This window comes from Stegostoma tigrinum, chromosome 9 (assembly GCF_030684315.1).
Source record: "Stegostoma tigrinum isolate sSteTig4 chromosome 9, sSteTig4.hap1, whole genome shotgun sequence".
NCBI lineage: Eukaryota > Metazoa > Chordata > Chondrichthyes > Orectolobiformes > Stegostomatidae > Stegostoma > Stegostoma tigrinum.
The window spans coordinates 29,558,479-29,846,836 of record NC_081362.1 but is presented as its reverse complement, the minus strand read 5'-3'; the positions used below and the strand labels follow the sequence as shown (position 1 = coordinate 29,846,836).

Below are 288,358 nucleotides of genomic sequence, written 5' to 3'. Positions count from 1 at the left end.
TGGGCAGGGGAAATGTGCAAGTCCGTGAGGAAGGGCATCATCACCCTCATTTACAAGAGGAAGGGGGAGAGGGAAGAAATTAAGAATTGGCGCCCCATTTCACTATTGAACGTGGACTACAAAATCCTGGCCAAGGTCACAGCCAACTGGGTCAGGTCTGTCCTGGGATCGGTGATTCACCCTGACCAAACCTGTGCTGTGCCGGGCAGGAAGATCGCTGAGAGCCTCACGTCCTCTCCAAATTGGTGTTCGGGGAGGGCATCCGCAATTGGATCCGGCTGCTCTACGCCAACATCGTTCGCGCAGTCTCGATCAACGGGTGAGATTCGGACAGTTTTCCTGTCAGATCTGGAGTCAGGCAGGGCTGCCCGCTCTGTCCTGCCTTGTTTGTGTGCTGTGTGGAGCCCTTTGCTGCATCCATCTGGAAGGACGTGAGCCTGAAGGGCGTGACTATCCCAGGCAGCAGAGGCCTTCAGGTCAAGACCTCCCTGTACATGGACGATGCCGCCGTCTTCTGCACCGATCATCGGTCGGTGAGTAGACTATTGGACATCTGCAGCCAGTTTGAACTGGCCTCGGGTGCCAAAGTCAATAGGGGTAAGAGCGAGGTCATGTTCTTCAGGGACTGGGACGACCGCTCCTTCATCCCCTTCACCGTCAGCACAGACTACTGAAGGTGCTGGGTGTTTGGTTTGGTGGAGCTGGGGCTTGCACTAAGACTTGGGAGGAGCGTATCACCAAACTGAAGCAGAAGCTGGGCAGGTGGACGCTCCGGTCCCTGTCCATCGCGGGTAAGAACCTTGTTGTCGGGTGCGAGGGGCTCTCGGTACTGTTGTATGTGGCGCAGGCCTGGCCTATTCCCTGGACCTGCGCCGCTGCGGTCACCCGGGCCATCTTCCACTTCATTTGGGGGTCGAGGATGGACCGAGTCTGCAGGGAAACCATGTACAAAGACCTGGTAAATGGGGGAAAGGGCGTACCGAACGCCACCCTCGCCCTGACGGCTACCTTTGTGTGTGGCTGCATCAAGCTGTGTGTAGATCCTCAGTACGCAAACACCAAGTGTCACTACTTACTGAGGTTCTACCTGTCCTCGGTGTTGCGAAGGATGGGCCTGGCCTCGTTGCCGCGGAACGCTCCGAGTAGTTGGACCGTTCCGTACCACCTGTCCTTCGTGGAGAAATTTTTGAAAGGAAACACCTTTGACCACAAGGCCGTAGTATCCTCGAGACCCTTCGGGAAAAGGAGAGGGTGGATCCCGTCGTGTGGTTCCCCACGCAGACTGCCAAAGTCGTTTGGCAGAATGCCTCATCGCCAGAACTTTCAAACACGCACAAGGACATTGCTTGGCTGGTAGTGAGAGGGGCGCTGCCAGTGAGATCCTTTATGCATGCCCGGAATCTCTGCGCCACCGCACGCTGCCCTCGAGGCGGCTGCTGGGGGGACAAGACTGTCGATCACCTCCTTCTGGAGTGTGCCTGTGCACAGGAGGTCTGGAGGGTGATGCAGTGGTATTTGTCGAGGTTCGTCCCGAGCAGCTCCGTGACGCGGGACTCCGTGCTCTACGGGCTGTTTCCTGGGACGCACACTGAGACCAACATCAACTGCGCCTGGAGGACCATCAATGCGGTGAAAGACGCTCTTTGGTCTGCCCGCAACTTGCTGGTCTGCCAGCTGAAAAAACTGACCCCGACCGAATGTTACAGACTGGCGCACTCCCAAGGTCCAGGACTACGTGCTGAAGGACGCACTAAAGCTTGGGGCAGCCGCCGCCAAGGCGCGGTGGGGAAAGACCACGGTATGAAACCCCTCGTCCAGAATAGAAAAAAGGGCTCTATCTGGTAACTGGGCCCAGCTGGCGCCTTCCCCAACTGGTCAGGGGGCCAACTGGGACTGTGCAGGGTGACGACTGCCGGGGTGTTTTTCTTTTCTTTGTTTTTTTTTCTTCTTTGTTTGTTTTTTTTGGTTTTTTTTTCTTCTTTGTTTGTTTTTTTCCTTTAGTTGATGTGTGTACCCCCTGGGTAACCCGGAGCAGCTTGCATGACTGAGTAGGTGTATAAATATGTTTTATTTTTTGTACATCTTATGAATAAAGTACATTTTTTCAAATAAAAAAAGGTGACGAAATGTCTGAAAACTAACCTTCCAGCTCAGCGAGCAAACTCCCATCCATGCAAGTAATGTCGTCAAAGAATTCCACCAAATCAGTTGAACATGACCTACCCTTCGTGAACCCATGCTAGGTATTCCCACTGGGAGAATTTCTATCTAGATGTCTTGCTATTTCTTCCTTAATGATGGATTCAAGCATTTTCCCCACTACCGAAATTAAATTAACTGGCCTATAGTTACTCGTCTTTTGTCTACTTCCTTTTTTAAACAGTGGCGTCACATTGGCTGTTTTCCAATCTGTGGGAACAACCCCAGAGTCCAGTGAATTTTGGAACATAGTTACTAGTGCATTTGCTATTTTCCCCATCACCTCTTTTTGTACCCTAGGATGCATTTCATCAGGGCCAGAAGACTTGTCTACCTTTAGCCCTATTATCTTGCCCAGCACTGCCTATTTAGTGATAATGATAGTTTCTATGTCCTCACCTGCTATAACCTTCTTGCGATCAGTTTTTGGTATGTTATTTGTGTCTTCCACTGTGCAGACCGACACAAAGTAACTGTTTAATGCCTTGGCTATTTCCTCATTCCCAGTTATTAAATTGGCCTTCTCATCCTCTTAAGGACCAATGTTTACCTTGTCACTTTTTTCCAATTTACATATTTATAGAAAACTCTGCTGCCTGATTTTATATTTTTTGAGCTAATTTACTCTCATAATCTATCTTACTTTTCTTTAACTTTTTTCTGGTTTTCTGATAGCCTTTTAAAGATTTCCCAGTCTACCAGTTTCCCACTAATCTTTGCTTTTTTTTGTATGCATTTTTAAAAAATATGATACTTTCCTTTATTTCCTTAGACATCCATGGCTGACTATTTCTTTTCCTACAGTTCTTCCTTATCATTGGAATATACTTCCGCTGAGCACTGTGAAAAATTGTTTTGGAAGTCCTCCACTGTTCCTGAAATGACACACCATAAAGTTTTTGCACCCATTCTACCTTAGCTAACTCCTCCCTCATCCCATCATAGTCTCCTTTGTTTAAGCACAGAACATTGGTACTGGATTTATGCTTCATGCTCCATCTGTATTTTAAATTTGACCATACTATGATCGCTCGTTCTGAGAGGATCCCTAACTTTGAGATCATTAATTGTTCCTGTCTCATTACACAGGACTAGATCTAGGATAGCTTGCTCCTTTGTAGGTTCCATTACGTATTGTTCAAGGGATGCATTCTATGAATCCCTCGTCAAGGCTGCCATGACCGACCTGGTTTGGCTAATCGATATGTAGATTAAAATCCCCCATGATGATTGCTGTACCATTTTTACATGCATTAGCTATTTCTATGTTTATTGCCTGTACCACAATGATGTCATTATTTGGAGGCCTATAGATCACACCTATCAGTGACTTCTTCTCCCTGCTATTCCTAATTTCCAGCTGAATCGATTCAACTTCTTGTTCAGGAGAACCTATATCATCTCTCTCTACCACCGTGATATAATCCTTAAAAATCAGAGAAACACCGCCTCCCTTACCTTCCTGTCTGTCCTTCCGAACAGTTTGATACCCCTGGATATTTAACTCGCAGTCATGACCATCCTGCAACCATGTCTCTGTAATGGCCACTAAATCATACCTATTTGCCATGATTTGTGCCCTCAACTCATCCACTTTGTTTCGAATACCCCAAGCATTCAGATAAAGTGCCCTTATGCCAGCTTTTGCACCTTCTTTCTCAGTCCAATCACCTCCATTACTAACAGCTGTTGAGTTCTCCTTCCCATTACCTTTTTTCCTAATTTTCAATGGAGTTGAAGCTTCCTTGTCACCCGCTAACCTGCTGTTTTGCCTTGCATTAATTGTTATACTCCCTGTACGCTTACTCCTCCCTTCTCCCTCCCCGCTTACTAGTTTATTGACCACCCTATTTACCCTTTTCGCTAGAACACTGGACCCGGCCCTGTTCAGGCGGAATCCATCCCAGCGGTGTAGATCCCTCCTGTTCCAGAACTGATGCCAGTGCCCCACGTGTACACTTCCCTGATCCTCACCTCCCTATGTCAATTTGCACGTGGCTCGAGCAGCAATCCAGAGAGCATGACCCTTGAAGACCTTTTTTTAAAATTTTGTTCCTAGCTTTTCATAATTCCTAAACAGGTCTTTTCACCTCATCCGGCCTATGTTGTTGGTACCGATGTGGACCACAACAACTAGATCCTTCCCCTCCCTCTCTAGTATCCTTTCAAGCTGGTTGGAGATGTCTCACACCCTGATACTATGCAGGCAATACACCATGCAGGATTCTCTATCCTGTTTACTGAGGATACTGTCTTTCCCCCAATGATGGAATCCCCTACAACTATGATCTGTCTCTCAGCTCCCCCCTCTTGAATGGCCTCCTGGACCATGGAGTCTTGGTCAGTTGCCTCATCCACGGGTGCAAGTGCCTCATACCTGTGGGACAATGTCAGAGGTTGTTGTGCCTGTGTTCCTCTCGGCAGGGTCCCTCTACCTTCCTCACTCGCAGTCACACACTGCTGTCCCTGCCTGCCAATTGAATTAACATTAGTTAATCTACTAGGTGTGACTGCCTCCTGGAACAGAGCATCCAAGTATCTCGCCCCCCCCTCCCGGATGTGCCGCAGTGTTTGGAGTTCAGAGTCTAGCTCATCAATTTTGAGCCAGAGGTCAAACAGTCAATACTTGCTGCAGATGTGGTCACTGCTGTTCTCGATGGGATCAGCTAGTTCTTCTCACATCATGCAGCTGCAACACATGATCTGACCTGCCACCTCTACCTAGTTAATTGTTTAAAATTAATTAGTTTTTTTAGTTTTGCAGTATTCTCTGCACCAGTAAGTTTACTGTTATGCACTTAAACAGACTCCGGCTTTGCCTTCCAGACTGCTCCTAGAGGATTTGGCACCCAGGTGACCTCTTGGAAAGGAAACAAAGAGATGAGGGAAAACATGCAAATAGGATGAGGGGGAATCTGATTGAAACTTACAGGATACTGAGATACCTCGATCGAGTGGATGTGGAGAAGATGTTTGTATTAGTTGGAGAGACTGGGACCCAAGGGCAAAGCCTCAGAATGAATGGACAACCTTTTAGACCTGAGATGAGGAAGAATTTATTCTGCCCAGGGTGGTGAATCTGTGAAACTCATTGATGCAGAAGGCTGTTGGGTCCTATCAATGAGTCAATTTAAGATACACATTGGTTCTTGATTAGAATAGGGATCAAGGTTTACAAGGAGAAAGCTGGAGAATGAGTTTAAGAAACATATCAGCATGATCGAATGACGGAGCAAACTCGATGAGCTGAATGATCTAATTCTGCTCCGAAATCATACGATCTTATGGGCCGGATGGTTTCATTCTATAGTCGTACAACCCTATGATTGGTCTTCGCGAGGGTGCCTCACAAAATCTCTGCATTGATATCTGATCTAAAAGATTAAATAGGAATGGCACTGGCTTTATCCTTTACGAAGAAAAGATTCAACGGTTTGCAGCTCGATATGAGCCGGGGCTTTTCCACTCCGTGATCATGCATTCCTTGGAGCCCTGTCATTCATCTTTGGGGGCGTGGTCACCAGCTGTTTGTACCCAATGGAAAAGATGAGGGAGCGGGACCTGACGTTGGGGCCGCGCCCACCATTGATGATGTCCTTGCGGGGCAGGTCGGGAGACCCCACCATGAGAACGCGTGAGTGGAACTTGGGGGCTTTGGGAGGTGTGTGCCGTGCCGCCATTTTGTAGGTCGGTGTGTGAGAGAACGGAAAGGGGAAGGTAGAGTAATTCAACTGACAGGGAGGGATTTGGGGAGTATCAGCCGGCATCACATCTACTTGACTTTGCTGGCATAGAGCAGCATGTGAGTTGGTGTTGTCCCTGGTTGTAACTCGGGGTGGGAGGGGGCTGGTACCGTGCCCGAAAATCGAGCAGTGTCAGCGAATCCATGGGCCGCAGGCAGACCCGGAGCCTCACTCTGGGTAGGCGTGGGCCGGGGCCTGGACACTGAGACCTCTGCTGTACTGAATGAGCAGAGTGTGTACTCCGTAAATCGAAGGGGTGGAGTTTTTAGCTCCGGGATTCGAGGCCGGACTGTAGCCTTTGTCTATGTCACATGGCTGCGGGATGGCAGGGGAAAGCTGGAACGAGACAGGACCGCGTTGACTTCCTTTATTTTCCCCCGTCTCTCCGATCTGACCTTCCCCCTCCGTGGCCCTGACTACTTTGGAGTGGTGTCGGTGAATCCCTTTCCCAGTTACTGGACGGAGTGTTAGTTGGCCGGCACTTCCCGCTGTTGCCGCATCCCAGACATATGTTCGTGAACCGGTATTCGCTATCGTGCTCCATTCGAGGAGGCGAAAAGGCTTGTTTTATCATTTGTCATTTATCTTTGAACTGGAGTCTATTACTAATGCAAGCTCGCTGGCTGGGCTGGGAACGATGACTAAAGCTGAGATCACTGCAAACGGATCTGGCAATATGATTCCTAGCCAGCTTGGTCATGTCTAGTCCTTTTCCGCTCTAAATGTTTTAATAATTTTAGGACTGTCAATTTAGGGCTATCAATTTCTAAGACATTACCGCGCCTATTTTTGCTTTCATTTATGTGTACACGTGTACAGATGTCTACTGAAGAAATGGCTACCGAGCATATGAATGGAAATGGTACGGAAGAGCCGATGGATACTTCCACTGCCGTTGTTCGATCTGAACACTATCAAACTTTATTAAGTGCTGGTTTACCAAAGAAAGTTGCGGACAAGCTAGATGAGATGTATTTAGCAGGTATGGTTGCAAACTGCATGAGTACTCTGTACTAAAACTTATCTTGCTATCAATTTGTTACCTGTTTCAGTTTGATACGTTCTTGTGTCCATTTTGTGTTGATTATGCAATTTCAATTCCATTAAAAATATGGGGATACGTCAAGGAAAGAACACTGCTGGCATTCTCGTGGAATACAGGGGGTGGCTTGGACTGACTCATCCTGCAAGTGATCTTCATCTATTTATAGACAAAGGAAATATGTATGCAAGAATAAGGTGACAAGATCAGTAAAACAACTATCTTTTTGTTGCGTTAATCTCAGAGCCAGCGTTCACGTAGAGAACAAAATGGATAGTTTTCTTGAAAGGTTGAAATTCACCATATTGTCATGCAGGCACTGGCATTGCCCAGTGTTACATTTAAGCCTGCAGAGACGGATCATGATTTGCTTCCTTTGAGTTGTTTGGTTTCTGCTAGAGCCTGCTGAGTCATAAGTTAACTTCAACCTCTTAAATCACAGCAGAAAAGAACTGTGTCTTGTTCTTATTGCCGTTCTGACTGTTTTATTATTTAGTCTGAAGATGTTTAGAGAATGTGAACCATGCTAATCTTGATGTCCCACTATGCTTCATAGACAATAAAATACTTCTGTACTGTAGTCATTATTGAAGTATAGGCAGATTTAAACCCACCAGTCTTTTTTCCATTTAACAAGAAACTTGTTAAAACAAATCATGCAGTAATATTAGAGAAGGGTCTAGGCCCGAAACGTCAACCTTGCTGCTCCTGTGCTGCTTGGCCTGCTGTGCATCCAGCTCAACATCTTATCATTGCAATAATGTTAATTGAGATTACAGTTGGCTAGGAGAGTGTCTGCTGTTCAACAGGTTCATGGGATCATCAACACCCACTGAGGGGTTATTTCTGATAGATTAGTTGCCTGACATACGGCCTAGATTTTGTTGCTCAATTCTTATCTCCATATTTTTAGCAGCATCTAGTGGTAAGAGCTCTAAGTTGTTTTTCATCTAGTTAACTCCATGAATAAAATTTAAATACAAAAGGTTCCTTTCCCTTCATCTTTGAATATCATAGACCTGTTATTTTGCTTCTTCCAGGAAAGTTTGTTGAAGAAATATTGCCTTTGAGCCTTCAGCTATAGGTTATTCTGAAATTGGTGGGAAATGTCCTTCACTACTCTGCTTGAAAAACTGCCTAACCTAATGCTGGATATTGGAATCCCCTGAAGTTTCTTAAAATTACTTATGTCTGTCCTGTCTCTTCTGTTATTGGTGAAACTTATTACTGCTGATTTGCCAACTCCACTCTAATCGCCTGAAGGCCTCCATGTTAATTGATGAGTTCTATCCCTCAATAGTACTCCCTCTTACTTAAAATTTTCCATCACCCTAACCTTTTTTAAAAAAATTGACTTGACTGCCCTTGCAAACTTCCAGCTCAACTCCAACCTGCCTTTCTTATCAAAACCCTCCAGATTCATTGCCACCTCCCATATCTGTTCTTGAATTCCCAAACCTTTTGCTTGAATCCTTCCACTCAGGCTTCTGTTCATGCAGTAGTGCCAAAAGGCTCTTACTAAAGTCACAAATTGGTTTCTGAGTGGCTGTGATGATGGTAAACTTTCCTCCTTCATCCTCATTGCCCTGGTCTACATCTTTATTTGGTTGTACAATTGCTATACCACCTCCACTGTCATTCTGCTAAGTGGGACTGTTCTCATGCCAAATCACTTGCACTATCTTCTTGTCCCAGCACCATAACCTCTGGTGTCTCCCCAGGATCTATCTTTATATCCCTTACTTCTCAACTACGTGCTGCTGCTCAACACCCCCCATTTGAAGATGCGGGGTATGTTTTCACGTGAAGGTTGGCACCCAGCTCTAGCTTATCATGACTTCTCTTGACTCCTCTGCTAAATTCAGACGGATTATGCAGTGTCCAGTACTGGATGAGAATGACAGCTCCAGTTAGACATGGGGGAAGCGCAGCTGTGTTTTTGCCTCCTCTTAAAATTTTAATTTTCTGATTCTATAGAGATTTATAAAATCGTGGATAGCCAAGATCTTTTCCCTAGGGTAGGAGAATCCGAAGCTAGAGGACATGGGTTTAAAGTGAAGAGAGAGTGTTTTTTAAAAAGGGACCTACTGGGCATCTCTCTTTTTATGTAGAGGGTGGTGTGCATATGGAATGAGTTGCCACAGATGGCTTGGTGCACAATCGCAACATTCAGAAGGCATCTGGCTGTGTACATGAATAGAAGGATTTAGAAGGGTATGGGCCAAATGCTGGCAAATGGGACTAGATTAATTCAGGATCTCTGGTTGACGTGGATGATTTGGCCTAAAGGGTCTGTTTCTGTGCTGTACATTTGACTCTCCATGACAGTACTCTGCAATTGTGCCAGTCTGTTCGTGACCTTTGTTATGCTTTGTTATTGCAATTCCATTTGTCATTAAGACTTTTTTCTCCATCTTGATGAAATCACCTGACTTTGTCCTAATTTGAGCCTGTTCCTGAAACCTTGATATATTTGCCCTCTGCTCAACTAATTTCTGATGAGTGTCCCAGATTGTATTCTGTCTAAACTTGAGGCATCCACAGCTTATAAACTTAGGCAATGCCCAGTTTGCTGATATACATTGGCTCCCAGTTAAGCAGTGTCTTGAAATGCTGATCCTTGTTTCACAGCTTTCTTGGGTCCTGTGATCATCCCTACACTCATGCACTTGCTCCCCTACTTCTGGTATGAGTGCATTCCTAGTTATAACTGCTGCAACAGTGGTGGCAGTGTCTTCTGCCTAGGTTCCAAGCTCTGGAATTCCCTCTATGCCTTTCCACCATACCTTATTTCCCTCCTTTAAGAGACTTCTAAAGTTTGACCAGTCTTTGGTCAAGTTAATACCACCTGACAGAGCTCACTCACGCTTCTGGTTTTTAAAATGCTTTTGTGTGTATATAATGTCTGGGGCCCCTTCATACTTGACAGGCACTACGTAAATTTAAATAATTGTACACTGAAATTCTAGTCTGGGATACCTCGAATACAAGTAGACCAAATGACCTAGCTCCATTCGACAAGATCATGGCTGATCATTTGGCCTTGCTATTTTGTCTCTACCCCTTCAATCTTGACTCAACTATTTTGTAAAAGTTTTTTTAATCAATCTTGGATTTGTTCAATGATTTGACCTCCATTGCTGCCTGGGACTCTCAATTCCAATGATTCACAGCCCTCTGTAGAAATTCCTCCCGTTCTCCCTCCTTAAATGGACTAATCTACTTTCCCAAAACTGGCCTCCATGTTCTAAATGTTTCCAAGTAGAAATATTATCAACGGCTGTTCTGTTGAGCCCCCTCAATGTCTTTTACTTCACTGAGATTGCATCTCATTCTTGTAGAATTTAGGCCCAGTCCACCTCTGAACTGTTTCAAATGCAGATATCTTCTTAAGTGACCAAAACTCAACACTGTACCCTTGGTGTTGGTTTCAGTAATGTCCTGTATAGTTGCCACAAAACTTTTTATACTCCTCTCCCTAGCAGTAAAGGCCACCATTTCACTTGACTTCCTAAATATTTGATTTCTACTTTTTGTTTCAAGAGCAGAGAACCCTGGAGATCTTAATTTTGTTTTTCTTTCATTTTAAATAACATCTTGCTTTTCTAATCCTGTAAACCTTTGAGTTCAATGTAAACCTGAGCTTTACAAAAAAATGTTAACCTACATCAGTTAAAATACTCTTATGGTCATTGGCTTAAGTACGTCAAAACACTTTTGTGTTTGAGTAGACAGAAAATTTTATCCTGGTATTTGTCGCTGGTGCAGTAGAACTAAGGATAGCGTGTGTTGCTTTTAGGAATTTGGGGTTTCCATGCCATTTTGTGAGATGAGTTGAGATTATTTTCACCTTTTTAAGAATGAGGATCCTGTTTCAAGTCACACTTCTAATGTATATTGTTCTTTTGACTAAAACATTTTGGAGAACAGTTGGATTTGTATTGCTGGAAAATCCTTGTTTGTTAGTGTTTGCTTGGATTTGTTTTGTAGGTTTGGTTTCTCACAGCGATTTGGATGAGAGAGCAATTGATGCCTTGAGGGAATTCAATGAAGAAGGTGCATTGTCAGTACTACAACAGTTTAAGGAAAGTGATCTTTCCCATGTTCAGGTAAGAATTGTTCTGTTATGGTCATTCAAAATATAATGTTGTATACGGATTACAAATGGTGAATTTTTAATGATATAACAGTATGAATGGAGTTGAGTTTGAAACTTGCCATTAACAATCAAGTGCTCAAATGGATCAACTTGTGCAACTTCAAGTGTCATGTATCACAATATTAGTTTTATTTATCCTACTAATAAATTCACAGTTGGTTGTCTGATTTAGCTAAAGCAATATCTGAGAGAAACTGGCCGTAATGGTATGACTGTCATTCTTGGAGTTCATATTTATAATATTATTATTTCATTCATTCTTAATAGTAAATAGGAAATGGTATGTAAGTGTACTGCAGAATGTGTATAGTTCAATGTAAGTTTAATGTCAAGGTTGAATGTATTTTATTTTAAACCATAGTGAATTAGCAGTTAGACCAATGAGACTTTTGTGTGTATATCAAATCCTCTTTTGTTCTAAGGTAGTTGATAATGGTTGAATTTTGTTTTCCATTGTTTTGATTAATCCTTACTCATAAGAAAATAGTTTGAGTGGAATTAATCTATTCTTTAAATTGAGTTTAAAAGTAAATTATGTATATCAGAAGTGGAGAAATCGTTGACTTCATTGAGGCACGTCAGTTTAAATGGCAGAGGTATTCAGTTGGGAGTGAGTTGCTGTGGGAATCCTCAACATTGATTCTGGACCCTGTGCAATCTTAAGACAAGTTGGTCATGAGTAAGGGAGTCTCCTGCCAGCAAATATGCATAAGCACCCCCCGATATCTATGCCGCATCTGGTTCAGTGCAGGATCAAAGAGTGCAACCAACTCGAGTCATTTGGGATCAGAGGGGAAATTCTCTGGTTGGAGTCATACTTTGCACAAAAGAATATGTAGTCAGTCATCTCAGCAGGAGTTCTTCAGAAGGTGCCCTAAGCCTAACCGTCTTCATTTTCTTCAGTGACCTTTCCATCACAGCTGATTTGTCCAATAATTGGGTTTGGGCTGACATGTGGCAAATAATATTCAGATGATAAGTCAGGCAGTGGCGACATCCAACAAGAAAACCTAGCCATTGCCCCAAGACATTTTAAGGGTTAGTGCCCCAAAACTGCAGTAGACTACCAGTGTAAATATAATGGCTGCAAGAGGCTAGGAATGTTGTAGTGAGTAACTCCTGATTCCAAAGCCTGTCCACCTTCGAGGCATAAGCCAGAAGTGTGTTCGAATACTCTCACTTGCTTGGATAAATGCAATAACATTAAACAAGCTTGATATGATCCTGGGCAAATCACTCCCGTTGTTTGGCACTGCATCCACCAACATTCAGTCCCTGTTCTGTTGATGCTAATTAATGGCAATATGTGCCATCTGCACAGTGCACTGCAAGGATTCACCAAGGGTCCTCGAATGGCACCTTCCAAATCCATAGCTGTCTATCCCAAAGGATAAGGACCATAGACACATTCTCTTCCATATCGTTTGTTGTTCATGATTTGGAAATGTCATTATTCTTCACTGTCATTGGGTCAAAATTCTGGAACCCCCTCCCAGATGGTATTGTGGATGTACCGACATCAAATGGATTGCAGTGGTCCAAAGATGGCAGCTCACTGCTAAAGGTTATCCTGTTCAATTGGTTGAGTTAATGGGCCATGTAATCTTGTTGACTTTGAGAGATTTAATTCCAATGCTGCCCCCTAGGCAACACGCACTCCTTGCTCGTGCTCCCTCCTGGGCCCCCCATCCCCATTTTGTGGCCGCGCCCCTCAGACCAGCGCTGTCAATGTCTACTGGCATGGCAGTCTTTCAAGATTGTTGGTTTCATTGAAACCAAAGCTTGGAATGCTACTGTGAGCCTATATACATTTTATAAGGGGGGGGGGCTTTTACAGTCCACTTCTAGATAACCTTCAAAACTTGTGCTCTTCGATCAGCCTGTGTGGTCAGGGTTCAGGGAGGAGAGGTGAGCAGAAGTAGTTTTTGCTTTCAAAATGTACAGTAAAAGCTGCAGCATTTTTAAGCGATTGGGGCCCTCTCTTTCATAACATTGGGTCCAGCTTTGGATCTCGAGCAGAATCTCAACTCCAGTAGAAAAATGTGTTTTGGTTTAACTGGTATAACTCCCCAGGGAGTGGGGAGAGGTCACAATTTGGAGGGTTGAAGAGTGGGCTGGACGATTGTTCCCGCGTCTCCTGATCAGAAGTTTCAGGATTCGGGGTTGCTAGCATGCAGGCGGCATGTGTATCTTAAGTAGCCAGGTAAGTTTTGTTTGTGCTCCTGAGATGCTGCTTGGCCTGCTGTGTTCATCCAGCCTCACATTTTATTATCTTGGATTCTCCAGCATCTGCAGTTCCCATTATCTCTAAATTTGTTTTTATGTGAGGGATGGACTTATTTTACTTACCAATGTTAGAATTTAGTAATCTGAAATATATCTGGTTGGAGGGTGCATTGTTTTAACAATGTAAGACTGTCCTCATTTGAAAAGTGCAATCTAACTACGGCTTTCTAACATTCATTGTATGAAATAAACATGTTGCTTAATTCCTGTAATTTTCAGAAATACAGTCACAACTTTGAAGGCTTATTGTAATGTTTCTTTCTGTATAGAATAAAAGTGCTTTTCTATGTGGAGTAATGAAGACCTACAGACAGAGGGAAAAGCAAGGATCTAAAGTAACAGATGCTAATAAAGGTCCAGATGAGACAAAAATTAAGGTGAATTCCTAACACTGAGGCAATACTCTGCCTTGTCTGACATCTTTGTGGTAAATATTTTTTGCGTCTAAGTTAACAGAAAATCTCCAACAGTGGTACAGCACAAGAACAGATCCTTTGACCCACTGTCTGTTCTGACCGTAATGTCATTTTAAATTAACCCAATCTACCTGCAAATGGCCCATGCCTCTAATTGCCTGTTCATTATCTGTCTAAATGCCTCCTCAATATTGCTATCCCATCCTGGCAACATGTTCTAGAAACTTATCACCTGTGTGCCCTAGCGTTTTTTTTATCCTGGGGGAAAATACTGATTATCCACCCTATCTATGCCTCTCAATTTCACATACTACTTTCAGGTTTCACCTCAGCCTCTGACGTTCCAGAAAAACAATCCAATTTTGTCCAACCTTTCATTATAGCTAATGCACTCCAATCCAGGCAACACCCAAGTAAACTCGTTTCACACCCTTTCCAGTGTCTCCACATATTTCCTAAAATGTTTCTAACAGAACTGCACACAGTACTCCACGTGTGAACTAACAAAAGTTTGCAGCAGCGGTATGATTTACTAACTTTTACACTCAGTGCCCCAACAGATGTATTGGTTTTCTTTACCACCATATCTGTGTGTGTTGCCACTTTTGGGGAGCTATGGGCTTGCACCACAAGATCCACTTTACGTCAGTGCTTCTAAGGGTCCTGCTGATTTACTTCAGATTTGTCCATATTAAACTTCCATCCACCCTTTCTCCATTGAACTTTCCAACTAGTCTATATCGTGCTGTATCATAGAACTGGAAAACGTTTTGGCCCACTGTCGTGCTGAACATGATGCCCTTTCAAACTAATCCTTTCTGCTTGCCCTTGATCCATAGTTCTCATTCCTTGTGTATTCAAGTGCAGATCTAAAAGTCCCTTAAATGGTATCCCTGGCACACCACCCTACCAACCTCCGGATACAACGCATTATCCTCCGACACTTCCGCCATTTACAATCCGACCCCACCACCCAAGACATTTTTCCATCCCCACCCCTGTCTGCTTTCCGGAGAGACCACTCTCTCCGTGACTCCCTTGTTCGCTCCACACTGCCCTCCAACCCCACCACACCCGGCACCTTCCCCTGCAACCGCAGGAAATGCTACACTTGTCCCCACACCTCCTCCCTCACCCCCATCCCAGGCCCCAAGATGACATTCCACATTAAGCAGAGGTTCACCTGCACATCTGCCAATGTGGTATACTGCATCCACTGTACCCGGTGCGGCTTTCTCTACATTGGGGAAACCAAGCGGAGGCTTGGGGACCGCTTTGCAGAACACCTCCGCTCAGTTCGCAACAAACAACTGCACCTCCCAGTCGCAAACCATTTCCACTCCCCCTCCCATTCTCTTGATGACATGTCCATCATGGGCCTCCTGCACTGCCACAATGATGCCACCCGAAGGTTGCAGGAACAGCAACTCATATTCCGCCTGGGAACCCTGCAGCCATATGGTATCAATGTGGACTTCACCAGTTTCAAAATCTCCCCTTCCCCCACTGCATCCCTAAACCAGCCCAGTTCATCCCCTCCCCCCACTGCACCACACAACCAGCCCAGCTCTTCCCCCCCACCCACTGCATCCCAAAACCAGTCCAACCTGTCTCTGCCTCCCTAACCGGTTCTTCCTCTCACCCATCCCTTCCTCCCACCCCCAGCCGCACCCCCAGCTACCTACTAACCTCATCCCACCTCCTTGACCTGTCCGTCTTCCCTGGACTGACCTATCCCCTCCCTACCTCCCCACCTACACCCTCTCCACCTATCTTCTTTGCTCTCCATCTTCGGTCCGCCTCCCCCTCTCTCCCTATTTATTCCAGTTCCCTCCCCCCATCCCCCTCTCTGATGAAGGGTCTAGGCCCGAAACGTCAGCTTTTGTGCTCCTGAGATGCTGCTTGGCCTGCTGTGTTCATCCAGCCTCACATTTTATTACCTTAAATGGTATATGCCTTCTTTACTGCCCTATTTGCATGACCACTATCAGGGAGATATGGGCTTGAACCCCAAGATCCCTCTGTACATCAGTGCTGTTCAGGGTCCTGCTGTTAACTATACTTTTCCTTGGACTGTCAAATGACCTCAGGACCTACAGCTCAAAAGTGGAAGGAAATCATTCTTAATATCTGGTGGACTGCTTCAGAAGAGATGTCAAGTTTGTAGAAGTGTTTGCTGGCAATTGGGAAGGAGTGCTGAGGAACACTGAAATACTCAAATTGGTGCCCTTGGTCAGGAGTGAGCAATTTTAATAATGAACCAAATTTCTATTACTCTCAAAACTCGCTTCTATTAATCAATTGCTAACAATTATAAAAGACAAGATTTTTAAGAAATTCTATTGATACTTCTTGACAGTTCAATGTTACGGGTCAGGATCATAGTGCTTGGTGTACAGGTGGCAAACATTTCGCTGCTTATTTGTTTTGTGCTGGTTTTTAAAAAAAAAAATTCTAACTTTAACTCCAGCTCGAGATGGGCTGGTTTGAAAATATAGATGTTGTTTTATATAACTTCTAAATTGGCTGATGAGATTGAAGGTGCATCATCCAGTTTTTTTTAAAAGCTCTTGTCAATTATTTTGCTAATATCTAAAGACATTGATAGTATGGCAACATGGAATGATTACAGCGCAAAAGGAGGCCATTTAGCATTCTTATGTATCTCATCTCTGGAAGAGCAATTTAGTTAGTACTGCTCCCCTGCAAGCCAGAATGGTTTCTTTATTTTTTCTGTTTAGATAACCTCAACATTTTGTTTCTCCGAGTGTTCTCAATCACCTCTAAGGTGAGCATCAACTTTTCCAATCTGCATCAGCTGCTGGAAATGTTCCCCTGAAGATTTTCTGGTCCTGGGTTCTTGAAGTTGGATGCTGCACTAATTAAGACCAAGGCACTGTGCTTCAAAGATCCACCAGCTTTCTAGCTTTATCCCCCTACAGATGTAGGGCCTTACTACATGAGACAGGTCCATGCTAACCAAAATGTCCGTTCATGCTATCCCCATTTCCCTGCACTTGGCCTGTATCGTTCTAAACCTTTCCTATCCATGTATTCATTCAACTGCCTTTTACTTCTGGCAGCTCATTTCATACACGTACCACACGTGCTTTCTAAACAAAACGTTGCCCCCTGGATTCCTATATATTCTTGCCCCTCTAACCTTAAATTGATGCTCTCTAGTCTTCAATTTCCCCATCCCTGGGGAAAAGTCTGTGTGCATTCACCCCATCCGTGCCACTCGTGTGAGGTGATTCACTTTGGAAGGAGTAATACAGAGTACTGGGCTAATGGTAAGATTCTTGGTAGTGTGAATGAGCAGAGAGAGCTCATTGTCCATGTGCATAGATCCCTGAAAGTTGCCTCCCAGGTTGATAAGATTGTTAAGAAGGCGTATGGTGTGTTAGGTTTTATTGGCAGAGGGATTGAGGTTTGGAGCCATGAGGTCATGTTACAGCTGTACAAAAGTCTAATACGGCCGCACTTGGAGTATTTCCTACAGTTCTGGTCGCCACGTTATAGGAAGGATGTGGAAGCATTGAAATGGGTGCAGAGATTTACCAGGGTTTTGCCTGATATGGAGGAAGGTCTTATGAGGAAAGGCTGAGGGACTTGAAACTGTTTGTTTTTGTTAGAGAAGAAGTTTAAGAGGTGACTTAGAGGCATACAAGATGATCAGAGGATGAGATAGGGTGGACAGTGAGAGCGTTTTTCCTCGGATGGTGATGGGTAGCACGAGGAGACGTAGTTTTAAATTGATGGGTGATAGATATGGGACAGAAGCAGAGGTAGGTTCTTTACTCAGTAGTAAGGGCATGGAATGCCCTGCCTGCAACAGTAGTAGACTTACCAACTTTAGGAGCATTTAAGTGGTCTTTGGATGATAATGGAATAGTGTAGGCTAGATGGGCTTCAGTTTGGTTTCACAGGTCGGTGCAACGTCAGCCGAAGGGCCTGTACTGTGCTGTAATGTTCAATGTTTGTGATCTTGCACACTTCTAAAAGATTCCCCCTCAGTGTCTTATGCTCTAAAGAAAAAAAGCCCTAGCTTATCCAACCTCTCCCTATAAACTCAGTCCCTTGAGACCCTGTAGCACCCTTGTAAATCTCTTTCCAGTTTTATAACATTCTTCCTATAGCAAGGTGACCAGAATTGAATGCAATACTCCAAGTGCAGCCTCACCAAGTCCTTTACAACTACAAATAACTTCCCAACTTTTGTCCTCAGTGCCCTGTCTAACTGTGACTTCACTTTCAGAATGTGCGCATGAGCTACGAGGTCCAGTACACCCTAAAGGCCCTACCATTCACGACGAAACTCCTACTTTGATTTGACTTTCTAAAATGCAACACCTCATGTTTGTCTACATTAAACTCCATTTGTCAGCCCACTTCCACAGCTGATCAAGATCCTGCTGCAATTTCTTATAATTTCCTTGTTGTCCACTATATCGTCTGTTTTAGTGTCATCTGCAAACATACTAATCATGCTTTATACATTCTCTTCCAAATCATTGATTATAGATAACACAGGAATGGGCCCAGCACTAAGGCATGCCATAATCAGAGGCCTCCAGTCCAACAAGAATCCTTCCTGCTGTCAAGCTAATTGCATAACCTTGTATGTCTTTTTAATGGCATTCTTAACTTCCCTGCCTTTTACTAACAATTTGTGCAAATGTACCTCACATGTTTCTGTTCTTGCATCCTTACTTTAGAATTGTGATCTTTAAGGAATGTATTGCCTGTCCTTATTCATACTTTTGTTTCTTTAAATTTCATCTACTACATTGATCTATATCACAAGCTCATCAATACCTGTTGAGATGGGTGTTTGTTCTGTTGGCATTTGTTACTTTCTAATGGTTCTCCTCGACTTGACTAGCAGGTTGTTTGACGACCGTAAATGAAGAGGAGGAGTGGGCTATTTGTCACATCGAGGTTGCTGTACCACTTGATACTGTCGTGACTGTCTGAAGTCTTAACCCATGACTCCTTGTTGATTTAAAAGTCTGCCTTGAATATATTCAATAACTCAGCCTCAAATGCTCTCGGGAAGAGAATTCTTAAGACTAGTCATCTTCAGAGAAGATGCTTGCCTCCTGTCTTGAAGGGAGACCCCTTGTTTTTAATCTTTGTCTTCTAACTAATCACCCCTCATTCTCCTAAACTCCAATAGGTTAAGGCCAAACCTGCTCAACCTTTCCTCAAAAAGACCATCTTTTTATCCTGGGAATCAGGTTTGAGCATTCTCTGAACTACAATGCAAGTGTGTCCCTCCTTGAGACTGCAACTGTTCACAATATTTCAAATAGATCTCAGAGACTTGTTCAGTGTGACTTTGGGGATTATAATCGAGTTCAGTTGTGACCAAAGTATCCATGTGGGTAAAAGTTATTAGGTGCAGGTTGGAGCAAATTATCCTGGTAAATGAAAGTGATTGTACCTTCCATACCAACTGAAGACTTAACTTTGTAGGTAGAAAATTGTATGTGAACCTATCATTGGTTGCAGTTTAAAATTTGTGGCCATTTTTTCACAATTGGGTTTGGCAGGGCTGTATTCTTTGTTTTCTCAGCCACTTTTTTGAATAATTTGGTATTGGTGGCTTTAGATGCTTGAACCTATTTCTGTTTTCTTAGGCTCTCTTGGAACGAACAGGATATACACTTGATGTCACTACAGGGCAGAGGAAGTATGGTGGTCCTCCTCCGCCTACGACACATTCAGGTCCTCAACCTAACATTGGTACTGAGGTAAGCAACATTGACTAATAAATGTAGCAGATCTTGAATGCTAAGTCTTTTCAATTTATATTTCTTGTGTATTGTGTGATTGATTAAAAGTTTAATTGGTTAATTGAAAAAGACCTTAACAGAGAAGTACCAGAAATACATAAATTGTAACAGTTAACTAAATAGGTAGTAATGGCTGGCTAGGTGATGTGCTATGATGTGTGAACAGCAGAGACCACATCTGCAGCAAGTGTTGGTTGCTGGAAGAACTCGGATCAGAACTAATCTGGAATCTGAGCTTCAAACTCTGTGGCACATCCGGGAGGGGGAGAGTTACCTGGACGCTTTGTTTCAGGAGGCAGTCTCACCTGGCAGATTAAGTCATTCAAATTCAATAAGTGTTCAGGGACAACAGGATGTGACTGTAAGTGAGGCAGGTAAGGGAATTCTGAGTGCAGGAGCTTCAGCCCTTGATCTTGTCCAACAGGTATGAGATTCTTGCTCCCTGTACGGATGAGGGAAAGAGCTGTGGACAAGATGAGTCAGCTGACCACAGCACTGTGGTGCAGAAGGCCATTCAAGTGGGGGGCAAAAAGACTAGTTGTTATAGGGATTCTATAATTAGGGGGACAGATAGGATACTATGCAAGCCGGATTGGGAGTCCTGCGTGGTGTTGCCTGCCCTGTGCCAGGATGCAGGACATCTCTGGCCGGCTTGAGCGGATGTTGGAGCAGGAGGGGGAGGATCCAGTTGTTGTGGTCCATGTTGGGACTATAACATAGGCAAGGCTAGGGTAGAGGACCTGTTCAGGGATTATCAAGCACTAGGAAAGAAATTGAAGTACAGGTCCCCAAGGGTCGTAATCTCCGGATTACTGCCTGAGCCACGTGCCAATCGGCATAAGGATAAGAAAGTTAGGGAAGTAAACACATGGCTAAGGGATTGGTGTGGTAAAGAGGGATTCCATTTCATGGGGCATTGGCATCAGTTTTGGAACCGGGGGATCTGTACCATTGGCACGGTCTACACCTGAACCGATCTGGAACCAGTGTTCTAGCGAAAAGGATAAATAGGGTAGTCAGTAGGACTTCCGAATCGGGGGAAGGGAAAGCGAAAGCAACAGGGAGTATGGAGTTGAATCGAAAGATAAGCAGCAGGATAGTATGTGTACAGGTGGGTTTAAGCTTGAGGCAGACTAGGAATACAGCAGAAAGGAAGGATAACTTAGGAGATCTATTGATAAGAAAGTTAGCATTAAGGCACTTTACCTAAATGCTCATAGTATTCGTAACAAAGTAGATGAATTAACAGCACAAATCATCTTGAATGATTTACGATGTGGTAGGCATCACAGAAATATGGTTGCAGGAGGTTCAGGACTGGCAGTTAAACATGCAAGGATTTACAACCTCAAAGACAGGGAGGTGGGCAGAGGTGGCAGGGTTGCCTTGTTGAAAGAATGAAATTAAATCTATGGCACTGAATGACACAGGGTCAGAGGATGTGGAGTTGAGGAACCATTAAAGGCAAAAAAACCATAATGGCAGTTATGTACAGACTTCCTAAGTGATCAGGACCAGGGGCACAAGATGCACCGAGAAATAGATAGGGCATGTCAGAAAGGCAAGGTCACGGTGATCATGGGGGACTTTGTTATGCAGGTGGACTGGGTCGATAATGTTGCCGGTGGATCCAAAGAAAGGGAATTCATGGAATGTTTACAGGATGGCTTTTTGGAACAGTTTGTGATGAAGCCCACAAGGGAGCAGGCTATTTCTGGATTTAGTGCTATGTAATGAGCCTGACTTGATAAAAGATCTTAAAGTAAGGGAACACTTAGGAGGCAGTGATCATAATATGAAAGAGAGAAGGCAAAATCGGATGTAATGGTGTTACAGTTAAATAAAGGTAATTACAGGGGCATGAGAGAGGAACTGACAAATCAACTGGAAGCAGAGCCTAGTGGGGAAGACAGTAGAGCAACAATGGTAGGAGTTTCTGGGTGTAATCTAGGACACAGTACGGAGGTTCATCCCAAAGAAAAGAAAGATGACCCAGGGTAGGATTAGACAGCCATGGCTGACAAAGGAAGTCAGGAAATAAATCAAAGAAAGAGACCGCCTATAAAGTGGCGAAGAGCACTGGGAATTCAGAAGATTAGGAAGGCTACAAAAACAAACAGAAGATAACAGAGGACTAAGGAAAGAGAGGATCAAAAATGAAGGTAGAAATCATAGCTTCTTTCAATACATAAGAAACAAACGAGAGGCAAAAGTAGACATTGGGCCGCTCAATTGATGCTGGAAGGCTGGTGAATGGAGATAAGGAAATAGCTGAAGAACTTAGTAAGTACTTTGCGCCAGTCTTCACAGTGGAAGGCATGAGTAGTATGCCAATAATTAAGGAGAGTCGGGGGCAGAGTTGAGTATGGTAGGCATTACAGAAGAGAAAGTGCTAGAAAAGCTAAAAGGTCTAAAAATTAATAAATCTCCTGGCCCTGATGGGCTAATCCTAGAGCTTGGAGGGAGGTGGCTGAGGAAATAGTGGACACTTTGGTTGTGGTCTTTCAAAAGCCACTGGAGTCAGGGAAAGTCCCAGATGATTGGAAAATCGCTGTTGTAACCCCCTTGTTTAAGAAAGGATCAAGACAAAAGATGGAAAATTATAGGCTGGTTAGCCTAACCTCGGTTTTTGGTAAAATTCTAGAGTCTATTGTTAAGGATGAGATTTCTAAATTCTTGGAAGTGCGCGGTCGGATTAGAACAAGTCATCGTGGATTTAGTGAGAGGGGGTCGTGCCTTTCAAACCTGTTAGAGCTCTTTGAAGAGGTAACACGTAGGTTAGACCAGGGAAACCCAGTGGATGTTATCTATCTAGACGTCCAAAGCCTTTGACAAGGTTCCTCACGGGAGGCTGCTGAGTAAGGTAAGGGCCCATGGTGTTTGAGGTGAGCTACTGGCTTGGATTGAGGATTGACTGTCTGATAAAAGGCAGAGTTGGGATAAAATCTTTTTCGGAAGGGCAACCAGTGACAAGTGGTGTCCCGCAGGGTTCAGTGTTGGGGTCACAGCTGTTCACTTTATATATTAATGATCTGGATGAAGGGACTGGGGGCATTGTAGCAAAGTTTGTCGATGATACGAAGATAGGTGGACAGGCAGTTAGTACTGAGGAGGTGGAGAAACTGCAGAAAGATTTAGACAGTTTAGGTGAGTGGTCCAGGAAATGGCTGACGAAATTCAACGTGAGGAAATGTGAGGTCTTGCACTTTGGAAAAAAGGATACAGGCATGGACTATTTTCTAAATGGTGAGAAAATTCAAAGCAGAAGTGCAAAGGGATCTTGGAGTGTGGTCCAGGATTCTCGAAAGGTTAACTTGCAGGTAGTCTGTGATTAAGAAGGCGAATGTCATGTCGTTTATCTCAAGAGAGTTGGAATATAAAAGCAGTGATATGCTTCTAAGACTTTATAAAGCTCTAGTTAGGCCCCATTTAGAATACTGTGTCCAATTTTGGGCCCCACACCTCAGGAAGGACATAGTGGCACTGGAGTGTGTCCAGCAGAGATTCTCACGGATGATCCCTGGAATGGTAGGTTCAATGTACGATGAACAGCTGAGGATCCTGGGATTGTATTCATTAGAGTTTAGTAGGTTGTGGGGAGATCTAATAGAAACTTACAAGCTAATGTATGGCTTAGAAAAGATGGAAGCTGGGAAGTTGTTTCTGTTAGACGGGGTGACTAGGACCCGTGGGCACAGCCCTCGGATTAGAGTGGGTAAATTTAAAACTGATATTAGGAGACATTTCTTCAGCCAGAGAGTGGTGAGCCTGTGGAATTCATTACCAAGGAGTGCAGTGGAGGCCAGGATGTTAAATGTCTTAAAGGCGGAGATTGATTGCTTTTGAGATCAAGAATTTAAGGGCTGCAGGGAAGAGGAGTTGAAATGCCCATCAGCCATGATTAAATGGCAGAGTGGACTCGATGGGCCGAGTGGCCTTACTTCCACTCCTCCTTTTACAGTCTCATGTTGGGAATGGAATGTAGGTGGGCAAATTCATTGCAATATAGTTAAAAGAACAGCATGTCTAGGTGTGAACTTGCTAGGTCAGCCAGGTAGTGTTAATCGCTAGGTTGACAACTGTTTAGCCACATACTAGTGATGTGAAGAGAACATGGTCAACACAAGGATTGTAGTGTCTCAGTTTACTTTAACCATGAGTGCTTTAACGTTGATCCAATTTTGTCAGATATTTGTAGGCAAAATACCACGGGATCTTTTTGAAGATGAACTTGTCCCTCTGTTTGAGAAAGCTGGCCCAATATGGGATTTGCGTCTGATGATGGATCCTCTGACTGGCTTAAATCGAGGGTATGCTTTTGTGACCTTTTGCTCCAAAGAAGCAGCACAGGAAGCAGTCAAATTGGTAAGGTTCTGTGGTGCAAACACACAGTATATCTATTCGCTTAAGTAGGATTCATAAACTAACTCTTTTATCAATTTTGTCAGTGTGATAACCATGAAATTCGGCCTGGTAAACACATTGGTGTTTGCATTTCTGTGGCAAACAACAGACTTTTCGTTGGATCCATTCCTAAAAGCAAGACAAAGGAGCAGATTATGGAAGAATTTGGTAAAGTTACAGGTAAAATTGCATCACTTCCCTCCTATTATCCCAGTTGATGCATACTGCCTATTTGATAGTCACGTGAATAGAAGCAAACCAACACAATATCACTGCTTTCCAGCATGATCTAGGCAGTTAAATTGCCTGAAACTCTGGGATGAATGGGATAAATTTGACCTCTTCTTCTACTGTTCCAAAGTATAGTTCATTTCCAAAGTATTCAATTTGTATTTCTTACTGAAGAAGCTGAAGTCTGGTTACGCTGTAGCAAAATGCTCTGAGCATTAATGCCTGTGTTTGGGTTAGTTATTGGTATAATCACTATGATATTCTCTTTTTTTTTAAAAAAAAATTTGACTGGTGCAGGTTTGTGCTGGTGTTTTCCTCGTACTTGTTTCATTGCTGTATTCTGTGAAGATGCTAAAGTTATGCAGCAGCTTGATTTGAACTTGTAATCAGTTAGTAATTCTGCCTTAATGCCCTAGTTATGCTGCTGGTCTCTGGATGCTTAGACCTATTGATCACAGCCTAGGTAAGGGTGGTCTTCCCACTCTGGTATAATGTGACTCTTCTTTGAATCATGCTCCTTTGAACTTGAGTTGTAATCCTCTCAATGACTTGTGTTAGCGAGATGTTAGTGTAGCCAAAGAATCATGGCCCAGATTATCAGATCATGATTGGGTATTGCCTGATGTTGTTCCAATGATTGCCATCTGTAGCCCTCTTCTGATTTTAAAAATTTACTGTGGTGCTATTTTATTTATGGATAGATGGTATTGTTAGTGGTCTGTTTGGTTGCCTGTAGTACTAGTTCAGATCAAATTGTAAGCACATTGCATTCAGCCTTGGCTGTTAGAAAAATTTTCTTGCAAGGAAATACAAAATTTCAGCCATCCACTGTCACCTTTTTCATCCACTAGTTAATCTGTAAGCAAATCACTTTTGTAGATTCTGTTGGGAGAGAAGGAATTTTTGTGACTATTTCCCACGTTTCTGGGTAATGTTTTTAATGTTCCATGATCTTTCTTCCATATTTAATACTTCTTTTTACATAGGTGCCCATGCTTTACTGAGAGACATACAAAAGAAGCTACTTGACCAGAAATGAGATAAATGTATAAAAATAAGCCAGTGGAATTTTTTTGATCTGTCCAATCTTGTTAATTTATTTTGACAGAGGGACTCACAGATGTGATACTGTACCACCAACCAGATGACAAGAAGAAGAATAGGGGTTTCTGTTTCTTGGAATTTGAAGATCATAAGTCTGCTGCCCAGGCCAGGCGCAGACTTATGAGTGGAAAAGTGAAGGTCTGGGGCAATGTTGTAACAGTGGAATGGGCAGATCCTATTGAGGATCCTGATCCAGAGGTCATGTCAAAGGTATTTATCCTTGCGACATAATGGGTTAATTATAATATTTATTTAAAATAATCTGTTGGATTTTGTCAAGTGTGGTGGTGACAAGCTTTTGCATTCCCCTGACAATTCATGGACTTCTGCCCATGCCTCTAATAGCATCATTTCAGCATGTTTTCCCTTCCTAACATCAGGTGCTGACCGCATCCTAGTGATCTTGATTTTGACCTAACTCTGGGCTCACTGCATAAATTTGGCTACTTAAAAGATGAGAGACAGACTATTCTGGTTCTCAAAGTACCCACAAGCTACCGGACATATTTTATAGGGTTGTAGATTGCTGTCTTGGTGGATACACCTCCAATAGTTGAGAATCTTAAAGTTGGGGAGATATTTGATCTAACCTCTTTTTCTGTTAGACTAAACCTACTCATTCCCAGTCTTCAATCTTCATGAGAAGGATGCATTAAAGCAACTTGTTTATTTAGTAGGATCTTTAAAGCACCTGCACAGAGGTGCAGAACTGATTTCTGGGGTAATCATAAAGTACATGTTCCTCTCTGATTCCTAAATTGAAGTGTGTATTGCTTTCCCTTCTTTGGTTCAAAATTTAGAACTCCTTAACTAATAGCATTGTGCAGGTAGCATTGCTGTGTTTTATCTATAATGTTGCAAAATGTATAGCCGCTACCATCCACTCCAGGGCAGCTAGGACTGGGTGCTACAGATTTGCCTTGCTGGCCATATTCTGAAGTGAACAATTCAAAATTGCAACTGCAGAGCTGCCAGAATTTGACACTAATTTTGGCTTGCTTCCACAATGAGCCGCAACATTTCCACTAAGCTGTGAATGGTAGCTTAATGTCGTTGTAATGCTGAGAATGATATTTAGAAGTTGATCCCAGTAGTTGGATGTCGTATTTTAAATATATTTTCTCACTGTAGGTGAAGGTGCTATTTGTTCGTAACTTGGCCAGTACAGTAACGGAAGAATTACTAGAAAAAACCTTCAGCCAGTTTGGCAAGTTAGAGCGGGTGAAGAAGCTAAAAGATTATGCATTCATTCACTTTGATGAAAGAGATGGTGCAGTGAAGGTAAAAATTCTGCTGAAATATTCTATTTTCACATTTCAAAATGAGACCACATTGCACGTATAACCAAGTAAATTACAGGCTGAGTCTGCTGTGATCTGTGATGCAAAGTTCTTTTTCACCATCTTTTGACTAAGACGTTGGTGGATAATCCATTTGCTGAGATCACTTAGCTTCTGTTAATATATTAATGGTGTACTGAAGTATGAGTGTTTTTCATAGGGAGCTTTTTGAGGAGTATGCTTTTCGCTAGCTATGAAGATGGACAGGCAATCAATTCATGCAATCTTTCAATGCGGCAATTTAATGATTTTTTTTATTCCCTCAGTACAGAGTAATGGATTATTGAAGTGGCTACTGGTGCCCTTTGCACATTTTTGTAAATATAAACAACTTGGTTAAATCAATCCCATTTAAACCCTGCTTGTAGATTTAAATTTGTAGGATAACTTAAACATCCGAACACCATGTATTTTTGACATTAAAACGTGTTTAGCATCAGCTTTAGTTGGTGGATGTTTCATCTTGTAACAAATTTGGTTTGCCTCTGCTGAAATTCAGTACAACTCATAATGGAACAGTTTTTGCATGTGACATTGAAGCTATTACTCTTGAAGGTAGCCTATACTGGTGACATTTTCTGATTTCTGATTCTAATGTACAAAGACTGTGCTGTAAAACAATCATTATTTATCTGCTTGATTTACTTGACAGGCTATGGATGAAATGAATGGGAAATATTTAGAAGGTGAAAATATTGAAATTGTTCTTGCTAAGCCACCAGACAAGAAGAAAAAGGAACGACAGGCTCAAAGACAGGCTGCTCGGTCTCAACCGTGAGTGCATTTTACTCTTCAGGTGTTTATAGTTTAAATCATACTTGCAATGTGTGTTTCTAAACTGTAATAAGACCCTGAGCACTGGGGGTAAGAAGAAGAGGTGGGAAAGATTACATTCAAAATGGTGCTTTTCTGTGTGCATTGAATCTGGACCAAATCGAGTTTTTTTTTTTGCATGGGTTGGAAGGATGGTGTGTGGAAATCTGAGGTTGATCATAATAGTGTCATCAGATAGGTGGTGTATCAGAACCTTTGCATATTTAATGGTCATTTTCACACTACTTCCTTCTGTATAGTAATGAAGTGTTAACAAGCCTAAATGGTGCAGCAGTACTATCCCTTTCTTTCTCAAACCTGTTGCTTTTCAGCTCCGATCTTTGAAAATGAAAACTGCATGTAGAGGATTGACAGTTTTCTTTTGAGCCCATCATTCTTCGTCCATAGTTAACGTGTATATTTTGTACTAAATGGTGCTTAAAAACAAAGAAAATTACAGCACAAGAACAGGCCCTTCAGCCCTCAGCGTGCATCGACATGTAAAGCCCACTCCTTCCAGGGACTATATCCCTCTATTCCTATCCTGTCATACATTTGTCAAATTTACCTTTTAAATGTTACTATAATATCTGCTTCCACTACCTCCCCTGGGACCAAGCTCCGGGCACCTATCACCCTCTTTCTTTTTAAAAATAAACTTGCCTCTTGCATAACCTTTAAACCTGGCCTCTGGTAACTGTTCCATCGTGCAAAAAAGTTTCTGACTGTCCACTGTATCCGTGCCCTTTATCGTGGAAATCTCTATCAGGTTGCTCGTCAACCTCCATTACAGTGAGAAGAATCCAAGTTTCTCCAACCTCTGCTCATAGCTAATGCCCACCATACCAGGCAACATCCTGGTAAATCTTCTCAGTATCCCTTCTGAAGCCACTACATCTTTCTGGTAGTGTGGGGACCAGAATTGAATGCCATATTCCAATTGTGGCCTAACTAAGCTTTTGTAAAGCTGCAACATTACCTGCCAATTTCTAAACTTAGTGCCCTGCCCAATGAAGGCAAGCATGCCGTATGCCTTGACTACTACCACCTTCCACCTGCGTTGCCATTTTCAGTGACCTGTGTGCCTGTACGCCGAGATCCCTCCTAACCGTACTGTTAAGGGTTCTGCCATTTATTGTATATCTTTGTAAGACTCTACAACTTAATGGACAAGTTGGCAGTACCACCTGCTGCCCTTGATATGCAGCATCATTATTCGTGCAACTGTTGTACAATTTACACTTGCATAAATCTCCAGCTTGTACTTCACCGTCAGTTTACATGACTGAATGAAACAAGCCACAGATAACTCGCTAACATTAATTACAATGATTTCAATGCAAAGCTAAATAATCATCCTAAACCAGTTGTCATTATTCAGCAAGGATGTCAATTTAGCAAAGATACTGAAAATTCGTGCACTGCTTTCCAACAGTTAAAGCCTTCAAAAGACACAAGGAAAAATGTAAGAACGGGGATTTCTGTAAATAGTATTTTCTAGAGCAGGTGAATAAAGATGTCTTAAAACAAATGAACATCTGTTTTGTATGAGAACATTGTTATTGGCGCTGTTCACCAAGGCTTTGAGTACTCTACAGCAAAACTGAGAAACGCTTTGCAACCAAATACTAGGAAAGAATACAACTCAAAATTACAGAACACCAATGTAGAAAGGGGTCATTTGGCTGATGAAGGCAAGCATGCCATATGCCTTGTTAACTACCTTCTCCATCTGCGTTGCCACTTTTGGTGACCTGTGTACCTGTACACCCAGATCCCTGTGCTTATTAGTACTCAAGACTACGTAACTTAAATAAGAAATGTATGAAGTACAGTTGACATTAAGTATTCATTGCTTATAGCAATCGGCTGTTTTAACTGTGCTTCCAATCCAATTGCAGAAAAACAATCTACTGTGCCAGTGCTGCCATTCTCTCCGATTCCAGCACCCAAGTCTGTGAGATTGCCATGAGCCCATTTGGCTGTTATTCATTCAAGTCTGTTAGGCCATTCAGTTAGTTCATCTCGAACAATTTTTTTTTTGCTCTCCATGACCACAGAGTTGAGGGGTGGGAAAATATCAGCTGGTCTATCATGATTACAACTGTTTCAGGTTTCTAATTTCTGAGAGAAAGTAGAAAGGGACAAAACTAGTTTTGTGGTGAATTTGCTTTGTTGCTTCTCAAGGCCTTGGTTTTTTTTAGGTGTGATAGCTGAAACTGAATGAGACGCCCTGGTTTTAATTTTGAAAAGAATTGCTTTACAATGTAAATTCATGGGCTTGAGTACAAACAATCAACTTTTTTTAATTCCCAGGTATGAGGATTATTACTACTATCCTCCTCCTCGCATGCCCCCTCCAACACGAGGCAGAGGACGTGGAGCCAGAGGAGGTTACAGCTATCCTCTAGATTACTATAGTTATGAAGATTATGATTATTATTGCTATGATTACCATGATTATCGTGGAGGATATGAAGATCCATACTATGGCTATGATGATTATCAGACCTCTACTAGAGGAAGAGGTGGCAGAAGTGGAAGAGGTGCCCCTCTAGCCAGGGCTCGTGGAGTTCCCCAACCACGTGGAAGATCTGGATTCACACCGCGTGGTCAAATGGCAGGGAGAGGTGCTCGTGGTGCAAGAGGGGGTGCCCAGGTGCAGCAGAGAGGCCGCGGGGTACGTGGTGTGAGGGGTGGCCGCGGTGGAAATGTAGGAGGCAAACGAAAAGCTGATGGGTACAACCAGCCAGATTCGAAGCGGCGCCAGACCAATAATCAGAACTGGGGCTCCCAACCTATTGCTCAGCAACCGCTCCAAGGTGGTGATTATTCTGGTAACTATGGTTACAAATCTGAGAACAACCAGGAGTTTTATCAGGATACTTATGGGCAACAGTGGAAATAGACCGTTAGGGGTTCAGTAAAATATGACTAATAGGTTATCTGAACTGACTTTGAAATGCAGATTAGCCTTTAATCTGATTGGCTGCCGCTTGCCAATTGGTGACATCTGGCAAGAATTCCTATTGCAGACATGTACATATATTTTTACAAAACAATTCACTGGGACTTTACTGCATATTCTGCAACAATTCCACTTGACAGTGGGAAAGGCTTTATTTTGTGTTTTTTTTTGGAATTTGGCTATTTTGATAAAGGCATTCCATCATGCTGTTAGCAGAGGTTGGACATAATTCTTCATGATTTTGCCAAAATAGTTTACAGAAATCTGGCTCATAACTAAAAATAATCTCATTTGGCTTTTGTGTATGTACATTACTGGTAGTTCTGTTTTGTGGCTTTTAGAGTTAATGCGTAATTTGCAAAAATTAGCTTGTTGCTTTTTTTCTGAAGTTCTTGTATTTGAAATAACTGAAGAAGCTGTACGTTACTAACTTGCATTGCCAGGAGTAGGCAAGTTAACTTAAATAAATTTGTTTGTTGACTGATAATTCAAAATTACTACCAATTATTTCGTTTGGCTATTCCAGAAGTGACACTTTGTCAAGTTCATTCTTGTATTCTCTATCTACTGTCAATGTCTATTTCAATAAAACTTCAACATTCTACTAAACCACATGAATTTTAACTAAATTCCATTTGTTGCATAAATTTTCCTTTTGACAAAGTCATCCCAATTTTCCAGAGAATTCATAATGGAAAATCTTGGTCAAAGTGGTTCAATTACAGAATGAAAGACTAGGGGAGTGTGTTGATTTCTGCATGATTTAGTTAATTGCATGGATTGTTTATATTTGAGTGATAAGTAGAATTGAGACATGAGTTGCTCTAAAGAAAAATCCTACAGTGATCTCCACCACCACCACCAAAACCAAAACCAAAACCAAAGTCTTTATTCTGCAGTGCTTCCAATTTCTTTGCTGTGTAGTTCAGGTTGATCTAACAGTGATGTGTAAAATTGATTGAACATTAGTTACTTCTGGCTCACTTGCTGCATTGCCATTTTGGGTCCTTTTAACCTGAATCCCATATGCACTGCTATCTGTGCCATGAACGTATTCTGGGAATGAAACCACATAAATCCTTTAAGAATTTAATAAGGATCTTTTTTATAAATTGAATTTAACAGATGCTAATGTTTCTTCATAAGGATATATTTATGAAGAAATAACTCAAATGCATTTCTAAATCTTCAATCATAAATTAACAGCTTAATTTTCAGCACTAAATGATGTCTGTTGTTTGCTTAATCCCTAAAATGCTTATTTGCATAATGAAATGAAGTTTGTTTCAACTGAGTTGCTCAAACATGTCACTTGATTCTAAATCCTTATGAAAACAGGAGTGTACCATTTCTTAGCTCAATTCTAAATGAACTTCAGTGCTAATTTTGCACAGTGCATTCAACCTGTTTGAATAAAATTATGCTTCAAATTGTTCTTTAAATGATCAATTATATTGAATACATTAAATGTTATGGATTTTTATGTGCATTGCTGTAAGTGAATTCAGTTAAAAGATTTGTATTTTTAATAAATTGGGATCTAATTAAGTTAAATGATACACTCCTTGGTTTTAAATTGCAGTCAAATGTAATTGCTTGATTTAATATTAATTTTTGATCTTGATGCAGGAGAATTGAATTTTTGCATTAATGGAAGCCATGTGCTATTAAAAAGTGTCATGTGTCAATCTTTTTTCTTTCTAAAATGGGTTTAGTTTTGGATCCTAATTTAATGGCTTCCTTTTGTTGCCTGGCTAGCAGGAAAACGAGGTCGAGGCCGGTCCTGACCTGTTTTGATGACGACTGACTTACTATATGGAGGTTACACTGGAAGCTGCTAATGGAGATGATGGTAAGATTCCAGACCATGATGCCAAGTGGAGAGTGGGAACAGCCAAGGAAATGAAGAGCTTCAAATTTAAACATACATGGACTATAATTTTTAAATTTTGTATTGCAAATGTAACTTTTTGTAATGTACAAAGGTAGTGGTGGGTGATGACATTAGAAGTTTGACAAACAATTTCACTGTTCATAGGATTCATGATGCCAGACTGCTCAGAAGATTTAAAACTCTGCACAATCGCGTTCAGGCTCAACTGATTGTAGTACTATATTGTTATTGCTCATCACTACCTCAAATTCTGTATGTCCTTATTCTGAAGAAGTGAACTACTTGCAGATGGAAGTGTAATCGCCAAAGTATCAGGTAGTCGAGCATTCCAGAAAAATGGTTCTTTTCTGAACCCATCTTTTTTAAAAAAGGGTTGGTTGACTACCTCAGTAGCCGAGGATTAAACTACCCTGTGTATTGTAAATAGAGAACTGTAAGACAAAAACAAGGCTTGTTTGCCACATTTGTCCACAAAAGAAAAGATACTTTTTTTTGTATCTTACTTCTAGACTGGATTTTCTTTTAATTTTGGCTAACGTGGGTTGTATGAAGTTAGTTTGACCCATCATTATTACAAATGACCAGAAACAAGTCTTGCTTTTGTCTCTATTAAACTGAAATTGCTGTCTTGCCTTTTCAGATATTATTGTTAGCCTTAGGTTGTATGATAGTTGAAAGGAGATGTTACTTTTATAAGTAACAAGATGTTGAGAATTGAAAATTCAATTTGACTGCAAACCATAAATTCTGAAATAAAGTACAATATCCCTTTTGATGATTTTGTGTAGGTTAGTCCTAATTGCGCATATCTTTGTGTTCTAACGAATTTAATATAAATTGCATTCTTCAATCCAGTTTATTTCAATTTGATGCAAAACTGAACTAAGCACTAATTGAACTATTGTTTATAAGGTGTCCTTTAAAGTGGCAATTTGTTGCTTTGTTAATGTCTCATCTGTCTGCATTTTCCCCTAGAAATATTTCAATTTCTAAAGTTGTATAATGCCATGCCTCATTAGTATTTACACCAAATAGATCAAATTTTGATGTTTATCTTCAATAACTAGGTGCAAAACTACAATTAATGTTGATAACTGAGAATTTTTACTAGTGACAGTGTTTAGGTTAAATTGGGGTGTTTGCTTTCAGCATATTTCAAGAGCTTAAACAATTTAAGGTTATTGCAGTATCATACTATAGAACGCATTTAGTTTCCTTGAACCTGAAGCAAGCTACTGGGGTATGTTTTTAGTAAGTGTTCATAATTTGTAGCACTACATTTGTCGACTTGGCCTATTTTGCTTTTAATTTATGCTTGTAAAAGATTGTACCATAAAAGCTGTTTTAAATTGGATAGCTGGGTTAACACTATGCAAGTGTTAATTTGGGTGAGTGTGAGAGAATGAATTTGGTTTTGAATATATAAGGAATACTTTAGTGTTATAGTGCCACAATTTTAATTCCAGATTGAATACTTGACATTGTAACTTAAAGTAATAGTGACGTACTACCCAAAAATGAGTTTATCTCGCAAGTAGCTGAACCACACAGTTCCAGCTTAATCTGTGTATTCTATTCTGGGTGAGTTGATTTTTAGTTGGAGGTACAGTTGTCTTTGCTATGCCCTTAAATTAATGATAGAATACAAGTCAAACACTCTCCTTGCCGTTGCAGCTTTTTGTTGGGAAGTGCACAAATTTCCCATGGTTTAAAAAGCATGTTAGCATTTATCACACAGGCTCCATGTGTGAATACTTATTGTGCAATTAAATGAAAATTTTAGACTTGCAAACCAAGGTTATAGATGTAGAAGATGAGGAAAAAAGATTGGTGTAGATTTTTAAAATAGCCCTACCACAAAAATCAGATTTTTGTGAAAGGCTGTATTTGATATTGGTTCTACTATGCCTGTAACGATCAGTCTGCAGTGTCACTTGTTCTGTTCCATTTTGTCCAGAGCAGTGCTTGTCAGTGTACCAATTTGTTTCAAAATGTAATGCTTGTACCCCTTAAATTATGCTGTTGCTATAAATCATGTTATGCTGTTGATATTTAACAGACATTGAGTTTAATGTCTTTGCTTTGGTAGTGCAGCTCTGTGGGATGCAAGGATGTATCAGTAACAGCATAATCACATGAGCATGGTTTCCTACCTTAAATATTTGCCCATGTTCTCTGGAAGTGTGGATCAGGCCTGGGAAAAATATAAACCAAGGAAATTAGGTAAAAATCTAGGTCAAAAAATGAGGAATAGAAGACTAAGATATGCGAAAGTTTTAATTTAAGTCTCATTAAAAAGGGATATTGTAGTTTTTAAATATCTACCATACTTTGCAAGTAGACAAAAGATTAAAATCTAAATGCAACAAAATGTAGGTGGGGGGGGGGGTGCAGTTGGGAAGAAAGTTGCTGGTTTTCTGTATAGTGTGATTTCAATTTAAAACTCTGATCAATCATTGCTTTCATCCACCCATGGAAACTGGAGGTGTTACTTGTCCTTTTTAAGGAACTTACTGCTAAATACAGCAAGATTTCATTGGCATTGACCATCATTGTTCATTCCTGCAGATAAACATTGTTTTATACTGTAAGCTGGAGGTGAGTGTAACTTATTTTTGTAATAAAGATTTTGATTTTTAACTCCTGTCTTTCCAATGTAAGTTTTCTCTGGCAGATGCAGTCTGTGTTCAAAAGGTGCAATGTCTGAAAATCACTACCTTTGGCTTTTAAGGGTTTGGCAAAACAGGTTGACAATGAAGTAGCTAAAAGGCAATATAGAATTGTTGACTCCCTCGTTATGCTTAAAACTTTGCTTGCATTTTAAACTTTTCTATAATTGTACTTTAATTAGTTCTCTTAACCTTTAGATTGTCACTCAAGTGATCATTGTTTTTTGTGATCCTTGACATTTTGTTAGATTGTGCAGCTATGGTATTATGGTTGTTTTCACCAGATATGTCTATTTATTGGAATTCCGGTCTGGCAGTATCTGGAGAGAAGACATTTTGTTTTAAGTCCAGTGACCTTCAGAATTACTGGATGTTAACTTTCTCCCTGCAGATGCTGGACCTGCTGAGTTTCTCTATCAACATCTATTTTACTCTTTGACTTGATTTAAAGTTGCTGTGGTGATCTTAGCCATCCCAGATCACGAGACAGGAGTGCTAAGATTGAACTTGGATCTTTTCTGGTCTTCACACTGTAAGAACTGGGTTTCTGGAATTTTCCTTTTTCAATGGGAGACCAAACAATAAGCATTACATTTTGTGTACTTGTTCAGGAGCTGATTCTTTTCTCATCATCTTTCTTAACCCCTCTCATACCCCACTCACCAATGAAATCACTACAACCATGGCTCTAAAATAAGCAAATCCTGCTCCAGACAATATATTGTGGGAAATTAAACATTAATTTTATGAATTGTTCACAAAGCCATCTTAATGAATGTTGGCTCACATTGAGTGACTATATATGTTTCATTGAATGTTCTGTTTAATTATATTGCTGGTCTTTTGCAGTTTATTTTTTTTTTCTACAAGGACTGGATACTCAACTAGAACTTGCTAATATTACAAACCCACCGACTCCCACAACCACCTGGACTATACATCCTCACAACCCACTTCCTGTAAAGACTTCATCCAATTCTCTCAGTTCCTCTGTTGCACATGTTCAGATGAGGCCAACTTCTACAAGGGAGCCTCAGAAATGTCCGCATTCTTCCTCAACCGAGGATTCCCCAGCTCCATTGTCAAGAGTCCTCAATCGGGTCCAACCCATCTCCCCCACTTCTGCCCTCACCTCTTTTCCCTCCCGCAACAGTGACAGGATTCCCCCTTATCCTCACTTACCATCTCACTAGCATCCACATCCAGAAAATCATCAGATGCTATTTCTGCCACCTCCAGCAAGATGCCACCACCAGACACAGACTCCCCTCCCCTCCCTTGTCTGGCTTTTGCAGGGACTGTTTCCTCCAGGATGCCCTGGACCATACTTTGTTCACCCCCAACACCTCCCCTCAGCCCTATGGCACCTTTCCCTGTAACTGGCGAAGGTGCAACACCTGTGCATTTACCTCCTCCCTCCCTAGTATCCAAGGGCTCAAACATACCTTCCAGGTGATTTCCCTTCCAAGAATCTAATCTAATCTGCATTTGCTGCTCACAATGTGGTCTCCTCTACATTGGGAAAACAAATCGTAGACATGGCAACTGCTTCACAGAACATCTACGTGCTGCTTGCAAAAAAAGACCCTGAACTATCTGTTGCTTGCCACTTAAATGCACCACCTTGCTCCCTAGCCAACATCTGTCTCCGGCTTGCTGCAGTGTTCCAGTGACGCCCAGCACAAGCTGGAGGAACAACACCTCATATTTTTTGCTTGGGGATCCTCCAGCCCGCCGGACTCCATATTGTGTTCAATAATGCTAGGGTCTAAACTTTCCCATATCCCAGCACCCGCCCCACCCCCACCCCACACCAGGTCTTGTTACTACATAGCCTGCCACTACACATCCCCTGTTAGTCACTAACCATCCCCATTAACAACTGTTCACCCTCCCAGCCTGATCATTATCCACTCCTTTGTCCAATAGTCTTTCTCTCTCTTTGGGCTCTATATTATTGTTTACTCCCTACCCCACTCACCTCTGTATTTTCTGCATTTAAACTGACCTTTTCCCAGCTACCACCAGTTCTGAGGAAGGGTCACCAGACCTGAAACGTTAACTCTATTTTCTCCTTCACAGATGCTGAGCTTTTCCAGCAACTTTTTGTTTTTTTTAGAACTTGCTAATACGTTTGTCTTTCGTGCCTGAGCTATGAAGAGGAATAAACTCCATCCTGATGTTATTCAGTGCCTGCAGTCATAAGTGGACTGGAACCAATAGGACTGCTTTTAAGTGATTAATGGGTGGGTTTGGAGTAGATATGGAACAAACTCTCCTATTTTTCCTACCACTCAAATGGACATAAGGTTCCTTAAAGCTTTAAGTTTGCAGGTTTTTACGAAGTCCAAAGCAATGCGTTCACTACTTAACTAAGTTTTCTAAAGCTATAACACATACTTGATTACTTAAATGGTCCCAACAGTCAAATTTTATTCTTATTCTCCCTGAAGGTGTTTGTGTGCTACTAGCCTGAAAATTCTCTCTGAAGGCACAAAGAAGAATGAAAAATGCAAGTGCGATTCAGCCTGTGATTGCAGCACATGTTCTCACTTTCTATGGGGTGAATTTTCTAGTTTTAAGGGTGGATTTGCCACAGCTATATTATGATCAATGTTCCAAATGCAAATGATTTGTCATAAACCATCCCTCAATTGGTAATAAATGCCAGACATTCACACTGGTGATAAAACTGTTCTTTTGTACACTTCTTTGCAGATACCAAATCTGGGATGACAATTATGTTTGGGTCCCTGTAAATATTCAGATCATACACCTGATGGCGATGTAGACTGTGTAGCTGAAAACCTGGTTTGCATGGGAATTTAGTGTGGGGTTTGGTGAACTGAAGATCTTTCCTACTTTTCTGGTCTTTCAGCTGTTTGCTAAGTGGTCAGTGAATGTTTTTGTAAAACTGGAATCATTTATTAAGAATTGTGAAATTTTCAAAGCAGTAGTGTTTATTGGCAGTAAGATTTATTGGTTGGTGAGTATTTTCTATCAACTAATTTCAGTGAAGGCAAATGAACACTAATTGAAATAAAAAAGCACTGGTATAATGATAACTTGACTAAAATAGCTAAACCATATAAAGATGACTGGGCAGATGTGTGGCTGCATGTAAAATGAGGGTCTCAGACTCTTGATATGCTTGGATTGCACACTTCTGTTGTAAGTGTCTATTTGCTGGGATATCTTGAATGTAATCATTTCAGCTGGAGGCTGAACTAAAGTGACTGCAACCCATTGAAATTGAGTATCTTACCTCTGCATCAGGAAGCGGTCACGCTTAGAAATGAACTCCTGTAGTCTAATCATCGTCAGGAAGGTGTAAGTGAATGTGAGGCAGGTAAAGGAGTTGAGATGCAAGTGGCAAAGCCTTTGGAATTGTCTTGGTTTCAAGATTATCGTAGAATCACTACACTGAGAACAGTCCATTAAGCCTGTCAACTCCACACCAATCCTCTGAAGAGCATCTCACCAGACCTACCCCCCACCTTTTCCCACTGGAGACACTGGGCAATTTAGCATGGCCAATCCATTTAAACTGTACATCTTTGGACTGTGGAAGGAAACTGAAGCGCACACAGTTGCCTGACACTGAAATCAAACCTGGGTCCCTAGTGCTGTGAGACAGCAGGGCTAACCAGTGCTGTTTTACTGCAGCATTGTGGATGAAAATGTGGCTGTACTGAGGATGAGCGTATTGACTCTTAGTACAAGTACAGGAAGCCACTCTAGTATGGGGAAGAAAGAGTTGATAGGAATGTAATGGACTATATACTCAAGGCACGTGGAACAGTAATATGTAACTTGATTGGGAGATTTGTCTCAATGCCAGGAAATAGGATATTTGCTGTGAGCTAAAATGGAAATTTCAGTTGGAGAGGAAAGGATAGATTTGTTACTCCACTTGTAGTGGTTTGGAAAGAGGTTCTGCTTAAGGATATTAACATAAGGAGCTAAACTAAAAGGCAGAACCTTCTAAATATAGTATGTTCTGGATTATTACCTGAGCCGTGAGCAAAGTCGAGTATGGTCAATAAGATATGAAGTTTAAAAAGTGGCTTAAGGAATGCTGTGGGAAATGGGTTTTGATACATAGGATGCTGCCAATACTAGGCAAATTGTGAGCTATACTTTTGGGGTGGTCTTCACATGATCTGTGCAGTAACCAGTATTTTGAGTTGTATAACTCGGTAAATAGTGGGGCTGAGGGAAGGTGTGATTAATGTTGAGAGAGCAAGGCAGAATTAAGAGAAATGGTAATCATTAGGTTTGTCTGAGGCTCTTGATCTTTCAGGCCCTAAATTTTGAGAGAGTGGAAGATGCCTGTGTTCATGGCCAATATTCACTGAATACTATATGGTCTTGGCAGAGCAAAGTTTCCATAGTCCTGCTTACCTGTAAGTTGATCTTGTAGCCAAGGGGATGCTCCATATCAGAGCAGCAAAGATACAGCAGGCTAAATGTTTCTCAAATGGCCAGATTCTTCCCCCTGTTTGGATGCCAATTTTTAAATTCCTGATGTCATGTTTCAAGCTCTGGACAAGGATCTGCCCTCCCCAATGTTTTAGCTGGACAAGTCGGCCCCTCTCTGTGCTGATTCCTCATGCTGATATTTTAAATTGACCTGTGCCTCTGAAGCAGGTGGGACTTGAACCTGGATTTCTCATCTTACATATAGGGACGCTACTTCATCATAAGTGCCCCTATGTTTCTTGCTCTGCTGTTCCCCTGTCCCCTGCTGCTTTTAGTGGCTGGCACTGATTCTGGCCACATTGTTTCTCACTTTGAATTATACAACTGAGACCCATTTCGTTTGTAGTTTGCTGTCAGAGTAAGTACAAGCAAAATTCACCAGACTGATTCCTGGAATGGTGGCACTGTATTATGAAGATGAGCTTTTGAAGTGATGATATTGAAATATAAAAAACAATTTAGAAATCAACAGTAGGTATAGGAAAGATGTTTCTGAACACGTCATATTGGACTTGAAACTGTTTGTCTCCAGATGTTGCCAGACCTGACTCTCTCCAGAATTTTTTGATTTTGAGCATCCACAGTATTCTGCGCTTAAGATGGGCCCCTTGGCTGGGAGGATCTAGAACCAGGAAACTTCCTTTCTGAATTCGAGAGACGGGTTCTTTTTTTCCAGAGAATGATGAATCTTTAGATTTGCTTGCTCCTGAGTGCTTTGGAGGCTCAAATGTTCTAATATCTAGATACTGATCAACCTCCATTCAATACATAAATTGAAATCTAGGGATTTTGCTGGAAAATTTGGGTCTGCAGAGGGCTGCTGGAACATTTGGAGGCAGGTCAAATTGAGGCATTCAAGGATATTGGGTTTTTATTTAACCACGTGTAAGGCTGAAAACTGCAGATTCCATAAATCAGGAAAAAATGGAAGTTGCTGGTAAAGCTTTTAAGGTCTGGCAGCATCTCTGAAGAAAAAGATCAGTTAACACTTCAAGTCCAGTGAATTTTTTCCTTAACTGATTTTTCTGTTTCCTCACAGATGCTGCCAGACCTGCTGAGTTTTTCTTGCAACTTCTGTTTTTGTTTGCAAGGATGAAAGGCGAATAACAAAAGTCATGATGGGGGAGGTGATGGCTTTTGTGGTATTAGCTGGATTAATAGTCCCATGACACTATTCTGGCGTTCAAGGTTTAAATCCTGCCACAGCGGATGTTGGACTTTGAATTCAATTCTTTTTTTAAAAAAATCTGGCAACAGGAAGCTGTTATTTTTGCAACCAAAGCAGATGTTCTGCAAAGTGGTCATCTAGTCTGCATTTCATCTCCCTAGTGTAGAAGAGATGAGCAAATACAGTACACAAGTTTCAATAAAGTGCAGGGAAATCGCTTTCATCTAGAAAGTGTGCCTGGGGCCTTGGTAGTGAGGATTGGGGGGGTGGTGGGGGAGATGAGTGGGCAGGAATGGGTAAAAGCCAGAAGTATCTTTTTTAGTCACTGAAATACCAGTACTAATTTAGTATTTACTAAAATTCTTGAGTGTTGTGTACTGCTGAGTTGTCAGAAATTATTCAGATTTGTAATCTTGTTTCCTTTGCATGAAAGGTTGAATCATTTGGTAATGGTTTTTTAAAAAATGATTTTTATGTAACATTCAGCAATAGTATTCTAACATGTAGATCCAGTATATATTATGCCATCAATTATTCTCCAATCAATAGAAGCTGTAATTGACTGTGCTGGACCCAATAAAAGTTCCCATAGTCCCAGAGGACCCAAATGCTGTGCTCAGTCGAGATTGGTGCATTTACCCTGAGGGTCAACACACTTGAAGTGAGGAGTGAAGTTGAAAAGTTGGGAACTTCATGGTGACCTCAAGTATTGCAGGAATTTAACCTGTGCTGTTGACATCACTTTGTATCACAAACCAGCTGTCCAGTTAACTGAATGAACATAATTTGGTTCATTTAGATGCTATACAACCCCATCATCTCCCTCCTCCACAAATGAGCATGTTTTTGGCTTGCAGCTAATTTTCCAGAAATCTGAGTTTATAATATAAATTATAACAGAATTTATAATATAAATTCCCTTCAGTTCATTTCCCAGGCCCTGTCCACTTGAAGCCACGTCAGTTATCCCCACAACATCGTACTTGCCAATTTCCAACTGAACCTCAAGCTCATCCGCCTTATTTCTTATGCTTTGTGCATTCATATAATATTCTTAATTTGTTACTCCCCTCACCCTTCCTATCAATCCCTATTTCACTTGGCCATACTTTTTTTGAGTTTTCTGCTCCGTTGATTCTGTTGTCTTTCTTGACTTCTCTCATTCTCACTTTTTCACTTTAACTTCATTCCTAAATTTCTATTTTGGCCCCTCTGTCCCCCCCTACCTCCCTCCCACAACTTAGTTTAAACACACCTGTGTTGCAGTGGCAAACCTGCCTGCAAAAATGCTGGTTCCCCCACGTATTAAGATGCAACCCTTCCCTCTTGTACAATTTATCCTAACCCCAAAACATACCCCAGTGATCCAAGAATTTAAATCCTTTCTTCTGGCACCAGTTCCTCAGCCACACATTCAAGTCCATTATTTCCCTGTTCCTGCCTTCTCTAGCCCGAGGAACTGGAAGCAAACTGGAGATAACCACCCTGGAAGTCCTGCTTTTCAGCCTTCTTCCGAGTTCTCTGAAGTCTTGCTGTAGAATGCCCCTCCTTTTCTTCCCAATGTCATTAGTGCCAACATGCACCGCCACCTCTGGCTCTTCACCTTCGCCCTTGAGGATTCCCTGCACTCTATCAGTGACATCCTGGATCCTGGCCATCCTCAAATCCTGCCTGTTGCTGCAGAAACCCCTTCCATCCCTCTCACTATGGACTCCCCTATTACCACAGCTCTGTCTCTACGCCAATTTTTGACTCGCAGACTTGTCCACCTCGGACTGGCAGTGTCATCTGTCTTGACAGTTTCCAAGAGAGTCAACCTGTTTACGATAGGTACTTCCCCTAGGGTCTCTTGTACTTCATTCATGCCTTCCTTCTTCATCAACATCCCCCTTCTCTCTTCTGGTATCCTCGGTGTAATGACCTCGCTGAAGGTCCTGTCCAGAAAATTCTCGTTCTCTTGGATGAGCCTGAGGTCATCTAGTTCTTTGTTCGGTGCTGCAACAACCTCCTTCAGAAGCTGAATGTGTACACACTTTCCACAGCTGTAGGAGCCAGAAGCACCATTAGTGTCCCTGACCCCTCATATAATGCACACAGCACACTGAATCAGCTTGGCAGTTATGTCTTCACCTCTTCAACAGTGGCATAATCTCCTCACTGAGCCTCTTTGCCAAAAACTGCTGAGCCAAAGACTTGCACTTTGCTCACCAGGCACTTCGTTCAATCCTTGTTTTTTGCTGAGTCTGTGGACTCTTAAATTAGAGGAAGAGGGTGGGAGGGAGGCCCCACTGTGTAGGACCTGGGGCCAAGAACACACCAACTTAAATAGCACTCACTTTCCCAACAGTCTCTCTGCTCTGACCTCACATCTGTCCAGCTCCCGCCGCTCTCTACTGCAAAAAGACAAACTGAAGGGAATTTATATTAGGCAGGAAATGGTGTTGGATAGACTGTTAGGTTTGAAGGCTGATGAGTCCCTGGGACCTGGTGGTCTGCATCCCAGGGTACTTGAGGTGCCTCTAGAAATCGTGGACACATTGGTGATCATTTTCCAATGGTCTATAGATTCCGGATTAGTTCCTGCGGATTGGAGGGTGGCTAACGTTGTCCCACTTTTCAAGGAAGGAAGGAGGGAGAGAGAAAACAGGAAATTATAGACCGGTCAGCCTGACGTCAGTGGTGGGAAAGATGCTGGAGTCAATTATAAAAGATGAAATTACGACTCATTTGGATAGGAGTAACAAATTAGATTAGAGCCAGCATGGATTTACGAAGGGGAAATCGTGCTTGACTAATCTGGAATTTTTTGAGGATCCATCTATGAAGATGGACAAGGGAGAACCAGTGGATGTAGTGTACCTGGACTTTCAGAAAGCCTTTGATAAAGTCCCACATAGGAGATTGGTGAGCAAAATTAGGGCACAAGGTATTGGGGGCAAAATACTGACTTGGATTGAAAATTGACTGGCTGACAGGAAGCCAAGAGTGGTGATAAACGGGTCCCTTTTGGAATGGCAGGTGGTGACCAGTGGGGTACCACAAGGTTCGGTGCTGGGACCGCAGCTGTTTACAATATACATTAGTGATATAGACAAAGGCATTAAAAGTAATATTAGCAAATTTGCTGATGACAAAGCTGGGTGGCAGTGAAATGAGGAGGATGTTATGAGAATACAGGGTGACTTGGACAGGTTAGGTGAGTGGATGGATGCATGGCAGATGCAGTTTAATGTGGATAAATGTGTGGTTATCCACTTTAGTGGCAAGAACAAGGCGGCAGATTACTATCTCAATGGAGTCAAGTTAGGTAAAAGGGAAGTACAACGAGATCTAGGTGTTCTTGTACATCAGTCAATGAAAGCAAGCATGCAGGTACAGCAGACAGTGAAGAAAGTTAATGGCATGCTGGCCTTCATAACAAGAGGAATTTAGTATAGGACCAAAGAGGTCCTTCTGCAGCTGTACAGGGCCCTGGTGAGACCGTACCTGGAGTGTTGTGTGCAGTTTTGGTGTCAATTTGAGGAAGGACATTTTTGCTATTGAGGGAGTGCAGTGTAGGTTCACGAGGTCAATTCCCAGAATGGCGGGACTATCATAAAAGATTGGAGCGACTGGACTTGTATACACTTGAGTTTAGAAGGATGAGAGGGGATCTGATTGAGATGTATAAGATTATTAAGGGATTGGACACTCTGGAGGCAGGAAGCATGTTTCTGCTGATGGGTGAGTCCAGAACTAGAGGACACAGTTTAAAAATAAGGGGTAGGCCATTTAGAACAGAGTCCAGGAGAAACTTCTTCACACAGAGAGTGGTGGATACATGGAATGCTCTGCCCCAGAAGGCAGTGGAGGCTAAGTCTCTGGATACTTTCAAGAAAGAGATGGATAGAGCTCTTAAAGATAGTGGAATCAAGGGTTATGGGGATAAAGCAGGAACAGAGTACTGATTGTGGATGATCAGCCGTGATCCTAATGAATGGTGGTGCTGGCTCGAAAAGCTGAATGGCCTACTCCAGCACCTATTGTCTATTGTCTTTGTATATTGAATTAAACTTGTGGAAAAATTGACATTCACTGCGTAATTCAGTCCTGGGTGTAAACGGTTTAAAAGTTATGCTTTGAAATGAGTGTACAAGTTATCCTGGGTGCCTCTTCTGAGGTATGGGAATGTTTTTCTTTCTTGGGTTTAAGCTCAAGTCCTACTTGAATAAAGAAATCCAATTCTTTTGTTCCCCATATTTCCCTCTTATCTGCAGAAGATATAAATGCAAATTGTTATTGGATTATACAAAGGAGATTAAGGTATGATGGATGAGCTGTCCATGATAAACTCTTATCTTCATTAAAAGGCAATACAATGGACAGGCAATGGTTAATATTTGAGGAACGATCGCCTGCCTTTCAAGAGTTATATGCCCCTTTTCTGGTGATAGAGCACAACAGGAGAGTTCAACCTTGGCGAACAAGAAATTTAAGGATAGTATTAGATCCAAAGAGGAGTTCTATAAAGTTACTTGAGTCTGGAAGAATTTCACTGCTGGACTAGACCTGTAGAGGTGGTGAGAATCACTAAGGAAAAGTCTACTTGACTTTTTCTTCACTACCTGCTGCCGATATATCTGGTCATGGAACTATAATCCAGGGAGTGCTCATCAACTAAAAATGTTAATTGTTCTTTTCTCCACACTTGCTGCCTAATGTGTTACTTTGAACAGTGAATGGCATTTATTGTAATAGAAGCCCTCCACTAGCAACAGCCTGTGGTGATACGGATCAAAAACTGAACTGACTAGGTTTGCAAATACTGTGGAGCTGAAGGAATACAGCAGGCCAGACAGCATCAGAAGCAGGAAAGTTGATGTTTTGGGTCAACTGAAGGAGGGTCCTGAGCTGAAACGTCAACTTTCCTGTTCCTCTGCTGCCCAGCCTGCTGTGTTCCTCCAGCTCCACACAGTATCATCTCTGATTCCAGTATGTGAGATTTATAAATACTGTTGTAATGGACAGATTGCAAGTTTTACAACAAATCTCCCTTTTTCCATCTTGTCTGTAAGTCAGATTGTATTTAAAAACAAAACAGTGGCACTGCATTCATTAACTTTTAACAAAGTTAAAGCAAAAGGAAGTTATTTCACACTTAAATGTGGGGGATATCTTGCACCACTAATACACTTACAAATGTACAAGGGTATTTGGAATCAGAATGGAGAAGGTGGTGGTGTAGTGGTATTTTCGCTGAACTAGTAGTCCAGTTTGCAATCCTACCACAGCAAAGGTTGGAATTTGGATTCAATGAAATCTGAAGTTAAGAAATTTTAAATGACTACAATTTTTTAAAGAAAACCTCTCCTCTGCTTCATTGTTCAGTGGAGGAAAAACTGCCATTTTTGTGCAGTTGAATCTGACTCCACACCTAATAACAAATGGGTAAACAAACAGGAGACTGGAAGAACACACCATGCCAGGCACCGTCTGAAGGAAAAGAGCAGTCAATGTTTCAGGTGTAACCCTTTTTGTGGTTGACTCTTAACTGCCCTCTGAATTACCTAGCATGTCCCTTGTACAGTCTCCATAAAAGGTATAAAACTCAGCCCTTTCGACTCCGCAAAAGTTGTCCCGACTAACATGCGGGAGGCTAGTGCTCGTTTTAGGCTTGATCAAGCAACAGCCTGATCTGATTATAATTACAAGTGATGTTCATCTGGCTGGCCAGAGCCAACAAAGGTTGCAGAGCACTGGTATGTACAGGGGGAAGAGTTGCCTCAACATTGAATCCAGACTCCATGAAGTTCTATGGCACCACCACCACCTCTGCAACAAAACCTCTGGCTACTGAATCTCCACTATTCCATGTTGAATGACACATCCAGGATGTTTTGAGGGGTGGCGGGGGAATGACCTCAATATCCATCACCAATATTGGTTCCTCTGCAGCAGCTTTATTAATTGACGTAGTTGAGTGTATACAGACATAGCTGTTAGTGTTCTTCTCTATTTTTGTCTCTGATATTTTATCCTAACCACTCAGTCTGTCACAGATGCATTTCTCATTTTGGTAGCAGTAGAAATGACTACATCCTGTCTTCCTATCACAAATACCCTCCATGTTGTGTGGTACTGTCAGTACTAAATGGGACAGATTTCTAACTGATCTGGTGACGCAAGAGTGAGCATTCATGAGGTGCTGTGGGCTTTCAGCAGCTGTGCAATTGCACTAAATGAAATTTGTAACCCTGTGGCCTGGCATATTCTCCAACTCATTGGAGGAGGAAGTTTCACAACTATTTCCCACCCTCAACGATAGGGGAGCCCAGCATATCAGTGCAAAGGATAAAGCTGAAGCATTTGTAACAAACTTCAGCGAGAAGTGCTGAGTTGAATACATCCTTATGTACTCCAGTTATCCCCAGCATCACTGACATCAGTCTTTTCACTCCATGTGATCATCAAGAGAAAGCTGGAGGCATTGGATACCACAAATGTTATAGGTCCTGACAACACTCTGGCAATGGAGCTGCAGACGTATGCTCCAGAATATGCCATGCACATACCGAGCTGTTCAGTTTCACTACAACACTGACATCTACCCAACCAAATGGAAAATTCAATGTGGCCAATTAGACCTCATCAGTCTATACTCAATTATCAGTAAATGAAGTTGTCATCAACAATGCTATCAAGCAGAAATTGCTTCTACTGGTTTGGCTGTTCTGCAAGTTGTTTGCTATAATTAAGGTTTTATGCCATGTTTTGTAGCAGTCCTGTGAATCACTGTCCTATTCAATTCAGTAACTGTTGGTGGAGGGGGTAGGTCTAAAGACTAGAGCGTAGAGCACAGAACATTAAAACACAGTACAGACCCTTCAGTGCTCGATGTTGTGCCGACCTGCCATACCAATCTGAAGCCCATCTAACCTACACTATTCCATGTACGTCCATATGCTTGTCCAATGACGACTTAAATGTACTTAAAGTTGGCGAATCTACTACCGTTGCAGGCAAAGCGTTCCATTCCCTTACTACTATCTGAGTAAAGAAACTATCTCTGACATCTGTCCTATATCTTTCATCCCTCAATTTAAAGCTATGCCCCCTCGTGCTCGCCGTCACCATCCTAGGAAAAAGGCTTTCCCTATCCACCCTAACTAACCCTCTGATTATCTTATATGTCTCAATTAAGTCACCTCTCAACCTCCTTCTCTCTAATGAAATTAGCCTCAAGTCCCTCAGCCTTTCCTCGTAAGACCTTCCCTCCATACCAGGCAACATCCTAGTAAATCTCCTCTGCACCCTTTCCAAAGCTTCCACATCCTTCTTATAATGTGGTGACCAGAACTGTACGCAATACTCCAAGTGCGGCCGCACCAGAGTTTTGTACAGCTGCAGCATAACCTCATGGTTCCGGAACTCGATCCCTCTATTAACAAAAGCTAAAACACTGTATGCCTTCTTAACAACCCTGTCAACCTGGGTGGCTTTCAAGGATCTGTGTACATGGACACCGAGATCTCTCTGCTCATCTACACTACCAAGAATCTTACCATTAGCCCAGTACTTTGCATTCCCGTTACTCCTACCAAAGTGCATCACCTCACGCTTGTCTGCATTAAACTCCATTTTCCACCTCTCAGCCCAGCTCTGCAGCTTATCTATGTCTCTCTGCAACCTACAGCATCCTTCGTCACTATCCACAACTCCACCAACCTTAGTGTCGTCTGCAAATTTACTAACCCATCCTTCTACGCCCTCATCCAAGTCGTTTATAAAAATGACGAACAGCAGTGACCCAACACCGACCTTTGCGGTACACCACTGGTAACTGGACTCCAGGATGAACATTTCCCATCAACTACCACCCTCTGTCTTCTTCCAGCAAGCTAATTTCTGATCCAAGCTGCTATATCTCCCACAATCCCATTCCTCCGCATTTTGTACAAGAGCCTACTGTGGGGAACCTTATCGAACACCTTGCTGAAATAGTTCTGCCAATGTCCTCTTTCCCTTTTGTGGTATTTCCACTGGTTTGGATTCTACATCTTCTGAATCAAACCATGTTCTGGTTACCCAGTTAGAAGATTGATATTATCAAGCTGGTGTGAGTTCAAAAGAAATTTACCAGGATATTGCTGGTTATGGAAGATTGGAGTTATAAGGCTGGATAGGGTGGGACTTTTATTCAGTGGAGTGTAGGAGGTTGAGAGATGACCTGAAAGAAGATCCAACACATCATTCTCTGCCACTTGCATTACCTGCGCTCTGGCCCCACTACCAAGGACATTTTTCCCTCCCCACCCTTATCTGCCTTTCGCAGGGACCGTTCTATCCGTGACTCTCTTGTCCGCTCCACACTCCTCACCACCCTGGCACTTTTCCCTGCAACTGCAGGAAGCGCTACACCCCCCACACCCATCCCAGGCCCCAAGAAAACCTTCTCCATTAAACAGATGTTCATCTGCTAATGTGATATACTGTATCCACCGTTCCCCATGTGGCCTCCTCTTCATTGGGGAAACCAATTGGAGGCTTGGAGACCCCGTAATAGAACACCTACGCTCGGTTTGTGATAAACGACTGCATCTCCCAGTTGCGAACCACTTCAACTTCCCCTTCCACCCCTTGAATGACATGTCCATCCTGGGCCTCCTCCAGTGCCACAATGATGCCACCTGAAGGTTGCAGGAACAGCACCTCATTTTTAACTTGGGAATCCTGTGGCCCAATGGTATTAACGTGGACTTCACAAGCTTCAAAATCTCCCCATCCTGACTGCATGCCAAAAGCAGTTCAGCTCGTCCCCGTCTCCCCAACCTGTCTGTCCTTTCTCCTACCCATCTGCTCCTCTCTCCTCAACCCCTCACACCCAAATCCTGCCCTCTAGCCTCATCCCTGCCTCCTTGACCTGTCTGTCTTCCCTTGACTGGCCTGCCCCGACCCTCACTCCCCACCGACACTCACCTTTACTGGCTCCATCCCTGCCTCCTTGACTTGTCCATGTCCTCTCCAGTTATCTGCTCCTTTATCTATCTTCCATCTGCCTCCCCCTCTATTGCATCTGCAGTTCCCATTATATCTCTCCCCCTTTATTTATTTGGTTTGCGTGTGGAATGTCCTTCCTAATGAGGTGGTGGATACAGGTACAACTACGCCTTTTGACTTGTTTGGATGGATACGTGAATAGTAAAGGTTTGGACATATATGAGTCAGGAGTAGGTGAGTGGAACTAGTTTAGTTTGGGATTATGTGCAGCATGGCCTGGTTGAATCAAAGAGAACGGTCTAGGCCCGAAACGTCAGCTTTTATGCTCCTGAGATGCTGCTGGGCCTGCTGTGTTCATCCAGCCTCACATTTTATTATCTTGGATTCTCCAGCATCTGCAGTTCCCATTATCATTGTTTCCATGTTGTATGACTCTACTGATTTCGTCCCCTACCAAAATTGCAAACTCCACCATCATGACTGAGTAGATGAAGGGATGTCTTGAAATGGAGATGATGCCTGAGGCTGAGTGCGGGGTCGATCTGAGGGGAAGATCTAACGTTATGAAGGCCTGGGTTGAGGGCGGACGGATCGTATTGGTGGAGGGGCGGGGCTTGAGGTTGGGAGCGGGGCCTGCCTTTCCGGGCAGCATGTAGGTTTGACGGCTGAGGGCGGGGCCGACTCTGAGTTGGGTGGAGGAGGTGGTGGGGCCTGTGCAAGTTGACGGCCCACGACCAGACGGGTTGGAGACGAGGCTTGAGGTAATTGATAGGTCCGCGGCAGCCCGCTGAGGAGGTGGGGCTTGTAGTGATTGATGAGTCCATGACCATGAGCTGAGGGGGTTGAATCGGGCCCGTGTGGAGGCCGGGCTTGATGAATTGAAGCGGGCGGAAGGCGTCGTTCCTTTCTTAGGCCATACACGGAGAGGGAGCAGGAGCAGGAGCAGGAGCAATGCTGTGGCGCTGGTAAACCCAAGCCTTGGAGGAAGTCAGTATGTTGTCAGTTCGGCGGGCGGTTCAGGAGCTGGGATTGAGACTCAGATTTCACCTGTTCCGGGATATCGGTCGCCAGTATCCGGTCTTCTGCTTCATTATGTTGTTGCTTACCCTTTCCACCCTGCTGTTTAACAGGTAAAAGAAACGCTCTCGCGGGCCGGAGGGGCGAGTGATTTGAGGGAAGGCAGTCTGACGACGTCAGCCATGGTGGTGACAGGGAAAAATAGAGTAGTTTGGTCACTGAGGGAAAAGGTAAGGGATGGAGAAGAAAAACGTTGGAGAGAAGAGTAGCAGTGCTACCATTCTCCATCACCACCTTGCTCGGTGTTCTTTCAAGAAGATGCAGTGCAGTAACTTATCAAGGCTCTTTGGGTAGCAGTTTCCAAGCTCACGACCACTACTATCTGGAAAGATAAGTAAAACAAATATATGTATATACCATTTTCTGCCGGAAGGGTCCATGTGAGTGGGAACAACCTGGAGGCCACGGAGACGTCGGGGATAGCAGGAGCAGAGAGGACTGGGGAGGTGCGGGAGGAGGGAAGTGGACCCTTTGGGACAGGAGACCTAAGAAGCAGAATTCGGAGGAATACAGGATACGGTGACTGAATCTGAGTGATGATGATGGAACAGTAGAAGGAGGAAACCAGACACTGGAGCGGAAAGAATCAAGGGAGGATTGGATGTGGAGGGTAAATGAGATGGAGCAGTGAAGGGAGACACAATGAGGGGAATGGGGACGGGGACTTGGGATGGGCGGCGGGGGGACGGGTGGAGAAGAGGAATGACGAGGTGGCAAGGGGATAGGGACCAGCTCAGGGTCGGCAGTGGGGAGAATGAGGATTGGTGTGGGGAAACAGGGGCATGAAGGGGATGGTGTTGGGAATGAGGGTGTGGCGGGGGGGAAGGCAGGGGGCTGTGGGGGAGAGGTTTGAGGGGGTGCTGAGAATGAGGATTGCTGTGGAGGAGGTGGTTGCAGTGGAATGAGGGTTGATGCGGAGGAGGGGTGTGTTGCAATAGAATGGGGGCAGTGGGGGGCAGCGAGGGGTAATGAGGTTGGGATGGGTGGATAATGTTAGGTGCACGTACGCGGTGTGTAGTAATATGGGTGGGCTTGTGTGGATGAATGAGGGGGTGCGGTGTAGCGGTCTAAGGCAGGAATAAGGGTGTGTCGGGCAGAGATGGGCACTGGAACTTGAGGTCAGGGTGGATAAACACCCGATCTGTTGGTTGGAGCAGGATGGTGACCAAGTTGGTGGGTTGGGGTGTCCAATGGCCTGAGGGTACGGATGAGGTATGTTCACTAGCATTCCTGTTTCTGTGTCATCTACAATGTCAGGGCACGGTCAGAGTGGAGAGTTCAGTGTAGTGTGTGCTTTGAGTGTTTTTGTTTATAGTGGAATTTCTAACTAAAGACTAAAATACAATTTTTCTTTGATTCACTAATTAAGTAGAAGCAAGTGTACATAAACCTATTACAGTTTGAGTGCAAGCAATGAATATGATATCACTTTGCTTTATCTAAAGGTATTTACATATTCTTATGATGTTCTGGTCATTCCTTGCTGGAGTTGTGACTTTCTACTGTTCGCTTGGACCTGACTCACTTTTGCCCAATATTCTCTTCCATACTGAGCGAAAACCAAAGGTAAATCTGAATTTTCTTGTTAGAAATAATTGGATAATTCTAGTTAATACAGGTAAATGAGTAATACACTTGGAAAAATATGCTAGGTCTGATGGCCCGCATGGTTTTAGGAAAAGCAAAGTGTGTTTGACAGACTTATTGATGTGCTAGTGGATGGATTTAGTAAGATAAAGGGAATCTAACAGTTATATGCTTGAATTTCCAAAAAACTTCATTAAGATTCTCTGCATAGGTTAATATGCAAAAAGCAGACTTTTTGGAGTTGGGTTTATTGGGAGTATGGATGCAGGATTGGTTAATGGACAGAAAGCAGAATGTAGAGATGATAATAAGGATGTGTGCTAGGTCTCATGCTTATTATCCGTGTGAATTACTCTGGATCTGAGCTGAATATGTTTTCAGACGTTTCGTCACTATTCTAGGTAACATCAGTGAGCCTCCAATGAAGCGCTGGTGTTATGTCCTGCTTTCTATTTATCTGTTTAGGTCTCCTTGGGTTGGTGATGTCACTACTTGTGTTGGTGATGTCATTTCCTGTTCTTTTTCTCAGAGGATGGTAGATGGGCTCTAAATCAAACGTGTTTGCTGATGGAGTTCCGGTTGGAATGCCATGCTTCTAGGAATTCTCGTGCGTGTCTCTGTTTGGCTTGTCCTAGGATGGATGTGTTGTCCCAATCAAAGTGGTGTCCTTCCTCATCTGTATGTAAGGATACTAGTGATAGTGGGTCATGTCATTTTGTGGCTAGTTGATGTTCATGTATCCTGGTGGCTAGCTTTCTGCCTGTTTGTCACAGTTCTTGCAAGGTATTTTGTAGATGACATTTGTTTTGCTTGTTGTCAGTATAGGGTCTTTTAAGTTCATTAACTGCTCTTTTAGTGTGTTGGTGGGTTTGTGGGCTACCATGGATGCCAAGAGGTCCGAGTAGTCTGGCAGTCATTTCGGAAATGCCTTTGATGTAGGGGAGAGTGGTTATGGTTTCTGGGCTTGTTTTGACTGTTTGTTCGGACAAAACGGGCCCAGAAACCATAACCACTCTCCCCTACATCAAAGACATTTCTGAAATGACTGCCAGACTACTCGGACCTCTTGGCATCAGGGTAGCCCACAAACCCACCAACACACTAAAACAGCAGCTATGAACTTAAAAGAATGTCATCTACAAAATACAGCATGAAAACTGACCCTTTGGTCTAACTAGTCCATGCCAAACATAATTCCAAACTAAACAAGTCCCACTTGGCTGCTCCTGGCTCCCCCCCACCGCCAAACCTTTCCTATTAATGAATCTATCCAAATGTCTTCTAAATGTTGTAATTGTACCCGCATCCACTGCATCCTTAGGATGTTCATTCTATTCACGAATGACCCTCTTTAAAAAAAAAAGCCTTTTTAAAATGTGTCTCCTCTTACCTAAAAATCCATGCCCTAGTCTTGAAATCACCCATTCTCAGGAAAAGACAACTACCATTAACTCTACCAATGCCTGTCATTATTTTATAAACTCTATCAGGTTGCCTTTTGACCTCCTACATTCCACGTGAGAAAAGTCCCAGCCAATCCAGCCTTTCTTTAAAACCCAAACCTTCCATACTTGGCAATGTCCTGTTAAATCTCTCTGAACCTTCTCCAGTTTAATAATATCCTTCCTATAACTGGGCAACCGGAACTGGACGCAGTGTTCCAGTAGCGGCCTCGAGCCTCAACATGACCTCCCAATACCTATACTCGAAGAACTGAGCAATGAAGGCAAGCATGCCAGTTGCTTTTTAACCATGTTCATATTTGACACAAACTTCAAACAATTATGTACCTGCAACCTAGGTCCCTCTGTTCAACAAAACTACCCAAGGCCCTACCATTAATTGTATAACCTGTACCCTTGTTAGTTATACCCAAGTGCAATATGTCGCACTTATCCAGATTGAATTCAGTCATTTTTTTCAGCCCATGATCAACATCTCTTTTGTAATGTTAGAAAACCTTCACTGCTTACGATGCCACAAATTTTGGTGTCATCTGCAAACTTACTAACCACGCCTTTTATATTCTCATCGGCGCCCTATTATAGGAAAGATGTGGATGCTTTGGAGAGGGTTCAGAGGAGGTTTACCAGGATGCTGCCTGGACTGGAGGGCTTATCTTATGAAGAGAGGTTGACTGAGCTCGGTCTCTTTTCAGTGGAGAAAAGGAGGGGGAGAGGGGACCTAATTGAGGTATACAAGATAATGAGAGGCATAGATAGAGTTGATAGCCAGAGACTATTTCCCAGGGCAGAAATGGCTAGCACGAGGGGTCATAGTTTTAAGCTGGTTGGTGGAAAGTATAGAGGGGATGTCAGATGCAGGTTCTTTACGCAGAGAGTTGTGGGAGCATGGAATGCGTTGCCAGCAGCAGTTGTGGAAGCAAGGTCATTGGGGTCATTTAAGAGACTGCTGGACATGTATATGGTCACAGAAATTTGAGGGTGCATACATGAGGATCAATGGTCGGCACAACATTGTGGGCTGAAGGGCCTGTTCTGTGCTGTACTGTTCTATGTTCTATGTTCTATGACAGACAAAAGAGGACCAAGAACCACTCCCTGTGCAACACTGCTGGTCACAGGCCTCTAGTCTGAAAAGCAGTTCTCCACTATTACTCTTCCTCTGCCATTAAGTCAATTATGTATCCAGTTGGCAAGCACACCCTGAATCCTGTGTGAACTAATCTTACTAACTAGTCTACCTTGTCAAAGGCTTTACTAAAATCGAAATAAACGTTGTAGAGCATAGCTTTGTATACAAAGAAGAACAACAAAAAGCACAGTGTCCTTTGGTCCTCCATGCCTGCACTGACACAGTTTTAGTATGGAAAGGCAAAATGTCTTCACTGACAAGATCTGTATCTCTGTCTTCCCTTCTTATTCATGTGTTCATCCAGGTGTTTCTTGAATGCTGCTATTGTGAATTCTTCCACCACCACCACCTCTGGCAGCATGTTCCAGGCACTCATCACCATCCTACCAGGCAATATCCTAGTAGACATTTCCTGTAGCCTTTCCGAAGCATCCACATTGTTCTGATAGTGTGGTGACCAAAGCTATACATAATAATCCAAGTATGGCCCAACTAATGTTCTGTAAAGATGTAGCATAACTTAATTATCCTTATGCTCAATGCCTCTTCGAATGAAGGCCAGCGTGCCATAGGCCGCCTTTACTACCTTGTCTACTTGCATTGCCACCTTCAATGATCTGTGGTCCTGTACCCCCTCTGCATTTCAAACACTCCAAAGGGTTCTGCCATTCACTGTATAATTTCCACCTATATTTGATCTTCCAAAATGCATCACCTCACGTTTGCCTGGATTAAACACCAATTGCCATTTTTCTGACCATGCCTCCAACTGATCTATTTCCTGTTGTATCATCCTCACTATCTGCAACTTCACCAATCTTTGCATCGTCTGCAAACTTACTAATTTGACCAGCTACGTTTTACTCTAAATCATTTATATAGGCCATGAACAGCAGAGGCCCCAGCACTGATCACTGTAGGACACCGCTAGGCACAAACCTCCATTCGCAAAGCAGCCTTCCGTTGCTACCCTCTCTCTCCTATAAGCAGGCCAATTCCGCATCCATCTGGCCAGCTCACCCCGATACCATGTGTCTTCAACTTTTGTACCACTCTGCCACGAGGGACCTTGTCAAAAGTTTGACTGTAATCCGGGCAGACAATAGCAGCTGCTTTGCCCACCTCAATCATCTTCGTCACCTCCTCAAAAAAAACTCAATCATTTTAGTGAGGCATGATCTCTCCACGCAAAGCCATGCTGTCTATTGCTAATAAGTCCATTTGCTTCTAAATGCATATTAAATCTAAAAGGGTGGAGATAGCAGGGCAGTGTTGTGCTCCTCCTGCTAGATATGGGAGATCAAGGAGCATCTGATGCTCCTGACAACTATGTCTGCAGGAAGTGTAACCATCTGCAGCTCCTCAGACGATGTTATTCAGTTGGAGCAGGAGTTAGACACACTGAGGAGAATACAGGGGCAGAGTGTGAGATAGACACTAGTTATTAGGTGAATTCACTGTAGGTTCTGTTAGGTAGATTGGTGACTGTTAGGAGAGGCAGGTAGGTAGTACAGGAATCTCCTGTTGCTATTTTCCCCCTCCAACAGATATATGGTTTCGGATACTGTTGGCCAGGGACAGCCCCTTGGTGGGGTGGGGGAGGGGGGTGGTGGAGTGGGGTGCGCAGTATATCAGCAGCAGCCACGCCTGTGGCACCACAACTGGCTTTGCTGTAGAGCAGACCGGTCAAGATCCAAGCAAAGGTAGGAGGTTGACTAGTTAGGGGCACAGATAGATGTTTCTGTGGCCACCTTCAAGACTCCAGGATGGTGTGTTGCCTCCTGGTGCCAAAGTGAAGGCTGTCTCTGAGCAACTGCATGAAATTCATAAAGGGGAGGTTGTTGTGCATATTGGTACCAATGATGTAGGTAGAAAGATGGATGAGGTCCTGCAAATTGTATACAGGGAATTAGCAAAGAGGCTGAAAAGCAAGACCTTAGGGGTACTAATCTCTGGGTTACTACCAGCGTCCCATTCTAGTGAGGCCAGGAATAGAAAGATGGGTGAGATAAATGTGTGGCTGAGGAGCTGGTGCAGGGGACAGAATTTCAGGTTCGTCGATTTATTTTAGTTTGGTATCTCTCTTCTGCGGTGCAGGTGACCTGTATAAGCAGGACAGGTTGCACCTAAACTGAGGGGGAACTGGTATCCTCTGGAGGCTTGCTAGTGCTACTCGGGAGGGCTTAAACTAGAGTGGCAGGGGTGCGAACTAGAGCAGCAGGTGAACAAGTGGAGGGATTGAGGGGAAGATGCATGTTAGAACCAATAAATCAGAAAGAAAGGACAAAAAGACAAGGATGGCAGGGTAAGGGCCTTGTGATTAATGAGGGTGGTTGTGAATTTAGTCAGAAGGGAAAAGGAAGCTAGTGCAAAGTTCAAGAAGCTAAAATCTAACCGGGCCCATGAGGAATATAAAGAAAGCAGGAAAAAAACTCAGTCAGGGCATTAGGTGAGCAAGAAAAGGCCAGACCATAAAATGACTTTGGTAAATAGGGTTAAAGAGAATCCTAAGGTATTCTATGCCTATATTAAAAGTAAGAGGATAACCAGGGTGAAGGTTGGACACTTGAGGATAAAAGAGGGAACTTGTGCTTGGAGGCAGAGGATATGGGTGCGATCCTAAATGGGTACTTGGCAACAGTATTCACCCAGATAAAGAACAGGAAGATTGTGAGATTTGTGTGAAGCATGCTAATATACGATGGAGTTTTGAGATCAAGAAAGAAGTGGCATGTGTTCCTTAGAGAGCATTAAGGTGGATAAGTCCCCAGGTAATTGAGAAAAAGGAGAGGAGGTTGCTGGGGCCTTGACCGAGATCTTTGTAATTCTTCACTGGAGAAGTCCTGGCAGACTGCCGAGTGTCTAATGTTGTTTTTCTGTTCAAGAAGGGAAATAGGGATAATCCACGAGACTAGTGATTCTCACATTGGTTGGGAATCTATTGGAGAGAAATCTTTGGGATAGAATTTATGCAGATTTGGAAAATTGTGGCCTGTTTAGGCACAGACTGCGTGGCTTTGTGCAGGGTAGGTCACGTCTTTGAATTTTTTCAGTGGGTGACAATCAAAGGTGACAGATTGTCTACATGGATTTTTAGCAGGTCTTTCGACAAGATCCCGCATGATCGGCCCGTCCAGAAGATTAAGATGCATGGGATGTATGGTGACTTAGCAGCATGGTTTCAGAATTGGCTTGTCCATAGAAGGTAGCGGTGGAAGATTTGTTTTTCAGGCTGGAGGTCTATGTCTAGTGTTCTGCAAGAATCCCTGTTGGGACCTATGATGTTTGTGATTGATATAAATGACTTAGATGAAAATGTAGATGGGTAGGTTAGTAAATATGCAGACAATATAAAGATTGGAGTTATGGATATTGTAGAAGGTTGTCAAAGGATGCAGTAGGATATAGGTCAGTTGTTGATGTGGACAGAGAAATGGTAGATAATCTGGGTGAGTGTGAGGTGCTGCGCTTTGGAATTTCAAATGTTAAGGACATGTATACAGTTAATGGCAGGATCCTGTACAGAGAGATCTTGGGGTTCAAGTCCATAGCTCCCTGCAAGTGGCAGAAAAGGTGTATGGCATGCTTGCCCTTTATTGGTTGGGGAATTGAGTACAAGAGCCAGAATAGCATGTTGCAGCTTTATAAGACTTTGGCTCGGCCACGTTTAGAGTACTACGTTCAGTTCTGGTCACAATGTTACAGGAAGGATGTGGAGGTTTTGGAGAGGGTGCAGAAGAGGTTTACCAGGATGCTGCCTGAGTTAGAGGGTATGAGCTACAGGGAGAGGCTGGACAAACTAGGATTGTTTTCTCTGCAGCAGCGAAGGCAGATGGGAGACTTCATAGAAGTCTATAAAAAATTTGAGATGCATAGATACGGTTGGTCAGAATCGTTCTCCCAGAGTTAAAATGTCTAAAACAAGGGTGTGTGGGGGGTGCGTTTAAGGTTAGAAGGGGAAAGTTCAAAGGAGATGTGAAGATCAAGGTTTGTTTTTGAGTGTTAGGAGTGTGGACTGTGCTGCCAGGCTGGTGGTGGAGGTAGATATGATTGGGGCATTTAAGGGACTTTTAGACAAGCATATGAATGTGCAAGGAGTGGAGGGATATGGACCAATGGCAGGCAGAAGGGATTACTTTAATTTTATGTCATGTTTGGCCAAAGGGTCTGTTCCGTCTTGTCCAATCTTTTCCAGTCGTTTCCCGTCCATGGATGTGAGGCTCACTGGCCTGTAATTTTCTGGATTATCCCTGCTATGCTTCTTAAACAATGGAACTACATTGGCTATTCTCCAGTCCTCTGGAACTTTACCTGTGGCCAAAGAGTTAACAAACATGTCTGTTAATGCTCCAGCAATTTGTTCTGTTGCCTCTCTCAATATTCTATGATACATTCCATCAGGACCTTAACAGTTTTTAAGATGCTCTCCTTTTTGATATTTACTTGACTTAGTTATTTGACACTCCCTTCCCTGAAATCATCCTCCACCAATTCTTTTGGTGAATACCGATATTCATTTGGTACCTCACCTATCTCTTCCAGCTCCACACACACACTCCTTCCTTTGTCCTCTAGTGGGCCAGCCCTTTCCCTGGCTACCTTCTTGCTTTGTATATATGTATGAACAGCCTTGAGCTTCTCCTGAATTCTGTTTGATAGCAACTTTTTATGTTCCTTTTTACCCCTTCTAATCTCTTGTTTAAGTTCTTTCCTATTTTCTTTCTATCATTTGAGGGCTTCGTCAGTTACCATGATCCCAGACTTTACATATGCTCCATTTTCCTTTTTGACCATGTAACTTACCATACCTATTTTTCATTCTCACAGGAACTTGCTGCTGCTGAACTCTTACAACTGCCATGTGAAATACTCTTGCATGTCCAATGTAGATTTCTTCTCAGACAGCTGCCTCTAATCAAACATCTCCTATTCCAGCTTATTATTGTTGTAGTTTGCCTTCCCCCAGTTTGACACCGTCACCTGCGGACTGCTGTTATCCCTATCCATGACTATCTTAAAACTTATAGTGTTATGGTCACTCGTCCTGAATTGCTCCCCCACTGAAACCTCACTCACCTGGCCAGGCTCATTTCCCAAAACTAGGTCCAGCATAACCTCTTTCCTAGGTTGACTGTGTATACACTGTGTCAAGAAACCCCCCTAATGGTCCTTAAAAATTACCTTCAGCCCCAGGCTGTGATCTTTCTTCGCTGCACTTGACGGCAGCTAACTCAAGTTTCAGTCCCAGACCTTGGAACGTGCCAGTCTCCAAAACTGATTTGGGATCATCATCTTGTTCTGGAAGACCAAAGAGCAACTTTGACCTAGTTGGAGGCCCTCCAGGCACAGTTGATGCCTGTCGTGGTGTGCGTCCGGGAAACAAACTGTCAAGCACAGATTCCTGTGTCATTGGAGCTCAGGACGAATCTCGCCAAAACTTATCGCATCCTCATCTAGACTTCTTTTGCAAAGAAACAGAACATTCCAGAAAGAGACAAAACAAAACTGTAGATGCTGGAATCGAAGGTAGACAAAACAGGAGGCAGGTAGCCAGGCAGTATCTGGAAGGAAGGAGAAGTCAACGTTTTGGGTATTACCCTTCTTCGGGGCTGGATGTGGGGGTAAGGGGAGCTGCAGATAGAGGGTGGTGGTGGTGATGACAGGTGGACACTAGTAGTGGGTATGACCTGGTTGGTCAATGGGAGGGATGAATCAGTTGGTGGCTGGAAAGGAGGGTCAGAAGGTGGAATGGAAGGGAGGAGGTGGGGCTGGAAAGTGAGCTGGGGAATGAGTGGGAAGGTTATTTGAAGTTGGAGAATTCAGTGTTGAGTCTTCTGGGCGCCCAGGTGGAAGATAAGGTGTCCTTCAAATTTGAGTTCAGAGTTGCTGTGAGAAGATGGACATGTGGGACGGGGATTGGGGCAGGGAGTTGCAATGAGTGGTGTCTAGGAGATTAGGTTGGCAGTAACAGGCCAGCTAAAGGAGTTTGGTGAAATGATCACCTAACCTATGTTTGGTCTCACTGATGCTTCCATTTCCTGTCTGGCATCCAAGCCGCCACAACCATTGACTGGGATCTACAGGAACTTACTTTCAACCTCTGTTTCTGCTCCAGACGACTCCAAGAACACTGCCCCAATTCCACCGCCGCCCACTGTCCAATCAATGCATGGATTCATATCCTCAGGCTCAGTCCTGTGTCTTACTGCCCACCAGCCAGCCCCTCCCTCCTCTCTACAACATCTCTCCCACCCCCTCTGCTGCTCCATCTTACTCCCCCACCACTACCCTCTCGACCTCCATTCTCTCTCTCAACTATGTCCCCCCTCACACCATGTCCAATTCTCGCTCACTGCATGCAATTGTCTTACCCCCGCCCCCTCCTTCAGCCTCCTTGAGATACCCCCGACCCCACTCTGTGAGGCCAACCGATCTGTCCTCAGTAAAGGCTCACGTTTGTGCCCCTCCATCACTTTGTGGGAATCTCTTGCTGCTCCTGCCTCCATTCTTCCACCTTTTGATTAAAGACTCCCACCCACCCTCTGGAGGCGACTTCTCCTGCCTCTTGGATATTGGACACCGCCTGCCGGCTCTTCAATGCTAACAGCTAACGTGACATCGACCGCCTCAATTTCTCCATTCACCTCTTTCCTGCTGAATGTGCAGTGCTCCACTGTCTCTGCACAGATCCCCATTTCACTGTCAAACCTGCTGACACAGGCAGGGCGCTGGCTGCCTGGGGGACAGACTTTTATGTTGCAGAGGCCAAATACCACCTCTTCGACACCATGTCCTGCCTCCCTCTGGACCACGATCCCACTATGGCCCATCAAGTCACCGCCTTCCACATTGTCCATGACCTCTCCTCCTCCACCTCTAGCCTGAGAGTCCCCAGTCCTGCATTGCCTGGTTCTACCTGTGTCTCAGGATCCACAAACCCAACTGCTCTGGCCCATGCATTGTCTCCGCATGCTCCTGCCCCACCGAACTCATCTCTTCCAACTTCAACTCCATTCCGTTCCTCTTTGATCGAGGCACTCCCACCTGCAACTGGGACATAAACCATGCGCTCCACCGCTTTGGAAACTGCCAGTTCTTTGGCCCCCATGCTTCATATTTACTGTGACATGCAATTCCTGTACATGTCTGTACCAGACAAGGATGGCCTACAGGGTCTCAGTTTTCCTCCAACAGACCCATCGAGTCCCCAGCCACCTCTCTTCTCCCCATACCCTCCTCCACCTTGCTAAAGTAGACCTCCCCCTCAATAACTTCTGCTTCAATTCTTCCTACTTTCTGCAAATCCAGGGTGTTGCCACAGGCACATGCATGGGGCCCAGCTACATCTGCCTGCTTGTTGGTTAGAACAGTCCCTCTTCTGTACATACACCGGTATTGTTCCCCAACTCTTCCACAGTTACATCAATAACTGCATTGGTGCTGCATCTTGCACCCAGAATGAACTGGAGCAGTTCATTGACTTTGCTAACAACTTCCACCCTGTCATCAAATTCACTTAGTCTGTCTCAGACACCTCGTTCCCCTTTCTTAACTTCTCCATTTACATTTCTGGCGACAGTTTATGGATCAGCATTTACCACAAACCCAGATTCCCCTAGCGACCTAGATTACTCTTCCTCCCAACCTATATGTTGAAAAAAAACTCCATCCCTTTTCCCAATTTGTCTGCCTCTCTTGCATCTGCTCTGATGAGATGTTCCACTCCCACTGCCATGCATCCTGGATATCTTCCATTTTAAAACAGCGCTCTTCTCTCCCCTCCCACCCAGCTATTTAATAAAGATAGGATCTGCCTTTCCTCACTTTCCACCCCATCAGCCTCCGCATTCAATGCATCACCCTCACATACTTCCATCAATTCCAAACACACCCCACCACCCAGAACATCGTCCATTCCCTGTCCACCTCTGCCTTCAGCAAGGACCACTCCCTTTGCCACTCCTTAGTCGTGCCACGCTCCCTACCAACCACTGCAATGCGACCAGTACTTTCCCCTGTAACTATAAAAGATGTAACACCTGCCGACACCCCACCTCCTTCCCATCCATTCAAGGTCCTGAATAGTTCTTCCGAGTGAGACAGAGCTCCAACTGCATCTCTTCAACCTAGTCTGTTGCATCTAGTGCTCCCCATGTGGTCTTTTGTACATTGGTGAGACCAAATGTAGAATAATAGAACATAGAACATTACAGCACAGTACAGGCCCTTCGACCCTTGATGTTGTGCCGACCTGTCATACCGATCTCAAGCCCATCTAACCTACACTATTCCATGTACATCCATATGCTTATCCAATGACGACTTAAATGTACATAAAGTTGGCGAATCTACTATCGTTGCAGGCAAAGCGTTCCATTCCCTTACTACTCTCTGAGTAAAGAAACCACCTCTGACATCTGTCCTATATCTTTCGCCCCTCAATTTAAAGCTATTACCCTCGTGCTGGCTGTCACCATCCTAGGAAAAAGGCTCTCCCTATTCACCCTATCTAACCCTCTGATTATTTTATATGTTTCAATTAAGTCACCTCTCAACCTTCTTCTCTCTAATGAAAACAGCCTCAAGTCCCTCAGCCTTTCCTCGTAAAACCTTTCCTCCATCCCAGGCAACATCCTAGTAAATCTCCTCTGCACCCTTTCCAAAGCTTCCACATCCTTCTTATATTGAGGTGACCAGACTGGACGCATTGCTCCAAGTGCAGCCGCACCAGAGTTTTGTACAGCTGCAGCATAACCTCTTGGTTCCGGAACTCGATCCCTCTATTAATAAAAGCTAAAACACTGTATGCCTTCTTAACAGCCCTGTCAACCTGGGTGGCAACTTTCAAGGATCTGTGTACATGGGCACCGAGATCTCTCTGCTCATCTACACTATTAAGAATCTTACCATTAGCCCAGTACTTTGCATTCTGGTTACTCCTACCAAAGTGCATCACCTCACGCTTGTCTGCTTTAAATTCCATTTTCCACCTCTCAGCCCAGCTCTGCAGCTTATCTATGTCTCTCTGCAACCTACAGCATCCTTCGTCACTATCCACAACTCCACCGATCTTAGTGTCGTCTGCAAATTTACTAGCCCATCCTTCTACGTCCTCATCCAGGTCATTTATTAAAATGACAAACAGCAGTGGACCCAACTCCGACCCTTGCAGTACACCACTAGTAACTGGTCTCCACAATGAACATTTCCCATCAACTATCACCCTCTGCCTTCTTTCAGAAAGCCAATTTCCGATCCAAACTGCTATATCTCCCACAATTCCATTCCTTCGCATTTTGTACAATAGCCTACTTATATAGCCTACAATAACCTTATCGAACGCCTTGCTGATATCCATATACACCACATCAACTGGTTTACTCTCATCTACCTGTTTGGTCACCTTCTGAAAGAAGTCAATAAGGTTTGTGAGGCACGACCTTCCCTTCTCAAAACCGTGCTGACTATCCCTAATCAATTTATTCTTTTCTAGATGATTATAAATCCTATCCCTTATAACCGTTTCCAACACTTTACCAACAACTGAGGTAAGGCTCACTGGTCTATAATTACCAGGGTTGTCTCTGCTCCCCTTCTTGAACAAGGGAACCACATTTGCTATCCTCCAGTCATCTGACACTATTCCTGTAGACAATGACGAGTTAAAGATCAATGCCAAAGGCTCGGCAATCTCCTCCCTGGCTTCCCAGAGGATCCGAGGATAAATCCCATCCGGCCCAGGGGACTTATCTATCTTCACCCTATGTAGGATTTCTAATACCTCTTCCTTGTGAACCTCAATCCCACCTAGTCAAGTAGCCTGTATCTCAGTATTCTCCTCGACAACATTGTCGTTTTCTAGAGTGAATAGTGTTGAAAAATGTTCATTTAGCGCTTCCCCTATCTCATCTGACTCCACACACAACTTACCACTACTGTCCTTGATTGGGCCTAATCTTACTTTTGTCATTCTTTTATTCCTTAAATACCTATAGAAAGCCTTAGGGTTTGCACTGAACCTATCCGCCAACAACTTCTCATATCTCCTCCTGGCTCTTCTGAGCTCTCTCTTTAGGTCTTTCCTGGCTACCTCATAGCCCTCAAGCGCCCTAACTGAGCCTTCACATCTCATCCTAACATAAGCCTTCTTTCTTCCTCCTTTTGACCAGAGATTCCACCTCCTTCGTAAACCACGGCTCCTGCGCTCTGCAGCTTCCTCCCTGCCTGACAGGTACATACTTACCTCAAACACACAGGAGCTTTTCCTTGAATAGGCTCCACATTTCTAATGTGCCCATTCCCTGCAGTTTCCTTCCCCATCCTATGCTCCCTAAATTTTGCCTAATCTCATCGTCATTGCCTTTCCCCCAGCTATAACTCTTGCCCAGTGGTATACACCTATCCCTTTCCATCACAAAAGTAAACGTAACAGAATTGTGATCGCTATCACCAAAGTGCTCACCTACTTCCAAATCAAACACCTGGCCAGGCTCATTACCAAGTACCAAATCTAATGTGGCTTCGCCCCTTGTTGGCCTATCTACATCCTGTTAGGAAGCCCTCCTGCACACACTGGACAAAAACTGACCCATCTATAGTACTCGAACTATAGTGTTCCCAGTCAATATTTGGCAAGTTGAAGTCCCCCATGACAACTACCCTGTCTGTCTCTCTCACTCCTATCAAGAATCATCTTTGCAATCCTTTCCTCTACATCTCTGGAACTATTCGGAGGCCTATAGAAAGCTCCCAACAGGGTGACCTCTCCTTTCCTGTTTCTAACCTCAGCCCATACTACCTCAGTTGACGAGTCCCCAAACATCTTTTCTGCAACTGTAATACTGTCCCTGACCAACAATGCCACACCCCCCCTCCCCTTTTTTAGCATCTTCTCTGTTCTTACTGAAACATCTAAATCCCGGAACCTGCAACAACCATTCCTGTCCCTGCTCTATCCATGTCTCCGAAATGGCCACAACATCGAAGTCCCAGGTACTAACCCATGCTGCAAGATCACCCACCTTATTCCGGACGCTCCTGGCATTGAAGTAGACACCCTTCAAACCAACGTCTTGCTTGCCGGTGCCATCTTGCGTCCCTGAAACTTTATTTCGGACCACCCTACTCTCAACCTTTTCTATAGTCGAACTACAATTTTGGTGCCCATCCCCCTGCTGAATTAGTTTAAACCCACCCAAATAGCCTTAGTAAATTTCCCCCCCAGGATATCGGTACCCCTCTCGTTCAGGTGATGACCATTTTGCTTGTAGAGGTCCCACCTACCCCAGAAAGAGCCCCAATTATCCAAGAATCCAAAACCCTCCCTCCTGCACCATCCCTGTAGCCACGTGTTGAACTCCTCTCTCTTCCCCCTATTCCTCGCCTCACTAGCACGTGGCAAGGGCAGCAAACCAGACACAACAACTCTGTTCGTCCTAGCTCTAAGCTTCCATCCTAGCTCCCTGAATTTCTGCCTTAAATCCCCATCTTTCTTCCTCCCTATGTCATTGGTGCCAATGTGGACCACGACTTGGGGCTGCTCCCCCTCCCCCTTAAGGATCCCAAAAACACGATCAGAGACATCATGCACCCTGGCACCTGGGAGGCAACACATCAACCGTGAGTCTGTCTGGTCCCCACAGAATCTCCTATCTGTCCTCCTAACTATGGAGTCCCCAATGACTACTGCTCTGCTCCTCTTCCCCCTTCCCTTCTGAGCAGCAGGGACAGACTCTGTGCCAGAGACCTGTGCCCCACTGCTTTCCCCTGGTAAGTCGTCCCCCCCAACAGTATCCAAAACGGTATACTTATTGTCGAGGGGAATGGCCACAGGGGATCCCTGCACTGCCTGCCGATTCCCTTTCCGTCCCCTGACAGTAACCCATCTGCCTTTTTCTTCTACCTGAGGAGTGACTACCTCCCTGTAACTCATCTCAATAACCCCCTCTGCCTCCCGAATGATCCGAAGTTCATCCAGCTCCACCTCCAGTTCCCTAACACAGTTTTCAAGGAGCTGGAGTTGGGTGCACTTCCTGCAGATGTAGTCAGCAGGGACACTAGTGGTGACACTTACCTCCCACATTCTGCAGGAGGAACATTCAACTGCCCTGACCTCCGTTCCCATTATTCTAAATTCCCAAGACTGTTAAAAAATAAAGAATAAAAAAAACAGGCACACAGAACCTTTTTTTGGTTAGAGGAGGAGGATGGGTGGGAGACACTACCCGGGTAGTGTTTCGGGTAACGCAACCACACAAATATATTACCTCACTTACTCAGCAGTCCCGTGTCTGCTCCTGCTCAGCGTACACTCCGCCTATTCACAAGGTAAGCTTTTTATAGATTCAAAAACAGTGACTCACCGGCATCCCGACAGGCTCCTGCTCCAAGCTCCCGCTCGTGCTGCTGCTCAACCAGAAATGTAAATAAGTAAGTTTTTGCCTGGCCTGTAATGGCCAACCTAACTTCCTGGTCACCACCCATTTCAACTCCCCCTCCCACATGTCCAGCCTCAGCTGCCTCCAGTGTCATTTGTGAGACAATGCCAATTTGATGAACAACACCTTTATCTTCTGCTTGTGCACTGTACAGCCCAGAGGGCTCAATGTTGAGTTCTGTAATTTCAAATAGCCTTCCCACTCATCCCCTGGTCCTCTTTCCAGCCTACGTCCTCCCTTCTATTCCTACTCACCCTCCCTTCCAGTAACCAACTGGATTCATCCATTCCATCAATCAACCAGATCATACCTACTACAGTTGTGCACCTATCACCACCATTCCGCTACCCCTGCCAACCCCCCCCCCCCAAAAAAAACTGCATCTCCCCCTAACCCCACATTCAGTCCTGAAGAAGGGTAATACCCAAAACGTTGACTGCTCCTTTCCTGTAGATGCTGTTTGGCTTGCTGTGTTCTTCCTGCCTCTGGCCACTTTGAGGGCAGCGTGCAGTCATGCAGGCAGACTGGGCTGATATAAAGGATCTCACTGGTAATGACCTCACCACCAGCTGAGTGGTGCTTATTGGAAATCTGTGGTGTCGAGGCATTCTGCCAAATGACTTTGACAGTCTGCTGAGGGAACCACGTGATGGGACCCACCCTTTCCTTTTCCGGCTGGGTTTGAAGGATGCTGGACACCTCCTCATGGACTTGTGGTCAAAGTGTTTTTCTTCATAAACTTCTCTATGAAGTACAGTTGATATGGAACAGTCCAACTACTCGGAGCATTCCACAGCAGCAAGGCCAGTCCTACCCCTCGCAGCAATGAGCTCAGATAGAACCTCAGTACATAATGATTTAGTGTTTGCATACAGAGAGTCTACACAGACCTTTATGCAGCCATACACTAATGTGGTCAAAAGAATGAGAGCAATATTGGGTATGTTCTTCTTCCCACCCCCCCACCACTTTCCAGAGTTTTGTACATGGAGACCCTACAGATCCAGTCTATCTTAGGCTTCCAGATGAAGTGGAAGATGGCTCGGATGACTAAAACAGCATAGTTTTGGGGATGGGCCACACTTACGCCACATACAACAGACAGTGCCTCATATCTGACGACCAGGATTCTACTCTCAATGGAGAGGGAGTGGTGTTCCCAATGGGCCACCTTCTGCTTCACTTTGTTCTCCTCCAAGATTTGGTGCACGCCCTGATCCCTCCAAACCATGTTCCCAGCACCTTCAGGTAATCTGTCCCGATGGTGAAGGGAATAAAGGATTGTCAGCCCAGTTCCCAGAGAACATGGCCTTGGTCTTGCCTCAATTTATCTTGGCCCCTGAGACCTGTTTGAACTGGTCACAGATGCTTGTGATTCTGGGCACTGTTTGCGATTCTAGGTTGGAAATGGCAACATCATGGCTATGACCTGCTGGCCTCTGCTGTCTGGAATCATCACCCTTCTCAGGTTCGCGTAGGTCCTAATGGACTCAGCAAAGTGCTCTACATGACACACAAACAAGGCAGGAGAGAGTGGGCAGCCCTACCTGACTCTGGATCTGATCGGGAAGCTTTCTGATTCTCTCACATTGATTGAGACTATGCAAACAATGTTGGTGTCAGGCATTCGAATCCAGTTACAGATTCTCAGAGCACGTTTTGGAGAGTAAGTCCCACATGTACCTATGCAAAATTCTGTCAAAGCCGCCTTCTGCCTCATGCTGATGAGGCAGGCATCCAACCCCTAACTGGTGTGTCGGTGGTTGTAACCCTGAGGAACGTGAGCCTCTGAGATTGTACACCTCCAGTAGGTCCTGGCCAATCAAGTCCCATAGAGCAGAATACAAAACAGCCGGTAAGCCATTGCTTCTGGGAGTTTTATCCTTTTCTAAGGATTTGAGGGCCTAGGTCAGCTCATCCAGAGATGATAACTGATTCGGACTTTCCCACGTACTTTTGTCTTAGACCTCGATGTTAGATGGCAGGACCAATTGAGTGGCTGCTCTGCCTGTGGGCTTGGTGTCATACAATCTGGTACTATCCCTGAAAATACAAACAAACAATGTCTCGGCACCCTCTGGTTGGATGCTCTTCCTCCTGCATGTCACAGGGGATGGTCTTCCACGATGCACTTTACATTCGCGCTGACTAAGTGGGTTTGAATAAATTGTTTGGTTTTCTTGTTTGCTGTGAAACCTAGTGTTTGTTTGTTTCATCCTTACTGGTCACAACCCAACATTAACCATTTTAGAGATTAATTTCATTGCGTTTCATATTTGTGATCACTTGTGGAATAGTGGAGCTTGATTTCCAGCACATCGTTCCAATCAGAGTTTTAACATTTATCCCTTCCTGTTGTACTCTGGATGTTATTTGTACCCTAGGTGTGCTAACTAAGTCTGCTTTAGTTTCCTTCTAGTTCACTACATTTCCCCTTTTACAATCCCTTCACCCAGTTGTTAGCTCAAAGCTTTCCTTTCAAACTGTGTACCTTATGCTGCAGAATGATCCCAGCACAGTTCGGGTGTAGAGCATCACAACCATACAGGTCTTTGCCCAGTATTGGTGTCAGTGAAAGTGACAGCCCTTGACATCTGACTGGCTGTGAAGTTTGAAGCATCTCTGGATGTCGGAGCTCGATCCAAGAAAAATAGAGTAAAGTTTTGGAGCTACACACAACTGGGGCATCAGCTAAGTGTTTTTTAAAAAAATATTATAAAACAAAATTGGCAGCACAGTGGCTCAGTTGTTAGCACTGCTGTCTTGCAGCACCAAAGACCCGAGTTCGATTCCACCCTCTGGTGACTGTCTGTGTTCTCCCCATGTCTGCGTGGATTTCCTCTGGGTACTCCAGTTTCCTCCCACAGTCCAAAGCTGTGCAGGCTAGGTGCATTGGCCATGCTAAATTGCCCGTAGTGTTCATGGATCTATAGTTTAGATAGGTTATAGGTATAGGTCTGTGTGGGATGCTCCAAGGGTCGGTTGTGGACTTGGGCCAAGGGCCTGTTTCCACACGGTAGGGATTCTGTGAAATGAAATTCTATGAAATAAATCTTAATCTACAATATTGAGTAGGATGGGGTTTTTTAATGTTTTGAGATCAGTTTTCTTGGTTAAGTACTAAGTTACACTAGAGCAGTGTTTTTAGAGCAGGAGGACTGCAACTTTCTGGTCTGTAGGTTAAGGTGCATAAATGGCCTTTGGTAGAGTGTGCGCTACCTGTCAGATGTGGGAGACTGGTGAGAATTTCAATGTTCCTGATGATTTGTCTACAGAAAGTCCATTTAGTTGTGAATCCTACTGGATTGCATGGATTGATTGGTCCAGCAGTTAGAGGTAATGAGTTTACAGGAGTGAGGGAGTGTACTGAATGGCAGTTTTGGGAAGGTAGAAAAACTGCACGTATAGCCGGACAGATGGATTATCCCTAGGAAAGATGGGGAAAATAGAGTTAGGTAGGTAGTGCAGAAGTCTCCTGTGACTGTCCCCTTGTCAAACAATTTTCCTATTTTGAAAAATGTAAGGGGTGATGGACTATCAGAAATGGAACACTGACAGCTTGGTTTTTGGTCCTGAAACTCGCTGTACTGTCGAGTTCCAGGTGATCGATTGTAATAGGGGACTGTCTAGTCAGAAGTGCAGATGGACGTTTCTGCGACAGACAGGGAGACAGCAGAATGGAGTGTAGCCTCCTTGTGCAAGGTTCAAGGATATATCTGAGTGAGTGCAGAACATTCTCAAAGGAGAGAGTAGTTCATTGTATATGTTGGTTCCATTGACATAGGATGAGGTTCTGAGTAGAGAATATAGGGAATTAGGCAGTAGTTTAAAATGTAGGTAATATCTACATTACTCCCATGTGCTAGTGAGAGCAGGAATACAAGGATAGAGCAGATGAATGCGTGGCTGAGGAGCTGCTACAGGGGAGAAGGATATACTTTTTGGATCAATAGAATCTCTTCTGGGGTAAAAGTGACCAGCAAAAGAAGGATAGATTCCTTCACCTCCACTGCATCTGCTCCCAGGCTGAGGCATTCCACTCTTGTACATCTCGGATGTCTTTGTTTTTCAAGGACCGCAACTCTGTCCCACCCCCTGCCACCACCCAGTAGTCGAGAACCCCCCCCCCCCCCCCCCCCCGACTGTGACTTCTGCATTTCCCGCAACTCATCCCTCACACCCCCTCCCCGCAATAAAAGAAACCAAAATAGAATCCCCCTTGTCCTCACGTACCACCCCACCAACCTCCGGATCCAATGCATCATCCTCAGACACTTGCGCCATCTGCAATCTGACCCCATCACCAAAGACATTTTTCCCTCCCCACCCTTATCTGCTTTCCGGAGGCACGACTCTCTCTGTGACTCTCTTTTCCGCTCCACAGTCCCCTCCAACCCCACCACACCCAGCACTTTCACCTGCAACTGCAGGAAGTGCTACACCTGCCCCTACACCTCCCCCCTCGCCCCCATCCCAGGCCCCAAGAAGACTTTACACATCAATCAGATGTTCACCTGCATATCTGAAAATGTGGTATACTGCATCTGCTGTTCCTGTTGTGGCCGCCTCTACATCAGGGAAGCCAAGTGGAAGCTTGGGGACAGCTTTGCAGACCAACTAAGCTCGGTTTGCATTAAACAACTGCACCCCAGTCGTGAACTACTTCGACTCCTCCCTGCTCGCTTCCTCCTTTCTCCTCTCCCCCCCCCCCCCCCCCCCCCCCCCCAAATTCCGGAGACATCATGTCCATCCTGGGCCTCCTGCAGTGCCACGGTGATGATATCTGAAGGTTGCAGGAATGGCAACTCATATTCTGCTTGGGAGCCCTGCAACCCAATGGTATCAATGTGGACTTCACAAGCTTCAAAATCTCCCCTCCCCCTACCACATCTGAAAACCAGCCCAGCTCGTCCCCGTCTCCCCAACCTATCCTTTTGCTTATCCCCTCTTCCTTCCTAGCTCAAGCCCCCCCCCCCCCCCCTCAAATCTCCTACCTATTAACCTCATCCCGTCCCCTTGACCTGTCCGTCCTCCCCGGACAGACTTATCCCCTCCCCATCACCCCACCTACACTCACCTTTACTGGCTCCATCACCACCTCTGACTGTTCTGTCTCCTGTCCACCGATCTTCTCCTCTATCCATCTTCTATCTGCCACCACCCCGCCTGCCGCCGCCCCCCACCCCCCCCAATTTATTTCAGAACTTCCTTCTCCCCATTTCTGATGAGGGGCCTAGGCCTGAAACGTTAGCCTTCCTGCTCCTCTAATGCTGCTTGGTTTGCTGTGTTCACCCAGCTCTACGCTTTGTTATCTTAGGGTACACCTAACTTGGAAGGGGACTCATACTAATTGGGAGATTTGTTAGAGCTATTTGGGAGGATTTCAACTAGTATTGGGGGGTATCGGAGAGATAAGGTGGGATTGAAGAATTTCGGGGGTGTGTGGGTAGGGGATGAGTGGAGGGATGGTGGAGAGTTGGAACCCAGAGAGAGAGAGAGAGAGAAAGAGAGAGAAAGAGAGAGAAAGAGATGAGTCTGAGGCTGGTCCAGTTGAGAAAAGCACTCGGCAGAGATGAGGTAGGACTGATAAATTAAATGGCATTTATTTCAAGGCCTGTGGCCGGACAGGTAAGGCAGTTGAATTTGGTGTGCGGTTGTGAATATAGGTCTGGGATATCATAGTTGTATTCGAAATGTGGCTCAGGCAGGCGCAGGACTGACATCTTAATGTTCCATTGAATAGGAGGGATAGAAAGGTTGGTAGAAGAGTTGGTAGGGGGGTGGTGGGGAAGTGGTGCTGTTCGTTAAGTTTAACCTTTTAGGTTTAGGGAGGATATTCTGGGGAATACGTACATATTTGGTGGGACTGAGAAGTAAGAAAGGGATGATCATCTTATTGGGACTACCTTATAAACCCCCCAGAGGGAATTTGAAAAGCAAATTTGTAAGGACATCTCAGTTATCTGTAAGAATAAGAAGGTAGGGGATTTTAACTACTCACACATTGATTGGGTACAATGTAGTGTTATGCGGTTGGATGGACGGGTGTGTACAAGAAAACTTTCTTATTCAGTATGTGGATGTACCTATTTAAGAAGGAGCAAAACTTGATCTTGCCTTGGGAAATAAGCAGTGATCATAAAGTTGTACAGAAAAGGAGACACCAGTTCTTAAAAATTAGGTTTTAAATCGGAGGAAGGCTGATATTGATGCTATTAGGCAAGAACTTTCAAAAGTTGTTTGGGAGTGGATATTTGCAGGTAAAGAGACAGCTATAAAGTGGGAAGCCTGCAAAACTAAAATAACGAGAGTCCAAAGACTATGTTCTTGTTAGTGTGAACTGCAAGGCTGATAGATGTAAGGAATGCTGGATGACTAGAGAACTTGACTCTCTAGTCAAGAAGAAAAAAAGTAAATATTTTAGGTATAGACAGCAGGCATAGAGTGAATCCCTAGAAGACTACAAGGGCAATAGGAGAATAATCAAGGGGGAATTCAAGACAGCAAAAAAAGAGCAGGAGAGTGGGAGATAGCTTCGGCAAGTAGGGTTGAGGAGATTCCAAAGATATTCTACAAATAAATTAAGGACAGAAGAGTAACTAAAGAGAGAACAGGATCGCTTAAAGATCAGCAAGGCCACCAGTGTGTGGAGTGACAGGAGATGGGTGAGATACCAAAGACTATTTTGCATCAATGTTTACTGTGGAGAAGGATATGGAAGTTACATAACTTGGAAAGATAAATAGTGAAATCTTAAAGTGCCCATCTTACAGAAGAGGAGGTGCTGGGCATTTTAAAACCCGAAGGTGGATAAATCCCTGGGACCTGATCAGGTGTACCCCAGAACTTTGTGGGAAGCTAAGGAAATGATTGCTGGGCCCCTTGCTGAGATATTTGTGTCATCGACAACCACAGGTTAGGAGCTAGAAGACTGGAGGTTGGCTTATGTGGTGCCATTATTTAAGGAAGGTGATAAGGTAAAACCAGGGAACTAGAGACTGACTCTGACAGTAGTGAGAAAGTTGTTAGAGAGGACTGATTAGAAATAACTGATGGATTTGTGTGTGGAAAATCATTAATTTGATTGAGTTTTTTGAAAAAGTAGCTAAGATAATTGAAGATAAAAGCAGTGGATATTGTCTGTATAGATTTCACCTAGGCGTTTGACAAAGTTCAACATGGTAGACTGGTTAGCAAGATTGGATTGCATGGAATCCAGGGAGAGAGAACCATTTGAATATAAAATAGGCTTGAAGGTAGGAGACAGAGTGGTGATGGAGGGTTGTTTTTCGGTCTAGAGGACTGTGACCAGTGGTGTGCTGCCACGATCTGTTTTGGATCTGCTGCTTTTATGTGAATATGGGAGGTATGGTTAGTAAATTTGCAGATACCAAAATTGGTGGTGTAGTGGACAGTGAAGGTGATTACCTTAGAGGACAATGGGACCTTGGTCAGATTGGCAAATGGGCTGATGAGTGGCAGATGGAGTTTAGTCTACGTAAATGTGATGCCACATTTTGGTAGGGCAAATAAGGACAGACATATACACTAATGGTAAGGAATTGGGCAGTGTTGCCATACATTGGACCTTGGGATGCATGTTCACAGTTTTTTGAAAGTGAAGTTACATATAATCAGGGTGGCGAAAAAGGCAATTGGTATGTCTTTATTGGTCAGTGCATTGAGTGCAGGAGTTAGGAGGCCATGTTGCAGCTGTACAGGACATTGGTTAGGCCACTTTTGGAGTACTACATTCAATTCTGGTCTGTCTGCTATACGAAGGATGTTGTGAAACCTGAAAGGCATAGGACAATCTGGGCCAAATGGGACTAGACTAATTTAGGATATCTGGTTGGTATATGGACATGCTGGACCAAAGGGTCAGTGTTGTACATGTCTCATGTAAATGGTGGCTCATACGTGGAATGAGCTGCGTGAGAAAGTGATAGATGCAGATACAATTACAACATTTATTAGACAATTGCACATTACATAAATAGGAATAGTTTCAAGGGCTTAAGTGACTCAGTGGTTAAGCATTTCTCCTTCAGCGCTGGATACCTGTGTTGGATTACAACCTCCGGTGACTGTCACTGTGGATTTTGCGTGTTCTCGCTGTGTCTACATGGGTTTCTTCCAGGCACTCTGGTTTCCTCAAACATGCAGGTTGGGAGAACTGGCCATGCTAAATTATGCGTAGTGTCCAGGGATGTGCAGGCACTGTGGATTAGCTGTGGAAAATGTAGGGTTACAGTGATAGGGTTGGGTAATGGGGCCTGGGCAGGATTGTCTTCGGAGGATTGGTGTTGACCCGATGGGCCGAATGGCTGCCTTCCATTCTCTAGAGATTCTATGATTGTGTGAAATGCAGGCAAGTGAGATTAGTTTGGTTTGGGAAACTCCATTTCTGTGTTGTATGACTCTGACTGCCTCTTCCAAGTGATGTTCAACTTGGAGTACTGATTTAGCAACAGAATGAAGGTGGTCAGTGGTAATCAGCAGGAGGCTCCTTAATCACATTTGATCTGGTGCCTCAACTAATAAAGGCAAGTATCTCATACCACATTTACTCACTTTATCTACCTGAAAAAGGGATGAGTGGAAATACACTCAGGTCCATCTGATTCTCTGTGCTTCCTATGGTTGGACTCGTTATCCTGAGCATAATGTCTGCTAAGCTTGCTCTGCATGGCTTCCACACTGTTCCCTCTTTGTTTAATTTACTCCAACTCTAGTGACACTCTGCATCTCCAGGACACTTGTTAACTTCTCACTGACATTTTTAGCAGTAGTACCCTTCACTGCCTACTGTAGCTTAATAATTATTGGTCTCCCAAACTGTTGCCTCAGGCTCACTGTGATTTCTGCTGCCATGTCTATTTGTGGGTTGCTATTTTGTCTTCCCTCTGGCACTGTTATCTTTACTTCCTGCTGCTGCTTTTAATTTTCTCTCTCTGGCAGTGTAATTTACCAGTTTCAGACATAATATAATTAACATTTATTTCACACATTGTGATAATGTTTGCCATGTAATTGCTCTTCATATTGTCATCAATCTGATATGATCTGTATTTTATTTCTCAGTTAATGCCACTGATTTATTTGGTGAGATGTATAGTAGCTTCAATATTACTTCCCTATATTGGTGTGATACGTAATTACCTGGTGTATCATTTCCTCTTATCGGTGAGATTACATTTTGTACTTAACATACCATTTTCCAGTTTATGTAAGATGGTCTTGTTCTTATAAGCTTCTCAGTTAATGTAGCATCATATAATGTTACAGATATAAATATTAAGTGTTGGAACTGTTTCTTTCCAGAGGGTAAATGGAGGAAGGAGGGGGTCATGTGGCTTACACTGAATTCTGACTGATGACAAACAGTGGTTTGTTTAAGGGGCCCCAGGCTTGCTTGCTTAGAAGCTCTGAGATATTCACACCTTTTAAATGGTGACTAAAATAGCGATGCTGACAGTGACTGTTGTCATGATGTTACAGGGAAAAGTTAGGAATGTCACATTTGTGATTGGTTATGCTTTAAACTTTAATTTAGTCCCAGGGGAGAATAGAATTGTGATCTTAAGGGTGGTTAATTTCTACCTGGATATGAGGCCATGGTCTTTGAGAGGGAATCAGGCTATGGAAAGCCATTGTATTATCTGCCTACAAAGGTTTCTTAGTTATTTGTAAATCTCTTGGGCCACTCTGCATTTTCTTTTGTTTTAGGGAAACAAGTGTAACTTCATTATTTCAGCATAAAAGGTTATACATTTTTAATTTTTATAGCTTCAAATGGATTTTGGATCAGTTAGTTAACATTTGAAACACTGGGTATGACTGCAGCATTAATGAGTACTGATGTTGCTAAATGAAAATAAGAGGATGACAAATTTAACTTTCAAATCACCAAAATTGCTTAGAGAGGTAGGAAAGTAAGATTTTTTTTAGAAAAAAGCCTTCATGGGCTTGGTTTCTTTTAATAAAGATGTGTAAAGCTTGCTGTATTTTGTCTCCAAATGGACAGAATTTTATTGCTACAACCTCAAATGTTTGCAAGAAAATGAAACAATAAATTAATATTCTTATCATTGTTTTGGTGCCATATTGGATGTAGAAACCAGAATTTTGTGATCCAATGGAAGCAAATTAAATTTAGTGAAAATGTAATCACTAGACACATCTGCCTTATTTTGGGATGTGTGGATGCTTCAGATAGTACTTAAAATTGAATGCCTTCTATACAGATTATTGGATATCAGAAGTCACCTTGAATCATGGAAATGTGGCCCTCCACTATGTGAAAAGGATACGGTTGAATGATAAGGAGTTAATACACCTTCAGTTTGATAGAAGGTCTTTATTGGTTCACTTGTCATTTCTGTCACTTTTCAGCGCAGTTAGCCGTATGCTTGAGACATCGCCCCCACCCCAGAACCCTGTCAAAAGAATAAATCCAGGATAAAAATGCTATGGTGGAGGCAGCTTGTTAAATTAAAAGCTTTGAAAATACATGTAATATTTGAATTGTAATGTCTTTAAAAGAAAACCAGGCCAAGTCATGGCTAAAAACATTTTCCCAATGAGTAGTTAAGATTTAGGATAACTGCATGATAGAACATGGCACAGTACAGCCCAGGAACAGTCCATTTTGCCCACAATGTTGTGCTGAACATGATGCCAAGTTAAACTAATCCCTTCTGCCTGTCCATGGTCCATATCCCTCTATTCCTTGCATGTTCATGTGTTTGTCTAAAAGCCCTTAAATGCTCCTATCATATTGACCTCTACCACCACCCCTGGTAGCGTATTACAGAAAGTGGTGAGTACCTGGAATAAGACAAACTTGTCCCTCATATCTCTTGAGCTTTCACCCCTCTCACCTTAAATGCATGCCCTCTAATATTAAACATTTCAACAATGGGAAAAGATTGACTGTTAAACCTTCTCAATCTTATAAACTTCTATCATGCCTCACCTCAGCCTCCGCTGCTCCAGAGAAAACAATCCTAGTTTGTTCAGCCTCTCCCTGTAGCTCATACCCTCTCATCAGTCAGCATCCTGGTAAACCTCTTCTGCGCCCTCTCCAAAGCTTCCACATCCTTCCTGTAATGTGGTAACCAGAACTGAATGCAGTACTCCAGGTGTGGCCAAGTCAAAATTTTATAAATCTGCAACATCACTTCCTGACTTTTGTATTCAGTACCCTGACCAATAAAAGTAAGTATTCCACAAGCTGCCTTTGCTGCCCTATCTACTTGTGTGGCCACTTTCAGGGAGTTATGGACTTAAGACTCCAAAATCCCTCTGTACATTAGTGCTGTTTAGAATCCTGCCATTAACTGTATATGTTGCCTTAACATTTGCTCTCCCAAAGCGCAATAGCTCACACCTGCCCCAATTAAATTCCATCTACCATTTCTCTGCCCATGTCTGTCTGTAACTGATCTATATCCTGGTGTATCCTTTGACAACCTTCTGCATTATCCACAACGCCTCTGATCTTTGCATCATCTGCCAACTTACTAACTTACCCATCTACATTTTCATCTGAGTCATTTATGTAAATTGCAAACAGCAGAAGTACCAGTACAGACCCCTGTGGAACACGACTAATTATGGATCTCCAGCTGGAAAAATACCCTTCCACCACTACATACTATCTTCTATGGGTAAGCCAATTCTGAATCTAAACGGCCAAGTTACTGTGGATCCCATGTATCTTAATCTTCTGAATGAGCCTACCATGAGGGACCTTGTTGAAAGCCTTACTAAAATCCATGTAGACAACATCTACTGCTCAACCCTCGTTGGTCACCTTTGTCACCTCTGCAAAAATATCAATTAAGCTAGTAAGACATGACCTGCCTGCCACATGCCATGCTGTGTCTTTAATTAGGCCATGTTTTTCTAGATTGGTGTAAATCGAATCCCAAAGAATTCTCTCCAGTAATTTCCCCCCACTGTCCATGTAAGACTCACTGGTCTATAATTTCCTGGATTGCCCCTATTTTCCTTGACTAGAGGAACAACAGTGGCTACCTGCCAGTCTTCAGGGATCTTGCCGGTGGCTAGAGAAGATACAAAGATCTTGGTCAAGGCCTAGCCGATCTCCTCTCTGGGCCCACTCGATGACTGGTGTAGATTGCTCCAGGGCCTGGTGACTTGCCCAGCTTAATGCTCTTCAAGAGACTTAACATTACTTCTTTATTGACCTCAAAATGCCCTCACAGATTAGCATGCGCCACACTAATTTCACCATCCTCCATGCCGCCCTCCTTTGTGAATACGAACACAAACTACCCATTTAGGAGCTCTCCTTTGATAGGGTGGTGAATACACACTAAATAGTAGCATTCTAAAGAGAATTGTACAAATGCATGAAGGAGAATACTTGCAGGGATTTGAAACAGTAAGTGTTGCTAATAGGTTTGCTGTTCAAAAACGTTGCTGGCAACCTTATGGGCCAAATGACCCTTTTCTGCATTGTTGTTGTATTCTTTCCTAGTATTTGGTTGCAAAGTGTTTCTTAGGTTTGCTGTAAAGTGCTCAAAACCTTAGTGAAGAACACTAAGTGTCAATAACAATGTTCTCATACAAAATGAATGTTCATTTGTTTTAGACATCTTTATTCACCTGCTCCAGAAAATACTATTCACAGAAATCCCCGTTCTTACATTTTTTCCTTTGCCTCTTTTGAGGGCTCTGACTGTTGGAAAGCAGTGCCCAAATTTTCAGTTCCTTTGCTAAATTGATGTTCTTGCTGAATACTGACAACTGGTTTAAGATGATTATTTAACTTCAAATTGAAATCACTAATTAATGTTAGTGAGTTATCTGTGGCTTGTTTCATTCAGTCATGTAAACTGAGGGTGAAGTACAAGCTGGAGATTTATGCAAGTGTAAATTGTACGACAGTTGCACGAATAATGATGCTGCATATCAAGGGCAGCAGGTGGTACTACCAACTTGTCCATTAAGTTGTAGAGCCCTACAAACATATACAGTAAGTGGCAGAACCCTTAACAGTACTGATAGGCAGAGGGATCTGGGTGTATAGGCACACAGGTCACTGAAAATAGCAACGCAGGTGGAAGGTGGTAGTCAACAAGGCATACGACATGTTTGCCTTCATTTGAGCAGGGCATTGAGTTTAAAAATGGGCAGGTAATGTTGCAGCTTTATAGAACCTTAGTTAGGCTGCATTTGGAATATGGCATTCAGTTCTGATTCCCATTCTACCAGAAAGATGTTATGGCTTTGGGGAAGGTACAGAAAAGATTTACTAGCATGTTGCCTGGTATGGTGGGCATTAGCAATGAGGAGAGGTTTGAGAAACTTGGGTTCTCAGTGGAATGACGGCAGTGGAGGGGCAACCTGATAGAGGTTTACAAGATTATGAAGGGCATGGACAGAGTGGGCAGTCAGCTTTTTCTCCAGGGTGGAAGAGTCAGTTACCAGAGGCCATGGGTTTAAGATGTGAAGGGCAAGATTTAAAGGTCATGTAGGAGGCAAGTTTTTTTTTAATGCAACGGGTGGTTGGTGCTTGGAACTCGCTGCCGGGGGAGGTAGTGGGAGCAGATACGATAGTGACGTTTAAAGGGCGTCTTGACAAATACATGAATAGAATGGGAGCAGAGGAATATGGTCCCCGGAAGGGTAGGGGGTTCAGTTGTGATGGGTAGCACGTGGGTGCATTCTTGGAGGGCTGAAGGGCCTGTTCCTATGCTGTAACTTTTTTTGCTCTTTGTTCTAAACCATGAAGATTTAACATTTGTGCTTCAGCCTGCTGATTTCAACTTTGCCATCGGTGCAGCCATTTGTATCAATCTACCTAGGTTAGAGCCATTTTTTTTTAAAACTCTCAATTGTTATTCAGCAGCAACTATTTAATATGCCTTGACATTGTATCAGATCATGCTTCATTATAATGCATGTCCATATTTAAGATTATCTTTTAGGGCAAAGATAAAGATTTATTCTGTTGGCTTTACCAAAAGTCTCCATTACCTAAAATATTGGATATGACTCTGGACTTTTTCAGTATCTAAAATCCTAGGCTGAGGCTGCAGCAAATACGCAGCAGAGTCAGAATGATTTCTGTCCGAGACTGTTTTTAGCTTGAATTTCCAATTTACACCTCCCCTCTAACAGAACAATCATCAAACCTGATAGCTTCGAGAGATCTTGGGCTACCCAGTGCAGACAGAATGGGGCCTAAGGAGATACCGGATGTTCAACTCCAATTGAAATCCATTCACGCATGCTCTTAATAATCGGATAACCAATTAAATTGATAAGAAACATAAGGGGCGTAAACACAATGGAAACCACAGATTTGGTGTGAAGATAACGGTTCCACAATCAGTATAATTGCAGGCCCTGACCTCTCCTGAAGTATCTGTCCCTAGAAGAGTGTGGCAAAGAGCTATCTCTAGAAGGAGAATTCTACCAGCTAATTCCAGCAGCTATTTTCTGAGGGCAAACAAAGAATTACCCGAGAGCAACCAAGCAATAGCTGCCACAGCACTGCTCCTCCTCCACATCCAATGAGAAGTGCCATCTAATTCTTTACTCTGAGAACATCTTTTAAAGCTATTTCTTTTCAGGTTTCAAATTAAAAAATCTTTTTCTTGAGGTGAATTTCGTACCATATTGTTGCATAAAACAGATTCCAGTAGTGAGATGCTAATGAACTAAATTTACATTGTTTTTCCAGCGCACTTTAATCCTCATTGATCAAGACTGACACTGTTCATGTTGGAATGCTAGTGATGTTCGGTTTAAACTGTGAAAATACACCACTAATTTTGTTTTTCTTATTTATAGCAACTAGAACAGCAAGAACTCTTTCCCCAAGGTCATAGCTGTGCTGTCTGTGGAAAAGTCAAATGCAAAAGACATAAGTAAGTGCAGTACCCAACTGAGGAAATGTGCAGCTGTGGTTAAGTTCTAAACTACATCAAGATCACTTGAAACTCATCGTTCAAGACAAATTTAAATGATTTGTGTTGAATTTTCATGTAACAATTGTGAAATCCGAGAAGGAGAGTGATAATCTCTTGGGCATAACCTTTCCATATTTTCTTGTAATGCTAGACAGCCTTCTGCCTTCGGCAAACCTGAACCATTTAATAATTATGTTGGAAAGAACACAGAATCATACAGAATGGCAAGAGACATTTTACACCATTGTGAAGGTTTATCCAATTATCAGACTCCCCTCCTCTTTCTCATTAATCCTGAAATTATGTAAACAGAGCGGTCATGGATTGGTTGGATAAATTCTCTATCTCGTGTTTAGATTATAATTGGCATTGTCTTTGAGGTATTAAACTGTTCGTTCTGTTCTTTGTCAATTACTGCATCTCTCATTGCATTAAGAAAAGAACTGAACTATTTTGCTGTTTTATGTTGCAATATTTAGTTCAGATGGCAAATTTATCAGGAAACTCAACTCTAAATTACGTTCAGTCGGTGCACCTGACTGGAGATTGTAAATGTTATTTGTTCTGCTTGTTTCTGTCTTATTACAAACCATGTGTCTTGCACCTTAAACAAGATCTGCAAAAGTAATGACAATGAGGTAGAGTGAAAATTGATTAAGCTGCTAATGCTAATATTACATTCATCGATGACATTAGGTTATGAAGATAATACAATTCAGTAGTTTGCAGCAACGAGTTTCAGGATCATTTTAACTTGTTAGCCTCTAGTTCAGCATAAGGTGGAAATGTTGTAGAAAATTAGAAATTTATGACACGGAAGGAGACCATTTGACCCTTTATGCCCTTGCTGGCTAAAATGTCATCTGGTTTAATCTCACTGTGCTGTTTGTCCGTTGCCCTGCAGAGCCCAAACTGTCTAATCTTGTCGTTAAAACTTTGTTGTTCTAACTCCATTGTATCTCTAGTTTAATTACATCGTCAGAGATAGTAAGAACTGTGGATGAAGAAGGGCCCCAGCCTGAAATGTCAGCTTTCCTCTGCTGCCTGGCCTGCTGTGTTCCTCCAGCTCCACACCCTGTTATTCCTGTAACATAAAGACTGGAATAAGTTTTTATTGTTTTATGTTATCAAAATCTTAAAGCATCTCTGGAGAGAGAAGTAGAATTAATATTTTCAGTCCTACAAAATTCTTCCTCAGCTATGATTCTACATCCCAAATAAGGTTTCAAACAAGATTTTATTTGCTTCTAATTAGTCCCAAAATAATTTTACAATGCAAATTAAACATGAATTAACAGGCAAATGATGCTTAAAGGATAAATTTTAAGTTTAAGTGGTCAATGCAGCAAAAGTATATTTTTGTTACTACAAACTTCTGCATCATTTCTCATGAGCATGTGGCATTGTTTTTGTTTCCTCTATTCATTCACAGGATGTGTGTGTCACTGGCCAGGTAGCATTTATTGCCCATCACTAATTGCCTAGAGAGCAATTAAGAGTCAACCACAATGTTCTGGGTCTGGACTCTCATGTAGGCCAGACCAGATGAGGTTGGCAGTTTGCTTCCCTAAAGGACTTTAGTGAACAGATGGGTTTTTCCTGACAATCAGCAATAGATTCATGGTCATCATTAGATTCTTAATTCCAGATATTTTATTGAATTCAAATTCCACCATCTACCATGGTGAGATTTGAACCTGGGTCCCCAGAACATTGTCTGGGACTCTGGATTAACAATCCAGTGATAATACCACTAGGCCATTGCCTCGTCACAGTAGCTACAGTTCAAAAATACATAGCTTTTTTTCATTCATGCAGAACAGGTCAAGAGTCCTAACTGACTGTAGCTTTTACCTTTTTGAGTTCACAAGTATGATTGTCTGCATTTCTACAAACCTTTCTGCCTCAGGTTATAATGGTTCTCCCAAAGCTTTTCAGAGTTCCTGTTCAATCAACAAAGCAGTTACATCTTGGCTTACAGGTTGGCCACATCTGGTAAAATACCTAGCTCCAGTCTTTGAGCTATTCCCACAGGCTTCCAAGTTTATACCTTTTAAAGTTAGCTCACTGTATCTCCTAGACATCTGGCTACTTTTTTCCTGCAAATCAGAAAATCTGATTCCCTGAGTGATTCATTTTCCTTTCACCAATTTTTCTCTCTTTTTTTCAGTTTCTGTTTGCTTCCCTTTTGTGTCATCTGTATGTTGATACCCCTTCATCCTCTAGCTACTCTTCTTGTAACTCTCCATTATGTCTGCTGGTCTCGGTTCTGCCTGTGAGCCGCACTTTTAAAAAAGTTTCTCCCAAGTCATGGGTTGCCAGGTCACATGAACCAGTAATTCTTAGTATGCAAGAAGAAGACAATTAATCCCTTCTGTCACTGAAGCCTCTGGCATAAGTCTGTGGATGACAATCCCCTTTGCCATGGAGCTATTAGATTAGAATAGATTAGATTTCCTACAGTGTAGAAACAGGCCCTTCGGCCCAACAAATCCCACAACACCCCTTGAAACATCCCACCCAGACCCAGACCCATCGCCCTAGAACCCACACACCCCTGAACACTACGGGCAATTTTGCATGGCCAATCCACCTAGCCTGCACATCTTTGGACTGTGGGAGGAAACCGGAGTATTTGGAGGAAACCCACACAGACACGGGGAGAATGTGCAAACTCTGCACAGACAGTAGCCCAAGGCTGGAATTGAACCTGGGTCCCTGGTGCTGTGAGGCTGCAGTGCTAACCACTGAGCCACTCTGCTGCCTATTCATGGTGAACCTGTGCAAAATCATCTCTTTCCAGTCCATCATTGAAAAGACACATTCCAGAAGGAGGTGGGTGACAGTCTTGGTGAGAGCAGTGTTGTTGCCATTGAGAGTTTGAGTTTACGTGAAGAATCTAATGGCATGATCCCTTTTCATCAGCAGCCAATCCATGTCTTGGTAATTGTAAGTTCTGGCACTGCTGTATTCTGCCAAGGTCTGCTCAAAGAATGTCTGACAGGCTCTACCATCTCCTTTTGCTAGAGGGTTTCAAGGATATTACTGATGGACTTAATGGTCGTCAAAGGTGGTTTGCCTGGTATTCGTGGGTATGAATATTCAGAAAAGTTATATCAAGGGAGAATGGACAGAATCAGTGGGGAAACTGATCATCCATTTGCAGAAAAAGAATCCGATCATAGGCTGTTTCTATTCTGTCTTCGCTGGTAGGTTCTCTCATGGGCAGTTAGGAATGTGGTTAGTGAAGCTTCAGTTGTCAATTCGGAGTTGCCTTTTCCTGTGAGCTGGCCATTTGCTGTGGAACAGGGTGTTTGTGATTTTGCCATTGGATGGATGGTGGAGGAAGATGGAAGCTGAAAGATGTGTGAGAAGGACGAGGCTGCAGAAGGCCGGTGGGGAGAAGGAGGTTGCAAGAGTGATAGTTTTGGATTCTGAGACTCCAAATCTCCCACCTCCACAATATATCAACATATATATACAGAAGATATTGTTACTGTAACACCTAATAAGTTAGTTAGTGAAAACAAAATACCTGTAGATCAAAAAGTAGCCTCAAGAAAATCTTAAGGACTCTCGGGGAGTAGGAAAAATTAATTATCCCTGAACTGAAGTATTTTGTGGCAAAGTGGTCAGACCCATCCTTTACAACATTCTTCATAAGAACTTCAGTTCATGATGACATTTAGTATTATCAGAACTTGATGTATTTGCACACAGAGGAGGCTGTCAGAATAAATGCAATGCTGGGAGCATTTTCAACTCCCCCATCCACAGCTTTGCACCTGGTGTGCCTGCTGACATAATATATCTTTGGCATCCAGATAAAAAGGAAGATGGCTTGAGCTGTAGGTCAGATCTATGCCATCTACAGCAAGACTTAATAACGCCTTAGACCTGATGACAAGGATAGAAAGTGTCACTCCACGTTTCCAATTTTTGTTTCATCGTGGCCATATGTTCATTCTGATTTTTGGTTCCTATCCTGGACACCTAACCCAATACCCTCAGTTTGTCTTGACAGTGAAAGGAGCAAAGGATTGGCCAGCCTGAGCTCAAGGGGAGTTAAGGATAGGCAATAAATGCTGAGGCCTAGTCAGCAAAGCATACGTCCCATGAATTAAAATATAATTAATTCTCCCATATTCCTACTCAAAAACCTGTCTCTGCCTCCCTAACCTGTTCTTCCTCTCACCCATCCCTTCCTCCCACCCCAAGCCGCACCTCCATCTCCCACCTACTAACCTCATCCCACCACCTTGACCTGTCCGTCTTCCCTGGACTGACCTATCCCCTCCCTACCTATACTCTCCTCTCCACCTATCTTCTTTTCTCTCCATCTTCGGTCTGCCTCCCCCGTCTCCCTATTTATTCCAGAACCCTCACCCCATCCCCCTCTCTGAAGCGTCTAGGCCCGAAATGTCAGCTTTTGTGCTCCCGATATGCTGCTGGGCCTGCTGTGTTCATACAGCCTCACATTTTATTATCCTCCTCACCCCTTTATTTACCTTTGTGCTATCATCAGGGATCTGTGGGCATGTAATCCAAGGTTCGTATATTCCTGTGTACTTTAGTTCAGTAAGTCCGACGGTTTAAGTTCTTCTCTAGTATTGCCGTTTTAATGGGACCAATATGTGCACTTGAGCATTGGTATTTCTGATTCTTGAATTGATTTGCAGCAGTTGACCTGGTGCAGGTGAGACATTTGCTACCATTTTGAAGTACCTCCATCCAGGTCACTTGAGCTCTCAGTCATAGCAGCAAAGTGGTGAACAGGAGGGTCAGTGAGCTGGGTGATTTTCTTTGACTTACTACTTCTGTAAATATAGAAAATGGAGCATTTCAATTTGCAATGTATCACTAGAATGACATTAAAACATTATAAAAGTTCTATAAAACATGATTACAGCTTTTACTTTGGCCATAATTGGATGATCTGATTCACTTAATGTTTGGTTAAAGTTGCATTTTTCAAAAATGGTAAGATGCACGAAACATTGTAGTTGCATTTTTCAAGAATGCATCTACAATGTTTAGTGTGTTTTATGATTTATCACCTACCTTCTGGCCTTGTTTTCCTTTCTCAGATGGTTTGCTTTTGGAATGATTTTACTGTGGTATGTGAATAAAGGGAGAACATTGCAAACTCCATTAAAAGATGTGTTTTGGCAATGATGGTATTTTTCTTTCATTATTCCCACTTACATCTTCCTTCAAATAAAAAGCTGAGAAGTTTGTTTCTGGGTAAGATACTGCTTATAACGTGCGTGTTATCTGTTGTCAGGGCCACACTGCTGTTGGAAAACTACCAACCATGGCTGGGTTTGACAATTAGTTCCAAGGTGGATGCATCTCTGTCTGAAGTAAGTTTTCCACCATTCTTCGCACAAGAATTACATGTTTTATGTTCATTTGAATTTTTTTGGACTAATTAGATAACTTTTAATGAGAATTCCGATGTCAAGTTCCCTTTGCTAAAGACTCATCATAAAACTTTCCTTTGCAAACGTTTGCTGCTGTGCATGATGTGAGCATTCGTTGTCATGAGTTTCATACAATTATACTATCGCTGCAGTGTGGAAGCAGGTCATTTGGCCAATTGAATCCACACTGCCCCTCCAATAAGCACCCCACCCAAACTTATCTGTCTACCCTGTCCCTGTAAACCTGCATTTCTCTATGGCTAAACAAGCTAGCCTGCACATCCCTGAACACTATGGGCAATTTAGCATGGTCAGTGCATCTAATCTGCACGTCTTTGGACTGCTGGAGGAAACCTTCATCTTGTATCTAGTAGAGAAGACTCAAACATGGCAATATTCTGGCATAAATTGACAACTTTTCTCAAAGGTTGATATGAAATGAAGAAATCCCATGACACAGTAAGATGAATTAAGCATTTTTTTTTTAGTCAATCAGAAACAAAATATGCTTGTCTGTCTATTCCCTGAGCTGCACTAGATCTTCAAACTGGAGTAAAGTTTGCAGTTGGCTGCCCCAGGGATTGATGTTGAAACTTTTGGTTTGCTGATTATATGTTTAGGTCTCAGATTATGACTCTGTTAGATTTAAGATTGTTATGGATAAAGACAGAGGAGCCTGAAATCAAGGTTGTAAACTGGAGGAATGTGATTTTAATAAGATCAAGTATGATTTGGCCACAGTGACAAGCAGAATTTTTTTTTTGGTGAATGTCAGAATGGTGGAATGGAGTCAAAAAAGAAGTACAGGAATACAGAAATAAAGATAAAGGGGGCTTGTGGCAGATACGAAGGGTTCAAGACTGCAGAAATCTTGGGAAGAAGTTAGAATGTTCAAAGGGCAAATAGGAAATTAGGAGGTCAAAAAGGGGGCATGAAAGAAAATGGCTGATAATGTAAGGTTATTTTCTAAATATGTTAGGATCAGAAGATAACCAGGGAGAGTAGGGCACATTAAACTCCACAATGGTAACTAATGCATGGAACGAGTGGATGCATGTAGGGTTTAAAATGACTCTTGTGGTGTTTGAGTGAGTGGAACGTTGTGTGGGTACCAAAATAAAGAAACTAGCATAAATGAAGTGGTGTTCTGATTGGTCTGGCAGAGTTAAAAGTAGGTAAATCTTCTCGGATGGATGAAATGAATCCCGGGCAGTTGAGTGCGTGAGGGAGGAACTGGCAAAGGTGCTGACTGGAGGACAGTCAGTGCTATTAGTCAGGTAAGAGATCAACCAAGAAACTACAGCTAGGGTGCCAGTGGGTTCATGGGGTTTGGTGGTCCCACCCTTTTTACTTTATGGGAACATGATGGCCCTGTGCTCTTCATATTTCCTACTTGAACACATCCTTGTGTTCTGAGACAGATTTACCTGAAAGTATTTGCTCCCAGTTCACTCTGGCCAAATGGTACCTGATCTTTCCTTCGTTGAGAACTTTGAATTCAGACTGATCTTTGTCCTTTTCAATGACAATTCCAAACATGCCCCACTGGGGCATGCTCAGCTTCATTATTTAAAGTTAAGTCCAGAACTGCCCCCTGTCTTGTAGGGCCTGCTATGTACTGACTTAAAAAGCTGTCCTGGATGCACTTTAAGAATTTTGCACCCTCCAAACCTTTCACACGATGACTGCCCACTTAATGTTGGGTAAGTCAAAATGCTCTGTTATTGCGATCACTTTTGCACTTCCCTGAAGTTTACCTGTATATCTGCTCTCTCGGACTGTTCCTGAACACTCTTAACAATGTTATTGTCCTTTTTGGTTTTTATGTTCTACTCATATGGCTTCATTTGAGGAGCCGTCTAAGGTGTCATTTCTCCTCACTGCTGTAATAGACTCCCTGATCAAAATTTCAACACCACCTCTTTTACCTGTGTCCTTGCCTGCTGAAGATCTGAATCCTGGAATAATGATTTGCCAATTCTGCCCCCTTCTTAACCATGACTCAGTGACCGCAATTGCATTATACCTGCATGTTTTAACTTCTGCCCTCAACTCATCCCTTACTCGTCAGTACCCTAGCATTAAAATAAATATCATCAAACCTTGTCAAACTCCATTGTGCCTTAATTGCCTTGTAATCAAGCCCGCATGATTATTACTACACTCTCAAGCATCACTCCCTCTACCGCCAATGCTCAGTAGGAGCAGTGTGTACTATCTACAAGATACACTGCAGAAATTCACCAAAGATCCTCAGACAGCACCTTCCAAACCCATGACCACTTCCATCTAGAAGGACAAGGGCAGCAGATATATGGGAGCACCACCACCTACAAGTTCCTTTCCGAGTCACTCGCCATCATGACTTGGAAATATATTGCTGTTCCTTCACTGTCGCTGGGTCAAAATCCTGGAATTCCCTCCATTGTGGGTCAACCCTCAGTAGAAAGAAGGCAGCTCACCACCACCCCCTCAAGGGCAAGAAATGCTGGCCAGCCAGCGACGCCCACATCCCACAAAATGAATAGGAAAAAAACCACCTGTGCCTTTCTGATTCACTTGCTGCCTGTTCTAATTTTGGTCATTCATCTTCCCCTGCTAAACATTCTCTGGATCCCAACCCCTGCCAAATTAATTTAAACGCTCTCCAACAGCATAAGTAAACCACCTTGCAAAAATGCTGGCCCCATTCTGATTCCATGTGCAACCTGTCAACTTTTACAGGTTCTACTACCCCTGAAAACAGTCGTAATGTCCCAGAAATCTAAAGCCTTCCCTCCTGTACCATTTCTCTAGCCACACGTTAATTTGGACTAACTTTCTATTCGTACACGCTGTTTCATGTGGCACCAGAAGTAATCCAGAGTTTTTTACCTTTAAGGCACTGTTCTTTTAATCTACTTCCTGGCTGTCAATTCTGCTTTTAGGACATCATCCTTTTTCCTATATATGATGTAGGTGCCAATAAGTATCACAACCTCTGTCTCTCTTCCCCCTTCAGAATCCCCTGCAGCTGTTCAGTGACATTCCTGACTTTGGCACTGGGGAGATAACACATCATTCTGGAGATAAGGTGTAGAACTGGATGAACACAGCAGGCCAAACAGCGTCAGAGGAACAGGAAAGCTGATGTTTCAAGTCTAGACTCCTCCTCTTCAGGGAGTAAAAAAAGAAGAGTCAGCTGAAATGTCAGCTTTCCTGCTCCTCTGCTGCTGCTTGGCTTGCTGTGTTCATCCAGCTGTACACCTTGTTTCTCAGATTCTCCAGCATCGACAGTTCCTACTATCTCCATATCATTCTGGAGTCTGTTTTGGGGCCACAGAAATGCTAGTCTGGCCCCGTTACGATTGAAATCCATACCACTCTTGCCCTGCTGTTCTTTTCCTTTCCTCTTTTGCAACAGACCTACCTCTGGTGCCACGTAATTAGCTATCACTGCTTTCCCCTGTCCAGTTATCTCCGAATAGTATCCAATATGTTATTTGTTTGAAAGCCGGGTGGCCATGGGAGACTCCTTCTTTAACTGCCTTCTGCTAAGCTGCCTGGTTCTCACTCCCGCCTTTTCTACCTGTTCAGTCTGCACCTAAGGCCTGACCACCTCACTGAACATGTTATCCATGACTTTTGAAGCATTGCGGATGCTCCACGGTGAATTTATCTGCAGCTGCAGCTCCAAAATGTGGTTCAACAGTGACTGCAGCAGGATGTACTTCCTGCAAATGTGTTCACCAGTGACAACTGAAGTTTCTGTGATGTTCCATGTAGCACAAGGAGAGGATATGATGGTGTGAGTTCTGCTGTTGTAACTTATCTTACACCCCTGAGTAACGTTCTTTTCCCAAAAAAAGCTAATATAAGAATACTTCCCTTACTCCGAATGTACTTCACTTGTCCTGTTTCACTTAGCTTTCATTATCTTAGCCCTGACTTTTACTTATTTCTGTTGTTTCTCATTTAATCCCATCTTCCTTTAAAGCTCCAAAATCAGTGCAGTGGTGGAAGTACTTCCACTACTGAAGCCTATAAAAAGGAGTTTGAGTGTGAAATACATGCACATATGTCAAGTAATTCTAAATATACTTGAGCAAAATAATGTTTTGTATTAAATGTAAGATTTTGCCTTCTGTAGATACTGGAGCTGGTGATTGAAAACTTTGTTCACCCTTGGTACAGGTAGGATGTAGTCCATTTGATTGGAATTTTAATAAATATATATTTTAAAGGAATTCATTTAGGTAAAAATGTTTTCTGTTAGCATTTTAGGTAACTTTAGAACACAAATATATTTTATGATTCCAAGTTTTTTTTTAGTTCATTCTTGGGACATGAGCATCACTGGCCTGTATTAATTGCCCATCCCCAGTTACCCTGGAGAAGGTAGTGGTCAGGTACCTTCTTGAACTGCTGTATTCCATGTGCTGTAGGTAGACCCACAATGTCATTAGGGAGGGAATTCCAGGGTTTTGACCAAGTAGCTATGAAGACGCTGATATTTCCAAGTCAGTCTGATGGGTGGCTAGCAGGGGAAATTGCAGGTGGTGATGTTTCCATGTATCTGCTGCCCTTGTCCTTCTAGATAGAAGTGGCCATGTGTTTGGAAGGTGCTGTCTGAGGATCCTTGGTGAATTTTTGCAGTGCATCTTGTAGATAGTACATGTTGCTGTTACTGAACATCAGTGGAGGGAGGAGTGGATGCTGTTGGGTATGGTACCAATCGAGCAAGTTGGTTTATCCTGGATACTGTCAAGTTTTTTTGAATGTTGTTGGCGCTGCACTCATCCATGCAAGTGGGGAGTATTCCATCACACTCCTAACTTGTGCCTTGTAGATGGTGGACATGCGTCTGGGGAGTCAGGATGTGAATTACTCATTGTAGTATACCTAGCCTCTGAACTGCTCTTGTAGCCACTACGTTTATATAGTGAGTCCAGTTGAGTTTCTTGTCAATGGTAATCCCTAGGATGTTAATAGTGGGAAATTCAATGATGCTAACATCATTGAATGCTTATGGCGGTGGTTAGACTGTCTGTCTGTTTCTTACTGGAGTTGGCCATAGCCTAATATTTGTGCGGTCCAAATGTTACTTGCAACTTTCCAGGCCAAGCCTGGATATTGTCCAGATTTTGTTGTATTTGAACACAGATTGCTTCAATGTCTGAAGAGTTGTAAATGATGCTTGTATTGTCCTCAAGCCAAACTAATTATTGCTCTGACATGCCTTATAATTTTGCTTAATACATCATAGATTAAGTTTCATAAATCTTTAGTGTTTTTATTGTATTGATTCTTCTGGTCAGTTTATTAGCAATGCAGTTTTCTTTTGAGAAGTTAGTGAGCATGGATTTTTGGTAAAGGATTGCATAGGTGATAATTCAGATATGGCAACAGTGGTTCAATACTTTGAAAGTAGTTGTTGACTTGCTGAATGTGCAAACTCATTGGTTCTGTGAATTCTACTGTAACTGTTGGTTCTCCCAGAAATCTGTATGAGATTAGGATAAAGTGCCTAACAGTGATCTATTGGGTGGTGAGTTATTGTTCTGGAGATCATGTATGACTATAGTTTGGCTGTATTGAAATGTTTAGGGGATAACTTTATATATTCTATTTTTAATGTGCTGTAGATTGTTTCCAGTGAGAACCAGCTCAGCATTCTCCGGTGACTCGATCTCTAACGTAGTTTCAGTGAAGGGTTAGCCCTTTGTAGAATCATACAGGTTCATAGTTCTTTGAAGGTGGAGTCACAGGTAGAGAGGGTGGAGAAGGTGGCATTTGGTACACTTGCCTTTATTGGTCAGTGCATTGAGTACAGGAGTTGGGATGTCATATTGTGGCTGTACAGGACATTGGTTAGGACCACTTTTGGAATAGTGCATTCAATTCTGGTCTCCCTGCTATAGGAAAGGTGTTGTTAAATACGAATGGGTTTTAAAAAAAGTTACAAGGATGTTGCCAGGGTTGGAGGGTTTGAGCTACATGGAGAGTCTGAATAGGCTGTGGCTGTTTTTCCCTGAAGCTTTGGAGGCCCAGGGGTGACATTATCAGGGTTTATAAAATCATGAGGGGCATCAATATAATAGCTAAAGTCATTTTCCCAGGGTTGGGGTGTTCAGAACTAGAGGGCATAGATTTAAGAGACCTAAGGGGTGACTTACTCAGGCAGGGAGTGCTGCATGTATAGAATAAGCTGCCAGAGGAGGTGGGGGGGCCTCATACAATTACAACATTTAAAAGGCAACTAGATGGATGCATGAATAGGAAAGGTTTAGAGGAATATGGGCAAATGGCGCCAGAATAATTTAAGATATCTGGTCAGCATGGACGAGTTGGATGGAAGGGTCTGATTTTGTGCTGTACTTCTCTATGACTATATGATTCTACTGTGGAATATGTAGGTTTTAACTGCAGTGTATTTGTTTAGAACGGTGACATGTCATTATCAAAGGAAACAGTGAAGATTTTCTCTCCACCTATATTTTAATCTCTCATTATTTTTGCAGCAGTTCTCTTGCAGTGAATCCAGTTGGGAGATGTTTGTGGATATTGTCCAACTTTGATTTACCACTGAAGTGAGTTGTTGTGGACGCCAGGAGTTGATATAGTCATTGAGTGGAAGAGAGGGAACAGAATCAGGGCAGAGATTACAATACGAAATTATTCCGTTCAGAGCAGACTTCAGAAGACTGAAGTGCCTAATTGAAAAATGAGCTGCAGTCCTTTGATCTTGTGCTAAGCTTCATTGGGACACTGCAACTGGCTGAGGCCAATGTGCGATCAAGATGGAGAATTAAGTTTGCAAGCCAGTTGAGGTTGATGTGGACTGCTTGGAACTGTTTCTCAATCTGGTTGCACCTGACCCCTCTGTGTATAGGAGACCACACTGTGAGCAATTAATATAGTAGATTGAATTGAAGAATACACATGTAAATTGTTACTTTGCCTAAAGAAATATTTGGAGCTGAGGATACAGAGTAGTGAGACAATAAAAGGACAAGTATAAAATTACAGATATTATGAGTAAGGCGCTTAGCGTTAGAGGTGATTAGAAGAGGGATCAGGGTGTCACTGAGGAAATAGACTGCTCAGAATGCTAAAAGAGGAGAAGAAAGGAAGATTTGGAACAAAGAACAGTACAATGCTGGTACAGGTTCTTCTGCCCAGCAAGACTGCGCTGACACATGATGCCTTTGAAAACTGAAAGCTTTTTGCCTCTATCCTGTCCGTATTCCCGACCTATTCGTATATCTGTCAAGTAACCTTTTAAATGTTACTTGTATCCACTTCCTCTAGGAGTGTGTACCGGGCACTTACCGCCCTCTTTTTTTGAAAAGAAGATCTGCACGTATTTCCTTTAAACTGTGTCCCTTTTTACCTTAAACCTACGGCCTCTAGTAGTTGACATTTCTGCTGTGGGGAGAAACATCTCTGACTACCCATTCTATTCAGGCCTCTCAGAATTTTTATGAACTTCTATCAAATTGCCCCTCCTTTAATGTTCAAGTGAAAACAAACCAAGTTTGTACCCTCTCTTAAAGTCTTAATGTCCTTCTGGTAGTGAAGTGATTAGAATACTTCAAATACCACCATAACCCAAATATGGCCTAACTGAAGTTCTGTACAGCTGCCATGTGATTTGCCAATTTTTATACTTCTATGCCCTGACCGATACAGTCTACATTAAGTGGTGAAGGACGATCCGTGGAGGCTGATGGGTTGTAAAATAGGAATGAGGGAATCAAGTTCTTGTTCTGGAAGTGGAATGCAGAAATGGGAGTGCAGGACATGGGCCAGACACAGTCGAGGGCACTGCCAAACAAAGAAGGTGAGAATCCTTCGTTGAGGAAGAAAAGGACACCTGCCAGAGGCACGGATATAGAAGGTTGCATCATGAAACAGAAGTGAGCAAAATGGTGAAACTGGGAGGATGTTCTCATGCAGGTTGCACAGCATGAGGGGCTGTAGTCAGGGTTGCTGTTAGACTATCAAATGTTTATTAGAAGCCCATCTCGGAAATAGACAGGGAAGTTGAGAAAGGGACAAGTTTGCGGTTTACCATGTGCAAGTGAGAGAAGGGTGGAAATTGGAAGATGTTTTCCAGTTCAGGGTGAGAACATGATACAGTACCTCTACTCCAGTAGCCTGGTCATATCATTTTTTGCCAACTTATCCTAAAGTCACTCATTCTCAGATTAATGGGACAGCCATATTTCATACTATTTAAAGAATGCCATGTTTGACAGTGGAACTGGCTTTCTGCTTAATTATTTTTCTAATCTGGCATTCTGAGATACAAATGATGCCCACAAACAGAGTTCCCTCTAAACTCTGTGGCTGCCCTCGTGCTCCAAGGTTCAGTACCTTGCAATCGGCTTTGGAATGCTGGTCACAGTATTGATTTCTGGTTCTGGAAGTCTTGACACGCATGCGGCTTGGAAGGCCGTGCATACCAGAAATGAATTAGAGGGAATGCTGTTCACAAACGTTTTTAGTTTACATAGATTCCAGGATATTTTCTCTACCAGTTATGCAAAGTAAATTATTATAAAAATGTTCGTTGAGCGATACTGATTCTTATTTTGGAAGGGAGAGAAAAGCACTATTATCTCTGAGCGATATGAGTCATGCTCATTTCTGTCATCAAATACAAGAGAGTAAGCAGCTGCTATTAACTCTCAGCCCTTCTCACTTGTTGCTACTTGCTCTCCAGAGCACCTCAGTTTACTATTTTATTTCATAATAGTTAAATCATTTTAATTATCCACAAGTTAGCCAAACTGTATCTTTCTTTTGGTGATAATGGGAACGGCAGATGCTGGAGAATCCAAGATACTCTCTGATGAAGGGTCTAGGCCCAAAACGTCAGCTTTTGTGCTCCTGAGATGCTGCTGGGCCTGCTGTGTTCATCCAGCCTCACATTTTATTATCTTGTATCTTTCTTTTAACTTGCTATTTGTAGCTAAGTTATCGCACATCTGATGTAATATATTGAATGGGGGATAAAAGGCTAGCTAATATCTGTTGCTAAGTTTGCAGGTGATATACAAAAATAGGTGGAAAGTCGGGTGAGTAGGACAGAAAGAGTCTGCAGAGGGACATAGACAGGATAAGAGAGTCAACAAAAACTTGCCAGATGAAATATATTATGGGGAAAACTTGAGGTTATACACTTTAACAGGAAGAATAGAAAAAGTGATTATTATTTAATGGGGGGGGAAAACCTGCAGAAAGTTTTAGGACAGAGAATCGGGGTATGCTTATTTGTGAACCTCAAAAAGCTAACATCCAAGTTTGGCAGGTAAGAGGGAAGGCACATGGACCATTGGCCTTTATTTCAAAGGGAATGGAGTGTAGAAATTGGAAAGGCTTTGCTAAAACTATACAAGGCACTAGTCAGACCATATCTAGAATACTGTGAACAGTTTTGGTCTCCATATCTGAAGATAGGGTGACATTGGAGGCAGGTGGAGAGAGGTTTGGTAGTTTGGGCTTGGAATTATTGATGATTAGAAGAATGAGAGGAAAATATTCTTATTGAAACAGAAGATTCTCAGGGTGTTTGAGAAATATAGATGTACAGAGTTTGTTTGCGCAACTGGCTTGACGAGAAGGCATGATCTCAGAATAAAGAGTCACCAATTTAAAACTGAGATAAGGACGGCATCGTGAATAAACAGGATTCTTTACTGCAGACAACTATTGACGCAGGATAGTTAAATATATTCAAGGCTGTGACAGACATATTTAATCACTAATGCAATTGAGGGTTGTGGAAAAATGGCAGGAAAGTGCAATTAAGGATTATCAGGTCGATCACTATTTCCTTGAATGGCAAAGTAGACTCAATAGATTGAAAGACCATTTTTTAATTTATTCATGGGATGAAGTTGTCACTGGTGACGCAACATTTATTGTCCATCCCTAGTTTCCCAAAGGACAGTTAAGAGTCAACCACACTGTTGTGGGTCTAGAGTCTCATGTAGGCTAAACTGGGTAAGGATGGCAGCTTCGTTCCTTACTTTGTTAATTCTAGTTGAACCTGCGTCCCCAGAACATTGTGAGAGTCCATTCACAGTCTCATGATGGCCACGAATCCATTGTCGATTGTTGGAAAAACCTACCTAGTTCACTAATGTCTTTTAATGTCTCATGGTATTATCACTAGACTGTTAATTCCAGTTGAACCTGAGTCCCCAGAACATTGTGTGAGTCCCTGGATTAACAGTCCAGTGATAATACCATGAGGCCATCACCACCCCTTCAACTATGCTTCTGCTTTTCCATGTTATGGTCTTGCCAGTCTGCGAAATCTGTAACCAGATTGCTTGAAGCAACTTGACTGTCTACTTTAGTGACTTGAATGGGGGAAGAACATGGGTTGAGCACAGGTTGTTTTCTGTGCATCATGTTGACTTTCTGTTTGCCATCTCCTTTCACTAAGCGTCTGCTTCTTTGTCTCCGGGTCTAACGTTAAAAGGCCTTGCTATCAGTTACATGGTCGAGGCATTTTCATCTGATATTTGGGAATTTGAAGGTTATTTGCTTAGCCTGCAAAGCAGAGGAGAATATGTTGCAGGAAACTGTCACCTTTTGTCTGCTGGCCAAGTGATCTAACCGCGGATGGAAAGCTCCTTCATGAAGGAACCAAAAGTGTAGCAGATATCAATTTGTCTATACAAGGTGAATCATGACAGCCATTTGGAGGTTTGTTCCTCTGCACAATATAGTTGATTTACTGGGAGAGTGCAAATTCAATTTATCTCCTCAAAGTTACGATATCATACATTGATTTGAATGTCTGTGTGTCCAGTGCTTACTTAAACACTCCAGTTTTATTCAAACATGTGTTTTTAAAAAAAAATCCTGTTTATGGTTTTGCAGAGACCTGACTGATGATGAAGCCTTTATTGATGAACTAAGAGTAACTTTGCACTTCTTTGCGGCTGTTCTAGTCCGTCGAGCACAAAAGGTGAGAAGGAATCAAGTTCTGTACCACCAAGTGGCAAATGGACAGCTATGCAAATTAGGCTTGAAACTGTTTGTTTCTGTATTAACTGCCTCAGTTGACCTCACCAGAAGTGTGACACTGCAATAAAAATAAACAAGAACTGTATTAGTAGATGTGATAGCCCAAAGGGACATTCCAAAAGAATGCATAAGATTTAATTTTGTTCCTGCACTGCTTAGTGAAGTTGTGCCGAAGTATGATGCTGAACTCTAGGATCACATTGGGAGAGAGGTATTTTGTTCTAAAAGTGTCACTGCACTCAACTCTGCTTCCAATTGCTAAATTATAGTAAGTTCGAAGATACTGTCTTAACATACTTAGAACTACATTGAATATAATGTTATTTGTTGTTATAGCTGTGACAGAACTTGTATGACAGTCAAATGTGAAAGTATTGTCTCAATTTTGATTTCATAGGAACATAGAACTCCCTTCAGTGTGGATACAGGCCTTCCAGCCGAACAAATCCACACCAAATCTCCAAAGTGCCCCCCACTCAGCCTTACTGCCCCACCCTAACCTTGTAATCCTGCATTTCCCTCGGCTAATCCACCTAACCTGCACATTCCCTGGACCCTATGGGCAATTTAGCTTGGCCAAACAACCTAACCTGCACTTCTTTGGACTGTAGGTGGAAACTGGCCATCTGGAGGAACCCCATGGAGACATGGGGAGAATGTACAAACTCAACACAGACAGTTGCTGCGGTTGGAATTGTACCTGTGCCCCTGGCGGTATGAGGCAACAATGCTAACCACTGAGCCACCATCCCAATTTAGTGAACTACTGTGTATGCTGTGGTGCCTTCAATTGGGTTACAGTGAGCCTCAGCACATCTGGGAAAGTCAGTTCTTGGATGCTCCATTCTTGTTTCCTGCATGGCCCAGTCTGTTATTCTCTTTCTCTCTTCCGTACCTCTTTCTCTGCTGCATTCAGACAAGAAATCATAGGCTCGCAAAATGAAAGATCAGTAGAAATCTTGTTCTGAAGGTTTGTTTCAAGAATTTATATTGCAGAATCCTGAAAAGCTTTCTGGGAAACCAGGAAAAGGACCAGAGGAAATAATAGTCTCTGGTCTGAAAACTGTTGTCACAACTTTGAATGAATTGAAGTTAAATCTTTGATATGACCTTTAGCTGATTGGTTGCACCCATTATGTCAGCCTGACCTTGCTGTTCTTTCAGTTTAAACTTGTTCTGTGTAAAGCGGAAAAGCTAGTATTTAGCACCCTAAATTTTATTAGGCTAATTTAGCTAATTCTGTGGATTAATGGCAGCTGTAGCTAGGATAGAGCTTTGATTTCAGTAAATTACAAAGCTCTGCATGGCTGGCTGTCAAATGTTATGACTGTGCAATAGCTAATGATCTGGATCTTTCGATCTGTCTTTGGAAAAAGTGAATTCCTCCTCTTGTGTGCTGAATCAGGTCAGTATGCACAGAATTTGACAGAACTCTATAACACTTTCTGGAATTATTATGTGGACCAAAATCATTGCCATTGCCTTTAGTTGCTGCTACAAACTCGCTTCGCTGATCACCAACCTTTCCCTATTAGCTGTCCGAGTCTGAACCAGTTTTCAGAATCTCTTATCATGTTTGACTTTGAGATGAAATTCTGACACATTGCACCATTCCACATCTGCACCATTGCCTGTCATCTTCATTACCTCAGCACATCTGTCTTTGCTACTTTTAGACTATTCTAATGCTCTCCTGCCCAGCCTCCCATTTTCTACTTTCTGCACACTTAGTAGTCCAGATCTCCACCCACGCCCTAACCTATGCCAAGCCTCATTCACCTGTGATCACCGATCTAAGATGTATTTTAAAATTTTCATTTTTGTTTAAAATTCCTCCATGACCTTAACTCTCCCTAAAACTCTGATTTCCTTTAGCAACATTCAAAAGATCTATAATGCATCTCTGAATCTGGCATCTTAGAGTCAAAACGATCTATAGCACAAAAAAAGGTCCTTTTGGCCCTTTGGGTTTGTGCTGGTCAAAACAACTACCTAATTATCCTAATTCGATTTTACAGCACTTAACTCACAGCTTTGTATGCCTTGACACCACAGGTGCATATCTGAATGCTAAAATGTTGCGAGGTTTCTGTCTCTACCACCTTCCAGGCAGTGACTTCTAGAAATTCCTAATTTTAAGTTGCAGCATGATTGACTGACTGCTTTTAGTTGCCAAGCCCTAAGCTGTGCACATTCTTTGCAACCACCTCCTTGAGTGTCTTCCTTTCCATTCTCCTTCCATTTTTCTTCTAGAATCAAGAGTTGGGTTATCTGCTGTATAGCTCATTATATGCCCAGTGTCAAAAACATTATTTAGTCATGTTCTTGTGAACCATTTTGGAAGCGTTTTACCATGTTAAAGGCACAGAATTTAAATGCAATTTAACTTGTGTTCGTCTGTTCTGATGGATTTGGGATCAGGGTAGTTGTCTGTTTTTAACAGACATGGATGTGATAGGTTGAAGGGCCTTTTTCTGTGCTGTAGATGTTGATGACTGTCTAATCTGCAGACCCCTATCCATGATGATGTCCTCTTGTGTCTATAGAGCACTTTTTCTGCATAAATGCACTTTCACTGCGTCTGCAGACACTTACCTCCATAGAACATAGAACATAGAACATAGAACATAGAACATAGAACATAGAACATAGAACATAGAACATAGAACATAGAACATAGAACATAGAACATAGAACATAGAACAGTACAGCACAGAACAGGCCCTTCAGCCCAAGATGTTGTGCCGACCATTGATCCTCATGTATGCACCCTCAAATTTCTGTGACCATATACATGTCCAGCAGTCTCTTAAATGACCCCAATGACCTTGCTTCCACAACTGCTGCTGGCAACGCATTCCATGCTCCCACAACTCTCTGCGTAAAGAACCTGCCTCTGACATCCCCTCTATACTTTCCTCCAAACAGCTTAAAACTATGACCCCTCGTGCTAGCCATTTCTGCCCTGGGAAATAGTCTCTGGCTATCAACTCTATCTATGCCTCTCATTATCTTGTATACCTCAATTAGGTCCCCTCTCCTCCTCCTTTTCTCCAATGAAAAGAGACCGAGCTCAGTCAACCTCTCTTCATAAGATAAACCCTCCAGTCCAGGCAGCATCCTGGTAAACCTCCTCTGAACCCTCTCCAAAGCATCCACATCTTTCCTATAATAGGGCGACCAGAACTGGATGCAGTATTCCAAGTGCGGTCTAACCAAAGTTTTATAGAGCTGCAACAAGATGTCACGACTCTTAAACTCAATCCCCCTGTTAATGAAAGCCAAAACACCATATGCTTTCTTAACAACCCTGTCCACTTGGGTGGCCATTTTAAGGGATCTATGTATCTGCACACCAAGATCCCTCTGTTCCTCCACGCTGCCAAGAATCCTATCCTTAATCCTGTACTCAGCTTTCAAATTCGACCTTCCAAAATGCATCACCTCGCATTTATCCAGGTTGAACTCCATCTGCCACCTCTCAGCCCATATCTGCATCCTGTCAATGTCCCGCTGCAGCCTACAACAGCCCTCTATACTGTCAACGACACCTCCGACCTTTGTGTCGTCTGCAAACTTGCTGACCCATCCTTCAATCCCCTCGTCCAAGTCATTAATAAAAATTACAAACAGTAGAGGCCCAAGGACAGAGCCCTGTGGAACTCCACTCACCACTGACTTCCAGGCAGAATATTTTCCTTCTACTACCACTCGCTGTCTTCTGTTGGCCAGCCAGTTCTGTATCCAAGCAGCTAAGTTCCCCTGTATCCCATTCCTCCTGACCTTCTGAATGAGCCTACCATGGGGAACCTTATCAAATGCCTTACTGAAGTCCATATACACCACATCCACAGCTCGACCCTCATCAACTTTTCTAGTCACATCCTCAAAAAACTCAATAAGGTTTGTAAGGCATGACCTACCCCTCACAAAGCCGTGTTGACTGTATTTGATCAAGCCATGCTCTTCCAGATGGTCATAAATCTTATCCCTCAGAATCCTTTCTAACACCTTGCAGACGACAGACGTGAGACTTACCGGTCTATAATTGCCGGGGATTTCCCTATTTCCTTTCTTGAAGAGAGGAATTACATTTGCCTCTCTCCAGTCCTCAGATACGACTCCAGTGGAGAGCGAGGATGCAAAGATCTTCGCAAGTGGCGAAGCAATTGCATTTCTCGCTTCCCAAAGCAGCCGAGGACAAATCTGATCCGGGCCTGGCGACTTGTCAATCTTAATGTTTGACAAAATTTTCAGCACATCAGCTTCGTCTATCTCTATCCATTCCAGCATGCATACCTGCTCTTCAAAGGTTTCATTCACTACAAAGTTTGTTTCTTTCGTAAAGACAGAAGCAAAAAACTCATTTAGGGCCACCCCTACCTCCTCAGGCTCCACACACAAGTTCCCTATGCTATCCCTGATCGGCCCTACTCTTTCTTTGACCATTCTCTTATTCCTCACGTAAGTGTAAAATGCCTTTGTGTTTTCCCGGATTCCTTCTGCCAAGCCTTTCTCGTGCCCCCCAAGCCTTTCTCGTGCCCCAAATTAGTACCCACATTTTGTCTTTGAGAGTGCCTGTTTCCATGTCACTGCTCTTTGCCTGTATCTACAGATTGCAGTCTCGGCATTAATCTTTGCTATAATTGTACTTTCTGATGCTAGTTTTGTGGAAGTTTTCTTCCTGCATTTACGTAGACTCAGTCGACGTTGATGCTTTATCTCACTGTCTGCATTATACTTTCCCTAACTGCAAGTGCAGGCAGCTGTCTCTACTAAATGCTTTTGCTGTACTTGAAGCTCGTTGCCTATGTTAGGGCTCATCCATGCTTTACTCGTCAGCCCTGGTTGTGCATGCATAATGCTTTTGTTGTGCATGCATAATGCTTTCATTGTGCTAACAGATTCCAGTTTTCGCATTATTTTCCTTCTTTCCCTGCACTTGCAGATTCTTCTGTTAATGCTATCATTAAACCCACTGGCTCTGCAGTAACTCGGAAGCAAAAAGCAGATTCTGCAAATCAGAAATTACAAAAGTGCTGTAAACACTCAATTGTACAGACAGCAACTGTGGATAGCAACACTTTTTTTTAATGTTTCATCTTAATGTCCTTTCCAGGTTTTTTTTTCAATGTATCTTCACGTTAATGGTTTTTTTCCAACACCTGTGGAATATTTAATAAACATTGTAAGGAAAAGCCAGAGAGCTATAGACCAATGAGCCAGATGTCAGTAGTGGCTAAGTTGTTGGAGGGGATTCCGAAGGACAGGATTTACATGTTTGTGGAAAGGGAAGGACCAATTAGTGTTAGTCAACATGGCTTTGTGCAAGGGAAACCGTGCCTCAGTAACTTGATTGAGTTTTTTTGAAGAAGTGACTGAGAAAATTGAAGGCAGAGCGATCACCATTGTCTATACGGACTTGGTTAAGGCTTTTGACAAGGTTCCACATGGTAGACTAGTTAGCAAGGTTAGATCACATAGAATACAAGAAGAGCTAGCCATTTGAATACAAAATTGGCTGTATGGTGTTGGACAGGTTGGGACTGGAGGTTTGCTTTTGAGACTGGAAGCCTGCGACCACTGGTGTGCTGCAAAGATTGGTGCTGGGTCCACTGCTTTTTGTCTTTTGTATGAATGATTTGCATATGAACATGGGAGATACAGTCAGTAAGTTTGCAGATGACTCCAAAATAGGTGCAGTGTACTACAAAGAAGGTTATCTCAGGCATAATGGGACCTTGATAAGATGGCAAATGTGCTGAGGAGTGGCAGGTAGAGATTAATTTAGATAACTGAGAAATGTTGCATTTTGGTCAGGCAAATTAGAGTTGGGGTTGGGATTATACACAGGTCCTGGGAGTGTTGCTAAACAAAGAACTCGGGGTGCCGGTTCATAATTCCTTGAAAGTAGAGTCTCAGGTAGTCAAGGAGGTGAAGAAGGCTTTAGGTGTGCTTTTCTTTATTGGTCAGCCCATTGAGTAGAGGAGTTGGGAGTCATGTTGCAATTGTATGGGCCATTGACTGAGCCACGTTTGGAATACTGTGTTCAATTCTGGCCTTCCTGCTATAGGAAGGATGTTTTGAAACTTGAAAGGGTTTGGAAGAAATTTACAAGAATGTTGCCAAGGTTGGAGGGTTTGAGCTATAGATAGAGGCTGAATGGCCGGGGCTATTTTCCCTGGAATGTCAGAAGCTGAGGGGTGACATTATTGAAGTTTATAAAGTCATGAGGGGAATGGGTAGGTGAATAGCCAGTCTTTTTCCCAGGGGAGGTGAGTGAAAAACTGGAGGGCATACATTTAAGGTGAGAGTGGAATGATTTTAAAAGGGTCCTGAGGGTCAAGCAGAGAGTGGCGTGTATGGAATGAGCTGCCACAGGTGGTGATGGAGGCTGGTACAGTTACAACATTTAAAAGGCATCTGGATGTGTATATGAATAGGAAGGGTTTAGAGGGATATAGGCCAAATGCTGGCAATGGGGCAAGATTAATTCAATGTCTAGTTGACATGGATAAGCTGGATCGAAGAGTCTCTTTCCATGCTGTACATCTCTGACTTATGACTCTGCTTCTGAATTATTTCATTCCTTGCCAGCATCTGTCTGCCCTATCCCTGGGTTATTCTTCTCTCTGTATTTGCATTTTCCTGTCTTTAGAGTAATTCTCTTACTGTATCTTCAGATTTTTCTCCGCATAAGTGCCCTCTTTACTCATACCTACAGACTCCTATTCTGCATTAATGTTCTGTGCCAACAGTTGACTCCAGTCTTTGTATTATTACTTTCACTGTGCCCAAAAGTACCTGTCTTTGTATTAATGCTTTCACACTATAGTTCCAAATTGCTTCACTTCATCGATGCCTCTTCTACCTATCATAGAACATAGAACAATACAGCGCAGAGCAGGCCCTTTGGACCACAATGTTGCGCCGGCCTGTGAACTAATCTAAGCCCCTCCCCTACACTATTCCATCATTATCCATATCCTCATCCAAGGACTGTTTAAATGCCCCTAATGTGGCTGAGTTAACTACATTGGCAGGCAGGGAACCTGCCTCTGACCTTATACTATCCCATCATTATCCATATCCTCATCGAAGGACTGTTTAAATGCCCCTAATGTGGCTGTGTTAACTACATTGGCAGGCAGGGAACCTGCCTCTGACCTCTGTCTTAAATCTATCACCCCTCAATTTGTAGCTATGCCTCCTTGTACAAGCTGAAGTCATCATCCTTGGAAAAAGACACTCACTTTCCACCCTGTCTAATCCTCTGATCATCTTGTATGTCTCTATTAAATCCCCTCTTAGCCTCCTTCTCTCCAATGAGAACAGACCCAAGTTCCTCAGCCTTTCTTCGGAGGGCCTGCGCTCCAGACCAGGCAACATCCTGGTAAATCTCCTCTGCACCTTTTCCAATGCTTCCTCATCCTTCCTGTAATGGGGCAACCAGAACAGCGTGCAGTATTCCAAATGAGGCTGCACTAGAGTTTTGTACAGTTGCAGCATGGCATCACAGCTCCGGAACTCAATCCCTCTACCAATAAAACCTAACGCACTGTAAGCCTTCTTAACAGCACTATCAACCTGGGTGGCAGGTGGCATTTTGGGGAAACCAGGAAAGAAAGTAAATATCAGGCGTAGCCTATTTAAGGAAGTGTTTATTATACAATATAACTAACTTGTAATTTTTACTGAGAGAAGTAAAGCCCAATGCTGCAGATTTTCGAATGAGAATATCACAATATCAGAATTGTTACAATGCAGGAGGAGATCATTTGGCTCATTGTGCCTGCACTGATTCTATTATCCAGTGCCAGTCTTCTGCCTTTTTCCTATATCCTTACACACCATTTCTATCCAAATAACCATGCAATTTCCTTTTTATGCCTCAGCAAACTTGCCTCCACCACAATTCCAGGCAGGCATTCCATACCCAAGTTACTCCGTGTGAAAGAATTTTTCACGTCATCCTTGCTTCTTTTTGAACTTGACTTTAAATATGTGTCCCTCAGCATCTTTCTATCAGCCCGCTCATGATTTTGAAAGTCCCTTTCAAATCTTCCCCTCAACCACAACCTCTCCAAGGAGAACAGTCCCAACTACTTCAATTTAGTCTCATACTGAAGTTTCTCATTCCTGGAACCATTCTTGTAAATTGCTTCTGCACACACTTTACAATATGTTCACATCTTTTACTGGTGCCCACAACTGCACAATATTCCAGCTGAGGTCTCCTAAATGTCTGCTGCAAGTTCAACATAATTCCCTGCTCTGATAACAAAGTGTGTAGCTGGATGAACACATGCAGGCCCAGCAGCATCTCAGGAGCACAAAAGCTGACGTTTCGGGCCTAGACTCTTTATCGGAGAGGGTTCTGAAATAAATAGGGAGAGAGGGGGAGGTGGACCAAAGATGATTAGAGGAGAAGATAGGTGGAGGGGAGAGTATAGATGGGGAGGGGATAGGTCAGTCTGGGGAGGATGGACAGGTCAAGGAGGCGGGATGAGGTTGGTAGGTGGGAAATGGAGGTGCGGCTTGAGGTGGGAGGAGGGGATAGGTGAGAGGAAGAATAGGTTAGGGAGGCGGGGACGAGCTGGACTGGTTTTGGGATGCAGTGGGGGGTGGGGACAAGCTGGGTTGGTTTTGGGATGCACTGGGGGAGGGGGAGATTTTGAAGCTTGTGAAGTCCACATTGATACCATTGGGCTGCAGGGTTCCCAAGCAGAATGAGTTGCTGTTCCTGCAACCTTCGGGTGGCATCATTGTGGCACTGCAGGAGGCCCATGATGGACATGTCATCTAAGGAATGGGAGGGGGAGTTAAAATGGCTCGCGACTGGGAGGTGTAGTTGTTTATTGCGAACCGAGCAGAGGTGTTCCGCAAAGTGGTCCCCAAGCCTCCGCTTGGTTTCCCCAATGTAGAGGAAGCCACACTGGGTACAGTGGATGCAGTATACTACATTGGCAGATGTGCAGGTGAACATCTGCTTAATACGGAAAGTCATCTTGGGGCCTGGGATGGGGGTGGAGGAGGTGGTGTGGGGGCAAGTGTAGCACTTCCTGTGGTTGCAGGGGAAGGTGCCGGGAGTGGTGGGGTCGGAGGGGAGTGTGGCGCGGACAAGGCAATCACGGAGAGACCACTCTCTCCGAAAGGCAGACAAGGTTGGGGATGGAACAATGTCCTGGGTGGTGGGGTCGGATTGTAGATGGTGGAAGTGTCGGAGGATAATGCGTTGTATCCGGAGGTTGGTGGAGTGGTATGTGAAGACGAGGAGGATTCTCTTAGGGCGGTTATTGCGGGGGCGGGGTGTGAGGGATGTGTTGCGGGAAATGCGGGAGACAATGCCAAGGCCGGATACAACGCATCATCCTCTGACAATTTTGCCGTGTACAATCCGACCGCACCACCCAGGACATTTCTTTCCGTCCCCACCCTTGTCTACACATCCCAGTGGCGAGCCATTTTAACTCCCCCTCCCATTCCTTAGATGACATGTCCATCATGGGCCTCCTGCGTTGCCACAATGATGCCACCCGAAGGTTGCAGGAACAGCAACTCCTATTCCGCTTGAGATCCCTGCAGCCCAATGGTATCAATGTGGACTTGACAAGCTTCAAAATCTCCCCTTCTCCCCCCCCGCCCACTGCATCCCAAAACCAGCCCAGCCCGTCCCCGCCTCCCTAACCTGTTCTTCCTCTCACCTATGCCTTCCTCCCACCGCAAGCTGCACCTCCATTTCCCACCTACCAACCTCATCCCACCTCCTTGACCTGTCCGTCCTGCCTGGACTGACCTATCCCCTCCCCTCGCCTCCCCCCATACGTTCGTGGATGAAGAGTCTAGGCCCGAAACGTCAGCTTTTGTGCTCCTGAGATGCTGCTTGGCCTGCTGTGTTCACCCAGCTACGCACTTTGTTTTCTTGGATTCTCCAGCATCTGCAGTTCCCATTATCTCTGCTCTGATGCTCAATGTCTCTATTATTAAAGCTGAGAATTCCAGTTTATTGACTGCTCTTTCCACCTGTACAGTCCCCTGCAATGATCAGTGTGCATTTAAACCGAAAGCCTTCTGTCATGTCCTCCGTTTAGAATTGTGACCTTTGTTTTATTATTCTTTCTATATTCTGCAACCAAATGCATCAGCACTCACTTCTGTGCATTGAACCTCATCTGCTGCCTGCCTGCGCATGCCACTATCTTGTCCATGTCCTTATGATCCACTGAGGGTTCACGAACATAATTCACATGAAGGTTCTCCTCAAGAAAAATTGACAAAATATTTTCTTTCTGAAATGATTTCAATTGCTGTTTTTTCACATTCACTCTTGACCAGTGTATGTGACATATGTGGTGCGTGCATCATAAGCATCTTTTGCCTGACTCCATTCCCATTTAAATTTTTTCTTCAGGGGTCATGAAAAAACACTGGCAGGTAAGGCTGGGGAGAATCCCAAGATATTCCGCAAATATATTAAAGCCAACAGAATGACCAGCGAAGAACAGGCCCTTTAGGGACCAAGGGCACAATCTTTGCGTGAATCCAGAGAACATTTGAAAGGTGTCAAGTACATACTTTACATCTCTTCACTGGGGCTTTGTTGAAAATCTTCTGAAATTAATCACATCCACTGGCTCCATCTAATCAGCTGTATTAGTTATACTGTCAGAAGAATTCCTGTAGATTTGTCAAGTGTAATTTCTCCTTTGGGAAAGTCCATGCTGAGTGAGTCTGATTCTACCACTTTTCTAAGTGCTGTACTGTTAAATCCTTGATAATGGATTTCAGCATCTTCCACTACTGACTTCTAATTCAGCATTCAATAATTCCCTGTTTTCTCTACCTCCCTTAGCTACCCTCAGATCTGTAGGCACTGATCAGAGTCTAAAGAACCTTGGAAGATGACTACCAAGATGTTGCCTGGGATGGAGCAGTTTCGCTATGAAGAGGGACTCTATAAACTTGGTTGTTTACGTTTAGAGCTGATTGAGTGGCATGGACACGGGGGATAGGAAACAACTGTTTTCTTCAGTTGAAGGGTCACTCATAAGGGGGTATAATGTTAAGGCGAAAGGCCGTCGGTTTAGGGATATTTAAGGAAAATTATTGAACCTAGAAGGTGGGGAATGTCTGGAACACATTGCCTTGGAGGGTAGATGAGGTGAAAAACCTTATAAACTTTAAAAAGTACTGTTCTTGGATGAGCACTCGAAGTGCCATAACTTTCATGGCTTTGGGCCAAGTGCTGGAAAGTGGGACTATTTGCAGATTTAGGCTAGTTTTTGTTGGAAATGACTAGATTGCCCAAAGGGCCTCTGCTCTGATTCTATGATTCAGCTTGGACAGTGGAAATAACACCATTGTAAGCTCATGCAGAAGCTGCAATGAATACGAAACTATGCCTAGAAAGAATTTAAGCTCAGGCACTTCTTTTGATTATTAACAATAATATCTGTATCTTTATGCACTGTTATGGCCTATTTTGTTTAATTTTCAGTCCTAGGTATGGTACCTCATTGCATGATTTGCTGCTTTTCAACTTTACATTGACGTTAGGGCATAATGGCTCTGTGGTTAGAACTGCTGCCCCTCAGTACCAGGGATCCGGGTTCAATTCCAGCCGAATGCAACTGTCTGTGTGGGGTTTGCACATTCTCCCCATGTTTCTATGCGTTTCCTCCGGTGCTCTGGTTTCCTTCCATGGTGCAAGGATGTGCCGGTTAGGTGGATTGGCTTTGCTAAATTGCCCGTAGTGTCTAAGGTGGGAGATGCAGGAATGGGGGAGGGGATGGGTCTGGGTGGGATGCTGTTTTGAGCGGTGGGGACTCAATGTGCCAAATGGCCTACTTCTACAGTATCTGGTTTCTATTCTATGAGATCATCAAATCTTTTTGACACTTCTTCCAAGACTTGAAGAATTCTTTCTTGCATTCTGGTCATAGCCAGTACTTGTTAATTCTTGGGATATGAGTGTTGATTGTAATGTCAACATTTGTTGCCCATTCCTAATTTTCCTTGAATTGAGCGGGTTGCTGGGCCAGTTCAGAGGACCATTAAGAGTCAACTACATTGCAGCGCCTCTGGAGTCTCATGCCTGATCCAGAAAGGAAAACTCTGGTGGTTTCTTAGTCACCAGTACCAAAATGTGCTTTGAATTACAGATTTTATTAATAGAATTTAAATTTCATCAGCTGCAATGGTGGGATTTGATCCCCTCTCCCAGAATTTAGCCTGGGCCTCTAGATTACTAGTCTTGTGACATTGCTGGAATACCACCAAAACACTTGAGCGCACAAATGTGAAGCCAAAATGAAATCCATAATCTTGATTCAAGAATATTTGGTTAAAATGTGACGTCACTTTGAAAAATTGTTCCTTTTTTCCAGTCTGATCATTTGACATCTCCTGAAGAGTTATGAGAAGTGTATGTGAACTGCTGCCATGACCTGATTATAGTATTAATTTTATAAATTATATAATAAAATGGCAGGTTCTTGGACGATGTTGCCTGGGATGGAGCAGTTAAGCTTTGAAGAGGGGCTTGAAACCCAATTTCTAAACTGTTTTTAATTCCTTTTCAATTGTATTTGTCTTTTTATTAGATTGATTTTCCAGTCCTCGTAAACCAGAAGTTGTTAAAAGCGGCAATGAAGCATATTGAAGTCATTTCAAAAGCAAGGCACAAAGGTATTAAAAATACATTAAGAAAAATACAAGTTTTGTAAGTCCAAATGGTAATGTTGGATGAACTTAAATGGAAATATAGAAGGTTTTTTAACTTGTATAAAATAATTGTTAATGATTAGATAATTAATGTATTCAATTTCTGCAACCCTGTCCCATAACTGTTAACTATTTTGGTTGCACTGTTGACCTTGGTTATTTTCGCAGGTGTAGTCATCTGTCATCTTTTGTGGACTGCTCTAATTCCGAGGTTGACGAGATTGTAATCTTGGAATCTTGTTCGACATAATCCTACTGACTAACGACTGGCAACTGTCACGACACATGATTGGCATGTATATTGTATGGTTGCATTTTTCTGAAAAAAAATTATTGTCCACAATCTAAATTGTAACCAACTCTAGATGTGATTCAGTGATTCAACATTATTTGCTAAATAATACTGAGTACACTAAGGATTATGCTGACAGCCAATTTAAAATTCAGTGATAATGGGAACTGCAGATGCTGGAGAATCCAAGATAATAAAATGTGAGGCTGGATGAACACAGCAGGCCCAGCAGCATCTCAGGAGCACAAAAGCTGACGTTTCGGGCCTAGACCCTCCTTCAGAGAGGGGGATGGGGTGAGGGTTCTGGAATAAATAGGGAGAGAGGGGGAGGCGGACCGACGATGGAGAGAAAAGAAGATAGGTGGAGAGGAGAGTATAGGTAGGGAGGGGATAGGTCAGTCCAGGGAAGACTGACAGGTCAAGGAGGTGGGATGAGGTTAGTAGGTAGGAGATAGAGGTGCGGCTTGGGGTGGGAGGAAGGGATGGGTGAGAGGAAGAACAGGTTAGGGAGGCAGAGACAGGTTTGGACTGGTTTTGGGATGCAGTGGGTGGAGGGGAAGAGCTGGGCTGGTTGTGTGGTGCAGTGGGGTGTGTGGACGAACTGGACTGGTTTTGGGATGCGGTGGGGGAAGGGGAGATTTTGAAGCTGGTGAAGTCCACATTGATACCATTGGGCTGCAGGTTTCCCAAGCGGAATATGAGTTGCTGTTCCTGCAACCTTCGGGTGGCATCATTGTGGCACTGCAGGAGGCCCGTGATGGACATGTCATCTAAAGAATGGGAGGGGGAGTGGAAATGGTTTGCGACTGGGAGGTGCAGTTGTTTAGTGCAAACCGAGCAGAGGTGTTCTGCAAAGCAGTCTCCAAGCCACCGCTTGGTTTCCCCAATGTAGAGGAAGCCACACTGGGTACAATGGACACAGTATACCACATTAGCAGATGTGCAGGTGAACCTCTGCTTAATATGGAAGGTCATCTTGGGGCCTGGGATAGGGGTGATGGAGGAGGTGTGGGGGCAAGTGTAGCATTTCCTGCGGTTGCAGGGGAAGGTGCCGGGTGTGGTGGGGTTGGAGGGCAGTGTGGCGCGGACAAGGGAGCCATGGAGAGAGTGGTCTCTCCAGAAAGCAGACAAGGGTGGGGATGGAAAAATGTCTTGGGTGGTGGGGTCGGATTGTAGATGGCGGAAGTGTCAGAGGATGATGCGTTGTATCCGGAGGTTGGTGGGGTGGTGTGTGAGAGCGAGGGGGATCCTCTTTGGGCGGTTGTGGCGGGGGCGGGGTGTGAGGGATGTGTTGCGGGAGACGCGGTCAAGGGTGTTCTCGAACACTATGGAGGGGATGTTGCGGTCCTTGAAGAACTTGGACATCTGGGATGTGCGGGAGTGGAATGCCTCATCGTGGGAGCAGATGTGGCGGAGGAATTGGGAATAGGGGATGGAATTTTTGCAGGAGGGTGGGTGGGAGGAGGTGTATTCTAGGTAGCTGTGGGTGTTGGTGGGCTTGAAACGGGCATCAGTTACAAGCTGGTTGCCTGAGAAGGAGACTGAGAGGTCCAGGAAGGTGAGGGATGTGCTGGAGATGGCCCAGGTGAACTGAAGGTTCAGGTGGGAGGTGTTGAAGTGGATGAACTGTTCGAGCTCCTCTGGGGAGCAAGAGGCGGCGCCGATACAGTCATCAATGTAATGGAGGAAGAGGTGGGGTTTGGGGCCTGTGTAGATGCGGAAGAGGGACTGTTCCACATAACCTACAAAGCGGCAGGCATAGCTGGGGCCCATGCAGGTGCCCATGGCCACCCCCTTTGTCTGTGGCAAGTGGGAGGAATCGAAAGAGAAGTTGTTGAGGGTGAGGACGAGTTTGGCTAGGCGGATGAGGGTGTCGGTGGAGGGGGACTGGTCGGGCCTGCGGGACAAGAAGAAGCGGAGCGCCTTGAGGCCATCTGCATGCGGAATACAGGTGTATAGGGACTGGACGTCCATGGTGAAAATGAGGTGTTGGGGGCCAGGGAATTGGAAGTCCTGGAGGAGGTGGAGGGCGTGGGTGGTGTCACGGACGTAGGTGAGGAGTTCCTAGACCAAAGGGGAGAAAATGGAGTTTGGTGGGGCAGGAACAGGCTGAGACAATGGGTCAACCAGGGCAGGCAGGTTTGTGGATTTTGGGAAGGAGATAGAAACGGGCCGTGCGGGGTTGGGGAACAATGAGGTTGGAGGCTGTGGGTGGGAGGTCCCCTGAGGTGATGAGGTCATGATTGGTGTTGGAGATGGTTTGGTGCTCGGGTGTGGGATCGTGATTGAGGGGGTTGTAGGAGGTGGTGTCGGAGAGTTGGCGTTTGGCCTCGGTGATGCAGAAGTCAGTGTGCCATACTACCACTGCGCCACCCTTGTCTGCGGGTTTGATTGGCCTTCTGTGGCACAGTATTGATTTTTTTCTCCCCTTTTTTAGGGTGTTTGTGATCATAGTTTCTAATATCAGCAGTTGACAATTTGACACAATTTTGGTAGCATGAGTTTAATAAGCAACAGTTTAGATCAGTTACTTAGATTAGTTACTGAGGCAAAGAAGGAAAACATACAATATGTGATATATAAAATGCTTCACTTGTCCTGAAGCTGTTCTGTGGAATGGAAGAATAGAGGCAGTGCACTCCCATGCTCCAGATGTCTTATAGCTTTCATAGTTTTTGGTGGCAGCTGTCTCTGTTCTTGATTTGGGCTGACATAAATGACCTCCTGGTCTTTTTTTTTGAAGATGGTGGCTTGTTCCCTCTAATTACCTAATCAGAGCTTTTGCTTATACCCCTCTCTCTTTCCACCTGTTTCGATTGATATAAATTATTTTGGGGACTGGCCATTTCTGGTTTGTCAATCTCCAGTTTAAACACTTCTGGTGATCATGGACAACTACTCGTGATGCCACGATGACCGTTGTCCCCTTGTCTATCTCCATTTGAAGCTTAGTTTTCATTCCTTTTTTGAACAAAATCTCATTTATAACAACATTGTACTCATGATAGGGAAAAGTGGTGCTTGATAAATCTTTTGTGCTTTGCGGAAAGCCAGTAACTAATATGACACAATTAAATGAAGTTTCACGAATCATTGGAATACCTAATTTGGATTATTGAGGTACCACAGGGTTAAGGGAGACCTCAATTTCCAATACCTCTTGCACATGCTTCAAACTTTGTAATGAGGATGGACATGTCAACTTGTGCTTGTTTTAGCTCAACAAAAGAGTTGATGGGCAATGCCTTGACCAATCAAACTCAATTTTCCTGATTTAAAATTAAACAATGCTTGTTGTTAATACTGAAAATTGCTGGAGATCACAATGGGTCAGACAGCATCCATGGAGAGAAAGTAAGCTAATATTTTGAGTCCAGATGACTCTCTCAATCAGAAGTTAAGTCAGTCTTGAATGGGTGAATGTGGAAAATTTAGACCTGAGGCCATAGTTTAAAAATAACGCGTCGGCTGTTTGAGAGAGACTTAATAACTTTCTTTTCGTCTAAGACGGTTGAGAGTCTTTGAACTTCTGTTCCTCAAAAGGCAGTGAATGCCATAACCTTTAAATATTTTTAAAGCAGATGTAGATAGATTCTTGATTACCAATGGCATGAAAGATTATCGGGCTATGTAGAATATAGAGTTGAGATTCAAATTGAATGGCTGAATGCCCTATTCTTGTTCCCAGTTCAAATGTTCGTTATCTTTTGAAGTGGCACCTTCCAAACCAGGCATCGTACTGGTAAACGTTTTCTGTATGCCCTCCACAGTTTCTACATCATTTTGGTACTGTGTTGACCAGACTGGATACAGTTTTCCACACGTGGTTGAATTATACCGCAGCAACATGATTTGCCAACTTTTATTTTCTATGCCCCAGCTAATGAAGAAAAGCATGCATATGCCGCCTTGACCACCTTATCCATTTGTGTTGCCAATTCCACTTTGGACATAGATCCCTCTAAGGGTTCTGACATTTACTGTACACTTGCCTCCCTTGTAAGATTTCCCAAAATGCATCACTTCACTTTTGTCCAGATTAAATCCCATCTGCCTTTCCTCTACCCAAACTTGTAGTCTGGCTACATTCTGCTGTATTTTCTGGCAATCCTCCTTCCTATCTGCAGCTTCCCCCAATCGTAGTGTTCACAAACTACCTAATTAGACCACCTACATTCTCCAAATCACTGTGTGTGTGTGTGTGTGTGTGTGTGTGTGTGTTGCACGTGCATGCACCAAACAAGAGGTGCCAGCACTTATCCCTTGGAACACCACAGATCTCCAGTCAGAAAAACATTCTTCCACCACTACTGTGATACAGTGCTGTATCCATCTTGCCAGTTCAACACAGATCCCATGTTACTTCTCCTCCAGTAATCAGCCTGCCATCAGGGACCTTGTCAAAGGTCTTGATAAAATCCACGTAGACAACATCCACCACCCTGCCCTCATCAGTCATTGTTATCACTTCCTCAAAGCATCAGTTGTTAACTTTGTGAGAGATGATTTTCCACTCAAAATCATGCTGCCTGTAACTAAAGTCCAAATGTGAACAAATCTGTCTCTAAGAATCTTCTCCAATAATTTCTCTGCACTGACGTAAGACCTGTAATTTCCCAATTATCTCTGTTGCCCTTCTTAAAGAAATAACAGTGGCTATTCTCTAGTCCTCTGGGATCCTACCTTTGGCTAAAATAGATACCAAGTTTTCACAATACTCCAATTTTCTCCGTTGCCTCCCATAGTAATCTGAGAGAGATCCCATGTGGTCCAGTGGACTTGTCTATCTCTTAATGCTTTTCAAAACAAGCAATGCTACCTCCTTTTTTTAAATACATATCAACGTGCCTAGAATATTTAGACTCACCATCCACCATGTCTTTCTCCTTTTGTGATTACCAGTACAAAGTACACTTTAAGGATGTCGGCCAACTCCATGCTTAAATTCCTACTTCTGTCTTTGAAAATCTTTCCTAGCTGCCCTATTATTCCTTATGAATATTAAAAAATCTTGACTTTCCTTGTCCTTGGCAAAAAAGATTATTTCATGGCCACTTTTAATCCTCCTAACTCCTTTGTTTATTTTCCTGCTTTCTTTACATTCCTTGAGGGCTCTGCCTGTCTTCAGTTTCCTAAACCTTATGGATTCTTCCTTTCTCTTTTTGATTAAGCTCACGATTTCTCTTGTCAGTGACAGTTCCTGAATCTTGCCGTTCTTATCCTTCAGTTTCCCAGGAACATGCTGGTCCTGAACTCTGATCAACTGGCCTTAAAAAGATTCTCGCATGCCGGATGTGGATTTACCCTCAAACAGCCACCCCAAATCTACATTCCCCAATTCCTGCCGAATGTTGTCGTAGTTAGCCTTCTCCCAATTTAGTACTTTCACCTGATGACTACTGTTATCCTTATCCATAAGTAACCTAAAACTTATGAAATTCCCGAAATGCTCCCTCACTGAAACTTCGATCACCTGGTCAAATCCAGCCCTCAATACCAGGTCTAGTATGATCCCTTCATTAATTGGACTATTTACATCTTCAAGAAATCATCCTAGAATCTTCTAGCAAATTCCACCCTATCCAAGCCGCTGGCGCTAAGGGAGTCCCAGTCAATATAGGGGAAGTTAAAGTTCACCCACCACAAAAACCCTCTTTTTTTTTTACATTTTCCATAATCTGTTCACACATGACTTGTCCTGTCCATTTCAGCATTTATGATGTATTTGAGATTCTTAACAGTCTCAAATCCATTAGCATGACCCATTGTTACCCTCTCCCCAATTCTTCACTATATTAGCGTGTTCCACGTTTTCAGCACTCCCTGGGTGAAGGATTTCCTTCTGAATTCTTTATTTGATTTTTTGGCAGCTATCTTATGATCTTGCGTTATGCCCTTCCCAATGAGTGAAAACATTCTTTCTGCATCCATTCTCTCAAACTTGTCATAATTTTAAAAACCTTTTTGTGCTCGGCAGTGTATTTCCTTTTATCATAGCCAAAACTGAATGTATTACTCTAAGTCAATTAATCAAGTTTAGATACAGAATTAGTACACCTCCCTACTTCCTAATTCAATTCCTGTAATGATAAGAGTCTGGTGCTTTCTTTATTGTCTTGCTGACCTATGGGACGACATTTAGTGTAAGGTGTTTTTATACTTTAAGATTCCTTTGATCGACAACCATTCCTGATCGACAGCCATTCCTGAAACTTTATCTATTGTCACTTTCCTATTCTTAACAAAATGTACAGCATTTTATTTATCTTGTTCAGTCACATTTGCTAAATATTTGCCTGTTCTGCAAGGATATTAATGCCCTTTTGTAATCTGTTGCAGTCCTTCTCAGTATTGACTTTTTCTCTTGCCGCTACTGTCCCCACGAAGTCTGCAAATTGAGAAATTGTGTTTTTGAATCCAAAATCCAAATTATTAATGTAAATTGTCAACAACAGTAGTCCCAGCACTAATCCTTGAGGAATGCCATTTCCTACCTTGTGCCACTGTCTGACTACTCTTAGCTCTTGAAGCTAGTGAACGACTTGTTCTAAAACTCTGTTCTCTGACCCCACTAATTGGTTTATTCTACACACCATTTTGAAGGCCGTTTGAAAGTCTAGGTAAATACATCTTTTGTATTTCCAGTGACTTCTCACTGTTGCCTTCTCAAAGAAATTCAAAAATGTTGGTCAAGTAAGATTTTTCCAATTGAAATCTCTGTATATTCATTATAGTATCTTCATTTCCAGATAATCTATTCTTTTGTTTTGGTGGTGATTCATTATTTTTCTACCACCACATGTTAAGCTAGTGGGTTTATAAATAGGTAATTTCTATGTCGCCCTGCCATCTGCCAATCGTGTGGCACCATACAGTTTTCTATGAATTATTTAATACATGTAATGCCTCTCCTTTGAGGTTTTCCCCCAATGCGTAGAAGAATCTGTTTATAAATGGGCCTTTATCTCCTTTTGGATTAGTTTATTCAATGCATCTTTTTAAAAAAAATTTCAAATGGACTTCTCTCATTTCTCATTTCTCATCTCATCATTCAATATCAAGTGTACCCTGTTCTATCCTGGGTAAATAATTAGTTAATATTTCTGCCGTCTCTATGACTACTTGTGGTATTATCATTTTTTATTAAATTCGTGTGTCTGTAAAACATTTAACTGCTATTTTAGCTTTATGTTCGCTGGTAATTTAATAGTCCCTGTTTGCCTTCCCACGTGTTTTTTAAATTCTGTCTAACCATATGTTTGTTTTTTTCAATCATTCATGGAGAGCCACATGTTTACTTTCCTTTTTGTGGAGTGCATTTTTCTGCACTCTGTCAAATACCATTTGAAATGTCTCCCATTTGTTTAGCATTGTTTGACAATATTGCTGTCCACTTTGTTTTCCACAAGTTTTATTGTTCGTACCTCTTAATCAACTTTTCTTTCTCTCATTCTGGATCTTTTCGTACTTGGGTTCAACGCTGTAATTTTGAAGTGTATTATATTGCCTACTTGTCTTGTGTGCTTTCGTTCATTCCCAATTACCAGACATAATAGCAAACCTATTGGGGCTGCCACTTATTGGGTTAGAAAGAAATCCTGTTATAGGAACTTCATTCACTTATCTCCTTTGCACTTTTCTCACAACTAATAAAGTGTGCGACCAGAAAGCGTGTGCAATTGCTAGGAATTGAGCTAAGTTTGAGAGTTCAGGCAAGTGGGGGAGGGAGACATTGTTCTCTCTTGTTATAATCATTTTTGTGAGGGGCTGCTTCGTAGTCAAGGTGCTGCTAGTTAGATCTAAGAGGACATAGGTGAACACCAGGCTTTGTTGAGGAAGGCAAGCAGGTTTATCCTCCCTAAGTCCACAGTTGCTAAAAGGACAGAGATGGCAGTCAGTGGAGTGGAATGCTCCTGTTGTCAGATGTGGAAAATGACGGAGCAGTTGACTGTCCCTGGTGGCTATATCTGCAACAAATGTACCTGGCTGCAGCTCCCCTCAGACTGCATGGATACATTGGAGCAACAGTTGGGAGCACTGAGGAACATAGAAGAGGCAGAGAATATGATAGATAGTAGCTTCATGGAGGTGGTCACACTGCAGGTTCAGTCAGGTGGATAGGTGACCACCCGGAGAGTGGGCAGGTATCAGGAGTCTTCTGTGGCTATCCCTCTTAAACAAGTAAACCGTTTTGGATTTTGGTGGCAGGGGATACTGTCTCGTGGAAAATAGGTCTTCAGGGTGGCACAGTTGCTCAGTAGTTAGCGCTGCTGTCTCAGCACTAGGGACCTGGGTTCGATTCCAGCCTTCAGTGACTGTGCAGAGTTTGCACATTACTTGATTTTAGGAAGGAAGCTGTGATAGAAATTTTAAAAAACATGTGGATAGGTAAATTCCTTGGGCCAGACGGGACATACCCAAGGTTACTGTGGGAAGAGATTGCTGCCCCTTTGATGATCTTTATGTCCTCACTGTCCACTCGTTTAGTACCAGATGATTGGAGGGTAGCAAATGTTATTCTCCTGTTCAAGAAAGCAAATAGGTAGTTACAGACCAGCCCGTCATTCTTCTGTGGTGGGCAAATTATTGAAGAGGATTCTGAGAGGGCATGTTTATTATTTTGAAAAGCATTGTTTGATTACAAACAGTCAGCATGGTTTTGAGGGGGGGCAGGTCATGCCTCACAAGCCTTATTGAATTATTTGAGAATGTGACAGAACACATTGGTGAAGGTCGATCAATGGATGTGGTGTACGTAGATTTTAGCAAGGCATTTGATAAGGTTCCTCATGGGAAGCTCATTCAGAAAGTAAGGAGGCATGGGATTCAGGGAAATTTGGCTGTCTGGATACAAAACTAGCTGTCCAATAGAAGACTGGTGGTAGTAGATGGAAAGGCTTCAGCCTGGAGCTCTGTGACCAGTGGTGTTCCACAGGGATCTGTTCTGGGACCGCTGCTGTTTGTGATCTTTATAAATGACTTTGATGAGGAAGTGGAAGGGTGAGTTAGTAAGTTTGCTGACGATGCAAATGTTAGTGCAGTTGCGGATAGTGTGGATGGCTGTTGTAGGTTACAGTGGGACATTGATAGGATGCAGAGCTGGGCAAAGAAGTGGCAGATTGAATTCATCCCAGAAAAGTGTGAAGTGATTCATTTAGGAAGGGTGAATTTGAATGCAGAATATAGGGTTAATGGCAGGATTCTTGTCTGTGTGGAGGAACAGAGGGATCTTGGGGTCCATGTCCGTAGATCCCTCAAAGTTGCTACCCAAGTTGATAGGGTTTGAGGAAGACGTGTGGTGTGTTGGCTTTGAGTTAAGAGCTGCGAGGTTATGCTGTAGCTCTAAAACCCTGGTTAGACTACACTTGGAATATTGTGTTCAATTCAGGTCGCCTTATTAAAGGAATGATGTGGAAGCTTCAGAGGGTGCAGAGGAGATTTACCAGGATGTTGTCTGGACTGGAGGGCGGATCCTACGAGGAAAGATTGAGAGAGCTAGGGCATTGTTCATTGGAGTGGGGAAGGATGAGAAGTGACTTGATAGAGGTGTGCAAAGTAATGAGGAGGCATAGACACAGTGGATTGCCAGACACTTTCCCAGGGTGGAAATGTCTATTACGAGGGGGCATAATTTTAAGTTGATTGGAGGAAGTTATAAGGGAAATGTCAGAGGAAGGTTCTTCACACAGTGGTGGGCATGTAAAATGTGCTGCTGATGGTAGTGGAGTCAGATACATTAGGGAGACATTTAAGTGACTTTTGGGTAGGCACATGGATGATAGAAAAATGTAGGGTAGTTTGATCTTTAGAGTATAATAATCGGCTGGCACAACAGGCCGAAGGACCTTTTACTGAGCTGTGTTGTTCTATGTGTGACACTGTGACTGGCTTTGCTGTAAAACAGGGTATGGCATAGCCCAAGTGAGCAATTGTAGTAGGGGCCTCTCTAATCAGGGATATAGACATGTGCTTCTGTGGTCGCGTGTATGACTCCAGGATGGTGTGTTGCCTCCCCAGTACCAAAGTAAAAGATGACTCTGGTTCTGTAAATGCTCTAAGAGGAGCATAAGCAACCGGAAATCATTGTATACATTGGTACTGACAGTTTGAAGAAAGGAAGAGATCCTGCAGAGTGAATGTAGGTAAATAGGCAAGAGATTAGCAAGGAGGACCTGAGGGTTAGTATTATTGGGATTACTCCCAGTGCCATGTGCTAATGAGAGTAGGAGTAGGAGGATAGAGTAAATGAATGTGTGGCTGAGGATCTGGTGCAGAGGCAGAGATTCAGATTTTTGGGCCATTAGGATCTCTTCTAAGGTAGAAGTGACCTGTACAAGAGGGGCGGGTTGCACCTGAACTGGAGGGGAACCAATACCCTGACAGGGAGATTTGCTAAGGCTACATGGGAAGATTTTAAATTAGACTGGCAAGGGGGTGAGACCCTTGGCATTTGAGACAAGACAGAAGGTTAAAGCTGTACAGAAGTTAAACGGACGAGGCAGGCAAGAACACGGCAGAGAATGAGGGAAGACTGATTAATTAAAATGCATTTTTTCCATGCAAGAGGCCCGAGAGGTAAGGAAATGAACTCAGGACTGCCATCGTTTTAAGGACTTAGATGGGGAGGAATTTAAATGTATACAAGAAATCTTTCTCAATCAATACGTATGACGTGAAGGTGCTGGTGTTGGACTGGGGTGGGCAAGGTCAGAAATCAGGTGACATCAGGTTAAGTCCACCAGGTTTATTTGAAATTACAAGCTTTCGAAGCACTGCCCATTCATCAAGTGAAGTGGAAAAAAAAAGTTCACAGGCACAGAATTTACAGGCAGACACATCAAAAGGTCGTACAAATGGTGTGAGTGGAGTGTCAACAGACCAAATAATAGGTCTCTGCAAGTGATCCAGTGTGTCGGGCAGTGTGAGTAAAGTGTCAACAGCTGAATAACAAGTGAAGGGATGACCTATAATCTGAATAAATGAGGCAGAAAGATTATTACAGAAAAATAAAAAATAAGGCATGCTGGAGACAAAGCAAATGACTGGAATAACATAATTTGTACAAGAGTCGCATGCTGAGTATCTAACCAAACTAATAAGTAAACTAAGATAACAACGTGTAGAGCTGAATGAACGCAGCAGGCCAAGCAGCATCAGAGGAGCAGGAAGGCTGACGTTTCAAGCCTAGACCCTTCTTCAGAAATTTCAGGCATTTCTGAAGAAGGATCTAGGCCTGAAACATCAGCCTTCCTGCTCCTTTGTTGCTGCTTAGCCTGCTGTGTTCATCCAGCTGTATACGTTGTTATCTCAGATTCTCCAGCATCTGCAGTTCCTACTATCTCTAATAAGTAAGCTAAGTTCCGTTCTCATGAAGATGGCCTCAATCATGATCTCTGTTATGTCGCAGTACATGTGACACCACCATACTGTGTTGTATCTGTAAAATCTCCTTAGTCCTGTTTTGACACATCACCTTGATAAATTATGATGTTTCTACATTAATTTTTACTTTCTACAGTTTTGGATTGCTTAGTACTTTGGTTAGACCCTCAGCACGTGGACTCTTATACCTAACATATTATTCCAATTATTTGATTTGTCTCCAGAATTACCTTATGTTTAATATTTTGTAATTATCTTTCTGCCTCATTTAATTGGATTATAGGTCATCCCTTTGCTTGTTATTGAAGTGTTGATGTTTTAATCTCACCATCTGACACTCTTGACCACCTGCAGACACCGATTTATTCAGCCTGTTGACATTCCACTCAACATTTGCATAATCTTTTGACCTGTCTGCCTGTAAATTCTGTGTCTGTGTGCTACACTCTCACTTCACATGATGAAGGAGCAACACTCCAAAAGCTTGTGATTTCAAATAAACCTGTTGGATTACAATCTGGTGTTGTCTGATTTCTGACCTAATCAATATGTAGATGCCCCTACTAGAGAAGGGGCAAAACTTGACCTCCTCTTGGCAAATAAGGCAAGAGTAAGTGACTGAGATGTTAGTGGGGGACCACTTTGAGACCAGTGACCACAATTTTGTTACTTCTAAAATAATTATGGAAAGGGATAGGCCTGGTTTGTGAGTTAAACTTCTAATTTGATGGGAGGCTTTTAAAAGCAAGATCACAAGTGTTAAAGAGCAGCATCTTCCTACTGATGTGAAGGGCAAGGCTGGCAGATTTAGGGAATACTGACTGGAGATACTGAGGCTCTGGTCCAGGTATAGACAGGATCAAGTGAATCACTTGAATAGCAGGGTGTAGGAGTACACTGAAGAGGGACGTCAGGAGGGCAAAAAGGGGACATGAAATAGCTTTTGGTTAAGGAGACTCCAAGTATGTTAAAGCGAAAAGAGTAACTAGGGAGAGAATAAGGTCCCTTATAGGTGGCCTCATTGATCTTTATGTGGAACTACAGGAGATGGGCGAAACCCTAAATGAATATTTGGCACCAGTATTTATTGTAGAGAAATACATGGAAACTAGGGAACTCGGGAAAATAAGTATTGATGGCTGGAAAAAGAATCCACATCACAATAGAAGAGTGCTAGAGATCCTAAAATAGTAGATAAATCCCCAGGACCTAATTAAGTGTATCTCAGGACATCGTGGGAAGCTAGAGTGAAACTGTGGCCCCGAGCAAAAGATATTTGTGTCATTGATAGCCATGGGTGAGGTGCCAGAAGTCTGGAGGGTGCTAATGTTGTGCATTAATTAAGAAACGCTGTAAGGAAAAGCCAGGGAACTATTGACCAGTGAGCCTGATGCCAATAGTGGGTAAGTTGTTGGGGCTGTGTTCTGCGAGAGCCCTGGGAGACAGAATCTACATGCATTTGGAAAGACAAGGACTGATTGGAAGTAATCAGTGTAGCTTTGTGCATGTGTGCCTCGAGCTTGACTGAATCCTTTGAAGAGGTGACCAAGAAGGTAGATGAAGGAAGAGCAGTAGAAATTGTCCTCATGGACTTTTGCAAGGCCTTTGACAAGGATTGGCATGGTAGACTTGTTTGTGAGGAACCCAGGGAGAGCTGGCCAATTTGATGTGAAATTGGGCTGATGGTAGGAGTTGGAAGGCGGTAGAATAGGGTTGTTTGTCAGACTAGAGGCTTGTCACCAGCAGTGTGCTGCAATAATTGGTGCTGGGTCCACTGTTGTTTGTCATTTATATAAATGATTTGGATGAGATTATAGGCATAGTTAGTAAGTTTGCTGGTGACACCAAAATTGATGGTATGGTGAACAGTGAAGAAAGTTATTTAAGACTACACAGTGGCTCAGTGATTAGCACTGCTGCCTCTCAATGCCAGGGACCCAGATTCAATTTCACCATCTCAAATTCTCACCGTGTATGCATGGATTTCCTCCAGCTGCTCTGGCTTTCTCCCACAGTCCAAAGATGTGCAGGATAGTGGATTGGCCATGCTAAATTGCCCATAGTGCCCAGAGGTGTTTAGGTTAGGTGGGTTAGATGTGGGAAATTAGGGGAATGAGTCTGGCTATGGACTTGTTGGGCCAAATGCCTCGTTTCCGCACAATAGGGATTCTATGATGCAAGTGGGCCAGTAGGCCGAGGAGTAGCACATAGAGTTTAATTTAGATAAATGTGAGGTCTTGTATTTTTTTAGTAAGACAAACCAGAGCATGACTTGTACAGTTCATGGTAGGTCCTTAGGGAGTGTTGTCAAACAGAGATCTAGAGGTGAAGATGGTGTCACAAATGTGGTTTTGAAGAAGGCATTTGGTATACTTGCCTTTGTTGGTCAGAGCAGGAGTTGGGACATCATGTTACACTGTACAAATAATTGGTAGGGCTCCATTTGGAGTACAGCATACATTTTTTTGGTGCAATGCTATAGGAGGCATGGTGCTAAACTGGGAAAGGTGCATGAATATTACAGGATGTTACCTAGACTGCAAGGTTTGAATTATAAGAAGAGGCTGGAAAGGCTGGAAATGTTTTTCCATAGTCTGTAGGAAACTGAGGGGTAATCTTAGAGGTTTATAAAATTGTGAGGGGTATGGTAAAGGTGAATAGCCAAGGCATCTTCCTCAGGGTGGGGGGAGTCCAAAACTAGAAGGCATAGGTTTATGGTGAGAGGGAAAAGAATTAAAAGGGACGGGAGAGGCAGTGCGTATTGAGAATGAGCTACCAGAGGAAATGGCAGAGGCAAGTACAACTGCAACATTTAAAAGACATCTGAATGGATACATGAATAGGAAAAGTTTTTAGATGGATATGGGTGTGTGCAGGCAAATGGAACTTGTTCAGTTTAGGAAACCTGGCCAACATGAACAAGTTGGGCTGAAGGGTCTGTTTCCATGTTGTGACTCTATCAGGGTAGTTGAAATCCTCCATGGTTTCCATCTTTTATGCCACTCAGTTTTTAAAATTTTATCTGCAAACCTGTTCCTCCACCTCCGTGCCCATTAGGTGGTTTGCAGTCTAAACCTGTTAGTATGATGGATCCTGCATTATGTTTACCTTTTCCTGGATTTGATTTTTGTTTTACTGATAGCACCATTTGTTATTTCTAAACGCAGCTACTCCACCTCCTGCTTCTACCACTTCCTCCCCAATTGTTTATAAATATACCTTAGCCCACAGTGTTTAAGTTTTTTGTTTAGTCCTAATTTTCTGTTGTCATGTCTCAAATTCTTGTTTTATCTGGTTCCTCTAGCTTTGTTTTTGCTATGGACATTGCTGAACAAACATTTTAATTTATTGATAATAGTATATCCTGCCATATTGTTTAAGCCATTTTTGGTTGCTGTTCTGCAACTCCTTTAATTCCTGATCATCAATGTCTTTCTTACTTTATTATTTCCTCTTTCCCACGTTCCCTGTTCTGTCTGCATTCAGGCTGCTTATATTTCCTGTAAGATTGGGGGAAAAATGTCCCATTTAAAAAGGAACCCTTCTTTCTGTCTGGTCTTATGTTAACTTGCAAGTGGTTCAGGTGACGCTTTGGAGTATTATTGTCAATGTTCGATTTTAAATTTAGAGCTTAACTCATGAAATTTCATCATCAGAACCTCCTCTGTGTTTCTACCTGTGTCATTTGTTCCAGCGCAGATTGTGATGATTAGATTTATCTCTTCCTTTTGGGATTCTTGTTTCACCTATTCCTCTAATTATAGTCATATGTTACCATTCATTTCAGGGATTCAGTGCAGATATGCTGCTATGCACAGGGATGGATATTGAATTAGTCACTCAGGGTGGGTCTGGTGCTAGCCAGGAAGGCAGTGTTGATTGAAAAGAGAAAATGGTTCTGACTGTGTTCAGGTAGAAGACAGTGTGATCTTCGTATACTTCTGGAGACTCTGGTGCCTTGTGTTGCTATCTCCCTAGCTTCTCTCCAGTTATTGAATTATTAAATGTTCTAAGAAAAGAATCCCAGTCTATGAACAATAAATGCTGAAGCTCTTGCATAAACCAGTGACTTCAGATTTCAAGATATACAGTTCTACTTTCTTGTGAACAATCCATTGTCCAAGAATTTCATGAAGGCGTAGAAAATGTTCATTGAACTGACAACTTACAACTCTTATTTTATTTTTCCTTTTAATTCATCCACATTACTGTGTTTGTTTGCACGAGTGTGTGGAGGGGGTATAGTCAAAAGGAGATAGGGCTTGTTTACCTTGCTTGTATTCTACAAAAGTTACATGATTAATAATGTCCAATTCTTGGTTAAGTTACAAATTCGCTGTCCAAGATCTGTTATCCTTACCGTTTGTTGAGGAGTAATTGGGCAATTACAAGGGTCGGTGAATGTTGCAAGTCCAGTGACAGTGAGGCTAATTTGGTTCGGCTTACTATCCCTGTGACGCAACCACAACAGCCCCCTCCATTTGCATCATATTTACTATATTGAATGGACAAGTTGATTAACTAATCGTCAAACTCTTGAGCTCCAAGTATTAATTTTTAATGGCCATTATTTGTTGGTATAGCGAGTGGGCAAGTTTCCAGAATCTACAACTCCAAAAAAGGACAACTAAACACTGCACCCATGGTCTGATCCTTTCCTGCTGTGTTGAACCAAAACTGTTTGTGTGCACATCACTGCAGCATCAGCATGCTGCACACCTGCATCAGCTTAACCTTTGGATGTGAGACTTGGTGTACTAGGAGCCATACCAGAGGTCCTCCCAGGCCCCTATGTAGGTCATGGATGCTCCTCAGTTAACTCGGCCATCCTGGAGGCCGCTTGCCAGCCAGAGCTTTGGGTGATTGTAGCTATGTGTCAGTGCCGAATACAGCATCATGGTAATCACCCTTTGCTTATACTTGGTCTGGTCCAACAGCTTCTTGGAGTGTAATGATCTGCTCAAATTGTCATAATCTCTGAATATTATAAATTCAGATTCCTACTCCTTAATTTGTTTTTTGTCCATATCCTCCAGTTCTCTATCTGCATATCACATTATTTAGTAACAGTAAAATAACATTGTACATGGATTCAAAATTTCCTCAGCTCTCATATCTGTATTGCTCTTGAGGCTGCTTCTTCAATATATTTCCTTCCTTGCCAATTTTATGAATAATTTTAGCATTGAGTGGTAACTACCTCCATATGCAAGCACGCCCTCTGGGCTTCAATGTACATGGTATCAAACAATATAGCTATAACAAATTGCAGTATGTTCATCTGGCTTTATTTTTGCTTATGTTTCTTGCCGCGCGCACACTTTTTTGGTTTGGGGTATCTGTACATCATGTGATGGGCCCTTCTACTCAGCTCACCATCATTCCTCCCAGAGCCCACTTTCTTTTATTAATGTAACATAACTGACATACCAATCACACCTTTTTGTGGATGTGAGTTTGCTCGCTGAGCTGGAAAGTTAGTTTTCAGATGTTTCGTCACCATTCTAGGTAACATCATTAGTGAGGCTCCGACGAAGCGCTGGTGTTATGTCCCACTTTCTATTTATCTGTTTAGGTTTCCTTGGGTTGGTGATGTCATTTCCTGTTCTTTTTCTCAGAGGATGGTAGATTGATTTGGAGCCAATGTGTTTGTTGATGGAGTTCCGGTTGGAATGCCATGCTTCTAGGAATTCTCGTGCGTGTCTCTGTTTGGCTTGTCCTAGGATGGATGTGTTGTCCCAATCAAAACTTGCTAACATCTTTTTATTTTGATTTGTCTTTTTACCTCCCTTTCATAAATACTACTTTTATTTATTTTAAAGTCGGGTTCTCTGGATTATGTTTCAGTGTATTATCATTTAAACTATGTTTTTGTGTTCATCCAGCCCCATAGATCCTTTTGTCAAAATGTACATGTCTGAGACCCATTCTTCAGTGCATTTTTTTTCTAACCATGCAATCCCTCCTGTTTGTTACCTTCAAAGTAACAGTCCCTTTTATACATTTAGATTGGTATCCCAGGATCATGTTATGCATTCATAACTCTTGTGTGATCTTATCAAAGGTCTATGAGGTTTGACTTATCTCTGCCCTTAGAACCATACCCAAGGCACTGGAACTATGTTATCAAATTTAGTTCTCTTAAATGGAAAGACAAGCACACAAACATCAGCAAGAGAAAGCGATCAGTTCAATGCTTGCATCTAAATTTCCCGTTCACTAAAATTTGCTTTAACCTCCATTGCTGTCACAACCCATTATTCTAATTTCTTTTGTCTTCTGCCACAACTTAATTATTTCTTCTCATCCAAATTTGTAGTTCAGCTGTTATCATCCTATCTCATTCCAGTGCTCTGGAGAGATTTGTAGTCCAATGCAACATAATTTAATGATATCTTAAAACAGAAGTCAAACATTTGTTTGATTCAGGCAAACTCATACTTTGTTCATTCTTTCTTGAATTACCACTTTTTTCAAAAAAAAGCTGCTTGATAATTTCTAGAATGAGTTTTGATATAACTCTATGTAAACTTGTCCAAATTCAGTACTTTGTTACCTCCCTCAAAGTCACAATTTTTATGCGTTGAAGCCACTGAGACTTTTTGCTTGCATTGTCATTTTCCAGAGTCCTTTTAAATTATAAGTAACTATTCCTTTTTAAATGTTTTAGAATGCCCGGCCATGTGAGTCTTAATATAGTGTTTTTTTCTCGTCACTAAATGCTTATGTGTAGACAGGCTTAATCGTTTTGAAATTCCTGATAATCAGTACACTCAATGGTTTCGCAGTAGTTCTCCATTGCTGAGATGTATTGTTAATGAATGGCTTCATTGGTTGAGGTTTCTTCGTCCATCTCTCAGATGTTGAAAGTTGACAGGCAGCTTTTAAAAGTTCAAAGTCGTTGGCAAAAGACTTCTGTGCCATCAATTATCAGGAAAGCAAACAGTATTCATCCATTCCACATCAAGCAGATTTAGATTTTTAATGATGGCTTATTGTTGGTTGAAAGGGGTGGGTGAAAAGTTCTGGATATAATAATGTCAACAGCCTTTCTTCCTCCTGTACGGAAGTGTGTTATAATTAACAAAGGAAAAGCCAGTCTCCTCTTCCTTTAAAAAAAAATACCCTTGGTATCAGTTTTCTCAGATTTTAGAACACCACAACAGATAATTTTGTTCAAAGAGAATTGCATCTCAAAAGTTCCAATTGCTTTATAACTTGGATATTTTTACACCAAAGTGAGTAAATCTTATCATCTGGAATTAAGCATTCATTTGTATTAATACAATATTTGAATGTTCACTCTGGCCCGAAAATGAAATTCCAAAATTATAATTTAAACATAAAGTTGCTGAAATTAAATTTAACCACGACTCTTCCCTCAATCCAAACATAACACTGAATATGCATACAAACCAAACAACAAAAAGTTGATCAGAGATAATGGGAACTGCAGATGCTGGAGAATCCAAGGTAACAAAGTGTGAAGTTGGATGAACGCAGCAGGCCAAGCAGCAGATCCTGCTTGGCGTGCGGTGTTCATCCAGCTGTACACCTTGTTATCTCTATATAGTTCATATCGTTTGGTTAAGAAAATGTTAACAGGCATGAAATTCATACAAAGCTTGAAATCTATGCACGCACCCACTAGGTTTCTATGACATTTCCTGAACAGTCAAAGGATCTAAATGTTAATACCTGAGAAAAGGAACTCCTGCTGGCCAGGCAATTTTCTAAGTCCTCTGCGTTAGCTTGAAGCTTCCAAGCATGAGGTCTTGAACTTCGCAAAGGTTGATGTCCAGTGTTTTCACTGCTGGCATGCCTGAAATCCTTCATTTTTAATTTTTTTTTTCGTTTTCTTCCTGAACTCTGGTGTCTTATTTTTCATTGGTTCTGTCGCATCTGCCTTGTCTTTTCGTGATTGTCTCTGACCCAAGGACACCAGTAGCATTACCTCATTACTCTGCCACTAAATAAGGATTTACACCTTATGTCATTCCTCAGAGTTAATCTGATCGAGCCAGCCCAAGTTAGTGTTTGGGTCTTAGGTAACCTCAGTTCTCACGTCGAAGTTTTTGTGTGAGCAGCCCCTGGCCAAAAAAAAGTTATTTGGTTTTCATTTTCAAAACAGTGTCTCTGTGTGCAAATGTCCTAAATTTTTGTCCACATATATTCTACCAGTTACAGTTTCAGAATTGGAGTCATAGATTATTCTCTGGTGTATTTGAATGAGTAATTTTTGAGTGTTTCTTTCCATTTCAGTAAAACATAGTGAGTATTTACAACAAGCTGCTTTGGAAGAGTATGGGCCAGATCTGCACCTGGCTCTGAGAAGCCGCAGAGATGAACTCCAATATCTTAGGAAAATAACTGAGTTGCTGTTCCCATACATTCTGCCACCGAAAGCCACAGAGTGCCGGTAATATGCTTGTACCTTGTTTTCTTTTGCATTGTTTTTGGCATGGGAAGAATGTTTAGTGGCAAGTTTATTTTTAAAACTAAAATTTCCTATGAACAAAATTATTTGCTAGTGACTTTTTCCATAAAACTACAAGTTATTTTTCTGCAATGTTTCAATATTGTGAATTTTTTATTAAACTTTAAATTTTGACCATACATTTAAAGTAAGGTGATCCTTTTTGACACTTAATTGAAATTCTGAAGTTTTAAGATGATGTTTCCATGAGCTTTGGACATTGTACATATCCTGGAAGAGCGTTGACAGTACTGATTTTGCCATCAGTATCCACACTTCAAATGTAACTTTCACATTTTTGTGTTCCAATCTGTCCCTGGACTTTGCTCCCTCGCTATGACTTCATCCTGTCTCGTAATTCCCAAAACACACACCTTCTCTAATTCCAGCCTCTTAAATGGACAAAAGTGGGCAAATGGAATATAATACAAGAAAATGTACAGTTCATGTTGGATTGGAGAACAAAAGAGCAGTGTATTATTTAAGTGGATAAAAACTAGAGAAAGCTGCAACACACAGGAATTTGAAATGACTTGTACACAAAAACCACAAAACCAGCACACAGTTACAGCAGGTAATCCAAAAGGCTAATGGAATATTGGGCCTTATTTTAAGGGCCTTGGAAGCTAAGAGTAGGGATGCCTTACTGCAACTGTACAAACTGCTGGTGAGACTATATCTGCAGTATCGTGAGCAGTTTTGGCCCCTTTATTTGTGGAAAGATGCCATTTCATTGGAGTCAATTCAGAGAAGCTTGGCAGAGTAAAAGCTGATAGGACATTTGCTCACATGGGAGATTCTAGGACTAGAAGACATTAATTTCAGAATAAAGGGATGTTAATTTAAGACATAATGAATTTCTTCTCTGGGTCTTTGGTACAGACAACAGTAGGGTGAGGGAGGGTGGGGGAAGAGTGTGCAGAATCCCTTTGTGTATTTAAGGTTGAGGTAAATTCTTTATCAGTATAGAAATCGAGGGTCGCGGGAGGGAAAAGGTAGGGAAGTAGATGTGAGGAATGTTGGATCAGCCATGATCCTATTGAATGGCAGAGCAGAAATGTGTTCCTATTTCTTATGGTCTTATGCCATTCACATTGGTGATAATGAATCTGTGTAGAGCTGTAATTTATTACACTCTTATATTCCTTCCCTAAAATGCTTTTTTTTGTTTTTCATTTTCTTTTCAGATTATCCTGAAATCCATGTTTTTCACCAAACTTTTGATCGTGTCCCTCATTTTCTTCTTTGGCTTGGCATTCACTTTCTCTTTGGGAACAGTACCTAAGGGGAACTGGAATGCTTTTCTGTATTAAATATCATGTATTAATGTAAATTATGTAAGAAAGCTGCTTAATTAGTTTGAATTTCAAGTACTGTAGTGAAGTAATAAATCACGTACTATCGACACATGTTCTGAGGAAGGGTCACTGGACCTGAAACATTAACTCTGATTTTCTCTTCACAGATGCTGCCAAACCTGCTGAGCTTTTCCAGCAGCTGTTTTTGTTCCTGATTTACAGCCTTTACAGTTCTTTTTGGTTTTCATGCACTGTCCATAGTTGTGCACCTCACAATTATACTCTGTAGCTTTCATAATGCAATCATTTGTTAACTTGATCTGAAATTTGAAACACTCGTACAGTGTTGGTTAACAAAGTGTGAGCTGGATGAACACAGCAGGGCAAGCAGCATCTCAGGAGCACAAAAGCTGACGTTTGGGCCTAGACCCTTCAGGCCTGAAACGTCAGCTTTTGTGCTCCTGAGATGCTGCTTGGCCTGCTGTGTTCATCCAGCTCCACACTTAGTTATCTTGGGTTCTCCAACATCTGCAGTTCCCATTCTCTCAGATGCAGTGTTGGTTAGTTTATTTAAATATAGCTTCAGGAGTTTACTATTTAGCAGAGGTCCACTTGATTATCAAAAAACTTACAATTTAATTCACTATTTAACGGTTTATTTTATCTAAATTTCTGTTCAGGCTTTAATTCTGCTAGCCCATAATTCTAATGCAGGATATACAATTTGATTCCCTCTCTGTTTGATATCTAGATCTCTAGCCTTGCTGATTCAAGAAATTCTGGCTGGGTCAGTGTTTCTTCCCTCTTTGGACTTCTTGGCTGATCCGGTAAATATCTTTTAATAAATGAAACTGATTAACTCTTTGACCAAAAGAACAGTAATTTTTGTGAAAAACACAACTTATTTCAAAATTTTTTAAAGTAGAGTTTTAAAGAACATAACGTGATTGTAAATTGTGCCCATAATATCCAACCTGGTCCTGTTTGCACAGGTGTTCCTTGACCTATTTGAATTTTAAATTAAATGGTTGAAATTTTATTCCAAACTAGCAAACTATTTTCAGCTCAGAAATGGACCATCCAGTTCAAAAGGTGGATCTGTTTTAACTTCACTTCAGTCTTCTCCACCCTTCAGCTTACCCCATCAACATATCCTTCTCTTTCATCTATCTATCTAACTTCTGCTTGAATGTATCTGTGCTCACTGACTGAGTCCTTGTTTTAGTCCATTCCACATTTTTACTATTCAGTTGATAAAGTTTATCTGGAATTCTTTATTCAACTTATTAATTGTTTATTATTTATGATCCCTAGTTCTGGTCCTGCCAGTGGGAATGTTGTTTCCTATGTCTGCCCTGAAGCAGTTTTATAGTCTTAAGAACTTACATCAGGTTACTCTTCCCTGGAGAAAAATGCTACAGTCCATTCGGTTTTACTTGATAATAACATTCACCATTACCTCTTCAAAACTTCATTCCATTTCACAGCCAGTGCTTTGCTGTTGCACTACCTCTATGATGTTGGATGACACAAGTTTTCCTGCATTTGTTCATGGGAATGCAGGAATGAGTCCCGAAGCTGAGGGCACTGCTTAAAACTTAGGGTTTGCCTTTTTAGGATGGAGGTATTAAATCTTTTGAGAGAGTTATGCAAACATAGAATACTCTGCCTCGGAAAGCATTGAAGATAGGGTTTTTGAGTATATTTTAGATAGTTCTTATCAAACATATGAATCAAATGTTATTGGAGGTTGATGGGAATGTGGAATTCAACTAGATCTTATTGAATCGCAGAACAGGTTTAAGGTTGCTGAATGGCTTACTTCTCCTAATTTGTATGTTTTCGATATTTCCGTCCTTGCTCATCTCCCCCACCCCCCCCCCCCCCCCATTACCATATATTTTTTCCTTTTTTATCTCCCCCTCTCCCCTCCGCCTTATTTTCCCTTGACTGTTAACTCAAGTGGCACTATGTATTCTGCGACCATAGTCTCTTGTTCAACCTCCAGTTGAGTTTAAAACCTCATTCTGTTCATTACCAAGATTGATTTTAGCTCTGTATCCATACATCATTCTGTCATAGTTGAATCCCTAATCTCCACTTATTGCATTCAGGTTTGATTTATTTTGATAAACTTTGGGTGGTAGGACCATCTGTTTATAAGATCCAATTTGACCACTCATTGATCATTTCTCTATAAAATCTAATTAATACCGATTGTTTATTATTACCTGTCTCCGTAAAGTACTTTGCACTTGTTTTTACACTTCTTCTACAACACAATAGTTGTTCCAGCCCAATATTGTGTTAGAGAAAATTGCACTATATAAATAACTAGGCCTATGGGAAAAGCAGAGTTAGGTGCAGACCACCAAAAGCATATTACAAAGGATAGAACTACTGTCAGTAGCTGTTGAGACAGGTTGGTCTGACTGTGACAGCGGCTTCTTGTCTTCAGTATTTCCAAAAAGTGCAGAACAGTTATCAGGTTTCCTGGTCAATACTTATCCCCTTAGTCAGCAATACAGTGACATATTGTCTGGCCATTAGCACATTGTTGCTTGTGGAAGAGTGTTGTGTGAAAGTTTGGCGCTGTATTTTCTACAATGACTCCATTTCAAAAGTGGTTGTCAAACTCTTCGTAACAACCTGAGGTTGTGAAAGTTATAAGTCTTTGTCAGCTTGGAAATCTAGGTTCAGGTTATGCCTCAGAACTCAGTGGCCGTGGGAGGTACATTCACAATGCAACTAAAAAGTTGAGTATCAATCGGCAAATTCTTTCGATATTGCCAGTCCCAATCTGTAAAGTTGGGAGAGATTCCTGGTCAGCTGTGTGACTAGAAGAACATTGGAGACTGTACCACCACTATCCATAGTTCCAGGGTGTGGCATATTTATGTGTATGTTACCATAGCAACTCACTCCTTCAGCAATCTTATCACCACACCACAAGGTTATTGAGGGATATGGAATAAAGGTGGGAAAATCAAGTTGAAATAGAAATCAACCATGATCTCACTAATTACTTAAATAGGCAACTGGGAACCTCATGTTGTACCCAGGTCCTGTGTCTCACCGTTTTTCCTTTCACGCTAAGTTATATTGTTTTTCACTCTCCTATATACCCTACTTTTCCTGATTACAGACCTGCTGGCTTCTTCATTTTCAGTTTTATTGAAGGCTAACGGGAGAATTTCTCAAGGACTCTGAGAATTGCAACATTGTACAAATACACTGTAGGTATCATTAGCAAAAGGTCTTTGACAGCAAAATGCGTAATCGATGGAATTGCATTATAGCCAACGTAAGTTCAAGTTTTAGAACTAGCGCTGTCCCTTTTATCAGTTGAGTTGTATAAATTCATGTTACCAGAATGCACATTATAGCAGAACCTGCTGTACTACTGAACAGTCACTGTTCCAATATAGTAACATACCATAAACACATCCTTAGCAAAGGCAAATTCATGAAAGTAGATTGTCTCCGGGCTATTCTCCAGTCCAAGAGGGAAAGCATTGAAAAAACTCAGGAGGAGTAGCAGGGGAGAGAACCCCAGTTTTTGTAACAGAGGGGGAAAACAGGTACCACGTCTAGCTTCAAGACCCCAGCAGCTGCTACTTAAAACTAAAAATCCTGGTTCGGTGGGAGCTTGACCCCACCCAATCAGACTGCTTCTGTTGTTCCAACTTTTTTTTTTAAGAAAAAGCCCAAGACACCTCAAGCTGTTTACTTCATGGGCTTTCAATAGTCAGCTTGGTACCTGTGACTTAAAACTTCTCTTCAAAAAAAAATCCAGGACAAAATGGATCTCTTAAATTTGCGGTATCATCACACCATTTCCTTTAAAGAGAAATGAACCATCGACGTATAAAGATGGCTTCATTTTTAAAGATCTTTAGTCATGTACAATTAGTATACAACAGTATATATACAATACTTTGACCATAAGCATGTAAACACTTAGCACTATGGTCCATTTCGATCATCATTTTAAACCATCACTGAATGCCTCTGTCTTCCTTCATCAAAGTTGTGACAATGCGTTGGCAGTTAGATTCTCTTATCCTTCTATGTATATAATTTTCAAATTGAATGGCTGCAATAATGAGTTTCAACTAAACAGCCTGGAAATTTTTTTCTTAGTTTTTTTCAAATACTTTAAGCATAGTGATCAGTACATACAATCATCTCTGACACATTACTCGCAATAGAAATGTTGAATTGTTGCAACGCCAATGCTAAGCTCAAGGTTTTCTGAACGTAAAATATTTGTGTCATTGATTATTCAATTTTTCTGGATAGATCTTTGTCTTATCATCTTGCAAGAGTACAGCGCTGACACGCACATGGCGCACACAGCTACTTTGAATGGCATTGCGTGATTAGGTAGCTAACACTGCTTTCAGGCTGTCAAATGCTTTCTGACATTCCTGTGTCCACTGAAATTTTCTGTACTACTTCAACGTGTTAGTCAGTGGAGCAACCATACTGCTCAAATTCAGTATGAGCTTCTGCTAAAAAAAAAACACTCAATTCCAGGAATCATAGTACTTTCCTTTTCATCGAAGGTTATTGGCAAGTTTCCCTTACCATTCTTTTCACACCCCATGGGGCCATTTTTCCATATCCAGTGACATGGCCCAGGAACACGATTTGGGCTTTTGCAGACTGGCTCTTTAGCCAGGTTTATCACCACCTCCTGAAGTCAATTGAACAATTCTGATAAGTTGCTTCAAATGTTCCTTCCCATGTGTGACTAAAAATCACCAGTTATTGGTAGATACTGCACAATTGGATAATCCTGAAATAACTTTATTGATTAGCCTTTGAAATGTAGCTAGTGCATTTTTCATTCAAGTGGCGTGAATTTAAACTGTAACAGTCCATTCGGTGCCGTGAAAGCTGGAATTTAATCAATTATTTAACAACTAAACAGTAACTGTTCCAATGTAGTAAAGTTCCGTAAACACATCCTTGGTAAAGGGAAATTCAGGAAAATAGATTTTCTCACAGGCCATTTTTCCAGTCCAGGATAAATATCGAAAAAAACTGAGTGAGGGAGAAGTGGGGAGAGAACCCCCAACTTTTATCTGTGGCGGAGAGGAAAAATAGGTTCCATATTCAGCTTCAAGACTTCAGCTGCTAACTTACAACTAAAAGTCCTCGTTCTGTGGGAGCTTCACCACACCCATTCAGTTTTCTTCTATTGTTCCAATTTAAAAAAAAAAATTCCCCAAGGCTTCACAAGATATTATGATCTTTCAAAAGATAACTTGGAACACATGACTTAAAACTTCTCCAAGAAATACCCTGGACAAAATACACCTCTTAAATCCATAGTGCCATCACAAAAGGAGGAGAAAATGGTTGTGAGGAATATTAGCAGTTAGGGCCTAGGTTACAAAAGCGGAGCCAAAAAGGTGATTCTCTCCAGCTTACTACCTTGGTCACAAACTGATTGGCACAAGGTCAACTGCATTAAAGAACATGGCTCAAATATTGGTGTCGGAGAAACTGGTTTGAATTTACGGGACATCAGCACCAATACCTAGGAAGGAGGGAGCTGTTGCAATGGTACAGGCTCCACTTGAATCATGATGTGGCCAGAGTCTTGGCAACTCCCTTCCCCCTAACGCATCCCAAAACCAGCCCAGCTCGTCCCCGCCTCCCTAACCTGTCCTTCCTCCCACCTCAAGCCCCACACCCATCTCCTACCTACTAACCTCATTCCACCCCCTTGACCTGTCTGTCCTCCTGGACTGACCTATCTCTTCCCTACCTCCCCACCTACACAGTTACTGGCTCTATCCCTGCCGCCTTGACCTGTCTGTCTCCTCTCCATGTAGCTTCTCCTCTATCCATCTTCGCTTCGCCTCTCCCCCTCTCCCTGTTTATTTCAGAACCCCCTTCCCCATTTCTGAAGAAGGGTCTAGGCCCGAAACATCAGCCTTCCTGCTCCTCTGCTGGTTGGCCTGTTGTGTTCATTTAGCTCTACACCTTATCTCCTAGGACTTCAAACTAAGTGGTGGGTGCATGGAATGTGCTGCTGGCAGTGGTAGTGGAGTCAGATACATTAGGGACATTTAAGTGACTCTTGGATAGGCGTGTAGATGATAGTAAAATGTAGGGTATGCAGGGTAGTTTGATCTTTGAGTAGGGTAATAGGTTAGCACAACTTCATGGGCCAAAGGGCCTGTACTGGGCTGTATTGTTCTATGCTCTAAAATAGTGGAGGGAGGGTGATTTCGGTCACATGGGAAATTAGAAAATCAAAGATCAAGGAGAAGACAGGATTGCAGCATAATGATGGAGATGATTAATTCCATAAACTAAAAGGAAGAGACAAATTGTCACATTACACCAGGGAACCATAAAAGGGAAATTTTACAATAAAACAAGCACAAAGGCTTTGTATTTTAATACATGAAACTTCCATGATAAAGTAGATGAACTGACAGCGCAAACCAAGGTAATGGTTGAGAGATCATATCCCTTTACAGAGACAAGAACAAAGTTGCTGGAAAAGCCCAGCAGGCCTGACAGCATCTGAGAAGGAGAAAACAGAGCTAATGTTTCTAGTCAGGTGATCCCTTTCAGAATTGTTCGGAGGAAGGGCCACTGGACTTGAAACGTTCACTGTTTGTTTTTTCCTTCACAGATGCTCCCTGACCTGCTGGGCTTTTCCAGCAACTTTGTTTTTGTTGCTGATTTACAGCATCCACAGTTCTTTTGGTTTCTGTTTACAGAGACATGGTTACCAGGAGATTGAATCTGGCAACTAAACATTTAGCGAGTTTTGAGAAGATTTGTAGTTCAGGTTGAGGTTCTGGATGTGAGTTTGCTCGCTGAGCTGGAAGGTTAGTTTTCAGACGTTTCGTCACCATTCTAGGTAACATCAGTGAGCCTCCGACGAAGCGCTGGTGTTATGTCCCGCTTTCTATTTATCTGGTTAGGTTTCCTTCCAACCCAAGGAAACCTAACCAGATAAATAGAAAGTGGGACATAACACCAGCGCTTCGTCGGAGGCTCATTGGTGATGTTACCTAGAATGGTGACGAAACGTCTGAAAACTAACCTTCCAGCTCAGCGAGCAAACTCACATCCAGAACTAAACATTTAGGGATATTTGACTTTTTGGAAGTACAGAATGAAAGATACTGGTGGTGGGTAACGTTGTTAATAAAAGACGAAACGAGGAGAATTGAGAGAGATCATCTAGGTTCAGATAACGTAGAGTCCATTTGGTAGAGGTAAATAACAGCAAGGGAAAGAAGACATTGGCCAGAGTAGAGTATTGACTTCAAACATTACCCACATCGATAACAGATAATTGGAGCATACAAAAATAATGAGCGTTCATTATGAGGACCGTTCCTCTTCATGTGGATTGGGATAATCAAATTGGAAAAGGTAGCTACAACAATGAATTTATAGAATACAGTTTATAGGGATTGTTTCCTAAAGCAATATGTCATGGACCCAACTGGGCAACCGGCTATCCTGAATCTGGTAGTAGTTATGAGGCAGGTTTAATAAATGACCTCCAAGAAAATATTGCCTTGGAAGCAGTGATCATAGCATGTTTGAATTTAATGTTCAGTTTCAAAGTGAGAAACTTGGGTTGGAAGTGATTATGTTTAACTTAAATAAGGTGAATTACAATGAAATAAGAGTTAGCTAAACTGGACTTAGCTGATAGATAGCAGGAAAGACAGTAAGCAAGATGTGCCAGATATTTAAGCAGGTAATTCATGACTTGCAGTGAAAATATATCCCAGTGAGGAGGAAAGATTCTAATCTAAGCGAGGGACAAACCAATCATAGCTAAACAATGAAGTTCAGGAGAGTTAAGTTGAAAGGAAAAGCATATAAAGAATGCTAAAGTCAGTGATAGCCCTAATGACTGAAATGATAATGCCTAAAAAGATAGAGAGAAAATAAACTGCAAGAGCAAACCAGTGAGGAATAGGAAAACTGAGAAGAGAAGGTTATTTAAGCGTATAAAAAGAGAGGCCAGTGAACATAGGCTCCTTGGAAAATAAAGCGGGGAAATGGTTATAGGGAGCAAGGAAATGACAGAGGAGTTAAGCAGATATTTTGCATCAGTTTTTAACAGTGAAAGTTGCTAATGAATATGGAATTAAGTACCATCACTGTCTCTCGAGAAGCAATGTATTCAAAAAAATCTAGTGTTGTTAAAGCCCTGACACTTATGGCTTGTATGCTAGGATCCTAAAACAGGTAGCTGCAGAAATAGTGGCTGCTTTGGTTGTCATTTTCCAAAATCCTTAGATTCTGGAGAAGTAACAGAATTTCTATGTTGACACCCCTATTTAAAAATGAGACAGGTGAAAAAAAAGTGAATAACTATATAGGTCAAATAGCCTAAAACCTATTGGAAAAATATTGGAATCAATTATTGAGGAAGTAATTGCATATTTGAGAAAGTAAAGTCAGCGTAGTTTCATGAAAGGGAAATTGTATTGTAACTACAGGCTTTTTGACGAAGTCTCAACCAGGGTGAATAGAGGGGAGCGAATAAGTCTTGTGTTTCAGTTTCCAAAAGGCTTTAGATGTATCACAATCTTATTGCACAAGAGTTCATGATGAACGTAATACATTTAATCCGGCTTGAAAATTGGTTCACTAACAAGGTAGTCAAAATGGATTGATCACTTTCAAAGTTGGTGTGCTGATGCACAGTAGTGGTCTTACACTATTTTAGTGGCTTGAGTTGTGAAGAGGACACTCTGCAAAGGAATATAAATAGATAAAATGCATGGGCAAAAATCAGCAGATAGTGTGTTGTGGACAAATGTGAGATTATCAACTGTTGATAGGGAAAGTTTGTAAAAAGAAAAGCATAATATTAAATAAAAGACCACAAAATTCGGCAGTCAGAGTTCTTGGTATTCTCGTACATGAATTGTAAAATGTTACTGTGCGTATTCAGCAAGTAATTAGGAAGACAAATGGATGGTCAACCTTTATCGCAAAAATAGGAAAGTATTAACACTGTTGCCCAAGATTTGACAAAAGCTAGAAGAATGTGTGTAGTTTAGATCTCTTTACCTAAGTCAGTACAAACTGTTAGCAGTTCAAAGAAGGTACACTGGGTGGTGTTTTTGGGATGAAAGTATTGTCTTATAAGGAAGAAGTTGAAAAGTAACAGTGTACTTAAATATCAAACCCTTTTGCCTTTGCTTTTCTGGAGGCTCCCAATCTGCGCAAACAACACTTTGTCTTTGAAGAATTATTCTCTTCTAATACTCCATCTGTCAACTCATGTTATTCAGTCCTTGGCACTCGATCTTTGATCTGCAGCTCTATTCATTTTCTGTCTAATTCCAAACCTGTATCGTGCTCTTCATATTGTTAACAGCTCACTTTCCTCAGTTATTCCCTGATCCCTTTTTAAAATTATTGCCCACTTCCTTTGTGACCTCTTTGGTCAGTTCTGTTTTCTTCTGTTATCTCAGGTATTCACTTATTCTTCAAAGTGTGCTTTTGTGCCAGAAGCACAATCATCTCTCATCCCCTGCCTACTGCAGTGTTCAAGGCATCAATGAATGCAGAAAGAAATGTTTGATAGAGAGGTAGTAGGAACTGCACATGCTGGAGAATCTGAGATAACAAGGTGTAGAGCTGGATGAACACAGCAGACCAAGCAGCATCAGAGGAGCAGGAAAGCTGACGCCTTGGGACGAGACCCTTCTTCAGAAATGTTTGATATTTCAGGTTATCAGAACTCTGTTACCAGTTTAAGTTTACTGTTGTGCAGAAACAACTTCATATTTACATTTCTTTATTTACAGGTGCATTTTTTCTTATCTAATAGTACACTACTGAAATTGGCACTTCTGTCTACATTTGCTATTTCCACCTTAACTGAAGTCAGTTTCTGGGAGATCCTTCATGTCACTGACTTGAGACTAAAGGTTTCTTGTGCTGTGTACGTTAATATTTTTCAAAGCTGATGTCTATATGACAGTGTTAAATTTAAAGCTTTGAGAGGTTATTCTTGTGTAGTAATCTGCCAAGTACCATTATATGGATGTTTAAATGCCTTTGTCTTTTGTTAGGACACGGTGAACCATTTGTTGCTGATTTTCATTGATGATAGTCCGGTGAGTATTACAGGCCTTTGCACTTATTTCACAAGGAAAACCCTACTCAAATTATCTTAACTAGCGTGAGCATTCCAGCTACTTTCATCCAGAATTAGCCCAACTATCAGTGTAAATAGCAGGTGCCCTGACAGTAGGATCAGCTCAAATACCTAAAGAAAGTGGAATACCTACTATGCTGTTGTACTCGTGAATCTGAATGTTTGTTAGTTAAGTGCAAGTTGGGATGTATTTTGGATTGACAATTGGGCTTTTCCTAGACATGTCCGAAGCTATTCTAGCATTACTATATTGTCTTAATGATGAGCATGAATTAAATAATTAATCCCAGTTGCATGCTCGGGTGCATAAAATTCCCATCTGGGAGTTCAGAAGAAACTTTTTTCCTGAGGCACGGGTGAGAATGTAGGGTGGAATCTTCCCATTCCTGATTGACAAGGGCCGTGACGGGAAAATTGTAAAAATGGGTGAGATGCCCAGGGAGGGACTACTTGACATAGAGAGTAAAAGGGCGTATTTTCCAACCAAGCTTTGAATGGCAAGATAAGATTCTTGCTATAACTGGCAAGAAGCCTATTTACATTCATTACTATGCATTAACATCCTCATTTATACATCATCTCTGCCCATTGATATGTAGTTTCCTACATTGTCACCAGCTGGACAGGAACTAGATGGCAACAATTCCGGATGTTAAAGCCAGAATGGGTACAAGGTGATATAGGCTTGTTGCTGTTTAGCCCCCTAAATGTCCATCAGCTGTCTATATCTTGGAACATGCTTCATGGGCAGCAACCACACAACTCTTAGTCTAACAGGACCTCCAGATGCAATTGGCCAAGCTAACTTACAGTAATAGCAGGAGTGATTGAAGGAAATCATATGAATGAGGTTAAAGTGAGGTTGAGAATGTATAAAAGAATGAAAAATAGTTTGTTCTACTAACACAGTTAGATCAGGAAAGACAGGTGGAGGCTTAACTTCTGCAGTGAGTAACCTGTTTAGTATGTTGAAGGTGAAAATTAAATATATTTGGTGGTTCTGATTAACTAAATGTGTACTTCTGTTATTAGCCTGAACCAGCGACTGAGCCTCCCTCGCCCTTGGTTCCCTTTCTTCAGAGATATGCTGATGCAAGAAATAAAGCCCAATCGGTGGGAAAGTAACTTTTTTTCCTTTGTTTTTTTTTGTTTGCCTACAACATATTCCAAACGCAGTGTGTGTTCTTGTCTTCCTTTTGGCTTCTGCATTTTTTTTTTGCAGCTGTCATTTGAAAAGCTGAAGTCCAACTAGTATTTTAAGTGAAGCTTTTGTATCAATCAGAGGAAATGACTAAGAACTTTGAGTTAAATGGCATCCATCCCTGTTGCCTGAGAGCAGTGATTCAGCACCTTCATCTCTTAGCCCACCAATATTTACAAGCTTTTTAACCTCCTAAAGGCTGAATTCTTGCCTCAAGTGGTTCCTGTCTGTCAAGAATTATTACCAATTGCATGAAAGAATGCAGACTGATTTTCTTTCCATTCTTTGCTGAAACTAGTCCATGTGGAGATCGTGGGTTTGGGACGGCACGGTGGCTCAGTGGTTAGCACTGCAGCCTCACAGCGCTAGGGACCTGGGTTCGATTCCAGCCTCGGCTGACTGTCTGTGTGGAGTTTGCACATTCACCCCATGTCTGCGTGGGTTTCGTCCGGATGCTCCGGTTTCCTCCCACAGTCCAAAGATGTGCAGGATAGGTGGATTGGCCATGCTAAATTGCCTGTAGTGTTCAGGGGTGTGTGGGTTATAGGGGGATGGGTCTGGATGGGATGCTGCTAGGGGCGGTGTGGACTTGTAGGGCTGAAGGGCCTGTTTCCACACTGAAGGGAATCTAATCTAATCATCCATCTGAGATCAAACTGGATAATGATCTTGGGATTGTCTGCCGTAGGGAGTTGGGACTTCAAACGAGGAGTAGGCCATTTAGCCCTTACAACTGCTTCCCCATGCGATAAGATGATGGCTGATTTGTTTGTGGTTCTGTCTTTGCTTTTCTTGTCTGTATGCAATTACTCATGGCTGTCTGGTCAATCATTAGTCCAACTGAGTCTTGAATAGATTCAAAGATTCAGCCCCTACTATTTTCCAGGGAAGAGGGTTCAGCACTCTTTAAAGTCCCTCAAAGTACTATGTTTTCTGTCTGTCATGAAGAGAGATTTGTGAATTTTTTTATAGTTTTAGTCTCCACCGCAGGAAAAAATATCTCCAGGTATTCACCCTATTCAGTGATAATGGGAACTGCAGATGCTGGAGAATCCAAGATAATAAAGTGTGGAGCTGGATGAACACAGCAGGCCAAGCAGCATCTCAGGAGCACAAAAGCTGATGTTTTGGGCCTACACCCTTCATCAGAGAGCCTATTCACCCTATTCAGTCCCCTTGAGACATAATGATTCTCGTCATTAGAGTTGTACAGCATGGAAACAGACCCTTTGGTCTGAGTCGTCCATGCTGACCAGATATCCTAAATTGATCTAGACCCTTAGTCTAATCCCATTTGCTAACATTTGGCCCCTATCCCTTTGAAACCTTCCTATTCATATACTCATCCTGATGCCTTTTAAATGTTGTAATTGTACCCGTGTTCACCACTTCCTCTGACAGCTCATTCCATACACCCTCTGTTTGAAAATGTTTTCCTTTTGGTCCCTTTAACTTCTTCCCCTCTCACCTTAAACCTATGCCGTCTAATTTTGGATTTTTTACCCTGGGGAAAAGACCTTGACTATTCACCCTATCTATGCCTGTCATGATTTTATAAACTTGCATAAAGTTAGCCCAGAGACTCCAACAAGTCAGGGAAAAAAGCCCCAGCCTCTTCAACCTCTCCCCATGGCTCAAACCCTCTAACCCTGGTAATATTGTCGTAAATCTTTTCTGAACCCTTTCAACTTTCACAATGTCTGTCCTGTAGCAGGAAGACCAGAACTGTGCACATTATTCCAAAAGTGACCCAACCACTGTCCTGTACAGCTGCAACATGTTCTTCCCAACTCTTATACTCCATTCACTGACCAATAAAGGCAAGCATACCAAACACCACCTTCACTAGCCTGTCTATCTGTGACTGTCCTTTAAATGAACTATCTAAACCTACACTCTAAGGTCTCTTTGTTCAGCAGCTCTCCCCAGGATCTTAGTATTAAGTGGGTAAGTCCTGCCCTGATTAGTCTTTCCAAAATGCATAACCTAACATTTATCCAAATTAAACTCCATCTGCCATTCCTTGGCCCATCAGCCTATTTGATCAAGGTCCCATTGTACTCTTGAGATAACCACCTCGGTTATCCACCATACCTCCACTGTTGGTGTCAGTTGCAAACCTAGTAACAATACCTCCTTTTTTCACATCCAATTCATTTTATATAAATGACAAAAAGCAGTGAACACAGCACTGATCCTTGTGCCACACCATTGGTCACAGGCCTCCAGTCTGAGAAACAACCCTCCACCACCACCCCTGTCTTCTACTTTCAGGCCAGTTCTGTATCCAAATGGCTAGTTCTCCATGTCTTCAATTTGATCTAACCTTGCTAACCAGTCTACCATGCAGAAGCTTGTTGAACAGCCTACTGAAGTCCATATAGATGATATCCACTGCTTGGCCGTCATCAATCCTCTTTGTTACTTCAAAAAAACTCCGTTAAGTTAGTGAGACATGATTCCCCATGCACAAAGCCATGTTGAGTATCCCTAATCAGTCCTTGCTTTTCCAAATACATATAAATCCTGACCCTCAGGATCCCATCCAACAACTTGCCCGCCACTGACGTCAGGATCACAGATCTGTAGTTCCCTGGTTTTGCTTAAGTAGTGGCACCATGTTTCTATCTGACCTGTGTGAAAATTTAAGTTGTACAATGCATTATTTGTAGCCATATATCAAATTTTACAATCCTTCAGGCCTGATTTAGTCTCGCCTGAATAGCCATGAAATTGCTATTGTCTGTCCTGAAGCTGAATAAAACTCCTGAGAAATGTTCTTTCAGCAAATGCGTGTATAGTTACAGCAAAAAAGTTGTTTCCAAAGCTGTGGATGGTGCTTTTTGTGAAAAGGCAGAATTAATAATGTTTGAATGCAGTATATGGTTTGATATATTGCATTATAGATAGAATGGAAAAATTTGGTGATATTGACCTCTCTTGACAGATGATAGATAGCAAATTCAGCCATACTGAAGTGACAAAGGGGTAATTTTTGGAAATTTTGAGTAGCCTGACTTGATCAGAACGGTGGCACTAAACGAAGTTTAAAGTTATAATTGAAGATTATTGGAACACCAAATTAGGCTTTGGAATAAATTTGTCAATTGCTTGAGGTTTATAGTTCATGTATTCACATTTTTAAATATAATGGGAAATGTTATTGTCACAAAAATTCATCACCTTTCCTGTCTGCCAAGATCTGCTGCCTAGAATAAATATATTATAATAGTTAAAGTAGACTTTGCAAATACTATACATGGTAACATATGTTGTGAAATTTGAAGGATATGATGTACACAATTTTTATTGTATGAATATGTTTGGTTCTCCAGAGTTCTGTCTCTGTTCCAATTTGAAATAATGTTCATAAACTGCTTGTATTTTAGAGTTTTACTTTGGTTTATAAATCATTGAGATATATTTACTTGATTAATGTAGATTTAAACTTTTGTTGTGATAATGTACTTTTAAAAACATTTAAAATGATGTTGAACATGGCTACTATTAACTTCAGTTTAAATGTTTTGTAATGCTGCTTGACAATGTATTGAGCACTTTTTAAAATCTAATTGACCAATCTAGGCCCTAAAACTCGAGTTAAAGGAGATAAGAGAGCAACAAGATCTGCTGTTCTGGTTCATGAACTTTCTGAAGCAAGAGGGTGCAGTGCATGTGTTGCAATTCTGTTTCACTGTCGGTAAGGAGCAAGCATTTGACAAAGGTTCATGCTATCTAACTACATTTAAAAGCCCCTCAGTTTAAAACTTGTGTTGGCTGTACTGGTCTGTGTACACAATCCTATATGTTTCCTAGATCCTGTTACCACACAGCTACAAACAACTTGAATATCAGTAGGACCTTATCCATTGCAATTACTTCAACACTGATTTTTAACTAATGATACACATCAGAGATCAACATTCAGTGATGGTTGAATCTGCTTCTTTGCTGATTTTATACATCTAATCTATTTAATAGACCGGTAATAGAAATACACTTTAAATTTATATGCTTATGTTGTATGTATCGTTAAGGCTTACAATAATACTAAACCTGTTATTGTTAGGAAGGTCCATAACATAATTGGTTTTGAACTTGAGTAATGACTAGGAGAAAAACGGGATAGCATTATAACAATTTGAATTGTTTAAAATATTAAGTTGTGTAAATATTTTGACTAATACTGACAGAAGTGTAGTGTAATATAACATAAATCCTGCATCCATGTTTGTAGATTGATTTTTCAAATTTCACACCTGTGACGCCACTTTCCTTTTTAGAATCACAGGAGAAAAGACATGCAATCATTGTTTGTCTCCTTTTCTACTTATGCTGTGGGTATGTGGTTATTCATGCACGAAACTTGCTGGAATGGTAAAAAGGGTCTTTTTGTTTGGTTTTGACAAGTAAAATCCAACTGAATATCACATACACATTCAGCTTCCTGTACTATGCAAACTTTGAAGGAATCATCAATTTCTGCATAATTGCAAAATTTTTGTCAACAGAGGAATTCAACGATCGGATCTTATGTCCAGAGTTGACAGATGACGAGATGCAAACACTTCACGAGGAAGTGAAGAAAATTTATGTGACATATTGTCTCGATGAAAGTATTGATAAAATCAAATTTGATCCATTTATTGTGGAAGAGATACAGCAGGGTAAGTTTATTCCTTTGTTTATTATCAACAGGAAATTAATTGGAAAGTCAGATAACACTTCAATTGAGAATATTTTCTTTATCTGTATGTAATAATGTTGTTTCTAGTCACTTAGGCAGGATCTCATAACTTGCTGGTAAAGAGTAAATTGCTTTTAACTTGAAGACACTTGGAATACTCGTCGATCTTTGATCTCAGAAATTCGTAAATGAATATTCAACTTGCTGTTTTATTCTTCCTGCCGACTTTCAATTGTGCTGCCAATTTGCAGGAATTTTATTTTACCTTTAGGTTTATATCTGTAATAACAATGCACTCCATTTAAAATCTGCATTTTTTTTTTCCATTTACTATCCTGATGTACAAAGACTTGACTTTATTACAAAACACAACACAAATGGAATTGCTATGTAGTAAAACCAAAGCAGTTTTCACCGAAACTTAAAAGAAATGCTCAGTGTTGGCCAAATATTGTCTAAAGATGTATAGATTTATGTTCTGATTCTAATTCAGTGTGGTAATGCTCAATATCTGCTTTACTGAGCCAAATGGTATAAGTTTAGTTGGATGAACACCTAAGCGCAAAGTTAATATTATGGTGATCACCAACTTATGGGTAGGGGTCAAGCATGCACCCCACTCGCTTGCCCCCCACACTCCCACACCATGCGTGTCCCTGTACCATACACGTTGCCCTGTCACCACATCATTGCAGGAACTTAAATGAGTCAATGTTTGCTATCTCCTTGCCATACCAAGAGTGTTTTGAGGGTATGTTAATCGTGACTTGATAAGCTGGTCCTGATATTCATCCCTTTTTGCCCATAAACTAATGTCTCTTACTCAATTTGTAATTTAGATTAGGATGACTTAAAATTGAGACTTCTAGGTTTTATTCAACCATAGGGCAAGTCCTACAAGCCCTGACTTGAGTAAGGAAACACATAGGGGGTTATCCAGGAGAGTGCACATCCTGAAAAGCCCACCAGCGGAATGTGTATCAGGATTTTTGACGAGATTAAGTTGATGGGCAGAGACATATGATTTTTGTTTAATCCTGAATGTGATGCTGAGACACTGTTTTGGTATGTGGGATTAATGAAGTCACCGTGCAAAAGCACTTACTAGCTACGACCAACTGGAATTCAAACAGGCACTACAACTGGTTTTGTCATTAGAAAATGTGGTAAATGGAGCATGGGAGCTACAGGGCATCCCAATGAAAGTGGACACTCCTACCTGCCTGACTGCTTAGGAAACCACTTGAGTGTAGGCAATTGCAGACCCTCATGCTAGGCATATCCTGAGCAGAGGGATCCCTAGGCCAGCTCACAGCAAAATTCCACAATAAAGCCAAGCCTAAGCCGTCTGGCTAAAAAGCTGTTCAGGATCTGGGCCACAGGTCATTGTCGTTGCTGATGCTATGCAGTCTCAAGACAGAAATGGAGTCCTACAACCCCTGACTTGAATAAGAAAACACAGGCCGGTATCCAGGAGCGTGCACCACCCTAAAAGGTCCACCTACTTATGGAGTGGGGCAGTTGAATTAATTAGCAACATCCAAATCGGGACCAATTAAAATTAATGTTTGGTTAAGTGATCACCCAGTTCACATGGAGGTCAGTACCAGCACACCCATATCAGTGGTTGCAGAACCAGTCTTTAACGATATTTGCCCTGAGTTCCAACCCTTAAGTTTGTGCAAGACCTTGGCCAGACTGAGAATGTACTCCCTGGGAACCGTTACAGACTAAGGGTGTGATTTTTGTGTTTTTTCTGTTCTGGTACCCTGAGAGAAGCAGTTGGTGCCATTACCACTGATCGTACTACAAAGGCTCAAAATCTTTTGATTAGAAAATGGCTGCCTCACTGTTAAGTCCTAATGAAATACCAGGAATTTTTCAAGAATGGATAGGGGCAATCAAAGGGGCCAATGCCACTTTATACGTTAACTAGGAAGCAATTCAGTGATTTTTACAAGGCCTGCCCAGTGCCATTTGCCTTGTGGGCAAAAATAGGGGTATAAAGCTGGAAAGTGAAGAAATTACCAAACCAGTGCAGTTTGCAGAATGGACAACACTTAGCTCAGTTGGCCTTTTGTGGGAATGCTATGCAAACGGCAAACTGCTTCTCGTAGCGAGAGAAATACCTAATTACTTGCATAGAGGACTTGTACGCCGAAATATTGCAGTCTGTCCTTTGTGGAGGTAGACATGAACTACGCCTAACTGCAATTATGACTGGATGTGGAGTCCCAGATGTACGCCACAATTAATACCTGTAAGGGTTTATATTGATATACATGGCTGAGGTATCATCAGCTTCACACCCTTTTCCAGCAGATGACAGGGAGCGTTTTACAAGGGCAGCACCCCCACGTTTGTAGCAGTGACTTGTGTTTACCCCGGATTCAGTTACATGTTAACTATGCAGGCCCTTTCGTAGGCTTAATGTTCTTGGTCATTGTGGATGCCCGTTCAAAGTGGTTGGGCATGCATAGAGTTCATTTGGCAAATTGGTGGATAGTGATTGAAAATTTGCAAGCATTGTTTATGATACATGGACTCCTGGAGGTATTCTTCATGGGCAAGACTGCTCACAGTACTTCAGATGTGGTCTCACCAGTACCTTGTACAGATGCAGCAAGATTTCCCTCATTTTACTCCAGCCCCTCTAAAATATGTGCCAGCTTTCCATTCGCCATCCCCATTACTTGCTGCACCTCGTGAGCTAGCTCTGTGTTCTGTGCACAGGTACCCCCTGTTAGCAGCAGACAATCCAAGTATTTCCTAAAGTTGAATGGCATTCAGCATACTTGGACAACCCCATACCATCCATCGTGCAGTGGCCTGGCAGAAAGAACACACCAAACATTGAAGGCAGGCTTAAGGAAACCGCCTACAGCTTCACTTGATAACAAACTGCCCCAGTTCCAGTTTGATTTTAGGACTGCCCCTCATGCAACTACAGGGATAGTTCCAGCAGAGCTACTGATTGGGAGAAGACTCCACACCAGGTTAAACCTGATATTCCTGGACCTGGGTTGGGGTGAAGTTGAAACGGCATCAGGAACACCAATGCTACCACTTCATCCAAGCAAGAAGCACAGTTTACTTCGGGGGCTGAAGTTTGGTGTCAGAACCATGAAAGTGACACTGCATGGATATGAGGCAAGGTTGATGTGAGGTCACATCAGATAACATACAAAGTTTGGGTAGGCGAGCTGGTCCTCAACAAGCATGTCAATCCTGCCTGAATGCTGCTATCTCGCAAACTGGCAAGAGCAAAACATATCTGGCCCCTCAGAACAGCCTGTCAGAAACATGAGTTCTCCTCCTCCATGTTGAAGAAACCACTGAGTCCAAGATGGATGCAGCCTCAATACTGTCCACCAGAAGAAGAGGAAATTCTCCCGCAATGCTCTGACATGGGACGGACTACAGTCTGGTACACATCGCTAACAGAGCCTGTTTGGAACTGGTTCTGGGACGAAAACATCCCTGGAGAAGCTAATAGAGGAAGACCAGACCTGCATTCCTGGACTTGGGTTGGGGGAGCGTGGGATGTAGTGATTTGGAACCAGTTGGATTTATTGACAGATCCTTGATTGAAGGTGGTAACCTGGGCCACATGATACTCCATTTGCCAGCTTTTTGTATACCTACTTAACCTACTAATATCCCCATGCAAACTGTTTGTCATAGCTTGCCTTTCCACCTACTTCTGTGATGTCTACAAATTTGGCTACAGCACATTTACTTACTTCCACTAAGTTGTTGATACATTATTGTAAACAGTTGTGTTCCCAGCACAGATCTCTCTTGAGCTCCACTGGTTACAGGTTGCCAACCTGCAATAGAGCCCCTTATCACTATGCACTGTTTCCTGCCCATTAGCCAAAACTCTATCCACATCATTACTGTAACGTCAGAACTGTGGAAGCTCATGGCTTTTGTTTGTCACTTTTATCTAAATGATTCGCATGATAATATAGAAGGCATGGCTGGTAAGCTTTTGGATGACACCAAAATTGGTGTGTAGTGGACAGTGGAGAAAGTCTTCTCAGACCACAAAGGTCTCTTGAGCAGAAGGGTCCAATGGGCTGGAAAATGTCAGATGGAATTCAATTTGGATAAATACAAGTTAGTGAATTTTGGTACAACAAACAGCTGCAGGACTTAAACAATTAAGAGCCTTGGGTAGTGTTGTAGGAGAGGGACCTAGGGATTCGGGTACATAATTCTTTGGTTGCATCGCATATAGACAGGGTGGTTATAATGACATTTAGCACACTTGCCTTCATTGCTCAGTCCTCTGAGTATAGGAATTGGAACATCATGCTGAGGTGCACAGGGCATTGGTAATGCCTTTTCTGGGGTATTGTGTCCATTCTGGTCACCCTATTATAGGAAGGATATTATTAAGCTAGAGAGGTTCAGAAGAGATTTACCGGGATTTTGCTAGATAAGGAAGGTAGGAGTTACAAAGGAAAGCGGATAGGCCTTGACTTTTTCACTGGAGCCCATGAGGTTGAAAGGTGACCATGTGGAGAATTATAAAATAAGGAATGTAGATGGAGTTAATGGTAGTTTTTTTTCCCTCGGGTGGAGGATTTCAAGACTGGGGTATACGTTAAAAGTGAGAAGAGAAATTTAAAAAAGACATGAGGCAAAATTTTTACACAGTGGTTCGTGTGTGGAAAGAACTTCCTGAGGAAGTGATGGATGTGGGTGCAGTTACTACATTTAAAAGATAGTTAAGTACATGAATAGGAAGGTTTTGGAAGGATGTGGGCCAAAAGCAGGCAGGTGGGACTAGTTTAGTTTGGGATTATGTTTGGCGAGGACTTGTTTGTCTGAAGGGTTTGTGTCTGTGCTGTATGACTCTGACAACTTTTTGAGGCACCTTGATGATTACCTTCTGGGAGTCCAAATACACAACGTTTACTTGTTTCCCTGCATCAATTTTGTCGTGAATTCCTCAAATAAGGGCGAGGAGACTTATCTGCCTTTCGCACCATTAGTTTGTCTGAAGTATGTTGATGGTACTTAATTCCTCTCCTGTGTTTTTTAGTATTAGTGGGATAGAACAAAAGAACAAAGAAAATTACAGCACAGGAACAGGCCCTTCAGCCCTCCAAGCCTGTGCTGATCGAGATCCTCTATCCTAAACCTGTCATCTATTTTCTAAGGGTCTGTATCTCTTTGCTTCCTGCCCATCCATGTACCTGTCCAGATACATCTTAAAAGACACAATCGTGTCTGCGTTTACTACCTCTGCTGGCAATGTGTTCCAGGTACCCACCACCCTCTGCGTGAAGAACTTTCCATGCATATCTCCCATAACTCCCCCCCCCCCCCCCCCCTCACTTTGAACTCATGACCCCTAGTAATTGAGTCCCCCACTCTGGAGGGGGGGAAAAGCTTCTTGCTATCCACCTTATCTATACCCCTCATGATTTTCTAGACCTCAATCAGGTCCCCCCTCAATCACTGTCTTTCTAATGAAAATAATCCTAATCTACTCAATCTCTCTTCATAGCTAGTGCACTCCATGCCAGGCAACATCTTGGAGAACCTCCTCTGCACCCTCTCCAAAGCATCCACATCCTTTTGGTAATGTGGCAACCAGAACTGTATGCAGTACTCTAAATGTGGCCGAATCAAAGTATCTACCATCATAACACTAGTTCATAATATCTGTCTAAGTTCTCTAAGGGGCCAGTAGTCACTTTGACTTTTGTTCCTTTTTATATGTTTAAAGAATTTCTCCGTGTCACTTTTTATATTCATCATTGGTTTGCTCTCGAAGTCTGTTTTCTTTCTCTTTATTATCTTTTTAGCCCTCGTTTGTTGGATTCTGAATTTATCCCAGTCTTTGGGGCTATCACTGACTTTTGCACCCTGTACATGCTGCTACTTTCAACTTAATACACTCCTTAACATTCGTGGTTAGCTCTGGTTAGTTTATCCCTTCCTTAATCTACAGTCTTTTCTCTTTACTGGGATGTATTTTTGCAGAAAGTCACAAATTACCTGCTTAAATGTCCGCCACTGCTTGCTTAACTGCCTTTCCTGCCCAGTCCAGTTTAGCTAACTTTATCCTTGTTTCATTGTAATGATCCTCTATGATTTGATGATTCTTTGTTAAAAGCAGTGGTTTCTAATCTAAGATTCTCGCACTCAAACTGAATGTTAAATTCTAACGTCACTGCTTCCAGGGGGATTTTTTAAAAACTCAGATCATTTGTTAAACCTGTCTCGTTAACTATTAGCAGATCCAGGACAGTTGAGAAATAATCTAGGCTCAGATGATGTAGAGTCTATTTGGGTGGATGTAAATAGCAGCAAGGGAATGAAGATTTTGGCAAGAGTAGAATGTAGATCCCCAAACAGTAGTCATACTGTAGGAAATGCTGTAAATCAACAAATAATAGGAGCGTGTAAAAAGAATAGAACAATTATTATCTGGTTCGTTCCATGACACATTGTTCTAGGAAACCGTCCCTGATGTATTCTATGAATTTGTTGTTGTAGATACCCTTTCCAATTTTGTTGACACATTCAATATGAAGACTAAAGTCCCCCATAATTATTCTTTGATACACTGTTTCAGCACTTGAGCTGCACAGATTCTTGCCATTGGTAATTATGTCTCCAGTTTGTCGCATGCAAGTTACAATTTTGTGAAGCTAGCTGTAACCCAGTTGGATAATTGAAGTTATTGGTTGTATTTTAACCCTTGCAGTTGCAGAAGGATCTTATAGGAATGTAGTGAAACTTCAGACCATGCGCTGTTTGTTCGAGGCATATGAACACGTCATGAACCTACTTGAAACTGTATTTACACCTATGTTTTGTCACAGCGATGAGGTATGGAATCTGTTACTTCTCTATTTGCTTTGGATTCTTTGAACCCTCACTGAGACTTGAAGTAAGTATTTCCTATGCGAATTCTGAATAGTATGAGGGTGTCAAAAGATGTTGTTTATTGAGAGTTCTTAAGGTTTTCAAGGGCTTCTTTTTGAATTCAGGGACCAATTTTCCATTTTTGGAGTGAATATGTTCATTCTCACTAAATCCTTTTAATGAGATGGGATGTAGTTACTAGTAATGTTATCTTCTGTGTTTGTGTTGACATATTGGGTATTTGTACTCGGAGCAGAATTGAAAGAACTTGTGTGAATAATTATCAAATCTCATTAAACTTAAGGCCACGCCGTGCAGGAAAGCTTAAATTTCCTAGATATTGCACCATTTAAGTTAGCACTCGGCAGCATCCAAATGTTAGCCGGAAAAGCTTTTTTTCCAATAACTGGCATTTTGTAGACAATTTGTCATGGATTCATTCCTTGTGACTGAGTTTTTCTGGCTCCCAGTTGGCTTTTGTTGTTGACAGGGCCTCTTTTGTAATCACACAAAGCTCCACCTTTCTCCTTGTTATGGCCACATGCTTATCTCTCCTTTCAAAGTTTCCCTTTCAGATGACCTGTCATGCCTCTTGGCAACCCATTTGCTTCTCTTCTCCACCCGCACCCCCACCCTCCCAGCCCCAATGCCTCCACTGCTCAGGCTTTTCTTGCCACATTTTCTCACATTTTCTGTCACTTGACTCCTAACTTTACATTATCAAAAACGCTGTGTAAATCTGATAAATTGCAGCTACTGCCTTACATTTTCCCACTCTGTTACCTTTTATGACATCATCTTATCAGTGCTCTTAGTTGCATAGATGGATGTTCAAGATAGAATAATGAAATGTGGGTTCCTCCTCAATCCCTTAATCCTCAGAAGTACTTTGGCTGATGGGCCTGTCAGGCAGCGTCCATGGAGAGAAAGCAAGCTCACGTTTTGAGTCTGAGTGACTCTTCATCAGATGGATACTGCCTGACTGGCTGTGATCGCTAACACTTTTTTGTTGTCAGTACAAATTTCACCATCTGCAGTAATTGATCCCAGCCAATTAGAAAGTTACTATGAATGGCTCAGTGGTTAGCACTGCAGCCTCATAGCACCAGGGACCCACGTTTGATTCCTGCCTCAGGCAACTGTCTGTGTGGAGTTTGCACATGCTCTCCGTGTCTGCATGGGTTTCCTCCGGGGTGTGTGGGTTTATCGGGGTACGGGTCTGGGCGGGATGCCTCAAAGGTTGGTGTGGACTTGTAGGGCCGAAGGGCCTGTTTCCACACTGTAGGGAATCTAATCTAATTGTAGGGAAAATTTAATACAAAAGTAAGGTAGTTATGCAGGGTACTGGTGAAACCACAGCTGGAATCTATGTACAGTATTGGTCACATTACTTAAAGGATGTAATTGCATTGGAAACAATTCAGAATGTTTACCAGACTAACACCTGGATTGGGCAGGTGGTTTTACGAGGAAAGTTGAACAGTCTGGACTTAAATACTCTGGACTTTACAAGTGTAAGAAACAACTTATTGAAATGCAAGATCCTCTGGGGTCTTGACAGGATATATGTGGGAAAATGTTTCCTCTTATTGGGGAATCTAGAATTAGGGGTCTCAGTTTCAAACAAAATAATAACAATAATAATGTAAAACATATGAATTGAATTGTTTTTTTCTTTGGGCCATAAATTTTTGGAACACTCTTCCTGGAATGATGGTGAAAGCAGATTCTTTCCATAACTTTAAGATGGAGGTGGATAGATATTTGGCAAGCCATGGCCGAAATGTTATCAGGGCACGAGCACGTATGTTTGAAGTTATAATCAGATCAACTGTGATCTTAAGTGAGGAAATAGGCTCGGCAGGGGCCAAAGCCAATGTCTGTATTTTTTTTGGGGAGTGTGTGGTGTTTACCTCAGACAAAGTTGCAGTTGCTAGTGTTTACTGTATAGTACAGCCCAGTCATGGGTTTATTTGATGTTTACTGAAGATGCTTTGTGTGTGTAAGTACTAAGCATGTTGATATTCCTTGGATCATACAGCACATGAGGTCAGTCACCCAACCTGCCTATGTTGGTTGTTTGAAAACTGCTAACCATTTTTGGTCTCACTCCCAGATTTTATTTTCCTATAATCCTATAAATATTCCCCTCATATGCAATCTCCTTTCAAAAATTACTGTTGAATCTGCTCCCACTATCCTTTCATGTCATACTTTCTGTATCAACCTAGTGCAGCTTATCTGATGTTAGGATGAGGTCCTTTATGGCCAAGCCTGCATGTATACCTCCTTTACAATGGGGCTTTTTGTGTCAGTATATTACAGTATTGATAGCAAAACATTTTTTAGAGAGAGGGTAGTACAAGCAAACTGTTGTTGATTTTCTATCGCTCATGTACTTAGTGAGGAAAATAAAAGGAGTTGGCTGATGGCTATTACATATCCCACAGCAACTAACATGGAATGTTAGCAGTGATAGTGATAGGCCAATATTTTAGATAAAGGGTAGTGTTTCAGCACTTGTGGCTGGTAAGAGATGTGTAAAAACTGGAGTTGATTGCTCTTGACCCGTGCAGTTACTGATTGAATTTGATTATTCTACAGTGGGCAATTAATTTGTTGAAATTTCACCTGATATGTTAATTTTAAAATGTATGTCCCCGATACAGCCAGAATATAGACAACATTGAGTAAGTGTGTATGTAGATAGATTCTTGATGCTGTTTAGAATGATTGAACTTTTACTGTAGCTTCATCAGTCCTTGTGCTGAACTTGTAGAGTTTGCATTGCATTCAATTTAAAAAAAACTGTACTCAACATGGGACCTATGTGCTCGTAGTGAAACAATTACTAGGGCAACTGTTATTTTAGATGTGAATCAGTTACAAATTGATCTGGATTGCAAATGATGTTTAGCCAGTTTCCTTCCACACAGTATTTCAGATATTTGTTGAAAGGAGCAGAGTCAACAACGCGCAACTCCAAATCAAATAGGTGAGTCTGCAGGAGTTAGTGGTAAGCATGACTCCCACCACAGTCCCAGTTTTTAATAGTCTAGTGTCTGATTGTTTGTGTTCTTTTTGTTACTGAGGTGTTTTCTATTGTCTTTGAGGTTTCTGTTCAAAAAGTTATTTGTTCTTGCTTTACCTTGTTACTGAGATTTTAATTTGCCACCCCATGTATGTAACTGCCAGATAAGTGTAATTTCTCCTATGTAAAAGAAATTCGGTGTTCAAGTCTGGAGATTAATTTATTTGCGATCCTGGATCAACAAAATAAAATTGATCTACATTCTGCTTAGTACAGTTTGTTTTTTGTGTACATGTTGCTGTTCTTGCCTGTTCTACTCTGGATCCATTTCCAGTGTAAAAATAAAAGTACAGTTATAGTGTGTTAGTAATTCATATGTTGTATACCAATAAGGCTGGCACTTTTAGGATCTCACTGTGGCTGTTCGTAATCTATGCAAATTTTTTAGATAAGCACTGTTACATGTGCTTGGCAAGATCTCATTACACCCCCTAGTTGCTTTGTTTTTTAAAGTGCTAAATGTGAAATTACTTATCAAATAGTTGAGAAAATGTCTTTGTGGTATATTTTTTGTGCTCTTTTTCTAGCAAAACTATAATCTCAAGTAATTACTCATTGTGCTTTCCAAACTGGCCACAGTTTGCAGATGTTTGACAGACTCCACTTCAGTGCAAGTACAAGTGCTGTAATTTTTTGATCATACTACTGAAGTACTGCTTATACAGAAGGTGGCTAAATTTAATGTCCATAGTAGGTCTATCCTTAAGAAAGCCCCCTCAGCCTGCTTGTAGTGAGCTCCTCATGTCAACACTTGACTTCTGTGGACTTAGCTCAACACACTAACTCCAGACCTCCACAGTTGTTAACGATTCCCAGTAGCCTTACCGAACAGGCCTGAAAAAAGGTTTCCAAACCATTTCAGTTAGGTTCTTTGTAGCATGTCCTGCGCAGCAGCTCTTCGGAATCTATGAACTGGTTTCCTCATTGAGTGTTCACAAAGCACAGATCTTGCCTGTTAATTGCTTGCTGTGGAAGCCTTTGGCTCGCACTAGAAACATATCATTTTTATGCAGGCATAATCTGAAACAAAATAAGGACTGTGTGGAATGGCAGGGTAGGATATGAGACTACATAGATTGATTATCTGGTTTTTGAGACCATAAAATTAGTGTAATACAGATTCCTCGGCACATATATGTTCAGCTTTTTCGATTTAATATTACTTCTGTTGTAATTTGCTTGAAATGGTGGGCTGAAAGACCCTTTTTAATATAATCTACATAAATTTTAAATTTGTGAATCCAAATATTTATTGATTTACTTGGTCTTTGTGATCTTTAATATTTAAGTTAATCAACATTCATCAAATAAACTAGACTAATTGTCTTACAAATGATGTTAAATATAGGAAAAGTGGTTTTCTCATTAATCATATTTTCATTATTTCTTCCTGTATTTTCTTGAGCAGCCTGAACTTTAATTTGTTGTGTTTGTTGTTGCAGAAGTAGCCTGAATTTGGATGATTTTCGGTAAGTATGCTCACAGAATGTTGAGAAACACCTATTGTAGACTGGAGCAGTATGCCATTCCATTTCAATATTTCATTACATTTTTACAGAAGAGCTTTCTAGATTGTATACAAGCTTCTTAAGCTTTTCCTTTAAAACAAGCTTCATCTTGTGTGGTTTATGTTTTTAAGGCTTATTTGTTTCAAGGTGACCCTTAAACGAAACCTATTCAACAGCTTTCTGAAATGTTTAAGATTTGATTTTTTATTTGGTTTTGCTGACTACAGTTGAAATACTCTTCGTTCTTGTTATATTTAAAGAAATTTAAATACGAAACTTAAAGTTTCGTGTCTATAATGCACTTGCACAATAGATGGCAGTACCTCACTTAATGTGCATGAAATAAGCATTCTGTGCAATCTATCATTAACCGTCAAATTTTAGTATGCAGCGACAGTCTCTAGATTCATTTTGCCAAGTAAGTATCTTAATTTATGATGTCAATAGGAAATTACCTCCCCTATTTTGAGGTGACTCTTGTTCAGTCTCGCAATAAGCTTATCTGTAGTTCAGAATTATTGTAGCAGAAAACATCTTTGCGAAGTATCTTTATGCCTTGAGAATTAAAATATTGAAGAATAAATTTTGTAATATGGATCCATAGACTTATCAATTTAGCTGTACAGTGGCAGCCTTTGCCTGACATAATTTACAAACTTGAGTGATTCCTTCATTTAGTACTTGAAAGAGCTGCAATCTTTTGTCTAGCGCTTGCTGAAGTGGAGATGATAATACTGTGATTTTTGCCATCATAATCAGTATAAATTCAGTGGTGAGCTGAGAGTTCCATGACAAAGGGATCTTGATCAGTTGGGCCAATGGGCTGAGAAATGGCAGATATAATTTAATTTGGATAAATGTGAGGTATTGCATTTTGGTAGCAAAAAAAGGCAGAACTTGGACAGTTACGTAGTAATATTGTTAAACAGAGCGACCTAGGCATTGAGGTACATAATTCTTTGAAAGTTGCATCTCATGTAGGAAGGATAGTTAAGGAGGCATTTAACATGCTTGCCTTCATTGCACAGACTATTGAGTATAGGAGTTGGGATGTTGCATTCAAGTTGTACAATTCTGATCACCGTTTTGGGAAAGGTATTATTAAATTGGAAAGAATTCAGGAAAAACCTGCCAGGGTATTGCTGGAAAGAGAGGTTTGAGTTATAGAGAGAGGCTGGATAGGCTTGGACTTTGTTCACTGAAGCGTAGAAAGTTGAGGGGTGATCTTAGAGGTTTATAAAATCATGAGGGGCATAGGTAAAGTGAATAGCAAAGGTCTTTTGCTAGACCAAGTGATAGATGCAGGTACAGTTACAACATTTGAGAGACATCTGGACAAATACATGAATAGGAAAGGTTTAGAGGGATATGGACCAATCGCAGGCAAGTGGGACTAGTTTCCCAAACTAAACTTGGGTCAACATGGATGAGTTGGACCAGAGGGTCTGTTTCCAAGCTTTATAACTCTTACAGACTAGGAAATTCTCTACTTGATCTCTGAACTGTATGAAATTATCATAAAGTCATAGAATCCGCACAGTGTGGAAGCAGGCTATTTGGCCCTTTGAGACCACACAGACCCCCCCACCCAGTGCGCGCCCCCCCCCCCCCCAAATACCCACCCGGCTAATCCACCTAACCTGCACATCTTTGGCACAGAAAGAAATCGGAGGAAACCTGTGAAGATACAGGGAGAATGTGCAATCTCAACTCTGACAGTCACTCGAGGGTGAAAACTAACCTGGGTCCCTGGCACTGAGGCAGCAGTGCAAGCCACTTTGGAGTGCAATTTTGACTCTACAGGATAAAGACTAGAATCAGGCTCAACAGCAGTGCTTCTTTAACCAACTTAGACTTGCTGTCATGACTCTTTTAGAGCTCTTCCCTCACTACACCAAATAAACACATTGTTACCTCATGTTTTTGAATGGCAGAGAGGCCAAAAGAACAGACCATATCTTGTATAACCACTGAGTCTGAATGTGAACATGACAGTCTTTTTATTTAAAAACTAAACTCAGTAAAGATTAATCAGAAATAATAGGAACTACAGATGCTGGAGAATCTGAGATAACAAGGTGTAGAGCTGGATGAACACAGCAGGCCAAGCAGCATCTTAAGAGCACAAAAGATGATGTTTCGGTGCTCCTAAGATGCTGTTTGGCCTGCTGTGTTCATCCAGCTCTACACTTTGTTATCTCAAAGATTAAATTCAATTGACTTAATTGTAAGTTACAAACACATTTATTTTGGCTTCAGGAATGCAGTAAGTCAAGACATTAGAATTAATGGTCAATGCCATATAAATGACAAAGCTAAGTGTTCCCTGTCACCCAGCATTGTATGAAACGTGCACTAGAAATATGAAAAGCTTCGTTTACTAAATCAGGAGCTCCACACTTTGTTATCTCTGACTCCAGCATCTGCAGTTCTTGCTGTCTCTTCACTAAATCAGGGATGTGTAGTGAAGAAACCTGATCAATAACCTATTGGGTATATGTAATTAGGATGCCAGCAGTTTTGTTGGTTTAAATTGGGCTAAATTTGAATGAAAGTTGTGATTTGTTTTGTTGATGTTGTTTCTCCACTGTCTCTTCTGGGTTAACTACTCTCGCTTATTTCTGTGCCTCTTTATCCAGTAGTAGCTGAAGATTCATTTGCATTGGCTTCTCTTCCCTCCTTCGTGATTAACTTTAGCATCATCCAAAGGTCTGTCCTTGTCCATGGTTAGATACAGACCCTTCGCAACTTCATCCAAACACAGAATTATTTCCTTTGTGTATGCTAACGACTCTGCATCTTAATCCTCACCTCCTATTGAACTCTCCATTGCAAAGTCTTTCTTTTTTTCTCATGCTAATTATTCAAGTCCTCAGCCCCTTCTCAAACTCAGATCCCCAGTGATAAACTTCATCCTTCTCCCTGACAACTATTTGAAGCAAAACCAAACTGTTTGCAACCTTGGTTTCACACTTGACCCTGCAATAAACTGCTGACCATATATCCATGAGATCACTAAGACTACCTGTTTCCACCTCTGTGGCTTAAGCCCGATGCTGAATTCTATTTTTGTGCAATTATTACTGCAAATATCTGGTTGGTTTCTCATGTTCTACCCTTTGTAATTTGAGATCGTTCAAAACTCTGCTGCCCATTAAGTCATGCCAAATTGTGGTCACTATTTGGCAACTGACCTACGCTGCCTCATGATTAAGCAGTGTCTCAGCCCTACCTTTCTTTGTATTTGCTTTCTATGCTTCAATCCTCAAATTATCTGTGCCCTTATAATTTTAGCATCGTAAGCACCCCATTTCAATGGTTCATCATTGGGAGTTATTCTGCCCTAAATCTCTCTAACCGTACATCTGTTGTCCTGCTTTAAGATGATCCTTCTGAACCTGCTTCTTCGCCCAGACATGATCATCTGCTTGAATACTTCCTGATATAGCTCAATGTTCAATTTTGTCTGAAATTTTTAAAATGATTGGTTCTTCAACCTATTTATTTTTTTTCTTTTTAATCTTCATATTCACATTGCAAAAGAGCTTATTTTATTAAAAACACATCTTTGAGACTTATTTTTGACTTTGGAGATCCTCATACTGACTTGGATGCCACAAAGTGGGGAAAATTCAAATAGTCATACAGTTATTAGAAATATTGCTATTAAATCAAGTGTTTGTTGTAAAGGCAGAAAACATTGTTGCTTGAATTTTATTACCAAAGCAGTATGTGATTGAATGCAGAAACTTGTGGCTGGCCGTAGAGCGTTCCACTTAATGAATGCAAATGCTGAAGCTAATATCTGTTTGTTTCTCTTTTCACTGATTAATGCTGCCTATTGGATTTAAAAAAAAAACAAATTTGTGGGTTAGCACGGAACAGGAATTAAAACGGGGCACTGAATCTGCATCTCTAGGGCAAGCTGCCTCCTTGAATCAAGGGTCTTCATCTGCATCTGTTTTTCCTCATGTGCAGTCAATCTTAGCACTTCCATCTGGCATTTTACCTTCTCTCCCTGCTGCTATAACGTAAGTCAGGGTCCATTCATAATGCTTTTATGACATGCATGGATATTTGTGTCATAAGTCTATTGCATCAACCATTAAAATGTGTATTTTGCGTGTGTCTCCTATTGTTTGGGTTTCATACTGGCTTGCTTATATTATTTATGTGTTGATAAATGGTTTGCATAAACCTAAAAGTTCTGCGTATTTTATCCACCCATTTTTGGTTCTCTAACATCCGAAATGAATTAACTGGAACATAGACTATGAATAGAAAGGAAGTCTTTACATTCTAATCTGTGATTCAGTAATCAGTGAAGACAGAAGATTTCAATATTTTCTTGTGAGAGGTAATCCTGACATTTATTGTTGTATCTAGGCCCTGGTGCCAGTAAACTGTGAAACTGTGTTGTTAAACAATCTGGTGCACAATCATTTAGCATGGAAGAAAGGCACCTTCCCATCATTCCTGTGCTGATCCTTTTTAAAAGCATTCCTAGGATTCTCACACACTTGCCTCTTCCCTGTGGCACTTGAAATTTCTCCTTTTGAAGTAAACATTCAAATCCGCTTTGAAAATTATCACTGAATCAGCCGGTCTGTACATTCCAAATCAATAAAATGTCTTTTCATATTTTTCATTCTTTTGCCAGTTCTCCTAAATCTGTTTCTTCTGGATATCACCCTTCCTACTAGTGTTCTGTTTATTTTCTGATATAGTTTATAATGTATTCTTGTTAGTGTATTGACTGTGCTTGAACTAGATTTAGATAGACTTCAGCATTTTACTGAAACTGACTATTATAAAGTTGTCTCTCCCAAATCACTTGAGGTCATATCATTTACAAGGGAGGCGATAGCCTGGTGGTGGTGTTCACTGGACTATTAATCTAGAGACCCATATAACGTTTTGGGGAACTGGGTTCGAATACTGCCATGGCAGATGGTGGAATTTGAATTCAATAAATATCTGGAATTAAGAATCCAATGATGACTGTGAATCTTTGTTGATTGAAAAACTCGTCTGGTTCACTAATGTCCTCTTAGGGAAGGAAACTGACATCCTTTGGGCAGTTAGAGATGGACAATAAATGCTGCCTAGCCAGCAGTGCCCTCATCCTGTGAATGAATAAAGAAAAAAAATTGTGTGGAGGAAATTAAATAATGTGCTCCTGATAGCATGTGAAATGTCCATTACTTAAAACTGCGAGCTCTCTTTGGATGGTTTTTTTTTATAATTTAGAATCATTAGAGATGTACAGCATGGAAACAGACCTTTTCAGTCCAACTTGTCCGTGCTGACCAGATTTCTAAATTAATCTTGGCCCATAACCCGTTCACCCCTTCCTTTTCATATACCCATCTAGATACCTTTTAAATGTTGTAATTGTACCAGCCTCTACCACCTCCTCTCTCAGCTCATTCTATACATGCATTACCGTCTATCTGGAAAAGTTATTCCTTAAGTCCCTTTTAGGTCCTTTTCCTCCCACCTTAAACCTATGCCTTCTACTTTTGGACTCACCCACCCTGGGGAAAAGGCTTTGTCTATTCACACCATCCATGCCCCTCATGACCTTATAAACCTCTATAAGGTCACCCCTCAGCCTCTGATGTTCCAATGAAAATAGCCCCAGCCAATTCAGCCTGTCTCTGCAGCTGAAACTTTCCAACCTTGGCACCATCCTTGTAAATCTTTTCTGAAACCTTTCAAGTTTAAAGTTTCAGAGAAGACTTGTTGCGGGTTGTGGATTGGCTTGTTGATTTGTCCACCGAGCAGGTAGTTTGGGTTTTAGACATTTTGTCACCGTACTAGGTAACAGTGCGCCTTCAATGAAACGTTGGTCTGTCCCACTTGTTTATGTGGTCCAGTTTGATATGGTGGTTAGCCTCATTTCTGGTTCTGCTTCGTAGTAGTATATGGGGCCTACTTCCACGTGTTTGGCCTTTCGGCTGGAGTACCAGGCCTCTAGGAATTCCTGTGCATGTCTTTGGTTGGCTTGGCCTAGGGCGGCTACCTTGTTCCTATTGAATTGGTGGCCTTGCTCGTGTACTGTCTAGTGGGTTTTCTCCTGGTCTGTCCGATGTAGAATTTGTGGCAGTCCTCACATGGGATTTTATATATATCATTGGTCCTGTTAGTTGTGGGTTTGGGATCCTTTGTTCTTGTCAGTCGTTGTAGTGTAGTTGTGGTGCTACCGCGATTCTTACTGGTCTGAGTACTCTGGTCATCTTTGATAGGTTTTTGATGTATGGCTGAGTGACTAGTGTATTTGAATGTGCTATGTCTTCCTGTTGTCTGTTGAGTAAGTTCCAGTCGACTATGTTTTCGGGTAGCCATTGTTTTTAAAAATGCTGTGGTGTTGTTCTAGGGCTTTGCACAGTTCTGGGGTGCTGCAGTGTGTAATGGCTGTTTTGAACAGATGTCTGATGCAGCTCTGTTTGTAGGTGTTGGGGTGGTGGCTGTTGTAGTTAAGTATTTGGTCCATGTGGGTGGCCTTCCTGTAGACACTGGTCTGGAGCTCACCGTTGGCTCTTCATTTGACCATTACATTCAGGAATGGGAGTGCTCCTCCTCCCTGATGAATTTTATTCTGGTGAGGACGTTGATGAGTTTTAGGGTTTCCTCCAGTTTTGTGCGCTTGATAACGACAAACATGTCATCCACATAGCGGACTCATACTTCTGGCTGGATAGTGGAAGGGTTAGCATGAGTAAAACTGAATTCCTAGCCGCACTAGAATCTACCCTAAAAATCAACAGACTCTCAGACAAAACCCAATGGACTATTATATCCCAACACTGAGCAGAAAGAGTGAAGGTTAACACCCTGAACATGTTGGAGGGGAAAGCCCGAGAAGGACTCAAAGACAAAAACATTGTAATCCTACCTGCAGACAAGTGACTGATGACTTTTATTCTGAAAGAAGTGTGATTCGTCAAGAAAGCAGAGACATTACTGGCAAGTACTGGCACTTACCAACAGATGGCAACAAACACCACACCACAATTAGAAAACAGAATCACTGCTACCGTGAGGAAATTAGACCAACAGAGGAAATTAACAAATCAGACTACCAGAGGATGAAACTGGAGGAATCAAACACACCCTGCTTCTATGGACTCCCCAAGATAGACAAACCAGAAGCTCCTCTTAGACCCATAGTCTCCCTCCTGGGTACGCCAACCGTACAGACTGGCTGAAGAATTACCATGGAAACTGACACACAGTAAACTGCACAACTCACTGTATCCATCCTTGACATGATCAAGCGCACAAAACTGGAGGAAACCCACCAACTCCTCATCAACATCTTCACGGGGAAGAGGAGAACAACAACCGACTCCCTTTCCTGGATGTAATGGTCAAAAGAAGGGCCAATGGTGAGCTCTAGACCAGCGTGTACAGGAAGGTCACCCACATGGACCAAATACTTCGCTACGACAGTAACCACAACACCTACAAACAAAGCTACATCAGAACTCTGCTCAAAAGTGCCATAACACACTGCAGCACCCCGGAACTGCGCAAAGCCAAAGAACAACCCCTCTATAGTGTCTTTAAAACAGCTAACCAAAAGGTATAGTCTGCCATTACATGTTCATCAAATAACAGGAAGACAGCACATCGGAATATGCTAGTCACCCTGCCATACATCATGAACGTACCAGAAATGACCATCAGAGCACTCCAAACACTATGAATCGAGGTAGCACGCAAACCCACAATTATACTATGACAACTACTGACAAGAACAAAGGATCCCACAACCACAACTAACAGGACCAACGTATTGTATATAAAATCCTACGTAGGAACTGCCACAAACACTACATCAGACAGACTAGGAGAAAATCTGCTTCAGGGTACATGAGCACCAATTAGCTACCAAGAGACATGACCAACTATCACTTGTTTTCATACACTTGGACAAAGAAGGCCACCAATTCAACAGGAACAACTTAACCATTCTAGGACAAGCCAACCAGAAATGCCCACGAATTCTTTTCAGGCCTGGTACGCAAGCTGGAACTCCCCAGATAAATCCCCAGGGCCTGATAATCTAGACCCCAGACTGTTTAAGAAAGTAGCTCTAGAAATAGTGGATGCATTGGGCGATTATCATTCAGGAATCTATAGACTCCAGAACCATCTCTGCAGATTGGAGGGTGGCTAAAGTCACTTCAGTATTCAAAAAGGGAGGTATAGAGAAAACAGGAAATTATAGACTGGTGAGCCTCGCATCGATAGTAGGGATAATTCTCGAATCTGTTATGAAGGATTTTATAGCAGAGCATTTAGGAAGCAGTGGCAGGATCAAATAGAGGCAGAGATAATGGGAACTGCAGATGCTGAAGAATCCAAGATAACAAAGTGTGGGGCTGGATGAACACAGCAGGCCAAGCAGCATCTTAGGAGCACAAAAGCTGATGTTTTGGGCCTAGACCCTTCATCAGAAAACGGATAGAGGCAATGTGGATTTATGAAGGGGAAATCATGCTTGACAAATCTGTAGGAATTCTATGAAGATGTAAGTAGTAGAGTTGACAAGGAGAGCTGTCGATTATAGTATGTTTGGACTTTCAGAAAGCGTTTGACAAAGTCCTGCGTAGGATTATAATGTGCAGGATTAAAGAAAATGGGATTGGGGATAAGTGTATTGAGATGGATAGAAACTGGCAGAGAGGAAACAAAGAGTAGGAATTAATAGGTCCTTTTCAGATTGGCTGGCATTAACTAGTGGAGTGCCATAGGGATCGGTTCTGGGATCCCAGCTATTCACCGTATGTATTAATGATTTGGATGAGGGAACAAAAGGCAACATATTAAAGTTTGCAGATGATACGAAGTTGGGTTGGAGGATGAACTGTGACTTGGATGCAGAGATCCTTCAGCATGATCTTGACTGGTTGGTGAGTGGCAAATCAATGGCAGATGCAGTATAATTAGATAAATGCGTGGTTGTTCACTTCAGAAGCAAAATCAAGATGACAGATTACTACTCGAATGGCTGTAAATTAGGGGAGGGGAGTGTGCAGAGGGACCTGGGCATCCTTGTGTACCAGCCACTGAAGGTAAGCAGGCAGGTGCAGCAGGTCGTAAAGAAGGCAAATGTCCTTGATTGCAAGAGGTTTTGAGTACAGGAGCAGAGATGTATTGTTGCAGTTGTACAAGGCCTTGGTGAGACCACACCTGGAGTATTGTGTGCAATTTTGGTATCCTTCCCTAAGGAAGGGTGCTCTTGCTCTCGAGGGAGTGCAACAAGGGTTTACCAGTCTGATCCTGGGAATGGAAGGACCGACATAGGAGAAATTGACTGACTAGGTTGGGATTGTTTTCACTAGAGTTCAGACGAATGAGAAGAGATCTCATGGAGGCTTATAAAGTTCTAACAACTAGACTGGGTAGATGCAGGAAGGATGTTCCCGATGGTGGGTGTGTCCAGAACCAGAGGTCACCAGTATGAGGTGGCTAAAAGTGATTATACCAAATCTGCAAGTTACTATTTGTCTAACACACCTTCAGACCTCATGGTTGCAACACATCATTCATCAATTTACACATCACTGCACAAAACCAATACGACAAACTTTTTTAAATCAGCACCTTATGAACCAACACTCAATAAATTGGCAAAACTTATATCCCTGAAATACTGAAAGTTTACTGTACTTTTGCAATGTCTGAGTAGCCAGTTGAAGGCTCAAGTGAGAAGGTTATCTGCTGTTTTATTTAAAGCAAAGCTGCATCTTTATTTCAGAGATGTACACTGTAAACAAAGTATACTGCGTTTTTACATTAATTATGTGGACCTCTTGATCGACTGGCACACTCCTTTTCCCATAGTTGCCAGTTAATAAGTTTGCAGTCAAAACTAAATTCCATGTGCACTACTCATCCGCTACATGCTGTACCCAGAATGACGTTTAAATTATCTCTGACTGCTTAGATTATTTAACCAAACTGCACAATGCACGCAAGTAAAGACTGACCTCTAGCAAAATGGTGTGAGGCTGGATGGACACAGCAGGCCAAGCAGCATCAGAGGAGCAGGAAAGCTTGACGTTTCGGGTCAGGGCCCTTCTTCATCTAGCAGTCTTTTTCTCACTAGATCTTACTATCATTATTCGAACATGCCTAGTAAACATTCTTCTGGATTTTCCTTGTGTTTGTTGTCAGGTCTAAGTACACTGCATTCTTTGTAAATCATCAAATGGTCATCAGGAATTGCAGTCTCCTATTTGAGAACTAAGACTGTAATTTAATGTAGACAGAGAAAACCTATTTCATTTGATACAGGAATCCAGGAAAAGGGGTCATTGTTCTGGTTGTAGTTCTTAAGAGTGTCAGGAGTAAAATTATGAAAGACTTACAAATGCAAAGGATGGAAGTAGTTTGGAATTCTTAATGCTCGATCAAATTTTGATTTGAAACCTTCAATTGATAGTTGGGTGATCCAAAAGTATCAAGGGATATTGGGGAAGTTGCTTTGGGGGGGTGGGGGGGTGTGTGGTGTGGAAGGAGGAAGTAAAGGACCACAGCGTTTAATTTCAGAGTGACAGGTTTGCCCATTTAAGACAGTAAGGTTGTGAAGAGGAGGAACTTCATCTCTCATTCAGCAGTGAATCTGTGAAATTCTTTAGCACAAAGTGCTATGAAGGCTGGGTTGTTAAGTATTTTCAGCGCTGAGATAGGCAGACTTTTAATGAGTAAGGAAATTATGGGTTGTGGGAGAAAGGCAGGAATGTGGAGGTGAGCATTATCAGATCATCCATGATGTCACTGAATGACAGAGAAGGCATGATGAGCTAAATGGCCCATTTCTGCTCTATCTCTTGTGGTCTTTTTGGTGATCAGGGATGATCTCCATGAAAGGCAGAGCAGGTTCAGGGGATTGCTCTGGTTCCATTTTGCTAGCCTTTGCTGGGTTTTCATAGCTGTGAAATTGTCACACTCTTAATATTGAATGTTATAACTGCTATAGAAATTTACAAAGAGTTACACCAGTATTTTCCAAACTGTTGCACAACAAGTCCAAATGAACTTGAGTATGGAAACAGCAAATGCAATCAATGATGAGAAATCCCCAGGCAATTTTTCAAGGCAGGGAGAGAAGCAGCAAGACAGATAAAAGAATGGAGTTCCATATCGTAACTGAAAAATTCAACACAGAAAGCAGAGTGAAAAAATATAGGAGGGTTGTTAGACAAATTACTGAAGGTTCAGAAAACTAAAGGACTGCAGGAAGTGTTGGGTAATAGAAGACGAGTGAAAGGGATTTAAGAATGACAGAAATCTCATGTTGATAGAAATGAAGAAAAGGAATCAAATAAAAATGAGCAGCAAGAACAGTTCAGAAATGAGTGCTGGGAAGAGTGTGGAGCAATCAGCATCACTGTGAAGTGGGACTGTGAAAAATGTGCAGCAAGTCAGCACTGCTGTTAAACACTCTGGTATAAAGCAGCTCCTGAGGGGAATGGTGAACTTGCCATGAAGCAAAGCAAATGGAATGCAATGAGATAGCATTAGTAGGGGATGAGTTAATACTGGTAGAGTGGATCTTTAAATAGCTTTACATTAGGAAGCATCTAGCATAGGGTCAGATGAGTTACATTTACTTTTTTCTAGCAATTAAGTTGCAGTGTATTATCATAAAATAAGCTAATATTAGCTTAGGACTGGACTACAGCAGGAGTGTTTAAATAGAAAAAGGTCTTGTTTTGACTTTTGTTGGAATAGCAGTGGAAGCCAGGTATATGCCATCCATAGGTGGTTCTGTTCCACAAGAACAGGAGGGAGAAGAGTGACAGCGCTATAAGGATATGAGATTCATTAGTTAGGGAACAGAGCTGTTTTTGCAGTCACAAAAAGAGACACCAGGATTGCATGTTGCCTCTCTGGTGCCAGCAGAAAGGATGTCCAAGGAAGGCTACAGGGTATTCTGAAGAGGGAAGGTCAACAGCTAGTAGTCACTGTACATTTTAGTATCAACGATGTAGGTGAAAAAAAATGAAGCAGTCTAACAACTTGGAGTATAGGGAGCTTGAACGCAAATTTAAAAAAAGGACCTCAAAAGGATTGCTACCTCTGCCACATGCTGATGGATATAGAAATAACAATGAGATGCATGGATAGAGTCGATAGCCAGAGACTTTTCCCCAGAGCAAGATTGACTGCCACGAGGGGTCATAGTTTTAAAGTGTTAGGAGGAAGGTATAGAGGAGACATCAGAGGGAGGTTCTTCACCCAGAGAGTTGTGAGCGCATGGAATAGTTTGCCAGTGGTAGTCGTGGAAGCGGAGTCATTAGTGACATTTAAGCGACTGCTGGACGTGCACATGGACAGCAGTGAATTGAGGGGAATGTAGGTTAGGTTATTTTATTTTTGGATTAGGATTATTCCACAGTACAACATCGTTGGCCCAAGGGGCTGTACTGTGCTGTACTGTTCTATGTTCTACTTTCTAAGATACATTAAATGGGTAATATAGCTGAGGAAATGGAACCAAGCAAGAGATTCAGATTCCTGGGATAATTGGGTCAATTCTGGGGAAGATGGGACCAGCACAAACAGGATGGATTGCACCTGGACAAGACAGGACCAATTCCTTAGGGGGTATGTTGGCTTATGCTGTCAGGGCAAGTTTAAATTAGAATGGGTGGTGAGAACCTGAGCAAGGAGACAGAGAAGGTGGAAGTATGGATTGAAAAGATAGACATAAAGGTGAGAAGTGAGAATGGAAAGCAGAAAAATACAAGGATGATAAAAGAAAAGTTAGTGCAAAATAAAGCCAAAATAACTAACAAGGATAAAAAAGGCTAGTCTACAGATTGTGTCTTAATGCACACAGCATTTATAATAAGATAGAATAATGAATGGCACAAATAGATGCACAAAATTATTATATAATTACAACTATGAAGACATGTCTGCAGGGTGACCAAGATAGGAAATGAATATACAGAGGTATTCAGTATTTAGGAGGAACAAATCAATAGGAGAGGAGATAGGGTACCACTGCTAGTAAAGGGGTATATTCATATAATGAGACGACGACCGGCTCCCAAAGTCATCTGTGTGGGTGGAGATAAGAAACACCAAGGGATAGAAAGCATTGTTGTCGAACAGGGAGCCAAACAGTAGTGGAGACATAAGGGAAGACATGAAACAGAACATTACAAATGCATGTAAATAAGGGTACAAAAGACTGATCAAGAAGGGGAAAATAAAGTAGGACTATAACCCTGATTATAAAAGCTTCTGTAAATACAGAAGTGACAAGAAAAAGGATTAGCGAGGCCAAATGTTGGCCCCTTACAGACAGAAACTGGGGAAATTACAATGGGGATCAAAGAAATGGCAGAAGAACCAAACACACATTTTGATTGTCTTCACAAAAGAAAAGGATAAATAATTTCTCAGGAAGATCAACCGCCAAGGGATCACAAAGCAGGAAGAATTGAGCAAATTCAAAACTAGTTTATTAAAAAAAAATGTGCTGGACAAATTATTGTGGTTAAAAGATGACAAATTACCAGGGCCTAATGATCTACATTCCAGGATTTTAAAACGAAGTGGCAGTGGAATTACTGGATGAATTGGTAGTCACCTTCCAAAATCCAGTAGACTCTAGAGCAATTCCTACAGACTAAAGAGTGGCAAACATGACCCCACAATTTAAAAAAAACAGAATGACAGACCAGTTAGCCAAACATTAAAGTAGTGGGGGCAATACCACAGTTTATGACAAAAAAACCTTTTTTTACAGCAGTCCTTCTTTCTTCTACTGTGTTCTCTCTCCCCCCCCCCCCCCCCCCCCCCCCCAACCGCCCACCAACTTTTAACTACTTAAACTACTATACCTAGAGAATGGAGGCGAAACAAAGGGAAACAAGTGGTGGGGCAGGGAGCCGAGCGGGCACAGGCTGAGTTGCAGAGCAGGGGCAGCAGAATGGGCCAAGTCCTGGCAAGCAAGTTGTGGGTTAGAACAGGGATCAGGGGTGTGTGGATTATGGATGTAGTCAGAATTTTATAAATGGCTAAGGAGCTGCTTTACAGCAATACAGTAGCCATTTTTTAAATGTAAGCACATCCCATCAGATTCTCTTATTATTGTGGGCTATGTTGGCAATGTTGAACTATTTCAATGGGTACTCTCAAATATTCAGATATTACATTACTTTCAAAAGCATTCAGTATCTTTTCAGACATTAGATTCCAGAGAGGCAAGGATAGCAAAGATGATTTGCAATAGGAGTGAGAGACAGGATAGTTGTCATGGGGGAATTTCAACTTGCCAAATATTGACTGGAAACACTATAGTTTGAGTACTATAGATGGTTCAGATTTTGTCCAGTGTGTGCAGGAGGCCTTCCTGACACAGTATGTAGATAGGCCAACAAGGGGTGAAGCCACATTAGATTTGGTACTGGGTAATGAGCCCGGCCAGGTGTTAGATTTGGAAGTAGGTGAGCACTTTGGTGATAGCGATCACAATTCTGTTATGTTTACTTTAGTGATGGAAAGGGATAGGTGTATACCACTGGGCAAGAGTTATAGCTGGGGGAAAGGCAATTACGAAGAGATTAGGCAAGATTTAGGGAGCATAGAATGGGGAAGGAAACTGCAGGGGATGGGCACATTAGAAATGTGGAACTTATTCAAGGAAAAGCTCCTGTGTGTCCTAGATAAATATGTATCTGTCAGGCAGGGAGGAAGCTGTAGAGTGCGGGAGCCGTGGTTTACGAAGGAGGTGGAATCTCTGGTCAAGAGGAAGAAGAAGGCTTATGTTAGGATGAAATGTGAAGGCTCAGTTAGGGCACTTGAGGGCTATGAGGTAGCCAGGAAAGACCTAAAGAGAGAGCGCAGAAGAGCCAGGAGGAGACATGAGAAGTTGTTGGCAGATAGGATCAGTGTAAACCCTAAGGCTTTCTATAGGTATTTAAGGAATAAAAGAATGACAAAAGTAAGATTAGGCCCAATCAAGGATAGTAGTGGGAAGTTGTGTGTGGAGTCAGATGGGATAGGGGAAGCGCTAAATGAATATTTTTCAAAACTATTCACTCCAGAAAACGACAATGTTGTCGAGGAGAATACTGAGATACAGGCCACTAGACTAGGTGGGATTGAGGTTCACAAGGAAGAGGTATTAGAAATCCTTCAGAAGGTGAAGATAGATAAGTCCTTTGGGCCGGATGGGATTTATCCTCGGATCCTCTGGGAAGCCAGGGAGGAGATTGCTGAGCCTTTGGCATTGATCTTTAACTCGTCATTGTCTACAGGAATAGTGCCAGATGACTGGAGGATAGCAAATGTGGTTCCCCTGTTCAAGAAGGGGAGCAGAGACAACCCTGGTAATTATAGATCAGTGAGCCTTACCTCAGTTGTTGGTAAAGTGTTGAAAAAGGTTATAAGGGATAGGATTTATAATCCTCTAGAAAAGAATAAATTGATTAGGGATAGTCAGTACGGTTTTTTGAAGGGAAGGTCGTGCCTCACAAACCTTATTGAGCTCTTTGAGAAGGTGACCAAACAGGTAGATGAGAGTAAACTGGTTGATGTGGTGTATATGGATTTCAGCAAGGCGTTCGATAAGGTTCCCCACAATAGGCTATTGTACAAAATGCGAAGGAATGGAATTGTAGGAGATATTGCTGTTTGGATCGGAAATTGGCTTGCTGAAAGAAGACAGAGGGTGGTAGTTGATGGGAAATGTTCATCCTGGAGACCAGTTAGTAGTGGTGTACCGCAAGGGTCAGTGTTAGGTCCACTGCTGTTTGTCATTTTTATAAATGACCTGGATGAGGGTGTAGAAGGATGGGTTAGTAAATTTGCAGACGACACTAAGGTCGCTGGAGTTGTGGATAGTGACGAAGGATGCTGTAGATTGCAGAGAGACATAGAGAAGCTGCAGAGCTGGGCTGAGAGGTGGCAAATGGAGTTTAATGCAGACAAGTGTGAGGTGATGCTCTTTGGTAGGAGTAACCAGAAGGCAAAGTACTGGGCTAATGGTAAGATTCTTAGTAGTCTAGATGAGCAGAGAGATCTCGGTGTCCATGTACACAGATCCTTGAAAGTTGCCACCAAGGTTGACAGGGCTGTTAAGAAGGCATACAGTGTTTTAGCTTTTATTAATAGAGGGATCGAGTTCCGGAACCAAGGGGTTATGGTGAAGCTGTACAAAACTCTGGTACGGCCGCACTTGGAGTATTGTGTACAGTTCTGGTCACCGCATTATAAGAAGGATGTGGAAGCTTTGGAAAGAGTGCAGAGGAGATTTACTAGGATGTTGCCTGGTATGGAGGGAAAGTCTTACGAGGAAAGGCTGAGGGATTTGAGGCTGTTTTCATTAGAGAGAAGAAGGTTGAGAGGTGACTTAATTGAAACCTATAAAATAATCAGAGGGTTAGATAGGGTGGATAGGGAGAGCCTTTTTCCTAGGATGGTGACGGCGAGCACGAGGGGGCAGAGCTTTAAATTGAGGGATGAAAGATATAAGACAGATGTCAGAGGTAGTTTCTTTACTCAGATAGTAGTAAGGGAATGGAACGCTTTGCCTGCAACGGTAGTAGATTCGCCAACTTTAGGTATATTTATATTTAACTTTAGGTATATTCTTTCCTCTGTCTTCTTTCAGCAAGCCAATTTCCGATCCAAACAGCAATATCTCCTACAATTCCACTACATGGAATAGTGTAGATTAGATGGTCTTAAGATCGGTATGACAGGTCGGCACAACATCGAGGGCCGTAGGGCCTGTACTGTGCTGTTATGTTCTATGTTCTAATTTTATGACATTTGAAGGTTGAATTAATATGCCTATTTTCGCTATTCGCTGCTCACTGTTTGATTTTGCTATATTATGACCGTTAGATCTGTAATATGCATAGGAAAAAGGTACATCCAAATTGACCAAGCTGGTAAATTCTACCTCTGATTTTTGTCTTCCTCAAAAGACTGCCTTATTGCAATTACCAGCACCAAATCAGAGCTGCTCTTTGTATCTGGCCATTCCATGAGCTGACATTCCTTGCACTGCATGTTCCACATTTATTCAGTCACTTGCTTAACATTTCAAGGACTTACTGACTAATTTGTCTGCTGTTATTTAGGGGCTCCAGCAAACGTGGAGAATCTTTTGGAATTAGTCGAATAGGCAGCAAGCTTAAAGGAGTCTTTAAAAGCACAACGATGGAAGGGGCTATGTTGCCTAACTATGGATTACCAGCAGGAGATGATGATCTTGTGAGTAAAATTGAGTTGTTGTGTTGGTAACCGTGTTGATTAAGCACAGTCTAAATAAAAACTGATAGTTTTTAAACTGTCAGTCTGTTCATTTGGATTAAGCATATGTTGGTATTGTTACAAATGGAACTTGGTAATGTACAGTGTTAGTATTGTGTTCATATCTGACTTTAGGTTAGAGGTGAAGCCCAGGACAAACCTGTGGTCATAATTAAAGGTCTAATATTCTTAGCTGACGGTCAGAGTTGGATAGTAACCTGGAATGAGTAACCAGGATATTTTAAATGACAAAGTCCATCTCAAAATTGTTATGTTCTCAATTACGTCACCTCATCCCTCTTGTTTTTTCCAAATTTTTGATGCAGCTGACCATACCAGTCTCCTTCGTACCTCTTCTATGTTCCCCAGCCATGTGGGCCCTTTCTTGCCTCATTGTGTTCTGTTCAGAATCACTAGCACAGTGAGAAGCTCTTCAACACATCGAATCCATGCCAGCTTTGTAGAATAATTCAGTCAGCCCCAATCCATTCCTTTCATTGCATCTGTAAGTGCACCATAGCAGACTTATTAGCAAATTTATAGTGCATCAGCTTAAAGGAAGACTGGGAGCACAAACAAAATTGGGTAAAAGTCAGAAAGCATATGCCAATGGTTTACTAATGTTTTTCAGACTGTAGGCAGTACCAAAGTGTGATTGTTGGGGTGGGTACGCAGACAACTTTTTGCTTCTTAATGAGTATTGAGGACATGGGTTTGTTTGTAGGTGACAAAACACGGAGAAGGGGAGAATAATAAGTTTTCAGGAGGATGAAGGAAAACAAAATTGCTGATGCTGGAATCTTGAAGTAAAAACAGAAGCTACCAGAATAGATTGGGCAGCATCTGAGGAGAAAGTGATAACTTGTAGTTTGACTTTTCTCAGTTCAGATTTTAGAACAATATGCAAAAACTGGTCAAATAGACACACATTACACATTCGAAATTTAACAAGGAGCTTTGAATGGAAATGCAGTCAAAGTGGGGTGGAAGCGAAGTCACAGAAGAAACTTGACATCCAGTGAAGTATTTTATATGGTATGAAATGCACCAGCCAATGTGTACTCAACTGACTGTTACACTCAGTAATATAAAAACAACCAGGTAAGTGTGTTGAGATGTTGATGAAGAGAAAAATATCAGCCAGAATACATTGAAATTAATTGAAAAGTGCAAGGCAGTTTTCACATTCACCCAGTAGTTTAATGGGTCTTGGTTTAAAGTCTCATCCAATAGTACAGCATCCCTCACTACTCATTGGAGCATGTATTTTAATTTGTGTTCCAGTGTTGGATGGGATATCAGTCCTTGGACTGGAACACAGATGATGCTGAGTCACATCTGACAGAGGGAGTGAGAGGAGTCAGAGAGGCAGGAGAGGGAGGACAAAGTTTAAAGTAGCATTGAGACCAGATGAGGGTTGCAACAACATACAATCAGAGACAGGAGCAGCTAACAGCCCACATCAGAGGTTGAAATAAAGAGTCTGTGATGGCGAGGGCACTGATTTGAAAGTAGCTCAGGGCTAAACAGGACTTCAAGACTTCCAATAATTAGGTTTTGTTAATTATTAGCAAATTTTTTCCTACAATCTTCAATTTTGCCATCATCCCTCCTGCCTTTCTTTGACTCCTCCCATCCTCTCTAACAGATGTGACTCACTTTCATCTGTGTTCGAGTCCAAGGATTAATATCCCACTCTAATAGTGGAACACAGATTAAGATATATGTTCCAGTGAGTACTGAGGGATGCTATACTGTTGAATGAGATTTTAAGCCATGGCCCAGTAAGCTACTGGGTGAATGTGAAAACTCCCTTGCATCTTTTTAATTAATTTCAGTGTTCTGGCTGATATCTTCAGCATCTCAAAAAACACATCTGTTTTTTTTGGTTGGGTATGCATTGGTTGTGCATTTTCATACCACATACCATATAATATACTTCACTGGATGTCAAACTTCTTCCATGAATTCGCTTCCACCCCATTTTGATTGCATTTCAATTCATAACACCCTGTTAAATTTCAAATGTGTGATTTGTGTCTTTTTGACTAATTTTTGCATATTGTCCTGAAGTCTGAACTGAAAAAAGCCAAACTAAAAGTTATCACTTTCTCCTCAGATGCTGCCCAATCTATTGAATGTTCCTAGTAGTTTCAGTTTTTATTTTAAGTTTCCTGCATCAGTTTTTTTTTTCTATCATCCTCCTGAAAACTTGCAATTTTCTTCTTCTCCACGTTTTGTCACCTGCAAATAATCCTTAACCTGAACACAAATTGAGAGAAGTTGTCTGTGAATCCACCCCTGACAACCACAACTTTGTACTGTCTACAGTCTGAAAAACATTGCTTTTGTGGCAGTGGTTAACTAAAGTTGCTATAAAAGCTCAGCAGATTTGGCAGCATCTGTGAAAGAGAAAACAGAGTTAATGTTTTTTGTGCAGTGACACTGCCTCAGAACCAAATCCGAAACATTGACTCTGTTTCTCCTTCACAGGTGCTGCCAAACCTGCTCGGCTTTTCCAGAAACTTTTTGTTTTTGTGCCTGATTTACAGCATCTGCAGTTCTTTCAGTTGTGATTTATTTTTTTAGTTAACCACTGCCATCTGTTTTCTAAATTTGTTAGTTCTCTTACTCTTCTTTTTAAGCTGGTGTACTTTAATTTTGCTAATAAATCTGTTATTTGGCATTTACAGATGCTCCTTAAAAGTCCAGGTACATAACATCAAAGATAATCTCAGTAATCCACCCTTCTTCGGAGATCTGTTTAGCCATGCATGGTTTGTCATTCTCAAATCTGTGTTGATTTTCCTTTTCGCTATTGTTTAAAGTAGATTAATTGCACAATTTTCATGGTTAGTATTGTGTCCCGGTTTACCATGGAACGTTGATACTTAACAACATTAATTAGTAAACAGCATTTTCTAAGTGCCAATTGATTATGCTTTTAAAGGTTCCTCACATGAGGCTTACTGGCCTGTAGTTATTGGGTTTGTTGTCCTCATTTTTGAACAAGTTGTTCCTTCTAGTCCTTTCGCAGTGTCCCCGTTATTATGAAGGACTGGATGATATTAGCCAAAGCCTGTGCAATTTTCACCCATGCAACCTCACCAACCTTTTGATGTATTGGTTCAGCATTGCGACTTCTACTTTAAGTAGTGCAAAGCCTTTTTATTTGTTTTGATCCGATGGAGCATTGCCACTTGCAGTTTCTTCTTTGATAGCATCTTCCCCAGTGAGATGCGAAATATTCATCCAACATCGTAGCCTTCAAAAGAGAATTTTTTTAGTCACTAGTAGATGCTACTGTTTTGACTATCATACTGTTCATATGTTCCATCTCATGAAGGCTCCTGTCAGAAACTCCTGACCCTCAGACATTGAATTGAGGGACTGTGCAGATGGCGATTTATTTACTGAAAGCCTTTAGGCTCCCTAAGTAAATTAGCTCCTGTTTTGTCTAGTCAGATGTCTGACCCTGAAGCATCTGAATATTCAAGGTGATTCTGTGGCTGAAGAAGTGATCGCTTTGCTTGTTAGGGTTGATCTCTAATTTTTTGTTTCTAATTTGTCCGCCATCCTTGGTAGATTTTCAGGTTGCAGCCTTTGTGAGAATATAGAAGAGATGTACAAGATGAGTTGTAGTTGTTCTTGTTAAACCAAAGAAGGCAAAAAGGAAATTTTGATAGAGGTGTTTGCAAATATGAATAACTTATATACGGTAAATGAAAATATACAGTTTGCAGTGGCAGCTTAGCCAATGACCAGAGCACAAAAATTAATGATAAAAGAACCAGGGGTGATATGAGTTGCTTTCTTGTGCATCAAGTTGTAATCTTGAATACGGTGCTTGCAATGGAGCTAGCAGTAAATTAATTAACTTTCAAAAATAAATAGCTTTAAATGTTGGAAGGAATGACGTAGGCATTGAGGAAAGATAAATAGGATGAGTTGATGATATAGTTCCATCAAACAACAGGCATATGCATAACCAACAAAATAATTTCTTGTGCTCCATCATTCAATGATTTTGACACAGACTAAATGGTTTTAATATATTTGTATGGTTTAGTATTTTCAAATGGTGTAAGGCTGCTAAGTTTGGTCATCCCTCTGTATGTAAGCATATCATAAACAGTCAATTTTGTGTAATCTTTGGCAGCCTCCCGAATGCTCATTCCAGTTTGACATTGTCTGTGTAAGAGTTCTGTACAGTTTAGATTGTGACAGTTATAGCCTTGTCAAAACTTGCTGTTTTTAGTTAAGCAAATAATCTAAATCTGCTGTTGGGATTTGTAATCAGTTCACGTTCTTGTGCTTTATTTTGCAATTTTCTTTTCCTAAAGATATTTACCCTGTAGGGATATTACTCCAAGGGCGCCACCAGCCATCTTCCCTAATTAGCTACTTTGCCTCGATACCCCCATGCAAATGTGTTTGGCTTGCACTTTGACAGTGGGAGGCTTCACACTTGGAGCACGACCATCATGTTATTGAACACGGTCCAGCAAAAGTATTCAGCACAGCAATGCATATAACCATTTTCCTCTTTCCCCTCCCAGCTCTCAGTCTAGGATATAGGCCAGTCATAGTTTTGCTCTTCACTACCTGTCTAGAAAATACAATTAGACAACATATGTCTTTTAGTTGTTTGATAGTTGGAGAAGTGCCTAAATGTTCCAAAAGAGAATTTTAGTTTCCTTTCTATGAATGTGGTTCTTTTAGATAAGGAGTCTTTCTTTCTTTTGTCTCCTCTATCTTGCATTTTAATTTTCCAAAATGATGAGCACAGAAGATGGAAACCTGCTGTTCAATAATAGTTGGTCATTTTAGTGTTGAACTCTCGTATTTGTGAAAAATGGCATTTTATGTTAACGTTTGTTACAGGTTGAAGAAGCAACAGTTGTGTCTGAGGATGATTTAATTGAAGAATTGGCAATCACTCCCAATGCTTATCGTAACCTTTCTGCCTGGAAAATAAGCATTCCATATCTGGATTTCTATTTTGACAGTAAAAAGGAGAAAGTCCCAGTGTTCTGTATTGAAGTAATTCGAAATGAAGAAGGGCCAGGTAAGCTGTGCGTATATTGTTTGCTCACTTTTGCCCCATCCCCTTCTCTAAATATTTCTGGGATGTAATTGTATTGGTATCGGAGCCAGTATATGTCCCACCTATTTTTTCTGGTCACACACATGATGAATTTTATACTTGATGTTAAAATAGTACATTTGATCCAAATATTTTGCGTTCTTATTAACAAGATGCGCGAACTTTGGATAATTTCTCGCTTTCTCTCCCACTACAAAATGAGGTGTGGAGGAGCTGCAGGGAATTAGGGAAGCAAAGACTACCCAAGTTTCTACTTCAATTATGAGAGGTGATTCTATGTGAGGTTAAAAAGGGCTCAATACCGAGGAGGTGCATCAAATTAGATGAATAGGTAAAGATTGCACTTCTTTCTTCATTTAAATAAAGGCTGTTTGATATGTCCAGGAGTTTGCGTTCACTGTTCATACTGCTGATGTTATTGAAAGCAGCACGTGGCTTACAAAATAGGGAAGGCCAAGAAATCTTCCACAAACTAGAGTTCCTGGGATTTAAGTGTAACTAAATATGTCATTCCTTAGCAGATGTGAGACTACATGATGGAAATCAGCTGCTGACTTAGTTAAAGATTCAACTGTGTATGATTAGCCAGTGTCTGTGATCTATCTGGACAAGTTGAAGCCTTGTTGCTGCAAGTCAAGAAAACTTAGTCCAAAAACAGAAGTTCTTTACCTTTCTGAGTTGGATTAGTTTAAGAAAATTTGTTATTAAAAGTATCGTTAAGGGGGGAAAAAAAAGCTGCCTTACTTAACCCTACTTGGAATAAAAAATATAAATAGCTTTTAATGCTATGTATCTCTCTCAGATGGGATAGAGAGAGAGGCATGCACATGTAGGATAAGATCGGTGAACTTGATTTAAAAAAAATTCTTCAGGGATCATTTTGAAAGTTAGGCCAGGAAGTAAATTGTGAAAGTGTTTGGAGAGTGAATTCTGTAGGCCAGGTGCATAGCAATGGGAGAAAGAAATGAAGAAAATGATGTGAACCGTTACTTGAGAAATAATGATCTGATGGATCTTGGCTTCCTGCCATTTCCTGTTGAAAAGTTTTGAAATTGTTCTTTAGCATTTGCTGGCTCAATGCTATTGAATTGCTATATTGGAATGATGGCTGCTGTCCCTGATGAGATTTTATTTGTTCTTGACGTGAGAGAGTTTCTGAGCTTAGATACAGCAAAAGCATGAGCTAATTATGTTTGCTGCTATCACCTTAAAGATGCATTGGAACAGACCCTTACAATGTGCTTTACTGAGGTTTAAGCTGGTAACCCATTGAACAGCTTTCCATTTCCCACCTATCTGGTTCATATTGATTGCTGGTTTGTTTGGAAAACCTGCATCTCATGATTGAGTTACCCACAGATCTTGTGAAGAATGGGGAATATGATGATGTGCTCTTAATTTCTAGAAGATTTTTCTATTTTATCAAGAATGTTCATCTTTATAGAATAACCCATATATGATGTAAATTGCAAAATTGGTATTATTTAATAAGTTCCTTTTTTTTAGTGTGGCTTGTATCAAAATTGAGTGCTACTCTGTCTTTATGAGTGGAACTTGGTATATCTTGTCGTCACAAGGTGAGGGTTCTTAATTGTACCATTACCCTGCAGACAAAGCTATCCATTGTGCAGCAAGCTGAAATAATCCAAGCCTTAAAAATGATTCAATGTTTTGTTGTTTAGCATGTTTCGGAAACAAAGTTCAAGATTTTGTACTTAAGTAAAATGGGAAAATGCACAGAGCCATGTGACCTACTCTGAATTCTCCCTGATATCAAAGCTGATCAGCTTCATTGCTATGGTGATAAAGAAGGCCAAAGTCAAGAAACTTGCTAAAAAGGTTCAAAGGTAACACCTTCACCAACAATGGCAACAGTATCTATACTGACTCTGAGTAGACTCAGTTACCAAGTCTCAGAGGGAGGTATTATAAATGTCAGGTTTTGTAAATAACAGTTCAATGTTATAACTATTCAATTCCAAGGTAGAATGGAACCAGAGATCTAAAGTGTAGCCGATGGTATTTCTAACTGAATATAAGGCTTATGTGATTCAGATTTCTTGTTGTTTGTACCCAAATATTGTCATCATGGGAGAGATAATAAAAGGTTCTATTCTGAACTTTGACAACAGTGTGGAACTGGAGGAACATAGCAAGCCAGGCAGTATCAGAAGAGCAGGAAAGTTGACCTTTCAGGTTGGGACCCTTCGGAAGTGGAAACGGGGAAGGGAGCTACGAAATGAATGGAGAGAGGAGCGATGGGGTTAGGGAAAGGTAGGTGGGGTGGTCATAGATTGGATGCAGGTAGTGGGTAGTGGGGATTGGTTGATGGGAAGGGTAGGGTGGATAGGTAGGGAAGAAGATGGCCCTTTCCCTTCCTCATCCCTGAAGAACGGTCCTGACCTGAAACAACAAGTTTCTTACTCCTGATGCTGCCTGGTCAGCTGTGTTCCTCCAGCTTCACAATGTGCTGTCTCTCACTCCAACATCTGCAGTTCTTGCTGTCTCTGAGATATTCTAAACTGTGTGCGGTGTCAGCGCAAGTTGGGTGTGTATGTATGTGGCATTAAAGGTGGCAGAATAGTTAGTGAGCTGTTAATAAAATATGCAGTATTCTAGGTTTCATTAACTGGGACATAGAATCTAAGAGTGGGGAAGTTCACGCTGAACTTGTATTGGCCACAGTTATAACTTAGCTGGTGTATTGTGTACAGTTCCAGATCTCTCTCTTTAGGAAGGAAACAAATGTATTGGAGAGAATGCAGTACAAGTTTATAAGAATGATTCCAAGGATGAGAAACTTCAATTATGAGGATTGATTGCAGAAGTTGGGACTGTTTTCCTTCAAGAGTAGGAAACCATGACAAGATCTGAGCAAAGTTTTCAAAATCATGAGGGGTCTGGATAGAGTAGTAGATGGAGAGAAACTGCTCCTGCCGTTAAGGGAATTGAGAGACAGAAGGCAAAGGTTTTAGTGTTTTTGCTGAAAAAAGCAAATGCGAAATGAGAAGAACTTTTCAAACAGTGAATGATCCAGAATGCATTTCTAGGAAGGGTGGTGGAAGCAGGTTTAATTGAGGCATTCGGGAAGGTTTTAGATTGTTAAATAGAAACAATCATGTACAGGATTAAGGGAAGAAGCAGGACCCTGCCATCAAGTAGGGTTAAACAGAATCCAAAGTATTCCACACATACATTAAAAACAAGAGGATAACAAGCAAGAAAGTTTGCCCACTCCAGTATAAAGGAGTGAACTTGTGCTTGGAGGCAGAGAACGTGAGTGAGATCCTAAATGAATACTTTGCATTGGTATTTATCCAGAAGGAGGATCTGGAGGATAGCCAGGAAAGCTGACGTTTCGGGTCTGGACCTTTCCTCAGAAATGGGGGAGGGGAAGGAGGCTCTGAAATAAATAGAGGTGGGGGAGGTGGTGATAGAAGTTGGATAGTGGAGCCGGTAGTTGGGAGAGAAGATGGATAGGTCAAGGAGGCGGAGATGAAGCTAGTAAAGGTGAGTGTAGGTAGGAAGTTGGGATAGGGGTTGGTCACTGAGAAGGGAGGGTCGGATAGGTGAGAGAAGATGGACAGCTCAAGGAAGTGGGGATTAGAGTGGGTGCTGGTCTTGGAATGAGATCGAGGTGGGGGGATTTTGAAGCTAGTGAAGTCCACATTTTGACCATTGGGTTGTAGAGTTCCCAGGCGGAATATGAGGTACTGTTCCTTCAGCTTCTGGGTGGCATTGTTGTGATGTTGGAGGAGGCCCAGGATGGACATGCCAACCAGTAAGTGGGAGGGAGAGTTGAAGTGGTTCACGACTGGGCTCCCATCCCTGGACAGTGTGGCCATCCTGGGCTGCCTCCAGTGTCATAATGATGTCACCCAGAAACTGGAGGAATAGCACCTCCTATTCCACCTTGGAACCCTACAACCCAGTGGTCTCAATGTGGACTTTACTAGCTTCAAAATCTCCCCACCCCTGACCTCATCCAAAAACCAGCGGCCCCCTTTCATTCCTGCCTCCTTGATCTGTCTGTCTTCTCTGCCACCTATCCGCCACTCCTTCCTCGCTAACCAACCCCCATTCCAACGTCTCACCGATACTCACCTTTACTAACTTCATCCCAGCCTCCTTGACCTGTCCGTCCTCTCTCCCACCTATCTGCTCCACTATCCACCTTTTATCACTGTGCCCTCCTCTATTTATTTCAGAGCCTCCTTCCCCTCCCCCATTTCTGAAGAAAGGTCCAGACCCAAAACGCAAGCTTCCCTGCTCCTCTGATGCTACCTGGCCTGCTGTGTTCCTCTGGCTCCACACTTTGATATCTCAAAATCCAGCATTGGCAGTTTCTCCCCTCGCCCCCTCGCCCCCTCGCTAAGATAGTCAGATTTGTGTGGAGTGTGCTGAAAAGCTGCAGCATTTTGAAATCAAGATGGAAGTGGTGAAGGATCTCTTGAAGAGTGTTAAAGTGGATAAGTCCCCAGTGGTATTTACCCTAGCTTATTGACAGAGGCGAGAGAGGACATTGCTGGGGCCTTGACCAAAATCTTTATATTCTGTCTAGCCACTGGAGTGGTTCTGAAGGACTGGCAGGTAGCTAATGTTCAAGAAGGGAAATGGAGATACTCTGGGAAACTACAGACCAATGAATGTCACATTGGTGGTTTGGAAGCTAATCATAGAATCCTTACAGTGTGGAAACTGACCCTTCGGCCCAACGAGCCCACACCGAACCTTAGAACATCCCACCCAGACCCATCCCCCTATAACCCACCTAATCTACAACTCCCTGAACACTATGGGCAATTTAGCATGGCCAATCCACCTAACCTGCATGTCTTTGGACTGTGGGAGGAAACTGGAGGATTCACCCCATGTCCTAATTAGGGACAGGCAGCATGGCTTTAGGCAGGGCAGGTCAGGTCTTGCTAACTTGATTTGATCATCATCTTCTCCTCCTAAAAATATTCAATGAGGGTAGAGCAGTGGATGTTGTTTACATGGATTTTAGTAACGCTTTTGACAAGGTCCTTCAAGGTAGGCTCATCCAGAAGATTAAGATACGTAACATCCAGTGTGATTGACCATTTGGAATCAGAATTGGCTTGCACATGGAAGACAGTGGGTATTGGTGGAAGGGTGCTTTTCAGGCTAGCGGTCTGTGACAAGTAGTGCTTTGCAGGGATCCGTACTGAGACCGCTGCTGTTTGTGATATGTATAAATGACTTGGATGAAAATGTAAATGGGTGGATTGTAATTGTGCAGATGGTACAAAGATCGATGGAGTTGTGGATAGCATAGAAGATTGTCAAAGGATACATTGGGATATAGATCAGTTGCAGATATGGGTGGAGAAATGGCAGATGGAGTTTAATCTGGGTAAGTTTGAGCATCTGCATTTTGGGAGATCAAATGTTAAGGACAAGTACAGTTAATGGTAGATCTCAGCAGTATTGATGGCCAGAAGGATCTTGGGATTCAAGCCCATAGCTCCCTGAAAGTGGCACCCTAGTAGTTAGTGTGGTAAAGATAACAAAGAACAAAAAAAAATAAGTACAGTACAGGAGCAGGTCCTTTGGCCTTCCAAGCCTGCACTGACATGCTGCCCGTCATGACTAAAACCTCCTACCCTTCCAGGGACCGAAGCCCGCCCTTTCCATCCTATTCATGTATTTGGCAAGATGCCTTTGTCACTATTATATCTGCCTCCACTACCTCCCCAGGTAGCGTGATCCAGGCACCCACCACCCTCTGTTTATATAAAAAAAACTTGTCTTGTACATCATCTTCAAACCTTGCCCCTTGTACCTGAAACGCAAGATCCCTGGTAACTGACTCTTTCACCCTGAGGAAAAAGTTTCTGACCGTCCACTCTGTCCACACCCTTCGTAATCAGGTCGCCCCCTCAACGTCTGTCGTTACTGTGAGAACAACCCAAGTTTCTACAACCTGTACTTATAGCTAATGCCCTTCATACTAGACAACATCCTGGTAAATCTTTTCTGCACCCGCTGCAAAACCACCACATCCTTCCGGTAGTGTGGTGACCAGAATTGAACCCCATATTACAAATGCGGCCTAACTAAGGTTCTATGAAGCTACATCATTACCTGCAAATTTTTTAATTCAGTGTCCTGATCGATGAAAGCAACATGCTTTATGCCTTGTTGACTCCCTTTTCCACTTGCATTGCCACTTTCAATGACCTGAATACCTGTACACCCAGATCCCACTGCCTATCAGTACTCTTCAGGGTTCTGTCTTTTACTGTACATTTTCCATCAGGATTAGACCTTCCAAAATGCATTACCTCATATTTTTTCCGGATTAAACTCCATCTGCCATCCCCCTGCCCAGATCTCCAAGCGATTTATATCCAGCTATATCGTTTTGACGGCCCTCACCGCTATCTGCAATTCCACCAACCTTTATGTCATCAGCACACCTGCAAACCAGATGGCATGCTAGCCTTTATTGGTCAGGGAATTGAGTAGAAGAATCAGGGTTTCATGTTGCAGCTTTATAAGACTTCGGTTAAGCTACGCTTGAATATTATGTTCAGTTCTGCCGTCACATTACAGGAAAGACATGGAGGCTTTAGAGAGGGTGCAGAAGAGATTTACCAGGATGCTGCCTGATTAGAGGGTATGAGCTATAAGGGGAGGTCAGGAAAACTGAGGTTGCTTTCTCTGGAGTGGCAGCGGAGACTGAGGGGAAAAATTGATAAGTCTATAAAATTGGGATGTGTTAATAGGGTTGATGGTCAGAATCTTTTCCCCTGAGGTGAAGTGTCTAAAACTAGGGGGCATGCTCTAAAATTAGAGGAGGCAAGTTCAAAGGAGACATGAGGGGCAGTGGAACGTGCTGCTAGAGGTGGTGGAGGCAGATATCATAAGGGTATTCAAGGGACTTTTACATAAACACATGAATATACAAGAAATGGAGGGATTTGTGCTAAGGGCAGGCAGAAGGGATTTGTTTCATCTGACGTTGCGCTTGGCACAACATCATGGGCTCACGGGCTTGTTCTTGTGCTGTACAGTTCTGTGTCATAAATCACCATGCTTAGAGCTGGTGCAGACATGTGCATCAAATAGTCATCTCCTGCACCATAACAATTCTGTGAAGTCAGCCTGTAAGGATATGAAAGAGCAGAGCAGAGAAGCAGAAAAAATGCTGACTGTATTGTTTGTGCAGAATATGGGTAGAAGTTTGTATTCTGATTAGAGATCCTAAAATTAGTGAGAGTCTAAACAAGGCTGTAAGCTCTGCTAGGACTTATTCTGAGGAAAGAATCTACTGGGTGGTCTTCATAATGAAAATTGCCCCTGGATTAGAAGCTACCCAGACTGGCAAAGGAAACAGGCTTTTGGGAGTAGGGAATATCTTTGGAGAGAGAATAAAATGGTCACATTAAAGACAAAGTAGATGTTATTCAAATGTCAGAAAATGTGGACTTGAAGCTGCCTCCAGTGACAAATTTGTTAATTTATTGTATGTTTTCTGGTTCAAAGCATGGAAATACTGCCAAGATTCTGATCACTTGTCTTTCTGAGGAGGCTATGATTACCTGGGATAATTCTCTATTTCTGACGTCTGTCAAATTCGGCAGTGGAGTATTTGAAATATCCTGTGTTGAAACCAATTTGGAATGACACCTTTTATAATTCTAAGCAATTGAGTAAACTTCCCTATTTTGAGTATTATTTTAAGCTGGTTTGTCTTAACACAGTTTAAGCTTTTGTTAGAGATAATTAAAGCAGTTGTTCCATATTTTTATTTACTTGGAGGTGCAACTTCAAACTAATTGACAAAGCACGTTTGCTTCATTATTGTTTGAAACCAGCATAAATATTGAGTTTATGGCAGGAAAAAAGTAGCAATTAACTTAATTCTGAAACAGGATTAAAGCAGTGTTGCTACAGAGTGCCAAGCTGTTATGGAAATTTCCTTTGCTGAGGATGCTATTGCTGGTATAACCACCTTTTGCAATGCCATACTCAACCATGAAATATAAGTGGGAGTAATCAATACTTTTTACAATCTTTTGATCACCTTTTTTTTTACTGGTAGTGGTGATGCACATCTGCCCTCCCTTATGCAATACTGATGATCAACTCTCACTGCGAGCAAGTCAGAACAAATTGTCTTCTCCCCCTCCTCCCCACCCCGACACTACTACCAAGCCCCTTAGTTTAGTTAGCCCTGATCTGAAATGTTAAGTGTTTTTCTTAGTAACAAAATACAGATTTAACAAACAAACATTTTTAATCACTGTCAAAGTATAATGTAAATAATGTACTTCTTTGAAAGGACATGATGTGCTGATGTCTGAGCTTTCATCTTTGTGTCTTCAACATTTCATTAAGTTGAAATGGTAATTGCTAAAAGCTTGTAAATACCCTGTCATCCAGGTGAGTTAAATCTGTATTGTTGGCTAGAATTTCCTTTGGTTTCTTTATTTAGTGAACATCTTTTGTTACACCCTGAACATATTATTTCTTTTGCACTGTCCTAACTTTTTTTGGTCTTCAACATTTTTAACTGCTCAACTGTAGCTGCTACTTAGTGTGTTTAATCATAGCAACAAGAATTATTTATGTTCGCACTTTAGACTTAACTGAGTTCCTTTAATATTTTTACAGTCCTTTTTTGTAATTTTGTAATTGATTCTGCTTTGCTTTTCAGAAGGACATGAAAATGAAAACTGCTTCGTTTACCGAAGATATTTTGAATTTTACGTCCTAGAGTCGAAGCTTACAGAGTTTCATGGTAAAGTGATGAAGAAAATATACTTTATCCAGTGAATCAGTTTGCATCACAAATTTAAAACAACAGTATTTGCTTTTGATTACAAGCTAATTTGTGACTGTGAAACTTGATTCACATTTACATCCTTTTTTTGAGATGGTGACATACGTGTTTTGTTAAATATATACGTGATTCATCTAGTCTTGAATTTACAGCCAAGTAGTTATAACTTGTTTTGTAGGACAATAAATAAACCACTTGAGGATCTTGATGTGAGAAACTTTCAAAAATGAGATGTAAAATGCAAATCTGGGAAGCATTATTAACCACCATTAGTTAAGCTACATGTGGAACTTTTGTATCAACGACATGGTCACTTGTCCATTGGCTCCTTGCACTGGTTGCCCCTTTGGTTTCAAGTAGGTCCCACTTTTTCGCTGGTAATCCTGTTACTCTTAATATGCTGATTAAAAAGTGTGGAGGTTTTCCTTGATCCCAAATGCTAAAGATATTTTGAGACCACTGTTTGCTCTCAACTTCCTTTTTAAATAGCCTCCCACTTTTGAAGAGCCTCTCCTGATTTTAATGCGCTGTACCTGACACATCCATCCTTCCTTTTCTTTATCAGACTCTATATCCCTTGAAATCCTGGATTCCCTGAGCTTGTTGCCCTTGCCCTTCCCTCTGAGAGGTACGCACTGACCCTGAATTCCCTCTGTACTACTTTTAAGAGACTCCACCTTTCCAAATACAGACCTTCCTGCAAGTAACTGCACCCAGTCTGTTTTTGCAGATCCTGTCTAATGAATTGAAATTCACCTTTTCTCAAGTTAACACTTAACTGCAGTGCTATCCTTGTCCTTATCCCTTTCCATTAATGATTCTGAAAAGATTGCGGCCACTATCCCCATAATGCTCATCCAATGAATCTTTAACCACCTGCTTGGCTTCTTTCCCTAGCATTAGCTGTAGCACTGCTCTAGTAAGAGTATCTATATATTGGCACAAAAAGTTTTCCTAAATGCATGTTATAAGTTCAACCCTGTCTAATCCTTTCACAATGAAGAAATCTTAGTGTTAGCAAAGTTGAAATCCCCTACAACTGTAACCCTATTTCTCTTGTACCTTTCTGTGATTTGCCTACATAGCTGCTCCTGTGCTTCCCTGTTACAGTTGGGAGGCCTTTAGTATAATCACAGCAACGTAGTCGCCCTTTTGTTTTCATTTTTAAGACCTGTTCAGGTGGCCCCTTTGAAGACTCTTCTTGGACACCCCTCTCCATTACAATGCACTGCCCCCACCTCATTAGCATTGAAGCACAGCAAGTAAGGCTGGTGTATGCCTTAGAGGGAACTTGCAGATGATGGTATTCGCTGCCTTTGCCCTTCTAGGTGGTGGTAGTCATGGGTTTGGATTTGCTTTCAAAAGAACCTTGTAACGTTACTGCAGTGCATTTGTAGATAATATACACTGATACTGAACGTAGATGACAGCTGAAGTCAATATGAAGATTTGGCTGCCAGTCAAGCTGGTTGCTTTGTTCTCGATGGTGGCAGACTTATTGTTAGAGTTGTACTTATCCAGACAAATGGCTGACTTGAGTCCTGTAGATGGTGGACCAGATTTAGAATTTGGAATCGTGTAACTTGCTGCAGAGCTGATCTGCAGGATTGCAATTAGAAACAGAACCTGTATAATGAAGCAGTCTGAATGTTTTTGTTTTTTTTCTTGTCTTTATTTCTTATTAATTAGCTTGGCTCAGAAATAGAAATTGCCAGAATGAATTATCAAATCACTACAGGGTGCAAGTGGAGAGTACCTAGGTTTCCGTGTTTTGCTTATCGATTAGCTCAATATCTAGGAAACTAAAAGAATGCGTATCTATTAGCAATTCATTGATTTGTGCTTTTAGGATCTTTCCCAGATGCACAGCTTCCTTCAAAGCGGCTCATTGGATCCAAGAACTTTGACTTCCTAAATTCTAAACGAGAAGAGTTTCAGGAATATCTGCAGGTACATAAAATTTGGCTTGTCAATGCATTTTAATTTGAGTGCAGTCGTAAGGATGACTTACTGCAGTCTTAAGAGGAAATAGTTCTTCACTTGATGGTTAGTGAACCTGTGGAATTCTTTACCACAAAACCCCATGGAGGCAAAGTCACTAAATATGTCCAAGAAAGTGAAATTCCAAGATTTTAAAAGTGGTAATATGAAATTAAGATAGAGGATCAGTCATATTCACATTAAGTGGCAGAACAGGCTGGAAGGGCTTAATGACCTACTCCTGTTCCTAGTTTCCATGTTTCTAACATGCTTTGAGTGTGCTGAGCATGACTTTTAACTGCTGTGATGTAAACTGTGAAATTTACTTGTATAAATATGAATGTTATTGGTTGAGTTTGCACTTCTGGTTTTTGTGTTAGTAACCAGGTTTTCTGTACTGAAATTGTTAATTAACTTATAATAGTTAATATTTAATAGACAGTGGGAAATTGAAGAGCAAATGTGTAGAGAGATCTTTAGATATATGAAAGAATAGGGTTGTAATAGGATTTTGATTTCCAAACATTAACACTATGTCAGTCAAAGAAATGGATAGTGAGGAATTTGTTAAATGTGTTCAGGAACATTTTCCTTTATATAAATGTACCTACTAGAAAAAGAGCAAAACCTGACCACCTCTGAGGAAATAAGGCAGGACAAGTGACTGAGGTTTGAGTTGGGGAGTATTTTGGGACTAGTCATCATAACTAAGTTATGAAAAAGGATAGACCTGATCTAAAAGTTAGTTCTTAATTAGAGTAAGGCAAATTTTAATGGTATGAGACAAGAACTTTCTAAAGTTGATGGGAGATTGTTTGAAGGTAGAGGGACGACTCTCATGTGGGAAGCTTTCAGTGGTATGATAATGAGAGCTCGGAGATATTATGTTCCCGTTAGAATGAGGGATTAGGCTGGTAAGAGTAGTGAACAATGAGGTTCTAGTTAAGAATAAGAAAGATCGTATATTAGATAGAGACAACTGAGATCAGAGGAATCTCTTGAAGGACATAAAGAGTACAGGCATTCTTAAGAGGGAATCAGGAGAACGAAGAAGGAATGTGAGATGACCTTATCTGCCAAGGCTAAGGATAATCCAAAGATAATATACAAGTACATTAAGAGCGATTGATCAACTAGAGAGAGAGAGAGAGAGAGAAGGACTCCATAAAGATTGACGAGGTTGTCTCTGTTGGACTTCAGGAGGTGGGAGAGATAGTAAATGAATATCGCACTTCAGTTTTTACTTTGAAAAAGGAAATGGGAGCTAGAGAACTCTGAGAAATAAGTATTTATGTTTTGAAAACAGTTCACGTTACAGAAGAGAAAGTGCTGGAAGTCTCAGAAAACACAAAAGTGGTTAAATGTCCAGGACTAATCAAATGTATCCCAGGACTTCCTGCATAGTTAGAGAAGAAATTGCAGGACGCCTAATAGAGGTATTTGTAACATCTGCAGCCTCGTGTGAGGTTCCAGAGAACTGAAGAGTGACTAATGTTGTGCCTTCATTTAATAAAGTCTGTAAGGAGAAGCCTTGTAAGCTTGGGATCAGTGGTGGGTAAATTATTGGATGTGATTCTGAAAGATAGGATATACGTGCATTTGGAGATGCAAGGAGTGATCAGAGAAAGCATGGTTTGGTGTGAGGGAAATTGTATCTCTCAAACTTGTTTGAATTGTTTTTAAGGAAGTAGCCTAAAAGATTGAGGGTGTAGTGGTAGACTTTATTCACGTGGACTTTGGTACAGCCTTTGACAAGGTTTGGCACGATAGCTTATTTAGTAAAGTTAAATCATGTGATTCAGAAAGACCTTGCCAATTTGATACAAAACTGGCTTGATGGTTGGAGACAGAGGCAAGTAGCGGAGGCCTGTGACCAGCGATTATTCCACATGGATTGGTAATGATGCACATTTGTTTGTCATTTATATGAACGATTTGGGTAAGAATATAAGAGACATGGTTAGTAAGTTTGTGGATGACACCAAACTTGGTGATATTATGGACAGTGAAGGAGGTTATTGAAGATTACGAAAATATCTTGTTCATTTTGGCCAACAGGCTGTAGAGTGGCAAATGGAGTTTAATTTGGATAAATGCCAATTGTATGTTGGTAAAATGAACAAGGGCAGGACTTAGGCAATTAATGGTAGGGCCCTGTGCGGTGCTAAGGAACAGAGACCTAGGGGTTAAGGTACGTAATTCTTCAAAATTTGCATTAGGCAGGGTGGTTAAGGAGGTATTTAGTATACTTGTCTTCATTGCTTAGACCATTGAGTGTAGGAGTTGGGACATCGTTGTAAGGTTGTACAGGATTTTGGGGCCTCTTCTGGAGTACAGTATTGAAGAGGTTTCAGAAAAGATTTACCAGAATGTTGCTAGATTGGAGGGTTTGAATTTTTTAAAAATTGGCGGGGTAGACAGGGACTTTTTTCACTAGAGCATAGGAAGTTGAAGGGGGACCTTTATAGAGGTTTATAAAATCATGAGGGGCATTGATAAAGTGAATAACAGGGGCCTTTTCTCTAGGGTTGAGGGTTGGGGGGGTGGTTCAAAGCTAGGTGGCATATTTTTTAGGGTGAGAGGAAAAAGATTTTAAAAAGTACATGAAGGGAAACTTTTTTTTTACATCGGTGGAATGAACTGCCAGAGGAAGTGGTGGATGCAGTTACAACATTTAAAAGACATTTGGAGAAGTACATGAATGGAAAAGGTTTTGAGGGTTATGGACCTCATGCAGGCAAAGTGGACCTACTTTAGTTTAGTTTGGGAACATGGTCGGCATGGACTAGTTTAACCAAATGGTTTGTTTGAATCCTCGCTATTACTCTGACTGACTGTATTGTGAGTATTTCTCTAGCCTTGGTGACTTACATCAGAGATGATTTCTGAAGCCTGGCTGTGGAGTGAATGGTTGTGCATTGCTAGTCAACTTTTGTTTATTTAGATTATTTGACAACTGTGCATGTTAAATCATTTGTCCTCAAAGGTTTGTTACTGTATTGTGGATTTTTCTTTTAACTTAAGGGTAATGCCCATAGCTGAGACAGATTTTTAGCTTAACCTTTAACTTTAAGTGGCACAGTCTCATTAAGTTTTTGGAACAGAATGGCTGTTGAGGACAATGCATCTGACACTAGAATGATAGACAAAGTGAATTAGATTGGATTGAAAGCTGAGTACAGTTAAGTTTGTGTGTGTTGCATTCAGGAAGGAACGATCACCGTTCCAATCCAGAAGTTAAAATGTCAAGTGATTTGAACTTACAGACTCTGAGGTGTGGCTATTATGAGTGGTGTCTTGGAACTGTACGTGGAATCATTTTAGGTATGATATAAAAGTTATTCTGTTGCTTTTCAATTTATGAAAAATGTCTTGAGATAAATGGGTTATACTTTTTTATACTTTTACTGTGAATGTTAATTGTCTCAACCCACCTGATGTTATTACGAGATGAGTCAAATGTCAGCCTGCACTTACATAGGTCTTTCTATTACTGCAATTGGTGTCACATTTAATTTGCAACAACTAGCTTTAGTGTGCCTGTTTTATTACATGTTATCTGCTTTATATCATGTTTATGTTTTCCCCTTTTATTTTACTATTTTGGCTGTTTACCCTAAAAACTATACTTCTGAATTCGCATGTTGAAACAAATCTCTCATTGGTAACAGCTCAGGAAGTGATTCTTATCCCTTTTCTTTTGTTCCTTTATTCTAAGATTTCCTTTCTCCATGTCGTGTTATCTGAGACTTCTCTTTGAAATTCAAACTTCTTTGACCTGTTTCTTCTCTTGTAATTCGTGATTTCGTTTTTCATTTTTAACGGACTCAGCCACTTCTATCATTGACATTTCAATTTTGCATCAAAATGATGGGTAACCTTTTAAACACCTCACTCTTTTATAGTTCCTGTATTTATTTCAACATTCAATGTATTTGTTAACTTGCTTCAAACTTATTGAAAGATGAAACAATCCACTTGTGCTTTCTATTCCCAGAAAAGCCGAAGCATTTTGTAAGTCCAGTTGTGTAAAATAGTCAACAACACTTCTGTTGTATGTCCATGCTGCCACATATTCATTTATTCAAAGATTCTTCCTAAATTTAAATAAGTCCTATTCTGCCGAGAGTAGGACTTTACTATGATCTCAACTAAAGGTAATATTTAACGTGACAGATTCTAGGTTTTGACCTGACTTGGTAAATCATAAGTTTAACTTTTGCAATTGCGTACTGTGGTAGTTATCACTGGCGAAACCATCCAGATATTGTGACAATGAATGAATGGGCACTGCGCAACAGTCACCAGACACAGACACTCCCTCCCTGTGGAGGAACACTTCAGCTGTCAAGGACATTTAGCCTCGAATCTCTACGGCAGACTTCAGGATACAGAACAAAGCAGAGTCACTGAGCAAGGCTGTTAGTCAAGTTTGGTATCCATGAGGGCGGCCTCAAATGGGATCTTGGGTTCATGTCACACTAGAGGTGACCCCACCACGATGTATACACTCAAACACTTGCACATAGATACACGCTGTGATAATACTCTCACTCACACTAACCCTGTCTCACACACCTGTGTGCATGTGCGTTTTCTTGCACGCAGGCCTCGTGCACACGCACGCATACGTGCACACGCATGTACCTATGGAGTGAATTCGTATTAGCAGATTTGTAATTGCAAATGCTTTCTATTTTCTTCAAAAAAACTTACTTACATTTTGTAGACTGTTGGTGTGGCATTTTGTAACTTCCTACTTTGGAAATAAAACTAGTCTGACTCCAAGTTGAAAGATGTAATGGTGGTGGAGACTGGTACAATTACAACATTCAAAAGGCATTTAGATGCGTATGCATATAGGAAGGGTTTAAAGGGATATGGGCCAATTGATGGCAAACAGGACTACATTAATTTAAAATAATATCTGGTCAGTATGGGTGAGGTGGATTAAAGGGTCTGTTTCTCTCTCTATATCCCTGCTGTAATACCTTCGGTACTGCATCTATGAGATGACTTTCTGTACCTGTACACAAAAAAATGGCCAAACAGATTAAAAACAATATCAACTCCAAGTAAAATTCTTGGATTAAAATAGATTCTTCAACTTTTGAGGTAAAAATATCCCTTTGACGTTTGCTTCTCATGATCAGTATCTTGAGAGACAACTGACATGTAACTGACTAAAATTTGCGAGGTGGAGTTGAATTAACATTTCGGCAGACATACTCTTCCATAACAACTTTGTGTCTTAATTGATTTCCAAATGTTCTGCTTCCCACCATTATTAGCTGGCAAACAGTTTCTGCTTTCACCAGACAGACAATGTTACTTTGCCATTTATTTACCATCACATGGATAAAATCCTGGAATACCTGCACCACTTGGTCTTCAGCGGCCCCAAGAAAGCAACTCACCATCACCGTCCGAGGCAATTAGGAACGGGCTCTAGATTGTACTGAAAATCTTTAATAGCTCCCAATACAGTGAAAACAAGCAATTCATTTTGCAGCTGATTATGTTGGCTGGTCTGGGGCCACATTTTTTTAGGATTAATTTTTAATGAATTGGGGTAGTTGTTCATTTGGAGTGCTGAGAAGATGTCTGACTTTTTTCTGAATTGAAAGGGGACATTTTCCAAAACCACTTACTGGAAATCACATGGTTTAATCTAAATGAGCAGCCACAGTCGGTGGTTGCTGGATTTGAGTTGTGGTTAGCAAGATCTGTGCCTATTTTGATATTGTTGAGAATTCATTTGAGGCATAGCGGCTGTGAGTTGGCAACTACCCAGTTCATCCTCTACCTTTCTGTGAAAACTTCTTTGGGGGTCCATTGTTATAACTGAAACACTGATCTATTTGTTCTCTTGAAAAAACCTCTAACAGATCATTTCTTGACGATTACTGACTGAACTGCATCTGTAAAGGTTCCATTGACAGCTGTCCATGTTTAATTATGCCGATTGACGTGTACCAGGAGGCCAACTGAAAGCCATATTGAACATTTCCTGCTTTATCGTTTTGTTTCAAAGGCCATCAGTCATTGGCCAAAGTATTTTCTTTCAAAATTAATCACTGCAGAGAAAGTTTTAATTTTTTTCCCTTAATTTGTGTGTGGACGTATTTCATTGAGTTAAAATTTATATTTTTGGATTCAATCTGTAAATCTAATTTAAGTCTTTTTATAATCAATTGTGTTTATTACAGAAATGTTTTGTCTAAACTTTAATATTAAAATTTACTGCCAGAAATTGGGTAAAGCATTTAAATTTACATTGTGACTAGTGAAGTAGTAGGACTAGAGCAATACAGTGCAACTTTACAACCTCAGTCATAACATGCTTTAGTTCGAGATAAGTTTCTGGGGCTATGTTCAGGCACATAATGGCTGATGTTATGTAATACCACTTCTTGTGTCCTGCATGTTTGGTTGAAGGACTGTTGTTTTCAATAATTTGAAATGGATAATTCTCCTTTACTGTTAATTTAAACATTGAAAGATTCACTTGATTTGGCTAAGTAATTGAAATGCTTGGCAGGGTCGGTGCTTCACAGGGTAAAAGCATTTTAAAACGAAATTTTACACCAAGCCACAGAAGGAATGATTAGGATAGCTGGCCAAAGCTTGATCAAAGAGGAAGCTTTTAAGAAGTATCCTAAATAAGGAAAGTAGCAGGAAATTCCAGACCTTGGGCCCAATGCAGTTAAAGACATGGTAGGTCAAAGTCTGGGGCTGTCCTGAGTCGTGGAGTGCAAATGTTTTGAAGGATTATAAAACTGACAAAGGTTATGTAGATGGGGAGGGACAAGACAATTGGAGGAATTTGGAAATGAGGATGAGAATTTTAAAATCAAAGCGTTAGTTATTCAGAGGCCAGTGGGGGTCTGCAAGTTGAGGGAGTATAATTGAACAGGATTGAATATGAATTAAGAAAGGCAGCAAGAGTTTGGATTGATAGCCAGTTTAGTGGTAGAACTGGGTATGCTGGCCAGCATTTTATTAGAGTAGATAACAAAGGTGTTAGAATTTCGCTGGAAATGCTACTGAGCCAGGAGTGGAATCAAATGATGTCATGGAAGTGAGAATTGGAGGTCTTAGTGATGATGTCAACATATGCTCAAATACAACACTTAAGGTTGCAGATGTCAGATTAGATCAAATAATTAACAGGTAGAACTGTGGAACTGATGAATAATATTTAAGTGTAGGAGATTACTGCGCATTGTACTGTGTCAGCTGGACAGTCTGACATTTTGAGATGGAGCAGAAAAGGATTGTAATGAGGTTATCCCTCATTCCATGACCAACTTTCCCTCATCTGCGCCTCCTTACCATGACTTAATCGGCCTATCTTCTCTCCCACCTATCCGTTCCTCCCACCTCACTGACCAATCCCCCCCCACTGCCTACTTGCACTCACCTATTCCCATCCTGCTTACCTTCCCCAGCCCCATCCCTCCTCTCTCTCTTTATTTCAGAGCTCCCTTCCCCATCCCCCATTTCTGAAGAAGGTCCCTGACCTGAAATGACCACTTTCCTGCTCCTCTGTTGCTGCCTGGCCCACTGTGTTCCTCCAGCTCCACACTATTATCTCTGACTCCAGCATCAGCAGTTCTTACTGTCTCTACTTGTTTCGAATTGTATTGCCAAGAATTGGATGAGAAAAAGGATGTCCTTCTCCAAAGAAAATGACCCAAGAATGTCCTAAAACAAAATTCAGAAATTAATTGTGATTGACCAGCCTTCACTTGAACTTTTAAAAACAGTATACTGGCAATGATGTTGTCTAGATTTTCTGTTGTGTGTAAGTTCTAAGTCAAGTGCTGACTTGTTTGGTTTAGAATAACCCATTGAGAAAATTGAGTTGTTAAAGTCCAAATATTCTGCTTACACCATGAGTTGATTTAATTGATTTAATCAATTTTATTAATAGAATTTGTTGAAACACCCAGAACTAAGCAACAGCCAACTCCTGGCCGACTTTCTATCCCCAGATGGCTGTCAATCACAGTTTCTTGAGAAAATTCTTCCGGATGTAAATCTGGGTGAGTATAATGATCTGTTCAGACCATGCTGCACATTGCCTTGATCTTTTTTGATAAGAAATGAATAATTTGCCATTCTAACTGAGATGACTGAGAATTATGTGAATACACAAAGTCTTGAACTTAAAAAGAAATTCAGATTAGAATCAGATTTTACACTGTGCAAATAAAAGGCATTAATGAAGCTTTAAGTAAACAGTGATTAACAACATGCTTGTGTCACAGTGTAGTGGGTGTCAGTGCGACAAGGTTCCTCCTTAGCAATAGCTAGCCAGCAATTTTGTTCAGGTTAAAATATGTCTTTTTCAGAAATTGACAGAAATTCAAATAATATGTATGTGATTGTTTGATTAGTTACCTGATTTTTGATTTCATGTTGGGATTGTTCACGTTTCACATTGGGCCGCACGGTGGCTCCGTAGTTAGCACTGTAGCCACAGCACCAGGGACCCAGGTTCAATTCCACCCTCTGGCGATTGTCTGCGTGGAGTTTGCAGATTTTCCCTGTGTTTGCGTGGGTTTCCTCTGGGTGCTGCAGTTTCCTCCCACAGTCCAAAGATGTGCAGGTAATGTGGATTGGCTGTGCTAAATTGCCCATAGTGTTCAGAGATATGTACATTGTGGGCTGTGCATTATGGGAGGATGGGATGCTCCAAGGGTTAGTGTGGACTTGTTGGGCCAAAGGACCTGTTTCCACACTGGGGATTCTATGATGATGTTCTATGAAGATTATTTGTGTGAGTAGTCATATCATACAGTCATAGAACTGTACAGCATGGAAATAGATCCTTTGGTCCAACTTGTCCATGGTGACCAGATATCTAAATAAATCTTGTCTTATTTGCCAGCAAATGGTCCATATTTGTCTAAACCCTGCCTATTCATACACCCACATAAATGCCTTTTAAATGTTGTAAGGAAGCTAGGGTCAAGTTCAGCTAGAGAGGATTACATGCAGGCAAGGAAGGAGCTCAAAAATGGTCTGAGGAGAGCCAGGAGGGGGCACGAGAAAGGCTTGGCAGAAGGAATCCGGGAAAACACAAAGGCATTTTACACTTACGTGAGGAATAAGAGAATGGTCAAAGAAAGAGTAGGGCCGATCAGGGATAGCATAGGGAACTTGTGTGTGGAGCCTGAGGAGGTAGGGGAAGCCCTAAATGAGTTTTTTGCTTCTGTCTTTACGAAAGAAACGACCTGTGTAGTGAATGAAACCTTTGAAGAGCAGGTGTGCATGCTGGAATGGATAGAGATAGAGGAAGCTGATGTACTGAAAATTTTGTCAAACGTTAAGATTGACAAGTCGCCAGGCCCGGATCAGATTTGTCCTCGGCTGCTTTGGGAAGCGAGAAATGCAATTGCTTCGCCACTTGCGAAGATCTTTGCATCCTCGCTCTCCACTGGAGTCGTACCTGAGGACTGGAGAGAGGCAAATGTAATTCCTCTCTTCAAGAAAGGAAATAGGGAAATCCCCGGCAATTATAGACCGGTAAGTCTCACGTCTGTCGTCTGCAAGGTGTTAGAAAGGATTCTGAGGGATAAGATTTATGACCATCTGGAAGAGCATGGCTTGATCAAATACAGTCAACACGGCTTTGTGAGGGGTAGGTCATGCCTTACAAACCTTATCGAGTTTTTTGAGGATGTGACTAGTAAGGTTGATGAGGGTCAAGCTGTGGATGTGGTGTATATGGACTTCAGTAAGGCATTTGATAAGGTTCCCCATGGAAGGCTCATTCAGAAGGTCAGGAGGAATGGGATACAGGGGAACTTAGCTGCTTGGATACAGAATTGGCTGGCCAACAGAAGACAGCGAGTGGTAGTAGAAGGAAAATATTCTGCCTGGAAGTCAGTGGTGAGTGGGGTTCCACAGGGCTCTGTCCTTGGGCCTCTACTGTTTGTAATTTTTATTAATGACTTGGACGAGGGAATTGAAGGATGGGTCAGCAAGTTTGCAGACGACACAAAGGTCGGAGGTGTCGTTGACAGTGTAGAGGGCTGTTGTAGGCTGCAGCGGGACATTGACAGGATGCAGAGATGGGCTGAGAGGTGGCAGATGGAGTTCAACCTGGATAAATGCGAGGTGATGCATTTTGGAAGGTCGAATTTGAAAACTGAGTACAGGATTAAGGATAGGATTCTTGGCAGCGTGGAGGAACAGAGGGATCTTGGTGTGCAGATACATAGATCCCTTAAAATGGCCACCCAAGTGGACAGGGTTGTTAAGAAAGCATATGGTGTTTTGGCTTTCATTAACAGGGGGATTGAGTTTAAGAGTCGTGAGATCTTGTTGCAGCTCTATAAAACTTTGGTTAGACCGCACTTGGAATACTGCGTCCAGTTCTGGGCGCCCTATTATAGGAAAGATGTGGATGCTTTGGAGAGGGTTCAGAGGAGGTTTACCAGGATGCTGCCTGGACTGGAGGGCTTATCTTATGAAGAGAGGTTGACTGAGCTCGGTCTCTTTTCATTGGAGAAAAGGAGGAGGAGAGGGGACCTAATTGAGGTATACAAGATAATGAGAGGCATAGATAGAGTCGATAGCCAGAGACTATTTCCCAGGGCAGAAATGGCTAGCACGAGGGGTCATAGTTTTAAGCTGGTTGGTGGAAAGTATAGAGGGGATGTCAGAGGCAGGTTCTTTACGCAGAGAGTTGTGAGAGCATGGAATGCGTTGCCAGCAGCAGTTGTGGAAGCAAGGTCATTGGGGTCATTTAAGAGACTGCTGGACATGCATATGGTCACAGAAATTTGAGGGTGCATCCATGAGGATCAATGGTCGGCACAACATTGTGGGCTGAAGGGCCTGTTCTGTGCTGTACTGTTCTATGTTCTATGTTCTACATCAGCCGCCACTGCCACCTCTTGGCAGCTCATTGTACACATGCATTATTCTCTACAGGAAAATGTTGTCCCTGAGGTCTGTTTTAAATCTTTTCTCTCTCACCTTAAACCTACACTCGTTTTGGAGTCCCCTACCGTTGGGGGCATTTTGAAATTTGTTTGTGACATATACGGATCCAGTTGTTCCAAATAAAGACTGGACTCTGATTCAGATCAGTTCTAGAACTTCTCTTGATACCTTTACCTACTGCCCTTACTTCACCTTGGCTTGATTAGTATTGCTCAGTTTTGATTGAATTCACAAGGGTTAGTAGAGAAGCTTAAATAGCAATTGGCTGTGCTATTTAGCCCTCTGTTATTTTAACTGGAGAGATAAATCTCGTGTAAGGTTATGACCTGTTAATATCATTAATGCTGCAGTGAGATTAATACTTAAAATTGTGAAAGGTACAGACAGTGTCAAATTGGAGGCTAGCAGGTAGCAAGTTAAACTTCGTTTTAGTTATAGGAAGGATTCTTTGGGGTCCAAAGGAGCAGGAATACTCTCTAGGCCCCACAAACAGTTCTCTGCCCTCAATTACCTACTCCACCCACCCCAATTAACACCTTCAGCTCCAGTATTTGTGAACATGTTGATGTCTTGCATCCACCTCAGTTTTACATAGAGCATAGAACATTACAGCACAGTACAGGCCCTTTGGCCCTTGTTGTGCTAACCTGTCATAGCGATCTCAAGCCCATCTAACCTATACTATTCAGTGTACGTCCATATGCTCATCCAATGACGACTTAAATGTACCTAAAGTTGGCGAATCTACAACCGTTGCAGGCAAAGCGTTCCATTCGCTTACTACTGTCTGAGTAAAGAAACTACCTCTGACATCTGTCCTATATCTTTCACCCCTCAATTTAAAGCTATGCCCCCCTCATGCTCGCCGTCACCATCCTAGGAAAAAGGCTCTCCCTATCCACCCTATCTAACCCTCTGATTATTTTATAGGTTTCCATTAAGTCACCTCTCAACCTTCTTCTCTTTAACGAAAACAGCCTCAAGTCCCTCAGCCTTTCCTCGTAAGACCTTCCCTCCATACCAGGCATCATTCTAGTAAATCTCCTCTGTACCCTTTCCAAAGCTTCCAAATCCTTCTTATAATGCGGTGACCAGAACTGTACACAATACTCCAAGTGCGGCCGTACCAGAGTTTTGTACAGCTGCAGCATAACCTCCTGGTTCCGGAACTCGATCCCTCTATTAATAAAAGCTAAAACACTGTATGCCTTCTTAACAGCCCTGTCAACCTGGGTGGCAACTTTCAAGGATCTGTGTACATGGGCACCGAGATCTCTCTGCTCATCGACACTACTAAGAATCTTACCATTAGCCCAGTACTTTGCCTTCTGGTTACTCCTACCAAAGAGCATCACCTCACACTTGTCTGCATTAAACTCCATTTGCCACCTCTCAGCCCAGCTCTGCAGCTTATCTATGTCCCTTTGCAACCTACAGCATCCTTCGTCACTATCCACAACTCCACCGACCTTAGTGTCGTCTGCAAATTTACTAACCCGTCCTTCTACATCCTCATCCAAGTCATTTATAAAAATGACAAACAGCAGTGGACCCACCACCGACCCTTGCGGTACACCACTACTAACTGGTCTCCAGGATGAACATTTCCCATCAACTACCACCCTCTGTCTTCTTTCAGCAAGCCAATTTCCGATCCAAACTGCTGTATCTCCCACAATTCCATTCCTCCGCATTTTGTACAATAGCCTACTGTGGGGAACCTTATCGAACGCCTTCCTGAAATCCATATACACCACATCAGCTGGTTTACTCTCATCTACCTGTTTGGTCACCTTCTCAAAGAACTCAATAAGGTTTGTGAGGCACGACCTTCCCTTCACAAAACTGTGCTGACTATTTGCTCTCTCAAATCTTGATGTCACTCCTGCCAGTGTTGTGCAGGAGAATCAAAACCATTAAAATAACCTGGACCTCACACTGAGGAATTCTTACAATCATCTAGATTTTGAGTTAAGATTGGGAATTGTGTATGTCCTCTTGAGTTAGACCATTTTGAGAAATCTAGTAATTCTACTATACAACTAAATCCTAACACAGTCTAGAGGGATTGAGCAAACATGAACTGACAATGAAGGCTGAAAGAATAAATGAATTGGGCAGTTAATACTTTATGGATATAACAAATTAATTTGTAGATAGAGTTGTTTGAATAGAGCTGGAGTATAAACTACTTGTAAACTGAACACAAGAATTTGTTATAACAGGGTGTAGAGCTGGATGAACACAGCAGGCCAGCAGCATCAGAGGAGCAGAAAAGCTGACGTTTTGGGTGTAGACCCTTCTTCAGAAATGGGGGAGCGGGAGTGGGATTCTGAAATAATTGGAGGTGGGGTGGGGGGGAAGGGAGGCGGATGGAAAATGGATAAAGGTGGAGAGGAGACGGACAGGTCAAAGAGGTGGGAGTGGAGCCAGTAAAGGTGAGAGTAGGTGGGGAGTTAGGGTGGGGGTTAGTCCGCCCTGGGAAGACAGACTGGTCAAGGAGGCGGGGATGAGGCTGGTAGGTAGGGGGTGGAGTTTGAGGTGGGAGGTGTGGATAGGTGGGAGAATGGACAGACAGGTTTGGGAGCCAGGGACGAGCTGGGCTGGTTTTTCTGATGCGGTCGGGGGAGGAGTGATTTTGAAGATTATCCCAGGCTCCAAGAAAACCATCCAATCAAACAGATGTTCACCCGCACATTTGCTAATGTGCTACACTGTATCTGCAGTTCCTGATGTCACCACCTCTACATCGGGGAAACCAAGCGGAGGTTTGAAGACTGCTTTGTGGAACACCTACATTCAGTTTGCGCCAAACGACTGCACCTCCCAGTTGCGAACCACTTCAACTCCCCCTCCCACTCCTTGGACGACATGTCCATCCTGGGCCCCCTCCACTGCTACAACAATGCCACTTGAAGGTTGCAGGAACAGCACCTTGCATTTCGCTTGGGAACCCTGCAGTCCAGTGGTGTCAATGTGGACTTTAAAATCTCCCCTTCCCCCGGGCCGCATTCCAAAACCAGCCCAGCTCGTCCCTGTCTGTCCATTCACCCACCTATCCACTCCTCCTTCCTCAACTCCCGCCCCGACCTCCTACCTACCTGCCTCCTTGGCCTATCTGTCTTCCCTGGACTGACCAATCCCCACCCTAACTCCCCACCTACACTCATCTTTACCGGCTCCGTCCCCTGTTTGACCTGTCCGTCTCCTCTCCACCTATCTGCTCCTTTATCCATCTCCATCCGCTTCCCCCCAACTATCTTTATTTCAGTATCCTGTTTCCCCCTCCCCCATTTCTGAAGAACGGTCCGGACTCAAAACGTCAGCTTTCCTGCTCCTCTGCTGCGTGGCCTGTCGTGTTCATCCAGCTGTACACCTTGTTATCTCAGATTCTCCAGCATCGGCAGTTCCTTTCACAATAATTTGTTTATTGAATTAGGACTACTCAAATACAATATTGTGTTATCTTTTATAGGGAAGATTATCAAGTCTGTCCCTGGAAAACTGATCAAAGAGGTGAGCTGTGACATCTTTATTATGCAGTTGAATTGCTGTAAATAAAATTGTCTTTCAAGGTGAGCAGAGCGCACTTTGCCAGGTTTACACGTAAAAAGGCCTTCTGGGAAATATACAAGAGTAACTATCACCAGTGTGGCCACTTTCATTTCACAAGCACCTGTTCAGTTGTGGAACTGTCTCATTTAGCATTATCAGTGCAATTGGAAATGAAAACTGGCACAACCTTATGTTTGACATACTCCTGAAGGAACTCAATAGAAAGTGTAGTTCAACTTGCCGGCAAGTTATGAACAATGTTGTTAGACCAAATTAGGTCCACATTTATGTTGTACCTCAGAGATCCAAATAATCATTTGATAGTGCAGAATCTGCTGAAAAAAGACATATATTTTGTTGAAGTTTTTTTTCGTCTTGTCATCAGATCATTTTATGAGCATACAAATTTAAAGGGAAAGTCAATTCGGACTCATGATTAGAAAATAAAAACTGTTGTGTAGAGACGTTGCATTGGGGAATGCATCTGTTAATGTTGTTTGACTGATAACAGACAGGCTTTAAAATTTTAAACCAGTTTGGTTGGCTTTGATTCGTTAGGGCATTGCCCTGAGAAATGAACCAGTGAATGGCTATCTTCTGCTCCCTTGTAATAGGTGTTTACCAACTAATCAAAACTCTGTTTGCATACAGTATAAATATTAGTTTTCCCCTTGAATTTGTATTACCAAATGTACCAATGAGTGCATTTTTTTTAATCAATACTCTACTTCTTTAGGACCACAGGAGTATTTATACACCTGATACATACGTACAAGAAAGTTAAAACTTGGACAGCAACAACATAGTTTAACTTGCAGTTAAAAGCAAATAAACTTCCAATTGAATTTCTTCAAAAGTGTGTTAAGCTCAAGGTTTTGCCTGTTTTCATTTCCCAACTTACTGCTAAAATGTGAGAGTCCTAAGGTTGAAGGTGAATTTAAGCAAAATGAAATTAACAATTGCTTCTTACTCTGGGATAATATTTCCTCAATCATCTTTAGCTTGGTCTCGCCATGATCTGATCTGAATATATCCTTTGCACATTATTAGTCAACGTTATATCATGCATCACTTTGGAAAGAGAGTCCTGATATTGAGACAATCTCATTAATAAAAATTAGAAGGAAATCTTGCTGTCCATCCACCTGGACCTCCACAAATTAGCTAACTCTTTTGTAATGGTAGAGAAATCCTCATTAGCTTCACATTTAAACTGCAACCTGCAGCTTGTAGAACGTTTCTCACACTTTTTTCGCATTCAAAAAGGCAAAACATTTGTCAAAGGAAACAGAGATAACACGGTGTGAAGCTGGACGAACACAGCAGGCCAAGCAGTATCAGAGGAGAACGTTTTGAGAACGGTCCCGACCCAAAACATCAATCTTTCCTGCTCCTCGGCTTGGCCTGCTGTGTTCATCCAGCTTCACACCATGCTATCTCAGATGCTCCAGCATCGGCAGTTCCTACTATCCCTCTGACAAAGGAAACATGTTGCAAGGCTGTTCCCAGCTACAATCAACCCACTTGGCCTAGGCCTATGGTGGATTGTTGTTCCTACTTGCTCTTTAAATGAATGTGCTTCTATTGAAATTCTGCCTGCTGCTAACGTGATGAAGGAACCGGGTTGGGATCAGTTTGCTTATATGACATGACCAATCCAGCAGTAAAAAGGGCCTGCGTCAGCAATCTTATCTTAACATGGTCACATGATCAGGCCAGATTCCTCCAAAATCAGTTTGTTCAACTGATCCAAATTACAGAGATCAAAAATAAGAAATAAAATTAGAGTTAGACTTTATTGTCACGTGTACTCAAGTACAAGAGTACAGAAAATATTGCCTTTCACAGTGCGATCTTAGGTACAAAGTACCTGGGCACAAATCTTAGCTACAAACAGAAATAAAGAAGAAAAAGGTGCCATTACCTTGGTGATACGTAGTATAAGTTAAAAAATAAGACACACAGAAAAGGATAAACCTACAGTCAGATAAACAGATTACAGATAAACATGGTGTGGAGCTGGATGAACACAGCCGGCCAGGCAGTATCAGAGGAACAGGAAAGTTGAAGTTTTGGGTCTGGACCCTTCGTCAGAAATGGGGGAGGGGAATAGGACTCTGCAATAAATAGAGTAGGGGGAGGCATTGATGGAAGGTGGAATAATGAGCAGATAGGTAGAGGGAAGACAGGTCAAAGAATTGGGGATAAAGCCAGTAAAGGTGAGTGTAGATGGGGAGTTGGGATGGGGGTTGGTCAGTTGAGGGAGGACAGAGAGGTCAAGGAGGTGGCGATGAAGCTGGTAGGTAGGAATTGGGGGTGGGGGTTGGTCAGAGAGGTGGGAGAAAAGACGGACAGGTCATGGAGGTGGGGATGAGATGGCTGGTTTTGGGATGAGGTTGGGGTGGGGAGATTTTGAAGCTTGTGAAGTCCACATTGATAGCACTGGGCTGCAGGGTTCCCAAGTGAAATGTGAGGTGCTGTTCCTGCAGCCTTTGGGTGGCATCGTTATGGCAATGCAGGAGGCCCAGGATGGACATGTCATCCAAAGAGTGGGAGGGCGAGTTGAAGTGGTTCGCAACTGGGAGGTGCAGTCATTTCTCATAAACCAAGTGTAGGTGTTCCACAAAACAGTCTCCAAGCCTCTGCTTGGTTTTCTCGATGTAAAGGAGGCCACATTGGGAACAGCGGATACAATATACCACATTAGCAGATGTGCAGGTGAATGTCTATTTAATGTGGAAGGTTTTCTTGGGGCCTGGCATAGGGGTGTGGGGCAGGTGTAGCTCTTCCTGTGGCTGCAGGGTAAAGTGCCAGGGGTGGTGTGGCTAGTGTGGAGTGGATGAGGGAGTCACAGAGAGAGCAGATCCTCTGGAAGGCAGATAAGGGTAGGGAGGGCAAAATACCCTTGGTAGTGGGGTTAGATTGCAGGTGGCAGAAGTGGCGGAGGATGATGCGTTGAATCTGGAGGTTGGTGGGGTTGTACATGTGGATGAAGAGGATTCTGTTTTTGTTATTATGGGGAGGGTGTGAGGGATGAGTTGTGGGAAACGCGAGAAATGCAGTCCAGGGCGTTTTCGGCCACAGTGGAGAGGAAATTGCAGTCTTTGAAAAACGAGGACATCTGGGATGCCTGGGAGTGAATGGCCCTGTTCCTGAGATGAGGCATTCCACTCCCATCTTATCTGACCCCTTATCCACCTTCCATCATCCTATTCCCCCCCGACCCCTCTCTTTTTATTTCAGAGTCCCAGTCCCCTTCTCCTCCCCTGTTTCTAAAGAAGGGCCCAGACCCGAAATGTCAACTTTCCTGCTCCTTTGATGCTACCTGGCCTGCTGTGTTCATCCAGCTCTACACCTTGTTATCTCGGATTCTCCAGCATCCGCAGTTCCTACTATCTCTACAGATAAACATTACGTTGCAGTTGATCAGCACAGAGGCTTCCACACGTGGTCTGACCGGTCATGCAAGCAGCTGACTACCTATGTTAATTCCCAGTCCAACAAGTACTTCATGCCTCCCACTCACTCCACTCTGGCCCTCAGCCGTTCTGCTCCACTCCATGCCTCTAGCCTTCAAGCACACTGTATCGCTCCAAACCTCCAACCCATTCCATTTCTGACCTTCAGCAGCTCCAAAGTAAGTTTTATTTAATAAAAAACGCTTTAAAATCTGAGAAAAAAGAGACAAAGTGAAAGGGGGAAAGAAAGAGAAAGCAGATGAGTTGATGAGCCCCGAGCTGAGAACCTGGATACTGCCTACTGTGCCTCCACTATCTTGATATAAAGATTAATCAATTAAAGGTTAATCATTTGTCTACATAGCAACCAGTGACACATTACTATGAAGTATTTCTTACACATCTGAATAAATGAACCACTAGTTCTGTTTTCTGCTGTAACATGTGATTTGTTCTAAAGTGCTGCATGTATTTCACCATTCACATTACAACTTGATGGTTATTGTGTGCACCTGGGCAAATTATTTAGCTGTGGGGTTGGAGCAAACAAAGTACAAAGTGTGCCGTTCTCAACAGGTGGTGCTGCATTGTTATCAGAAGCAGGCACATACGTTATTTTTCCCAAGAGAATGGAGGCCAAATTGTTGACCATTTGTTGTTGCACTGACCGAGATCTGTTAACTCCAGGTGTCTTTCCCTAGATATTGTTCATTGAAACTATGACCTCCGTGAGGTAGCAAGTGTATTAGTTTGATATTTTTAAAGAAATTTTTAATCAAATTGAAAAGAAACATGAATACAGTTGCATTCCCTACATCAAATTTTATTTTGCTTTCTTTCTAATTAACTGCGTCATCCTCATTTTATATCTGCCTTTCATTTAAATTGTACAGTGGGTGTGGCATGTATGAAGCTGTTATTTCCCTGTTTTGGTTGCAGAAAGGCCAACATCTAGAGTCATTCCTCACAGCATTCATCAACTCCTGTGAGGCTCCCAAACCAAAACCAAGTAGACCGGAACTCACCATTCTTAGCCCAACTTCAGAAAACAACAAAAAGGTAAATTTGAGAGCAGTGTATTTGGCAGGTAATTTGTGGGAAGAACTAATCAGTATTACATTTTGCCCACTTTTTCTTAAATCACTCTGGGCAACTCAGTGCTTGGTGGAAATTGTAACACAATTTTTATTTACAATTTGATTTTTCAGAAGAATCATTAAATCTGAAACGTTAACTGTGATTTCTCTCCACAGATGCTGCTAAACCTGCTGAGTTTTTCCAGCAATTTCAATTCTTGTTCCTGATTTCCAGCATCTGCAATTCCTTAAATCTTTTAGATTATCGATCACCTACTCTGGAGCTGGGATTATGTTATGATTGGTGTTTGCGATCAACTCCCAAAATTTTGTCCATGTATTTGGTAATTGAGAAGTAGTAATGCTAATGTTAAGCTTTGGCAGGTGGCAGTTCTAGTCCACTGACCTCTGAGATGTGACCATGTTGGTCAAATAGTGGCTACTTGAAAGGTTCATAGTAAAATTGATATTTTAAGGAGAAGCGAAATCTAAGTAAATAAATTTTGTTGATATGAAGGTTGAAGTAAATGCGTTTATATTTCATCTTTACAAAAATATCCAATAATTTTCAGAATTAGTACGCTGTTTACAGCAAAGAGTAACATTTGTATATTGCAGCACCTGTTTACCACATCTATTTTCAAGAGTCAGAATTTAATGCTATTTTTAAGACATGTATGTCTGTAGGTCGTTTCAAATTCAGTAATGTTATTTTACAAATTTATTATATTTTTAAAATGAATATGAACGTCTTGGAGAGATATGGGGATAACACTTGAAAGTCGAATTGAAGGGCATCATTCATGATCATTTTTGACATCAGGACAGTCTTTGCCAATGCTCAACAAAGAAGCTGAGAGATATGCTCATGTTATTCACATGAGGGTTAATTGACTAATATGTCCAAAGCCTTGTGTACAGTACACAGTTCCTATCAGTGTTCAAGTTACTTTGTGTAACACTTGAGGCATCTTACTTGGTCCTCTGACTCACTGACAACATTATTGAAAACATACTAGTTAGAATTCTTTCTGTTTAAAACACCTGAATTATCATGGAAAGTAAATGATAACAGGTGTAAATTTGGATTACCGTATTTAAATGATGTAGAAGAAATGAGTTTCATCAGTAGCTAATCTCTCCTTTCTTTCAGCTTTTTAATGACTTATATAAAAATAATGCCAATCGTTCTGAAAGTACAGAGAAGAAGTACAACCAGAACTACTTCATGGAAATGATGACATTAGATGGTGTTTATGATTATCTGATGTACGTGGGTAAGTGAGCCTTCTGACTGTCCGACATTCAAGCTGAAAATTACATCCACGGAAGACTGCATCCTCCAGAATTGTGGTTGCTCGAATGTGATATTATGCTTCATGTTGATATGGTTGCCCAACCTTAACATGACTTCTGTATTTATTGTGGATGCAGGCATAGCAGAGTCAAATAGTCATCTATTAAGGGATCACTATTGTCATTTTGCTGAGATCCTTTTCTTTAATGTAACACAATAGCTTGGATTAAACAAGTAGTAAATAATCCAGTCCTGTAGTACTATGCTGTTTATATTTATAGTTTTAATGCAGCTTTCTGTTTCATTCAGTCATTGGGCCATGATTACACTGTTATTTGATGCCTGTTTGCTGGCAGTTAAAGGAATGTAAGAGCAGGAGTAGGTCATTCTCTTTCCAACTCTGTTCTGAAACCTCAGTCTGAACATGGGTGAATCATACCTCAACACCACTTGCCTACCTTGGTTCCATTTTACTTGCTGCCCTTAAATTTCTATGAATCTGTCATAAAAGTTTTATTATTGTGTCCACACACTTTGATTGACAGAGTTTGGATTTCCACTAACCTTTTGTGTGGAAAAAGCCCTTTCTAATTTTACTCTGTAACCAACTAGATCAAATGATAAGACCCCTGCTAAGAATTATTCGATTAGAAAAAGTAGATTTGGTAAAGAAAACTAACAAAATTAATATTATTAGACACCTACTTTCAGGTAAGTCCATGTTTGGAAAGCGGTGGCCTTTTAAAAGTACAGTAGCAAGAATTCAGGGCTAGCATGTTCCTCTAAGTGTAAAGGATAAGGACAGCAGTTCAGCTAAATGATTGAAATATAAGCCAATTTCAGGCTAGTCTTGAGCCCCTCAACTGAGCGCACAAACTGTGAAGCACTGAATCTAGGCCTAGATAGACTAGTCAATTTCTACAGATGCAGAAGCTGCAAAATCAATTCTATTTGAATGCTTATTTTCCTTTAACCACCACTATAACACATTGAGGTACAGCATCATTTGAAATATTGGAAGATGTGGAACGTCTAATGTTGCTTCATAAACTCCCAGTTATGACTATTGATTTGATTTTTAAGTTGATCAAAATGACCAGAATTTCTTCCTTTCCCTGATAAGTAAGATTTCACAGCCAAGGCCATAAGATTCAAGCGATAACATGGTCTGGTAACGGAGTTCTGATAACCTGAAATGTCAAACGTTTCTGAAGAAGGGTCTCGACCAGAGGCTTCAACTTTCCTGTTCCTCTGCTGCTTGGCCTGCTGTGTTCATCCAGCTTCACACCGTGTTATCTCAGATTCTCCAGCATTGGCGGTTCCTACTATCTCATAAGATTCAAGTATTGGTTTGCTCCAGTCTTTTATGTTGACCATTTCTGCAGCATGCTCATTAACATAGATTATTTAAAAGAAAATCTGTTCACAATGTAAACATTTTTTCTTAGATGAAGATGTTGATAATGCTTTCTGGATTGGTCAATTTTTGCATTTAACAGCTAGCATTTGCCACTCCTCCAGCTTTACCCATCTGAGGGGGAAAGAAATCAGGCAACTTTAAAAGTACATGTGGGGAAGAACAGGCAGGATTAGGTTAATGAACACGATGGAACTGGCAGTCTGATGTGTGTTTATTTTAATATAAGATGTATGATAAATAAGGCAGATGAGCTTAGAAGTTGGATTAGTACATGAAACTACAATGTTTTGCCCATTACAAAAAACATAGTTGAGAGAAGGACAGGACTGGCAGCTCAACGTTACAATATTTAGATGTTTCAGGCGTGATGGAAATAAAGTGGGGGAGTTGCGTTACTGTGTAAGGAGAATGTCACAGCTGCATTAAGAGAGGGCACCTTAGACGGCTCATCCAGCAAGACCATATGGTTATAACTCAGGAATAAGAGAGGTGCAATCACCTATGATGTGGTTATACTATAGGCCTCCCAATAGCCAGCAGGAGACGGAGGAATAGATATGTTTGCAAGTTATGTAAAGATGTAAAAATAACAAGGTTGTTATAGGATGAAGGGTCCAGGCCCGAAACGTCAGCTTTTGTGCTCCTGAGATGCTGCTTGGCCTGCTGTGTTCATCCATTTTATTATCTTGTTATAGTGAGTGATTTTAACTTCCCCAATATTAATTGGGACTCCCTTAGAGACAGGGGACTTAAATGGAACAAAACTTGTTAGATGCATTCAGGAGGGCTACTTGAAACAATGTGTAGATGGTCCAACCAGGGAAGGAGCCAAAATAGACCTTGTACTAGGGAATGAGCCTGGCCAGGTAAAATAGAAATTTCAGTGGAGAAGCATTCTGGGAACAGTGATCATAAATCTGTGTTTTATAAAATAGTTACTTATAAGAAGGTCAGTCTTCCAGTGAAAGTGCAAAACTGGGGGAAAGCTATTAACAGCAGTATTAGGCAGGAACTAGAGAAATTAGATTGAGTGTAAATCTACATCTGAAGTGGGAGTCTTTTTAACAGCAGGTTGATCAGAGTTCAGGATCAGCCTGTTATTGTGAGGATGAAAGCAACATTTGGGAATCCTTGGTGACGAGATATTGAAAGTTTCTTCAAAAAGGAAGAGGAAGCATATGTAAAGTTTAAGAAACTGAAGTCAGACTTGAGGAATATGAAGGAACCAAAAAAAGAACTTAAACAAGGAATTAGGATGGCTAGAAGGGACTTTGGCAAGTAGGATTAGACATTATCCTGATGTGCCTTCTGCATATATTAGGAACAAGAGGACAGTTAGGGAAAGGGTAGGTCCACTCCAGGACAAAGGAAATTTATGTGTGGAGCAAGAGGAATTGGGCGAGTTCTTTCAGAAGATTAAGTCACGTGGGATCCACGGTAAGTTGGATACAAAATTGGCTTGGTCATAGAATACAAAAGGTGGTTGTGGAGGGGTATTTTTCTGACCGGAGATCTGTGACCAGTGGTGTTCTGCAAGAATCAGTACTGGGACCTCTGTTGTTTGTCGTATGGATGAAAATGCACGTGGTCTTGTCAGTTAGTTTGTGGATGTGAAAATTGATGTGGTTGTGGATAGTGAGGAAGGTCATTAAAGGATATTGATCATTTGTAAAGTTGGGCAGAGAAAGGGCAGTTGAAGTTTATTCTGGACAAGTGGGAGGTCAAATGCAAGAAAAAAATTATACAGTAAATGCAGAACTCTTGGGAGCAATTTGGGTTGCAAACCCATAGCTCCCTGAAAGTGGCAACATGAATGGATAAGGTGATAAAGAAGGCATGTGGCATTCTTGCCTTCATTGGTTGGGGCTGAGAGTATAAAAGTTGGCAAGTCATGTTGCAACTGTGTAAAACTTTAGGCTACATTTGGAGTATCATATGCTATTCTGGTCGTTGCACCATACGAAGGATGTGGAAGGTTTGAGAAGGTGCAACAGAAGTTCAGCAGGATGTTGCCAGGATTAGAGTATATTTGCTTTAAGCAGAGGCTGGACAAGCTTGGATTGTTTTTGCAAGGGTGGAGGCTGAGGGGTGACCTGATTGAAGTGTATAAAATTGTGATGCATGGATAGGATTGATGAGTTAAGATCTTTTTCCCATGGTGAAAGTATCATATATGGGCATAAATTTAAGGTGAGAGAGGGAAAGTATAAGGAAGATGTGTGAAGCAACTTCTTTTACAGTGGGTGGTAGGTGCCTGGACTACATGAGCAGGGGACGTGGTAGAAGCCGATACAATAGCAACATTGAAGAGGCATTTGGACACACGTGTGAATAATCAGGGAATGGGGGATATGGACCATGTGCAGGCAGATGGAATTAGCTTAGAATGGCATGGCCAGCACAGGCGTGATGAGTTGATGGGCCTGTTCTTAGAGTGGAGGTAGATATAGGAGAGACGCCAGAAGTAGGTCGGGGCGTGGGATGCATTGCCAGAGAGGCTAATGGAGTCAGCCTCAATTGGGGGCATTTAAGCAGCTATTAGGTAGGCATATGGATGATAGTATAAGGTAGGAGTAGAGGTTAGATAGACCTTAGGATTAGGGTAAAAGTTCGTCACAACATCGTGGGCCGAACTGCCTGTACTGTGCTGTATTGTTCTATGTTCTATGTTTCTGTACTAATTTATATATTCTTTGCTCCTGTCTTTCTGGTCCCACGGTATGACTTATTGCTGGAATTAAAGAAATGTATTTGCAGCTTGTTGGCGGCCATAGGAAATACTGAAGAATGCCCAACTGGATTAGTTTGGCATCTGATCCGTTGATTAACCAATTTCAATATGGGAAGCTCAGTCAGATGTCTCCTTACCCCTCTTACATATGAAAGAGTTGGCAGACAATCAATGCCAATATTTTGCCAAATTCTGCAGCTTAGTTTAAATGGATAGAAACAAACTAAAGAAGAGCAGGAGTAGGTTAGACTATTCTTTGATCCTGTTGTGCAATTTAATAACATCAAGGCTGGCCTAATTGCAATCTTTTAAATCTACTTTCAACTCTCACCTGATGAGGTTTCAATTCCTTGCTTAATAATCTATCAAACTTGGCCTGTAAAAATATTGAAGAATTCCAAAGAGTAGTAGGATTTGACATTAGTTATTTTTGCCCTCCTTGTCTGCTCATTGAAGCAGGAGTAATGAGGATTAATTTCTATACCAGGAGAGTTTAAGTGTCAGATTGATGATATCCTTGTAGTCTAAAGCTTAGGCAGAGCTTGATCTACAAAAGTCTGATTTAAATCACAGGGATATTCCTGAATGAGTTGCATGAGTCTGATCTTGGTTTGAGCAATGAATGTGCAAAACAATCCTTTGAGAGTTTAGGTAGATGTGATTTACGCCATTCGTTAATCTATGTAGCAATGAACCATGAACCTCAAGGTCACATTTTAGAATCAAGCACTTGAAATTGTCTGGTGGGTCACGATTAAACTGAATTAACCCTTGAATTTTGGTTCATCTGTTGGCTGAAGAAGTCGTTGTGGATGTTTTCCCATTTAATGTCATTGTATAAATGAACGTCAGCTTAATTTATCTGCCTCTTTTACTTTTCACCTCTGGCTCAAAAAGAGTGTGGCTTTGTTCTCAGTGGACATTTCAGTGTGATACAGATCATGTGCTTTGTTGAAAGAAAGGTCTTTTCGGAGACATATTAAAGTAAAACATATGCATCTTTTCTGGTAGTTGAGTTGAATTATAGCTTAGCACAATTCAAAAACCAGGGAGTTATTGATCTTTTAGTCTTCAATGAGACATGGGAGTTGTTGGCAAGGCCAGCATTTATTGTTGGTCCCTAATTGTTATGGAGAAGGTAGTGAGCTGTTTTCTTAAAACACTGCAGTTCTTGGAGTGTAGGGACATGTTGAAGAACTGTTGTGCTGATGTCCTTGGGTTGAGTTGATTGACCTCCAACTACTACAATAATTTTCTTTTGTACTAAGTATATATCCAACCTGTAGAGTTTCCCCTGATTCCCAGAGACTTCAGTTTGCCAGGGCTCCTTCATGCTGCAACTGGTCAAATTCTCCCTGGATGCCAAGGGCAGTATTTCTGAAGTGCAACTGTCTTCTCCATGCTTGGAACTTTGGTTATAATGAGGTCAAAAGTTGAGTGGCCTTGACAGAACCCAAATTGAGGGTCAGTAAGCAGGTTATTTGCAAGTACAACTTGAGGGCACAGTCAATGACCCTTGCAACACTTCTTGATTGAGAATGGATTGCTGGGTAGTAATTCAGCGGGTTGGTTGGATTTGTCCTATGTTTTGCACTCAAGACATAGCTGGGCAATTTTCCGACATTGTTTAGTAGAAGCCAGTGTTGCTGGAACAGCTTGTTCAGGGGTACGGCAAGTTCTGGAGTACAGTTTTCAGTACTATTGCCAAATGTTATCACAGCCCAGAATCTTTGTAATCCACGTTGTCTTCAGCTGTCTTGTGTTAGCGCATGGAATGAATTAAATTGGTTGAACTGGCATCTGTGATGCTGGGGAGCCCAGGAGGAGGCTGAAATGGATAATACTCCACCAAACCCCACCTCTTCCTCCGTTACATTGATGACTGTATCGGCGCCGCCTCTAGCTCCCCAGAGGAGCTCGAACAGTTCATCCACTTCACCAACACCTTCCACCCCAACCTTCAGTTCACCTGGGACATCTCCAGCACACCCCTCACCTCCCTGGATCCCTCAGTCTCCATCTCAGGCAACCAGCTTGTAACTGATGTCCATTTCAAGCCCTCCGACTCCCACATCTACCTAGAATACACCACCTCCCACCCACCCTCCTGCAGAAATTCCATCCCCTATTCCCAATTCCTCCGCCTCCGCCGCGTCTGTTCCCACGATGAGGCATTCCAGTCCCGCACATCCCAGATGTCCGAGTTCTTCAAGGACCGCAACTTTCCCCCCACAGTGGTCGAGAACGCCCTTGACCGCGTCTCCCGCATTTCCCGCAACACATCCCTCACACCCCGCCCCCGCCACAACCGCCCAAAGAGGATGCCCCTCGTTCTCTCACACCACCCCACCAACCTCCGGATACAACGCATCATCCTCTGACACTTCCGCCATCTACAATCTGACCCCACCACCCAAGACATTTTTCTATCCCCATCCCTGTCTGCTTTCCGGAGAGACCACCATCTCCGTGACTCCCGTGTTTGCTCCATACTGCCCTCTAACCCCACCACACCTGGCACCTTCCCCTGCAACCGCAGGAAATGCTACACTTGCCCCCACACCTCCTCCCTCACCCCTATCCCAGGCCCCAAGATGACTTTGCACATTGGCAGATGTGCAGGTGAACCTCTGCTTAATGTGGTATACTGTATCCATTGTACCCGGCGTGGCTGCCTCTACGTTGGGGAAACCAAGCGGAGGCTTGGGGACCGCTTTGCAGAACACCTCCGCTCGGTTCGCAATAAACAACTGCACCTCCCAGTCGCAAACCATTTCCACTCCCCCTCCCATTCTTTAGATGACATGTCCATCATGGGCCTCCTGCAGTGCCACAATGATGCCACCCGAAAGTTGCAGGAACAGCAACTCATATTCCGCTTGGGAACCCTGCAGCCCAATGGTATCAATGTGGACTTCGCCAGCTTCAAAATCTCCCCTTCCCCCACCGCATCCCAAAACCAGCCCAGTTCATCCCCTCCCCCCACTGCACCACACAACCAGCCCAGCTCTTCCCCTCCACCCACTGTATCCCAAAAGCAGTCCAACCTGTCTCTGCCTCCCTAACCCGTTCTTCCTCTCACCCATCCCTTCCTCCCACCCCAAGCCGCACCTTCATCTCCTACCTACTAACCTCATCTCGCCTCCTTGACCTGTCCGTCTTCCCTGGACTGACCTATCCCCTCCCTACCTCCCCACCTATACTCTCCTTTGCACCTATCTTCTTTTCTCGCCATCTTCGGTCCGCCTCCCCCCCCCCTTATTTATTCCAGAACCCTCACCCCATCCCCCTCTCTGATGAAGGGTCTAGGCCCGAAACGTCAGCTTTTGTGCTCCTGAGATGCTGCTGGGCCTGCTGTGTTCATCTAGCCTCACATTTCATTATCTTGAATACCCCGCCCTTGTCTTTTGCATTGCTATGCTGGGCTCCCCTAGCTTTGGGAGTAGAATATTTATGAAACTGACATTTTCTTGTTAGTGGTTTAATTGTCCACCACTCATGACCAGATGTTAATAGGACTGCAGAGATTGGATTGGATGTTTGAGGATTATTTAAGTCTGTCAGTTGTATGCAGCTTCTGCTGTTTGGCATACAGGTAGCCTTTGTATTCGCTTTATCATGTTAATACCTCATTTTTGCATATGCCCAGTGCTTCTCCTGGTATGCCCTCCTGTGCATTTCATGAAGTCCGGATGTTTCAAGTGGAGGTGTGGACTTGTTGGGCCAAAGGGCCCGTTTCCACACTGTAGGGATCCTAATCTAAGTCATAAAATCATACAGTATGAAAACAGACCTTTCAGCCCAACTCATCCATGCCAATCAGATATCCTATCTCATCTCATTTGCCAGCATTTGGCCCAAGTCCCTCAAACCTTCCTATTCATGTACCCATCCAGACACCTTTTGAAATGTTGTAATTGTAACTGCTGCCGCTGCCACCTCCTGTGAGAGCTCATTCACCCACCACCCTTTACGTGAAAAGGTCACTTTTAAATCTTTCCCTCTTACCTTAAACCTATGCCTTTTAGTTTTGGACTCCCCTAAGGAGTCCAAGGGACAAGTCATAGGGTGAATAGCCAATCCATGCCCCACGTAACATTATAAACCTCCATAAGGTCGCCCCTCAGTCTCCTAAAGCTCCAGGGACAAAAAGCCTTGGCTTATTTGGCCACACTCTATTGTTCCAACCCAATCCCAGCAACATCCTTGTAAATTTTTTCTGAACCGTTTCAAGTTTCACAACGTCCTTCCTATAGCAGGGAGACCAGAATTAAATGCAGTAATCTAAAAGTAGCCTCACCAATTATCCTGGTCCACCCACATTTATACTGTGGTCAAGAAAGCATAAGAACACCTCCACTTTCTCAGGCTAAGAAAATTCAGCATGTCCATAAAGACACTTAACAATTTTTATAGATGCACCATAGAAGGGATTGTGTCCGGATACATCGTGGCTTGTTATGGCAGCAGTTCATAAGAAGTTACAGAGAGTTGTGAACATAGCCCAGTTTATCATGCAAGCTAACCTTCCACCCAGGAACTCCATGTACTTCTTGCTGCCTCAGGAAGGCAGCCAGTGTAAACAAAGACCCCTCCCGTCCTGGTTATCATCTCTTTCAACCTCTTCCATTGGATAGAAGATACAAAAGGTTAAACACACATACCAACAGATTCGAGGCCAGCTGCTTCCCTACTGTTATCAGATTTCTGAATGGACCTCTCAGATTTTAAATTTAAATCTCGATCTTGCTCTTTGTGCCTCTTCTCTGCAGCTGTGACATTGTATTCTTCACTCTTATTATCCTAATGTGCTTTGTATGGTATAACCTGCTTACACTACATACAAAACAAAACTTTCACTGTATCTAGATACAGTGAAATGATAAATCAAGTCAAATGAAATCATTTGTATAATTAGAAAAATACAGTGGCCTCAGCACTGGTCCTTGCAGCATATGACTGGTCAAAAGTCTCCAGTCTGAAAAACAACCCTCTACAACATCCTCTGCCTCCTACCTTCAATTTTGCATCCAATTGGCTAGGTCCCCTTTGATTTCATGTAATCTAACGTTGCTAACCAACCTACCATGTGGAACCTTGCCGAACATTTTGCTGAAATCTGTATAGTAAACATCCACCTTCATAAATCATCTTTGTCACCTCTTCAAGAAACTCAGCCACAATAGTGAGACACAATTTCCAATGCACAAAGCCATGTTGACTATCCCTAATCAGTCCTTGCATTTCCAAATACACGTAAATCCTGTCCTTCAGAATCCTGTTCAACACCTTACTCACCACTGACATTAGACTCACGGTCCACAGTTCATTGCCTTTTCCATACCCCTATCTTAAATAATGGTACCACATTAGCCACCCTCCGGTCTTTTTATTTATTTCCACAAGTTCCCTAGCTTTCATGTCCATCTCCACTGGAGATACTGACACTAAGTATTCATTTAGTATCTCGCCCATCTCCTGTGGTCCAGGTTGCCTCTTTGATTTTTAAAGAGCACTGATGTCTCCCTAATTTCTGTTTTTTCCTTTAATGTATTTGTAGAATCTCTGGATTCTCCCTAACCCTATTTACCAAAGCCACCTCATAGCCCCTTTTTGCCCACCTGATTTCTCTCTTAAGTATACTCCTACTGCCCTTGTTGTCCTCTAGGGATTCACTCAATCCCAGCTGTCTATATAGCATCTCCACCTCCTTGACCAGAGCCTCAATTTCTCCAGTCATCCTACATTCACTACCCCCGCCAGCCTTGCCCTTTGTGCTAAGAGGAACATACGGCCTCTGAACTCTCGTTATGTCATTTTTTGAAGACCCCCCCCCCCCCACCACTTTCCAACCATCCCTTTACCTGCGACTAGCGTTTGCCAATCGACCTTTGAATGTTCCTGCCTAATACCATAAAAATTGACCTTCCTCCGATTTAGAACTTTAACTCTTATGTCAGGTCTATCCTTTTCCATAACTATTTTGTCCAGTTGCCCCAAGGTGCTCCTCCACTCTTACCTGCCTTTTCTTTTGAGTAGGTCAAGCTTTTTGCTCCTTATCTAGTGAATGAGAAAAATTTCCCATGCACACTTGGCAAATTCCTTTTTGTCCAAGCCCAAGCAGTACCAGTCTATGATAATAAAATAGGGGAGGGGACGAACTGGGCTGGTTTAGGGATGCAGTAGGGGAAGGGGAGATTTTGAAACTGGTGAAGTCCACATTGATACCATATGGCTGCAGGGTTCCCAGGCGGAATATGAGTTGCTGTTCCTGCAACCTTCGGGTGGCATCATTGTGGCAGTGCAGGAGGCCCATGATGGACATGTCATCTAGAGAATGGGAGGGGGAGTGGAAATGGTTTGCGACTGGGAGGTGCAGTTGTTTGTTGCGAACTGAGCGGAGGTGTTCTGCAAAGCGGTCCCCAAGCCTCCGCTTGGTTTCCCCAATGTAGAGGAAGCCGCACCGGGTACAGTGGATGCAGTATACCACATCGGCAGATGTGCAGGTGAACCTCTGCTTAATGTGGAATGTCATCTTGGGACCTGGGATAGGGGTGAGGGAGGAGGTGTGGGGGCAAGTGTAGCATTTCCTGCGGTTGCAGGGGAAGGTGCCGGGTGTGGTGAAGTTGGAGGGCAGTGTGGAGCGAACAAGGGAGTCACAGAGAGTGTGGTCTCTCCGGAAAGCAGACAGGGGTGGGGATGGAAAAATGTCTTGGGTGGTGGGGTCGGATTGTAAATGGCGGAAGTGTCGGAGGATGATGCGTTGTATCCGGAGGTTGGTAGGGTGGTGTGTGAGAACGAGGGGGATCCTCTTAGGGCGGTTGTGGCGGGGGCGGGGTGTGAGGGATGTGTTGCGGGAAATACGGGAGACGCGGTCAAGGGCGTTCTCTATCACTGTGGGGGGGAAAGTTGCGGTCCTTAAAGAACTTGGACATCTGGGATGTACGGGAGTGGAATGTCTTATCGTGGGAGCAGACGCGGCGGAGGCGGAGGAATTGGGAATAGGGGATGGAATTTTTGCAGGAGGGTGGGCAGGAGGAGGTGTATTCTAGGTAGCTGTCCCACAGCTACCTAGAATACTACACCTCCCACCCACCCTCCTGCAAAAATTCCATCCCCTATTCCCAATTCCTCCGCCTCCGCCGCATCTGCTCCCACGATAAGACATTCCACTCCCGCACATCCCAGATGTCCAGGTTTTTTAAGGACCGCAACTTTCCCCCCACAGTGATCGAGAACGCCCTTGACCGCGTCTCCCGTATTTCCTGCAACACATCCCTCACACCCCGCCCCCGCCACAACCGCCCTAAGAGGATCCCCCTCGTTCTCACACACCACCCTACCAACCTCCGGATACAACGCATCATCCTCCGACACTTCCGCCATTTACAATCCGACCCCACCACCCAAGACATTTTTCCATCCCCACCCCTGTCTGCTTTCCGGAGAGACCACACTCTCTGTGACTCCCTTGTTCGCTCCACACTGCCCTCCAACTTCACCACACCCGGCACCTTCCCCTGCAACCGCAGGAAATGCTACACTTGCCCCCACACCTCCTCCCTCACCCCTATCCCAGGCCCCAAGATGACATTCCACATTAAGCAGAGGTTCACCTGCACATCTGCCAATGTGGTCTACTGCATTCACTGTACCCGGTGCGGCTTCCTCTACATTGGGGAAACCAAGCGGAGGCTTGGAGACCGCTTTGCAGAACACCTCCGCTCAGTTCGCAACAAACAACTGCACCTCCCAGTCGCAAACCATTTCCACTCCCCCTCCCATTCTCTAGATGACATGTCCATCATGGGCCTCCTGCAGTGCCACAATGATGCCACCCAAAGGTTGCAGGAACAGCAACTCATATTCCGCCTGGGAACCCTGCAGCCATATGGTATCAATGTGGACTTCACCAGTTTCAAAATCTCCCCTTCCCCTACTGCATCCCTAAACCAGCCCAGTTCGTCCCCTCCCCCCACTGCACCACACAACCAGCCCAGCTCTTCCCCCCCCCCCCCACCCACTGCATCCCAAAACCAGTCCAACCTGTCTCTGCCTCCCTAACCGGTTCTTCCTCTCACCCATCCCTTCCTCCCACCCGAAGCCGCACCCCCATCTACCTACTAACCTCATCCCACCTCCTTGACCTGTCCGTCTTCCCTGGACTGACCTATCCCCTCCCTACCTCCCGACCTATACTCTCTCCACCTATCTTCTTTACTCTCCATCTTCAGTCCGCCTCCCCCTCTCTCCCTATTTATTCCAGTTCCCTCTCCCCATCCCCCTCTCTGATGAAGGGTCTAGGCCCGAAACGTCAGGTTTTGTGCTCCTGAGATGCTGCTTGGCCTGCTGTGTTCGTCCAGCCTCACATTTTATTATCTTGGAATTCTCCAGCATCTGCAGTTCCCATTATCTCAGTACCAGTCTATGTTTGGAAGGTTAAAATCTCCCACCTTTACAATCCAAGTATTCTTATAGATGACTGTGATTTCCTTACATATTTGCTTCTTCATTTCCCTCTGACTGTTGGGGGCCTATAGTACAATCCCAATGAGGTGATCATCCTTCTCTTATTTCTCAGTTGCACCTACATAAATTCATTGGACATTCTCCCAGGAATATCCTCCTTAAGTACAATTGTAATGTTATTTCTAACCAAAAACATCACACCCCTTCTTCTCTTGCCCCCCTTTCTATCCTTCCTGTGGCACCTATACCTGAGAACAACAAACTGCCAGTCTTGCCCCTCCCTGAGCCATGTTTCTGTGATAGTTGTGATATCTCAGTCCCATGTATCCGTCGATGCCCTGAGTTAATATGCCTTACCTATCAGGCTTCTTGCATTGAAAGAAATGCAACTCGACCTATGCGTCTTATCTTGTTCTTTGCCATCCTTTGCTTGCCACTACTGTTTAACTTGCTTGCTTCATTGACTTCTCTCTCTTCTCACTATCTGTTTGGATCTCAACACCCTGCCCCCTATCCTTAGACCCACTCATTGAAAGTCTGCTAAATCGTACTAGCAAATTTTCCCTCCAGGACATTGGTCTCCTTCAAATTCAGCTTCAACTCCCCCCTTTTACAGGGCACTGTACCCGATATGAGATGTTAATGGTCAAAAATGTGATTCCTTGCCCCTTACACCAGCTCTTTACACTCTTAATCATCTGCTTATCATCCTATTCCACCCTCAGTGCTATGTGCCACCGGGAGTAATCCAGATATTACTATTCTCAAGCACCCACATTTTAACCACCTGCCTAATTTTCTGTATCCGTTCTGCAGAACCTCATTCTTATCTCTACCTACATCATTGGTTCCAATGTGTACAACAACCTTCTGCTGGTCATTCTCCTCTTTGGGAATATTCTGCACTTGCTGCAAGACTTCCTTGATCCTGGCACCAGGGATGCAGCATACCATTCTGATGTCACACTGGGCACAGAAACATTTGTTTTTGCCCCTGACTAGAGACCCTTATTACAGTCAATTACATGGAAACTGATAGATCCCTCTTTACATTAGATCCAGTATGGATATTAGCAACCTGGCTATCAGTGCTGTATTCCCCTGAGAGGCTATTGCCTCTTAGTGTCTAAAACAGAGTAGTTGTTTGAGATGGGAATAGCCACAGGAGACTCCTGCACTTCCTGCCTACCTCTCCTACCTTTCCTAATCATAAGCCATCTACCTTCCTGAAACTGCTATCTGTCACATTCCTGGCTCCTGTAAATTCCTCATTGCCTCTGACTGCTGCTCCAACTGATCCTTGTGATCTGATCACAATCAAACACACTTCCTGCTGACAAGGTCTCCCGGAGCATTGAAATGCTCCCTGATCTCCCACTTTCAACAGGAAGATTACACGCTGAACCTGGTTTGATAATGGTAAATGGGGGATGTGTCACACCTTGTGATTATAGATTAATTGAATACAATACAATGCTTCTACTTACGGCCCACAACATCTCATGAATACCCATTTTTGTGTTGCTATATCTATTCAAAATCTACTTTTAACATAAATGGTAGCACCAGACAGTATATTGGAGAGTCTCCTTAATGAGAGAGGTATTGACTTTGTCTTCAAAAAGACTGTGTACATTTGTTACTTCTGATGCAATTACACACCGATTCATCTGTAAACAGGCGTTTAGTGAGAATTGATGTTGATCAAGTTAACAACTGCCGTATATCCAGTCCTAGGACTTAGCTCAATCAGTATTGATGCTGGCTGTTCTTGCTGATGGACCCCAACCAGAATACATTCTGTGCTGTTGTCACTCTTTGTACTTCTAGTAAGTGGTGCTCAACACCAGCTAAGGTGATGGAGTAGTATGTAGAGACCCAGGGATTTGCATTTGAGGAGCCTTTGCCCAACAGTTACAAGGTTCTTTCAAGCTGCACGCAGGACTGATGAGTAAATGGAGTGCAATATTGTATTACAGGGAGCCATTTAAGGATGGGTGAAAATAGAAACATGGTAGGCGACAGTGTAATTAAGTTGGACAGATAGTGTTCTCTGCAGCTGAGAGTTTAAGTCCAAAAGCTGTTTTGCCTACCTGGCACCAGGGTTAAAAACATCTCAGGCTGGAAAGGAACTTTGGTGTAGAGAGGAAGTCATCTGTAGTCATCCAAGTTCATGCCAATGACTTTGATAGGCCTACAAAGGAGATTCTGCTGAAAGAACTTGAATAGGTAGAAGATAAATTGAAGGGCTGTACCTCCATTTTAATAATAACGGGATTATAACCTTTATCATTGGCCTTAGGTAAATAGTCAGAGTTAAATGCATGACTCAAACATCAATGTGAGATGATGAGGTGAGGATTATCAGAGCAGTCATGATATCATTGATGCCAGAGACTCTAGGTTGAAATGCCTGTTTCTAGTCCTACATCTTAGAAATCTAGTACAAACTAAATTATAAAAAAAAAGTCTTGCCCATGTTTGACTTGATGCCATGTGACTTAGTGGGATCCAGAGCCAATGTCAAGAATGCCCAGGGCAACTCCTTGCCTTTATCCACTGTGCCGCCTTATCGACCAATGGAAAAAGACTCCCGGAGTGAAGGTGGTGTCTCGGACATATGACTATGCCAGGCTGTTGTTTGACTAGTTCCCTGAATTTTAGCATGACCCCCCACCCCCCCAAACACGTTGGTGAGGAGGTCTCTGCAAGATGGGCGGATGTGTTTTTGCTGTTTTCGTTTCCTGTGCCTGTTAGGTGGCTCGTCCCATTTCACTTCTTGGTTCAGATATTGTTGTGAATTTTTTTTCCAACTTATTAGCTTGTTGGTCCTTCTAATTTTAGACAACCATGTAGCTTGGGATATGGAGTCACACAAAGGCCAACTGGCATATTTCATAGAACATAGAACTGCACAGCACAGGAACAGGCCCTTTAGCTCACGATGTGCCCAACATGACGCCAAATGAAACTAATCCCTTTTGCCTGCCCTTGGTCCATGTCCCTCCATACCTTGCGTATTAATGTGCTTATCTAAAAATCACATAAATGCCCTTAACATATTTGTGTCCACCACCACTCCTGGCAGTGTGTTCCAGACTTATACCACCGTGTAAAAAAAACCTAACCCTCGCATCTCCTTTCAAGTTTCCCCCTCTAACCTTAAATGCATGCCCCCTAGTTTCAGACATTTCAACTCTGGCCAAACGATTCTGACCATCAACCCTATCTATGCACCTCATCATTTTTCAGCTTTCTATCGAGTCTTCCCTCAGCCTCTGTCACTCGAGTAAACAACCTGAGCTTTGCTAGCAGAAACTAGCACTCATCTGGGATTTCCTTCCCTAAAGGACGTTTGTGAACCAGGAGGGTTTTTATGATAGTTGACACATGGGAGTTATGAGGCTAGGTTTTAATTCCAGATTTTATGAATTCAAATTTTGCCATCTGCCGTTCTGGAATTTGAATCCATGGGCCTCAACCAATGATCTTGGACTCCGAATTACTAGTCTCATGACTTTAGCACTGTGCCACTACCACTTCAAGAAATAACAAAAATAGAATAACAGATTATTCACATTTTCTGTTAAGGAAGTTGTTAATCTAGAATATCTGTATGTTTGTCAGATAATGACTGTAGTCATTACGCTCCAAAAGTAAATCGTTACGTAAAATGTTTTGAGTCATTTGTGATATGTAAATATTGATATCTATTATTCACAAAATATACAATTTATCTGTTCCCCTGTGATGTGTACTTAGCTAAATAGAATATAGCACTATACAGCACAGGAACAGACCCTTTAGCCCATGATGTTGTCCTGAGCATGATGCCAAATTAAACTAATCTTTTTGCCTGCCCTTGGTCCATATCCCTCCATTCCTTGCATATTCACATGCTTATCTAAAAGTCCCTTAAACACCACTATCGAATCTGCTTCTAACACTACTCATGGCAGCGCATCCCAGGCACCTGTGTATTTTTTTGAAAAAAACTTGCCTCTCACATCTCCTTTGAACTTCCCACTCTGACCTTAAACACATCCTTCCCCTAGTTTTAGACATTTCAACTCTGGGAGGGGAAAAGATTCTGACCGTCCACCATATCTATGTATCTCATTTTTTATAGACTTCCATCAAGTCTCCCCTCCGCCTGCGCCACCCCAGAGCAAACAACCCAAGTTTTTCTAGCCTCTCTTTATGGCTCATTGCTTCTAATCCAGCATCCTGGTAAACCTCTTTTGCACCCCCTCCAAAACCTCCACATCCTTCCTGTAATGTGATGACCATAACTGATTTACAGCAATACTGTAAATGTGGCCTAACAAAAATCTTATAAAGCTGCAGCATGATGTCCTGACTTGTACTTCATTTCCCCCCACCAATGAATGTTAGCATGTCATATGAGATAATGGGAACTGCAGATGCTGGAGAATCCAAGACAACAAAATGTGAGGCTGGATGAACACAGTAGGCCAAGCAGCATCTCAGGAGCACAAAAGCTGACGTTTCGGGCCTCGACCCTTCATCAGTCTAGAACATCCTTTCTTGATCTCAAAATGCCCTAGCATATTAGCATGCTCCACATGATCTCACTATCTTCCATGTCTTTCTGCTGGGTAAGTACTGACACAAAGTATTCATTTAGGATCTTGCCTATTTCTTCTGCATCCAAGCGCAAGTTGTCCTTTTGCCTTGAGTTGCCCTACCTTCACCCTAGTATTCCTCTTATTTTTAATATATGTATAGAATGCTTTGGGATTATCTTTAACCCTACTTGCCAGTCATTAACAAAGTGTGGAGCTGAATGAATACAGCAGGCTAAGCAGCATCTTAGGAGCACAAAAGCTGATGTTTCAGGCCTAGACCCTTTGTTATCTCAGATTCTCCAGCATCTGCAGTTCCCATTATCTCTTGCTAAAATCATTTAATGACCTCTTCTTGCTCACCTAATTCCCTGCTTGAGTTCTTTCCTGCTTCCATTATATGCCTTGTAGGTTTTGACCGATTTTTAGCTTTCTAAACTTTACTATGCTTTTTTACTGGAATCCTGAATTCCTCCTAACTTTCTTATCTCTTCCAACCTTACAACCCTTTGTGATCTCTGCTTCTCCCCAATTCTGATCTTATGTACATCCTAATGCCGCAATTGCTTTTCATGCTTTGAACTGCCTTTCTGTTCTGGAAGTCCTTTCTTAAGCCTCTCCCCCTATAACATCCCTTCTTTGACTGAACATTTGACCAAACAATATCACTTGTTGACACGTTTATTTGTCCTTTAATGTTCAAGTAGTGTGTTTTATAATGTTAAAGTTATGTCAATGTAATTGTTCAAGTTAAATGTGAAGTGCAAAGAACACATCAGGAGCAAGTGCAGAGATGAGTGAAACTGGGGGGGGAAAAAAAACTTACTTGGATACCATTTAACACACTGGGTATTGTTGGATTGAATTTAACAATGTTGATCAATCTTGCACACAGATCACAGGTCACATACATTTATTTGGGATGAAATTGGATAGGACATATGGGAAAAATTCTACTCCAGACCACACATGGCATCACACTACACATAGCTTGAGAGTTATTTGTTCTGTCATATGAGACTGCCAGGAACCCACATTGCTGCACTTGTTTTCTTGAATTGTGTCATTTTTCACCATAAAAAGAAACAAACAGCTAAGAACAAAGGTGGTCAGAGCCAAAATACTCCGTTATATGCTGTGTTTAGAAGTGAATTTATTTTGCTAACCATTTCATTTTTATTTTGAATTGCAGGGCGTGTTGTTTTTCGCATGCCAGACTGGTTGCATCACTTATTAATGGGTGGACGGATTCTCTTTAAGAACACACTTGAAGCATATTGTGATAATTACCTTGAGTATAAGCTGAGCCAGTTGTTACAAGAACATCGAGTGGTTTCTCTTATAACCCTGCTCCGAGGTGGGTCTGTGGTAATGGTTTGTGTATGGAAGACATTCATTCCTTCAGCTGGCTAACCCTTGAGCTCTGAAATTCTGTCCCTAACCCAACCATCTCTCTTTCCTCCTTTTAAACTCTACCTTTGATCAAGCCTTTGGTTATCTGTAATAACTCCTTTATGTGGTTCATTGTCAAACTTTTCTTGATAGTGCTACTATTTGAAAATCTTGGGGCTTTTTACCGTGCTAATGATGCTGTATGTTTGCAAGTTGTTGGAATACAGAAATTCCTAGCTAATCTTTCAGTTGAATAGATTGAAATTGGCACGTACAATATTGTGAGTATCAGAGATGTGACCACAAGGGCATCAAGGCTGGGAAACAAAATACTGAACGATATGCATCCTATCAACAGGACACATGAAGGGCAGAGGGGATGACGTTGCCGTATTAGTAAGAAATTAAATTGAATTGATAGATTTTAATCATGCTGTATGATTTCTTCCTATGTGGGTAGAGTTGCGGAACTGTGAAGAAAAAGATATCCTGTTAGAGTTAACAAAAACAAAGTTGCTGGAAAAGCTCAGCAGGTCTGGCAGCATCTGTGAAGGTGAAAACAGAGTTAATGTTTCAGGTCCAGCGACCCTTCTTCAGAACAGGACCTGAAACATTAACTCTGTTTTCTCCTTCACACATGCTGCCAGACCTGCTGAGCTTTTTCAGCAACTTTGTTTTTGTTCCTGATTTATAGCATCCGCAATTCTTTTGGTTTTTATCCTGTTAGTTATTGTACAGGCCTGCTTGCAGTAATTAGAATGGGGGAAAGAAAATAAATCCAGAGATAAGAAAGGCACAATTACAACAATCCTGGGTCTTCAATATGTAAATGAGCTGGAAAAATCAAGTTGGTAGTGGATCTCAAGAAATGGAATGGTTGGAATATTTTTTGGAGCAGTTTGTGACAGAGCTAACTAGGGTATGGGCAGTCTGGATTTGGTGATGTGTAATAAGGCAGACTTGATTAGGGAGCTTAAAGTGAAGGGATCCCATGGCACAGTGAATGTAATATGTTAGAATGCATCCTGCTGTTTGAGGGAGAAGCAGGAATCAGATGGAACGGCATTACAATTGAGTAAAGGTACCCACAAATGCGTGTGAGAGGGGCTGGCCAGCCCTAATTGGAAGGGTAAGCCTGGCCTAGCAGGGAAAACAGTTGGAGCAGCGATGGCAGGAGTTTCTGGGAGTAATTTGGGAGGTGAAGAAGAAATGTGCTAAGGATAGGTCGAGACAACCATGGCTAACCTGGGAATTTGGGAACAGCATAAAAGCGAATGAAAAACATACAATGGGGAATTAGTGGGAGCCTTTAAGAATCAGCCGAAGAGAACTTAAAAAGAAATGGGGGTAAGGGTTGGGACGAGAAGATGAAATGAGGGTAAGCTAGTTAGTAGTATAAACAAAGATTGCAAGAGCTTTTTAGATATCCAAAAGGTGAGAGAGGCAAGAATGGACTTTAGATTTTTGGAAAGTGAGGCTGGAGAAGTAGTAATGGGGAGCAGAGAAAGGCAGAGGAACTGAGTAGGTACTTCGCATTAGTTTTCATTGTGGAAAACATGAGAAACATACCAGAACTTCAAAGGCAGTCGGGGGCAGAGGTGAGTGTAGAGGCCATCACTAAAGTGAAGGTGCTGGGGAAGCTGAATGGTCTGAAGATAGATAAATCGCCCAATGTACTGTCATAGATGGAGGATTGGCTGACTGGCAGAAGGCAGAAATAAAGGTAAAGGGGTCTTTTTCAGGCTAGTAGCTGGTGACTAATAGAGTTGTGCAGGGGTCAGTGTTGGAGTGGTAACGATTCACGTTAAGCATTAACAATCTGGATGAAGGAACTGAAGGCGTTTTTGCTAAGTTTGGAGATGGCACAAAGATAGTTTCTGGAACAGGCATTTTTGAAGAATTGGGGAGATTACAGAAGGACTTGGACAGGCTAGGAGACCAAGAAAGGGAGTGGCAGATAGAATACAATACTGGAAAATATGGAGTTATGCAATTTGTTAGGAGGAATAAAACCGTAGACTGTTTTCTAAATGGGGAAAGACTTCAGAAATCCAAAGTACAAGTTCCAGATTCTCTTCAGGTTGGTGTGTATATTCAGTTGACAGTCAGAAAGGCAAATGCAGCGTCGTCATTTTTTTTCGAGAAGACTAGAATACAAGAGTAGAGATGTATTGCTGAGGTTGTATAAGGCTCTGGTCAGACCATATTTGGAATAATGGGCACAGCTTTGCGTTCTCTATCTGATGTGCTGTGTAGGAAACTTCCATTGGACCCTCTCTGAGAATGATCCCTGGGATGAAGGACTTGTCACATGAAGAGTAGTTGAGCACTCTGGGTTTGGACTCAATGGTGTTTAGAAAACTCGAGGTGACTTCATTGAAACTTTCAAAATACTGAGAAGCCTGGAGTGAATGGATGAGGAGATGATGTTTCCATTAGTAGGAGAGACTAGGACCTGAGGAACAGTCACAGTGAAGGAGTGATCCTTTAGAACTAAGATGATGAGGAATTTCTTCAGCTAGAGTCTGATGAATCAGTGGAGCTCATTGCCACAGAGTGCTCTGGAGGCCAAGTCATGGAGTGTATTTAAGACAAAGATAAATAGGGAACCACATTTGCTATCCTCCAGTCATCTGGCACTATTCCTGTAGACAAAGATGAGTTAAAGATCAATGCCAAAGGCTCAGCAATCTCCTCCCTGGCTTCCCAGAGGATCCTAGGAGAAATCCCATCCGGCCCAGGGGACTTAGCTATCTTCACCCTCTGTAGGATGTCGAATACCTCTTCCTTGTGAACCTCAATCCCACCTAGTCTAGTAGCCTGTATCTCAGTATTCTCCTCGACAACATTGTCGTTTTCTGGAGTGAATACTGTTGAAAAATAGTCATTTAGTGCTTCCCCTATCTCCTCTGACTCTACACACAACCTACCACTACTATCCTTGATTGGGCCTAATCTTACTTTCGTCATTCTTTTATTCCTTAAATACCTATAGAAAGCCTTAGGGTTTACCCTGATCCTATCCACCAACAACTTCTCATGTCTCCTCCTGGCTCTTCTGCGCTCTCTCTTTAGGTCTTTCCTGGCTACCTCATAGCCCTCCAGCACCCTAACTGAGCCTTCACATCTCATCCTAACATAAGCCGCCTTCTTCCTCTTGATCAGAGATTCCACCTCCTTCGTAAACCACGGCTCGCGCGCTCTGCAGGTACCTGCCTGACAGGTATGTACTTATCTCAGACACGCAGGAGCTTTTCCTTGAATAAACTCCACATTTCTAATCCCCTGCAGTTTCCTCCTCCATCCTATGCTCCCTAAATCTTTCCTAATCTCATTGTAATTGCCTTTTCCCCAGCTATAACTGTTGCTCAGTGGTATACACCTATCCCTTTCCATCACTAAAGTAAACATAACAGAATTGTGATCGCTATCACCAAAGTGCTCACCTACTTCCAAATCTAACACCTGGCCGAGCTCATTACCCAGTACCAAATCTAATGTGGCTTCGCCCCTTGTTGGCCTATCTACATACTGTGTCAGGAAGCCCTCCTGTGCACACTGAACAAAAACTGACCCATCTATAGTACTCAAACTATAGTGTTTCCAGTCAATATTTGGAAAGTTGAAATCCCCCATGACAACTACCCCGTCTCTCTCACTCCTATCGCAAATCATCTTTGCTATCCTTGCCTCTCTGGAACTATTCAGAGGCCTATAGAAAACTCCCAACAGGGTGACCTCTCCTTTCCTGTTTCTAACCTCAGCCCATACTACCTCAGTTGACGAGACACCAAACATCCTTTCTGCAACTGCAATATTGTTTTTGACCAACAATGCCACACCTCCCACCCCTTTTACCATCTTCTCTGTTCTTACTGAAACATCTAAATCCAAAACAAAATTTAATCTTAAATTTTGTGCAAGTGCTGTTGGAAGGTAGTTGAAACAGATCTGTCACAAATGCTGGAATGTTAACAATACAGAGTGTGGATAATTAAGGCAGTGGAGGTACTAGAACTGTATTCTCCTGAGCCTGTACCCACTCAAAACTATTCAAACAACGTAGTCACTATGGAATTGAGTGCACAAATCTAAAACTGTCTGTAGTTCAGCATAAGTTTAGCGTTTGACAGGAATTTTTTTTTGTTTGAGAATACAGTATTTCAGCATAACTTTCTTGCCTTGTTAATAATGTTTTTTCCTCCCTGTTGCTAACAGTTTTGGTACGCAACCAGTTGTTGGAACTAATGAAATTGCATAATGGGAAATTTGCAAAAAATCATCAAAGAGTGAGGTAGCAGAGTGTTTATTATTTTTGCTGTCTTTGAACTGTTCCCACTGTATGAATCGGCACTGCTGGATATAAAATTGAATCTGATTGTAAAAATGTAAGAGACCCTTTTCCAGAAGGATGAAAAGAACCTTAGGATTTGTGATGTGCCCCAATCAATTGAAACACATTTTGCCTGGAAGTGGCTCAATTCCTTCATAATCCTGAAACTAGGACCCGAGGGCCCAGCCTTAGAGTAAGGGGAAGACCTTTTAGAATGGAGATAGGGAGAAACTTCTTCAGCCAGGGAGTGGTGAATCTATGGAATTCACTGCCACAGAAGTCTGTGGAGGCCAGGTTAATCGTCACTTCTCAGATTGCATTTTGAGAACTGCTTAGAATTGAGTATGAGTAGTGGAAATGTTATCAAATGGCATGTTTTGGCTGAGTGTATCCTCTAAAAATCTGTAATTTCTCTTGACACAAGGGTTTAGAAATCAATTTTAAACATTTATTGAAGTTGAATTAAGGAGCACAGCAGAGGAAAAATGTAGAAAATTACATTAATCATACAGATTAGAGGGCTAAATAGATGTGATAGATACAGGTTTATTTAAGGATAATGGAAGAGTATCCTTGCATATTCTAAATATTAGAAATTAACATGTACAGTAATGACAGATTCAAATCTCACGAGATACTGAGATGACTAGGAAGGGACAGGTTCATGTGGAATACCTGATCACCTTACCTTTTTTAAAGAAGAATTCTAACAGTAGCCACATAATAGGATGGGTGATGAAGAACGAAATAATAGCTTATGTCTGCAAGATGCAGCAATTGTAAGTGTGTTTGTAAAGTGTCATGTGGCATTACAACAAAAGTTGGAGAAGTCTGTCAAATCCTGCTACTCAGGTGGTCACAGATAAGTGTGCAAATGCTTTAATGTGGCCAGTTATTTTTATACCAGTGCTGGGGGTCCTGAGTGTTTCCTGGAGCAACATGATGTGTTGCTGACGAGAACACAGACTATTTTATATTTCATATTATGCAACGAGAATGGGCTAATTAAACCTGTTGTAATAGAACCTTTAGGAAGTAATGTCCATAATTCGAAAGAAATATTTATTGAGTTTGAAAAAGATGTAGGTCAGTCTGAAAATTAAAAATCTAAACAAGGGCATTTATGAAGGTATGAGGAGGATGTTGGCCGAGGGGGATTGAAATAATACATTAAAAAGCTTGACAGCAGGTATGCAATGACTGCATTTAAAAAAATTACAGCTTGGTTTTAAAAAAAGAGTCCTATCAGGCAAAACAATCGAACATAAAAAGTGAGAATGTCATGACCAATGAGGGGAGGCTAAATATAGCATTAGTTCAAAGGAGGAACCTTAAAGTTGCCAAAAACATTGTAAAATTGAGGATTGGGAGCATTAGAGTTCAGCAAAGAAGAATAAAGAAATTAATAAAAATAGAATATTAATATAAACTATCAAGAAGCAGAAACAAATTGTAAAAGTTTCATTGGTATATAAGAGAGAGAGGATTAGGAAAGACAAATGTGGGTCCATGACAGGTGGAGACAATAACTTTTAATAGCTTCTCTGCGATTTCTCTATTGGCTAAAGTATTGTGTCTGTCTTCACAGAGGAAGACTTAGATATTAATTACTTCAGGAATATCCAATAATCTATTGAGAATGTGGTTCATTTTTATTTGAAAGGTTTTTTTTGTAAAAAGAGTAGTATTGGAGAAATTAATGGAACTGAAATGGGCAGCATGGTGGCTCAGTGGTTAGCTGCCTCACAGTGCCAGGGAGCTAGGTTTGATTCCACCCAGAAGTGACTGTCTGTGTTGAATTTGTATATTTTCCCCCATGTCTACGTGGGTTTCGTCCCAGAGTCCAACGATGTGCAGGCTAGGTAGATTGGCCATGCCAAATTGCCTACAGTGTTCAGGATTGTGTAAATTGGGTGGGTTATAAGGGGGTGGTCTGGGTGGTGTGCTCTGTGGGTCGGTGTGGACTTGTTGTGCTGGAGGGCCTATTTCCACACTGTAGGGACTCTATGATAATGAAAGCTGGTAAATCCCAGGAAGCAATAACCTTTACCATGGAGTGTTGAAAGAGTTGGCTCAAGAGATGGTGAGTGCTTTCATGATCACCTTTCAAGATTTTATTAATTTTGTCTCAGTCCTGCCAATTGAAAAGTTTGCAAATATAGTTCCACCATTTGGGAAGGTAAGGAGAACATAAGGGAAGTACAGATCTATTAGCCTGTTTGTTAGAAGGTACTGGAATCTATTGTGAAGGATGTGATTAATGGATTTTAGAAAATAGTTGGGAGTTAATAAAGACTGAGATGCTGGCAGCCAGAGTCTATAGTGTGAGGCTGGAAAAGCACAGCAGGTCAAACAGCATCTGAGGAGCAGGTAAGTCCGTGTTTCGGGCCAAAACCTGACCTGATTCACCAAAATATTGCCTGGGATAGAATAGTTCACCTATGAAGAGAGGATGGATAAGCTCAGGTGGTTTTCTTTGGAGCAGAGAAGCTTGAAGGGAGAATGTGATAGAGGTGTATAAGATTTGAGAGACATGGAACAAGGTGAACAATAAGCAACTGTTCCCCTTTGTCGAAGGCTCGGTAATGATCCTAAATTGAAAGCGAAAGGCAGGTAATTTTGGATGGAAATTGAGGAAGACTTTTTCACTGGGACAGTACACTGTCTTGGAGGGTACTTGAGGCAGGAAACCTCACCATCTTTAAAAAGTACTTGGATGAGCACTTGAAATGCCATAACATTCAAAACTGTGGGTCTAGTGCAGGAAAGTTATACTATTGTAAGTAGTACGCTATATCTAGCAGTGCAGACTCATTTGGGTTGAAGGGCCTCTTCTGTACTGTATGATTTTATGGTATGGGGATATGTCTCTGAAATAAATTCTAGTTAGGACTGAGATGAGACAGAACGCCTTCACTAAGATGGTGAATCTTTTGAATTCTGTACCCCAGAGGGTTGTCGAAGTATTCAGTCATTAAGTAAATTCAAAACCACGATTGAGAGATTTTGAGCCCTTAAAAACACTAAGGGATAAGGCAGTTAGCAAAGATGATCAGCAATGATTTAGAATGGCAGAGCATGCTCGAGCGCCTGAATGGCCTCCTTTTTCTCTTGTGTTCTTAATGTGCCTGTAAATGTTGACAACCAGCAGGTCTAATAGAAATACAAGGCAGGAACATGTAATTGTCGAAACACAATATTGGTTTTGGGACTAAAATTGCAGCAACAGAAAGTTGCATTTATGTAGTTGTCCTCATGTAGTCATACTCTTGGTCACCACAGGTGCATTATCAAACTAAATTTAACACTGAACCACAAGGATGTTGGGGCAGGCTATCAAAAGCATGGCCAAGAGGTTTTTTTTCCCAGAAATAATTCAAAGGCAAGGGGCGAGAGTGGGTGTTGTGATTACCTGGTTTAAGGGGGGAATTTCAGAGCTTCGGGCCTCAACTTGAAGGATCACCAGTCATAGATGGACCCAGGATCTGTGATCTGCAAGAGGCTAGAATTGAAGGAATTCAGATCAAGGTTGTAGGGTTGTGGTGGAGGTACCTGTAGAGATTGAAAGATGTTGGACCACGAGTGATTAAGAAAGGTGACATCCTTACCAGATTTACACTGTGCCAACCTTGTTTAGGAATTTACTTATGAATGTGGCAAGGATCATCCTATTAAAATGTGCTATTGATGGAGCCCATAGTCACATGAAATGCTGTTTTTTTGTACTCTGACTTTCTAGTCTCTGGTTAATATGGCTTTGAAATATTTGTGTCAGTAATTAACTTTACTCGCACTGATTTGCTTAGGGAAATAAAGCTATAATGAAATACTCCTGTTGCAGATTCTGTCTTCTGTGAGAATAGTGAGGCTCGCTCTCTTGAAGACAAACAAAGGAGGGCAAAACAAACTTTTGATGAAATGATGAACTACATTCCAGGTAAGTGCAGCTTTTGTTGAAACCCGGAAGTCATTGACCAAGGTCTTTTGCTGAGAACTCAACAGCCTTTCCACAGGACTCTACTAAGATGGCAGAGTGTGCAGAAAACAAGATGATTATCCATTGGTTATGTTTAAACAAAAAAATCAATTCTAGTGATTTATCCACACCAATTATTTGAAGAGTGGGAGGTGCTCTGCCTATAGGTAGACTCATAGATTTATAGAGCTACACAGCATGAAAACAGACCGTTCAGTCCAACTCGTCCATGCCAACCAGACATCCTAAATTAATCTAGTTTTACTTGCTAGCATTTGATTTGTATCCCTCCTCAACCCTTGCTATTCTTATAACCCATCTAAATATCTTTTAAATGTTGTAATTATACAGCCTCCACAACTTCCTCGGGCAGCTCCTTCCATACATGCACCAACCTCTCACTGAAAAAGTTGCCCCTGAGGTCTCTTTTAAATCTTTACCTCCTCACATTAAACTTATGCCCTCTACGTTTGTACTCTCCTACCCCATGGAAAAGGCCTTGTCTATTATAAATGTCTGTGAGGTCACCTCTCTGCCTTCAACACTCCAGGGAAAATAGCCCCAGCCTATTCAGCCTCTCCCTATAGCTCAAACCCTCTGAACCTAGCAGCATCCTTGTAAACTTTTCCAAACTCTTTCAAGTTTCATAAACCCATCCTATAGTCGGAGTGGGGGGGAGACCAGAATTGCATGTAGTATTCCAACAGTGGCCTAACCAGTGTCCTATATAACTGCAACATAATCTCCCAACTTCTGTACTCAATGCACTGAGCAATAGAGGCAAACATACAAAAACGCCTTTCTCAGTACCCTGTCTACCTGTTACTCCATTTTCAAGGAGCTATGAACCTGCACTCCAAGGTCTCTTTGTTCAGCAACACTCCCCAGGTCCTTACTATTAAGTGTGTAAGTCCTGCCCTGATTTGCCTTCCAAAATGCAGCACCTCACATTTATCAAAGTTAAACTCAATCTGCCATCATTGGCCCATTGGTCTACCTGATCTAAGTCCTGTTGTACTCTGAGGTAACTTTCGCTGTCTACTATACCAATTTTGGTGTCATGCAGAAACTTAGTAACCATACCTTCTATGTTCACATTCAAATCATTTATATAAGTGACAAAAAGCAGTGGGCCCGGCACCAAACCTTATGGCATACCTCTGGTCACAGGCTTCCAGTCTGAAAAGCAACATTCCAACTCCCCCTACTGTCTTCTATCTTTGAGCCAGTTCTCTATCCAAATAGCTCATTCTTGCTTTGTTCCATGTGATCTAACCTTACTAACTAGTCTACCATGATATCCTTGTTGAACGCCTTCCTTATAGATGACACCCACTGCTCTGCACTCATCAGTCCTCTTCATTACTACTTCAAAAAACTCATTAGTGAGTCATGGTTTCCCACGCACAAAGCCATGTTTACTATTCTTAATCAATCCTTGCCTTTCCAAATATATGTAAATCCTGTCCTTCTGGATTCCCTCCAAAAGCTTGCCCACCACAGACATCAGGCCCACTGGTCTAAAGTTCACTGGCTGTTCCTTACCACAGTTCTTAAATAGTGGCACCACGTTAGTCAACATCCAGTCTTCTGGCACGTCACCTATGGCTATCAATGATACAGCTATGTCAGCAAGGGGCCCAACAATCACTTCCCTAGTTTCCCCACAGAGTTCGAAGGTAGACCTGGTCATGTTCTAGGGATTCATCCACCTTTAAGTGTGTTAAGATGTCCAGCAGCACCACCATCTCTAATAGGAACGTTTTTCAAGATGTTGCTATTTATTTCCCCACATCCTGTATCTTCCATATCCTTCTCTACAATAAACACCTGTTGCAAAGTACTTGTTTAGTATTTCCCCCATCTCTTGTAGTTCCACACATAAGGCCCCTTGCTGATCTTTAAGGGATCCTTTTCTCTCCATAGTTACTATTTTTGTCCCTAGTGTATGTGTAGAATCCCTTTTGGATTCTCCTCAACCCTATTTGCCAAAGCTATCTTGTGTCCCCTTTTTGCCCTTCTGACCTCCCGCTTAAGTATACTCCTACTGACTTTATACTCTTGTAGGGATTCACTTGATCCCTGCTGTCTGTACCTATCATGCGTTTCCTGCTTATCCTTGACCAAAACCTCAGTTTCTCTAGTCATCCAGCATTCCTACACCTACTAGCCTTGCCCTTCACCCTAACAGCAATGTGCTGTTTCTGGACTCTCGTTATCTCATTTTTGAACGCTTTCCATTTTCTAGCCCTCCCTTTATCCACGATCATTTGCGTTCCCCCACCCCCGCCATCAATTTTTGAAAGTTACTGCCAAGTAAAATCAAAGTTGGCCTTCCTGAAGTTTAGAACTTTAATTTTAGATTGCGTCTATCCTTTTCCATCACTATTTTACAACTAATAGAAATACGGTGACTGGCCCCAAAGTGCTCCTGCCCTGCCATATTTCCCAAGAGTAGATCAAATTTTGGACCTTCTGTAGTAGATATATCCACATACTGAAACAGAACATATTCTTGTTTTCCCTCTTGAATGTTGAAAATGGTAGGTGGATTGCCAGTCCAGCACACTGCTTTGCCTGAAACTGTGTCAAGTTTGTTTTTTGAGTGTTGTTAGAGTCCCCTCATCCAGTCAGATGGAGAGTATTCTATCTGACTTCTGACTTGTACCTCTAAGGTGGACAAGACTTGAGACTATTGGTGGTCAGCAGCTGACTGTAGAGTTCCCAGTCTGTGAATTGCTTTCATAGTTGCCGTGTTTAAATGGCTAATCCAGTTCAGTGTATTTTCAATAATAACAGCCCCCCAATCCCCACCACCTTATTTCTTGCCTTAAATGGGTGATCCTTTATTTTAAACCATGGTTCCTAGTTCTAGGTTGCATATTTATTCTGTTATTTAAGATTTTATGCAGTCTTTCTATTATTCTAACTGCATGCCTTTGTCTCTGGCTTTGGCATTTCCAGTCTTCCGTGATGAGCTTCCTGTCCTCAAAGCTTGGCCCTTATCTGAACTCCTACAGAGTTCACCCATGATGCTTGTGCTCAGTGGCCTACATTTGTTACCAGACTAAAGCAAACTTGATTTCGTTTAAAAGTTTCTTGTCGTTTCTTTTCCTAGTTCTCAATAGCTTTGCCCCCCGCCCCCCGCCAAACCTCCCAAATTCCCTGTAGCTTCTTGCATAAAATCATAGAAACACAGGAAATAGCAGCAGGAGTAGGCCATTCAGCCCTTTGAGCCTGCTCCATTATTCAGTATGATCATGGCTGATCATTTGCCTAAGAACGATGCCTAACTACCTTTTGGAAACACTGAATATTGTCACCTGAACTGTTTTCTGTGGTAGAAAATTCAGTAGGCTCACCACTTTGGATGAAGAAATTTCTCCTGATCCTAAATCTCTGAAATGAGCTACCTCATATCCTTAAACTTTAACGCCTGATTCTGATTAACATCCTTCCTGGATTTATCCTGTCTAATCCTGTTAAGAATTTATTAGTTCTACAAGGTCCCCCCTGCCACCTGAGCCCTCATTAATCTAATCTCTCTTTATATGTCAGTCCTGGTGTTCTAAGAATCAGTCTGGTAAACCTTTGCTGCATTCCCTCCATAGCTAGAATATCTACCCTCAGATAAGGAGACCAAAGCTACACACAGTGCTCAGTTTGTGGTCTCACCAAGGCAGCAAGACATCCTGCTCCTGTACACAAATTATTTTGCCATTTTTGAAGAAGGGTCCCGACCCAAAACGTCAACTTTCCTACTCCTCTGATGCGGCCTGGCCTACTGTCTTCCTCCAGCTCCACACTTATCTCTGACTCCAGCATCGGAAGTTCTTACTGTCTCTTATTTTGCTATTTGCTGCCTTCGCCGCCTGTTGTGACTGTAGGCTTACTTGCAGCAGAAGACGCAGAAGGGGAGCCACGTCTTTTTGCACCACCCCCTTTCCCAATCTGTTGTCATGCTGATGATGATCTGCCTTTTCTGTTATTGCGACTGAAGTTTATCCACTTTTATCCACGTTTATCCACTTTATTTTTAATCCAGTATGCATTTGTCCACTTACTCAACTTGAAGGAGGTGTTCTGCAAAGTGGCCCCCAAGCCTCCGCTTGGTTTCCCCAATGTAGAGGAAGCCACAACGGGTACAGTGGATGCAGTATACCACATTGATAGACGTGCAGGTGAACATCTGCTTGATATGGAAAGTCATCCTGGGGCCTGGGATGGGGATGAGGAAGGAGGTGTGGGGGCAAGTGTAGCACTTCCTGCGGTTGCAGGGGAAGATGCCAGGTGTGGTGGGTTTGGAGGGGAGTGTGGAGCAGACAAGGGAGTCCTGGAGAGAGTGGTCTCTCCAGATGGCAGACAAGGGTGGGCATGGAAAAATGTGGGGTCAGATTGTGGATGGCGGAAGTGTCGGAGGATGATGCATCTCTGTCCAGTTCTGTCAGTTTCCCAAATGCTGTACCGTTAAATTTTCTTTAGAATCGTTTACCCCCTTCCTCAAAGTTTCCCACTTTTAGCTTCTACTGCAGCCCTGATTTTTGATCATGTCACCAAACTGGTGTACACATCTACGCTGCCTAGGCCTTGAGTTGTAATTCCTTAAGTGTTTTAGTTTTTGTCCCCCTTCCCCAACGGGGGTAAGGAGAGCAAGAAAGGGCCATGAAATGACCCTGACAATTGGGTTAAAGAGAGTACTAACGCATTCTGTACATAGATTAAAAACAAAAGGATAACAATGAAAAAGGTAGGATCAATCAAGGATAAAGGAGGGAACTTGTGTTTGGAGGCACAGGATGTGATTGGGACCTAAATAAGTACTTTGTGTCAGTATTCACCCAAGAGAACATGCGAAGGATAGTGAGATTTGTGTGAAATATGCAAATATGCCAGGGGATTTTGAGATCAAGAAAGAAGTGTTATTGGGTTTCTTGAAATGCATTAAGATGGATAAGCCCATGGGGCCAAATGGTATCTACCCCAGGTTTTGAGAGAGACAGGAGAGGAGTTGCTGGAGCCTTGACCAAAATCTAGTTATCCTCAATAGCCACCAGAAAGGCCCCAGAGGATGGGTGAGTAGCTACTGTTGTTCCTCTCTTCAAGAAGGAAAATAGGGATAATCCGGGACACACTAGACCACTGGGTCTCACGTTGGTGGTGGGGAAACTATTCGAGAATTCCAGGAATGGGATTCACATGCATTTGGAAAAACATGGCCTAATTAGGGACAGTCTACATATCTTTGTGTGGGGCTGGTAATATCTTCCTAACTTGATTGAATTTTTTGAGGAACTGACAAAGGATTGAGCACTAGATGTTGTCTACATGGATTTTAGTAAGGCTTTCAACAAGCTCCCTTGTGGAGGCTCATCCAGAAGATTAGGTTGCGTGGGGTCCACTGTGACTTCGCTGTGTGGATTCAGAAATGTCTTGTCCACAGAAGGCAGAGGATAGTGGTAGAAGGTTGTTTTTTATGCTGGAGGTCGGTGACTGGTGGTGTTTCGCAGTGATCCATTCCAGGACCTCTGCTGTTTGTGATTATATATAAATGACTTGGATGAAAATGTAGAGATAACAACAAGGTGTAGAGCTGGATGAACACAGCAGGCCGAGCAGGAAAGCTGATGTTTTGGACCTAGAAGGATATAGGCCCGAAATGTCAGCTTTCCTGCTCCTACGATGCTACTTGGCCTGCTGTGTTCATCTAGCTCTACACCTTGTTATCTCAGATTCTCCAGCATCTGCAGTTCCTACTATCTCTGGATGAAAATGTAGATAGGTGAGTTAATAACTTTGCAGACTAGATAAATATCAATGGAGTTGTGGGTCGTCTAGAAGGATGTCAAAGAATTCAGTGAGATATAGATCAGTTGCACATATGGTAGAAACGTGGAAGCTGGACTTTAATCCAGGCAAGTGCGAGGTGCTGCACTTTGGGAGATCAAATGTGAGGGAGAAGAATACAGTTAATGGCAGGACCCTAAACAGCATTGATGTACAGAGAGATGTTGGGATTCAAGTTCATTGTTCCCTGTAAGTGGCCATGCAAGTATCATCAGCCATCAGGCAGATTCTTCGCTTGCGAAGATCAGTTGGGAAGAGATTCGTCAGCAATTTCATTGGCACAGCCGTTGGTGGCTGCAGAGTCCTATTCTGGACCTGCAGATCCTGGGACAGTGTGGGCAGGGGAATGCTCTGGACAGTGGGGCTTGATGAGGGCTCCTTCCTGCATTTCCATCTGTCCTCTGCAGCTGCTCTCCTCAAGCATTCAAACTGCTCCATCGCCGTTGTAGTTTTCTTCCACCATGCATCCCTGTCAGAGGCCACCTTTTGCCGTTCCTTTGAGGCGATCCGGCCTGAGACAGCTGTTGCTTCAGTTGGTCCTCGTAGCGCTTGTGCGGGGCACCGCGGATTCTTTTGCCGTCGCAGAGTTCCCCGAAGTATACTGTCTTGGGTATTCTGGTGTTGTCCATCTGTGATATGTGACCTGACCATCGAAGTTGCTTCAGGAGAAGGGTCGCTTCGATGCTGGGGAGTCGGGACTTTTCCAGCACTTCGTTGTTAGAGACGCGGTCCTGGCAGGTGATGCCCAATATAGAGCGCAGTCAACGCTGGTGGAATCGTTCCAGCAGCTGCATCTGTTTCCGATGCAGAACCCAGGCCTCAGGGCTGTAGAGCAGTGTGGTGATGACTGTGGCCTTGTAAACCTGGATTTTTGTCGACATGCTTATTGAGTGGTGTCCCCATACATGCTTCCTCAGTCGCCCAAAGGCGCTACTTGCTTTCGCAAGGCGATTGTCTCCTGTGACTGCGTTGGAGATTATGCTTCCCAGGTACGTGAAACGTTCGACTGTGTTGAGGGGATGGCCGTCGATCGAGATTCAAGGTGGGTTGTATGCGCTGCATGGTGGCTTCTGGTACAGGATCTCCATCTTCTTCAGACTGATGGTTAGCCCGAAAGCCTTTGCAGCTTTGGAGAAGCGCGTCACTGCAGTCTGTAGCACATCATCTGTGTGTGTGAGTAGGGCGCAGTCGTCTGCATACAGCAGCTCCATGATGGGCTCCCGTGTTGTCTTCATGCGAGTGAGGAAGCGGCACAGATTGAAGATATTGCTGTCCGGGCAGAAGTGAATGTAGATGCTGTTCGTGATGCCCTCCTTCGCTTCCTGCAGCATCATGGTGAAGAAGCTGGCGAAGAGCATTAATGCCAAGACGCAGTCCTGCTTCACGCCGTTGCTGATGGGGAACGGGTGTGATAGGTCACCGTTGTATTTCAGCTTGCCGCTCTGACCTTCATGAAGTTGCTGTAGGATGGTTAAGAACTTAGGAGGGCATTCGAGCTTCCCCAGGATTTTCCGTAGACCGTCACGGCCGAAAGCTTTGGTGAGGTCAATGAATGCTGCGTACAGTCCAGTGTTCTGCTCACAGCATTTCTCCTGAAGTTGGCATGGTGCGAAGATCATATCGGATGTGCCTCTGTTCGCTCTAAAACCACATTGACTTTCTGTCAGGTTGTCCTCTGCAATGGTGGGAATCAGTCTGTTCAAGAGGATTCTGGAGAGAATCTTCCCGGCCATAGACATCAGAGTGACACCTCTGTATTTCGGATAGTCTGATTTCTCACCCTTGTTCTTATACAGGGAGACTATCACAGAGTCACGTAGATCAGCTGGCACCTCACCCTGTTCCCAACAGAGTGCAAATAGGTTGGTGAGTTTGTTCAGGAGCAAAGCTCCTCCTAATTTGTATACTTCTGCAGGGATTCCGTCGATACCGGGGGCTTTGTGGATTTTCAGCTTAGAGATGGCGGATTGAACCTCATCCAGCGTTGGTGGATGGTTGAGTTCGGATCTGATGTCCTGCTGCAGGATTCTGTCGATGGACGCTGTTTGTACTTGGTGATTGTCTGCGAAGAAGTTCTTGTAGTGTTCTGTCCATCGCTCCATGATGGCTTCTTTGTCAGTAAGCAAACTGGCACCGTCAGTAGAGCGCAAAGGGGCCTGAAGTTGGCGCATCAGTCCATACATCGTGCACAGAGACTCACAAAAAGCTCTGGTGTTGCCAGTGTCTGCATACTGCTGTGTTTGTTCTGCCGGTTTGACCACCAGTCGTTTTGCATCGTTCTGAGGTTGGCTTGCAGGGTACTACATGCAGCTCTGTATTCCTCTTTAGCTGTTTTGTCATCAGATCTGGAGAGCAAGGTCTGATGGGCAGAGCGTTTCTTCTGGAGGTGAGTCTGTATCTCAGTGTCATTTTCGTCAAACCAGTCTCTGTTCCTCCTAGAAGTGTATCCAGCCACCTGAACAGCTGTATCTCGCATTGCAGACTTCAAGTGAACCCATGTCTTTCCTGTGTTTCCATCTGTGACCGATGAGTCCTTGGATTTCAGTCTCTCCTCTAGCTTGGACTGGAATTCATCACGAAGATTGCGGAGCTTGCTTACGTGGATTTTCTTGGAACATGGTCCCCTCTTCTTTGTCACTGGCTTGACTACTAGTCTTACTTTCATCCGTACCAGCCTATGGTCCGTGTAGCAGTCCGCACTCGGCATAGCCCTGGTCCTTAGGACATCCGATCTATCCCTTTGGCGCACTAGGATGTAGTCCAGGAGGTGCCAGTGTTTGGATTGGGGATGCTTCCAAGTCGTCTTGAATCTTGCTTTCTGTTGGAACAGTGTGTTTGTTACCACCAGTCCGAGTTCTGTGCAGAGCTCCAGAAGCAGCCTCCCATTGTCGTTACAGCTTCCGATGCCATGTCGACCCAGGACTCCGGGCCATGCCTCTGAGTCTTTGCCCACCCTCGCATTGAAGTCGTCTAGGACGATGAGCTTGTCTTTCGTGCTGACTTTCAGGTGGAGAGACTTGAGCTGGTCGTCGAAGGCTTCTCTGACTACGGGCTTAGTTTGCAGTGAGGGCGTAGACGCTCACAAGAGTGGCAAACTGGTTGGCTTGTAGTGGGAGTCGCAGGGTCATGAGGCAATCCGAATGGTCGATTTGGTAGGCTTTGGAGCTATTCAGCGATTGTCTTCTTGATCATGAAACCTACTCCTGAGAGTCTGTTGTCGGTGCTGCTTCTGCCGGACCAGAACAGAGTGTAGCCTGCACCATGTTCTCCCAGCAAACCTTGGTCTGCGAAATGGACTTCACTTAGAGCAGCGATATCGATGTTCAACCGGGACAGTTCGCGTGCGACGAGTGCTGATCATCTTTGTGGGCGTTCGTTTGCTGGCGAGTCTTGCATTGGGCGTTCTTCCAGCAGGCTAGCTTGAGGTTTGTTGAGTGTTTAGATTTAATCTGTTTGTTCTTATCGCTAGAGGGAGATGCCTGTTGGCTGCGGCGAACCAACCAGGTGATGGTAAGGCAAGCTTTCTTTGAAACACCTTTTCTAGGTCTGTCTCCGTTCGGAGCAAGCAGTGCTGTCCCTGAAGAGGGCTGCTTGGTCACTCAGAGGGCTGCCCAATGCTGTTGTTACCTCGAGTCAACAGACAGACGTCCCGTTGGTCTGAGCCGCCTACATGCAGAGTTGAGACAGCGACTTCCAGTGTCATCTAACACCCGCCGGTACGCCCCTCCTCCATCACTGTAGGACTTTTCTTCCCTCCTGCGCTGCGTAGTTTTATAGTGACGGTGCGCGCAAACCGACACCACTCTTTAGACCAGGGGACGTTACACAGTGGCACAGCAAGCTGAGACGGCTGCAGCGGCCGCGAGGCTGTAGGTTGAGATTCAGAGTTTTCCTTCTCTGAGAGGGACTGCCTGCCAAGGCTGATGAGTTCTCTCAACCTGGGTTTGGAGTCAGAGTTGTCCTTCTCCAAGGCTGAACTGCTCCACTTTGGTAGACATGGTTATGTTTTGTTGTTGTTGTTGCTGGTTTCAATGGTGTATGTCAGCAAACAACAAAATACGCCACTGCAGCGTCTTCCAGCTGCTGGGGATCCATCTTCGCATCCACCTGAGGCCTCTCCATCGGCCAGCTGCTGTCGTTGCTACGGCTGTGAGGAGATTGTTGCCAAGCAGCGGTGAGTGGACAGTGCACAGTCAAACCGAACCAGCGGCGATCCTAGCGCGGGCCGACATTGTAATAGTGGGGGTATGTGAGGGTTTTGTGCAGGGGTGTGTGTGTGTCATTCTGGGTCTTTGTGTCTCAGTGTATGTACGGGTCTACATCTGAGGGCCTGTGTCAGTGTGTGGGGGTGTGTGTCAGTGAGTGCGTGTGGGTGTGTGTCTGGGAGTCTGTGTCAGTGAGTGTCTGCGGGTGTGTGTCAGTGAGTGTGGGGATCTGCGTCTGGGTAGATGTCAGTGAGCATGTGGATCTGCGTCGGGGAGTGTGTAGGATGTGTCTGGGGGTGTATGTCAGTGAGTGCGCGGGTCTATGCCTGGGTGTGTGGGAGTCTGCATCTGGGGTGTGTGTCAGTGAGTGCGTGGGTCTGCATTTAGGGGGATGTGTGTGTGGGTCTGTGTCTGGGGGTGTGTGTCAGTGTGTGGGGGTGTGTCAGTGAGTACGTGTGTCTGTGTTTAGGGGGATGTGTGGGTCTGTGTCTGGGGGGGTGTGTCAGTGTGTGGGGGTGTGTCAGTGAGTACGTGTGTCTGTGTTTAGGGGGATGTGTGGGTCTGTGTCTGGGGGTGTGTGTCAGTGAGTTCGTGGGACTGTATCTGGGGGTGTGTGTGTCAGTGAGTACGTGGGACTCTGTCTGGGGGTGTGTGTCAGTGAGTGCGAGGGGCTGTGTGTCTGGGGGTGCGTGTCAGTCAGTGCGAGGGGGTGCGTGTCAGTGGGTGCATGGGGCTGCGTCTGGGTGTTTGGTGCTGGCCTTAGCCGTGGCCCCCACCCCAGGCTGTGCTGTGAAAATGGCTGAGGCGGAGGGTGAGGACACAGCGGCGGCGAGGACGCGGTTCAGGCTGGGAGAGAGCACTGCTTGGGCGGTGGGCCCGGGGCCTCAGACCCAGTTCCCGGCCCCGGCCCTGCCGCTGTATAACTGGCAAGGCAGCACAGCGCTCGGTGCGGAAGCGCTTCTCCTTCATGTTTCGACAACGAGCTGCTGAGCGACGTACGTTTCGCAGCGCCCGCCACTTTCCCGTTCATCACTTCGTCCTCGCCGTTGGCAGTGCCACCTTTGACGCCATGTTCAAATGGTGGTACATTTGTAGCTTATGTCTTAAGTAGATAGGGTGATAAAGAGCACATATGGTATGCTTGTCTTTATTGGTGGGGGAATTGAGTGCAAGAGTCAGGATGTCATGTTGCAGCTTTATTAGACTTTGGTTAGGCTACACTTAGAGTACTGCGTTCAGTTCTGGTCACTGCATTTCAGGAAGGATGTGGAGGTTTTGAAGAGGGTGCAGAAGAGACTTATCAGGATGCTGGATTAGAGGCAATGAGTTATAAGGAGAGCCTAGAAAAATAACCTGTGCTATTTTCTCTGCAGCGGCAGACGCTGAGGGAAAACTTGATCGAAGTCTATAAAATTATGAAATGCATAGATAGGGTTGACAGTCAGAATCTTTTTTCCCCAGAGTTTAAATGTCTAAAATCAGGGGCATATATTTAATGACAGAGGTGGAAGTTTAAAGGAGTTGTGAGGAGCTAGTGTTTTTTTTACACAGTGGTATGAGTGCTGCATGCACTGCCAGGGCTGGTGGTGGGGCAGGTTCGATAGGGACATTTAAGGGACTTCTGGATAAGTACATGAATGTGCAAGGAATGGAGGGCTTTGTACCAAGGGCAAGCTGAAGGGATTAGTTTAATTTGGCATCTCATTCGGCACAACATCGTGGGCTGAAGGGCCCATTCCTGTGCTGTACAGTTCTCTGTTCTGTGATCATTTAAGATGTTCCTTGATTTAGGAGAAAGAGACTTTCGTTTTAGTCACTCTTTTTTTATTGACTGCATTCATGTAAAGCACCTTTGGGCATTTTAATATGTTTAAAGCTACATAAATTGAATCTATTACATGGGGGGGAAAAAGAGATGTCTCCAAGTTTGATAACATTACTTTGCTTACATGGGGAAGAAGATGGATGTGAAACAGCACATTTGGGTGGTACTTAAGTCTGGAGCTGGAGTTGTGGCTATGTTTGAAGCCATTGTAGCTACTTTCAGTTGCCTGTTACAGGAGACCTTTAGAGAGCGTAACCTAGGTTGAGAGAAGAAATCATAATATATTCATATCGTGGCATTCAAAAGCTTTTCACTGTCGCCTCAAAATTATATATCAGACTGCCTGTTTATAACTGTTAAAAACCATTGTGTTGCTTTTTTTTTGAAAGTGTTAAATCTAGTGCAAAAGAAATTCTTCATTTCTTAATGTATATTACGTTGACTGCATTCTGCTTCAGTTGTAGGTCCTTCAAAAAGAGTCAGGAGAATTAATTATGGAGAATTGAGAAATGGCAGAGAGACTAAATGATTACTTTTAAATTACTGATACAGGAAATCTCAGAATTAGAGGCTGAAGTGACTAGGGAAAATGAAGGAAAGTATAGTTCTGGTCACCTCAATATAAGAAGGATGTGGAAGCTTTGGAAAGGGTGCAGAGGAGATTTATAGGATGTTGCCTGGTATTGAGGGAAGGTCTTATGAGGAAAGGCTGAGGGACTTGAGGCTGTTTTCATTAGAGAAGAAGAAGGTTGAGAGGTGACATAATTGAAACCTATAATATAAACAGAGGGTTAGATAGGGTGGATAGGGAGAGCCTTTTTCCTAGGATGGTGACGGCGAGCACGAGGGGGCATAGCTTTAAATTGAGGGATGAAAGATATAGGACAGATGTCAGAGGTAGTTCCTTTACTCAGAGAGTAGTAAGGGAATGGAATGCTTTGCCTGCAACAGTAGTAGATTTGCCAACTTTAGGTACATTTAAGTCGTCATTGGATAAGCATATGGACGTACATGGAATAGTGTAGGTTAGATGGGCTTGAGATCGGTATGACAGGTCGGCACAACGTCGAGGGCCGAAGGGCCTGTACTGTGCTGTAATGTTCTATGTTCTATGTATTATTAGTAAAAATGTTCTGATGGTTTACATCACAGAATGTTGAAGGAGTGAATACATTGATCGTCATCTTCCAAAATGTCATACCTTTCTGGAATGATTTAAAGATTGGCTGAGTGATCAACAGTGAGAAGACTGTCTTGAGTTACAAGAAGATAAAGAAGGATTGGTCAGATGGACAGGTGTAGGTTAACCTTGAAAACTGAGAGGTGATGCACTTTAGAATTAATAAGAAAAGATAGTACGTAATGAATGGAAGGACATTAGGAAACTCAGGACCAGACTGATCTTGGGATGCTTGTCTACAGATCCTGAAGATGGCAGAACAGATTAATGGGTTGGTTAAGAAGGTAAACAGGACACTTGCAATTATCAGTCATGACATAGCTTATAAGAGTAGGGAGGTTACGTTGGAACTGTATGAAATTTTGGTGAGGCATCAACAATACTTTGTGTATTTCTGGTTGCCACACTGTAGGAAGGAAGTGATTGCACTAAAGGGGGTGCAGAAAAGAAACAACTCAACCTGATGAATATTTATGAAGAGGGGCTGGATAGGCTTAGGTTGTTTCCTTTAGAGCAGAGGAGGCCAATGGGGTTCCTGATTGAGACGTATAAGATTTTCAGGGGCATGGATAGGGTAAATAAGAAGCAGCTGTTCCCGTTACTTGAAGAGTCAATAATGAGGGGCATAACTTTAATCTGTAAGGGCATGAAGTATAGAGGGAAAATTATTTCACTCGGAGGTGGGAATCTGGAACGCACTGCCTGGGAAGCTAGTTGAGGTGGGAAACTGCGACCTTTAACTGGTGCTTGAATGTCAAAGCTTGAAATGTCCAAGCATTCAAAGCTATGGGCCAAGTGCTGGGAGGTGGGATTAGTGTGGATAGTTTTTATTTCTGTTGTTTGTGCAGATTCGATGGGGCTTTTCTGTACCCTGATTATGACTCCTGCAGAAATTGCAAGTGTCACTCCACTGTTTAAGGATGGAGCAAGGGAGTAATGTGACTGATGGACACTTGGATGAAATTATAGGATGGATTTGTGAATGGAAAATCACGTTTGACAAACTTGTTGAAATTTTTTTGATGATGTTACTAATGCCATTGATAAAGGGAAGTTGATAGATGCGATATAGTTGTATTTTCAAAGGCTTTTCATAATGTCCCCACAGGAGGTTATGTACTGACGTGGATTAATGATTGACTAACATGCAAAAAAAGACAATTGGAATAAATGCCTCAATCTCACATTTGCCATGTTATGACAAGTTAAACTGTATATGTGCAAAGGGACTTGGGTGAATTTGTCAATACGTCACTGAAAATGACCAAATAGATGCAGCAAGCTATTAGAAAGCTATTGGAATGTTAGCCGTTTTGCAAGAGAATTTTAGTATGGACTAGTGAAGTTTTGCTTCAATTGTATAGGAGTTTGTTTAGATCACACCCTGGAGTTTTGTCTGCAGTTTTGGTTTCTTTATCTCGGGAAAAGTATTATTGCCATGGAAATAGTGCAACAAAGATTCACCAGACTTGTTCCTGGGGTGGCACAGTTTAAAAATAAGGAGAATCCCATTTAGGACTGAGATGAAGAGAGTTTCTTTTAATTCGGAGGGTTGTGAATCTTTAGAATTATGCAGCTCAGAGGACTGTAGAAGCTCAGTCCTTGATAAATTTTGATTATCAATGGCATAAACGGTTGAGGGAAAGTCTGTTTAAAAGACATTGAAATATTTTATCACCCTGATCATATTAAATAACAGAACGGGCTCAAATGACTGACTGGCATCCCCCATGTTCATCTTTTCCCCACATGCTTTTAATTTAATTTTTAGTCGGTTATTTGAAAGACATTTTGTTTGACCAATCAATTTGTCATGTGGATAAGAACTGATTCTTAAACCAATCTTGATTCTTGCTGCTTTTAAGTAGTTCCATTCTGGCCATTTGATAACAAGGTTTTTGTGTAATGGGGCCATATATGCTCAAGAGTATTTCTGTATATCAGCTTCAGCCTATGTATTATGCTCTGGGCTGGTTTCTTTTTCTTTAAACAATTCCATGTCACTAAAGAAAGCACTTTGCATTTAAAAAGCTTAACAATATCTCTGGGGGAAAAAATGCACTTGTGTAAATTGCAAACATTCAATTAATTCTGAGTTTATGAACAATTTCACAAACTAGCGTTTTGAATTTAAATCCTTGCTGGCATTTCACCCAGTTGAATACTTTGCTTACTTAGATCGGAGAGATATGAGCACAAAATTTCTATTCATGACGACCTCATGCAGCACCTAAACTGCTATGCTATCAGAGGTGACACATTTGAAATGAAAAGTTAAGCTGAGGCTCGTTTACCCTCTCAGATAGGCACAAAAAAAAATTAATGGCACAATTTCAGAGAGGAGGGCAGGGTTCTTCCTTGTCACCTGAACAATATTTGTCCCCGAAGTAGCATCTCCATTCAGGGGCTGCACGAATGTTTTAAAACAAATATTTTGTGTCTCTGATAACAAGGTGTAGAGCTCGATGAACGCAGCATGCCGAGCAGGAATGCTGACGTTTTGGGCCTGGACCCTTCTTCAGAAATGTGTTCACTCGTGAGAGCGACAAGAGAACTAGTCTGTGATAAAATTAGAAAAATTAACATTGACAGAGAGCAGGTACTGAGTGGACTGTCAGGCTTAAAAATAAACGAATTTCCAGGGCTAAATGATCCCAAGTTGTTGAGTGAGGCAAAGAAGAAAATAGCAGGGGCAATTGCAAAAATTTTCAATTTCTCTCTGACCACAAGACAAGTGCTAAAGGATTGGAAGATAATAAAATGTGAGGCTGGATGAACACAGCAGGCCAAGCAGCATCTCAGGTGCTCCTGAGATGCTGCTTGGCCTGCTGTGTTCATCCAGCCTCACATTTTATTATCTTGGAATCTCCAGCATCTGCAGTTCCCATTATCTCTGCTAAAGGATTGGATGTTAGCCATCGTGAAACCATTATTCAAGGGAGCAAGGGATAAACCACAAAGCTACAGGTCAGTCAGTCTAACCTTGATAGTGGGGAATCTATTGGAAGCAGTTCCAAGGGACAGGATTAAGCAAAGGCAGTAAGCTTTATTTTGATTTGGGGGCGGTGGGCAGAGGGGTTATGTCTGACCAACTTGATTGAATTGAGATAACCAGGTTCTACAGATGAGGCAATGCATTTGACAAACTATTGGACTCCATGGTAGCTATGTTTGACAAACCTGTTCCTACCTTTTCCCTGTAACTCTTGATGCCTTTACTATTCGAGAACCGATCTATCTTTGTCTTAAATGTGCTCAATGATTTGGCCTACACAGACTTCTGTGGCAATGAGCTCCACAGATTCACCAACCTCTTTCTGAAGAAATCAGTGCATTGAGTATCGAAGTTAGTAGATCATGTTGCAGCTGTACAGGATGTTTGTTAAGCCACTTTTGGAAAACTGTGTTCAATTCTGGTTTCCGTGCTATAGGAAGGACGTTCTGAAACTTGAAAGGGTTCAGAAAAGATTTAAAAGGATGTTGCCAGGTTGGAGGGTTTGAGCTAGAAGGAGAGGCTAAATAGGCTCGGGCTATTGTCCCTGAAGCATTGGAGGCTGAGGTTTGACCTTTATGGAGGTTTATAAAATCATGAGGGGCATGGATAGGGTGAGTAGCCAAGGTCCTTTCCCCAGGGTAGCGAAGTCCAAAACTAGAGGGCACAGGTTTAGGATGAAAGGGAAAAGATTTAAGAGACAGAAGGGACAACTGTTTTCACACAGGGTGGTGTGTGTATGGAATGAACTGCCAGAGGAAGTGGTGGAGGCTGGCACAATTACAACATTTAAAAGGTGTCTGGACGGATATATGAATAGGAAGGGTTTAATGGGATATGGGTCATGTGCTGGCAAATGGGATTACAATAATTTAGGATATCTGGTTGGCGTGGGAATTGGACCGATGGGTCTGTTTCCATACTGTACAGCCCTATGACTTCAAGACTCATCATTTAAGTTCTAAAGGGTCATCCCTTCATTCTGAGGCTGTGTCCCTAGGTCCTCGTCTGTCCTACCAGTGGAAATATCTTCTCCATATCCACTGTATCTCGGCCTCTTCCTATCCTATAAGTTACAACTAAATCAGCCCTGCATCCTTCTAAACTCCAAGTACAAACCATTCATCAGATGATATGCCCTTCATCCCTGGGATCATCTTGTTAACCCTGTCTGGACCCCCTTCAATGACAGCACATAATTCCTGTTCACAATATTCCAAATGCAGTCTAACCAGAGCCTTATAAATGTCAGGAGTAGATCTTTGCTGTTGTATTCTAGCCCTCTTGAAATGAATGTTGACATTGCATTTCCCTTCCTAACTACCAACTGAACTTGCATGTTAGCCTCAAGAGATGTCTGAACTCAGATTCCTGGCTTCAAATTTCTGAAGACTGTGTTCTGTAAACAGAGAAAGACTATGTATCTATTCTTCTTACCAAAATATATAACCTCTCATTTTCCCACATTGTATTCTGTCTGTCACTTCATTGCCCACTCCCCTGGCCTGGGCAAGTTCTTTTGCAGCTTTCCCACTTCCTCAATACTATCTGTCAATCCACCTGTGTTTGTGTTATCTGCAGATTTAATAATAATGGCTGTACTTGCTTCATTCAGATCATTAACGTCTAATGTGAGTAGTTGTGGTCCCAACACTGATCCTTGCACTCCACTAGTCATCAGCTGCTGTCATGAAAAGACCTCTTAATTGCTATTCTCTTCCAGTCAGCCAATTCTCAATCCATGTCAGTACCTTGCTCCTAACTCACGGGCTCTTGTCCTACTTAGCACCCTTCTGCGCTGGAATTTGTCACAAGCCTTCTAGAATTCCAAATAAATTATGTGCACTGGTTCTCCTCTGTCTAACTTGCTTGTCACCATGTCAGAAAATTCTAACAGATTTGTCAGGCATGACGTCCCCTTGACAAAGCCATGCTGACTCTGTCATTTTTACCATGCACTTCTGAGCACTCCACAATCTCATCCTTAATAATAGACACTAAAATCTTAGCAACAACTCAGGTCAGGCGTTAGCCTATGGTTTCCTGTTTTCTGCCTTCCTCCTTTTTGAACATTAACTACTTTTGAGTCTTGAGGGACCCTTCCTGACTCCAGTGATTTCTGAACAATCAGTACCAATATCTTTGCAATCTCCTCAGCTATCTTCTCAGAACTCCGGGGTGTAGTCCAGCCAGTGTGGTTATTTATCTGCAATCTGACTTTTCAACTTCCCCAGTATCTTCTCCTTCGTGATGGCATCTACACTGGCCTCTGGCTCCTGACTCTGAAGTTCTGGTATGTTGCTGGTGTCTTCCACTGTGAAAACTGATGCAAAATACCTATTCAGTTCCTCTGCCATTTCCTTGTTCCGTATTGCTACTACTTCAGCCTCATTTTCCAGCGGTCCAATGTCCACTCTTGTCTCTGTCTTTTTAGATACCTTAAATGCTCACTTGCTTTTTATACTCCTCACTTATACTCCTCACTTATACTCCTCACTTATACTCCTCACTTATACTCCTCACTTATACTCCTCACTTATACTCCTCACTTATACTCCTCACTTATACTCCTCACTTATACTCCTCACTTATACTCCTCACTTATACTCCTCACTTATACTCCTCACTTATACTCCTCACTTATACTCCTCACTTATACTCCTCACTTATACTCCTCACTTATACTCCTCCTTAGTCTCATCCACCCCCCCCCCCCCCATTACCTTTTTAGTTACCTTCTGGTTTTAAAAACTTTGACTAATCTTCAACACATTGTATGCTTTTTCTTTTGCCTTTATGCTGTCCCTGACTTCCCTTTCAGCCATGGTCACCTCAGAATGTTGCTTTAAGTAAATACACGAGGCATGGGTTCACTGTTGGTTTATGTTCATTGCAGCAATTTCTGTTTTTAAGTTCCATTCAAGGTAAACTAGCAGGAGACTGGTACAAAATAAAAACTGAAAGAATTACAAATGCTGTAAATCAGGGACAAAATAGAAGTGTTTCAGATATAGCAGCAACTGCAGAAGCTGGAGAATCTGAGATAACAAGGTGTAGACGTTTCTGAAGAAGGGTCTAGGCTCAAAACATCAGCTTTCGTGCTCCTCTGCTGCTTGGCCTGCTGTGTTCATCCAGCTTGACAATTTGTTATCACAAAAATAGAAATCACCTGGAAAAACTCAGTGGTTATGGCAGCATCCGAGGAAAGAAATCCGTTTTGGGTTGAGTGACCTTTCATCAGAATGGATGGTAGCTAGGAAAATAGCTTATATGCAGAAGATAGCCCCTCCCCCACTCTAAAGTGTGAATGATAGGTGGGGAATAGAGTCCAAAGAGAGAGAAAAGCAGATAGACAGGCAAAGAAGGAGATAACAATCTGGCGAGTTGGGTGAATGGGTGGTAATGGGGACTATTAGTGGCTAACAATGGGAAATAGGACCCTGGTACAATTCCTCCGAGCATTCAAGGTCAATTTGCAATTCCACGTATGTGACTTAGACCATATGTACATAATTAGCATGTTTTCCCTCCATTGGCATAGATCGTTCTGCCTGTCTGTCTAAAGTGGACCTTATTAAAACCCTCATTGGAAGCCTTGTCTGTGTCATATGACCAGAGCATCTCTTCCCATTGTCATTGTATGTAATTTTGAGAGTTAGGCTGTTGTAAGACCTTGTCATCCAGATAGTACTCATCTACATACTTGATGAGCTTGAGTTTTACACATCAATTGTTTATCAATTTTCAAGTTTAGGGCTGGAGGCTGCACTTGGATTGTAAACAAGTCTTTCTAATTAATTGGAAAAATGCACTCTTTGTCACATAGGTTAATTAATTAATTTCACAAAGACTTGTCCCGGTGTGGAAATTAGCTCAGTATTTTTTAGAGTTCCATGTTTTGGTTTAAAAAATGTATCTTAACCTCTTTAATTTTCTGTTAGAGCTGTCCAGGTATTTTTGTTTTATTTTCTTTCATTCTTTTATTTTCTGGGAACAGAATGGGTAGTATTGTATAATTAGAAATTTTGAGTAACTCATTTTTAACATAAAATTGACTTTAAGTCATTAGAAGCAAAGTTGTTGCAGCATTTGAAAATATCACATGATGGAATAGTGAATGTCAGCTCTATATACCGGAACCAAGGGGTTATGGTGAAGCTGTACAAAACTCTGGTGCGGCCGCACTTGGAGTATTGTGTACAGTTCTGGTCACCGCATTACAAAAAGGATGTGGAAGCTTTGGAAAGGGTGCAGAGGAGATTTACTAGGATGTTGCCTGGTATGGAAGGAAGGTCTTACGAGGAAAGGCTGAGGGACTTGAGGCTGTTTTCATTAGAGAGAAGAAGGTTGAGAGGTGACTTAATTGAAACCTATAAAATAATCAGAGGGTTAGATAGGGTGGATAGGGAGAGCCTTTTTCCTAGGATGGTGACGGCGAGCACGAGGGGGCAGAGCTTTAAATTGAGGGGCGAAAGATAGGACAGATGTCAGAGATGTCTTTACTCAGAGTAGTAAGGGAATGGAACGCTTTGCCTGCAACAGTAGTAGATTCGCCAACTTTAGATACATTTAAGTTGTCATTGGACAAGCATATGGACGTACATGGAATAGTGTAGGTTAGATGGGCTTGAGATCGGTATGACAGGTCGGCACAACATCGAAGGCCGAAGGGCCTGTACTGTGCTGTAATGTTCTATGTTCTATGTTCTATATCCAATGTTCTTTCCTAAAGATGTTATCTGGTATGCTTTCAAGACTTGTATGACTGCTGGGGTTGTCTTGCAGCAGCTGATGTGAACCTTCCTCAAAGTGCCTGCCTGTTGCCTATGCCTCCTATTGACATGGCTGGCCTGTGCAGCACAGCTAGCCTTAGCAATACAGTTCATTGAGAATGCTAAGTATGAACCCAATCCAAATAACTCAATTAGAAGACAAGATTATTTAAATGACCTCATTTCAGTAGTAAAACAAATCAACTGCTGACAACTTCAATTTGTATTGAACCTGCGATTTGGTCAAAATCCCATGGGGACTGTGTAATTCTAGTGACATTAAATATACTGAATTTTTCTGAAGATTGCAAGATTCCTAAAAACTGTTTCCAGCAGTGATGATGCCTGTTTCCTTATTCACAGATTTTTTTGTGAAGTGCGTTGGAGAGGAAGCAAAATACGAGGGAGTCAGATTGCTATTTGAAGGGCTGCAACAGCCAGTCCTCAACAAACAGGTGTGTACACAGGTTTAGGGTAATGTTTTAAGTCACTTCATACCTAGATTACCAAACCATCTGAGGATTGCTGTAGTGCTAAATGTGTGGAATGTTTTCAGCTTATGCATTTTTTATAAACTGAATTGTGCAAGATTAATAGTTGTAACTTCTGTCATTTTGACACCTGGACAAAATTTTCCCCTTACCAGCGATAGCAAGACAGCTGACAAGAAAGAGAAATAATTGGCTGAGTTGGTCCGTGCTCACCCCATCCTCATCAACTCAGCAGTATTATGCCGAGTGAGAAAATCCATCTCAATTTACCATGAATCAAATATACCAAGAGTAGCAAATTAATGACCACTTAAGCGCTTCAGTTCACCAACTCCCCAGTTACCAAACAAATCCCAAACAGCCAACAAAGATGTCGGGCAAAAGGCTGTTCTCTGAAAGCCGCCCTCTTGTATTTGCCTCTTGATCCAGTTACGCCCCTCTCCTTGTGACTTCCACTTCATCCCTTGAACTCTTTGTCACTGGACTCCCTGTGTCATGGCTTGCTGAGAAGTCAAATACTTGCTCTTGCTCATTTTTCAACTCTTAATCAGATTAGGGGGTGATTTAAGAGTTCTGTCAATATTTCGTCAGGTGGTGTCATTTGTCATGTAAGGTTTATTTCTTCCACTTCGCCTGGCCAGTGACGGCGAATTGCTAGAAGGAATGATGTGCCCTTAACTGTGGTACTTGTACAACTTAACTGGAAAGCATGTCCCTATAATCATGCCTGAATATTCCGTAAGCCATCACAAAATGTATAAATGTGTAAAATCCCAGTGAGACCACCAAAACAACCAATTTGCTTGACTGACTCCGGTCAAAAGGAATTCATACCAGGATTTGTCAGTAACAGAAAAAATAAACCTTACTGTAACACACTCAATTTAACTAAAGTTCAGTGAAGAGAGAGGATTTCTATCTTGTGCAACATAAACTATACACATTTTAGACCCCAAATACAGACAGTCAATCATTATTATGGCAGAGGATAAATGGTTTAATATGAATACTGTGATTGGGTAAAAGAATGCATATAGAGTAAATAAAATTGCAAACATTAAGTCCAAGTTATTAGGTGGAAACTTCTTTAGTCATTTTGATTTTAGTATTAATGACATGTCTACAGGGTGATGATTATTCAATTCAGGAATTGATTGGACGAACTTGGGTTTTAGATCAATTCTTTGCAGAATTTTTACTTTTTTCTGCCTTTTCCACACACTGGGAATGAGGGATGAATTCTTTCTGTCTGCAGTTTCTGGATGTTTCTTCTCCTCTGCTGCTTTTATCAGTTACAGCTTTTAAACACTTTGTAGCTCAACCAATCAGAGGACTTTTTATCAGACAGAATTTCTTCAACTAAGTCTTGAGTTCTCCGTTTTACTGTTTCTAAAAGTAGCATTGTATTGCACAGCTTAACAATATGCAACACATCTTTTTTTTAGTTTTAGTAGTCCAACTTCTATTTCAGTTTACACTTCCAAGAAAGAAAATATGTGGTGTCTTCAATACCCCAATCCTTCAAGAATGTGAAAAGTGACTTTGTACATGTTTCATGACATGCAATACAACACCAAAAAAGAAAACTACACTCATTGATCCTTATTCATCACTTATACAGGATATAGGACAGCAGGTCCAGGGAGCCCTCGATGCCCAGGCATATGAGAGTTTGATAAAGAAGAAGATGGAAGCATGTGTTAGGTACAGAGTTTTAAAAACAGGGAAGGCCATTGAGGATCCACAAAATATCTTTGGCTGATAGGATAAAGAAAAACCTCAATATAATTATATTAAGAGCAAGTGGATTACCAGAGAGAAAGTGGGGCCTATCAGAGACCAAAGGTGCAACAAGCACATGGAGTGAGGTGTCATTGGTGAGGTCTTATTTGAACATTTCTCATCTGTATCACACAAAGAATGAAATTATCGCTAGAGATTTCAATTGGAATGGTGAGCTTCTAGACCATGTTGAAATTAATAAGGAAGAAATAGATTTTTTGACAAGCGTAAATCCCCAGGGCCTGATGAGATATACCAGACCACTATGGGAGGCAAGGAAGGAGATTGATGCAGTTCTGGTGGAGAAATTTCATATATTGCTGGTCGCAGGTGAAGTACCAAATGACTGGAAGCTAGTTAATGTGGTTCCCTTTTTTCAAGAGGGGTAGCAATGGTAGGCAAGGAAATACAGACCAGTTAGTCTGTCATCAGTGGTGGGGAAACTATTGAAAAAAATTACAAAGGAGAGGATTAATCAATAATTGGAAAAGCAGAGATTGACCAGAAATAGTCAGCATGGATTTATTGGAGGGAGATCCTGCCTGAGTCTGGCTGAGTTTATTTTTGAAAAGGTGTCTAAATATATTGAAGGCGGCAATGTAGTTGATAGGGTTTACATGGCCTTTGATTAGATCATCCTTCCATGTGAGACCTTAAGGCTAAGAGCTCATGGAATCCAAAGCAAGTTGGTGAACTGAATCCAAAAATGGTTGGCAAATAGGAGGGAAAGGATGGAGGGTTGCTTTTGTGATTGGAAACCTGTGACTAGTGGTGTATGACAAGGATCGATGCTAAGACTCTTGCTGTGTATGTTAATGACTTGGATGTGAATATGAAAGGTATATTTAATAAGTTTGCATGTGACAAAAATTGGTGGTGTTGATAGTGAAGACGATGGTCTCGGGCAACAGCCTGATACTGGTCATCTGGTATATCAGGCGGAGCAATGGCAAATGGAATTTTAATCCTGACAAATGTGAGGGGATACATTGGGGAGGCATAATAAGGGAAGGATACAGGCAATGAATGTTATGAATCAACCACATTGCTGTCAGTCTGGAGTCACATGTAGACCAGACCAGGTGGTAAGGACAACTGTTTCCCTCCTCAAAGGATAATGGTGAACAAGTTGGGTTTTTTGGATAATTAATAATGGTCTAATTGTTAGACTCTTCTAGATTGTTAGTGAATTCAGATTCAATAGGAGGATTCCATGGGAGGATTTAAAGTCAGGTCCCCCAGATCATTACCTGGACTTCTGGAATGATTCTCTAGCAATAATATCACTAAGCCATCACCTCCCCTATGTTCACAGTATTATAGGTGTGATCTAACTAGTCTTGCTAAGACTTCGTTAATTTTATATTCCATTCCCTTTGAAATAAAGCTGGTTTTCTATTTGCCTTCCCTAATTCCTGCTAACTTGAATGTTTATGCATAGGACCCTCAAATCCCTCTGTGTTAGAACATAGAACAGTACAGTACAGTACGGGCCCTATGGCCCACTATGTTGTGCTGACCTATTATCCTATTAAGATCAAACTACCCTACATAACCTATGTTATGCCAGCATCCATTTGCCTATCCAGGAGTCACTAAATTTCCACCTTGGGAAAAGGTCTTTGGCTAAGCTACTCTATCTGTGCCTCTTGTCATCTTGCACACCTCTATCATGTCACCTCATGCCCCCCTTCGTTCCAATGAAAAAAGCCCTAGATCTCTCAACCTTTCCTCATAAGACCTGCCCTCCAGTCCAGGCAGCATCCTGGTAAATGTCATCTGCACTCTCTCTAAAGCTTCCACATTCTTCCGAGAATGAGGTGACTAGAACTGAATACAATATTCCAAGTGTGGTCTAACCAGGGTTTTAAAGCACTGCAGCATAACCTTGTGGCTCTTAAACGCAATTCCCCTGCCAATGAAAGTCAACACACCATATGCCTTCTTTATAACCCTATCAACATGGGTTGCAACTTTGAGGTATCTGTGGACATGGATCCCAAGATCCCTCTGTTCCTCCACACAGACAAGGATCCTGCCATTAACCCAAATTCCGCATTCAAATTTGACCTTCCAAAATGAATCACTTCACACTTTCCTGTGGTTGAATTCCATCTGCCACTTGTTTGCCCAGCTCTGCATCCTATCAATGTCCCATTACAACCTACAACAGCCCTCCACGCTATCCACAACTCCTCCAACCTTCGTGTCATCGGCAAACTTACTAACCCACCCTTCCACTTCCTCATCCGAGTCATTTATAAAGATCACAAAGAGCAGAGGTCCCAGAACCGATCCCTGTGGAACACCACTGGCCACAGAGCTCCAGGCTGAAGCCTTTCCATCTACTACCACCCAATAACTTCTATTGGACAGCCAATTCTGCATCCAGACAGCCAAATTTTGCTGAATCCCATTCCTCCTCACTTTCTGAATGAGCCTACCATGGGGAACCTTATCAGATGCCTTGCTAAAATCCGTATATACCACATCCACTGCTCTGCCTTCATCAAAGTGTTTTGTGACGTCCTCAACGAATTCACTAAGGCTTCTGAGACATGACTTGCCCCCTCAAAGCCATGCTGACTATTTCTAATCAAACTGTGCTTTTCCAAATAATCATAAATGCTATCTCTCAGAATCCTTTCCAAAAATTTGCCCTCCACAAAAGTAAGATTGACTGGTCTGTAATTTCTAGAATTATCCCTGTTCCCTCTCTTGAACAAGAGAGTAACATTTGCCACCCTCCAGTCATCTGGTACTACTCCAGTGGACAGTGAGGACACAAAGATCATCACCAAAGGGGCAACAGTTTCTTCGCTCGCATCCCGTAGTAACCTTGGGTATGTCCCGTCTGGCCCAGGGAACTTATCTATCCTAACGCCAACCTGTTTGAGCATGTCTGCCTGTTTCATGCTGTCCTCACAAATATCAAGATCCCTCTCACTGGTGAATACTGAAGCAAAGTATTCGTTTAAGGACCTCCTCTGACTCTGTGTACAAGTTCCCTCCACTATCCCTGATTGGCTGTACCCTCACTCTGGCAATCCTCTTGTTCTTCACTTAAGCATAGAACATCTTGAGGTTTTTCTTGATCCTACCGGCCAAGGCTTTTGCACACTCCGTTTTAGCTCTTCCTAGCCCATTCCACAGCTCCTTCCTGGCTACCTCGTACACCTCCCAGAGCTCTGTCCAATCCTTGCTTCCTCAACCTTAGGTAAGCTTTCTTCTACCTCTTGACTAGATGTTCCATGTGGCTTGTCATCCAAGGTTCCTTCACCTTACCATCCCTTCCTTCCCTCAGTGGGACAAAGCTGTCCGGCACTCGTAGCAAGTGCTCACTAAACAACCTCCACGTTTCTGTTGTGCATTTCCCTGAGAACATCTGATCCCAATTTATGCTCCACAGTTCTTGCCTATTGGCATTGTAATTCCCCCCACCCCAACTAAATACGTTCTCATAACATCTGCTCCTATCCCTCTCCATGACTATAGTAAATGTCAGGGAGTTGTGATCACAGTGGGACAGCACTTTGGTAACAGAGAGCTGACACCTGGCATGGTTTGTTGCCAAGCACCAAATCCAATATGGCCTCCCCTCTAGTTGGCCTATCTACATATTGAGTCAAAAATCCTTCCTGGATACACGTAACAAAATATGTTTCATCCAAACTGTTTGCACTTAGGAGGTCCCAGTCTATTTTAGGGAAGTTGAAGTCACCATGACAACAACCGTATTACTTCTGCACCTTTCCACAATCTGTCTCCCATTGTCTGTCATCTATAGAAAACTCCCAATAAAGTGACTGCTCCTTTCCTGTTTCTGACTTCTACCCATACTGACTCAGTAGATAAACCCTCCTCCATGACCTCCCTTTGTAGCTGTGGTGTAGCTTTCTACTGTCTTTGTCTATTTAAATTACAGTCAGCTCCTCAATTCCTACCTCATGCACCTAGGATAGCCTTTTTTTTCTAATTTAACAATGCTATGATCCTCTGAAGCTTCCTCAGAGAGTGGGGTATAATTTCAAGTGCTATACTTTCATGTTGCTCTGAATGGGCAACATCCAGTTTTCTTTTAGGAATTAATTTGTTTTGCTCTTTTCTCAAATGATATAAAGACTATCTCCACATGGCTTTTTGTCAATTATGGTAGGACCTAAGCAAGCTTACCATTTTCCTTCTGGACTTTAGATTATGATTAATTCAGCCATTGGAGCCTTGGTTGACATTTGTTGTCTCTTTTTAACAGCATCATTCTAAATTGGTATTCCCTGTTTGTCTTCTGAAATGCTCTTTGGTTCTCATCTTTTTCTTGTCTGAAATTTAGATTCAGTTCTTCTCATTTCCATCACCTAGCTTTTGAATTCCTTTTCTATCTCAAGCTGTTCTTTCTCCTTTCTTTCTCATCTAGAATTTTCTAACTTCCAATTCATTGGAGCAGTTCTAGAACCTAAAACTGTCTGGAAAATCATATCAGTTAATCAGCTATCTCTGCAGCTGTTTCTTTTAGAACTGTTTTTATTCGTTCACTGGTTGTGGGCATCACTGACTTGACGAGCATTCTTGCCGATCTTAAATAACTGTTGAGCATCATTCTCATTGCCCAAGGCCTTTTTTTCACATTGTCTAAGGCTGGATGCTGCATAAGAACCCTAGCAATTTAAGGGCATGATGTTCTGAGGCTGGGAGTGGTAAGGAGAAAGAGCTTTATATGTTGTCAGCGTATGAGGTTTTCGCCGTGTTCTCTGAAAAGCATCTACTTTAGGGAAAATAGAAAATTTAATTAGTAAATTCATGGAAACAGGCAGATTTCAAGTGTATAATTTTGGAGGAGGAAAACTGGCATTTTCTTCCTTGGTGAAAAGAATTTCACTGTACTGGTCCGAGGTTTTAGGTCAAGAAATTTACTTTCATTCTTTTCGGTGCAAACTGTGTGAACTTCAGATTTGAAGACCCCTGTGACTGATGAATCTTGGGCAATTGTGTATGAAGGTTTCTTAAACAAGTACTGAACATAATGCTGCAAGGTTTAGCTTCTCTTTTTTTTGGGAGAGCACCCTTAGGATGAAACTAAATAGCCTAAAACGGTTGCTGGAAGTGACTTCATATTGCAACTGTTTTCAATAAAGGTAACAAATAATTTTTTAAAAAGCTTTATGAAATAGCAAGTAATATGGTTTGAGCGCTCACTTACTTTATTTGTGTTTCAGCTGACGTACGTACTACTGGACTTAGTACTGCAGGAGTTATTTCCTGAACTCGGTAAGGTAAGTGCAGAGCTGGGCATGCCTAATTTATTGGAGCAATATAGGCCTGAGAGTTTTGAGTAAACTATTCCCTGATCTGTACTATTTGAATCTTGAGAGTATATAAACCATTTTGTTGGTTTAGAATGCTTATAGAAGTTTTAGTAGAACGTTTTTAAAGTTGAGGGGTATGATGGCAATCAGCAAAGGATTGTTGTTTCAAATTGAAAATAATTAGCAAAGAAATTTGATTCAGAGATAGTGGGAACTGCCGATGCTGGAGAATCTGAGATAATAAGGTGTAGAGCTGATTGAACACAGTAGGCCAAGCCGCATCAGAGGAGCAGGAAAGCTGACGTTTTGGGTCTGGACCCTTCTTCAGAAAATGAAATGGTTAAACTTCTGTTTCATCTTGCATGTCTGAACTATCCCTCTCTCTGAGGGTTTCTCTCTCCCTCCCCTATGTCTGACCACAATAAATTTCACAAAATCCATGTTACAAAATAGTGGATCTGTTGTGTCATTGCTCGAGGTAAGCCTTGGATGCGTTGCCTGACCGAATCTGTCTGTTTTCCGTTTTTATGTTGGAGATTGTCACTCTCTCTTCATTCTTATTATTTTTTGCACTGGGCTTTATATACTCTAGAACGTAGAACTGTTGTCACTCACTTGCCTTCTCTACCACTCCATCATTTACTGTCTGCTGTTTCTTTGTCATTTGTAATATGAATTTGCATATATTATTGTACGAATCTAGCTATCACTGACTAATGTGATTTACCTGCCAAGTTTATCCAAATCAAAACAAGACTGCTGAATGTAAACTGAATGTTCAGCATGATTGTTCTCTAATAAATTTCCTGATAGCTTGGTGCACAATTGAAAGAAACCACATTAAGACTCAGACTCCACAAAAACATGTATAGGTTGCATCTCACAACACAGTGTCACTTTGTATGTGCAGGTCAAACATTAGCAAAATCCAAAGAGTTGGAATCATTTTAACTTTCATTTGGGGAACTCCAGCAGCGATCAAGGCTCAAAGTGCACAACTGTTTTTAGTTGAAAAGCAAATTACATAAATCATAATCAAGATTGAGTGATACCAAATTCGGATTTAACGACTTGAAGATCGTAATCGGAGGAGAGAAGTAGAGAAGACGAGGGATTCCTCAGTTGAGCTTCAGAGAAAAAGGTACATAAAAGTCAGACTCTGAGGAGTTCTTTCTCAACACAGTAGGTTGCAGAAGGTATTGAATCTTTAACGTAGGGAATTATGAACAATATCTGAATTAAACTGTTTGGAGTAGTTATTTCAAAAAATGTTTATGCTTTGGAAATGAGGTGAAGGGGATTGCATTGCAAAAGTCAAATATGACCTTGTCTCCTACTTGTAACTCCAAGAAAAATGCCTTGAGAAACTCCTCTGCTATGGGAGCAGTATTCAAAGACTTGCTAGATTTAGGTTTTGTAGAGAGAAAAACAGTTCCCAAAAGGAAATGCAGTTTCTTTGAAGAGATGAGGGATTTTCATTTGTGGTCAGTTGTGAGAAAAAAGCCAAAAATGTGATACTAATTCAAGAACTTCCAACACAGCAATGTGATTGATTCTTAACTGCCCTCTGGGCAATTAAGGATGGGCAATAAATGCTACCTGGCCAGCGATGCCCTCATTCCATAAATGAATAAAGAAAAAAGAATTCTAATTTTGCTGTTACATGGTTTAATTAACTTGTTGGATAATTCAATTTTACAGTAAGGAAGATGTCAGTCATCAGGCATAGCCTGGACACCTAACTCAAATAAATGCAATTGTTGAAACAAGTTTAGTTATTTATGTGAAAATAATTAGTTGATGGACACCCAAAATGCTTTGAAAATCCTGCCATGTCGAATCCTCTTAGCCTGCCATTTCCTCAAGAGGTCAAGTTGACGTCAAAGTTCCATTATGAAGTTTACCTTGATTTCCAATCCTGGGTAGAGTACTGTGTCAAAGTTTGCACAAATTTAAATCAAACCTGATGTTTGATAAGAAATTTGCTGGGAAGAGAAAGGATGTGAATGGTGTTAATTTAGGAAATGGTGTCTGGCTAGGTGGAATTATACAAGGATTTATACCAGGGTTCCTTCAAATTTAATTTAGAAAGCAATATATGTTGGTTAAATTCACGGGTACTTAGATTGCAGAGGATCCACCGATGAAGCAATCGTGAAAGGGTCTGCACCTGCACTGAATTCTATTTGGCACAGTAAAGCTGTTAAACGTTAAAAGAAAAATATACCAGAAGAAGTGTTAGATTGGGAAGAGAACTTTGTGCATGCTTTGCAGAACAACACTCAGCAAAGTTTTTAAAAAAATACTGAGTTATCTTTCCATATACTATAAGAATGTATATAATATAAGCCAGATGCCAATACTAAAGTTGGATAATAGCGACTGTCGGGTAACATGTGGTCCGAAGAAGCAACAGACCTGAAGTGGTGCAGCATGTAACATGCAAAATGTAACTAAGATGATGTCATGATTCAGTTATAGGGAAAGGTCAACAATACTGAAGCTTTTCAGCTTTGGAAGTCTCCAATAAGAGGTTACACAAAATACTAAGTGAGGTAAATTTTGAATCACGCTTACGCATGCCTCAATTTGTAGTAATAAATGGAAGCATGCAAGAAATTGATGTTGTGGATGATGTTTGGGAATAATTCTTGTACAAGTTGCAAATTCCAGATTGATGGTGGAGGCACTATTTGCAACCATTCAAAAGGCAACAACATACTGGGATGTTAGATTCTAAGCAATAAGGAGCTAAATAGCCTGAACAGCCTCCACCTTTGCTTCATTTTGTGACCAGGGATTGAGTCATCAAATGTGAGAAGTGGTAGCTGTGTTTAGATCTGATGGAAGCCAAAAAATAAAATCCTATGTAGACTTATATTTGGAATTCTATTACACCTTTTGAAAATTTATAGAGGTTATTAGAATGAAATAATTCAGTCACTAAATTAATTAGTGTGAAGATTATTTAAGAGCTTGTGATTTTAATGGCAGTTGATGAATGTGGAGTAAATTTGTTAACAGTGGGATATTAAGAATTAGAAGATGAGTGAAAACTGATCAAATGGGAGAAAAGGTATCTTTTGAAATATGATGATTATTTAATTTTAGTATGGCTGTTTCTTGTTAATTCCACATTGGTTTCAAGAGTCTTGGCCAACTTACGTGATCAGGTGACTGCTATGGCAGCCTTGAGTCAATATTCTTCATCTCTTTTCAAAAACTATTTCAATCCATGAAAGTCCCAAGTATAAGGTTGTATAATGAACTCTGACAATCAATAGTCTATTTTCTGAAACCAGGATGACTATTTCAAAACAAGGAGTTGTCTATTTTCTACAGAGCTGAAGAGAACTTTGAGCTCTAAAAGTCAAGCCTTTGGAACTCTCTTCCTCAAAAGGTGGTGGAAGCAGAGTTCTTGAATGTTTTAATGTAAAGATAGGTAGATTCTTGATGAGCAAAGAAGTGAAAGATTATTGTGGAGTAATCAGATCAGCCATTATCTTATTGAATGGTGCAGCAGGCTTGAGGGCCAAGTGACCTATTCCTGCTCCTTGGTATGTTTATATGCTTGCATAATGGGGGAATGTTTAGTGACTGGAATACTTGTGCACTTCAATCCAATACCAAGAGTTCTGAAGCCAGGCACAATGTAACACATATACACACTAAGGCTTTGTGTAATGCATCTTATACTGTGTTTTAAAAAGCAGCCACAATATAGGATGATGGAATACAATGGCTACTATTTGGTCTTTGAGTTGACAATTTATTGTCCAGTGTGTGTTTTACTTTCAGGGCATTTTATTAAGTAGATAAAGGAGATACAGTTACAACGTTCAAAAGACATTTGGGCAGGTACATGTTAGGAAAGGTTTAGAGGGATATGGGCCAAACACTGGCAAATAGTTTTGTTTGGGGGAACTTGGTCAGCATGGACGAGTTGAACCAAAGGGTTTCCTGTGCTGTATTATTTCAGCCGGACTCATAGGAAAGAAAACTGAAAACATGTATGCTCTAAATATCCTTGTGACCTGTGTCTGTTTCGAAGAAAATTTGTCTAAATGATTTTTATGTATTACAGATGCAGAAAGAGGTGGCATTTGTTTCCACGTGGAAGTGAAGAATACTGCTACCAATTTTCCATTTTGAGATCCTCTTTTATTTTAGGAGATGGAGTGCAATAGAACCATGCTGTATCTATTTGGCAGAATTATGTGTATGAAATACTGAATGTTTTTAGTGAAACTTGTGTAAGTAAATGTGAATATTAATTTTATGAAATTCATGTGAATGTGAACATTTAATTTAAACCTACGTGTGTTACACTATGCTAATAAAGAATATTGTATCATTGTGTTGTGGAAACCCAGGTGATCCAGTGACTTTATTGACAGTTGCATGGAGCGTTAGGCCTAATGTGCTAATTCAGCAAAAGTTATGCACTGTTCTGTAATCTGATCTAGTCAGAGATTGGTGTGTAGGCAAAATGCTAGTTCACAATGCACAGAGAATGTAGTAGGGTCTATGACAGCACTGTATTTGAATTTACTAAAGCATCAGAGAATTCTGCTGTGCACTAGACACATCTTGACGCTTTTCCACTCTTTGGATAAAAGTGAAAGCTAACTTTTAAACAAAAGCAAAGTTGCTGGAAAAGCTCAGCAGGCCTGACAGCATCTGTGGAGGAGGAAACAGAGTTAACGTTTCGCGTCCAGTGACCCTTCCTCAGAACTCTGTTCACTGGACCCAAAACGTTAATTGTTTTTTCCTCCACAGATGCTGCCAGACCTGCTGAGCTTTTCCAGCAACTTTTGTTTTTGTTCCTGATTTACAGCATCTGCAGTTCTTTCGGTTTTTAAACTAACTTTTAAGCTGTGAAACTCTTTAGAATCGTTACAGCATGGAAACAAGCCATTTGGCCCAAAAGGTCCAAACCAACCCACCACCTTATCCCAGCCCTGAATTTCCCTTGGCTAATGTACCCAAACTACACATTCCTGAACACTATGTGCAATTTACCATGGCCAATCCACCTAGTTTGAACATCTTTGGACTAGCGAGTTTTGAGAAGATTTGTAGCTCAGGTTGAGTTTCTGGATGTGAGTTTGCTTGCTGAGCTGGAAGGTTAGTTTTCAGACATTTCATCACCATTCTAGGTAACATCATCAGTGAGCCTCCGGTGAAGCGCAGGTGTTATGTCCCGCTTTCTATTTATCTGTTTAGGTTTCCTTGGGTTGTTGATGTCATTTCCTGTTCTTTTTCTCAGAGCATGGTAGATTGATTTAGAGCCAATGTGTTTGTTGATGGAGTTCTGGTTGGAATGCCATGCTTCTAGGAATTCTCATGCGTGTCTCTGTTTGGCTTGTCCTAGGATGGATGTGTTGTCCCAATCAAAGTGGTGTCCTTCCTCATCTGTATGTAAGGATACTAGTGATAGTGGGTCAATGTCGTTTTGTGGCTAGTTGATGTTCATGTATCCTGGTGGCTAGCTTTCTGCCAGTTTGTCCAATGTAGTGTTTGTCACAGTTCTTACAAGGTATTTTGTAGATGACATTCGTTTTGCTTGTTGTTGGTATAGGGTCTTTTAAGTTCATTAGCTGCTGTTTTAGTGTGTTGGTGAGTTTGTGGGCTACCATGATGCCAAGAGGTCCGAGTAGTCTGGCAGTCATTTCGGAAATGCCTTTGATTTAGGGGAGAGTGGTTATGGTTTCTGGGCATGTTTTGTCCGTTTGTTTGGGTTTGTTGCTGAGAGATCGGAAGACTGTGTGTTCATTGGGTACTCGTTCTTTTTGAATACGCTGTATAGGTGATTTTCTTCTGCTCTTCGTAGTTCCTCTGTGCTGCAGTGTGTGGTGGACAGCATTACTACGTTTTGCCTGCCTCTTAGCTCAAAAAAAGTCAGATGCTCGCAGGAATGCCATCAGTGCTAAAGACGTGAACATTGTTAAAGGCATCTCATTCAGAAAAAAAAATACAAGTTGGAAAAGCTCAGCAAGTCTGGCAGCATCTTGAAGAAAAAGCAAAAGCTGACGTTTTGTCAGTATTGAGTAGCGCATGTGAAAGTGGTTCTCAAGAGCATATTGCTCTATCTTCTGCTGTCACCAAACATAGCCATCCTTATATCATCAGGAATGATTCAGTGTGGCTGAAGTCTGATTTCAGTGATTTGTGGAGTGGCATTGCAAGAGGTAACCAACATGATCGTCTATTGATCAGCATACCTCTGTCTTACAAATATTACATTTAAATTGAGAATAGGTGACTTTTGAGTGAGAGGAGAACCATAATTAGGGACTGAAATTTGAAAACAAAATTGCCAAGTTGGAACAGATTGTCAATTTCATCTATTTTTAATCGCCTTTTGAATCTCCTGGGGAGCCTTTGGAGATGGTACACAGAGGATGGCTTGGGTCTGTTTCAGTAGATTGACAGCTTACTGTAATTTTTGAATTGCCTTTGCAAGTACTTTTAGGGTGGCACGGTGGCACAGTGGTTAGCACTGCTGCCCCTCAGTGCCAGGGACCTGGGTTCGATTCCAGCCTTGGGCAACTGTCTGTGTTGAGTTTGCCTATTCTCCCTGTGTCTGCATGGGTTTCCTCCAGGTGCTCTGTTTCCCTCCCACAGTCTAAAGATGTGCAGGGTAGGCGAATTGGCCATGCTAGTATGCCCATACTGTTCAGGGAGGTATAGATTAGGTGGGTTCTAGGGGGATGGGTCTAGGTGGCATGCTGTGAGGTTGGGTGTGGATTTGTTGGGCCAAAGGGCCTGTTTCCAGACTGTAGGGATTCTATATCTATATCTTTCTATATCTAACCCAATTCCAGGCCAGCATTAGGCCTTCCAGGTCACGTATGTACTGGAAATGCTCTTCATGCGAAAACTGTGCAGTGCTGCTGGTGGTCATCAAGGTCACTTCAGCCTGAAATTTCCATGTTTCAGCTGCTGTGGATGTCAGTGATGTTATGCATAAATTTATGAAGTTAATTATGTATCATGCATCAAAGCTAGTACCATAAGTTTCATTTCAAAGATAATAGAGTGCGGAGCTGGAGAAACGCAGCAGGCCGGGCAGCATCAGAGGAGAAGAAAAGTTGATGTTTCAGATCGGGACCCTTCTTCAGAAATGGGAAGAGGGAAGGAAGCTCATAAATAGAGGGGAGAGGTGGGGCTTGGAAAGGTAGGTGGGCTGATGATAGATGAGTGGGGATTGGTCAGTGAGGCGCGAGGAGCGGATAGGTGGGAGAGAAGACGGACCAGTTGTATCAGGTCAATGAGGCAGGGATGAGATGGTGGGTGGGTCATAGGATGAGGTATCCCCCACTGGCTGCAGCAGATGCAGTTCTTACTATTATCTAAGTTCCATTTCAAAAGTGTTTTTTCATGTAAGTGTATTAGCACAGACAAAAAAATACAGAAATTGCACCCTTGTACTGAATTAATCTGTTGCCAAGAGTGCAGATTTCTGTTCATTGACATATGCTTTCTGGGAGACAGACGTAACATCTTTGTATTTTAAGAAATTTACTATTACATTTCCTCAGTGTGGTAGTTAATAGAAGATCCATTCACAGAAGCCTAGACAGCTGCATGTTACTGATTTAGAAATCTCATTATATCTCAAAGCCAAAGTTTCTTGGGTGGGAAATTGTAATATATAATGTATGGAGAAATAAATAAATATGGAATTCCAGCACTCTAGCTTCAGACTTAGCTTAAGCAGTAATGCAGCAGTGTACGGAGAGTTTATATCATTAACCGAATCCTAATCTTAACACCCTGGGTAGCACGGTGGTTGGCACTGCAGCCTCATTGTGCCAGAGATTCCGGTTTGGTTCCAGTCTTGGGTGACTTTTATGGAATTTGAATGACCTTCCCATGTCTGTGTGGGTTTCCACCAGGTTTTCCAGTTTTATCCTGCAGTCCGAAGATGTGATGGCTATGTGGATTGGCTGTTGTAAATGTAGAGTTACACGGACAAATCAATGGGGGTGCTGGAGCTGGGTGGGATGCTTTTTGGAGGGTTCAGTGCAGACTCGGTGGGTGAAATGGCCTTTTTCTGCACTGCATTCTGTTTTAGTCCAATCCCAACTCCAATTCCAATCCCAACCCCAACCCCAACCCTAAAATTTATCTTAATCCTAACCTTGATATTTTTCTTCAGGCTAACCCTAACCCCAATGCCTAGGTCAACCTCAAACCTGGCACTCACCCTAACTCCAACCAAACCAAAGGGCAATCACAACTTCAACCTCAATCTAAACCTAACACAAATGCTAAGTAGAATCTGAAACCGAATCCTAAACCTAGCCCCAAACTTTAATCCTAATCTTAACCCTAACTGCAACCACAATTCTAACTCTAGCACTAGCCTTAACCCTAAACCCAACTATAACCTAAACACTAATGCTAGCCCTAACCTCAACTACAAGCTTAAACCTAACTCTAACCTTAACCCCAATCTTGCCTGACACTCTAACCCTAAAGCTAACCACGATCCTTGATTTAACTGTATTCGTAACCCTAGTCCTAAATCATACCCTAACTCTGTAACCACCTCTTAACCTCAAATTGACCTCCAGCCCTAACCCAAACTCTTAACCCCAGGTCCAACCACATTCCTAGCCATAATGCAAACCCAAACCCAAAACTTAAACATAGCCCCAATTCCAATTCCAATTCCAATTCCAAACCTAACCCTAACACCAACAATACGCCTAATGCTAGTCCCAATCTCAACGTGAACCCCAATTCTAATCTAATACTGATCCCAGGACCAGCTCTAACCTCAACCAGAACTCTAATCACAATCCTCACCCTAGCACCAACTATAACCTTAACACCAACTCTAATTCCAAACCTAAACCTAACCCTAACACCAACCCTAACTAAGAATATGGCTAATCTTAATACTAACCCTCACTTCTGTCTAAAACCCTTACACAACTCTAACCCCAATCCCAAACACAACACTAATCTTTAGCCCTAATGCTAACCACAGTCCCAACCTCAACCCTTAACTTAAAACTAAGCTGAATATCAACAATAACCATAATTCCAACCCAGACCAACAAAATTGTCAACCCCCAACCCACCCTTAACATAATTTCTAATCCTAGCCCTAAACCTAATCTTAACCTGAACACAGCTCTATTCTAACATCTAAATAAAAACCCAAACCCAGCCCTAAGTACGACCCTAACTCAACCTTCACCAACACTAACCCTAACCCTCAAACAACACCAAGCTCAACACCAGCATCCAACCCCAACCACTACCTTAAACATAACACTAAGTCCAACCATACCACCAACCCTAACCAACCCCAAATTATAACCCTAAACCTTACCCAAACCTAACCCCTAGCCAAAACACTAACCCTAAATCCAACTCCAACCGTAGCCTGAACCACAACTCAAAACCTCACCCCAACCCCAACACTAGCACTAACCATAATCCTTGTGCCAACCCCAATATGAGCCAAAAGCCCCATCCCAAATCCTAATCCAAATGCTACCTCTAAACACTACCACAAGCCTGTTCATAATTTTTATCCCTAAACCTATTCCTAACACAAATACAATCCCCACCTTAACTCCAACACAAACTCTAATCCCAGATATAACCCGAACCCTAACCCAACCATAACCTCAACTCCAACTCAAATCTCAATCCTAAATGTGACAACTCTAACCTTAACCCTATCATAACCTCTATCCTAAGACAAACTCCAATCCCAATCCAAAGCATAATCTAACCTAGTGTCAAGCCAAGCTGAGCCCCAATATCAACCCTAATGCCAACACTAATCCTAAAAAGAACAATATAGCACAGAAACTGGCCCTTCAGCCCACAAAACCTGTGCTGACATATTTTGCCGTTCCATACAAAAACTGTCTTCACGTATCCCTCTATTCCCTTCTTAATGTATTTGTCCAGGTGATTCTTGAATCCAGGTTTGTGTCTGTTCCAGGCACCCACCAGCCTTGATGTGAAAAATTTGCTTTGCACATCTCTTCTAAACTTGCCCCCTTGCACCTTGAACCTATGTGCCCTCATAATTGACCCCTCCAACTTGGGAAAAAGCCTCATACTTTCCACTATATCCATGCCATTCACAATGTTATAAACTTCCATTAGGTCGCCCTTCAACCTCCTGCATTCCAGTGAAGAAAAATCTAGTCAATCCAAACTCTTATCAAAACTAAAATTCCCCATACCAGGCAACATCCCCGTAAACCTTTTCTGTACCCTCTCCAAAGCATCTACATCCTTCTGGCAGTGTGGTGACCAGAACTGTGTGCAATATTCCAAATATGGCCTAAAAAAAGTTTGAAAAAGCAGCAGCATAATTTGTCTATCTTCTACTTAATGCCCCTTCAAATGAAGGCAAGCATGTCATAGGCCAATTTCACTACCTTATCTACCTGCTCTGTCACCATCAGTGATTTATGGTCCTGCACACCCAGATTCTTCTGCGTATCAATACTCCTAAGGGTTCTACCATTCACTATATAATTTCCACATGTACTTGACCTTCCAAAATGCATCACCTCACATTTGTCTGGACTTCTAACCCTAACCCAACCCCAAAACTAATCCTGACCCATCCTCACCTCAGCCCCAACTTGACCACTAACCACAACTCAAGAACCGACCCAAACTCCAACCATAATCCCAAAACCCAACACTAACACAACCAACTCAGCCACAAAGGCAACACTAACTCTAACCCTAGTACTAACTATAACTGTAAAACGTGCCCTACCTAAACCTTTCATAATTTTCCTCACCTAACTCTAACCCTAACCTCAACACTTCTCCCTAACCCTAGTACTGATCTTACCTTTAACCTAAGTCTAACACTCATCCTGACCCTAACTCTGATTCTAATCCTTTAATCTGAGTTTTAAGATTAACTGTAACACTAGCCATAGCTCTTAACTCCAAATCTTAATCATGATCTGAAATTTCTATTTCAGATTGTAATCATAAACCTATAACCTATCCTCAACCCACTTTGTCACTTGATTCGATTACCTACATTCACCTGACTACCTAACCCTGACTTAATCACCTATATTCATTAAATAACACTCATTACTCAAACTTCCTGACAAGAAATAAAAAGTCTGAGGAACTAATATCTTAAAAATTGTGTTAATTAATATATCAAGAATGGGATCAAGTAAACCTTAGCTTCTAGATACTCTTCAGGAGTGAAACAGAAGACATGACTGGAAGGACTAATATACCAAGCAGGGAATCAAAAGAATATCAATCATACCTACTTGCTGGGTATGCATTCAATATAAGTCTCAATTTAGCAGGGATGAAAAGAAGAAATACATTTTTATACAGGTAATTATGCTAAATATGAACAAAAATAAGGTGGCAAATTTGTATGATCTGTAAGCCCTGGTCTGGGAGGGAACCATACAGAGCAGACCAGAATGACTAGTCTGCCTGAACCATTTAACCTAACCTCCTATTTTTAACCAAAGTATTACTTAAATAACGAAGTCAAGTAAAAATAAGAGAAAGCAACATTGGCCTCAGTAGATGGAAGAAACAAAGGAGTCAAATACTTACAATTGCTAATCACTCTAACACATCATTAATGAAAACAACAACTCCAAAGGGTTGAGTTTAAGCTCGAGGCAGACTAGGAATACAGCAAAAAGGAAGGATAACTTAGAATATCTTATGATTTCCAATATCTCTAATAATGATAAGAAAGTTAGCATTAAGGCACTTTACCTAAATGCTCGTAGTGTTTGTAACAAAGTAGATGAATTAACAGCACAAATCACCTTGAATGATTATGATGTGGTAGCCATCACAGAGACATGGTTGCAGGGGGTTCAGGACTGGCAGTTAAACATCCAAGGATTTACAACTTCTCAAAAAGACAGTGAGGTTGGCAGAGGTGGCAGGGTTGTCTTGTTAGTTAAGAATGAAATTAAATCTATGGCAATGAATGACACAGGGTCAGAGGATGTGGAGTCTATGTGGGTGGAGTTGAGGAATCACAAAGGCAAAAAAAACCATAATGGCAGTTATGTACAGACCTATCAGTGATCAGGACCAGGGGAGCAAGATGTACTAGGAAATAGATAGGGCATGTCAGAAAGACAGGGTCACGATGATCATGGGGGACTTCAATATGCAGGTGGACTGGGTGAATAATGTTGTCGGTGGATCCAAAGAAAGGGAATTCATGGAATGTTTACAGGGTGGCTTTTTGAAACAGCTTGTGATGGAGCCCACAAGGGAGCAGGCTATTCTGGATTTAGTGCTATGTAATGAGCCTGACTTGATAAAAGATCTTAAAGTAAGGGAACACTTAGGAGGCAGCGATCGTAATATGATAGAGTTCAGTCTGCAGTTTGAAGGAGAGAAGGCAAAATCTGATGTAATGGTGTTATAGTTAAGTAAAGGTAATTACAGGGACATGAGAGAGGAACTGATGAAAATCGACTGGAAGTAGAGCAACAATGGCAGGAGTTTCTGGGTGTAATCTAGGACACAGTACAGAGGCTCATCCCAAAAAAAAGAAAGATTACCCGGGGGCGGATTAGACAGCCATGGCTGACAAAGGACATCAGGAAATGTGTCAAAGAAAAAGAGACAGCCTATAAAGTGGCAAAGAGCACTGGGAAATCAGAAGATTGGGAAGGCTACAAAAACAAACCGAGGATAACAAAGAGAGGGCTAAGGAAGGAGAGGATCAAATATGAAGGTAGGCTTGCCAGTAATATTAGAAATAATAGTAAAAGTTTCTTTTAATACAGAAGAAACAAATGAGAGGCAAAAGTAGATATTGGGCCATTCCAAGTTGATGCTGGAAGGCTGGTGATGGGAGATAAGGAAATAGCTGAAGAACTTAATAAGTACTTTGCACCAGTCTTCACAGTGGAAGACATGAGTAGTATGCCAATAATTAGGGAGAGTCAGGGGCAGAGTTGAGTATAGTAGGCATTACAGAAGAGAAAGTGTTGGAAAAGCTAAAAGGTCTAAAAATTGATAAATCTCCTGGCCCTGATGGGCTAATCCTAGAGTTCTGAGGGAGGTGGCTGAAGAAATAGTTGAGGCTTTGGTTGTGATCTTTCAAAAGTCACTGGAGTCTGGGAAAGTCCCAGATGATTGGAGAATTGCTGTTGTAACCCCCTTGTTTAAGAAAGGATCAAGACAAAAGATGGAAAATTATAGGTGGGTTAGCCTAACCTCGGTTTTTGGTAAAATTCTAGAATCCATTGTTAAGGATGAGATTTCGAAATTCTTGGAAGTGCAGGATCAGATTAGAACAAGTCAGCATGGATTTAGTAAGGGGAGGTTGTGCCTGACAAACCTGTTAGAATTCTTTGAAGAGTTAACAAGTAGATTAGACCAGGGAAACCCAGTGGATGTTATTTATCTAGACTTCCAAAAGCCTTTGATAAAGTGCCTCACAGGAGGCTACTGAGCAAGGTGAGGGCCCATGGTGTTCGAGGTGAGCTACTGGCTTGGATTGAGGATTGGCTGTCTGACAGAATGCAGAGAGTTGGGATAAAAGGCTCTTTTTCGGAATGGCAACTGGTGACAAGTAGTGTTCCGCAGGGTTCAGTGTTGGGGCTGCAACTGTTCACTTTATATATTAATGATCTGGATGAAGGGACTGGGGGCATTGTGGCGAAGTTTGCCAATGATACGAAGATAGGTGGACAGGCAGGTAGTACTGAGGAGGTGGGGAAGCTGCAGAAAGATTTAGACAGTTTAGGAGAGTGGTCCAGGAAATGGCTGATGAAATTCAAAGTGAGCAAATGCGAGGTCTTGCACTTTGGAAAAAAGAGTACAGGCATGGTCTATTTTCTAAATGGTGAGAAAATTCATAAAGCAGAAGTACAAAGGAATCTGGGAGTGTTAGTCCAGGATTCTCTAAAGGTTAACTTGCAGGTAGAGTCTGTGATTAAGAAGGCGAATGTATTGTTGTTGTTTATCTCAAGAGAGTTGGAATATAAAAACAGTGATGGGCTTCTGAGACTTTATAAAGCTCTAGTTAGGCCCCATTTAGAATACTGTGTCCAATTTTGGGCCCCACACCTCAGGAAGGACATACTGGCGCTGGAGCGTGTCCAGCGGAGATCCACACAGATGATCCATGGAATGATAGGTTCAACGTACGATGAACGGCTGAGGATCCTGGGATTGTATTTGAGAGTTTAGAAGGTTGAGGGGAGATCTAATAGAAACTTACAAGATAATGCATGGCTTAGAAAGGGTGGATGCTGGGAAGTTGTTTCCGTTAGGCAGGGTGACTAGTACCTGTAGCCAAAGCCTTAGAATTAGAGAGGGTAAATTTAAAATGGAAATGAGGAGACATTTCTTCAGCCAGAGAGTGGTGGGCTTGTGGAATTCATTGCCATGGTGTGCAGTGGAAGCCGGGACGTTAAATGTCTTCAAGGCGGACCTTGATAAATTCTTGATCTCAAAAGGAATTAAGGGCTACAGGAGAGTGCAGGGAAGTGCCCATCAGCCATGATTAAATGGCAGAGTGGACTCGATTGGCCAAATGGCCTTACTTCCACTCCTATGTCTTATGGTCTTGTGGTCTAACTCTTACAATAATTATAACAACCGTTCTCCATCGAAGTGTATGATCCACCACCCCTGCCACACTCCTACTAATATTTACTCTGAATTATTGCTCTAATACTTGTCCCTATCACAGGCTTTAATTGGTTAAATAATTTTAGATTTTACACAAAAAAAATTAAAAATGCGTAAATTGAAGTAAATTGTAAGACAATAATATTGTGTTATACTTTTGAACTGATTCAAAACCATTTTTTTCCCATATTTGAATAGGTTATTTAATAAATCTTCTTACGTATTGTTAAAACACAATGAATTGATGTTCCTAATCATAATAATGCTCTCACCTACGAAGAGTAACCGGAAGGGGTAAGACTTTAGACCTAAAACAACGTGAGCAGAATTCGCCTTCCTTTTGCTTGGAAGCTGTCAATGCATCTATGATTGAACTTAATTATTGGATATAGGCTTTCCAATAAAATTTGGTAAGAAATTTAATCTCATTACGATTGTAATATTTCTTGCCGTTTGTAGTTCTGTGTTTTAAGGAAAACATTTTCTTCCATGTTATAAAACAGTAATTAGGTTAAATTGTATAATGTATTTTGTAGAAAAGTTCTTTTGATAAAAAAAATCTTGTGACACGTTATTATGTTTTAAGTTTTAAATTCTGTAATGAATAAAGTAAGAACTGTTTATACAATGCCATCTTTTGACAGGATTTTTAAAGCAAGAGGCAGAACATTGTGTTTATCTTTCACAGTCAGAAGTCACATAACACCAAGTTATAGTCCATTGGGGCTTTTCTGATGAAGGGTCTAGGCCCGAAACGTCAGCTTTTGTGCTCCTAAGATGCTACTTGTTCCCACGATAAGACATTCCACTCCCGCACATCCCAGATGTCCAAGTTCTTTAAGGACCGCAACTTTCCCCCCACAGTGATCGAGAACGCCCTTGACCGCATCTCCCGTATTTCCCGCAACACTTCCCTCACACCCCCCGCCCCCGCCACAACCGCCCTAAGAGGATCCCCCTCGTTCTCACACACCACCCCACCAACCTCCGGATACAACGCATCATCCTGCGACACTTTCGCCATTTACAATCCGACCCCACCACCCAAGACATTTTTCCATCCCCACCCCTGTCTGCTTTCCGGAGAGACCACTCTCTCCGTGACTCCCTTGTTCGCTCCACACTGCCCTCCAACCCCACCACACCCGGCACCACCCCTGCAACCGCAGGAAATGCTACACTTGCCCCCACACCTCCTCCCTCACCCCTATCCCAGGCCCCAAGATGACATTCCACATTAAGCAGAGGTTCACCTGCACATCTGCCAATGTGGTATACTGCATCCATTGTACCCGGTGTGGCTTCCTCTACATTGGGGAAACCAAGCGGAGGCTTGGAGACCGCTTTGCAGAACACCTCCGCTCAGTTCGCAACAAACAACTGCAACTCCCAGTCGCAAACCATTTTCACTCCCCCTCCCATTCTCTAGATGACATGTCCATCATGGGCCTCCTGCAGTGCCACAATGATGCCACCCGAAGGTTGCAGGAACAGCAACTCATATTCCGCCTGGGAACCCTGCAGCCCAATGGTATCAATGTGGACTTCACCAGTTTCAAAATCTCCCCTTCCCCTACTGCACCCCTAAACCAGCCCAGTTCGTCCCCTCCCCCCACTGCACCACTCAACCAGTCCAGCTCTTCCCCCCACCCACTGCATCCCAAAACCAGTCCAACCTGTCTCTGCCTCCCTAACCGGCTCTTCCTCTCACCCACCCCTTCCTCCCACCCCAAGCCGCACCCCCAGCTCCCTACTAACCTCATCCCACCTCCTTGACCTGTCCGTCTTCCCTGGACTGACCTATCCCCTCCCTGCCTCCCCACCTATACACTCTCCATCTTCGGTCCGCCTCCCCCCCTCCCTATTTATTCCAGTTCCCTCTCCCCATCCCCCTCTCTGATGAAGGGTCTAGGCCCGAAACGTCAGCTTTTGTGCTCCTGAGATGCTGCTTGGCCTGCTGTGTTCATCCAGCCTCACATTTTATTATCTTGGAATTCTCCAGCATCTGCAGTTCCCATTATCTCTCTCTCTCCTATGCTACTTGGCCTGCTGTGTTCATCCAGCTCCACACTTTGTTACCAAGTTATAGTCCAACAGGTTTATTCGAAATCGCAAGCTTTTGCAGCGTCGGAAGCTAGTGATTTCAAATAAACTTGTTGGATTTTCACTTGGTGTTATGTGACTTCTGATTTTTCCCTACCCAGTCTAAGAGCGGCACCTCCGCATCTTTGTTTCTCACAGCATACACATAGAAGCACAGAAAGTAGTAGCTGGAACAGGCTGTTCTGCCCTTCGAGCCTGCTCCACCGCTCATAATGGTCATGGCTGATCCTCCAAGTCAGTGTGGGTTTAGAGTTGACTTGCATTCCTGTGATGGACAGACTACTGATAGTGTTAAATATTGGGAATGCAGAATTTACAAATATTGTAGATAAGCAAATCTTCTGATTCCTATTTTGTTTGATGATACCGATAAGCATAATTTGTTTCAAGAGGAAAGAAGATGGGATATTTTAATTCATATCTTTATGCACAAAATATTGATATTACAATCTTCAATATGACCAATCACGTTTTTTAAAAATTTGAACTTTAATAAAGATTGCAACTCCTAGTTTAAACTAGGGATGGTGCATCAAAATTTCATGTTTAAAACTTCAAATGTATTAAATGACTAAAAGCATTTCCCTGAATATTATTTTCTTTATAAACAATTTTGTTTAAACTATAGAAATAAATAGTTCCCCAATGCTTATCACCTCACTCTCAACCATGCTAAATTGCCTGCACTGTTCAGAAGTGTGCGGGTTATAGGGGGATGGGTCAGGGTGGGATGCTTCAAGGGACAGTGTGGACTTGTTGGGCCAAAGTGTTTCCAAACTAGGGAATCTAATGTAATAACTCAAGCTAATGCTGGGTTTAATGAATTACTCAGTTAGAAAGGAAAAAGGAAGCAACCCATTCAAACTGAGAAGTCAACATTTTATCGAAACAGATCACTTCTCAGTTTGAATGGGTTGCTTCCTTTTTCCTGTCTAACTGAGTAATTCTTTAAACCCAGCATTAGCTTGAGTTATTAGATTAGATTCCCTACAATGTGGAAACACTTTGGCCCAACAAGTCCACACTGTCCCTTGGAGCATCCCACCCTGACCCATCCCCCTATAACCCACACACCTCTGAACACTCCAGGCAATTTAGCATGGCTGATCCACCTAGCCTGTACATCAATGGGCTGTGGGAGGAGAGCCACACAGACACAGGAAGAATGTGCAAACTGTGCACAGACAGTTACCTGAGGCTGGAATTGAACCTGGGGCTCTGGTGCTGTGAAGCTGCAGCGCTAACCACTGAGCCACTATGTCACCCCATTATGAAGGCTATTAGCTGAGCACAATGTCTGCAAATCTTCCAACACCCTTGTAACTACATTCAAACTCAAGTTCCTACCTGTTGTTCAATGGACAATAGAATTGTTTCTGCTTAAGATGCCAGTAATGCCAGCTGTCTTACTCCCTATTTTTCAGTTGGCTACAAACCACACAAGACAAAACTGGTAATACTCTCTGAGATATTCCTGAGTTTATCAAGAAAGGAGGTGGCATCAGCTTTTTTATGTGTAGAAATAATAATGTCTGACTCCAATTAAGATGTTGAAGAAAGTTGAGAATTTACACTCTAGCCATTCAAAACTGTCCTCTAATGTCATGAACTATCTCCGTATCACCCCATAACTTATGATCCCTTTAACTCCAAGTGCTATATCCAACTTCTTGAAATCGTACATCACCTCCAAACTGTTAGCTCAGCCTTCAGCTGACTCGGGAGGAGGCTATTCAAGGACTGGAACCTCAGAAATGAGTTTTATGGGAGCATTAGCAGTCACTGAGCTTCAGTACATTTCAGAGAATTGGGCACAGCTGCCTTGAAGCAAAGGGGAAGAACACCAGCAATAAAATCACAAGAGGTTGACAGCACAGAAAAAGGCCCTCTGCTCCCCTAAATCTGTGCAGATGAAAAATAAGGACCGAGATATTCAAATCCCATTTCCCAGCACTTGGCCCATGGACTTGTATGCCTCGGCATCTAAGTACTTTGTCCATTTATGGTGAGAGAGCATTGCTGGTAATGTCTTTTGCCCATCCAAACTGCTTTTGAACTAATGTCTTGCTGGAGCCATTTGGAAGGGTACTTATGAATGCTATGGGTCTGGAATCACATGTAGGCTGGAACAGCGAAGGATGTCAGATCTCCTTCCCTAAAAAATGTCAGTGAGCCAAAGGGATTTTTATGACAATCATTGGAGGTTATCATGGTCACCATTACTTCTGTCCCAGATTTATTCACTGAATTACATTCCTCTGGCTGGATTTG

The 288,358-nt window shown here is 42.2% G+C and overlaps 2 protein-coding genes across 24 annotated transcripts; both read left to right on the top strand.

Moving 5' to 3' along the window:
* The first annotated feature begins 5,718 nt into the window (after positions 1-5,718).
* LOC125454769 (heterogeneous nuclear ribonucleoprotein Q) lies at positions 5,719-35,037 on the top strand. Of its 11 annotated transcripts, none has more exons than XM_059648459.1 (12): positions 5,719-5,833; positions 6,762-6,924; positions 10,975-11,093; positions 13,699-13,806; positions 19,488-19,601; positions 23,832-24,008; positions 24,092-24,227; positions 25,387-25,592; positions 26,514-26,663; positions 27,375-27,496; positions 29,852-30,357; positions 32,265-35,037. In XM_059648459.1, exons 2-12 carry the CDS (start codon positions 6,762-6,764, stop codon positions 32,288-32,290), a joined length of 1,827 nt encoding a protein of 608 aa, XP_059504442.1. In that variant the 5' UTR covers positions 5,719-5,833; the 3' UTR covers positions 32,291-35,037. The 11 variants fall into 11 exon arrangements, with proteins under 11 accessions (XP_059504442.1, XP_059504441.1, XP_059504440.1 ...); XM_059648458.1 differs by having other exon boundaries at positions 32,262-35,037; XM_059648457.1 differs by having other exon boundaries at positions 29,852-30,372.
* A 15,307-nt stretch (positions 35,038-50,344) lies between these two features.
* snx14 (sorting nexin 14) lies at positions 50,345-284,490 on the top strand. 13 transcript variants are annotated; one of them, XR_009446141.1, is made up of 31 exons: positions 50,479-50,822; positions 52,215-52,335; positions 82,218-82,294; positions 87,621-87,699; positions 91,889-91,932; positions 98,638-98,725; positions 111,387-111,471; positions 131,444-131,600; positions 133,707-133,782; positions 143,038-143,082; positions 144,156-144,236; positions 147,910-148,024; positions 148,836-148,991; positions 155,739-155,863; positions 158,836-158,894; positions 160,433-160,459; positions 164,374-164,529; positions 177,619-177,751; positions 182,675-182,858; positions 191,584-191,667; positions 193,559-193,659; positions 201,626-201,737; positions 208,124-208,164; positions 212,601-212,720; positions 213,891-214,014; positions 232,433-232,597; positions 240,807-240,902; positions 262,123-262,214; positions 269,246-269,297; positions 273,420-273,588; positions 284,183-284,490. XR_009446141.1 is itself a non-coding variant. In XM_048535544.1 (30 exons), the coding sequence occupies exons 2-30, from the start codon at positions 52,231-52,233 to the stop codon at positions 273,485-273,487; spliced, it is 2,847 nt and encodes a 948-aa protein (XP_048391501.1). In that variant the 5' UTR covers positions 50,345-50,453; positions 52,215-52,230; the 3' UTR covers positions 273,488-273,703. The 13 variants fall into 13 exon arrangements, 9 of the variants coding, with proteins under 9 accessions (XP_048391501.1, XP_048391500.1, XP_048391504.1 ...); XR_007248056.2 differs by lacking the exon at positions 284,183-284,490 and adding an exon at positions 271,811-271,890 and having other exon boundaries at positions 273,420-273,703; XR_007248055.2 differs by lacking the exon at positions 284,183-284,490 and adding an exon at positions 270,246-270,476 and having other exon boundaries at positions 273,420-273,703.
* Positions 284,491-288,358: the final 3,868 nt, after the last annotated feature.

Bases quoted from the DNA above. Each gene is read 5' to 3' on its own strand.
- LOC125454769 (XM_048535952.2), top strand. From the start codon at position 6,762: ATGTCTACTGAAGAAATGGCTACCGAGCATATGAATGGAAATGGTACG. The intron at 19,602-23,831 runs GTAAGCAACATT...CAATTTTGTCAG, and splicing joins AACCTAACATTGGTACTGAG to ATATTTGTAGGCAAAATACC. The intron at 24,009-24,091 runs GTAAGGTTCTGT...CAATTTTGTCAG, and splicing joins CACAGGAAGCAGTCAAATTG to TGTGATAACCATGAAATTCG.
- snx14 (XM_048535537.2), top strand. From the start codon at position 50,686: ATGTTGTCAGTTCGGCGGGCGGTTCAGGAGCTGGGATTGAGACTCAGA. The intron at 50,823-52,214 runs GTAAAAGAAACG...CTTTATCTAAAG, and splicing joins TCCACCCTGCTGTTTAACAG to GTATTTACATATTCTTATGA. The intron at 212,721-213,890 runs GTAAATTTGAGA...CCTTTCTTTCAG, and splicing joins CTTCAGAAAACAACAAAAAG to CTTTTTAATGACTTATATAA.